The sequence below is a fragment of the Hirundo rustica genome, chromosome 3, assembly GCF_015227805.2.
Source record: "Hirundo rustica isolate bHirRus1 chromosome 3, bHirRus1.pri.v3, whole genome shotgun sequence".
In the NCBI taxonomy this organism is placed as follows: domain Eukaryota; kingdom Metazoa; phylum Chordata; class Aves; order Passeriformes; family Hirundinidae; genus Hirundo; species Hirundo rustica.
In genome coordinates this window covers 67915827-68174348 of record NC_053452.1, presented here as the reverse complement: position 1 = coordinate 68174348, position 258522 = coordinate 67915827, and the positions used below count along the sequence as shown (strand labels likewise).

The 258522-nt window shown below is 37.8% G+C and overlaps 1 protein-coding gene across 4 annotated transcripts; it reads right to left on the bottom strand.

Moving 5' to 3' along the window:
• Positions 1-42104: 42104 nt before the first annotated feature.
• Positions 42105-237344, bottom strand: HS3ST5 (heparan sulfate-glucosamine 3-sulfotransferase 5). Of its 4 annotated transcripts, none has more exons than XM_058419817.1 (4): positions 237230-237344; positions 134205-134412; positions 48416-48554; positions 42105-43857 (listed from the first exon to the last, which is right to left on the bottom strand). In XM_058419817.1, exons 3-4 carry the CDS (start codon positions 48520-48522, stop codon positions 42927-42929), a joined length of 1038 nt encoding a protein of 345 aa, XP_058275800.1. In that variant the 5' UTR covers positions 48523-48554; positions 134205-134412; positions 237230-237344; the 3' UTR covers positions 42105-42926. The 4 variants fall into 4 exon arrangements, with proteins under 4 accessions (XP_058275800.1, XP_058275799.1, XP_039914826.1 ...); XM_058419816.1 differs by lacking the exon at positions 237230-237344 and adding an exon at positions 236157-236291; XM_040058892.2 differs by lacking the exon at positions 237230-237344 and adding an exon at positions 235862-235969.
• Positions 237345-258522: the final 21178 nt, after the last annotated feature.

Here is a 258522-nt window from a genome sequence, read left to right as displayed (position 1 = left end):
ACATATAGCAATTCTCCCAAAAAGTCAAGGCGTCCCACGCAAGATGCATTTAACATCTGAATCATTTCTCTTCGAGATGTGTCAACCGTTTTCTCTCCTTTCCTCAGCTCAGGTACAAACTCAGGAAGGAGAAACATGATTACATTCACACTTAGCTGGCTCACTTGTATTTGCATTTATACGGGGGTTCACACGTGTAAGGCCTCAGAGTGTGGGAATACATATCAGTTCCACTGAAATTTACTGTTCCTTCAGCTGACAGAAAGGCCTATATTTGTGGACTTCCACCCATCCAAGCTGTGACCAAGGTTTGTTGGTTTGCCTGAGTCTCTAGAGGTATCTAACCGCCCTGGTTATTGCCTCATGTACTTCTCTATTTGATAACAAGGGTAACAAGGTTGTATAACCCATGTCACACAACAAAACCAATACATGCCCGAACACAGGTTTGGTCTTTGTTCCTAGGATTAGGTTGCTTTCACTTCTTGAGGTACCTCACATGAGTCTGGGTCCTCGCAGCTGATTTAAAAAAAAAAAAAAAAAAAAAAAAAAAAAAAAAGGTTTAGTTAGAGACAGACAACTGTAAAATAATTTTGTTAAGCACATGCGTGCACAAACGCCCTGAGGATAACCCCAGGGCATCCTGGATTTCCCCCCACTCTTCACCTTTTAACAAAAGGATACTATATTATGATGTAGTCAGGTGGTACAGCATTTTTAAACAGTTTCTTTTGTATTACATTTGGAAATTTCTCTCTTAGAAATAACATACAAAATTGATTTCTACACTTTGTAACACAGCTGATGTTTGTTCCTTGGTGCAAAGTGCAGCAAACTATCTGCATAACACTACAAGAGACATTATATTATCCACTTACTAGTACTAATTTTTTAATCTCAGCCTGCTTAGCATTGCCACTACTTGAACAGACTTAGAGTGGATTCTAGAACCTCCAGGCACTATTTTATATTCGCTAATCACTGCCTTACATGCTTCTTTGCCCACTGAAATTCAAAGTGTTTATAAAGTTACTCAACATTTTGTAATTACTTGATAAATATTTCTATCAAAACAGTACAACAACACATCAGCTGCCTCAATATCAGGAATACTTTTATTGTACCACATAGAGAATTCAATAAAAGCAGTGATGTGTTGTCAAAGTTCTTATTAGTGACTTCACGTGAAGAAAATGCTCATAATTTCAATTAGTTTCAAATTATTTCATATAAAAATAGCTTATTTTGGTTTAAATGGGCTAAATCAAGAGAAGCTATGTTGATTTCAGGGCAGAAAAAAGAAAAAAAAAAAAAAAGAAGAAGACTATTCATGTTCTTCTAATATCTGAGTTCAGGCAAGTGTGGGTCTCATTTAGAGAAGCGCCTTGAATGCTAGCTGATACCTGAACTGAGCAAGCATCAATAAGCACACAAAGTTATCCTTTGGTCAAAGGGATAAGAGCTCATTCACTGAATTCACAGTAACTCGATATGACAGTAAGGACACTTACATTTGAAGGTCAGTAAAGCTTAAATATCAAGTTTCATGGGTTGTGTATACAAGGGTGATTTTCTAGACCAGTCCTGCTTCTAGAAATGCAGGTTCTGCAGATGTCTTCAAAGCTACTTGTTAAGGGAACAGCACAGCAACCATGCTATGCAAAAGCTAATGATATAGGAGAAACTCTGGAGTATCACTTCCCAGGGTAAACAGGCATGAACACCAGCCTGTTGAGGCCCAAGCCCCCTGAAAACTAGAATAGATTATATAACAAAGTTATCACTGGGAAAGGCTGTCATTCCTTTTACTATGTTGCAACATGCAGACACTTTATAACATAATGATAAAATATTTATACCTTCCTATAATCGCTTGTTTCTGTTATAAAGGGTGAATGCTAGCTTTATTTCACCCTTTCTCTGCATCATTATATTACATTAACTTGTTCTTTCACACAGAATTTATGTTGTGCCTTAGATAGTGTTTTTTTGGGGGGGAAGGAACATAGGAAACCAGAAGAGTAACTTCCATCTTTCAACAAATACAGCCAGCATTGCAGTAGAAGGTATCACTGTTTCTTTTAGGTTTATCTTAAATCACATCTGTGAAAACTCACTAAATGATTAAGCAAATAATGAGCAAGAAATTCTCTATAGGTAAAACTTTATCCCTTTATTTTTTTCTTTTCAAAAAGGTATCTATAATTCTCAAATCTGGAAGATCCTCCCCTTCACTCTCCCCACCCCTGCTCCCCCAAAGGTATTTTTAAAACAGAGCTTACATGGAGGATCTAGAGCAGCTTTTTTTTTTTTTTTTTTTTTTTTTTTTTTTTTTTTTTTTTTTTTTCCCTCTTAACTGCTTTCTACAGAGAAGGGGCATTACCTTGCACAATTCACCTTCCTTCTCTCTTCTTGCATAATCTAAAAGCAGAAAGATGCAGGTAGAAAATTTGTCATCATCTAGCTGATTCCTTATCCAAACTGTTCAAGCATACACACACACATGTAGGTATAACCACCTCAATTCTCTTTCAGAGAACTCAATAACCAGTGAAATTAATAGAAAAAGAAATGCACCAAAACAGAAAAATGAAATCCATAACAAAGAAAAAAAGAAGCCCCAAACAAACAACCAAAATAAAAATTAACCAAAAGGCCTCTAAGAAGTAGCACAGATTCTCTTTAAAAAGCAAAGAAAATTGTCCACCTAAGAATTGATGAATCTCTGCATTAGCAGAGTCCAGAAAGGATCTTTAAAACTACCTCATTCTGGACTATACATTCAAAAATATTTAAAAACAAAACAAAACAAAGCAAACAAACAAACAAACAAAAACCCCCACAACCACAAAACACTGAGCTAATTTAACATAAACACAAAAAATATATTCACAAATTCAACTCCTCATATAAGAGTTATCTCTTATACCATTAAGCACAACTCAACACACCCCACCCACCTCCCTTACCCCTAAACATACTCTTTTCTCCTCCATCCTCTTTTTGTATGTGAAAGTGAGCATTTTCAAGTGATACCTACTAGCAGCATTCACAGCTGCAAGCCTGTAATCACACACAAATGAAAGGGAAAAATCTCAGACAATGTTATTGACTTGTTCTGTTCATGCTGTTGATAGACATTACATAAGTTCTGGAAAGCTTAAGAGTTTTGGAGTCACTCTGCTGAGAAGAAAACATAGCTTCCATCATGCAGATACTTTGCTAATGAAATCACTTTTTGCAGAATGTCAAAATCATTAAAGAAAACATAGTTAAAGAGAACTAAATAGAAAATTAATTATGAAGTTCATATTTGCTCAGATTCAGATTGCTTATTTGTGCAATAAGCACTGACAATATTGCTATCTACTAACTGCTTATTAATTTTGAGAGGGTAGATTGATGATTAGTCTTCCTTAATTGCTGCTGGAAAGAGCTAAAACTAATAGTGTTTTTGTTTTAATGTGATATATTAGTCTGGGAAATGGGGGAACTTTCTCTTCTCCTGATTGCTCATGTTGATAGTAACACATGGCAATGATTTCATTTTAAGTAGTAGTAGGCCAGTGTATTCCCTTACATGCCTATAATTTTTCTGTGAAGTGTCTTCATGTCTATGTCATGTATGTAAACATAATTAATCTGTATCACGTTGTGCCTGGGACAGATGAACCCACCCACTGAACATCTCTTGCAATTGCCTGAAACTGGTTCCCTCTGCAGTTTTGTCCCTGGCAGTTTGATAGCCAGGAAAACTGTCTTCAGTGCACAGCACATAAATGCAAATGCAGATTTTATTGAAAGTGGCATAATTCAATAGTTCTAATGCTTGTCTTTAAATAGATGTCTAGAAGCATCAATATTCAAATATTTTCTTTTAGAATGTTACTTTTTAAAGAGTTGTTAACAGTAGCAAGGTGGATTAGAAGAAAACCACAGTAGTAGGTATAGTATAATGAGAGCAAAGTAACTAACTTTTCCTATTTGTACAGAAGGTTTTAACAGACCTAAAGAAAATGTTAGGCATTCACCTTTAGAAGAACTTAGATGTCTCACGCTATCTTTTTTAGTTTAAATACCATTTAGTGGTGACTGATAGAGTGTCTGGCATATAGAGTTTTTCTGTGCACATTGTTTGCAAAAACAGATCAGTTTAATTTACGCTTGCTTCCAGTGAGACAACTGAATGATATTCTCTGTATCTGGTGACGTCTGAAGAAAGACTTTTTTTTAGAAATATTTATGACATTCAAATGACATTCAAAACGATAGATTATAAAAGTAACCATACATCGCAATATATTTCCCAGAGACACAGACCTCCATATCAAGCACAGTACTTGTAACTTGCTCATGTCTGCTTTGTTTTGTCCTATGTACTTCTAAGTTAAATACTGAAGTTGAGTGAAAGGCAAACTTGTAAAAAGTGGCAGATGGGCCTTGTCAGCCTATAAATGGTGCTTTAATAGCTCTCTACTAGTATGCTTGCAAATTGCTAGGGGTAAATAATTTTGTTCTTGCCAACAGTATAATTTACAGAAACCGGTATGGACACAAGACAGGTAAGGGTTTGTTTTAAGAATGTAGCAGGAAACTTGTGCCGTGCTAGTGGAAAACAGTGCCAATAGGAAGTCCCCAAATGAGGAGCAGGAAACAGTCTGCTGATATGAAGTCCCCAGATGAGGAGCATTGCAGGACATGGATGAGCATGGAGAGGAGTATCATAGTTCTCCGAAAAATCCTGAAGAGTGAGCCTTGAACTGCTATAACCTAAAAATCACTTCCTTTTTTCTTCCTGTCTCAGTAGCTGAGCAGGTCACAGCTGATAAGACATTCTAGTCCCTGCATGATTCACTCCTCCTCCTGTTTCCTTGATTAACCCTTGATTTCCTTTGATCTCTCAAGCAGGCAAAAACCAGTGAGGACTGGTCATCTATGAAAACATCTCATCAGCACTAGTTTTTGTGTATCTGGTGTACCATGGGTAGTGTTATTAAATGAAGATATGTCTGCAAAAGGAAAATGCACCAATTTATTTTAAATCCAATTTAAATCTAATTTATCCTGTCATGAGGCACTGTATAAACAGTGTAGAATATAAACTGTATTTCAATTTGATAGTGGTGGATTAGCTTCAGTCTAAACTGACTAATCTTTGGAGACTAACTGATATAAAGCAGCATCAGCATAGTTATTTGTATCAAGAAGGAAACAATTAAAGGTAAACAGGAGAAAATTTCTCTTAGAATTGATACCTATCAGTTTGAACTTCATATCTGACTGAGTCTTGGCAATAAAAAAATTGTCAGTGAAAAAAATCAGACAAAATAAATGGAGTTATGGAGTCTGTAGACAGTTCACTGCTCAGAGGACAAGACCTCTCACCACTACTTTAGCCATAACAATAAAAGTTTTAGTAATATAAAGAGTTATCTGAGGATGGATGAGTCTGGGGAGATGTGCAGTTATCAGCATGGAGATGAAGTCCTTGGCAGTTCTATTTGACTTTATTTCCTCTGTACAGAAATTGCCAGCAGGTTGTGGATCAGCAGTCTCATTATTGCAAAGTCATGAATGTTCCTTCTCTCCTCATCCATTGTTAGGATGGATATATCACAGGTGCAATGTACCACAACATTCCTTTGCAGCAAAACAAACCTCGGTGTCCAAGAACAGAAACCAAGATGAGCAAAGGTTTCTTGTTACTTCTCTTAATTCTAGTCAAGAAAGGTCATCATTTAGAACTTTTTATATATTAGTGATTTTTTTCCAGGAATACCATTATATTTATATATATATATATATACACACACACACACACACACATATATATATATACACACACACATATATATACACATTACACCTGTGATATATCCATCCTAACAATGGATGAGGAGAGAAGCAACATTCATGACTTCGCAATAATGAGATTATTATTATGATATATATATATATGGATATAGATACATATATATATACACACACACACACACACACACACACACACACACACACACACACACACACATCATCCAGTTACATCATCTCATCTCTCTCAAATGCCAAAATATCCATTCTACAGCACTTACTCAATATTACTTTCTAGAAACCACATAAATTTGCCATTTTAGGACCTGTGCTTTAGTGGTAGCTTGTAAGAATTTGTCATCTTTTATCCAGGTGGAAATACTGCATTATATATACTGTACATATTTTGTTCTTTTGCATACAAAACTGCCTTTGGTAAAGGAAGCAAATTCTTTCTGTACACTCTTCTGCCATCATTTTTCCTAGAGCCATCAGTGTTAATGTGCTGGCTGAACACTAACATCTCTGTTAATATTCCTGTTTCCTTGCCTAACCCCACTCAGTAAACAGATTTCTTCAAGAACACCATATTCATGCAGGTTGTGTCTGGTAGAGCAAAGCATTTGAAGGGCAGGATGAAACATGTTTCTTGTCACTGGAGTGATTAGGGAGCAAAGGAGCAACCCTAAAATAATAAAGGAGAAAGCTGCTGTTGTATATTTATTCCCCATTAAATTGCCCATGACATTTTATTTGCTTTTAAATCAGTTTTAGCCCATAATATATTCAATATCAGGGTTAAATAACAGACATCTTGGAAGACTGTCTGACAGGTGGCATGGCCACAATCTATCTTACTCGACCTTACAACCCTTTTCTATTTCCAGGTTTGACAGTATACCCCAAAAGCAGGCCACCTAAATCAAGGAAAGGGTTACTTAATGCAGCATCCCCATCTCTTCCTGGGTTTCTGTGCAGGTCCATGTGTCTCTAGACATAACCATCAGAAGGCCAATGTGGACAAAGATAAGACAGACAGGTGTGTATGGGAAGTGCCTCAGTGCTTCACCAGCGAGAATACTGTTGGGACCTGCGTTCTACGAAGACGAGAGCTATGCAGTGAGTCAGATCTGCTGAGTACTCATAGGATATTACAGTAATAGTCAGTGTCCATTAGGCTATAGGTAAGAAGAAGAGAAAGAGTAAATGCAATAACATAAGACTAATAGAAGTGTTGCCCTCTAAAATGACCAGGAGTGACAACAGATCAGTGTGCTTTAGCAAGATCATAGCTGCGAGGTTGTGACTAGCTGTGCTTTACATGTAGCTAGACTCTAAATCTCACCTGATTCTTTAATATCTCCAACCCCAAGTGTGGTCTCTCCTTCCAGCATCACAAATTCCAAAGTCTCCTAGTAGGCAGCCATGTCTGTATTTAAGGTTTTCCATATTTCCTGCCTGAGGAGAGGACACAAGTCAAAAAATGCATTGAGCTGATGAGAGAGGCAGAAGGAGAAAACTAGTCCAGGGCCTAAGTGTGACTTCTTTAATTCTAAGTTTTAGAGGTGGCTTCCATCAAGCACCTTTTTCTTCTTTTCTTCAAATGGCATTTACCTTAAGCCTATCTGTCTAGAAAAACAGCTGGTTTAACACCTCAGCTAATTATACCAGCTGAAGATATGGACAAGCTACATTCCAAATGATTCCCAAACAACTCAGTTTCACTGCAGTTTACTTAAATAGTCAAATCTATTTTGAGAGCACTGAGAAGTTATTTCTGATACTGTATGTCAAAAGTTTTAACAGTTCCAAATATATATTGAGTTTCCCATGAGATCTAGACTTTAATAGTGAAATATAGTAGAAACTGAAGACTTTACTTCCAACATGAAGAGCAAATGACAGAACTAAATCTCATATATGTTTTCAACTCAAGCATTTAATGCTCTGTCATGGACAAGGTGAAAACTTGAGGTTACTCTGTCATACTTGACCTGGTAGCCTAGTTCTCCACTAATTTATTCTTCACGGAGTCCTGAATTAAAGCAGGATTTAAGATTGTTTATGAAGTGTCCCTCAATTCAGATTTTTAAGTGGCAATGATTAAACATACTAAGATGTTAGTATGCAACATTCACAATATTGTGAACTGCATTTTTGAACCGTAAGATGGACACATGAAACTGCATCTGCCTACCTTCTATTCCAGGTGTGGGAAAGAAGTAGCTACAGATTTCTTTAACAAAAACTAAGGAGACAAATGTTTCCAGATCTGGCACTTGAAAAGAAGAGATAATAAATTTGCCAGTTAGGAGAAACCACCCAAAGAAGTTGCTGCATTTTGGACAACTGACAGATTCTCTCCACTCTCTTAAGTCCAAGGAGTTTCCAAAGATTGAAAAAGACTTACACCAAAACCTGACGTTTTTCAAGAGAAAGAAACACATTCAGTCATGTTTCTTGGCGCTTTTTTAGAAGAAAAATACTGTATTCCATTGCATTTGAAGACAAGACCCATACCATTTTAAGGTGTTTTGTGTTTTTAGTCTTTTTGAAGTGTGTTTAAGTGTTCAGTGTGCTTCAGTGTTCGGTGTACATAGAGTACGTATGCCCCTGATGACTCTTGAAGCAATACAGACAACCAGCTGCCAACAATCTTCCAAAAAAGAACATTGGTATGGGTTTCCCAGGGAGGTGGTAGAGTCACCATCTCTAGAAGTGTTTAAGAAATGACTGGACATGGCACTTAGTGCTATGGTTTATGTGGCATGGTGGTGTTTAGTCAAAGGTTGTGCTCGATCTTTAAGGTCTTTTCCGACCTTAATGATTATATGATTCTATGCTTTCCAGATGATTCTACCACTTCCCTGGGCAGCCCATTCCAATGCCTCACCATCTTTTCAGTGAAGAATTTTTTTCTAATATCCAATCCAAACATCCCCTAATGTAACTTAAAACCATATCCTCTAGATATGTCACTTGTTACCTGGGAGAAGAGACTGAACCTGCCTTGCTACAAATTCCTTTCAGGGGGATGACCACTGCCCTGGTTTACAGCTATTTAATACCATATCACCATGGCAGATAAAATTATGACATATGGAGTACTTTGCTAAATTGCTCCTGGGATATGTTCAAACGTGAGGATTACAGGCCATAAACACTTGTTTTTATCCATGATGTAGCACCATACTAAACACTTCATTTAGGAGTAGGGAACAACCTGTGGAGCAGCCTGACAGAGGGACTTTATCAGTGTGTCTGCAAACGCTTTCCTCAGCCCTGTTTTCTTTAATCATGTATGTTCAGTGGCCCCTTTATTCAATGCCACCCCATCATGGCAGCATTCCATCACCCTATCTCAATTCATCCATTAATATCTTCTAGCATCCACACTCATATGATAGGATATATGATGTCCCCACACAGTTTTCCAAAAGTTAGGCATTTTGCCTGGAAGCCATCTTAAGAGAATTTCTACAGAACTGTATTCAAAACTCTCCTGTCTAACACAGTTCCTTAATTTATGTAATGTCCTTGGAGTAGGAAGGGAAAGCTATGAAAGAAGCAGCTGCAAGAGAGTCTTTAAAGTGCACTTCTAGCCATACTTTTCCTGTTAACAGATATGTAAAATAAAAACAAATGACTTTTATTTGTATTTTGTACAAATCATGGGATTGCAAATTAATTGCATTCCTAGTTCTTCTTCTGAGAGAAGTAGAAAATATCCCCAAAATTTCAAGGAAAAAAACAAAACCCAAAACAACCAATCAAACAAACAAAACAAAAAAACCCCAATTTTGGTGGTTTTTCTTCTACCCATAACAATAATTGCAAAATATTTACTTCCACAGATCTGCTTGAGGGAATTTGTCCTTATGTGAGAAGTAACTACACTAATAATTAAGAGCATTTACTATTTGTAATATTAAAAGCTCCTTTCATTAAAAAAAAAAAAAAAAATTCTCCAGACCCAGTGTTGTCATGTGATCAGATGATGATAACATATGCATGATCTCATGAATATATTCTCCACCCTCCAAATTAATGTTGAGGTTCCTGAAGCCAGTCCTCCTTCTGAATTTCACGTGTTCTTGGCTCAACCTCAGCTTGCAAAAGCAAAATATTTCTGGTAAGTATTTTAAGGCTTTTTCCAGCCTGGGGTTTGGAGAAATTCGATGGTTATTCAGTCATTGCTCTTCTGTCTCTGATAAGCAGTGATAAAGGATGTTGACATTTAAAACATTTTCAAAGGGTAGTAGCTAAGTTGGTGCTCACTGAGAAGGATAAGGAAAATTGTTCCTCAGAACATTTTTAGTTAAGGTTCCAAAAGTGCAAGTAGATGCCACTACATCTATTACATCTTCTTCCCAAGTTTGAGACCATGTCTTCCGCCGTGTTAGCTGGAAATTTCATTCTGAGGTAAATTGCAACAAATATAGGTATTTCCCCTCACCTCCCAAGTCTTTATGATCTGGAGAACAAAGAAACAATATTTAAAAGATAACAATATATTTTACAGCTTACTTGCCAAATCTAAACTGTGCATGTGTTTAATATTAATATTCATGTATATGATGCAGAACAAACTTTTTTTTATACATGTTGGGTAAATAGCTAAAAATGTGTGTGCTGAAAATAATGTAAGATTAGAATCTAATGAAATACATTTTTCCAATGGGAGAAACATATATGACAAAATACAGTGTGTGGTCTATATGGCCATTTTCACAAAGAGAATAGCAAAGGAAACAAGCTGTAAGTGACTAAGTAGGAAACAGCATATTTTCATGATACTGCTTGCAATTATGGAATACTTATAGGACATTCATAACAAAGAAATCTCATGTGTGCTTTGTTAGTCCTTTTGTAAAAGTAATTCAATCATTTGCATATAAGGTTTTTTTTTTAGCATGTTGAACTAGTTTTCCTGGCTTTGAAATATTTCTATATATCTATTAATAGCATTGTTCTCAACATTACATGCTCAGAACATATAGAATTAGGGCCTAAGGGCTGTGAATCATAATTAAAAATAATATTTAAGTCCTATTGCTGATTTTGGTTTATCAAGGCAATAATTTTCAATGGCTGAACAAGTCAACTTTTTTTACTTTTGTGGCATTTACACTACAGTAAATCCCAATGAAATTAACTCTGTCTCCAAGCCAATGGAGTAAAATGAGCACAATGTTCAGACATTTATTTAAGGGTCAAATATCAGAGAATCTACTAGGAAAATCCCCAAGAAGCTCTGTTAGGAATCAGTAGGATAGCCACATGTTAAGGGAGAGCCTGAGGAAAGAACACTTAGTTCATAGTTACACACTGAACATAGTCACCGGTTAAACTACCATGTAGATGAAGAAAGGCAGCTCCTGACATGCCTTAAAGGAAATGTTCAGGAGAAACTACAGTCAGCACCAGCTTTCAGGTGCAGGCTGTGGGTTTCAACCACAGCACCTGTCTTGGAGCTCCTTCTGAGCTTTCTTATTAGCTGGCTATAAGTGGCTTTCCATCAAACTGGGTTCCTGCAGACAGCCCCCATTTATCATGCAGCCTGATATATACCAAAAAGTCACTGAAGAGGGTGGCTGTCTCAAATCCTGAGACAAAAAATATTTCCTTAGCAAGACAGTCATAGATGTTCCAAAAATGCAAGCAGATCCATGAGTCAGAATTGATATGATTATGGATATTTTCCAGTAGGCAATTTGGATGTGGCCATCTGGTTTGGAAGGCTAAGGTAATTTTATGTTATGAATACGTACCATACTCTTCAGTTGACTTCAATGCCACAGAGCTGTGCTGAGATTGATTAAATTACTAGGACAGACATAGAAAAAGAATATATTGTGTTTAGGGCTTACAGTGTTAATGCACAATGTTTAGTATTAGTTCTTATTTTAGATAGAATCAAGCCTAAATAAAGGTCCCTTGTGCATTAAGTCTCACTTTGCAGGTTTTGCTTCAGAAAAGTCACACTAAGAGTTTATTATGTTGCTTCCCCATCCATTACAAGGGACATTTTTAATTGACTTGGTAGCACAATTAAGCAAAAAAATTCATGCCAGTGGGGCACACACTGATGTATCTTGTTCGGCTGGGGTATTTCTTAAAGCAATTCAAAGTAGAAAGTACTAAAATTCTCCTTTCTTTTTCATTAGGAGGAAGGAACTTTTTTTTTTTTAAATTCTCTTTGTTGTCATTAATGACAGTTCTGACCTTGTAGTCAATGTCTTCCATAAGATTCTGGTAGTGATTTCATTTCCCTAGACCATGCAACCACTTCTTTAGACTATACTTCTTTTTAATTAACTTCCTAAGCTTTTCTCCAAAAGCTTTTTTTCCCCTTTTCTTCTACATTTCTTTTGAAATTTAGAGAAGGCAATTTCAACTTATTTCAGTCTGTTATAGATTTTGGAAATATTCCAGAGGCAAAGATAGGACTAAAGCAAACTGGCAAAATCAATTATTTTAAAGTTTTAGCTTTTAGTTTAGACAATTTTGACAATAATGTTGAAAGGATGCTGCAAAATGTCACAGTCTGGTCAGGAAACTGCAGTATAATGAGTGGTGAATAAATAACACAACAAGTGACACTGATAAAAGAGTTCTGGGGAAAATAACACCCTCAAAATGTTTTCAAATTATTATACCCTAATTTCTGGTCCCACTTACATCAAAATAAGTCTGCAGCAATTTCGCTGACAACATCAAGACTGGATTCTTTATTCTCACAAACAATTTTTTCATGAAAGGTGAGCCTCATTGGAGTTATTTCAGCAAGAAATAGAGATAGATCAAGCTTTTAGTGAAGGAAAGAAGCACAGGGATCATTATGTCTACATTTCACCTAAACAACGGATGTACGGTACAGACTGCTGGCCCATTCTCCCTTGAAACAACCAGCAGCATTCCCCTGTCTGGGTGTCTGAGCTTCTTCCCTGTGAAAACCAGACAACAAGAAATGGGGCCAAGGAAGTGGGCTGAGACATTTTGACATCCTCTGATGATATATATGCTAGTGCATATATTTACTAGTGCTTTAAAATACATAAAAGCAATTAATCAGCTCAGACTAAGCATTTTTTGTACATCATGCATGAAAAGAACACTGGTGGATGAGAAGCTCAGCATAACCTGGCAATGTGCACTTGCAGCCCAGAAAGCAACTGTGTCCTGGGCTGCATCAAAAGAAATGTGGTCAGCAGGGTGAGGCAGATGATTCTCCCCCTCTATTCTGCTCTCCTGGAGTGATGCATCCAGCTCTGGAGCCCCCAGCATAGGGATATGGAGCTGCTGGAGCAGGTGCAAAAGGCCATAAAGATGATCAGAGGGCTGGAGCACCGCTTCAACGAAGGCAGGTTGGGAGAGCTGGGGTTGTTCAGCCTGGAGAAAACTTTAGGGAGACCTTGTAACATCACTTCAGTACTAAAGGGAAGCCTATCAGATAGCTGGAGAGGGTTTTTTTTTACCAGAGCATGTAGTGATCAGACAAGGGTGAAAGACTTCAAGCTGAAAGACATTATGTTTAGATTCAACATTGGAAAGAAATTCTTTACTACAAGGGTAGTGAGGCACTGTAACAGGTTGCCCAGAGAAACGATAGATGCCCCGTCCCCGAAAGCGTTCAGAGCCAGGTTGAATGACAGGACTTTGAGCAGCCTGGCCTAGTGGAAGGTGTTGCTGCCCATTCAGGGAGCTTGGAACTAGATCTTTAATATACCTTCCAACTCAGATTTTTCTGTGATTTTATGACTCTGTGATTCAATCCTTAATTCTGAGGATGTGACACTGATCACTACATTTTCTGCAATTGACATCACTGCAGTCCTCTGCCAGTGTAATACCTTTCAGCTTCATGAGCTGATGTTTTGCAGCTGTAAAGCAGGTGCAATGTTCTCCATCATCCAGCTCTTCACTGACACAACAAGTGTGAAGAGATAGTCCCATGTCTGTCCTCCTAGAAGAGATACCAACTACCCTTCAAAGATGATGTTCCAAAGACTGTGCTATTGAGTAGTATTTGCGATAATTACATAAAATTATGTTTTAACAGACTTTCTATGGAAGTTAGGGTAGAATTCCAGTTTACCTGCATGTTTCCCAAAAGATATTTTTGTTCTCACCTGTGACTTTTCTGTGAATTTCTTCAAGTACCACCTTCCAATAATAATAAAAAAAAAAAAAAAAAAAAAAAAAAAAAAAAAAAGAAGAAAAAAAAACCATGGATGTGCTCAAATATATATCTGATATTTGTAAAGCCAGGAAAATAGAAATAAACTGGTTTGCGTTAATCCCAGGTGGAATGTTGTCATGAGAATAGAGTTTTGTCAAAGGTAAACCTTGAACCCACAAGATAAATTATTGAATATACTTAACCAGTCAATTCCATACCAGAACTATGTAATTACTTTGTAATAAACCTAATGTGATCATACTTTAACCTCTTAAATGTGTTGTCCTAGGTTGCAATAAAAGATGTGCCCAAAGTATGTATTCTATCACCATCTATATGAGCTGTTGAAACTAGGCTGGGCAGTGTTTCCCTTGCCCCCTCCCTCCAGACTATCTTCTGTTAATGGCCCATCAATGCCCTGCTGCATGACTCATAGATAACTCCCTCCAGGACCTCTCTCTGTTTAATGGGCAATCAAGGACCAATTGCAAGACTCATAGAATGATATCAGCCCCTTGTGAGATGCCCCACCCAGGGGGAGGAGCCAAGCATTCCCACCTGGATATAATCTGGGATTTGGGACAGCATAGGCAGCTTTACTCACTGGATTCCCAGAGGACAAGAGCTACCAGACCTTTCTGTGGGATCACTGCTTCAACAGGACCACTTTATCTGGGCTGCTGCCACCACAGTGTCAGGTTGTATTCTGACTCTGTCAGTGATCTTTTGTACTCTTGCTTTTTTTTTTTTTTTTTTTTTTCTTTTTTTTTTTTTTTCTTTTTTTTTTTTTTTTTTCCCCTGACTTGGAGTCTCTTGCTGGTTTTGCCTCCAAGCCAGCACAGGTGTACATAAAATACTCAGTCTGAGCTGCTGAGTGCTTACTTATGTCTTGCAATTCTAATAAACACAGGGTTTTTTTTTTTTTTTGTGTTTGCCTCCTAAAATGTTCCTTATCACTATATACTACACATTTGCTTTTATTCTCAGAAGATGAAGCAAGTATTTGATTTGAACTAGCTTAGGAAGCAATCCTAAACCTAACACTTTTCAACATATTGGATAAACCTGCCTTTATATTACTAAGGAACAAAAATACTCCAATAGTATAAAATGCAGACGGCAAAAAAAATGCTAAAGGTGGCTTTGAGGTGGCTTTCTGGCTTTGAGGAAGGCAGCAAATGTTGTTTTTTTGCCTTGTCTCCTCATTGTTCACAATCTCCGAGTTTGTTGTCTTTCACAGGGCATGAGCTTGGCAGAATCCAAATGCCACATATCACTATTTCTGCCAGCAGAATTCTCGGGTCTCTGGGTGGATCTCTAGAAAAATTGCCTTTTATTATATTTTGATTCAGCTGGCTCTGTGATGAAATTCTGCTGCAATTGTTTGAACAGTTTTCAATGAAGACAGCATAAGGAATAAATGTTCACTGATTCCCTTGGGAATGAAAAGAATGCCTGTTAAATGTCTCAGAGTTTAATTCAAAAGAGTCAAATTATCTGCCCAAGAGTAATGCACCTTATCCTCAGAATTTAAAATATATAGTCTGTTAGGTTGCTCAGGTTATGTATTTACTTTTTCTTGGTGTTCGCTCTCGACTCTCCACCATCCAAATGAACTCCTGAAGTAGGTGCAATATAACAGCTCGTTTTCTCTTCCTGGTAAGTGGTTGGGACATCCTATGCATAGATTAGCCTTTCAACACCACTGGGATTCAGCTTGAGATGACTGAGCTCACCTACACAGGGCTAAGGGAGCCTGTTGGATTATTTTGTGTGACTTCAGCCTTCGCATGGCCATTTGATTAGCTCAAGCAGCACCAATGCTTGCCTATTTGATTTGTGGCTTGGCATTTTAATAGAACAATGAGGCAAATCCTTGACTCATCCTTAACTGGCACAGCCCCTTTGATTTTAGTAAAATAATTGTAAAGTGAAAAATTTTCTAGCACTTACCCTACCTCAAAACTGCCTGTGTAACTCTAAATTGCATTTTCTCAGTCTAACAGTATTCCAGTCTAATGGATTTGAAAAAAGTAAGCACTATTCTAGTGCTAAGTGTGGAACTAATTTTTAAAAATATTGTTTTGTTTTTGGTTTCAGTTGGTATTTTTTTTTAAATGAATGACTATTTCGTTGTGAAGTGTTACAACTACATCTCTTCAACTTCTTGCTGGAATGAGCACAATTAATAGGCTTGCCAGACATGTAGACCTAGAAAAAAATACAAATCTGTACTCAAAATAAAACACTGTTACCAGTGGCAACCTCATTGGCTGTTTTAGCAGACAGACCAAATGCTAAAGGAGCACTGGGACAAATCCACTCTCCTCCACATGGGAGAGGACTCTTCTTTGTCAGGACAATATAGGAAGGATGCTCAAGATACATTTGCTTTGTGTAAAATTTCAGAGCCACAGCTTCTAACATGGGCTATTCTATAGTAAATTACCTTTAGAGCAAACCAGAAATAATCAGAACAAAGCAGGATAATAGCTGCTGTCATCTGCTTTCATGTCTCCAATGAGAACTAAATCCACTAAAATGAACTCTAAGAAATAGCGGGGGTGGTTTTGTTCCTTTTCACCTGAGCCTGAATATCTGGCCTCTTCCTTCAGCTGGATTTAGGCAAATTAGCTCATTGAGGGCAACAGCCATCTTAACTTCAGACTACTGAGAAAAAATTAAATCTTTTTGTTTTGAAAATTGCAGAGTCCATTCCCTGCCAAAACAATTCTGTGGGGACTAAAGGACTGGGAAATAGCTAAGAATTACTAAGAGGTAGGCATTGTCCAGTAGAGATCTTTTTATCCCCCAAATGACTCTGACATTAATTCAGAAGAAGGAAATGCAGGATATCCTGAGTACAGCCCTCTGGGTTCACCCAGATGTTAGCACAGGGGACAAAACACACTGGATGGAGATTCCTGTATCCATCCCACATACGTTAGTGCAAGCAATGGAAACGCGGAAAGCAGCCAGACTGTAAGCTGAGAGCCAGACTGAGACATCCAAAGGGACGGGACAGCAAAACTAGGCTGAGGGTCCACAGCACCAGCAGCACCCTCTGAACTGGCCAGTGGCCAAACACTTGTGCAGGAGGCTTTAGGTGTCAGGTACTGAGCACCACCTGCAGCCAAGGAGGAGACAGGCACTGCAGCTATAGCAGGGATCCTAGGGACAGGAGCTGGAACGGCAGAGCAATGAGCCCTGGGAAGTCAGAGAGTCACCATAGTCATCACACATCTGCCCAGCCCCATCTGTCATGGACTTGGACTTTGCTGCCATCGCAGACTGCAGTGGGAAATTGTGCCTTGGCTCAAGAGACCGATGGCTCCTGGAGGCCTGACACGGCTGGAGCTGCTTCTCCTTCAACACCCACCACAGGCACAGTAATCCTGAGTAGCCCCTGGTGTACACAAGACTTCAGCACCTGCTCACACTACGTGCATCCAGTCAGAATTGCTTGATGATCACTGCCATTACGTTCCTTCCATTTTGGTTTGACTTGTGAGCCGAAATCTAGCCCACTTCCTGCAGCACATCATGCCATATATATTTTTTTCCTTTGTTCGTTACCACTGGAAAGAATGGCAAGTTTCTCTTCAATAGAATTTTGCATTATTGTTGCACTCTACGCAAAATTGTCTGTATTTATTGTTTGTGTTTAATTTTTCTTCTGCTGTATCTTAGAAACACATGCCTGAGAGGTCATCATTTACTCAAGACAATGACAAAATATTTTATTATGTTTTATTTTAGAATTATAGTGAGGAAATGGTGCCTCTGCACACAGGGTTTAGAAGCTCATAAACCAAGGATTATTTAGAGCGATAGTTGACATGGTAAATTATTTACCTCTGAAGACTCCAGAATGGATAAAGGATCGTTTTTATCAGTTTATAGTAGGATGGCATCAATCAATAGGAAAAACTCACATCATTGAAGAGCAATTACTTAGCAGGTCTTTTAGTAAAAAAAATAAAAATACAGGGTGAGTGAGAAAAAATAATAGGAAATTTATTCACAGGGAGAAGCTTATTCATATTGTAAACATTTCAAGCAAAATAAAGCATAGGTAGGGTGCTGTCATGGGAATTACTACCCTTGTCTAAAACAGCTGACCATCAAATAGTGAATAACCAGTTCGAAGTCTTTTTTAAGTGTTCTGTACTTTCGCCAACCACAGGTTGTTCAGGATTTGTACAAAAGGACATTCACGGAAAGGGTTTGCTAGCGTTACATATTCCTGTGCTTGCAGACTTTGTTTAATCTGCAAACTTGATTTTAAATAAATTATTTTGAAGTAATCAGTTGCCTCCAATCAAGAATAAATCACTGGTTACATTTAATTTTCCTGCCATATTTCATCTTGGATTATAAATAATCCAAAAATTGAGATACAATGACATTTCCACCTCAACAGAAGCAAAAACCACTTCACTGCATTTAACACAAGGGAGAAAAATCCTCTTGCTTTTGTGGAAATTTCACTTATAGTGTAAAAAAGGAGTCATGACACTTCTCACCCTATGCCTCTGCTACAGGGGAAATTTTTTGAATCTAGAAGAAGATTATATTAAAACAAATAACATAAGTAGCTTTTACACAGTGGATAGAAAAAAAATACATAAGAGAAAGATTGACAAAATGAAATGAGGAAATAGAAGCAAGAGAAATTCCAAATAGAAAATATTTTTTGCTAAGAACATGGTTGAATAGAGGAACACATTGTCCAGAGATGTTGTAGAATCTCCATCCTTGGGGATTTCCAAAGCTGAGGTGGACAATGGCACGAGAAACCTGGTCTAACATTGAAGTTAGCCATAAAAAGCACAGGAAGTTGGACCTGTGGTTGGATTTCTAGGTGACCTCTAGAAATCCAACCAACCTGCAGTAACTGATGATACTACTGGATGTTGTTGCTGAAAAGAGTTGAGGAATACAAACCATATCAGGAAATTCAAACAGGGATTAGACAAATCCATTGCCAATATACCCATAAACAGCAAAAAAAGAGGATGTGCCCTCCAACATCCCCAGCGATCATGGGTGCTAAGGATGAAGAAAACACAGTGGATAACACTATGTTTTAGTTACTAGATAACATGATGTCTCTCTAAGAAACATCTCCTGTTGACATAGCCAAGCAAAATATACTTGGCAAATGAACAGTTGGTCTGATCCCCAGGACATATTATTTCATCATTAATTTGTTTTACTTATGGGTTGGATACAGCACTACTGCTTCAGTGCAGAAGATGTGAGCTTGGAGATACAGACCTTAGCATTCTGGAATTTACTGGTGGACAACTGAGTTTTGTATTTTGGGATTAAGCCAGTTTCTAATTTGCTAAGAGAATAGTTTTTGATCACACTTTGGAAAAAAGTCTGGGCCATACCTCAGAAAACAGGATCAAACCCAGTGTATGTTTTAAACTTTAAAAAAAAAGATTTTTTGTTCTTTTATAGATTGTGGAAAAAAAAAAAAAAAAACAAATAAAATCTTAGGTAGCAAAGAAATACCTAAAAACATATCTCAGCGTATATTTACTAAGAGAAGCCAGTAATCAAATGCTTGTGCTTAAACTGGTAGTGGTAGTCAAGGTGACTGAACTATTCAGCAGGCCTGAAGTGGTCTTCCTAAGAAGCATTCTTACTTGAGCTGGGATCTAAAGCCTTCACTCTGTAAAAAGTTTGGTCATACCCAGGTTCCTCCTGCCCTGCTGGAGACATTGTGGTTTTCCAAGATATGAATGCCTCCTGAAACTTCTGCTAGGCTAGCATACAATCTCAGTCTCTCTGGAGTAGTCCCATCTGTCTATAGCATAATGATTCACACATTACTCCTTAGTAAAGGGTAGAGAAAGTCAACAGTCTGGGAATCTGCAATCTCCTTTGGTCATCTACTATGCCAGAACCTTGACAACAGCTTTCGTTATTGTGTTATGGTTTTAATATAGTTTTAATATAGTTTTAATATAGTTTTAATTTTTTTAATCCTTTTTATTGCTGGCTTCAGTAGCAGTTCACAGAAATAAACCAAAATTATTCATTATATTAAAAATTTCTCTAATCTTCATTAATGATCTCTTTAATGTTATTTATTGAATGATGAAATTACCATTAGCAGATGGCAACTGAACTACATAAAATGCAAATGCCTACAATATCAAGCAAGCATATTTTACAGACAAAATTTAATATAAGTACACATCATGATTGTTCTTTTTTTATGCAGAGAATGGAAGATAATGGGGATGCTTCTCTTAGATTAATCAATCTATTTATTCCACAAAACAAGCTGATGCCACTAGTTAGGTTAGCAACAAGGAAAGATACATGATATTGGAGCATACTGCTGTTAAAATGAACTTCATTGCTCTATTAATAGAACTTTTTTTTCCTTGTGATTCTAAATTTTAATGGTACAACACCCAAAGCATAAGGTATGTTAGAGAATAAGGCTGTAAATAGTTTCTCAGTCTTACTCAGAAGCCTCAATAGTCCTTTTTTGCAGATGAGATACAGACTCTAAATACCTGAATAATATAGAAAATGTTCTTTTTCTGGTTGCCAGGGTCCTCCACATTCCCCATGCAATTTGTTTGAACTTGTACACCAAATTCCCATTGATTTCAGTTGGACTTAGACAGATATAAAATATTCAGAGCTGTAGTCTTTGCAGACTATAATATAGTTAATGGGAATCATACAGAGTATCCCCATTGTCTCATTTCCTGATTCAGCAGGATTAGTTCTTCCTTTATGCATCTAATTCAGCAGAAGTCATCTGAAAAGTCCTGAAAACATCAGGGTAACTGCACAGTGGGGACCCCCCCATGCACACATTCTTTCTTAATGTACCTGTGAGTGGAAAGGCTCCCTCATTACAGAGACAAATGAAAAGTGCCTTCTTTGGTGGGAGTAGCAGTGGCAAAACCAATTGCATTTGCTGCATTCTTTGTTTCCTTTCTAATCAGCCCATGATACGACAGCTTTTGCAAACCACAAAGCCAGCTGACACAAGGCACAGAATTATTCCTTCTTGCATCAATAGAAAATTTTAATGCAGCCTGGATGTCACAAACTTACATTTGCTTATTTGCACGTTGTGTGTGACAAATGAGAGACCAACAATAATGAGGAGATGGGGTATAAATGTAATGATAGGGTAACTGAACTCTTTGCAACACCTATATGTTCCATGTCCATGGAAATGAAGGTGTAGGTGAGGAAGGAAAGGATTTAGTCAGCTAACAGGACGGTAAGAAGAATCAAAACAAATGTACTCTAGAAAAAAAAAAAAATAAAGTTTTGCTGTGTATAGGGGATTTCTACAGTTTTAATCTCAGAGACTTTTAAGGTCAGACATGGATCCTTTTACTTGAGGGGTTTAATTTACATCTAAAAATAAAAAATCATACTGCTGTTGAACTGCTTTGAAAGTATAAACTATGGCTTCATGTGGCTGTGAGTAGAGACATGCCTGACTGCTGACCATTTCCCTCCAGCTCTCCTTGTGTGGATTGAAACATTTGGAGTTCCAGGTCATAGTGCAAAGGCCACAGCATATAAAAAAGACAGGTAACATTGATTTTTTTTTTCTTTCCCTCAGTAAATGTGTCTGGGAAGAAAAGGACTGTCAAATGTGGAGCAGTACAATTTCTGCTTTCCCCGCAAAGTCATAAATTTGTGACTTGAGCTGCTGGAGTACCAGGGAAGAGGTTTTTGTGCTAGTCGATTATAGAAAAGAAGTACCATTACAGCTGAAAACGAGAATGAGGCTTGGTTCTGATGGAGAGTCATATTAACATTAAGGTAATTCTTGAGAGAGTAATGAATTGTAAGTATTACAGTTCTACAGATTTTGTTGTATAGCATAGAAGAGTAGCTTTGTTTGCACCAGATGAACAATAATTAACTAAATTTGACATAATTAAGTCAATTAAATCCCTTCCGTCCATTTAGCTGCAACTTATTTCACTTCCAAAGAGTTGCTACTCGTTGTTGTTGTTGTTTGTTTGGTGTTGTGTGTTTTGTTTTTTTTTTTTTTAATTGAGCAAAAACCACTCTTGTCTCTCAGCAGATTCTACAGCTGTACCAAACTTACACATAGGTAGGTACAGTAGGTTCCAGGAAACTTTCTCGTTTCACTGTCTGTGTCTGCCTTGCAGTTATTTCTGTTGAATAAATATGCATAATTTACAAAGATTTGCTATTAGATCTCTAGCAAACAGGCTCCTGAATGACTGAGCATTCGCTCCAACTTCTTAGGAGTAATAAAAGACAGTACCCAACTCCAAAGTTTCAGGATTGAGCAACCAGTGCAGAGCAAGGCTGTATGTTCACAGTCTACTGCAAAACTGTGAGGGCCTACAAAATCTAAGTACTGTGCCAAGAAAAATAACATGAAACTGTTGTTTTTAAGGGCTTTGGTGAAGTGACATTACTGGCGCCAATAATGTGTATCATTTCGCTCCTTATGAACTGTACAACGTTAAAAAGAAAACTAAGTGATAAATACTGTGTCAGGTAAAGTTTTGTGAGTTCATTCACTTCCTGAAAGAAGTGAAATTAAAACCAGATTCTAACAGCTAATCATACCAAGCTAAACTGTACCATGAAGTCCCAAGAGTGGGACCCGGTCCCTGAAGGACCTTAAAAATGGTATTTCTGAAGTTGCTGTCATAGATCTAGGGTACTATAATAATGCACAGGTGAGACATAAGCTTTATTAATGATGGTAGTGAGCAAACATTCAGCCAGTATCTCCCCCTATCTTCCCCTCTTCTCTGCAAAACAAACATCCTATGTACTGTTTAAAAAAAGAAAAAATAAATAAATAAATAAATAAATAAATAAATAAGCAAGGAAAACCAATAATTCAGTATTAGCAAAACCAGGCACCCATCCCTGGGAGCGCTGGACTCATTAAGTATCTAATCTAACTGGCATAAATCAAAGAAGAAACCAAAGAGTAAATAATGTGAAAATATGGAGAGTGGAGTCTATAGGAGTGACACAGCTGCTATTGTTTTTACTCAATGTAAGGAGGTGGAAACAGTCACAAACTTCTAGTATTTAGTCAACAGGAAAGTTCTTTTATTTAGGATAAACTTCTTAACCAGATCAAAAATTTAAATAACAGCAACAACAACATTGTCTCAGTGTGACTGAATGTGGACAGGCAGAGAAAGCTCTAATGCCACTGAAGGTATTACAGAGGGCATCTTGGTAAAATCTTAAGAGTCACAGTCGTCTTTTCCTGCTTAGGATAATTTTATAGCAGTGTGACTTGTCCTATGGCAAATCAAGGTGAAGGGACACTGGGGTGGCATTGAGAAGAGAACAATGTCAAATCCCATTCCTGGTGATGATGTTCTCACTCATGCTAACCTACTCAGTGGTGACAGCTCTTTGGTACTCCTCTCCCACAACCGTCACTGTCTGGCTATCATCACACTATTAATGATGCTGCAAAATAAATTCAGGCAGGTGACTGACGTTTGTCATATATGACAAATATGACAGATGATTCATATGACTCATTCTTCTCCGCTCCAAAATAGTGTTGTGCTGTGTTTTGTGTGATGCGTACTGCTATTTTGATTGGATTTGGGTTTCTTTATTTATACTGAAAAATGTTTGTATCAGAGAAGTAAGGCTGAAGGAATGAAAAATTTAAGGCTAAAGGTCATCATGTCTTGAAAGAATTCCTTCCGCAGTTTTTGGACACCATGGCCTAGACCCCCATGAAAGAGTGTGGGCAACTTGTCCTCCTGTGTCTCCTTGTTTACTGAGTATTTTCTGGCCCATCATGTCTTCTGAATGTGGTGCTTTGCAGACAGTGGGCAGTGGGACTACTGCAGAGGTGCTCTCCTGCACTGCTCCATGTAGCAGGTCTCATTTAAGTTGTGATGAAGGGTGAGGGACAGGGCTGAACCAAAACACAGGCTTTTTGTACTACTGCAGAATGTGGATATCAGATATTTTATGATACAAAAATTAGAGATGGAATAAAATCATACTTAAATCTCCAATGTCACTCAAATCGATTTTCTAGTCTTTTCTGGCCTATGTTTCTTTATTTAAGGACAGTCTCACTTCCACATGAAACTGTTTTTCAAACTATATATCAGCAGTAAGTGAGGGAATATTCTGAATAAAATATCTAAGATTTTGAAGGCTAAGATATAACAATTCTTCTACTCAAAATGAGAAATCTGTACCTTGTATTGCGAAAATATTTTCCCATTGTGTTCCTTGAGGGGGAGCTCCAGTTGAATAAAAACGATGCAAGGTGAAATCCACTGAAAAAAACCCTCCCAACCCTACAAAGTAAAGAAATATTTTCTAAAGGTGTTAATAAGCCAATCAAAGGAATGAATCTCTCACTTATTTATAACAGGTTTCATTTTCTTGGTGATAACACTGCTTTTTCCAGCTGTCCTCCTTCAATTAGTACACCGTAACGATTTGTAACCAAGATTTCTGTGCCATCTTCAGGGGACCACAACATTGTCCTGTAGTCACAGCTCATGCTCCTTGTGTGCACAGAATTTCTCAGCCTCTCCTGGCCCAGAATACAAGCACAACTTTTCAGTGAGTTCCCAGCTATTCCCTGGGGACTAAAAATTTTCAATAAGTTAAATGTTAAAAAAAAAAAAAAAAAAAAAAAAAAGAGAAATTAATAAAATCTTTTATATTTTAAGATGAGTTCTTCATCCCAACCCTTGAGAAAAAAGTTAAAAAGTGCTACAAATTCTGTGTGGAGTACTAACCCCAGTCATTTTGAATGCAGAGTGAACTGCATTTTAAACTGCAGGTTTGGGTGTTATCGCAGTAAGGTAGAATCTTCCAGCTGTAGTTTTTCCTCCTAGAAGATGTTTCTCTTTTACTGAAACATTATCTCCTTCCTCCTCTGTGCCACTCCCCACCCCCCCCCTCCCCTTGGGTTTGTTTTGTTTTTCTGCTTAGAGATTCGTTTTAACATGGAATTATAATTGCACTCTGTGAGTGAACAGCTACGTGATTAAAACCTTACTGGCTTTGAAATGCAAATAGATTGCCCTTGCTAGTGTGCCTGGGCATCAATTTTGCCTATTATGCTTGGGAGCAGGCTAAGTTGCTAAACACTGAGACCTCAAGGATCCCTGTTCTTTTTAACCTGTATTTCAAAATAGCAAAAATTCCTAGTATTTGGATAAGAAAGCCATGAACCAACGCACCATTGACTTGCCTCTATATCCTCTGCAATACAACAAAACCAGAAAACACTTAAATAATTTCATGGTCTTTGTTAGTCACATGGTCTCAGGCACCACTGACCTCCAGTACAGCTGGAAAAAAATGAATACTTATTTCTCTAAAATCTGATTATTTCTACATGAATCAAAGCAAGAAGATTCAGTTAATTTATTATAATACTAATGTTCTATATTTTATCTGTTTTAATTTGCTCTCCATATACAAACATAAGGGAGTTGTGCAGTGATAAGGCAGCCATTAGTCTAAAGATGAACTTTACCCCCATTCTTCCATTGTGCAGCACGTAGGCAACACAGGCCCAATTCCCTTTGATTGAGAGAAGCTTTCTCTCAAAGGGCAGCTAGAGGTTGTAGGGCTGGAATGAGCCAGGCTTACAGGATGACTTAGCGTCGTAAATGTTGCCTCTTAGGCAAGTGTGCACAAAATGAGGAGCAAAGGAAAAGGAAGATGCACATTGGCCCGTTCACTGATCAGAAGCTACTTACTGCATGTATCTGGGATGGTAGTTCACTCCAAGACATCACCTCCTGCCAACCACTGCTCAGCAGAAGCAGAAGCTACTGCCTGAGGAAGAGCTTATCATCTGCTATAAAAGAGGTGGCAATGGTTGATGTTGAAGTCCTGCAAGTGCTTTGAATACAGAAAGATTTATGTAGATTTTATAGGTCCATTCTGCTCTGTAACTGTCTCAGCTTGGTGATTTGTGTTGAGGAAGAAACAGAAGAAGGTTTCTAGGTATTTTTTGTGACTCAGTAAAGTGTTGAAGCTCACAATCTGCTACAAATGTGAATATGACTTGTGCTGAATGAAGGTAGCCTTATGGATGTTTATCCCAGTTTTTCAGGACAGGATAACTCCCCCAAGGGATTCTCGGTTTTTCATCTCCAAAACATCTTCTTTCATTAGCTCTGCCATTTGTTTTATATTAAGCTACTCTTAATTACGATGACACCTCTGGTGCTACCTGTGATCATGGCCAACATTCTCATTCTTGGAATGTGGGAGGAGACTGAGACCTCCCTACTTCATCTTTTAGGGAACATAAAGTGGCCAAGTTACAGTTAGCAATAGTGAAGAGGAATATGTTTGGCTTAGACATGAAAAGTTGAGTGTTTTTGTTTGTATATGGGACATACATCTTATCTTAGGCATATTGTAGCTTTTCTGTATGCTTCATACCCTGTTATTATATATATATATACATATAGATGTGTATACCAATGTATACCAATAAAGGAGGTGTCTGGAAGCTGCTTGTTGTCACAAACCACTTCCTTACCATAAGGAGTTCTACCATCACGGACCATGATGAGGCAGTGTTCCAATCTAAGACCTGCCCCCAATTAGATTACTGATGAGTAATATAATTAGATAGCTAGAGTAGCCATGGGGCTAAACAGGTTTCTTTCCTCATAACAAATTCTTGATACACCCATCATTGTATCAATACCCTTATTTAAATAAAGTATTATGGAACCCCAGTCTTGCTCTTCAGACTTCTAGAATTGAAACAAAATTCAGTATAAATGTATAAGGGTTTATTATTTCCTTAAACTGAGTTTAAAAGGTACTTAGTCTATTGGCTGCTTTTCACCTTTTTCTGATATGACTTTTTCTGATTTCAGCCCATTAAGTCCCACAAGGATGGGATGTTGCTTGTAAAGAATAGGTTCTGCTAAAGCTGCTGCTCTTCTACATTCATCAGTACTTCCTGGCATCAGTTTTTTCCCTGACAAATGACTAAGAAATGATGAATTGCATGGCCAGCTTCTTCTGTAACTAATGTCTTAAGTAGATACATGAAGCATCTCTTGAAGACTTCATTATCAGTAACCTAAACTTATTGTGTTCCTCATCCATGAACCAATGAGACTCTTCATTTGACTACTGGGGTGTAAAAGTATGCCAAGTTTGTCTTCTCCAGCCTCAAAGTCCTCCATGTGTTTTGTGTAGATTATTAGAAAATTAACATGAGCTCCACTGGAAGTATTCAGCTTTAATGAAAGGTCTTGACAACCATGCTCTTGGGAACAGTTATGCTGGGCCTGCTTAGGACATTTTTTTCCACAAGGGTATCAGAATCAAAAGGTTTCCTTACAGCTCTCCCTAAGTAAAAACATGAAATTATTCTGTGATGACAGCACTATATACAGTTCTTGCAATACAAAGCTGGATCTAGTCTGCTCCTGGTAGCCTGCAGTGAAGGCTGGAGGATAGAATAGCATATTAATGCGAAGTGCTCACACTGGTAGGGCTGGCTGCAGCATTCAGAAATCTGTGAGTTTTTGTCCTGCAGTATGTATGTAACATGGACAAGATTTTCACTTCATTTTCTTGCTTCTGTATAACTACACATTTATAACCCCACCAGTGAGTGCTTTGTGCACCTTCAGTCCCAAAGTGCTAGATGTACCTGGGATCTGGCCCTGCCTTCTTGCATTTCACCGACTTTGATGCAAAATGTCCCTGTAAACCACTCTCGCTTCACAGTTAGTAAAAATCTCTGGACCATGAATTCTTGCATGTATGTTTAATGCAATAATAGTAAAAACTGATAAACCATAAACCTAGAAACTGGGAATCTAGAATCATTTGCAAACAAACATAAATGAAACAAAAGACAGCAAATACAGATGAATTTTTCCTTGCCTCTGCAGATGTATAGCTCATTAGGCATGCTGTTCAAATAAATTTTAAGTGTGTGAATATGAAAAATATGAATATATCTTTTTATTTTGAACATGAATTTAATTGCTTCTGTGGATTAGTAGTTTCTTCATGAAAGTATGCACTGGTCACATCATAAAAGACTTCTAAAAATATTTGAGCTATTTTTCTTTGTCTTATGACTACTGCCAATCTTCAGATTTAGCTATTAGCATGATGCTCAAAGATCAGAAAATCACATAATCACTTAGGCTGGAAAACACCTCTGAGATCATTGAGTTCAATTTATGACCAAACGCCACATGTCAGCTAGACCATGGCGCCAAGTGCCAGATCCAGTCTTTCCTTAAACGCATCCAGGGATAGTGATTCCACCACCTCCCTGGCAGCCCATTCCAAAGTCTACTCACCTTTTCTATGAAGAAAGTCATCCTAATGTCCAGCCTAAACCCTTCCTGATGCAGCTTGAGGCAATGTCTTCTTGCCCTGTCACTTGCTACCTGAGAGAAGATACCCACCTCCAAATCACTACAGCCTCCTTTCCAGACAGTTTTAGGGAGTAAGGTCACCCCCGAGCCTCCTTTTTTCCAGGCTAAACAACCCCAGCTCCCTCAGCTCCACCTCACAAGACTCCAGACCCTCCACCAGCTTCACTTCTCTTCTCTGGACTCACTTCAGCACCTCCATGTCCTTCTTATAGTGAGGGGCCCAGAGCTGAACACAAGATTCACAGTGTGGCCTCACCAGTGTTGAGTACAGGGGGAAAATCGCTTCCCTAGTCCAGTTGATGGCATTACTCTTCACACAGGCCTGGATGCCATTGGCTTTCTTGGCCATCTGGGCACACTGCTGACTCATGTTCAGCCAGCTGTTGAGCAACATTCCCAGGTCCTTTTCCACCAGGCAGCTTTCTAGCCACTCTTCCCTTAGCCTGGAGAACTGCTTAGGGTTGTGTTGGACCCAGAAATTTGTCTTGTAGAACCTCATGCTGTTCGTCTCAACCCATCAATCCAGCCTGTCCATGTCTCACTGCACAGCCTTCCTATCATCCAGCATCCCAACCCAAGCTGGTGTCATCTGCGAATTTGCTAATGGTAGACTCAATCTCCTCATCCAGATCATCAACAAAGACTTTGAAGAGGACTGGGCTGATCCCTGGGAGACACCACTGGGATGGATGTGACTGGATGCCAACTGGATGTAGAACCATTTATTATCTACATCAGTGATGGATCATTATTTCTTTCCTAGCCCTTTTGTAAAGTATAAATTCTCCTGTGTATTTCTTTTTGTGGTGACACTTTCTGACCTAATGTGACATTTTGCCTTTCCAACCATATGTCTGTTTGACCTTATGAACTTTTCAGTTTATATTTCACCAGCTGGCTCCGATTAATTTACACAAACAAGCTTTCTGTTACTGCTTTATCAAACAGTTTCTTGAAGGAAAAAAAATCCATAGATTCACACAGAAATGAATGCACACACTCTTGTAGATACACACCTGCACACACATCCACACACGATTTAATTGAGGAGACGAGGCATACTTCACCGTGAATTCATTCAACAGAGTGCTTCTATGAGTAGCTCAAGATTTTGATAGAGGCAATGGTTTGAATTTCAGGGACTGCACATCTAAGTTGTTTTTCACAACATTACCTAATGCAACAAGGGTGCAGAACAGGTGCCTTCTCTCATTTGGCATCTGCTACCTTATCAGACTGAAGCTCAGCTACTGAAGCTGGAAGACAGTTTGGATTTTGGTAAAAGTCCAGCAACTCTAAATGTCAAGGGAAAAAAAAAAAAAAAAAAAAAAAAAAAAAAAAAAAAAAAAAAAAGGGGCATATTTATGAAATTGTTTTTCTGTAACACTAACACAGATTTTTGTAGCCACCAGCTTCTCTCATTATGTACAAACATTTATTTGCTCCTTACTGCTGTACATTGACAAGCTCAGATGTTAATAAATTTACCTGGTATAACCTCTACACAGCACAGAAACTTGATTCCCACTTTGTTGAGAAGAAACTGAGACATAAGTGACCTGTCAAAGGTCATACAGGGAGAGTGAAACAGAGCCAGAAATTCAACTCATAGTGCCTGAATTTTCAGAGAGGGCTTTAATAGTAAGATGAGCTTTTCATTTTTTCAGATTGTATATGTTTTCTAAAAGTCAGTAATTTCTAGCTGGAGTGCCTAGGGTTTGAATCATAAATCTGTATTTGTGTGTTCTTTCATAAATATTTGCTTTTCAGCTACTTCTTCATCTGCTGACTTGCTGCTTCTTTTGAGATTTTGTTGATGTTTTCTCTACATTGTAAAATACATTCTTGAAAGTGGCAATACCACTTGTAAAAATAATCTTCCTATGTTTTACTTTGCAATTTATAAGCTGGCATGAATATCAGTTTCTTGGAACAGTTAGTTTTTTAACCTTAAATAGGCAAACACATATGGATATTCATAGAAGTATTATTGTTGTCAAAATCCTATAGTATATAAATACCAGAAAACTTTCTTCCACTTTTCTTACAACTCATTACTCTTTACAACCATTATGAAACTTCATTATGCAGTCACTGAAGTTTTATTATGCTATCTATATCCTTTTGATCTACTGAAGATTAATGGAAGTCAACTGCCTTATTACCTTTCTAAGTGAGACATGATTATGCTTCATTCAGGAAGGTTGACTACCTTTTAATCAAGACATTTTCCTTTTTTTTAAAGTGTTCCCATCTGATCTCTAAAAAATGGTATCTAATGCTTTACTGCAAAAGAAGTTAGGCTAATTGTTCTATAATCTCTGTAATACTCATAGGATTTAGTCTTAATTATGACATCAAACTGGTCCATTGCCAGTCATCAGAAATCTCAGTTGAATGTTGATTCAGCGATCTCCTTTATAAAACTACCACTAAAATTTTCAATGGATAGTAACTACTATTACTTTTAGAAACCTTGGCTGTGGAAGAACACACCCTTATTCCTGGCTCATTTTACTGTAATAGAATGTTTGAGGTTCTGAAGTGTTATTCTGTATGAACAGGAGACCCTGTCACATGAATCAGCTGAAAAGCAAAGGATTTAAAATGGTATGAAGACTAGATCAGCCTCTCTCCTCTTGTCCTGCTTTGTTCTGCAGTTATTGTGACTTACTGTAGCGAAATTCACTCTACTCTCTGCTATTTGGTGCTATTCACAGCAGCCAACAGGGCTGTCAAACAAACTTTGTTGTGCACTGTGGGATAATTTTGGAGGCTTCTTCATGAAACAGGTGATCTTGTTCTCCTAGAGCACATGCACCTTTTTCCCCCCCCCCCCCCCCCCCCCCCCATAGAAATTTCAATCCAGTACAAACAATTTTGACTTATCCATGACATAAGGATCTTGGCCATTAGGTTGGCAGTTCCAGATATTCAGCATCTCAAGTGAAGCTGTTGAGCCTAAGCCAGCTGAGCTGCCAGAAGTTTGGAAATCCTAGCCTTGTCAGCCTAACTGCTGTGCATAATGGAATAGCTCATACGCTGAAGACATTTGCAAAAGAACAGAAATATAGTAATCCCTAGACAGCTATGAAAGCTACCCTGCATCCTTATAATTCATCCTGCAGATGATACAGAAGGGACTTGCTCAGTATCATATAACAAAGTTGGAAGGGGGGATGGTGAAACTGAAGGAGACATAATCTAAATGGTCTTGACACTGATGGAGCAATTCTTCATAGAAGCTGATTCTGATTTTTTTTTTTTTTGTGTGTGTCAAGTTCAATAAACCAGTGATGTGGTTTTGGTTAAAATGACAATAAAATACAATCATTGGATAGCAGTAGCTGACTTTCTGATTATTTATTCTCTCACCAATTTTTATGTTATCTGGAAATGGCTGGGGAAAGACTTTTATGATCATCAGTGTTGATAAAATATTAAATATCTTTGAGCCATTGAAATTTCTGTTTTTAAAAATGAAATTAATTATTAAATAATTGTATATTTAAGATGTCATAATAAAAAAGATGCACCACAGACCTTATGTTCAATCTGGTGAGCTTTACAGCAGAAATGCCCTCGGACAAATGATGAGCTGCGGTGCAACTCAGACTATATATGCATAGATTGTCATTTTAGTTATAACTCTGGCCTTTGATTAGAAAAATGACACCTCTGCTTCTGAGTGATGAGCAAAGAGGCCTCTCCACCAGCTCAGTTGAATATTCCAGCTCTTTAATTCTCATCATTATCACTATTATTGTTTTTGTTGTTTTTATTCTTAGGATTACAGTTGCTTTAGTTCTTCAGAATTAGGACTACATGCCTTTGTAACAGCTTAAGGTGACCTAGCTATGAACCCACCTTAGCAGCACTTTCAGAATAGAGAAGAAAGAGATTCTCTTCCAGAGAGGCCTGTGTTCAGCTTAGCCACAATTACCTTTTCTGTGAAGCACTGGTCGTGAGGTCTGCAGGTGAAGACAAAGAGTCCAGATTCCAAAAGCTGAGGAAATTTAATACCTAAGTATCCAGTCGCTGTAGAAGGTGCTTTTTTGGTCTCTCTGTTGAAGGTAGGCTGAGGGCAGGGTTGGTTGGAAATTGCTGGGAACAAGGTAGAAAGCCCAGCTCTCACATCAGCACTCAGCTGATGTGGAGCAGATCCTTTGAAATGATCCTCTATGACTTATAGAGGGGAAATTGAAAAAATATCCAGTGTTAAACTGAACAAATTTACTCCAGGTAAGTAATTATTATTTACTTATCCTGTTGTTTCATTTCTCCCATATACCTGTAAAAAGCCTTTGGATTCTTCTTAAATACTTTGTCTGCCATTTGTTAGTTTTGCTTATTTTCAGTTCATACATTGTACTCTTACATATGGAAATTGATTTATTTTATTGTCTCTTCCTATATTAAATATGGGTTTTGGTTTTTTTTTCATATTTGCAGCCATAGGCTTTTATTCCTATTTCTTGTCAAATTTCATCTGTGCTGTGCTATGTATTCTTTTCTCTCAAAAAAGCCATAGTGACTTTTTTTCTATTACTTTTATTTTTATCCAAGTGGAGGTTTTTTTGTTTGTTTGGGTTTTTTTAAGTGTTTCTTTCTCTTTTTTTAAAGTGTTTTTTATTCTGAGAGACAGAAGCTGTTTTTCCTTCTAAGAGACAAGCTACAGGACTATAGCAATGACTCATTTGGACAAATCAAGTTGGTTAGCTCCACTCATAAAATTTCTCACCAACAACTTTTGCAGCCTCGCTTGCCTCCTGCAGTCTGACAGGTTCCTTGTGTTGGAGAAATAACATAATCCTTGCCTGAAAAGCACATATTAGCTGTACCTGAGTAAAATTCATGTAGGTCAGGAATCACAGGTTGGCCATCCCTGCTTTATAATAGCTCAAAATGTGTGGGGGCATCTTCCTTTGCTTGAAATCTTGAGCTGACAGCTGGAACAAATTGCTTTTTTAAGTGGTTAATTTCTCCTATGCTTTGTTTAGGAGGGTTATAAACTTTGTCAGTCATGCTCATATTACCTTTGGCTTGACATACAGGGCTGACTTTTCTGCCACCTGTAAATTTGGTAACTCATCCAGCAGGAAACCGAGCAAAAGGGCAAGATTTCTCTCATGTGAGAAATCTTAGCAAGTCTGTAACTACTGCTTTACCTAGCACACAAAAGTCAGAGTCCTTTCTGTAATGTAAAGCCACAACAGTATATGTGAACAAACTCTTATCAAAATAAGAGATTTTTAAACAGCCTCAAGGTGAGACAGAAAAGACCCATGCCAGTGTCTGTCTCCCAGCTGTGTATGAATGATTTTGAATAAGGCTTGCTCTGCATGTACATATACAGAAATGTTATGTAGCAAGGGAGAGACTTGCCTTATATCCCTAAGAAGATGAGAGCAGGCCCCCCAGGAATCACGGTTCTTTACTGAGCAACATCAGGACAGCTCCCTGCTGCTGGTTCTGCTAGTGCTGCCTCCAAATGACTGACAATCAGAGCTCAAGAGCAGCTGAGCTAGGCACTGGGGAGGGACACTGCAGCAGCACTTGCTTCCAGGATGGGCAATGCCTGCTTTGCACTGGGGAGCCCAGACACACCTGAGGCCAAGGCTCGTCTTCCTTGGGCCAAAGCGCATCAGCAAACAAGCCTGCATTACCCTTGGTCTCCCACCACTGCAGATTTGGGGTTTTGCAGGAAAATCAGGCGTCTCCCCTAGCTGGGGAGTGCAGGCCAACACACAGAGCTGCACTGAGGCTGGTTCTTCGCTCAGGAGCTCCCCTGCTTTCATCTGTTTGGTACAATTCAGCCCCATCTACAATCCCCCACACAGAGACACTGGATTAGTCAATACTCTGGATTTGTGTTTCCTTTCCATAGAGATTATGGGGAGCCTAATGGTGTGGGACCCAGAGTGGAAAGGTGATGGGATAGATTAGGCAGAGGAGGAGGAGGAGAATGGCTGCTCCCACAGATGCTATGTCGGTCCGCCAGGGAGGTTTCTGTTGATTACCTGTCAATACTCAGGGCATGGCAGCTCAACACCAAAGGACTTTTCCCAATTCAGGTGCAAGCAGAAAATTTGCTGGGATACACTGGATATGCTAGGAACCAAATCAGTACAGAAAAAAATATATTCACTACACAGCCTTGGCCTGCCTTTCAGGATATGTTATTTTGAACAATGGCTTCAGCTAATGTCATGATTCCCTCTTTTCCACACCTGAAACTTTCCTCAGGAAACAGGATCACAGAATTTGCTTTAACAGAGCTATTTCCCACTGATTTGGCTATACATGTGGCAGATGTGGTCTCTTAAATTAAAGGCAGTGGAGTTTTATTTTTGTGAGGTCTGATTCTCTCCTGGGTTTGATTTTCATTCATGTGGGAGAAAATTATCTCCTTCAAGGTTCTCAGAATGCGCTTACAAAAATCTGCAGCAGAAAAAACTGGAATTAATTGAATGCCAAGTGCTATTAAACCTTCAGCTTGATTACATACAGAGCTGTACAAGTTAAAAGGACATCAGAACTGTTGCATTGTAACTATTAATGTAACATAAAGGAAATGAAATGAGATCACCAGTGTTACTCAAATAAAATCTAATGCTGTTTTCATAATGCATTATTAGGTTTGACAATTGCTTGGTGGCTAATAGAGCAATTCTAGCACCCAAGCTCTTGACCTAACTAGTTAGAGTGCTTAGGTTTCCCTATGCCATGTGGACATCCACAAGGTAATTACAACTCAATAGTGTGATTCACTATTCAGAGATTAAATATTGCAGAGGACCTGGTCTCATCTCTATACAGGAAAGAGTGGCAGTGTTGGTTTCCCTGTACAGGCTTGGATGGTTTTAAGTTGGCTGCTAACTTGCAGACCTAGAGCATGGTTTCACATTGAAAGTGAGATTTACAAGTTCAAGGGTGTCACTCCAAGGCATTTGGGGTAAATAGGGATCGTTTGTACAATGTGTAAACTTTTTAACCATGTCATAGGCTTTGTAACACAGGATTAGCTGCTAGGTTATTTCTACCTTGAGTAAGTACAGTGCCTTCTAAGGACTGAGCAACCAATACAACCAATCAGTCGTGCCAGATATATGAGCACAGCCTCTTAGCCCTCCAAGGCTTTGTGGCATCCATCCATTAGGCTTTCTCAGGAGGCTGTACAAGATCAGCTGGTGCTAAGCAAGCCCAGCAAAAAGTCATAGCACACAACCTTGACTTGCCACTGTTTTGTCTTTGTTTCACAAAATGCCTACCTTACATTTAAGTTTCCTCAGCTTATAGAAATTTGAATGCTTATCTCCTGTGTTCAAAGAATATCCTAATTATGGTGCAAGCAGCAACAGCCTTTAGGTGTAACTCAATGCACTTTTGGAGTTGAACAAGAAAGCTGTTAAGAAGAGTCTTAAGAACCTAAGAACATCCAGGAAAAGAAGGTACCTACCATTTAATTTACTCCAGTGATTATTTTTACCATTTTATGCAACATAAAAATGCATTGCCACTACTTTTATTGATCCAGTAACCTAGTGTTTTGTGCCATTGTTATTCTAATCCACTAAAATGGATTAAAAATAAAAATCTGAATTGTTTATGTAACTCCAAGCCTTGAGAAAAATGTCTGCATAATTATGTTCTGGATTTCTTTTAATATCTAAGTGTCAAAAATAAAAATGAACACGTCAGCTATGAAATACTCAATTTCAATCTTCAATTGGCAACATTTTAAAATAAAGCCCGTGTGGCTTTTCAAAGGAGATTTTGTTGGATCTTGGATATAAATGAACCTGTATATCTAACCTTGCATGTTTCCCATTCGTTATCAGTGGATAGGATGGCAGGCCACTGTGCCAGGGCAGACCACTTGTATAAAGGTGACAGCTTTAGAGCCCAAGACAGAAATATAGTCAGACTTTTCACTTAATCAGCACTGAGTGGAAGTTTCTTCTCCAGTTAGTTCTTGAGCACTTGAGAGCAAATTGACTGAAATGAGCCTGAAGGTGTAACAAGAGCTGCCTATTGTATGGGATATGCATTGCTAATTACTGCTGATGGAGATGATAACTACTTGTGGCTACCTCTCGGAAGACCAGCCTTACCATTCACTAAAAAATAAAAAGAAAAATACATTATTATTTCCTTATTCTCCTTGGTGCAGGCTGGCTGTTTCAGTGCATACCAAATGTGGAGTTTTTAAGACAAATTATGGTTTCACTTCACCAGCCTTATAGGTTTGGGCTGCATCTTTTCAAGACACTGTGCTGCTACACAGCCATCCAATGTAAAAAGGCTTTTTTACATTCCTATAAAGCTGTATTACTAGTGGAGCTTTACTGAGGAGCTTGCAACAACTGGAGCAATTTTCTGAAGATGAAGTTAGTAATAGTGCTGCTTTTAGTTCCACCTCTTATGAAATGCATGTAACTTTTTTTCGTATAGTAGGGAATTGTAAATTAATTCTTATGTCCCCATGGATGTGAAATGGAAACAAAGCCTTCACAGTTCAATGAAGTGGAAAGTCTTTCATCAGAATAAAATCAGCCAAATATTTGGACGGCAAAGGCCTCATACATTACAAAACAGTTGTTTGCAATTTAGGCTAGGAGTAAGATGTGCATGATTCTGTCATGTTTTCTTTTGTCTATTAAATCAGCCTGAGGCATAACATCAGATGGCTTGAAGTAGCATTGTTTGCTTGTCATCTCATGTTTTGCTATATGTTATGTATACTGTGCATGTACTGTATCGAAGGATTACAATCTCTTCAAAATATCATATCCTTATCAATAATCCTTATCAATAATCAGGACACTTTCACAGAAGCATTGACTTTCTAAAGTAGTGAACACTGATGCTGAAGGGAAATTTTTTTGGAGGTTTTAAGGGAATCATGTAGGAATCATAGGGACGTAAGCAGAGTTAAATTCCTCATACCACAGCTCTTCTCCGTGATCACAGTGGCAAAGACAATGACAGCCTGTGCTGCTATTTCTCTTTCTGTCACAAGACATACATTTCAGGGAGAGCTATGGATCACTGGGCACCATAAGAAAAATCTTTGAAACTAATAAGAAATTGAGTGGAGTCAAAGCTGAACTGAGAGTAAGCTAGACATAAACTAAAAGGAGTCCACTAGTTTGGTCACCATCAGATCCTAAAGTCATGGCATGCTACTGCCAGTGTTAATAGGAATCTCAGAACAGCAGGTAATCTTATTTACCATATGCTAAGCACGGTGCAGCAGATGGATGATGGCATTCTAGTCTTTTCTGTGCTTTCCTTGCACTTGTCAATTCAAGCCCTGGGAAAAAGGCTGGTATCCAGATTGATAACACATGGATGTTCTCTAAGGGCTTGACTCTTTCATCAGTGCACCATTGCAGAAAGGACTGAAAATAATTTCTCTATAAATGTAAATGCAGTTAAGGATAGCTGGTGGCTCTGAAGATGGTTTATTATGTCTGTCTCAAAGTTGTCAGAAGGTAAGTCAGTCTTTAAAGAACAGATTAGACAGAGATGATCAGCTGGTAGAAGAATGCTATGGAATATCACATGTAAAGTATAACCTCAAAGAAACTCATAAAAAAGGAAAAATCAACTTATAGGTACTGATGATGGTTAGTTTGGGCACATCCCTGTTTCACTAACATGCATGAGCTTTCAGTAACAAAATTAAGTCTTTATAATGCAATCTGAGACTCACTGGATCTATATTATTGAGTTTTAAATTGTTTTTTTCTCTGTGGAGTAAATTTTACATGGTAGACTCTAAATTAAATAGAAAACTAACAGCAGTGTAGCTAAGTAGACAGCTGGTGTCCTTGGAATTGAAGAGAAGAAAAAAATGCCTGAGATTACTATTAAATCACTTTTAATAATATACCTGAAGTCCTTCCCTCTGTAAACAAACTCTTTCAAAAGTAAAATTTATCATTATTCTGCTTCTACAATCTTTTACAAATCTGAGGACCAAGCCTGCTCAGAGATCTTCAATAGGTATAAAGTAGTGTGGCAAGTATTTTTTCAAGAAAATAATTAGACAATCCATAGCATTTTCAAAGTGAGTTAAGAAGAAAGATAAAACTTCTGTTACCATATCTCTATACTTATTATCAGATTTTAAAGGTACTACCTAAATTTCTCTGATTCATTTTTGCACCTCTATTTTAGCAAAAGGATAGCATAAGAGGGCTTAGACAACTGCTTGGGAGCACCTTTTCAGTGAGTTCAAGGTGTTTCTGGCTAAGTACAAAGAAGAGGAAGGCACTCAGTGCTGTTACATCTGAAACCTGTCCTCTCCCACTGGAGACATTCAGTGACTGACAACCACGGGAGCATGGAAATGTCTTCATGTTTTCTTTGTTTTAATGTCCTGCATGAAGCATTAATTACTGGCCACTTCTAGTGACAGATCCTGATTTGAAGAGATGTTTGCTCTGATCCAGAACAGTTTTAGTGATGTTACTCATCTTTTCAAACTGGTTAGTCTTCTGCCTGCTTAGTGAACTGAAGTAGCTCCACATGGAAGAGGCGGGTAATCATGAGAGCCAGTGCAAAGGAGTGGGAAAGAGCACATTGTATGAGGATGGAGACTGGGACCTTGGCAGGCATGAGCTGGCTTGACTTAAACTGCCATGGGATTGTAGACTCCTTCTACACATCTGGTTTCTAAAGTTTTTTTACACAAGAAAAGAAAGAGCATTTTATCTCATTTTAAATGAAAGCAAAGCTATCGCTCCATGTAACATTCAGCTCCTGAGCTCCCTTTCATGAAGAGGGGTCCTTTGTGAACTTCCTGGTCTCTGTAGTCTTCTCAGTCTGTACTAAAACTAGCAGCAGTGATCTGTAGGACTGTCATTACCAAAAAACCTCTTCTATCACAGGGTTCCAGTAAGTTGAACAGGCTTCCAGCATGAGTTAGATCAGCTATCCAGGGAGTAAATATGTGCCCTGTAGTGCTTCCATACCCTGGCTTTGAACAGGAGCTGGACTTGCTTGTGACACTGGGGTTCCACTTTCTCTATGGTCTGTACAACACTGAAACAATGGGCAGTACTTAATAAAAACTAAATGGTATAGAGAGATTTTTCTCAGGGTCACAGCTTAGTTGAGATTGAAAGGGAAATCCAACTCCAGCTGCTCAAGCAGAGACACCCAAAACCAGCTGTCCAGGACTTGGTGCAAATGGCTTTTGAATAGCTCCAATGGTGGAAAATCTGCAACTTCTCTGGGCAACCCATGCCACTACTTTACCTGTGCAGTAAAAAAAGTGTTTCCTGATGTTCAGATGATGGTCCTATGTTTTTAGCTTGTGGCCATTGCCTTTTAAAAATCTTGGACTATTATAATGAGATGTTGCCAAAAATGGTGTGTCTCTTTTGTTCTTAGAGATTGTAGAAGAAAGGGAAAAATCCATTAAAGTAGGGTATATGTATTTCCATCATATCTGTTCCACTTTCTTGAAGAAAATGCAATACAGTGAGTCAGTGGTAAATGGGTCTCTGTCCTCCGAATAGCCTTTATTTACCTATGTACTGCTTTCTGAAAATACATTTTCAAATTCATCTCTAATAATCCTTTATACTGCAAAGTGTTTTCCTATGTATTTTAAATAAAAGCTGAGACAATCTGATAAAAATACACAGAAATATTAGCTGTCTTAGTCCAAACATTTGCCAGAGATGTGAGACTGTAATTTTAGAGTACAGAAAATAGGAAAGATGAAATGTCTTTACAGAACTTAAATGCCACTAGTTAACAGCTCAACTTCATATAGCTGTGCATCACTCTGAAATCATAATCTCAAGCTAAGAATGCTCTTCCCAGTCTGAACACTCGTGATCACTTTGAAAAGAAATTATTCACTCAGAATTTGGGAAGCAAAGCAAAGAGGTTGAAGTGAATTATTCAGAAATTTCTCCTGAAGAAGAAAATACCATAAAGTCAGGACTTCACAAACTGGTTATGAACACTGAGGCAAAATCCCCATTAACCTAAGAGAATGCTTTGGGTGATGTGTTGTATCTATGCATTATGAATCAGTTTTGAAATTTTCTCTTCACTGGGTTATGTCAAATAGACTTGACGACTTTTCATTGAAGGCTTAGTGAAAGTGAATCAGTCTCCTGCTCTTTTAGTCTTCTTAATACACATTATAATGCTTTTAAGCTCTTTCCTCCCCTGTTGTTCCTGGCTATTCTTCTGTGCATTTTTGAACTGGATTTGTCTAAGATACAGCCTAAATTTATCCACGTCTCTCCAAAATTGCAAATGATAAACTGGAGTTAAGCCAGCTGACTTTAACAGGAATGTGCATAGTTGTGCCTGGTAGATCACAATCTCTGTGCCTCTTCTGATCAATGCAGAGATATATTAATTTCAAATGCATATTTTGTGCTTGGAGGTAACTTTGACTTAGCTTATTTGTCCCTTTCACTGAAAATACATCTCAGCCTTCAGTCAGTTTGTAGCCAGGGCTATATGAAGTATCACTCAAAGTAAAACACAAAGATGCCTGGAATCTGCTTGCCCACCTGAAGACCATGAAAAGGTTAAATTGCATAAAAACTCCCTGTTGAACACTATTAGATCTATTAAATATTTGTCTTTTTGTCTGGAAGTAGGCAAGATAAACAGTTCCTATACAAGAAAACAGTGAGTTGTATTGTAGCTATTGCAGAGAATTTCACATATGCTCTGCTGTGTTGCGCTGGCACGGCTCCGATGCAGCATGAAGAAAGGGCACACTGCTCACAGTGTTAGCACATATGATTAAAGATACAGCAAGATAAGAAGCAGTCTCTCAAAAGAGTTTTAAAAACCACTTATTTAGAAAAACCAATGCTTCCAAATCACTGAACAAAATAAACAGCCCATGGGGAACACTTGATCTTATTATAATCTGAACTATCAGCCACTCTGCTGCCATAGCCCAGGATATTCAGATGCTCTGGACACCTTCCAAAATTTCTGTTGCCATCAATCTCTAGATGGTGGTTTTAAAATGATTGGGATTTTTATTTTTACTTCATTATTTTTCCCTTCTTGTTTTAAAATACCTTTTCATTTGTTTTCATTGTTTTTTTTCTTATGGATCTTTAAGACTCATGCAACGTATAATGCATGAAAAGAATTATTTCCTGAGCTAATTTCTTGTCACTTATTGAATGGAAACATTTATCCCAGTAATAGCAATACTGTGGTTGTTTTCTTCAGAGTAGATGCGTGCATTACCAGATGAAAGCGAAGGTATCACAACTATTTTCTATGATTTCTGAAGCATCAGCACCTTTTGGTGTTGAAGTCACCAAAATATTTCTCCTAGTTTTGTTCATCTGTCTGTTTCTTTGGTTTTAATGAGGTCTCTGTTTTTTCAATACTCTGTTTTTACCTGGTTGCAGTAGGCTTTTACAGTCATGCTTTAGCCTCACGGGTAACTGAATTAATTTTAGGAAAGGTGCCACAAAAGAACAGCAACAATATTCTTTGAGGTGAGCATTACACCAGATTCCTAGAAGGATGAGCTTTTTAATAAACACTGCTTCGCCACATGTATCGGTTTTCTCAACTGTCTATAAACCAAGTTCACCTGAGCAAATCTCCCTCATACAGACATATGATCTGTCTAAGGTAAGGGACTACACTGACATACATCAAGGAAAGGTGAAAAGCCATTGCACATATAGGTAATTTTAATCCATTCCATTTTTAAATACCACAATAAATTTAATTTTCACAATAAATTAAATAGTCATATTCATTTTACAAAATAGAATTACTTAGTGTGAAACCAGTATTTACAAACATTGTACACTATGTACACCATGTTTAGCTTTGTCGACACACAAGTATAGAAGAAAAAATTATTTGACCTTTTCTTGACACATGATTGACATGCTACAAGTGACACTATGGTCCATACAATAAAACAATAGTGCAAACTCACCACAGGAACTCTAAAACAATGTAGGTTGTATGAGATAAGATAGTAATTTAAAATAATAAGAAAATAGTACTATTCACTCTCATTGTAAAAATTCAGCACTGTGTTTTAAGTGTCAGTATTCCTTTAGCAATACACATACCAAATATAGCCTCAAGATTATGCTTTCTCACAGCTTTACAGACTTTTGACAAGAATTTTTATGGCATAAACTAATGTTCTGCTTAGATCAATAAGTATGTCACATAAACACTTCACTAAGCAAGAGGAACACTGACCATTTTAACAGTGTCTGACTTTGTTTCCCTAAATACCTCCTTTTCCTTTATCATTATATCTTAAAAGATGCAACTATATTGACAGTAAATTTATGTTAGTTACTACTCTGTAGAAAAAGTCGATCCCACCATATATTTGGTCACACACTGCATTATGTACACATATGCATGAAAAAAGTTACTTTGCTAGCCGTATCTATGAAAAGTGCATATTTCAGCAGAGACATCCCATTGCATGCCTCAGGTGCAACAGAAAGTGTTGTATGAAGTTTAGTTTAGGGCCAGTTAAATGTCCTCCCTGTGATCTGGTAAAATTTTTGATTAAAAGGATGGAAGAACTTGCGCAATTTGGTAATGACAGAGGTATCCACCTCTGGATGGATGCGTCCCTTGCTACCCGCCAGGCACTTGTTAAAGACAATGTTAAATCGCAAGCAGTAAAACCCTCTGGTGGCATTGAAGTATAAATTGTACTGACTTATCCTCGGAGGAAGATTTAGGAACTTCTCAACCAGCTGGAGTTCTGGCAATGGTTCTGTGATGAGCCGGTCTCCATCCACAATATGAAACTGCTCAATTGGGAAGTATTTTAACCACCTCTCCAGATGTTTTGTGTAGATGCTGGTTCTCACTGCCTTATATTTAGTGTTCACTTCGCAGGTATTAGGATCAATAGCCAGCTTCTCAAATTTGTAGTAAGTTTTGTTCTTTCTTTCCTTGCCTTCCAGCACCTGAGTGTAATCAGAAATAGCTCTTGTGGTAGGTTCCCTGACAATGATCAATAATTTGATAGATGAGTTCATTTTGTAAATCCTTTCAGGGACTTCCTCGGTGATAAAATACGCGGGGCTTTTCTCAATTGTTATTTGATGAGGGTAAGAAAAAGGCATTTTTTTCCGGTACCACTCAATCCCCTTGGCATAGTTTTCATCATTGTCAAAGAAGTGAATCTCTTGAGAAGCTTTGACCACTGCAGGGTGAAGGTTCAGCATCTCCAGTAGTGCTCGGGTGCCTCCTTTCCGCACCCCAATGATAATGGCCTTGGGAAGCTGCTGAACCAGATTGTGCAGTCGAATTTGTTCCTTGGTGGCATTGCCCTTTCGAAATTCATGGAGCAGACCTCGCTTGAACTGCAGGGCTCGCAACGGGATTTCGTCCTGGCCACGGGGTCCAAAACGGCCATCGATGGGGCAGAGGGGCTGCAGTCTGCAAGTAAAATAAGAGGTACTTGTAAAAAGAGGATATCTCTCAAGACAAGTTTTATGTATAAGGGAATCATGCTCTTGGGAACATTTTCAAATGTAATGTGATGTGTCTGTCTTTCAACTTTTATTTTATTCTACCAGTGGTTAATTAATTTGCCATTTTAAAATTATTTAATCTGTTTTTTTGCTCTATTTTAGCTGGGAAATTCCTTACTTGGCCCATCTCTTCTTTGCCAGCATAGGAGATACGATTGCTGTTTTTGTGTCTTCTTGAACCTCACCTACACTTCCACATTTCTCATTATTTTGTGATGGGTTTGGGAATTTTTAAAACATTCTGAGATGAATTATATTTGGACATTTTGATCTGAAAATCCAGTTCATTCAAGTAATCTCTTTCCCACACTTTTATTATTCTAGCCTGAAGTCTTTCCTGTGCTTTCCATTGTGTTGATCCAGAGATGTCTTTTTTAGTGAAGAAGAAGAAAAGGGATGAAAACCAGTTTTCTAAGCATCATCTTTCAATATTTATCCTCCTCTTTATAATATGGCCAGTGTTTCTCTGCCAGTCAGAACCAGAAAGTCTAAGGTTCTGATTCAGATAAGATTAGCAAGGTACAAAAAGAATAGCAAGAAGTGTTTTTAGAAATGCATTTATTGCATTGTTACATCAACAATTTTCTTATAATCATTCTTGTATCCTCCCATTGAATCTTATTTTGTGTTTTATTATTTCTTTTTTTGCAACTGCATTTCTTTGTACTATTCTTTAATATTCAGCTACAATTATTTCCCCTCTTTTCCACTTTCTAATTCTTCGTTCTGTATACCACTGGATCCAATAAGTGTTTCAGTAAGAAAAATGTTAAAACTTTACTTCTACAGAACCTTGAATAAACTCTCATCTCCACTCTCAAATCAGCACTTTAGACATTATACAGGCAAATATTTCACTGAAAATTAAATTGGTGTGTACAGAGAGCTTCCAAGGTCCTAAAAAAAGATAATTACTAATTTTTTTGGAGCCATGCTCTCCAAAATTAATGGTATGTAAGAACAAAGGTTGCCTAGGCAATTTTACTGTGAGTTTGCTGTGAACATATATTATGATACAGTTCCTAAATTACACAGCCGCATGCTATTATTTTTCACAGCACCTCTGCTTTAGCCAGTATACCAGATGGGAAATGCTCATTAATAGCTGTTTACGTATTCAGTATTTATTCTAGTTTCTCAGCATGTGGTCCCTCACTCATTTACTATATGTTATTCAAACCCTGCTTTCAGGACATAATTATTTATTTTTGGGGGGTTTTCCATCCATCACTGCTTGTTGAGGTCTCTAATTTGACACTGATTTTAGGACAATGGATGGCTGGGACAAAGTAAGTTTGATCCCCCTGGCTGACCTGTTAGCTATTTTCTTGATTAACCAGATGCTGAGAGATATAACCTGTCCAGGCAGAGCTGAAGAAACAATCCATATGACATTGCTGGGTTCACATGAGCTCTAGCTAAGTCCTGCAGACTAATTAGAAAGTGCTATGAAAAGTGAGTTCCTGTTATTTCTTTTCTCAAGTTTCTAGCTTCTTCTATCCCTTTGCTCTCTGCTATCTACTGAAAATCCTGACTTGGTTGCAAAGACTGAATCATTGAAATGTTGATGCAAACCTGCCCATATTGGGAAAAAAAAAAAAAAAAAAAAAAGGAAGTAATGTCTTAACAATGCTACAGTTTGGTCAGACTGTGGTGTGGCTGGTGAGAGTTTTAATGCATCATCAAGGTGGCAGTCGAAAGCATAAGAAACAGAAGCTGCAATTGCTATCTCTGTTCTCTTCCCTCTCCTTCTGTGTATTTGTTATTTGTTTTCAAGCAAAGAGGTTTCCACAACAGCAGTTCCAGACCCATCTCAACTAATTTTATCTCTTGCTCAAAAAGACAGCTAGCACTGCCTTCAGTGTAACACAACAGCTTGTCAAGCAGGGTGGTTTCCTTTGAAAATAAATAAATACTCAAGATATCCTCTAGCCTAAGGGAAAAGATTGAATGTTGTTAGAAATCCTTCCTCATCCTTTATATTTCAGGGTTTTTTTTTTTTACTCTTTCCCTCTGATTCTACTCCCTTAAAGCAATAAAAAAGTAACTTTTAAAAGATCTTGCCAGTGGTGAGTAAAGGGCAGATCCTCACAGTTTAATCCAAGATGTAACTATTACTCTTATGTTGCAACATGTTAATATTCTTGATTGTCTGAGTCAATTTCCCATAAAATAACAGCTCTTTGCTAAGAAAGAGTATATGGCACTTATTATATCACTGAGTTGCTCCCCCAAAACAGGCAATTTATCAAGCTGCTACAGTAAAACTCCACAATTATTCTTCTTGAAAAAAACCCGCCATAAAGCAATTTATCTCTGGGAACGGTATTTATGAAAAGTTTCAGAACAGCTGAAGTAGCTCTGGGCAATCTTAATGAGCTGTCTCACCTAATCCAGAATACTTGCTAATTCTCTTCTGACAGAGGTGTCACAGCAGCAAAAGATTATAAGTCTGGTTCAGCAGAAATAGTTTGTAGCATGGAATCAGGTGTGGAGGTTCCTGGTACTGACAATCAGGGAGTCAGGTAACTCAAAGACTAATCCAGATATTCCCAAAATTGCCACAGAATCTATTTGAGCTTCCACATGTGAAGCAGATCCATACATTCAGGAGTTGAAGGAAGGTGGCCTCCCCTGGAGGGAAGTGCTCATCTTATCAGATTTTATGATTCAATGAATCAGATAAATTAGTGATAATTTCCCTTTGGGCCCAAGGAAATTCAAGACGCTGCCATTGGAGAGCCTAATCTGAGGCTATTAAACATGAGCCATCCCTAGCTCTCTTGTTCAAATTAGATCAGCATAAATTAAGCATAAATGAATCTGGATTTCTTCCTGAATAGTTAGTTATTCTAAAGTCTGTTGAAGCCACTCAGCATCCTTTCACTGTGAGATTCAACAAAGATGAAGCAGAAGAATATTTCTAGTTAATTCATCTGTGTCTTGTCCTTTCTAGTACTTCTTCCTCTCTCTATTTTATAACAAGTCTATGCACAGGACTGCTTTTTAGCACTGTGGTATGCTTCACACTGGGCAAAGCAAGAGAACAAAACTGAATTTTACTGCCATTGGCAACACTATATATGAAACCACAGAATTCATTGTTGCAGAAGGGCAGCCAGTCAAATACTGTGGCGAGATAATTTTATAGCCATCAGTAAATTCTGTAGATGTGCAAGCATAGATAATAGGAGAAGGTTAATTAGATTTCATGCCTCCAAGCATAAAACATACTTTTGCAGGGACCAGTAAGAATTTCTTCCTTCATTTACAGAATCACATTAGTCTCAGTGAAGTTTCTACTTCTGAAGCATCAGAGATGATTTGACCACCAGAGGAAAGAAGATGTAAGTTCCAGAGCTTAATTTGCAATGCACTGGGTCTTAGCTGAGTACATGGTCTCCTTCTTCCAGAGTGGATTTGAGGAGCTGAAAAAGGCACTCAGAGACCACAAATGGAACCACTGTAAGCTTGCAGCGGACAGTAGGTAGCTATGTTTTCACTTTCCAAGCACCATATAGTCACACAACATTGTGTGACAATTTTGAAACCAACTAATATTGAATCATTTAAAAGAAGGGCAAGAATGTAGCATTAACACCTGCAATCTTGTAGAGTTTTTTCATTCGTTCTTTTGAAACAGATTTTTTTTTTTTTTTCCCCCCCGACTTGTTGTGCCTTTGTGTAACACCTACCACAGAAATCCCAGGCCATTTCAAAGCTGACAGGAACAGCACTGTCAGTGCAGGTAGCACTACTGTTTGCACTGTCAAAAAACAGTCAAAATTCATCCTGGTCAGAAGTGCCAAACACACTTTGAATTTTATCTTCTGTGTTTTCTCCAGGAAATCATTTGCAGAGAAAACCCACTTATTTAGCACATTCAGCTACAGAAAATACCAGCTAATTAACACAGTTAAAATTCTCAAACCCTGAAGCAATCTTTCAAATGAAATAGCATTCAAAACTTGACGAGCTGCTCTGCAGGCTCATACTTAATTTTAACTACCAGTGTAGCACATTAATTGCTTGCTCACAAATTTAGGAAAGGAGATGTATAAATACATCATAACTGCTTTGCTGAAACTAGAGGTCAACACAGATGTACACAGGCAAAATGAGCTACTGTAATGACATTTTTACTGGATGCTGGTTTATTTCTTCTCTGAAAACAAGTGTCAGTGTGCTCAAAATACAAATGGTCAGACAGAAAAACTTTGACTGGGATGACTCTGACTATTTTCCTACTCTCTTCTCCGAATGGTAGGAATAAATAATGAAAACCACTATTAAAATAGCCAGACTTTCTGTCTTCCGATATGAGTAAACTCAAAAAACCCCCCAAAAAACAACAAAAGAGGGAACAAAAAAACCCAAAGAATGAAAGAAATCAGACCCTTGAAGCAAAAACTCAGACAATATTAGCCCATTCTAAATAAGAGAGCAGCTACTTAATTACTTACCTATCCAAACTCCCAACTCTGGCAACTAGATATAGGAGACTTCCAATAGCAAGGCTGCCTAGCACAAAGAGCTTCTGTCTCAGCAACGCCTGCTGTTTGAATAGCATGGCCCTCCATCAATCTTCAGGACTTCTTCAGTCTGTAGAGACAAGAACACATAAAACACTCATCAGAAAGCAATATGCAGGGTAATGTTTAATCAGGTGTTGCATCTGATTAAGCCACACTTGCAAAATCTTTGCAAAACGGCAAAATAAGTAGTTATACTTTTTTTTTTTTTTTTTTTTTCCCCTTCTGTTTTTCAGTCCCACATGGCAATGTATCTGGGGTAGGATGATTATTCTGGAAGTGACGGTTCGGAGGCATCCACCATTACTAGGGCTGTTGGATAGCCACAATATAGGTCTTGACTGTAGAAGATTGTATTGTAATAGGATATCTTGTCAGGTAAATATGTTTGGATTTCAAGCCTTTCAGAATCAGGCAGAGTTAGATTTCAACAGAGCTTTTTTTTGTTGTTGTGCCCTGATGTCAAGTAAGGTTGCAGTAACCAGAAGTTAGGTTTGCAGGTCCTGTGTACAATTTATGGAGGCATGTTTACTCTGTCTCTATGATTATTAGAGTGTATGCTGGAGAGAAATCTAAAAAAAGATGTCCTGATCCATGCCAGCAAGTCAATTATGACAGACCTGAGAAGCAGGTAGCCAGGGTGGGCGCAATAATGATTTTTCAGCATCAATGTATTCTATCAGCTGTGTCTGTGCTGGGTGTCAGTCTGGTCTCTTTTGTGGAAAAGCACTTAAGCTCCTCACCTGCATGACACCAGCCTTGACTGTCACCTCACGACCTGATGGGAGGCAAACTGTAACCCTTGCAATAAGCATCCCCAGTTTTTAGCAATACCAAACCATATATTTAAATTTATTTTTTCAGATGTCTTCCAGAGATCATCTAAATCCCATAGCTGAACATTGCTTCAAATACCATAGTTATGAGGCAGTCAGGAGTAAAAAGGTATGACCTTATGCCAAGAGGATTTAACCAGGAGGTTCCTAGGCAAGGCAGAAAGAAGAGCTGAGTAAAATAATTTGTCTTTAGTTTGACTCTTCCATTTGTGTTATGGACTGCAGGTCTCTTAGGAGACTCAAACCTGGATTCTTAATATATTCTTACATGAATTGAGGAGAAATATCAGCTCCTCCTTTAAGGGCACAGTCAAAGATGACATGGTTCTTCATTCTGTACCAATTCTGAGCTTTCTTGTAGATACATAGGAGAATTAAGTTCCAATCCTTTCACTGGCTCAGGAGGGGTACGTCATACCATCTACCTACCTACCTAAAAGAATGCTTTCATCACCAAATGGATCCTCTTGATACAAAAATCATAAATACAAACTGTAGTCACTTGAAATACTGATCCAAAAGTCTCACTCTCTCTCTCAGGGAATGTTTACTGTATTATGGAGCAGTTTGAACAGAAACACTTTTTTCCAAATTTTGGCTGGACTTATTTTGAACAATTATTGACATCAAGTTTCTTAAGTTTTACTACAGCAAAGCTTATTTTACAGCACATTTTCTACTTTTCCCGCCTTAGGATTTACATAAAGCAAGACTGGGCTTATTATAAGCATGAAACTATATGCAGAGACAGAATTGTCAGTGAGAGTGCTAGTTTTGACTGGACACTGCTAAACACAGCCTGAAAACATTTATTTCTCCTGCCCATGCTGTTAAATTTTTGGCCCAGAAAGCTCTCTTAAGAATCCAGGATACAATCAGGGAGATAACACAAGCTGGAAACGATTCCCAGCAGGCAGCACTTATGTAGCCTGCCTGCCCAGTGCTGGCTGGATTTAGAGGTGCAGATGCAGGTCATTCTAAACAGGTGTTCTTCAAGCGTGGTTGAATAGCCATTCTGAAGCGCATTTATTTTGCTGCTATAGAGAAAGCTTTCTAATTTCAGTCCAACATTTCTTGATAAAAAAAGACATGCAACGTTGAAGGTCTGAGTCTGATTTGGTCTCTAAAACTCTTCTGGTGCAATAATAATAACTCCTTAGGCAGCCAGGTCACAGCTCAGGATAACCTATCAAGCAGGATAGCTAATCATACGAAATATATTGCCTTTTATGTAGAAAAAAAGCAACTCTATAATAAGAATTCTTTGCTAAGATCTTTACTGCAACAAGAATAATATAAAACACAGAGTAAAAGGAGTTTTCAATGTAAATACAGAAACAAAAGTATTACCATCCTTTAAAAAATAAATGAGGAGCAGAGGTACAGAGAGATTAAGTGATTCGATCAAGGTCACAGAGAAAACCTGTAGCACCACCGAAGTTCAGTCCAAACTAATTCCTTTATAGTGCTTCAACTACATGGTAAACTTTTGCCTTTTTGTAATACTCTTCCGCCCCTATAAATGAGGAATCCTGTACATTGAGCGAGACAGAAAATATGTAGCCAAAACTGAACTACCAAAAAAATTGCACAGATGCTACACCTCTGTGTTGATGTTACTGCTAATTACTCCTTTAGCTATTTAATTTAAAAACATGAAAGAGAAGGACATGAAGAAGAGGATGAGTTTTTGTAGGTATCAGGTTTTAAATATTTCAGTGCTGCTTCCTCTAAACCAAAGTTTCACTTCAGGGCTACAACAATTGGTTCTGAATTTAGTCTCTCAGCAAACATATACATATGCAGCCCTCTATACATTAAACTAAAATGCTTTTCGTGTGTCCTCCTTTATGCAGGCTCTTGGACCCCACTTCAGTCCTGCCTGCAAGCCTTAGTGAGGCTGTGGAGGTCATCAGGCCACAACAAAATCGAATGAATGACAAGATGTTTCCTGAAATAGATTACACAAGGCTTCATGACCTCAATATTCATGCTTGAAATAAGAGTCAACACAAAAAAACCCAACCAAACAAACCACAAAACAAACACAAACAAAGTAAATCTAACAAATCAAGCAACCAAAAAAAGTCCAAACCCAAACCAATTCCAGTTTTATGTTTGCATGTACCTAAGTGCAGAAAAACTTCCCTCAGAATGACAAATATTAAGCACACACTAGAAATGTAGAGATGACATTATTTATTAGTTTCATTTTTGTTTTCACTTTTAGCATCTAATTTAAAGGCCATGGAAAGAGTTTTACTCCAGACCAGTGGTCTCAATAAGACTTTCCCTGGATGCTAATATTTTCCTGAAAAAACCATACAAAAAATAATATCTTGACTCCAGAAAAGGCTGCACCTTGCAATGGATGTACTGAGACAGCTCTACGTGCCAGAGGAGAGGACTGAAAAAAACATTTCTATTTAAAACACAGAGTTAATACAACCAGAATGTGATTAAGGTGAAGGTCCCTAAGGCAAAAATGTTTTTGGAGACTAACATGGCAACGCTTATATGAAATGGAAAGAAGAAATGGAAAGGAAGAAATTAGAATTCTGGGAGGTATTATCAGGTGCACAAAGTTTTCTGTAAAGAAACATATACTTTTAAACTTTACAAGAAGCTGGAAGGCAAGATAAAATGTAATCCAAAGAGACAAGATTTTTAGCAGTTATTTGATGAAAATAAGGGTGTTTTTTTAAAAAAATTGCTCTTTTTTACGGTAAAGAGCTGAACTGTCACAAAAGGTGCTGACCAGTGGGAGGAGGGTTGGGAGAAAGCCACAAGCAGAACTTTCCCAGTAGCTGAATGCTGAATGTGGAACCTCCCACCCAAAGAGATGACAGCACACTGTTGCACAGCTCTGGTGGGCTTTCATTAGAAATATCTGTCTTGGACAATTTAGTTAAATATGCATACAGAAAAGTTCATTCCTGGCTATCAGGGAGTCATAATGCACAAAGAGCAACACGGATTACTGAATGGACGATTTCTAGAAATGACTGCAACATCATATATATTTAAAAATGTGATTTGCAAATTATGTGTAAATTAAAAGTAAAATGTGCCTTGTGATTTCAGATGCACATCTGATATGAAATGTTAGACTGACATTGTACAGTTCAATAAACAAACATGAGAAAGTAGTCTTACCAGTGCATTGATGTGAATGCCTCATTCAAACCCTTTCCCTACATTTCCATTTTTCTGGTGAGGGGACTAAGGTTATTGAGTGAAGTGCTGAGAGAAGACAGTACAGCTGTGTAGAACTCCGATGATCATCCCAACTGAAAAATAGATGGACTGTTCCTGACAAGATGAAGGGATCATGGATAAAGGTAGATAGTGGGTATGTTGGAAAACAATGTGGTTTTTTTGTGAAATGTTGTAAGAGTTTTTACTTCATGTTAGGTCAAAGTCGAATGAATAGGAGAAAACAGGGAAAGAATCATACTAGTAATGATAGCATTACTGATAAAAATCTGAATTGTGCAGAAGCACAGAAAAGAGAATCTGCTGCTGTAATCACTTATTCCAAATAAACAGAAAATGGAACAAGATCACCAGGAACTTGTTTGCAAATGATCAATGGGAAATTTTTGGACCCATGCAGCAGAGATGAGATGATGCTATAGATAAATGGATAGCATGTGGTTGATTATGGATGGAAGTATAAGAAACAACAACGTCCTTTCTTTTGGCAAACAGGATGAAGAGACACAATCCTGGTAGAATTATGTGATTAATCAATATTAAGTACAAACCAAAGGCAAATATGTACAAAGGAGGCTTGAAAAATAATAAATAGGAAGTGAGTTTTTATTTGAATTTGTTTGGCATGTTTCTTTTTTTTATTATTTTTTCACACCAGCAGGGGTCATCTGTTGACCAACAAATATTTGCTGTCATACACTGCAGAAAGATTTTCGAGTTTATGTGGGATTTAACTACACTGATAGGATACAAGTCAGGGAACTTATCACTGGGCATGTTTGCATTATGTCTCTTGATGTCACCTACAGTTTCTTCCATTCTTCACTGTCACTAAAATTCATACAAATCAAGCACATAGACTCTTCCCGGGGTATGAAACCTCCTGGTGTTTGGGAAACGAGGGAATTCACGCCTCAAATTTTGTGCGTTCTCATCAGCCCATGACCTTAGTCGTGGTCTGCCTGGAAAAGCCACTCATGTTACTGCTCCTGCTTCTCCTGCAGGTACTCCCCACTCCCTTTTTTGTGTCTCACTGCTGAGGAAGGTCTGGGATAGTGGCAAGGAAAAGATACAGTGCTGCTGCATTCTTTCTCCAGTAGCCTGCGCTTCGGTGGCTTCCTTAATTGCAACAGAACTGTTGCACCATGTGAACTGTATTAAAGAACTGGAATGATCATGATAAAGCAGAACATGATTTTTCATTAGAGAGGGGATTTTTCATTCTTAATAGTATTGAATGGTCTAAGAAGAGACAAAATTCTTCCTTTTTTTGACACAGTAAAATGAAATGGATAATGGGAACTGAAAGATTTGAAAATACCATATTTTCTAGGGAATGATAAAGTGCTGACCCTGCAGAAAAGGAACTTGGATTTTTTTTTTTTTTCCTTAATGGTTCATATTTCAATATAAAAAAGAAATTTAATTCTCATGTGTAATTACAGTTTTCAATTTTTTCTCTATAGCATAAGACTGAGATGGGATGAAGTAAGATTAATGTACACTTGCTCAACTCAGGTTTCAAAGGAAGAAAAGAAGGAAATATAGCATGGAAGAAGTTCATAGATTCATGTAAATGTCCCTGTGTACTAGACCTGTCCTTTTCTCCTCATGACTCATATTGACTGAAAGCGTGGAGAAGAAAATGTCAGCAAAGCTGATGGAAAACAATAAATAATGCAGATAAACTCCAACATAAAGATTTGCTATAGTGTTATGCCACGGCTGTGACAATAACTTAAATATTTTTTTTTTTTTTTTTTTTTTTTGGTCCACTATTGTAGAGTTTTGAGGTTTAGGACTGTCTTTAAGCTGCCCTTGAAGCCAGTTCTTTGTGTAAAAAAGTCCTAAAAGCCTTTCTTCAGAGAAGCTGTTGGACTCTGTGGCCACCCACAAAATCAGCATCTGTATGTGGATACCAGATAAGAAAACATATGTTCATTTCTCAGAAGTTAGCACACTAGCAGTGCTGAAAGAGTATTTGTGACTCATAATCCCCCACAGGGGCTGGCTTGGGTGGTATAGGCAGATATCTGTGTGCTCTCGAGTCCATGGAATGGTAATGACAATTTATTTAGTCCACTGCCCACAGGACATTTCACTTCAGACATGCTGAAGACTCATCTACCCATAATTGTGCTATCTCTAGGAAGCTGCTGTGTCAAGTGACAACAGTACAGAAGGCCATAACTGGCTCTTTATCACATTCCATTCTCAGCCTGACCCTTTTTTTTTTTTTTTTTTTTTCATCTCACTGAAAGACTTTGAGCAATATGGTGTTGGGAAGAGAGAAACAACTCAAAAGCTTGCTATTGACTTTTGTGGAGCCCTGTGCCAAACAGATCCGCTGCCAGATTGTCAGAGTAGTTAGGAATCTCAGGCGCTTTGATGCCCTTGAGGTCCCAGGCACATCTGCTTAAGAAAACTCCCTTATTGCATCTGAGCCAGCAAGGCAGGCAGTGTTCTGCTGAATGATGAGTGGGCTGCCATGATCCATGCTTAGCTACAGTGCTCCAGGAACATTTCCAAGCACATAGATCTTAATAGGACTTCATTAGTTCAAAATACAGATGCCTGTCTCCTTGCCAGCATCCTGAGTATATTACCCAGCACCGCTCTTCATAGAGCATGAGATTAATCTGATAGGGTTGGCCCTTTTCTACGGATTAATGGTACTTCCCCAGCTACTTCCCTCCTTTTCTTCTGAAATAATCACCTTCCTGAAATGATCACCTTCCTTGTCTGTTTCATTTCTCAGGAAGGCGGAGCTGATGACACTAAGAATAAAAACCTGTGGAAATGCAGCTATGGTTATGGAAAGATTATGATAGATACTAATTTCACAGTCTTTAAAAGACAGTAACAGCCTTGTTTCTTCAAGCTAGCACTAAAACAACTTCAACCAAAAGTAACAATAATACAAATAAAAGGAAGTTGAGGAAAAAAATCAGCGACATGGAGGAGGGAAGCAATGACTGCAAAAGTCAAAAGAGAAATCATAAAGGGAGGTCAATAGTAGCATCATGTTAGGAATAAGCAGTTCGCTTTTCAGCTCTGGGAAAGATTTAGAGAAGAAGATTATGAGTCTTCTAAGAAAAAGGTAAGCAGCTAGATATCCAGATCTTTCTTTATTTTGTTCTTCATTTAGGTTCCAGTCTTCATCATGAACAGTTTCAATGCATTGAGGAGGATAAGAAGGCAGAGAGGTATTGCTTAATGTGATTTAGTGTGAAATAAAATTACCTTTTGTCACATACTAGTAATTTTGAAATGTTCTTTTCCACTACTTAGAATCATGTCAACAGACTATCACTCCTTTTTATTCTCTTGGAAAATTACCCTTTCCCAAATAATATTACATCTGAAATAAGACATATGAATGGTTGTTTGAAGGTTCCTTAATTAATTCAAACTGACGATAATTTAAATTAAATATCTCTTAGATACAAGACAAAATCTATGTGGCCTTCTGCAACTTCTTGCAGCTCTGTTTTCTAGTGACTTCCCTTCAGAAGAGCAGCAAAACAGAGCTAAATTCAGAATATTACTTGGAGTCAAAAGAATTGATGGGGAAACTAACAGCAAAAACTAAACTGAGTTGCAAATATATTTTGACGGTACACTGCACTTACAGTAAATTCATCTCAGTAGATTTTTGCTCCTGGCTTTTACTCCCCTTTTACTCAGAAAAAATACCATTTTATGAGAGTCATCTCCCCCCTGCCCCCAAACCCTCTATGCAGCTCGCTCTTGCGCTACATATCTTTATATAGTACACTTACTCAACTCTCTTCTCTTATGCAAGCTCATATTCTGAGCTATCCCATTGCTAATGAATAGACATCACACTGTCTAATACGGAGCACCTACATTTGTTCTGGTCGGTAGCATCTCTGTCTTTTACTCAGACTCTTAATCTGAAACATGATCAGCTCAGACTGCTCCCTGTAATCTCATATGCAGGCTAAATTTCATAGCTTCTTTATCATAAAAGTCCCAAGATTCAGTCTATTACACACCTGTATAAGCTTAAGATTTTCCATGTGCTCCCTTCACCATTTTATCCCAACTACTGCAGTGGTCTTTTCTCTGCTCTTGAACATTGTAACTGTGCTTCATTCATATCCATTCTGAGCAGTGCTGCAAAGGACATTCCATCTCTCTGCATGCACCACTTCTGTGTAGGCATACTTTCACCCCCTTCCCATGTTCTCTGTCATACCTTTCTGTATATTTCTGTGTCTGGATATCCCACGGGGCTTCTGCTGGGAGAACAGGGAGAAATGGAATTTAAAAACTTGACCCCAGAGATCATTAAGTTATTTTTCAGAATGCAAAGTCTCAGTGCTTCCCCTGCGAGTCCTGACCACAACACTTCCCTTAGAAGTGCTGCCAATCTCAATGTGGAAATCTGAGTGAAAATATTAATGACTGTTTAGACAAGAACTTGTTAGGGTGCCTCAGTGAGAGAGGCCGACCTGATAACAGCTTTCTCTGAAAATGAAAAAGATGGGATTTTCTGCTGTGCATGTGTTCTAAGGGCCAAGATCACAGCCCCCATTTGGCCAGAAAAGAAAGGGGAAGCAAGAAGACACGGCTGTTACAGAGCTTCCCAGTGCTGCAGAGCTCCCCATAAATGAGCTCTGTGGTCACTGCACAGTCCTCTTGTTCTGGCACAGCCTATTCACTCATCTTCCTCCCCTTGGGCAGCCTGAGCTGTAGCTTGGGTCTCTGTTACATATACTCAGCCTGGCAAATATGCCTGCTTCATAGTTTTAAATTCTGAAAAAAAAAAGAACACAAAAAGTCAACTGAAACATCCTTGCACATACTTTCCTGGTAGGTCTCAGAGTCAAGCAAATGCCAGCAGAGAGGTGTGTTCTTCTGATCTTCCCTGGCATTCACACCAGGGAATTTTATTGAATGCTCCTCTGCTGGCATGAGATATCTTCTCTCTCTGTCTGTTTCTGAGCAACTTCTTAAGAGAATATTTTTCAGCATACTATTCATGATCCTTATACTGATTTTATGCTACTGCATCTTGACTGTCTTGGTGAACTTAATCTAACTTGGGCTTCATGGAATAGAGAGGATCCAATCCTTTCTTTGTGGGCATTCATTAGTTATCACTTTCCTAGAGGTGTATTTTTTAAAATTAATTTAGTTTTTTTTCCTCTGACCCCTCATAAGCACATGGACTGTCCGTATCTTTGGATATAGACATATTTTGCCTGCATGTTAAAATATGCTAGAAATGCTGCACATGAAGAGGATGTCACTTGTTTGCCAAATAGTTACTGGTGAATCAGTGAAAGAGACAGAAGGCATGGATCCAGCTAGATGGAAAAAAAACTCATGTAGTTTATCCAGGAGCTTGGAATAACTGGCCTATGCAGTTCACATTTGTAATGGTAATTAGTCAAGGTATCTTTGGTTTGGCTTTGCTCCTGATGCTCATTTACAGAACCTACAACCTGATACCTTTTGGGATCAAGGGATGGCTGCAGCCTCAACCCTGACTATTAAGTCCAAATATGGAAAACTATAAAATAAACTGCACAATTCAAAAGTATCTTGGTTGGATGAGAATTAACTCCAGAATATTTCAGCATTTTGTTTACTTGGCTGTGAGACATACAACACACTTCCTCATGCTCTAAAGGACCTTGTATTTAAAACAACTGCCCTATAAGTATACAATAAAGTTAAACTACTTCTGTTTGTTCATGAAAACATAGCTCCTAAAGGGTCCTGCTTACAAATTGTATAGCTGTCAAGAGTGAGTGACATCTTCTGATTGTCTCAACAGATGGAAGAGTTGATCTAATAATGAAGAAAACAATACTCACAAATAATTTATTTGTCATTTGGTGGGGGAAAAGAAGAGTGAATAATTTATTTGGTCAATATTATTCAATCATCAATAGAACTGGTAGAATAATTTATAAATTTATTTATGAATAATTTATTCATCAATTGATGGCAGGAGGAAATTAATGAAGTAAACAATATTCACATAACCCTCAACAGGCTCTCAGAGGCAGGCAGGACAGGCAGGGAGGAACTGGGAGAATGGATCTCTTTTGTTGGGCTCTGAGCACAGGGGATCACTAAAGGGAAGCTGCCCCTCAATCACTTCTGTAGCTTGCTGATAGTAGTGACCTTCTTTCTCATTTACCCACCTAGGACAACAGATCTGCAGAGGTGCCCCGAGAGCACTGCATGGTTTCTGTACTTGTTTAGTGATGGTGGGAAGCTGCGTGGAAATTCCTGCTCTGGTGCTTCTGCTGTGACGGCTCAGGGCAGACACTGCTTGTTCTGACATACGGTAGCAGAGGCTGGGGGCTCTCTCAGCCTCCCAGCAGCTTGAAACTTATCATGCAGCTGGGAAATGTGCTGGGCTCTGCTTCTGCACTCGGAGTAGGAGACAGAGGGTTTCCCTCAGGAAACCACAAGACACTGTCCTCTGTTTTTAGTTAGAAAATTAGAACTCCAAGGAATATTATAGGGGAAAAAAAAATAATTGGTTGCGTAACAGAATTGTGCTGTGCCAGAAAACATGTTACAAATTGCTGACATGCAGAGCTGAAAACAACACTTTCGGCCACCATGTCTCTTCAGAATGCAACTTCACATGGCTGCGTCCATCAAAATCATTTCAAGGCAAATCTTATCTGAATGTAATTTTTAGATTTCTTTAACTTAGAAACATCTTTCCAATGTGGTTGTGGGAGGTTTCATTCTATGTAATTCATCCAGAAACACCCCACTGCCTTCTGATAGCATTCACTAGTTTGCTCTGAGTTTGCTCTGCTGCCATTGAATGAATCCCAAAGAAATCCAGTCTGAACATTAACCAAAAGCCACAACAGAATAATTTTAATACAAATCACCTGGAAATGACTTTTTGTGTTATAATCTCACATTGCAATAGCTGTCATAAAAATATAAATATAAAGTAGACATAAGGATGTGAGTAGAAGACTTTTTTTCTGTTCTTAATGTACTAAGTTTAATGGCAGATATATGTGCAATTTGGGATGAGAACAGATGCCCTTTATGAATAGATTAAGTGGAGGAATCAGCTGGTTTATGTTCTCCTCTCAACTCTCACCAGAATTTTTCCACTCTGCTCCTTTGTTAACTATAAACTGTAAGCACCGAAAATCAAAAAAATGAGGGAAAGTTTATGAATTATACACAGTGACAGAGTTTATTAGCACTCCATGCTCATTCTTTTGGGAGACACTAGAGGAAAAGCTCTGAGCAATTTCCAAATTTTCAAATGTGTTCTCTGTGTCTTTATCTCATTCAGTTTTTGATATGGTGCATAAATTATTTATTGGGACTACAATTATTTTGTTAGCTCGTGTTGTCCTCTGGCACCATATCTGCAGAATGATATTCATTTCGCATTTGCAATGACTAAACTTAAAAGAAATCAGTTCATTCTTCCTCTATTCAGCTCCCATTCTGCAAAATGATGTGAGAAGGACTGAGATGTGAACAAAATTTCATTTTGACCTTGAATCCTAATTATTGTTTTCATCCTGCCATTTCACAAGAGGATGTAAATAAAGTTAATTTAAGAAATATTTCTATTTTCTTCTCAGTCTCTCTGTCTCTCTCTTAAAGAAGAAGGAATAGGAAATAAATTCTTCAACATCATAAATTCACCATTAGAGCTTAGTGAATTATGTGCTTTGCTGGGTAAATTCAGAGAAGGATTTTTTTAATGTATTTCAAGTTATCTTCAAGTTAATTTTTGAGGCTTTTGAGTCTCATAACTTCTCAGTTGCAATAACATCTGCATGGAACACCTTCTCAATTACTTCCCCTTATCATGTGTAAAACAAAGACTAGTCCTTTTCCACACCCAAATGTACAATATGTTCTTAAGCAAATGTTTGTTTTGATTGACTTCCTCCTTTGTTATTCCCATAACACACATTATTTCCTGTTCTATTTCCTGCATTATTTCCTATCTCTCACCCTGCTCTGCTGATATAATTACCAGGTAGCAGGCTACCAGGAAGATTTCCATTTAACAATTTATATAGGTAGCTTTACACGCAAAAGAACGTGATAATGCACTGGAGCCTGATCATAGCTTAGCCTGGTGGAAAACTTTATCCTCACTGTTTAGTACAAGAGCAGACTCAATTACAGCAGTCCAAAATAATTTTACTTCTGCTGGGAAGCAACACTTCAGTTCACTTTCCTGCCCCTCCTTTGCACTTCTTGACTGAAGCCCTCTTGAAAAAAGCAGGATGTTCTAGTGGGAATGGGCTCATGGTCATTTCTGCCCAGCTGTGGTTCACCTTATGCAAAGAAGACCTGGTGACATCTGGTCAACAGTCGCAGCCTGTGAGGTGGTAACTATACTGAACAGCTGCCTGGGAGACACTGACAGAGCTGCCTGTGCTTCAGGGCAGGGCCACATCCCTACCAGAGGCCCCTGTCAGGATGGAGGATGGATGACAGTGCCACAACTCCTTCCCCTGTGCTGACAGCCACTCAGGCAAACAATTTGCCTCCTGGCATCTCTGCAACAGGCACCATTTTCTGTAAATACAAGATCACAGCCTAAAATAAGGAAACAATATTACAGTATTGACTAACTCTATTTTGCTAATGTCAGCTATGGATTAATTCACTGATGTCTTTCAAATATGTGTCCTATTTGCAGGTTCACTTTAATCCTTCAGTCATTGAAGATGCTTCTCTCATGACTCTATGAACATTCCTGCTGCTAACTAACCACCTTATTTGCTTCTAACTATATTTGTGGGGTGTGTGTGCAGTAATATACTAATGTCTTGTGTTACTTTCTTGAGCGATTCTCATTCTTGAGAATGGCAGACACTTTTCTGTGCTTGATTAAATTTAATGTATTTAGTCATTCTGTGGTACAGATCACAGAATGTGGTAAGAATCAAGGAGGTGTGAGAATGTGTCAGTGTCCATGTTGTTATTATCAACAGAACCAGACTTCTTGAGAGTGCACAATGAGATAAAGCACCTCTTACCTCCAAGTTAATGGTCCTAATTCTGTCTATTTAATAGTCACCGAAAAGACTGTTTGCAGATGTCTTTATGTTGTATTAGGTGAGGTAAAGAAGTCACTAAATTCTGGTTTTTAAAACACAAATGTAGTAGATAAAAAATGTACCATGAAGTTGAAGTTTAATATATGCAGAGAACCTTGCCTGCAGAAAACTGGCCAAAGCAGTAGCAGCAGCAGCAGCAGATTTATCAAGCTACTCCATATCAGAGGAACCATTCCATGGTCCTGCTGTGACTCCTGGAACAAGGCGTGTAGGCAAGTACAGGTGTCCTGCTGGTTCCCTGCTATGGGGTGACTTCTCCCTGCTGCTCTCTGCTTCTCCCCAGTCTCCTGTTTACAGGAAGCCTATCCTGTAGAGAAGATGTGAGACTCTTGCCCAACCCACAAGCCATACATCTGGTAAGACCCAGTGAGAGGGTGTTTCCCTGCACCTGCCCACCTTGAGATCTCAAGGGGCTCCCTGTGCTATTTATATCTTCAAGTCATGGATTTCTGCATGGACCCTTAGGCTAGTACTACATAAAAGCTGGCACTAAGTGTCATTCTGCCTAACTTACCCCAAAAGTCGCCATTCCACAGCAGTTTACACAGTGCCCAGCTTCAGGGCTTTATTCACACCGCTATGTGAAAAACAGGGCTGACTAAAAAGATATCAGCACTTCATGTACATTCACACTCCTTATCCTAAATACTCACAGCTCTAGCAAGGTCTGTTGGAGAAACCAGATGTACGAATGTGTTTACACCCTCTGATGCACAAGACAAAATGAAAAAGGAAAAAAAAAAATCTCTTTTATCTCCTACAAAAGCTAACAGTTTTCTCCACTTCTGAAAATAACAAATACTTGCTTTGAAATTAAGTCTATAAGCTGAATATTAATGAAATACTAAAAAAATTACTAGCATTTAGTCTGCAGTGTAAATATAGAAGAAAGAAAAAATAAGCCATCCCTCCAGTTGTCTCTGGACAGTGAGAGATGGTTCTGCACAGGGCTGAGCATCCTGCTCCTTCCAAAGTCACTGAAGGGGCAGCCCTGGCACAGGGAGCCTCTGCAAGTGTTATATCTGTTATTGCACCCTCTGTAAAGATATAAATGTTACACAACAAGAACAGCTGCTGGGCTTATCCCTTGGACAAACAGAAGATAATGCACTTGAGTTTGCTTTTGGCCAAAGAAAGTCTGGCTTAATGCTTTACACAGAAAAGTGATTCACATGTTCGATACCAGTTTAACACCTAGAATTCTAGAGCAGGTTCTAGCACTGTCTTGCTGCATTCCTACATATTTCCCTGCAGTACCCCAGCATCCAAGCCTTGAAAGCTGCAGTGCTGTGAGAATGCTACAGGCTCTGCTTCTTGTAAATGTCTCTCAGGTTGCAACTTTGAAAAGACAGACTCACTCCACTGACAAATTCTTTCTTTGTTCAGGATAACCATTTTCTTCCACCAAAGCCTTCCCTTGCCAGCTAATAGGAGTAATGGAGCTGAGACCTCTGCTGTGACTCAGAGTGCTTTGAGCTGTACCAACCATCTGCCTTACAGGAAGGCAGATCTGTTTCAAATTCCCATAGAAGAACAATACTATTATTACTGCTAATTAATAGTAGGCAAGGACACAAACACATTCCAGATCAAATTAACTTCCAATCAAAAAATTCAGCTGTGATTTCTAATTGATTGCATTTTAAAATCAATTAGTTGGGTTGTATATGTCCTTTTCACAAGATTCAACAGCTTACTGGTGCTCATCTTTTTAAGGAGACTGAGATTCAAGCAGAACTGAGAAGGTTTCTTTCTTTTAAAGTGGAATTGACTTTTTAAATGGAAGATCTATTTTAATTAAAATTTTACAGTGAGATTTGTCAAGCTCATGTTCCTCTGGAAGTTTATTATGAAGCTATGTGGAAAGAAAGATGCTCTATGTATTTATTCTCTCCCAGAAGGCCAGATGAAGTTAAAATGAACCTCTGTGCCTGCTAGCACTTACAGACCCCGTGGGCCTCCTAAATTCCTGCTCAGCCAAGGCTGCTTCACACCAAGAAAAGAAAATATCATCACCTCTCTTCATGATAGCAGATTAAGTTTTCCCTGGTTCCCTCTCTTTGAGAGTCAGACTCCAATCAGGCTCATTTACGGGTGCTAAAGAGCCGAGAGGGTTGGTGAAGTTTTAAACCAGTAACATCAGCACTCCAGCCAAATGGAGCATGATACAGTTGAGTTTGTACACCCCCATCCGTTCTCTGTGTCATATTAATAGTTTAATTTAGTCCTGGCTTTCCTCTCACACAGCTTTCAGGGAATTGTTCTTGCACAGCAGTTACCTTCAATCGGCCATGAACAATCAGGAGGAGGGGCATTTTATGAATTGATTCCGACTGTGACATTTAAACTCTTGGGAAGTTACAATAGTGGAATTAATGATATTGGAGTTAAATCTTTGATGCTACAAAAGCCCAAGGCTCCAAATTCCTGGACTCTGGGAATGACTGTATTTCAGTAAGAGGTTAGTAAGGAAAGAATATAATGTGGAGTAAGCACTCCGTATTATGAAGGATGTATGAAGAAATCCCAAATGACAACAGTCATGGATCAGAGGAAGTCAATACCAAATAACATACAACAGCAATGCAGGTAAACATGTCACTGAGTGGGCCCTTGGAAAAAGAGGTCAATATTGAGCCAATCATTCATCAATATGCAATAACATTCATCAATATGCAAAAATGATGGGGTTCAGTATCAGAACACAAAGATTTTGGCTAAAGATACATTATATTAGTAAAGAAGCCCCAAAGAAACAAGTCTACATTTCATTGAGACCAAAAAATCAAATTTATGTCTTGGGCAGAACCAATATCAAACCCTTTGGGACCTAGCTAATGGAAAGAGTGTCTTATGCTCGTTGTTGTATGTACAACAATGGAGAGGTCACATTACCTGGGGCTCTAGACAGATGTCCCTGTCTACAATGTACATTATATTTTCCTATCATTATTCTTCATGGTGCCAAAGCACTGTTAAAGTTGTTGGAGCATCAATGTATATCTCCTTCTTGCTATTTCCTTCTAAATAGGATGAAGGGCAGAAACTAGCTTTGGTGTCTTATGTTCCAGTGTTCCTAACCAGGTGATCTCTCTCTGCTGAGAGTTGGAGGCCATGTTCCTGAGGGACACTACAGTGCAGACACTCTGAGATCCACCTTCAGTGCAGAGACCCACCCTCCAGAATGTGATCTTCCTCTCTGAAGAACATACCTGTCAGTCAAAAACTGCTCTTCTCAATGCTTGCTTTCAGCAGAAGTGGAAAACTCATTATATTCTTCTTGCACTCTCTCTGTTTTCTTTAACTAAGTAATATTTGCCACTGTAAAAGACCTATTGATTAATTTAATAGATCTTTTGCTCTTTCTACAGATTAACATCTTGCTTTTTATCTTACTCTTTTGGTGCAATCTTCAGTCTATTTAAGCACTCTGAAAGCTTTATATAATTTTTAAACTCTTCATTCTTTTGTCTCTTAGGTATCACCCTGGGCAGGAGTGAAATCACGCAAGCACTCAGCAACTACCAGCCACAAACAGGGCCCTTCCCCGCTAGAGCGGTGTCTGCTGCAAAGATGACTCAGAAAGCTGACACTGGGATTGCTGGGCTAAAAGTTGACTCCAAACCCCAGCAGGGATGAATAGGAATACATAAAGTTTTCTTCTTTTTATAGCTGAAAAATTTCAGACTGTTCAGCTCTCATCTCTACTTTGGCTAGAGCCTTGGGAAGTCAGTCTGGGTGTGAAGATGAAATAAAACCTGGGGACTTCAGCAGAGGCAAGAGAAAGACAACTAATATACCAGTATGATAATGTGGTGAGTACAATGTTGGGGTAGGAAAAGAAGGCTGCAGTGTTTAATGATACAAGTATCTCCTCAGTCAGTGCCCTAAATGTCAAAAGACTCAATAAAAAATTTCGTAGAGAGAGAAATTTTGCTTCAGAGCCACATTCTGGAAAGTCACTTTCCTCCAGATATTGGTCTTAAACCATGTTCTCGCAGTGTGCGCTGTTCCCGTTGAACTGAATATTTAAGCATTCTCACAAATTTCCCATCTGCGTAGAGCAATTTGTTTGTTGATGTTTAGACATGATTGACATAATTCGACAATCTGGCTTATTAGCTTGCTTTGTAACTATGTAAAACGCTGACAATGATTATCCCAGTTGACTGAGGACATGCTTCCTGTGACACAGTAAACAAATGCAGCAAAGGAGGCTTTTTTCCAAATGACTGCTCCAACCCCCTAATGAGACTGCTAACTTACTTCATCAGGGTTGCGCTACACCGAGCGTCTTAATGAGTCCTCAAGTCACAAAGCTCCGTTTCCTGAGCCTGAGGTACAGCAGCTAGAATTGTATGCCTATGGACTTTTCTCCTGTCTTTAGCTGTGTGCTGCATTATAATGAACCTATTTATTATACTGCCTGCAAAAAGACATTTCTGTGGGGAAAAAAAAAAAAAGTATTTCGGAGACTTAGTTACAAAATCTACCAAACTCCTTAGAGGAGTGCTTCTTCCTATAAATCAGTGCCTCTTAATGGAAAGAACACGATGAAAGAATGAGTAATGGTGGGTAAAAAAATAAGGATAAATCAACCTGATCATTAACCTGCTTGCACAGTAAATTCTCTGTGCTCTGAAGGCCAGGATTTAAGACAGTTCCTCTAAATCAAAGGATTCTTACAAATCCTGTTCTGCAGCTCCCTTTTAAAAGTTATGTTTGGGTAGTCAATGACCATGTGTAGGGGATGTTTCTCAGGTGTTCATAAATATCAGCACTGATTTATTTGGAGAAAATAACACATGGTGTTCCCAGGGGGAAAAATCATTAGTTTTGGTGCATCTAATTACAATAAGTCTATCATCCTCACCATCTTCCCTAACTATCCAGGGAATTGGCAGAGTTTAACAATGAAGAGAGTGCTCCAGTGTCCAATTAAGGTTCTCTTTGAGGATTAATAAATCATGTCTCATCAGCCCCACTGACCCAGAGGTGTTAATCTTCACCTTATCACTCTAATCTTAAAGCAAAATTCTGCAGATCAAGAGCAGCAGAATGGTTGAGTTAATTGCTCCATTAGGCTGATGAAGTCTTTATACCCGTACCCGATAATACACTATTCCCTAAGTGTGTTTAGATGCTCTGTTACAGAAAAGAAAACAAACAGCAAAAACAACTGCCACGGCTATTTGGAATAGGTGACCTGTAGCCTGGACTCCATATTCAGCTCTTCTGCTATAACTGAGGTGCAGTCACATACTGCAACAAGGCACTGAGAAATGAGAAACAGCCCAGTGAGGTTTTAGCACATCTAGATGTAGTTGCAAAAGGAAAGAAATAATGTCGTCAATAATAGAGAGAAGACTTAACAGTTTCTGCCCTGTAAACAACATCCTTGATGAGAAGATAAAAAATACTGTTTTATTTAAGGGCAAGGATCCAGATATTTCACTGCAGTGAGTTTTTCTCACTGGCAAGTCTACAGTAATCATGGAGAGTGTGGCAAATTGAGTTAAAATGTGCTCCTAAGCACTACAATAAATTAGAAATCACATTTTAACTTGTTTCCAGCCTACATTTATTTGCTCTTGTTTCTAAGTAATCAGACAGGCTAAATTCTTTTGTCACGAACACTCACCAAAAGTACTGAGCTTACATTAAAAATCCATTTCATAAACCATTACTTTTCAAACAGTTCCTTCTCCTGATCTGAGTTAGGCAGGAAAGGAAATGTCAATTGATATCTTTCAGGGTCACATACTTCTGTGCCACTGAACAAAGAGGGAGAGAGACGGGATCAAAGCCAGAATAATTTCATGGGGTGGGGAGAGGAAAAAAGAAGGAGGGATGGATTTCTAAAGGCTTTAGAATGTGTGATCTATATTCTTATTCACACAATACTTGCTTCCATATATCTGTCTCCTCTTCTAAACAAAATACAGGACTTTTCTTTCCCTCTCACCACTCTGTCACACTCCTGAAGCAATGGGACTCAGACTCTTCCCTCTTCCTGGTACATGACTAAGGAGTTTGCATTAAATTCAAGAGGACAGAAGCATCTCCTTGAAAGTGTTGAAGAAGGTGAAAGTGCTGGGTTAGAAAGAGGAAAATGAGTAATGCTTTTTCCCCCTCTTTCTCTTTTCTCCAAAATATGAGTCACGTATTATGTTATTTTCTGAAACTCATGCTAAGACTCTTCTTTTACACTCTGAATTACCTCTGAATGTATCACCTGAAGAAACAGAGAAAACATGAAACAACGGGTTTGTTTATATTGTTTGTCACAGAGATTTCTCTGAGAAAATGGACAGCTACTACTTCATCCATACTATTATTTCCTCTTTGTTACATATTGGAGATATTTCAAAAATACTAATCCAAAAATGAAAAGAGTTAAGCTATTATCAGGTCTACCCTCTGTATCCTGTGCTGAGAAATGGAACATATCATTATACTGACTTCAAAGCATTTAATCTGTAAAAAAACCAAGTGACTTAAACATAAAAGTGTGCATCTTATAAAGCTCCTAGATGGGATGATTTAAATGATTAATTTAACCAATACAGTTTTGAGATAAACTGATTTGCCTCTTTTCTCCTACTTATCATCCTTTATCCTGTTAAACAATTTAGCATTTAACAAAATACTACCAGACACAGAGCATTCCCAAGGTCACTCTACTAACCCTCCTTCAAGACTCCCATTGAAATCCTCCTCTAGTATAAGACTATGAACAAAACAGAATTAATCCTCCCTTGCCATCCAGCCTAAAAGGATTCAAATTCACATATCTCACCTCCCTAGAGAATTGCAACCTCTTCATCTGTGTGCTGGCGTCTTTATGTATGCACATGCATATGTCAGTACCCAGAGAAAGAGAGATGGGCAGAGCACTTTGTGCTGCTCCTGAGAAAGCTCTTTTGTTTTACATTAAATAATTAAGGATTCCTTAGACCAGAGAGCAGGACAGAGCATGACCATAGGGCAGCAATTAAGGCACTCAGCTAGGAAAGAGGACTGTTTTCAGCTCTTTGCTTCAAAGACTACTTTCCATTTAAACCAGTGACTGCTGTGAGTTCTTCGCTCTCCCCTGCCTGGTAAAGAGTGTGAGCCTTCACCTTCCATGTGACTGGTTTGGTGAACCAGCAGGACTCCCAGGAAAAGAGGTCTTCCCTTGTTTGCTGCAGGTTGTGTCTGCATTGGGGCAGCTTCTGGTACTGAGTGTCTGTTAAGTCATCATGTGGTCAGGTCACTGTCTTGACAAATACCCCAAAAAGCCAAATAGCATCTCAGAAAGCTCAGGCAGAACTCAGCTACAATGGTTGCTTTTATGCTGTACTAGTGTTAGACTGGCTTCTCTTCCCATGGGTTGGAGGAGATGCCAGAGCTGTTACAGCGCTTGTCTTTGGGCAGGCTTAAGGAAGAGTGGTGGCACCTCAGGTGAGTCCTAGCACAAACCAATTATCCCCAGTTCCCAAAGCTGAATTCTCAAATAAGGCAACTCTTGACCCATTTTTCTAGTCATGCTGGTTCAGAGAGGTACCTTCAGAACACGTCTGTCTGTGGTTAATTTCTGCCAAAAAGTAGGTCACCCAGCTAGGTTATCAAGATTCAAGTCCTTGCTCCAGAACAAATAATTAATGGCAAGCCTCTATTTACACTGGGTGAATGAATGAATGAATGAATGAATGAATGAATGAATGAATGAATGAATGAATGAAAGAAATATCAAGGAAAACCATGAAATAACATTGTGTCTGGTTCATAAAATACAGAAAGAAGGCTTGGCACCAATCTGTAAGGCAGGGTTTACAGTCAAGGATGTCAAGAGAAAGAAGATGTTTGTTTGGCCAGAAGCAGATGCTTCTTTCCCATTAATTTCATTCCTTATTCATTCAGGTGGTTCCTGCACAATTAAGGTGGAGCACCACACCAGGGAGTTGGGAGTCCAGGAGATGATCAGCTAAATCCTCTGCATGACAGTATCTATCTTCCAAATGCTAGAGCACTTAAGAGAACGTAACTTACAACCCCTCTCCTGTTTAACTCCTCAGATGTACAGAAGTAGATGTTTCCAAAGTTGACTGAAGACTGTTCAGCTGTTGTGCCCAGAACAGAAAAGTGTGACATTCCACTGGAAATTGTGGTGTTGACAAAATAAAGTCATTTTTCACAGGGAGCACTATTGTGAGACAAGTAAAATGTTTGGAAAGTAGTTAATGCCAGATCTCTCCCATTCATACACTTTTAAAACAGATTGATAAAATGCATCCATTTTGTGAGTCTTCTGCCTTTCATATTTCTTGTTAGTTTCTTCTATTATGGAATTCCACAGAGTGACTATCTCTGCACATTATGTACAGAACACAGCAGAGCAGTGGAATAGTTTTATATCTTCTTCTGTCTCCCTCGGCCAGAATTTTAATAATAATAAATCTGAGTGGTTCTAACACAAAATTGAAAACAAGCTGCCTGACAAAGCATGCAGAATGCATGAACAACATCAGTATAACTTTACTTTCCCACTTTGTGACAAATTACATCTAGTTTATACAAAAAATGTTATTACCCTTGTACTTCTTCAAAAAACAGACAAAAATTTTACTACATTATAGTTCTCATTCTGTTTGTCAACAATATGTTAAAAAAAAAGAAAAAAGAAAAAAGCAATAAAAGGATCAAAAACCTGTCTGAGATGATGAAAAATAAAGTGTGAGCCATGTGTACATTTCTCACTGAACAACTTTCAGTTCATCAACCCAGGCATCCACTTATAACATTTATAACAGTTGCAGCCTTCAATAGAAGCCCAAATTCAATTTGCTGGAGTCTTAAAAATGAACTTCTATTTTAATCAACTGAACTTCATGAACTTGATAGGAGCAATTCCACACACTTAATATGTTTGGAGTTGCACTTTTGATTTGCCACCAGATAGTTTGGGGCACCTTTTTCTGCCAGTAGCTGGAAGACTGCCATTTTGCCTCTGTGACACTTAATCATGTTTCTTCTCCAAGTTAGAATTTAATTTCTCTCTTTATTTATTTTTAGTTTGAAATAGTTCTTTTGCCACCCCAAGAAGACTATAATTGAAGTGATGATTTCTTGTGGGTAGATATAGAGACAGAAGAAAAGTTTATCTTTCACAGATAGAGGCAAGCAGAGATGGATGAATGAAGAGAAGAGAGACACTGCCACAAATTCTGCCCAGGATCTAGAGCTAGGAGCGTTGTAAGTATCCAAATCCCTTAAAATTGCCAATAAAGTGAAAAACATCTCACAAGTCTGACTCCACACTAAATATGATTCTCCCTTGTGGATAGCTGTTCATTCTCAGAAGATCAGAGCTGCAATGGGCTGTCTGCCACATCCTCTTGTCACCTCTAATTGAGGTGTAAGCAATTAGTTGCCAGATTCTGTGGCACAGATTGAAAAAAAAAGATTATCTTGGCTACAGAGAAGGAGCTTTTGTTAAAGACGTGGATGAATATTACTTGCTAAGAGTTAACAAGGTAGAAATTTTACTTAAATGAGTCTGCTTGTGGTTTCTAATCTAATAGAAAAAGCTATAGCATTGATTTTGAGCACAGCAGTTATTACAGTTTGTATCTGATTCTTCAGGGGAGAAAACAGGCAACTGCTGGCTGCATTTTCTTAAACTGCTTTGTATATCCCTCACTAAGCATGGTGTGAAGTCAACAAATAATATATTTGGATTACCCTTTAGGGATCACCCATTTCTCTTCTGCTAGCCTTCAGTTGAAAGAGAGACTCTTGTCGGTCTTCTTTCTGCAAACACCCTCTTTCTAAAGGGAAACTTTTGCCAGGTTTCCTCCAGCTGAGTGCACACCCCTCTAGGGACAACAGGATTCTCTTTCTACCCCTTCCTCGTCCTTGGTTCTCGCTGAGTATAATTTATATTGCTACACAAATCTATTGCAAGCAAAGATTTAAAAACAAAAAATTGGTCTACTATGCAAGTATTAGACTGCAAGCTCAGCCTGGAAAATTTATCTTCTCTAAGATTTGATTTCTTCCCTGTCATTTCTTTTTCTTCACCTAACAATTTTCTCAAAAAAACAAATTTTGTCAACATAGCTGCTCTCAGCATGCTGTCCCTATTACCTCAGTAAAAGAAGTAAATTTGATATCTGGACATATGTAGTCTTGTGGAAAAGGATCTTACTTCACTTACTGACAAGTGTAGTGGTATAGCTAACAACATTTCCCAAGTGGGGGGGCCTTGCTTTAAAAAAAAAGAGAAGAAGAGAAGAAGAAGAAAAAAAAAATCAATATTGACTCTTGACACATTTTCATTTACATCACTGCATGGCTTTCAGACTGGGCACAAATCAATAAGCAGCTTTTAACACTGCTCAACTAGTTTGTTCTGTGTAAAAGAAGAGAGATTTGCCTCAAGTGGCTTGTTTTCCCCCTTTGGGCTCCAGGCAGACTCTCCACCATTAACAGTGTGTGATTCTCTGAAATGAAGTTGAGTTTATATGACTGCTCTTTCTGTGACTGATCAGAGGAGCTTGAACTGTAATATTAATCACACAACATTTTCTTCGTCACTACTTACAGTCAATTGACTTTGTACTTAGTGAAAGTGTCTCAAGCAGCCAACTCAATGTACCAGAGGGCAAGAAGTCAATAGGAGGAAGAAAGATTTAGTTTCAAAACACACAGGGCACAGCCTGTGGAGCCACTGACACACACGTATCGGGCACTTTATCACACTGCAGGTGCAATGCTGTCGCTTGCTTTCATTTGTATGATGAAGGCACCCTCATCGCCCTTTGTTCAGTATGCCCCCTCAGCTAACTACAGCTTTTCCTTCAGTCTCAGGGTTACATGAAGGCGTAGGGACCAAGTAGTTTCTCCAAATTGCACTGGGTTCAGCAATTACTTAGTTTCAATTTAACTCTCTTTATATTTCACCAGAGAACTGACCGATGAAGTAGGCACCTTCTGCCTCAGATAAACTGATGGCTGTTACTCAGATGCCAGGCATATGTCATGCTAATGATACTATCCATATGCTTAACAAATACTAATTTGCCTGAGGCACCAATAATGCCATTTGAATTGGCACTCGCTTACAGTGGGCCTTCTAAAACCACATCATCGCATATTGATTTTTGAATATAGAAGAGAGGGGGCCCAGGAGGTATAACATAATCAGTTTTGTTTCCTAGAGTCTCAGCATACTACCTCAGAGAATTTTTAGTTCATGAAGCCTCCACAGAAGTTTTCACACCGAAGAAGTGCACACAACATTGAAAACAAGAGCCTCGAGGATTCCTTTATTGGATGTGATTCCTTAGAAATGTTCTTTGCTAGAAGCAGACTCTGTGTGAAGTCCAACATGCCATAAAATGGGCAATCATGTCTTTTTTATGGCACATTTTAGACACGCATGATCAGAGTCTTCCCACTTGTGTAAAGAATCTCGTTGACTGCCTTCACTGCTTCCATGGGGATTCTCCCTAAATAAAATGGATTCCTCAGTAGTGTGGAACTGATGTAACACCGAGCAAAATGTTATCTCCTCTCCTCTGGGCTTTTCGGAATTATATCTCTAATTTTCTATACACATAGATACACATAATATTAAAATAATGTATAGTAAAGTAGTACATGCTCGTACTATATGTGTTTGATATCACTTTGTTAAGTAAAGACATTGGTTTCTTTTTTACGACTGAAGTAAAGTTTATCCAAGACTGTTTTAGGTGGATAAAATTAGTATAATTTGGCTGAAACACACTGAGAATATTTTAGACAGATTTTTGCTGATTATTAATTTTTCAAAATTTCCATAGACAGGCCCACACCTGTATGAAACAGCTGTTGTCTTAGACATGTAAATCAATTTTGATTTAAACATCCAAGTTTTCTTGACATTTGTCTCTTACTAGTTTAGAGTTACAGGACAATATGCATTTCCCAGTGGAAAAGAGTACAGTCATAGTCAGAATGAAGAAGGACTTTCAAGGACACTCACAGAGATCTGTCAGACAAGACAAGACTTTAAAACTGTATTCTTGTTCTGTTGGGCGGGGATTAAAATTAAATCGGTAAACAAAAAAGTAAAATTAACTCTATTCAAGTCCATTCTAACATTAATCTAGAAGTCAATTCTGTATACTACCAATTTTGCACAACTCTTTAGCCCTCAGCTCCTGATGCAAATACAGCAACCACTTGTTCTCAATTTTATCCCCTGACATTTGTGAAATAGTAGGCAAAACTAAATTAATTCCTCAGTTAGAAAGCATAAAATTGTATTTCTTGTGGAACGGATCCATTTCATTACGGTTCGTACTTCATGTACCAGTACCAGATACATAAGGCTTGTATCACTACTCACCAAAAAGCCCAATAAATGCCAAGTCCACAAGCATGCTCCAGCTGATCTCTACTCCACCAGTGGGAACTGAGGTAAATTGCCCTGTGTGGTGCGATGGGCTGTTGCCCAGAATCCATGAATGTAGGCGGTGCACAGCCACAGCAGCCAGCTCCGTGGAGCAGCAGGAGGGTGAAGGATGAGGGCAGGACTGCTGGGAAGTCAGCTCTCTCCCTATCAGATGACAAACAGTGGGCACACTAGAAAAGCTGCAGTCAGGCTGCCCAGCTGCCCTTACATTTCTTCTGAAATTCACCAGCTACATAGCTGAAAAATGTGAGCAGTACCTTCATCCCCAAACTTGCAGCAGATATAAAATTTCACACCTACTGTAAAAATATTTGGAGCTCCTGTTTTCTTTTGTAGATCTCTGATACTACGTACTTTCAAAATTTATTCTGAATACCTACTACACCAAGTAAAAATGGGCACTATATAGCAGTTGATATAATCATAAGAAAATCTGGGGTCTAAGATGAAAGATTACTAGAATAACCTTAAATCTGATTTTCCTGTCAATTAAATAGGCTCATCCTGATTACTGAGACTACCACTGAAGATCTTTCACCAGAAGAAAGGACCTCACCATTATCATTTTCCAGCTGTATAAAGGCACAGGTGGAAGGGAGATAGAGTTGAAGCACCTTGTCTGAGTTCATCCATCAGACCAATGACCAAGAGATCACAGAGCCAGTCATGCCTCATTTCCCACCAGATCTGTGAGAAAATCCTGAACTCTGGAGCTGAAGGATCACTGGGGAGAGCTGAGGGAAGTGATGGATCTATGGACCTTGGTGTAGAGGATAGAGAGAAACTAGACTTGCCTTCGTGAATCTTGCAGTTCTGTTGGATTAAGAAGAGCATGGCAGACGGTGTTTCAGCTCTGACTGTTCCAGTTTAGCTGTATAGTCTGGCAGAGGTAATGCTAGGCAGAGTTTCAGTGGCCTTGGGGTGAAAATAAATTGTTGTAAACCTCCTGTACCAGAGCCTAGCAGTCCCTCCCGGAGACCACACCACTGAAGTGCAGCATACGTTTAAGTGGACAGTCAGAGTTCAAACATATGCAATCACGCTGGTATTTCACAAAGGACTCCATTTGGAATGAAAAAGAACATGAGTATAAGGCCATGGGAATTTTTCACCATCTGTGATAATAACTCAGAAAAAGCTTGGCATGCAATCTGCAAAAGATAATTCTCTTTTGGGGATGCAATTCCAGGATTTACTTCCAGGATTCAAATATTACATTTTTTAACCCCTTCTGATCACTCATGCAGGCAAATGATTTCTGTGCATGGCACAACTCCTTGAATGAGTGGCTAATTGGTGTAAAACATTGACAACAATGTATTTGGTCCAATACTTGCAAGAGACCAGACCCAATTCCATATTTAGGCTGATTTCCAATACAGTACTCCATTATAGGTTGTCCAGTTCTTTCATATCACATTTTCTGAAACCAGAGAATGAAATAAGGCTGATGTGACACAAAAGAAATTTCATCAATGTGTTTTCCGAGTATTTTTTTGCATCTGTTTACATGCACAAAAGTTTCAGAGCTGCTAAGTAACAAATCTCTGCAGGTGTACACGAATTAGGATTACCAAAATTACATTGTTAAAAATCCCAGAAATTGCCATTAGGAATGGAGATATTATTAGACGAAGCGAAACTGACAGCTTACCTAGGCAGTGGTTGTCTTTCTGTGGTCAGGATAGAGCTGTGCTCTGGGCAGGCTGGAAAGTTCAGCCCAAGTTTGGACCACTGTCCAAAGTGCCCAATAAAACCAGCCCCTGCTGCATCCTTCTCCCTGATGCCACTGTCCCTTCATAAGGTGTACCTGACCCAGTGCTAACTCTGCTGCCTCTTGGGCACACAGGGTCAGACCCCTTTTCTCAGGACTGTTCTTTCCCACTATACTGAGAGAATCTGAGCAAGTTATTCCTAACAGTTTCCACGGGAGACCAAAGTCTGCCAGCTCTTTCCTTCTCCCTACTTCTCCCTCTCCCTGGAACTGCATGGCAAAAAATGATTTGGAGACAACATGATGAAATATGATCAAAATGTTCGTTTGTTGATGAACTTGCTTAATGGGGAAAATAGATCCTCTCTGTCAGTGATTGGGTTGTGCTCAGGACATGGTACTTTTCTGATTTCATTATTTAAAATTTTAGTGTCAAATTTAATCCTATTCAGTTTGTGTCCTCAATCATTTCTTTTGACAGCAAGATCCATTGGCTAATCATTTATTCCTGAGTCGGTTGGGGCTTGCAACACACTGGTTATTAATCAGATCGGATTTTGTATTCATTAATGGCAAAATGCAACTGAAAAAGCATTCCCCTGCCTCAACCAGACTAATTCCAGCACAAACGTGGATGTGGATTGAAATGAAACCTCCACAGAGCTGAGAAAGTCTAGCCTCAGTGGGAACATCAGAGAACCCAGGACAAAATTCTGCTCACGACTCATTCTCCGATTTGGCTTTGAAGTTCAGAACCGCAACAACTCAGATCCTGAGACCTCAAAATGTAAGGGCAATCAAGATGCAGCTAGAAGAAGAGTATTTGGAGAACATCCTCTTTTCCATTCTTTACTGTCATCACAAATGTCATCCTTCAAATTTTGTGTTATATTGGTGCTAGAAACTTGAACATTTGTGTGAAGCCACGGGCACTTCAGGCAACACTGGACATTCGACAGTTTTGTTGGCCTGGGTGTCCAGTTCTCATCACTGGGGTCTGTGCCACTTGTTTCACCCCAGCCAGTCTGGCACACCACCAGTGTGCAAGTGCCTGCCTATTTATATTTATAATCCTGGCCCAGGCACACTGTGACAATCAGGGATGCATGAGTGTCACAGGAAGGGACATAAATAGGTAAGGACATGCAAAGGTACCAATGAATGTTGCACATCCTTTGTCTGCTGTGATATCTGAAGTCCTTTGATCTCAAGTAAAACTTAGAAAGCAAAATAAGGATAACAAACATCCCAGCATATATATCCAGCAATGTAAACGCTTATAAGGGAAACATATTGGGGCAATATTTAAACCTACTTTTATGCAGAGAGTTTTTAAAAGACACAATTAACTGAATTCTGTATAGGTTTGCAACAATTAAAAGTCTAATGCTGATGAACACGTCTCTGTAGTATAGTGACAAAATTGCAATAGCATCTCTTCAGAGTCCAGGAACTAATATCAATAGCTTTATTTCTTTTATGCTTCTCAGGAGTATGAGATTAGGAGAATAATTTTCCTAGCACAAAGAGTACTAAGAATTACTGAGCACAATATTGCATCTTTATGCTGCGAAAAACCATTTTAAATGGCCCTCTGGAGACACAATTTAAGGGAGATGGATTTTCCACTAAAAGGTGCACATGTTTGCTTGTTTTACATAAGCATTTCTCCCAGTAAATACCCATAGCAGTCACATGCACCTGTGTCCCTGGAGGCGCAATTCCTTTGTGCTGAAGGCTGATATTCCACCATGTGGTTACACTACAAGGGAGAATGCACATGGTACCAAGAGGTGTTAAAGCCATGAAGCGTCATTGTTATTGCAGTATCCAACTCTACATTGGGACTGGTAAATGGAGAAGTCCTTAGTGTGCTCTATAGCCTGCTCTTTGGCCTTAAAAGAAGTTTGCAACCCGAAGGCTAAATACTCTTTAAAACCGGATGACCACAGCTATTTTACTTAAAACCTCCTGAACAGTGCTGGAACATTGGTTTAGGAATTCTAGGTGACATGAACCCAAGTGCAAGTCAGGGAGAATGCTCTCTGTTAGTGAACAACCACAGTGTCTTAGCCTCTATCTCTAGGCACTGTCTTACCAGTGTGGGTGCAGTCCTTGGTGCTTGTGATCCTGAGAGAGGATTTTAAATGAGCTATACTGAGATCAGATTATCTAGGGGATGGGTCAGGTGGAAGTAAGAAAAAGAAAAGGCCTCTTCATCAAAATCTCCACTCACTTCTTGCCTGGAGAAGTTACACAATGATTACTAGGTACTACAACACTTTTATCACTTTTTGAAATTGATTTAGTCAAAGATTCATATTGTGTTGCCTGACACTAACTTTTACACAGATGGTTGCTTGGTGTATGGGCATCAGGTATTTATATTCATCATATAAGCATAAATATACATAAAACAGATCATTTTGAAAAAAAACAAGGCTATGATTTTGCAGTACTACTGCAAAACTGAAATAGAATTTCTGCTGTCTTTAGCAGGCCCAGGAACAAACTTGTTGAGGACTATCAAATATATTCCTATAGGAAATAGATTTGCAAAAGTCCAGGATAATTTTAATTCAATTGAATCATACTCTAGGAGGTAAAGATTAAAGTGACATACTGTGTTTTTTCCACACAGGCTTTCTCCTAACAATCACTTCTTGATGAAATGTCCAATTTAGTTTCAAAGATCTCCGATCAGGAGATTTGCCCAGCTGTTCCAGAGGAAGGTGCATTTATGGGAGAATTGCCTGTTGTTGTTCAGTTCTTGTTGCTGCCTCAATCCAGAGAGGGATAATTTTTAGAAGTAAGATGTATGTAAAGCATTTGTTTTACTAGGTATACCCTAGTTCTTGTGCAATTTCTGTTGTATCTCCCATTGTCACTGTTCATGCAGCTACTGATCATTTCAGGATTTTTTTTTTTTTTTTTGTCATCAATATTATGATTAGCTGTTTACAGAGTTATGTGATCATGCCTTGTTTTAGAAACTATAGAATCAAGGAATCACAGAGTTATTGAACAATTTATGTTAGAAGAGACTTAAGATCGCAGAGTCCAGCTATCAGTGCAGCACTGCCAAGTGCATCACTAAGCCATGTCCCTAAGTGCCATGTCTACATATTTTTTAGATACTGACCCTGTCAGCTCTCTGGGAAGCCTGTTCCAATGCTTGACAGTCTTTTCCACAAAGAATTTACCGTAATATCCAATCTAGAGTTCCTCTGGCACAACTTAAGGTAATTTTCTCTTGGCCTAACAAGATACTATCCCTGTCTGTAGAATGATGTTAAGTGAGGGATCATTCCCTCCACACTGACAGTAAACCTTGCAAGCTGATCTTGTCATGTTGAAGTTACTAGACTACCAGAGATACCTAGAGGGGACTGGGGGGTGGGGGACTGTCAGGACAAGCTGCTACAGAGGCTACTGAGTGAAGGCTGGCTGCATGGGTGCCCAGAAGTGCTCCAGATGCAGGGCCAGAGCACTGCCAGCACTGCTACAGCAGGAATCCCCCTTTCTCTCCACCAGAGCGTGGGTACTCGAGACAGCAAAAGCAGCTCCACCAGCAGCACCCTGTGCTCTGTACTTTCCTACTTTGCTTTTCCCTTATTCCACAAGTGTGTTCCTTTCTTTTACCCGTCACAAGGACAACTCCTCCAAGCAGACTTACTATGCTATTTTTCTACAACAGTACCTGAAACTTCTGTTTTCCCACCCAGCCCCTGAAACTAGGGTCAGAATCTGGAAATATGCTCTGAAGAAACCGGGTGTCCAGTTTCTATTGTCCTTTCTTTAAGGTGCTGTCACTCTCCATAAGAGCAAGTGATCCCCCATCCTGCCATTGCTAAGAACTCAGTGAGTCCCACGCTTGCCTTGCAGCCCACCTTAAAGGAGACTGAAATACACAGGCAGAATACAGCCCATAGCTTCAAAACTTTGGAAGACAGCCATCTTCTAGGAAAAATGTTTTGATAAATTAGTGTGTGGTGGGAGCATGATATTAGGATTTGTAATGCATTAGATTCCAAGATTTGCCTCTGAAAAGTAGGGTGGTCACAGAGGATGTCGTTATGTGTACATACATACATAAGTATATGAAGGAAGGTCTGTATGTATTTTAAAAATATTTGCTTGAAAAATTATATCTGCTGCTATTGAATTCTGGAGACACCTTATTCCTATCAAGATCTGTTGCAAAAGTATCATTCAATATGGATATATAATATTTTTAGGCAGTAGCAGTACTTAGGAACATAAGAAAAAGCTCTTATATTTGGGTTTATGTGAAAATTTCTGCTGAATTCCTGCTCAAATATTTCAACATGTGCTATTCTCCTCTTAATTGCTCATGTCATTTAAAATGACGAACCATTAAAATCTATCTATCTATCTATCTATCTATCTATCTATCTATCTAATTAGAAAATAAAGTCACAGAGTTAGCTTCTGCTAACACAATTAAAAGACAGGTATTTTTTATTCTCCTTTGGATAGAACATATTCTCCATTTGGATAGAACAGTGTATTTAGATAAAACATAGATAGGAAAGAAGGTCCTTCTCTCAAAAATTTAGCATAAAAAATATTCTTCAAGTTTCAGCTCCATTTGAATTATACCCGCTGGCCATACAAGCATAAAATTTTTGTCTCAGTAAGAGCTAATTTTTCTCTCTCTATCCCACCTTTATCTTTTTACAGTGCATATTCAGTGACTAATTTCTTTTATAAATCCTAATTTCCTAGATCCATGTAACTAAAGAGGAGAAACAGAATGAAAAACCCCACCCTCCTCAATCTATCAGCAGCCAATTGACCAGCTTTAATGGCCATGGAGAACAGCTTTCAAACAGTATTGATGTGTTGTCCAAAAGATAAGCTCAAATCTGATAGAAAGTAAATTTTTTTTCAATATTTTTTAGCAAATCATGTTTTTTGTGACCTAACTAGGTATTCTGGCTGACCATGCTGAGTCCAAGCAAATCCAGCGTCAGAAGGCTGCTATTGAGCTGGGTAGGACTTTGAAAAGGCTTTAAATCTTCTTCCTTGGTGCTGGTGCCCAAGGTTACCTCTCCAGTGCACATCTGAGGGACTGCAGGATGGGAGATAGAGCAGATCACTGGAAGGCATCACTGGAAGGCATCCCACGAAATACAAACCTGCAGAGCACAGGGGTCATGACAATGCTGAGCAGCGGCACTTTAGCCTTCATGTAAAATCAGTCAGCTTGATGCCCTGGGCTTGTTGTTACATCCTTTGAGGATGACTCAAGGAAGTACAAGCTCCCTCTCAGTTTTCTGCTGCCAGATCTGCAGTTTTAAGTGAATAAATGGGTACCAGCACCAGACATCATCAGCTTGTCAATGCAAGTTCTATCCTCTGGCACCTCTGGTATTATCTTTGACCATTATATAGTCTGGCTGGGAAAAAAAAAATAATACAGAGCAAGATAAAATAGGATAAAAAGGGGAATAGCAGAATAGGATGGACATTAGCAGAGAAGGAAGGATAAGGAAGGATACGTCATTAGGACTCAGAATGTCCAAGTGTGTTTCCCTTTTGCCTAATGACTATTTGCTGGCAGCAAAGTATATAAGAATATCTGTGCCCCAGCTCCATGTCTTAAAATATGTTCTTTCTTCATTTCGTCTAATTAGATTCAAAATGTTCAAGTTAGGGGCTTTCTCTAGCTATGTACAGTGAAAAGATGTGTACACAAGAAAAGATGTGTTTTAGCGAGTGCACTGGCTACATATGCACTAGTAAATAAAATAACGACATTTATAACTCACAGAATCACAGAATGTCTAGGTTGGAAGAGACCTTCAGGATCACAAAATCCAACCCATGCTCTAACACCTAAACAATACCACTGAGTGCCACAGCCAGTCTTTTTTTAACACATCCAAGGATAATGACTCCACCACCTCCCCAGGCACACCGTTCCAATACTTTATCACCCTTTCTGTAAAAACCAGTTTCCTAAAAATCCAACCCATATTGCCCTTGGCTCAGTTTAAGACTGTGTCCTCTCGTTCTGTCAGTTGCTGCCTGGAGAAAGAGACCAACCTCTGCCTGGCTACAACCATCTTTCAGGGAGTTGTAGAGAGTGATGAGGTCACCTCTGAGTCTCCTTTTCTCCAGGCTGAACAACCCCAACTCCCTCAGTCATTCCTCATAGGGCTTGTGTTCTTCTAATAGTGGTCACATGTGCAGACTTTATTTAAGCCTTTAAATAATGCTTAACATAAAACTATATTGTGTCACAATCTACAGATCATATATAAGATGGAGTATTGTAATAAGGCTGTATAGTATACTTATATTTTTTTTCACTTTAGTTATACTTTTGTTACACTTCTGTTATAATTTTTGGTCCACAACTACATATTTTATATATATATGTATAGAATTGTATATTAAATTAAGAATATGAAACAATACACCTTATATGCAACCACTTTTTTTCTGTCTCAAGATGCAAAACTAGCTGTTTAGCCCTTATGCTTTTAAGATTTATAAAACAGTGCCAGTTAATTTCACTCCAGACTGTAAGCCAGCATAGTTAGCTGCAAGTTATAATTTCTACATATGGTACTTTCATATGTATGGTTTGATTTGAATTGCATTTTGCTGTTTAATATTTATTAATCCAGTGAATTTTTTTCTGTCAATAAGATAGTGCCGGACATAAAAAGAATGTATTTCTCCTTTTTGCTACGTAAGTCTGGCTTACACACAATTACAAGAATTCTCTGATGTAAATAAACCCAGAGCGGTTTCAAGGCAGATATTGTAAGAACTCCACATCGAACTTTGTGCAGTCATTTGGGGAAAGAATTGAAATGATTTTCTGCCCCCTAAAAGCAGCTTCTGGTACTTCCATCTACTTCTGGAAAAGACTGTGTAGTGTTGTGGATTTGATTAGCTGATCTTTTTTTCTTTTGAGTCAGAGACAGGGGAAATAATGAATGACTAATCACTTCAGGTTACTGTTTTTTACACTGAGGCTATTACAGAACCAATTAAAAAAGTCATACAGAAGGCTATACAGATGTGATTAGGTTATAATGCTAAGGCAGCAAATTGTGTATAGATAATTATTCTGCAGTACAGTTAATTCCAACAAAGGCTAATCAGAAGATGTATCAAACACCTAACAATCACAATTTTGTCTGAATTCCTTTTAAATGTTAATTTTAAAAGCTGCAGATACATTGTAACTTTTTAAACAAATGTGCTGGGCTCTCTCTTTCCTTGCCTTGCACAACATTACCATGCAGTTTTCACAGAAGCTCTGTTCCTGTTACATTCCTACACTAATCACAGCTGGGGTGTAATTCAAAGCAGCTTTGGACCGTCTTTAAATTCCACCAGCTGGTAACAGTTTTCTAGGGACGAACCCAGAACCTCAGGCAGCAGAGCACAGGCCATAGCTCAGCTGCTGAAGGGGATCACACCTCTGCATCCGGGGCTGCTGAATCAGAGGCCAGCAGTAACAACAGCCCGGGTGCAAAGGGAAAATGACAGACTTTTAATCCAGCTAGTGCTATGACATCCTTTGTGTCTGATTTCTAGGAACGGAGAGAGGGCTGGAACTAACTTGTTTATACTGTTACTATCAAATATGGCTACTGTGCTAACATCATATTTTGAAATGCAGAAGACAAGTGCTTGTCATGTGTTGAGTGACTCCTCCTGACCTCCTGCACTGTACCTCCTTCTCTCCTCCCTTGTCACCTCTCTCTTCTGAGTCCTCTCTTCTGAAGCTGTGCTCAGAATAGGTCCTGCATTTTCCTGCCAGCAACTCATATCTTATCTCAGAACATATGACTCAGTACTCAGTACGGTGTCTCCTTCTCTTTTTCATTATTTATACTGTGTGCCCTACACAAAGTCGTGCTACTCAGTTCTGAAAACCTCGGTGCAATTCAATTCACATCAAATCAGCCAGTTTGTCAGCTTCTCCATCACCTCAAAGCTCTATATTCACTGACCGACCTCCCTGAGCATATCTGCTATCTTCCTGCCTTCTGTCACATAAAAAACCCCAACACTGCCGCCGTGGTACTTTCAAGGAATTGACTGATTTGATATATAAATTGTCAACCGTTTTCCCTTTCTTCAGTGTCTGCTGACTGTTTAGCTGTTTCTTCTTAACAGGCTTGTTCCTCAGGGCGGAAACCCTGCTCAGAAAGCATTTAGCATTCATGGAGATGTGCTTAAGTAATGATTGCCACATTGTGTTGCTGCACAAAGCCAACATTTATGGTTTCTGTTTTATTCCAAAATGTGTTTTTAGAGCAGTCCTCGAAAGGTTTCAAATAACATTTTCCCAACAAACAATGCTCAGTGAAATAAAATCTTTCAAATAAAACCTTTTAAGAACTGCTTGTTAGGATCCATTAATCAGCAGACATGTCCTATGTAAAGACAATTTGAAAAGCTTCGTAGCACCAGCCAAGCGCCTCTGAGCTCAACAAGGCTGCCACATCCTGCTTCTTTGAAGTGTCCAACTGGAAATCCTTTTTTTGGCTGAGCACGAGCTGTAGTCTGAATGGCTTCTGAGGGAGATATGAGTTGCACCAGGAAGTACAGTAACAACTTAATAAACACATAGAAAATTACAGTCTTCTGTCTTTCTGAGGTCATCTAAAAAGATAAATTCAAAATATAATTAAGCCTTGATTTGACCTGTTTCATGGACTTTATCTTTCAGTATTTTTTTCAGTCTTAATTAGTGTTTAGCATTTATGCAAGTCTGTGTGATTTAAGATGCTGTGTGATATATGAGCTCAACAGAGTCCTCAGCTGAAGGACAAGTATTTTAGTGAATGCAAGACCTGACCCAAAGGCTATTTGCAGCAGTTTGTCATTTAGTACAGGGAAGGTTAGCTAGGTTACAGTGATATATGATCTCTCATGCTCTGGACCTGAAAGCACAGTTGAGCTGCTCCTGTGACTTTCATTAACTGTGTGCAGCTCTTTTCACATACAGAGTAACCTGAAGATGTGACAACCCTTCTCCCTGTGACTGAAAGAAAAGTGAAAACTTCTGATAAGTTTGGTCAGTCCATCAAAACTCTGCTCCGTCCATGTAAGCCTGAATGCAAATTTCTGCTGAGTTTATTTTGCACTCCTTCATCCACCAAGGGGAAGAGAAGGGAAATCTTGGCGAGTGCTCCACGTGGAGCTCTGCCAACACGCCGTATTAAAGAGTCATGCCGGTGCAGGAGCAGCTCAGGGAATGCCAGGGAAAAACAGCACCTGCAAGTGTTCTGCAAATGGCATGGGGCTATAGAAGGGGTAGAGAAAGGATGCAAATGGGCAAAATATGATGAAAAATGGCTGGCAGCCACGGGCAGGCGAGACATGAGGGCAAGGTTTTCTGCTTAAGGGGACAAGTTACTGGAACAATTTTTCTCTTCGTTTCATGCATACATAAGAATTAGAGCTGTTAAAATTTCAAGGACTGAGAAATGGGCATTTTTTCTAAACAAAGAGTATTTTGAAAAATGCTGCTTTGTTTCACATTATTACCATTTTCCCTCTCAACATTTTCCATCAGAAAACTGACTGAAAAATGTAGAAAGAAAACCTGGAAGACAATTATTTTTCTCTAGCCAGCTGGACAGGTACCAGCAAAACCAAATAAACAATCATTTCAAGAGGCAATTTATAATGTAGTTTATAATCACATTTTCATCAATAATGCTCCTGGTTTATATTGAAAATCTTTTCTGTTGAAAAATTTCCAGCAAACTCTAAATATATTGTTGAGTGCCTGATTGTCCCTGTAGGCTGGTGAAATTGCTCTGTGGAACTCAAATTGCCTCGCATAAAACTAAGCTGGATGTCTGTTGTGTGCTACTACATCAGCCTGGGGGTTAATATATGAAATTCTTCATTAGTGGCAGGCCTTTTAAAAATTCTTCCGATATATGGCAACAAGAGAAATAAATGTTCAGGTATGGATATGAGCAGAAAAGGAAGCAAATGCATAGTAATCTTTCTTTAATGGTGATTTTATAATTCCTTCTCACCCGGTGCCCCCCAGGTAACAGCTGAAGAGAGAGACCAGTTTTCAGGAAAAAGCAAACTCAGCCCCAAAGGCAGAAAAATTCTAAGAGCTATAAATTAAGAAAAACAAGAAGATTTTTACAGAAAGTCAAGCCGTGTGCAAACAAAATTTGTGTCCTTGCTTCCATTCAGTCCATAGAGGGAAAGGGCTGCCCCTTCTGACCCTTGCCTAGCGAATGTCCCAATTCCTCTGGCTGGGAGGAATTAAGGAGGAAAACCATAAGACTTCTCCCATCATAATATCCTCACCAAGGCAAGACTGAGAGTAGCATGTTGGCAGCAAATGCTGAGAGATCCTTTTCTCTCCTACATTAACACGGGCAGCTGATACCCTTTGATATTAGCACCAATATGGATCTGTCTGGTGAAGCTCTGGGTGGCATCCACAGAACAGCATCGGTTGTTTCATTCAAGCAAGTTGTGTCAGTGAGAGCATGAGTCAGGCACAATGTGGAGGGGCACATGCCAGCTGTCAGCCTCCTCCTGCTGCATGACATCAGCTTGGTTATGGAGCAGTGTTCAGAATCCCTTTAGCCCTGGGTAACTTTTTTCTATAATGATTTTATTAAAGTGACTGGAATAAGCTGCTCTTGATTCTTATTCCTGTAAGGCTGATTGTCACTAGTTGTGTGCAACCTTGCAGCATGCAATCCCTCCTTTGCTCTAAGATGCTGACTCAGTGCCAAGTACAGGATGAGTCGAATGCATTATTGCACTTGCCTTAACTTCTGTAGCTTTGGAAAGCAGCTATTCCACAGTGCCTTCCACCCCCTCACAGCACACATCTGCATTTCTTCTATTTATAGACCAGAAAGAAAGCCTTTGAAGGAAGGAAGAGCACTGGCACAGTGAGCAGCTGCAGGAACTCATGCTGGGAAGCTCCCCTCTACATCATTAGCTACTCCTGATCTCTGCAGGGAGTCCTTGGCTGCACTTCTCTGATGTCAGAGGGGATTGTACCAGCACTGGTTGCACCTCTGGTTTTCCAAGATGTTGACACAAGTGTGGCAGTGGCCTGAGACCTTTTACTTTCTTGCATCAAGGTAAAGGTTTTGTGCAGTTTTATTATTTTTTTTTATTTTTTTATTTTTTTTTTTTTTTAAACCCTGAGGTTGAAGTACATTAGGCAGCATGATTTCTAGATTCCTCACCTGGCTCTGGTAATTCTGTAATTGTTACTCGGGATATGTGATGCCCTGCTTACGAAGGGAGGACACATTCTTTTCATTCACACCAGGCAAGCCTAGCTCCTATAAAGACTCTGGTGCGAGACTTTCCGTGAAACAATTTCCCCTGTACACTGGACCAGAACCTCAGACAAGAAGCAACACTGGGTAGAGCAACCTGTAGCTGTGGTTATCTGCATTGTTTCATGCAATGTGCCACTCATCATGGTCAGGGACTGCCTCGGTGCAGCAGTGAAGTGTGGGAGTCCTCCCCCAGAGTGCTGGGGTGCTGCAAGACCAAGGGGAACCTCCTCCACTTCCCAGCGTTCTTCTGGGGAATCTTCCAAGATTCTTTGTTAACAGAAAAGCAATTGCAGTCATAGAAATCTGGACTATAACTGTGATGTTTCTTATTAGATTCCTTGCAAAAAGAGGTTGTGTGGAGATTTAAAAGGCCAATTTACTGGTCTGCCTAAGGAAGATTTAAAAAATAACACTTGAAAGACATGGCGCTCATTTAAGAATGTTACCAGTAACCCAAGCCAGTGAAAACCATTTTTGAAGTTTTTGAAAATTAAAATATCTCTGTTTTACTGCACCAGTCCTCCATACTGCTTTTAACATTCAAAAGTTCTCTGAATTTCCTTTACCAAATTGTGACATTTTTACTACTTTCATGATGTAGTTGTTATTTTTAACCTAAATCTTCAAGACAGCTTTGCTGAGAAAATTCTAGCATAGAGAACCACTTCATGAAATTAGAATGGCTGTCAGGAAATAACAAATCTACAAGGCTTTAAATAATATATGAAACTCTATTTCAAACTCCCTTTTACAGTGGAGTGATAAGACAGCATTTGGAGATTTAGGCCTCTAAATATTTTTCAAAATTTTAGCTTATGGAAAACATGCAAATCTAAAACACGTCATCTGAGGGGGGGGGGTTTGTTTGCCAAAAGAAAGTGATTTGGTGTTTGCCAGAACAAAAATTACCTTAACTTCAGATAGTTACCAAGAAAAAAAAAAAGAAAAAAAAAAAAAAAAACAGAGAAAGTAGTCCAGCAAATTTTTTGTCAGCACAAAATGTCACACCTGTGAAATTGTTCCTTTGCATGACACCCAAGAGTGAAGCCTGGTGTCTCCGTCCCATGCCCTGTCACACAAACCTGCAGAGCACCGCCCCAGATGTCACCTAGGAGGTCTCTTGCAGGTGGCTGTGCTGTGTGCTGTGGAAGAGGATGAAGTGATGGTATTCTAGCACAGACCAGGGATGTCTTTTGAGAAAACACACCACCCAGCTCAGGACAAGGGTCTGTTCCCACCTCCCTGCTGACGTGGGTCTTCACAGAAAGTGGTCCAAGGTGGTGTTGCGGATAAGAAGCTGGATTGATTGTGTCCTTTCTTCTGTTTTGGGAACTGATGCACCGTGCAGCAGGATCCAAAGGACGTGAAGGCAGCCATCAGCAGCTGGGACATCTGCTGGTGAAGGTAAAGCTGCCTCAAATTGCACAGCCAGCCTCTTTCCAAATGCGCTGACAAAGGAGTTTTCAGCTTTCCCTAACAGCTGTTTTCCAGGGCACCAACCTGAGGCAAGCCTTTTATCTCACTCATCCACAGGGATTCCTCCCTTTGGTCCTATCTGCCTGGCCATGTTGTTTGTTAATATTCACTTCTAGAAGGGGCTGAGAGTCATTAGCTCCCTTTGAACTTGTTATGAATAAAAATAATTTAGCATCACAAGCCTGAGATGATTTTGAGTGAAATCCTGGCATATTTCAGGCAATTAAATGAATGGGTTGTTATTGGGTCTTTTGTCCAATTGAGGCATAATTTTACCACCTGAAAAGCTCCTTCTCTGTTCTTGCTTCTTTGGGCACATCCCCTGCTGCACTAGAAAGGAAGAACTTAGAGGTGAGGTAGAAATTGCTGATCCAACTAAAAATTTCCTGATGTTTCCTAATAGCAGAGGATGCTTTTTGTGGCTTCAAACTCTCCTGGATTTTGAAATAAACAGGCTTGAGTTTTCTGTCAGGTGTCTTTCTCAGCCTCAGTTTTGGGCACGGAATTTTCAGGATCAAAATAATTCAGCCGTTTCAGAAAATGAGCACGAGCATTGAACTGAGCCTCAAAATAGAGTAAAATTGGAAAAAGCAGGAGGAAGTTATGATACAAAGAAATGGGCTGAAGTATAGGAACCAGCAAAGAGAGTAAGTGGAAAAGTGAGTTTGAAAGAAATATGTATGCCCAGATACAGCGCAGAGGATGTGAATTGAGTGCTAGCATGCTCATAAAGTGAAAATAAATTGTGTTGCCGGTTTTCTAGGATATGTCTAGGAGTTATTTCATGCAGTCTTTTATCAAACTCATGCAAGGTGACTTGCAGACACAAAGGGGCACACAATAAAGGAGCATTGTCTCATCATCATCTCTTCTTGATTGCGTTTGAGGGAATATTAAATAACTGTTTCTTTTGCTAGCAAAACACATGTCCGTTCTAAATATATTAAATTTTTAAAGTCTGTTTAAGTGACATTGGCTACCTGCTTTTTGAAAGTAAAATCATTTTAGGTGTGCAAACTATTAGCGAGACTTCAGGTATCTTAGGGACAATTCTAATATGCAGACTGACTATAAGATTTGAAAAAGAGGGAGCAAACACATGGAAGATTGAAAAATCATGTTGAAAAATCACTGAAGAGAGACTGATTTCTTTTTTCTGACTGAAAAAAAATATTTGTTTTTTAAATTCTTTGTCATTTTCTGAAATATTAAGCTCAAAATCTTAATCTGAAAGCTCTTACCAAATTTTACTCCACAATGTGTCTTGACAACTGTCATTTGCTGTTTTTTAGACTAGTATTTCCTCTTAAAATCTCTTTCCCTTCCCTTTAGTACTATATTTTATGTGTCCTCTACATATTAATAGGTCATTGTACTTATATGAGAAAGCTGAGTCCCTTCCATCATTACAGAGGAAATTCCTCTTGTTTATGTTCATCATATTTTACTTACATTGGAATGTTTTCATGATTTCACTCTTTAGCACAAAGTTCTCTCTCTTCACATGAATAAGAATTTTTGTTGTTGTTGTTTTGTTTGTTTCCTCATGGCATTGAGCAAAGTCATTTCACTCAATGTAGAATTTCTGAGAAAGAAAATTATCCAAATATTTGCTTTCAAGAAAAGGCTTTTTATAAAAAAGGAAGGTTATCTGAAAGGATAACTGGAAGGATTGCTGTGAAAGCACCTGTAAAAACACCTGTGAAAGCAGAGTAATTAAGTGATGATTGTTAACTATGCTGTTAATGTGTTCTCCTTGTAGGCAGCACATCAACACATCTAAAATAAGAAACCCTTTTCCTTCATCTTTCATTGCTTCTGTTGTTTCTGTGTTAACTACTAGACATCCTACAAATATGAATTTGCTTTTCTTGACACCACTCTCAGGATTTCTATTGATATGAAGGTACATTGAAGAGACTCGAAGAAAAACAGGGTCATAGAATTTGCCAAGGTAGATTAAATCAGAGGTCTATGTAATTCATTGCCAGCAAAAGGTGTTACATAATCTACAGTCTTTAGGTAACTTTTCTTCCATGCAAATTTGACGTCTGAGATCAAAACTGTAGAAGAAACTGGATGAGGACTCTGACATCTTTTTCTGAAATGCTAGTCAATATGTGAACAACCAGTATTTTTGAGTGGATATCTTAATGTACACATTTTTAAATATGAAAGCCTCTCAAAAGAAATTATTGCTTTTCTAAACACAAACTCACACGTAACATGGTTCATGCTATCAAGAAAATGACAGCTCTTTTCATTGGCATCTAGTGTTAGTTGTGTTTCATATTTTACATGAAAAATTACATGAAAAAATACAGTTTTCAGTTCTTAGCAATTCAGTATTTCTAACAAGAAAAAAATATGTGGAAACCTTTAATAAAGGCTGTTCCTGAATGTAAGGTCCATTACAGTTCTAACAGCTTGAAACATTTTTCCTTTTATTACTTTTGCAGATATTGCCTCTTGCACCTACAAGGTGAAGTACACAGTACAATCTTGTGATTTGTTGGAGAGAAGGGTAAATTGACCCAGAGGATATGATACAACACACTTGGGATAAAAAGCTGCTCTTTAGATGTAAAAAAATCACAGAAATTGAATCAGTGCTGTCTGTACCATGCTTTCCATGTTCACCTCCAGATACAGAGAGATTTGTTTGAAAAAGAATTTAAACTTTTCATTTTGCTCATTCATAGTTGTGGTTTTTTTGGTTTTTTTTTTAATACATCACTCCAAGTATATTTGTAAAGAAGGTAAAAAAAAAAAAAAATCAATAAAGCTTTGATATTTAAGCCTAAATATGACTTCTACTACTTTCCATTTTGATTCAGGCACACAGCCTTTCCACATAGTAGAAGCAAATATTCTAATAATAAAAATAGCCATTTTATATACGCAAATTATTTTCTCTTTGTAGCTATCACTAACTCCTCTACCTTCTGTAAAGTCTGGTTGAGGGTTTCAAAAATTAATAGGAAGGCATAAGAGCCTGACAGACAAATATGGACAGCATATTTAACTAAATCACCTTGTCTTCAGAAAGGTAGGGATTAAAAAAGCAAATTTAATTTATCTTAAGAAGTAACTCACATAGCCTGCTGTGTTTGGTATCAGTTCTTATTCAGGAGGCATACTCACATACAGGACAGCATTTTACTGAAGCGTACCTCCCACATTTTGCATGCCAAATAAACTAAAAAAATGCCTCACAAGTTTTTGAGTTTGGTAAATCTCTGAGAGGGAGGTGACTCTCGTCTGCTGGCAAGGCATATTTGTCACATTTCAGGCAAGAGTATCTGACCATGTTTTAGTTATCTATTTATTTGCTTGCCAGAAAGAACAGATGATGTTAATCACAGCAATGATGGAAGAGAGCATCCAAAAAGTCCACATGGCTTTTGATTAAAGCGTGTTGGATAGTGTTTTAACTTCAAGGGTTTTGTTGTTGTTTTCACAGATCCCCACAGGGATGCCCCTAATACAGCTGTGCTTTTTAACCAAATATTGCATATACGGTACGCTAACGCTCTTGTTGTTGTTTTTTCATGTATCTTTTTCTATTTTTGTTCAAATGGGTTACTAGAAACAGTTTTGCACCACCCCTAAAATGTGCCACCCCATCCAGAATATGCTAAATGCCTTGCTCAGACAAGCTTTGCTGGCAGCACTTATAGGGCTCTCAGAGGCACTAATATTTTCATGGTGAGGGCAGCGAGCAGAGTCCAGCTTCACTGGAGAGTGGGACTGTGGCCACTTGGAAGGACTGGCACAAGACTGGCTGGAGTGACTGAAGGGAGTCACTCCTGAATGCCCCAAATTGCCACTGAAAGAAATTAACACCGGTTTAATCCCAAATTAATAATGTGAGGGATAGCACCTGCCTGGGGTGAGGGAGCAGGTGAGGATGTGTCCGAAAAATGAAACTTTGAGGATTTGGAATTCACACAGACAGGTGGGAAGATAGAACAGTGTAAAACTGCAGCTCAGTTACTACATCAAAATTCCAGCTCTTTCTAAAGAAGAGGTTCAATAAACAATCAATCTCTCTGAGGAACCTTTATTCTGATTTGTCATTACACACAGACAAAACTGACTTAGAAACTGTTGTGAGGTTGAAGAGTGAAACTGTTGGTATCATAAAAATTTCACGTTAGTCCAAAAAACCCCTGATTAAGAAGAGTTGCGGAAGGAATTTTTGATCAAGCTAGTCTAGTGGAAGCTGGCAGGAGTGTTGGAACCAGGTCATCTTTAAGGTCTCTTCCAAACCATTCTATGATTCTATAATTCTATGCATTTCATGGTACCAAATGACAGGGAAATGAGATGGCAGACCAAATTCGGTCCTTAAAAAGGCAAACTAGAATGTTTGTATTATGTGTCTAATTTACACTAAAGCAGAATCATGAAAATCAGCTCTTGATCAACAAGAGAAATGGATGAAAATAGCTGTGTGCCAAATGTAGGCAGTATCTTAGTGCTCAGGGCAGTTGAAATAGTAAAGAAATGGCAGGAAAAAAGGGATAATAACAGAGGAAACTGTGTGCCACTGTGTGTATTCCTGGTATATTTGCATCTTACATTCTGCAAATAGTTCTTGCTGTGTCACTTCAAACAAGACCAAGGAGAATTACAAGTTTTTCAAAGAAGGTGAGCAATGCTCTTCCTGTGAGAGGTAATTACATAAACTGGAACTCTTCAGGTTGAAAAAGTAATATTGTAGAAGGAAATTATGATTTAAGTCTATAAAATTGTGAATTGCATGTAGATGCTGAACATGACACTGATTATTCACTATTTTTCAGGATGTAAGAACTAGGAAGAACCAAATGAGATTATTATTAGGCAGTTTAAAATAAACAAAAGTAAGTACTTTTTCAAATAAGGCATAATTCAGTTGTGGAACTCTTCGCAAATGTCAAATGTATAAGTGGATTCAAAGGCAGATTGAAGATTTTCAATGAAAAATCCATAAAAAGATATTAAAGAGAGTGAAGTGATTACAACATATAGCCCACAAAGTCTCTGAAATGCAAATTCCTGGGAGTAGCAAGGGTACAAGTTAAAGTATCATTGTGTATTTGCTCCGTTTCCATGACTTCTTCCATAAGCACACTTTATATATTCTTGTCAGAAATGGGAAGCTGGAGTAAATGGCACTTTTGAGCTGATCCTGCACAGCTGTTCTGTGTGTAGAATATAACTCAGATTTCACTTTAGCTAACAGGGTAATTTGATTGATTTTAATGGGAGCTGAATTAAGCCACCTGAGAGAATGAGTTTCCCAATCCCATGTTTTGCTAAGGATGTGAAAACTAAACTTGTTAGATTGGTAAATGCAAATTCAAAGGAAACTACAGTTGCCCAAACCATGGAGAGTGTAGAATTCATCTGCAACAAAAGACCACTGTAGGGATTTATTTTAAAACTGTATGCAAAATCTCTAAGTTTATGATTGATCTGTTCTTCAGTTTAAGTGACTGGTCAGCTGACTGCTTTTGCTCTCTTGAATGGTGTCTGGTCATCTGAGCTTGTAAAATGCATGGTCATTTCAAGGTCAGCCCATAGTTTTATGAAATTAAGATGGTAATAGATATGGCCAAACTACAAACATGTCACCTCCTTTTTCCCCAATTATTTGCTTTCCTGAGACACTCATTAGTCAGTGCACAATTAGATCAATATTATTTGATTTTCTTTACTTTTAAAGAAGGGACTCTTTTAGAAAACAAGTCATGTATCTGCAGACAAAATATGTCCTTAAAAAAGAAAGAAAATAAAACCAGACCAGAATAATTATTTTAAGAGTGCAACCCTCAAAGTTATTGCTTCAGTCATATTACCATGGATAAGTTTGTTGCTTAAGACAAATATCAGTGATATACTAGCATGGACAAACATATAATTGTCTGATAAAAATACTTCTTATTTGAAAGAACAATATTTTCAATTTCCAGGAAATGTTGCTTTGCATATGTAAGCATGTTCTCAAGACACGTCTCATCCAAGGGCTGTAACATTGCACTTCATGCATGAGATTCACTGTATGCTGCCTGGGGAGGGGGAAAAAATTCCTTCCACTGCAGTGCCCTAAAATGTGAAGAGCAACACAGGTACCTAGCATAGACATTGAGTTCCAATTTAGATGGTAACTCAAAATGCATGCTAACAGCTTTGGCACAGGAACGATGGAGGACTCCCACCTTGCAGAGCTGCAATTCTCTGGGGCACCACAAAATGCACTAAGGACATATATTTAGGTATTTGATTACTCCCCTAGGTTTCGAGTGTAAGTAAGCTGTAAGGGCACTCTCAGTGGAGAGCAACAGGTATGTTCCAAAGGTAATTCATCTCAGCCTATGGCATCATTTTCACATGGGTCACACCTGCCACTTGTGGAAGGTTGTCCTTCTCTGTAGAGAGAAGGTTTCAGTGGGTAACTGACTAATTCAGGCTTGACTCTCAGTTCTTCTTCAGCCAGTTCCAAGAGACATCAGTCCTGCAGGGGGACCAGTAGAGTATTACAAAGCAAATACTAGTGATGTAACAGGGTTTTGTTCCCTGAGCTCACAACAAGGACTAATTAAGGACTTAATGTGAATTGTTTCTCTTTTTTGATGTGGGAATGAAGTAAGGGGACTAGAAGTGACTTAACCCAGGCCACTTGATAAGCTATCAGCTGAGCTAGCAATTCAGTCTTCTTAACAGCTAAAAGGGTATATAAAAGCTACTTTATCCTAATAGTGAATGGTTAGTAACCTGGCTCAAAACAGTGATGAAGCTAATTAGATTTGTTTCACGTTTCATGGTTAGTCACATATTAACTATAACGGATATAGGTGAATGAATTAACAGTAAGATTCATAAAGATGTTTATTACAGACAAATTGAATGTGAAATTGAATGGGAAATAAGAGCAGTGGGTTTTACCTTTGTTGTCTGGGCTTACTGGGGAGGTGTCAATATAAGTCACCTCAACCACATATCATAATGAAGAGAGAAAATTCATTACTGTCAGAAGGGATTTTATTAACTTTACTTCAATTTTCCAACAATCAGTAGAATTTCGTTATAAGTAGGTATGGTAGAATTTCTGCACTCTGGGTACACCTTGATGGCCCAAGTACAAAGGAAACTTTGTTTTTAAAATTACATCCTATTAAAATAAGAGAGATAAGTATAAATTAGAAGAGTATTTCTACATTTATCTGAGTAAGAAAAATATATTCTTCAGTTTTACATTAATTAATGGTCTTTGTTTTGAACTTTTGTATTTTAGTACATAGTTAGAAAGATATTTTCAAAAAAAAAAGTCATTTTTTAGAAGAAAAGAAAGAAAATGATGTGTTGGAAAATGTAATTTTTTAAACACTTGATACACATACAAACCCATACTGTGTCTGTAACAGAAAAAATATTGTTTACTATGCATAGAAGTTTCAATATGAATATGCATGGAGGTGATATGTACATGACAAAAGTGTTAATACTTCCATCTGAAGTTCCAAGAGGTGTCAATATGATAGCTAAATGCAGTATGTGCTGTATTTTTACCATTTCAGGGTTCACTAAATGTATTCTTTGAATGGATTCATACATTGCTCAAAAAAGGGCAGTATAATCTCATTTCTCATATGTCTATGTATGTTTTTATTTACCTGTACTCAGACATGCAGACTTATATATCATAAGAAAATTATGTAGCAAAATTAAAACTCATGAAAAGGAAAATGTGTTTTTTTATTTACCTACTCCCTTTTCTCTTAAAAAAAAAAAAAAAAATCCTGTCTATAAACTTAATATTTTTGAATAAAATAGGCAGTTAATACAAAACACTTTAGATAAAAAAATCTGAAAAACTTCTGCAGAAACCAAACTATGTCTTATATTCTGTAAACTTAATTAAAACTAAAACCAACAACAATTTTTCCAGTAGTAAAAGCTGAGTTGAAATATGACCTGACACATTCCTTTCCAACTTAAGATCTTAATGCTAGAATCACTCCAGGGCTCCCAACTGGCTGGGAAAATCTGAACAGCAAAAGCGTTGGCTGTCCTTTACTTCTTGAGTTTTCCAGCTGTTGAGCTCTTCTGGATCCATCTGTCCTTCTTGGCAAATGTTTGGCATTTAGATGCCTCCCTGGGTGATAGATTGGACATGCATTTGGAGTCTTCCTGAGATAATGATGCAATAGCTCTATATTTTAAAAATAATTTTATGTTTATACATTCACATTTGTACAAACACATGGTTCTTAAACTTAGTTTTTCTGCAATGCCAGGAGCCCATATAACTGCATACCAATAATGGGCTTGGCCAGCTCTGAAGACAGAGTGGAGCCCCTGTGCTGTTCTGATACATCAATATGTAAGCACTCAGTTGACAGCTGGATTAGTGCACAGCACGCATTTTCCTCTTTCTGAGGTTTTTTTTTTTTTTTTTTTTTTTTTTTTTTTTTTTTTTTTTTTTTTTTTTTAATTCAAGGGTAAATGTCAAAACAATGCTGTAAAACCAATTAAGGAGAAAGAAAACAAGATTAGAGGTGCTACTTGAATTATTTATTTTTTTGTTCACTGTTGCCAAGTCTTTAAATAAGTACTTAATAGACCTTACTGTAACTCTCTGAGCAATACAGTAATTTATTTAATGCACAGTTCAGCAGTTTCTTAACATTCCACTGAGATAGGCTATATAGCATGTTGTGAGCCTTTGTGAAGCCTCCTAACTTGGACTGTTCACCATTTATGAGAGTCTTCAAAGAGAGCTATATTTATTAATCTCATTCAATAATCTGATATATTAAACAGGTATTGATCTCTGTGGAGGGAAATATCAAGATTTATTGACCAGAAAGATTAATTCTGACCAATTTAAAGCCAAGTTCAATATTTACTGCGACTGGAGATAAATCTCGTTATTCAGGAAAATAAGAAACTCCTATGTATATATGGTTATTTATTGTGTTTTAACCAGAAATATCTGGAAATCACTCCTCCATTGATTTGAATTTCAGGTATATGACCTTTTCATTGATATTAATATGATAAAGTGGGAAAAATATTGATAGGACTGGGGAAAAACATCTTTCCTAACCCTTACCCACCAGCATTTCTAGGGAATAGAGTCAGAAAATATTTACTTTTAAAAACGAGCAGACTAGTCAACGTAGTTACAGATTTAGTGGTTTGTGGTCTGCTAAATCCAGGAATCTTGAAGTGCAGACACAGCTCAGCACTGTTCAGCAGCCTCTTGAGAGTCTTCACAAAGGCTGCATGTGAATATTGTGGGCGTGAAGAGGGCAGCACACCCGTGAGTTCCTGGACAAAGGTGGGGCACACACCTCCTTATGGGGCACATAGGACCCACAATTTCACACAAACAGTGCCACCAACTTGTCCCAGCTACAACAGGAGCCTTGCCTGTTCTCCTGCAATAGAACCTGTTTCTTATCCATGAAACCATTCCATTTGTAAACTATTACTTATATAGAACCTGAGGCTGAGATGTGATGCAGGCATACAAACACTACATATTATAGACTTAAATTATTTCTCCACATCACAAAGAAGATAAATTCATCAGGGCTTTACCCTCCACAATGACATGGAAATCAGCACATGGAAACAGAGAATGGAATCTCTGTGAGGACCTCAGGCTGTATGGTAAGTTTTCTTACTCACAGCCAACAGAAGGTCGTGAAGGCAAAGAAGTTCTGGGTTTGAGGGAAGATTATTTCTGATACCATTATCTGACTATTTGAGCTGTAGGTGTCTTACTCTCTAAACATTTGGGCTGAGATCCAAATCTTTATCTGTACATGTGCCTGCTTGAAAAATAGTGTCAGACACTCATTAGAAGTAACCTACTACTTTTGAAATTGACACCATTTACCTACAGGAAATTGTCTTTTTGAAATAGTACTTTGTACTGAACCATTCTGAGATAATTGTTCCAATTAAAAAATACATGGGGCATTGCTGTGCACCTCAGGATGGAAACTTTATTGTGCTGTGAAAGAAGTCAATAGGAGTTCAAAGTATTCAGCCACCTGCAGAACTGATGATAGAGAGCCAAAAAAATTGTTTTTCATGCTGGAAAAAGAAACTGTTCTGCAAGCAGATACAGTGTCAAAAAGGATGAGGGTTTTAGCTTTGTTTATTCTCTGCCCCACCCTGTCTCCTCCTCTCCCAGCTTCCAAAACAAAACAAAATAAGAAAACTTCCCCCCCAAAACCAAAACAAGCTGGAAAAAAAAAAAAAAAGAAAAAAAAGGAAGAATAAAAGAAACTATGAATTTCTTATGTCTTTGAGTATTGCTGAGCTTTACATAAATAGGAATATGCTCGCTGTAGGGAAACTGTGAGATTCAACTATTCCCATTAAAATGCTAATTACAGTCCTTTTATAGATCCGTTGGAGAGGATTTGGGGAACAAAAATAGCACCCAGAGATTATCACTGAAAGAAAAAAAAAATCAAAGAAGAAAACATGACATTAAAAAAACCTAGCTTCTAAATTTAGAAGCCCACTAAAGTGAGCCTCACCATTTATTCTCCCTGGAGCTGCTCCATATATTAAACTGATACTGAGAAATCACGAATTCTTATACTTAAAAGCACAGCTCACAATTTGGATTATTGTACTACCATAGATTTTGTGTCCTGTCCAAGCTGTCACTGACAGCTGGAGAGAAAGTCCCCCAGTCCTTACTACATAGAAATAAATACTGTGGGGAAACAGCATTAAGCAATACAATCATAAAATTACCTGTTATTAAAAACAGAGCAAAATTTTTTAGAGGGAATATATTACTCAGCTGTAAAATAATATGTTTGCCATTCACTCTAATGTTTCAACATTATGATTCAATCTTCCAAAAAGCTGACATTGAAAATAACGGTGTAATAAACCAATTTATCATAATGTGTAAAAGAAACTACTGGAATAAATTGGAATAACCTTTCAAAAACTAGCAGCTTTTAAAAGTATTAATTTCTACTCCAGATAATTGGAAAAGACACCTGGGTGGCCAAGCAATATTTTTTATGGGATTGCCCTGTCAGGGACTCAGATTGTCTTCAGAGTCAGGAGCGATCGTTTAGCACTAAGTGACAGTGAATCTTGCAAATGGGTCTTCCTGGATGCTGTTTGCCATAAATTACCAAACTGAACTCCCCTTCAAGGTCAACCATAAAAGAAAGCAGATATCAAATGGCCTCCACAGAAACCCAAAGTTGTCTTCAGGCTTCATCTAAGCAGGTGCTGGTTATGTTGGATCCTATAAAAGTGACTTAATAGACACACAACATAGTATTATCAAACTCAGGAAGATATTCTTGGGAACTAAATAGCAGAAGAACACAATTTGAAGTTGTAGTTCATAGGAGTAAGGGCTAGCAGAAGTTTCTCCCCATTACAGAGCAGTATGTGCAATGAAAATAAAGCAATAACATGAGAATTGAAGATACCAATATGTTTCAAAGCGCACATGAAGAACAGCTTCTTAACAGAAAGTAAGACATCCTAAGTCCGTCAGTTTCTTTTACCTTTTCCCTTCACAAAATCTCTTGTCATTTTTTTCTCAAGACCATCTGGGTTTACACAAGCATTTTTCATTCCAGTATTCCTGCTTTGAAGTCATAGTTTTGGATTAATTAAAGTTTAGTCAGTAAGGTTTATAAAAGCAGCCACTAGTGGCATAGAACTGTGATACAAAAGTGATTTTAGTGGTTTTTTTTTTTCTCTGAGAGAGAAGGAATGGTTATAAGCAATCTGATGTCTTAAAATGATGGGAAGTTCTTTATTGTTTTTATTGTCATCCTTTTGGATGACAATATGAAAGCTGGGCTCCAACGGTAACCAATATTAACTCACATTAAAAAAAAATATATATATATAGGCAAGATTTATGACCTGGCCCCTTTTGCGGTATCTGCATTTAAGCAGAGCTCTCTGTCACTTCCCACTGAAAAGTCTGGACTGACGGTGTTATGGAGCACTGTCCTCAATGCTGCTTACTTGAACTTCTGTTGCCATAAAGGCAGAGAAGTCATGCTCAATACCCTGTGCTTTTTGAAAGGCAGGGAAAGCAGGAGGGTGTGAAGAGGCTCAATGAGTGTCACAGTGCAGACAACACCTGCTGCAGGGACACCAGCAGGTCCATGGATGCCATGGTGCCAGAGGGAGCACCAAGGATCATAGAATTGTAAAATTGTTTTGGCTGGAAAACACCTCTAGGATTGTAGAGTCCAATCATTAAATCAGGTTTACCACTATATGTTCAAGAGCCACACCTACACAGCTTCTGAACATTTCCAGGGATGGTTATTCCACCACTTCCCTAGAAACCCTGTTCCAAAGACTGATCACCTTTTTGGTGAATTAATGGTTCCTATATCCAATTTAAACCTTCCCTGGTGCAACTTGAGGTAATTTTCTCTGTCCTGTTTCTAGTTACCTGGGAGAAGAGGCTGACCCCAGCTCTCCACAACTTCTTTTCACAAAGGTAAATCTCCCCTGTGCCTCCTTTTCTCCAGGCTGAACAATCCTCATTCCCTCATCTGCTCCTCATAAGACTTGTGCTCCTGACCCTTCACCAGCTCCATTGCCCTTCTCCAGACATGCTCCAGCACATGAAAGGTGCTCCAACCCTTGATGTGTTTTGGTTCATGTCATGCACAGGAATGTTACAATCACATATACTGTCCCCTTTCTACTTCGCTGAAATGTATCCTCATGCTTTTAAACAATTCTGTACTGGTGTACCGCAGCCTATTGGAAATCATTCAGGAGCTGCTGCAGTGCACAGACCAAACTTCAGCTAATGCAAACTGCTGACACGTTTTTCAGAAGCCTCTCAAAGCGAGAAATTTCTCTTTGCATACGTTATACTCTTTAACCTTAAAACAGCAACAGACCTTATGCTAAAAATGATTAGAAATGAAGGTTTGAGGATTTATGGAGTGAACTCCAGCTTAACTATGCCACCTCAGCCAAATATTCCCAACAGCATTCCTGTCATAACCGTGTCATATTGTGTAGTATGAACACAGGGCTTCTTTAAATTAAACTTTTGATAGTTTTACAATAGTTCTATAAGAGCCCATGAAAGGATAGAAACTTTAGTGCTCAAAGCAAAGGCTTTTGAACTCCTGTGGTTGCCCATATGAATTAGATGACTTAGAAAGTTTCATACCGTGTATGTACCTTTCTTTGCTCTGCAGTGCTGCTTTCCTCCTTCCCTCCCTGTACAGTGAGCCAGTCCTCCTTGTGCTGTGATAATACTTTTGTGTCTGCTATGACCTCTGGAACTGAATAGCTGTTTCATATAATTGCAAAGCTACCCACTTTCCCACTACCTTCACCTCAATCCTGAGAAATGAAACAAAGAGAGATTCTCCTCACAGCCGCTCTTCAGTGAGCTCAAATGTCTGAGCCACAGACAAAACTAGGTCAAACAGCCCGTTTCCACATCACATACTGACCTCTTAACAATTTTGCTCTGTGATATTCCTAGTGGGTCTTAGCACAGACATTTACAAGAAATGAGAGGAATAAAATCCTCTCCAACACTTCCTCTAATTTTAAAATAAATTGGTGACATAGTTTGAAGTTCAGTCTAAAGATGTGCTAATTATACAGGGAAAAATCTAATTAACCGAATCAGGAAACCCATAGCAACTATTGTCACATTCTTGTATGACAGAAGCATCAATCTGGCAGTTACTGGCTGGAGCTTATGCTCATAACTGCCTGAACTTAGATCCTTTTTCATCAAGACATGCAAAGTTAAAATGAGATACCAGCTATGACAACAGTTCAGCTTCACAGGCCATATTGCATGAAGCAGCATTTCCTTCTCTCCTCTTTTTTAGTTTTAATCTAATAAATAAATAAATATATAAGAAACCTCCCAAACAAAGTACACTTAGCATACTTGTAGGTTGAAAGTGTTGAAATGTCATGAAAATGACATTCCCTGAGAGTGAAAGGTGATGAATTTGTAATATAATGGAATATATATTTATTTTCTTTCTTCAGCACTTAATATATTACGCTGAAAATACATGGAATTCCTGGTAGAAGATAATGGGATATTAAAAGACAGAGTGAGAAAATGTCAGGAAAACAAAATCCAGTGTATATAGGAGAGATGAAATTTCACCGCTGATAAAGATGATCACTTCTGCTGTAGTTTACCTGTCTCAGCACTCATTACTCTGACTTCAGGAAGAAGTTAAAATAGTATGGACATTTTGAAGGCTCTTCCTTCTCCAAAAGTATCACTAACTATAGGTGGGAAAATGCTAGTCTCAGAGGGAGGGAAAGACACACAACTTGTAAACTGTAATAATTTAAATAAGTTTGGTACATATGTCTTCCCAAAGCTTTCAAATTTAACAGGTTCATCCAAACAATCCCTGACATAGTTAGCATAGCTGATTAAAGATTAGAGGAGGCTTTTAGGGAGTGGGAGGGGGTGTTTTTTGTTTTTTGTGGTTTTTTTTTTTTGGTGGTTTTTTTGTTGTTTGTTTGTTTGTTTGTTTGTTTGTTTTTGGTTTTTTTTTTTTTTTTTTTTTTTTTTTTTTTTTTTTTTTTTTTTTTTTTTTTACCAGCTGATATATCTAGAAGGAGCTTTCAGGCTTAAAAGAAATTCAATACAACATAATGATGTGAGAAAAATTATATAGGGCAACACAGTGTTTGGGAGAACCTAAAATTTCCTGCAAGGCTGATAAATGTGTTTCTGATACCCATGAATTAGTGAGCTAATGTGCAAGATAGACATAAAGAAGAGACTATCAATGAAGCAGTAAATTCTCAGCATTTTTTTGACACAAGAACTAACAAAAATCTGAGTCTGGAACATTGTAGAATCCCCAGTGGAAAGGCAAGATCTTAAATAAAGGTCAGTCTGTGGCAAGGAGCACACAAGATGTCAGGTAGGATATGGCATGCAAATGAAGATCGGGCAAAATTTTGAAAAAAAAAATCAATGAAAATGAGACTGACTAGACAAAATTTTTCAGGACTGATACAATGGTAAGGGGAAAAACTTGCTGCAAAAGGAGGTGAACTGTGTTAAGGTTCGACTGAGCAGCCACATCCTTCCACAGAAAATGGCAAGAATAACATACATTTGGTCACCAACATTGCACTTGGTGTTACTCTTCAACACTCACCCACACTTTCTATGAAGAAGCTGAAGTGATATACCCTGGTTAGTAATCTATGAGGTTCCACTTAAGGAAAATAAGGATTATGAATCCATTTCTGAGTGTGTCTAGACTCATTAAACCAGTAATGTCAGAGATGGATTTATGTGTTTTATTTCTATTAAGACATAGTAAGCAAAACAGCACAGTAAAAGAACACAAGTATACATTCCATGTATTAGGGCAGTTTTTTGGATAATGTGTTACAGAAGACTACTATCTACTACTACTATTACTATCAGAGACTTGGTAGAAGACACTATCATTGTTAAAAGACACTATCATTGTCACAGATTATCACTACAGATTCAGTAGCACTTGCTGTACTTTAAATACCTCATGTATTACTCAGCTAAAAAAATTTTAACTGAGGAGATACTAACTTACATGTGCTAGCAGAAAGTAAGGTTGCTGGTCTGCCATGAAAAATATTTTGCCACAGCAATGGGGTCTGAGTTATTTGTAAAGAACAAATATATATGACTTAATTTTATAGGTGAAAGATATGGTACCATGATCACTTAAATTATAAATCATTATTGCTATCCTTTCCCTCACTATTTTGGCTGGGTCTGTATGAAAAAAAAAAAATCCCTGGTGCACAGAGCAGCTACCACTCAGTACCTGAGACACCACTTTAAGGAGGCACTTCTTACTATGAACTCCAGGGCAACAGTTCCTCTTATTTACAACCCAATGAGTAAAGAGATAGATATTAATGAAATTTTTGTTTTAAAACAGTGACTTCTGTAGCAACCTAGAAAGAAAAGTAACACATTAAATCCTTCCTTAATTAGATAAAAATCCTTAATTAGATAAAAGAAGCTGGATCCTTGCTGTATGGTCTTGAGCTCAACATACCAATGGAGGACAAGATCAAATAATCTATTAATTCTAATCTACTCCCTGATGTCAGGGCAGGTTCTTACCAGTCATCAGAAAACCTACAAGTTATCATTTAAGTCATCAGCTATAGAAAAGTTTATGTCCAAGGAAGTCCACTCCCCTACCTGCAGTGATATTATTTTCTTCAAGATAACAACGACATTATTCAATATAGGCAGGATTCCTCAGCCCTTAAAAGACAGTTCTTAATCCCTTGTATAAGAGCTGTTAGGTTTCTCCAGTAATGCTTACTGTTGTTGCACATTTCTCAGGATTGTTTTTTTCACAGGGGAATCTCCCAGGAGATCATTTTTGTAGTGCTTTATGCGACACATTAAATTCACTCAGCATTTACCATATTTACTTATGATTTTTTTTTTTTATAGGAAGACATAATTATGAATCTCAACATAACATTGGAACATATGCAGCAGGTGTCTTTCAAAGGGACTAAAAGCTCATTAAAAGACTGGAAGCAAAGACCAGCTGCAGTAATGTTTGTTTTCTTCTAACCTGTGCAGGGGGAGAGGTGGGAAGGTGAGAGACAATTTGTCTGGTTGACTAGCAAGTGACAGTAGAAGGTATTTCTGTGGGTCTCAGTAGGAATGCATAGAGCTGGATTCTTGCAGCAATACTTACTATCTGAGATTTTAAGGACTTCAGTATTTAAGTAGCTAAGTTGTCCTTTTGAAGGTGTCATCACATGTATGTTCTGCTTTACTGTATTTTGTGAGGCATCTTCTCTTCTTGTTGCCCTGGTATGTTTTGGGAACAAATTTTAGAATGTGTCCTGTAGAGAAAGGTCTCCTGTTTGTGACACTTTTCAGCACCTTGATATTTTCATTTTGGTTAGAAGTGTTCTTCCCTGTACTGATGAAATAGAGGTAAAGCATCACAGGAAGACAAGAGCTGTGAGGTTTTAAAAGAAATATGCATGTCTGTGTAGAGGAAAGTCAGTGACAGCAGAAATACAAAGCCAGTTCCATATCTTCCCCATAACGCCAGTGAACAGGCAACAAGGACCAGCCACCTTCTTTCAGCCTATTGTCAGACAGATCCAGCATGTTCCCACACATGAGGTGGAAGAGACAGCACAAGCCCCTTATCTCAAGAGGGGCCCACATTTCCGTGCATAACATCTTTAAATGTCCATAAGTATCTCAGAGACTGTGATGTGTAGTGTCTTTTCAATCATCGTTTTCTAGGATGTGAAGAAAGGCTGGGTGCTGTCCTTGAGTGCTTCTCGTAAAAAAAAGTAACATTTTAAACCTGGAGGAGCCAAATGACAGGCATGAAGGAAGAAGTTTTAGGCAAGGTGCAGACACAACCGCCCTGGAGTCACTGAAACTCAACAGAAGATGTCAAAAATTGATATAAAGGGCCTCTGGGAGTAATAGATAGGGTACTCTGTGAACCACTATGAGAAATCCCCACAGATCTTCCAGAACATGACAGAGTTATGGAGCTGCATCTCCGCAGCACAAACCACTCCCACAACAGAAGAGTCTTCAGACCTTCACAGTGAAAAATTTGTCACATCCGAATAAAGCAATACTTTTGTTTCTATTCTGATTTTTGTTGAGAAAGATTGAGATTCAATTTGGGTTTGTAGAAAAGATTTCTGTTGAACTGTCTTTCTATTCAGGATTAACATTACTCTTGCAAGTATTTTACTAATAAATGTGTAATGAATTTAAAGCAGCTGCAGCTCAGAGGACTTGTTTTAGACACTACCCTCAGAATCTTGACAAGAAAATGATCAGAACTTTCTTGGCCCCAAGGGAACAGCCTGGGGTCAATCAACGTGTTTTTGCTTTCTTGTAATAATCATCTGGAAATCAAACCCTTTTTTTCTGTGGCTGGTGTACTACAGACTTTTCTCTGGTACCTGTAATAGGCTGGGCACAATCTGAGCAATACCTGAGCTGCCTTGTGGAGCATTCAGGAAGGTGCTGAGGAAGCAGGAGCCAAGTGCCTCCAAGCAATATTGAGATGCTCCGGCAGACATTTGGTGCACTTTTTACCTGTGCTTCACTGACACAGGTTTCATCAAGAGTCTGCATAGTGCAGTTTTGGATGTAGGCAGCTGAAGTGCTCTGTGTGAGTTTATTGGACCACTGCCTGACTTTTCCCTAACACCACCCTGTGATAAACTGGGATGTGATCTACACCCAAAGGAAATTTTGTTTGGCAAAGACCTGACATAAAAGAGCAAGGACATATTTAATGAAGAGATAAAAGGACACAGTGCAAAGAATGAGCAGAACACCAGATTTCTTTCAATTTTCTGCACGGACCAAGGGAAGGAATAACAAGCATAAGCATTTGCAGGGGGTGAATTTGAATGGAATGGTGTAGATATTGGACTGCTGGTGATAGGTAAGTTAGAGTATCCTATAAAAGTAAACAACTGGGAAGGGAAAAATAGTTCCAACCATAAAAATAGAAAGAAAATTGTAGTGGATTTTAAAATAACACTTAAACAAATTTTCTTAAATAGTCCATAGTTTACACAGGTAAGCTCTTCCTTAATTTTCTGTAACAAAAGGCTGTAAGTGTTTTGTATGAAAACCGGATTCAGCTACAAGGAAAAATAATCAGGATTTTTTTTTTTTTTTTCCAGTTTTGGAAGGAGGACCTATTTGTCTTGTACAGTTTCTAACACCACTAATGCTTCTTGTATTTTTTATATATATATATATATGTATGTTATGTATTATGTATATATAAAGTAATTGACACTGTCATTGAGCTGAAGCCATTAGATCAATATTAGCTTGAGAGGTCCCATGATTCTTGCAGTTTTGACATTTAAATTACACTGCTGAACATAAAGTGTATCAAATGTAGATGACTTGAGTATTAATTCCTCATTATTGTGGAAAGGATGATTAACGCCATTGAACCTTCACCTGAATTTCTTTGGCAGGACATTAAAAATCGATCTTTATTTTCTTATTTTTCTTTAAAAGTGCAGGTACAGATAATGAGTGTTTAAACCTTGATGCTTTTGTTTATTTATAGAGACAAAGATGCCTATTTTGTGATAATGTGAAATAATAAGGAATTTTATGTATTCTCATTTGAACTGCTGGTATCATTGCTGCTAATGAAGTCTCTTCAGTTCACAGAAGATGGTATGCTATTTCAACAAGACCAGCAAAATATGTAAATCAGCATGTGTGAAACAAAAAGAGAAAAATAAATCCTAGTGCTGTCATATTTCCTTTTGAAGTTCTGCAACAAATTAGAAATAATTCCAAAGAAAGGGTTATCTTTTACTAGATGACACTTTTATGAAATTGTTTTAGCTTTTCTCTTTAGTGCAGGAAAGAAATCATTACAAATAGGATACAAGAGACCTACAGATGATAAATTTCCTCCTAGATATTTCTTTGTGTTTGGCTCCTTGGGCATTATATATAATAAATACATTAATTTTAAATATGTTTACTTATATTTAATTTTGAAATAATTACTATAACAATATGTAAGCCTTGATCTTATTGCCACAGCCATTTCACATTCATAATTTATGAAACAGCCTATAAAGCATATTAAAGCTTTGATGATCAAAAGGCCTAGATGTAATCTGGCCTCTTTGTTGTTTTTGGCTGATGATTGTCTACAGTAATCTGTTCATATTTGATACTATCATGGTCCTCTAAGATACTAACATACAACAATATTAGACAACAGCAATGGCTGTGGGATGGAAATTTCCATTTGCTCCAGAAAATATTAATCAACTCTGCAATGACAAAGCCCATAATCATTGTAATTAGGTTGTTCAACATAAAACAAATTTTTTTTTTTTTCCACTTCCCTCTAGTCCAAATTTTTTTTTTTTTTTTTTTTTTTTTTTTTTTTTTTTTTTTTTAATAAATTTGTTTGAAAAAATTAGTTCTCAAATGCCACAGTCAAAAGGTCATGGTAATGGCAGTGGTACAAGGATTGAGGCAGAACAGAAATTTTACTTCCAGGGAAGCAGAGTGCCCGGAGGAGGCCAGGAGGCATTCCCTGGGCAGCAGGATCTCCTGGCTCTGCCATCATCACCTGCATCTGGACTGGCTGGCATACTTTCAAACGTGTAGGAAAAAAAACAACAAAAAAAGAGCCACCGCCACAAACCCAATAGGAAAACATCATCCCTTGAAATAAATGACCCCAACAACCTCAGCATAAGTTTTAATTCTCTATTTCTTCTTTAGCACATCGAAATGCAGTTAACAGTAGCAAGTGTTCATATTAGATAAGGGGAATTGTTGCTACTCATATAATTATGCTGTTTCCATAGCTGAGTCTGGCAGTGAGAGGGAGCAAGACATCGCATCACACTGTCAGGACACTTGGTGCCTTTGACTAGAATCCATTTTCTAGTGATCAGAGATGCAGTTTTTATAACTACTTCTGTGCAAACTCAAACATCAATGAAACAAACATCTTTCAGAAGGTAAGTTCCTTTTAAACCTTTTTCTGCAATGCTGATGTTTTTAATGTGTTTTTTAAAAACTGCAACAAAGACAAGTGTGCAGATCAAAAAGCATGTACAAATAGAGTCCTTAATATGTATCTGTAATAGGAACTGAGCTTCCTGAGAATTGGAGAGATATATTTTTTAATGACTCAGACAAATCCTTTCCTAAATCTATTCATTAATTTGAGATTCTTTTACTTTTTCCTTACCTAGCATAACCTCTTCAGAAACCTTGATATTTAGAGTCATGTTCAAAAGCTCTTCACAGTAAGTCATCTGGGGCACTCAAGGAAGTTTTGTTCTTTCAAAACTTTCCTCCCCCCACGCAATCCCCGCTGCTGGGGACTCGTGCATGCCATCTGCTGGCACTTTCTAAATCTCTTACAGGCACATTCCTGTGCCGTGGCCTCTTCCCTCTTCCTCCCAGTGACACAGAAGACCCCCAGTACTGCAGAGGTCAGGCACAAGTTACCGGTGTCACTAAAAAGCAGCATCACCCCAGCGGGATGCCCAGATACAAACTAAACCACATTTACCAGGCACATCCAAATATATTTATTTGCCTGAACTTTTTTTCTCTTCGAAGCTTTTTTTTTTTTTTTTTTTTTTTTTTTTTTTTTTTTTTTTTTTTTATGCTGAAGTAGCTACTTCTCGTTTAACTAGGAAAATCATTTTAAGAAATACTACTTAGCATTTACAAGAAATATTATATTTCCATGTGATTCATACATCCCTCTGTGTGGTGGTCTGATACAAAATTGTTTAGGAGTCATGACAGTGCCCCTTCTCGTGGCAGGGCTCTTGGAACAAGCTGGTTTTTAAGGGTTCCTCCAACCCAACCCAAATCATTCTATGATCTTATGATCTGTAAAATCTTTTGACAATAAAAAAATGTTGAAAAAGGCATGCCCACATAATGTAAAACTGCACGGAGTTCCTTTCAAGACTACATTTTAGGTCTTCCCAATCGCTTTATTAACATGGCAGTTATTTGCAATTTTAACCATATGGACTTGCTGTTACATTTTTTGTGAATATGTTAAAAAGTACATGTCTGTGCATGAATATGGAAATGCATGCAATTACATAAAGATAGATGTGGACGTTTGTGCGTCCATGTGTTTCTGTAAGGCAAGTAAACCAGATATGACTGAAAAATTTTGAGTACCACTAGAATTTCCTTGTCTTTAAAGGGATAAGCATACATACACACATGCACACACCCCCATATAATATCCCTTCATGTGTGTCCTGTAGAAGAGCAGGTAAACTGAACTGCTTTCTTCTGTTTCACCTTACCCAACCAGTATTCTTCAGGAAAAGATTGAAACCCACCAGAGTTCTTGTTCTGTAATGACAATAATCGCTGGTAGGGAAATTTTTAAGTGTCTGAAGTGGTAATTTAAGGGAAGCACTGCATAGCAAACTTTCACATGGATGAGGAAAATGTAATGTGATAAGATCAACAAAATAATTGGGGACTTCCATCCTGTTTGCACAAAAAGACTGCAGTGTCTCAGGGGTGGAGATGAGGACTTGTACTCTCAGCTCCCACACACAAATGTGCCAATCTTATATGAACCATTAATTACATATTAATTTCTGCCTCATCAGCAGACAAATGTTACCAAAACAGGGATGAAGAAAGGCCATGACTAACTTGAGGTAAGTTAAAGCAGTAAAACCTCTGAATATCCTCACTGACTTTATGAACCAGCCCTTATTTTTGTCTCTTTGAAGGAGAAAATGTGCTTATTTGCTTTCTTGCAAGGTGTTGATGATGTAGCTAGTTCTAAGGAAGGAGAAGATAAAAAAGCAAACAAACATGTAAGAGTAAATTTGTGTAAAGAAAACATTGCAACGCTCTGACCAATGCAAGGATGCCTGAATCACTTTTCCTGAACCACAAAGCATGGCTTCCCTGAGTCAGCCAGTCAATCTACCTCTAAGGATGTCAATCTGTGGAAATCCAAAGCTTAAATGACAAACATTCCAGTCCAGAAAATGTAATAGTGGTAAAAAGAATAAAAAAAACCCCAAAACAACAACAGCAACATCAAATCTCTTAAAATGCTAGCATATGAGAAATAAATTATAAATCCTATAACACGCACACCGAAAAATACAGGGGAAGCATAAATCTTCTAATCTCTGCCCCTCACTCTTCGTCCCACACTATTGCAACAATGAAAGCCTTACTTTTTTGATTTTCTTGTTTTATTTAGGTTATCTCTGAAATGGAAAACCACACACATTGAACTTACATTGGTTTCTGAAAATGACTCTATTATATATTTTTAGGAATTAGTTGGATAATCTTATGAAACATTAAAGTTAAGCCTCTTATTAAGATCATATTTAGAAAAATGTCACAGTGACACATTTTTGGGAATCCTAATTATGAGAAAAGATACTAATAGAAGACTTTTTCACAGAGGAACAGAAGTAACATAAAATCGTTTTGCTGTTACTTATATAAATCATTTGGTACACTTATAACAGTGTTCAAGGATTAATATTAGAATGTTAGAATAATAACATTTTAAATAATTGCTTTTGTTCCTTTAATCTTCTAGTTTCATTGTTCTTTCATCTTCTGCTTAAATCCAAATGGCTGCATTTGAAAACTTTTAAAAACATTTCACCAGAAAAGCTCATAGAGATATATTATCTCACTTTCATTTCTGTCCTGAGGCTATCATGTTTGACAGTGACAGAAAATAGTTTCAAGGACAATATAATGACAGATATGGAATAAATTAAAGGAAACTATAAACTACTTAGTTGCAGAAATAATTTGTTCTTGTTCTAAAACTGAAATCTGGAATAAATATTTTAGACTGAAAAAAAGAAAGCCTTTAAAAAGGAGCAAGCTTTAAAAAAATGCCACTATTTAATTTATAATATCAGTGTTTTGAAGGAACATTCCTAACATTATCCAATTACCACTTTCTCTGCAAACTATAAAATTTGGGTGAAAAGTTGATTACATATATATTCTGAAAGTATTTAATCATCAGCAATCTCTTGTTAATCAGACATAAATCTGAGGGTTTAGTTAAAATAGGGTGGTTGTTTGCTCAGTGCTGAAATAGAAGGGGCCAAAGCTACTTCCACATGCCAATGTGGAGCTGAGGGCAGCAGACTTTTGCCTTGATACCTGCAAGCCTTTTTCACAACCTTTTCCTCTCCCCTTCATACCACACACTTGGTACCCCTTTTGCTTGAGCAAAACAGAAGAAAACACCAAGCACATGGTGTAGCTGCAAAATCTCACAGCCTTGGATTAGGGATATGGTTCATAGGATGGAGAGGTACCTCCATGACCCTGGGACTGAGAAACCAAAGCTAAGAAAATGATTCAGAGTTAATGAGGTCCATACCAATAAGCAGACTGTAACAATTAGACCTGATCTTACTAACAAGTTCTAGAGATACTGCTTTATTTCATATCTAAAGGTTGACTTTTCTAACTTTAATGTTTTTAAGAGTCTGCTGACTGTATTGTGGCTACAGCAAAGTAATAGTAGTGTTTGGTGGTTCTTCCTGATCAGAGGAAATTTTTAAATTCCCTAGGGCCAAAATCCTTTGGTGCCTCTGCAGAAACATAAAAAATGGATAAAGAATTTAAAAAACTGAAATAAACGACAAGTGATTAAAGGTTTTCAGCACCTCAGAAGTGTCAATATGAATGTGGACATCTGTTTTTTTAAAAAACCATTGGTATGGAAGTCTCTATGACTAGTTTTTGAAATCCATTCAACATCCTTTATTGTTTCTAGCTTTCATGACTAGTCTGATTTAACCTTAGGTGTCCATTTTCCTTTAGTTCTTTTGAAAATCTCTACCATAATTAATATTTTGCATAGTAACAGCAAAAGTGGCTGTTTATTATTTTAAAAAGAAATGTAAATATTTATGACCTAATATACCAAAATGGATTAATGATGTCAGGTACTTAAGCTTACACACTTAAAGAAATCTGGTATTAAATGCTGATTTAATACTTTGTATTTTCTTTCTATGCATATCAAATGGACCACTCAGTGTGAGTTACTGACTGCTTTCCAAAGTGTAAATCTATATGTCTTTCAGTTTTGATTAATGTACATAAAGGTAGCAGTATGCAATTCTGTTCACAGTGGCTATGCCTGAAATGCCTAGATTAAATAATTTTGAAGATGTTATGGGTTAAAAAAAAAAAAAAAAAAGACAACAAGCCCAAGACAAAACAAACCCATATAAGTGTTACAACATTTTAGAAATAGTTATTAATTTCTTTATGTGTTTGTATTTATTGTGGTTTCAATAAAAACACCAAGTGGAAAAGGTAAGGACTTGTCTTCATGGAGTAGTTTATTTTGGGAAATCATGGCATAATTTCTAACTACTGTATGTCTACAGTGTCTCTGTAATAATTACATAAATGAATCCTGCTTTATATCACACTATATTCCCACAATGCCTTGCCTTTTCCTCAAGTGCCATACCCTTTCTAGTTTTCTTAATACTTTCCCAGTTGCAGCATACTAAAAAGCTTTTAAATAACTTATGCAACCCCTTTTTCTTTGTCCTTTTTTTTTTTTTTTTAATTAATCACCTATAGAATTGCATATTCTCTAGATACTCTGAGATGAGGATTGCCCCCATTTTGCATAAATTGCTTTTTTGTTACTATTACAAGTCTTATAGGCTCAGCTCCTTGTCAACATGGTGTTGGAATCTTCACAATAAAACTGAGTTTGCTCAGGTCGCACTAGAGACTAACACTTGCCCAAGGATATTTCTGTGCTTATTGCCTTTTTTCCCTGAGAAATCCTCCTCACTGAGCAATAACAACATTGTTAAATTTGCATCCAGTTCACCTGGGTTTGCAGTCAGGGGGCTTTTCAAATGTACCTCCTTCTCTTGGCTTTGCATGGGCTGCAACTTTTACTTTCTAATTTGTTTTGGCTGACTGAGAGATCAGCAATGGAGGAAAAAGAAGAAACCCTTCTCCATTCATCCATCCATGAATTCATCATTGCCTTCAAACGTACTTCCTACTATGTCCTGTTATTTTGGTTATGGTTGTCCTTCCTGAGCAGTGGCAAAGGTTGAAAAGTCACTGGCAGGGGTAAGGCCAGGCAGGTACCCATCAGACACTGCTCTGATGGGTACCTGCCTCCTTGGCTGCTTGTTGGAAGGTGGCAGAAGGATCTGGGAGGCTGATATTTCCTTCCCTAAACCTGAGGTATCTCTGTGGTTTGCCCACCATCAGAAGAAAAATACAGAATATCACCTAAAACAGAGTATACTCATTTTATTGACACAAAAGGGGCTACAATTCTTGTAGAAACCAGACCTTTTGATTTTACTGACTTGTTATTTGTTTTTCTAATCAGTATCCTGATGTTTCTAAGCAGTATCCTTCAATTCTGGAACAATTTCCTTACAGTGACAAGTCAGTTACGCTTAATATGGAGTGTATGCTTTTCTCCAGCTTCCCCTTTATTTGCAAAATGGAATATAGATAAAAAATATAAACTCCTAATTTTAATATATATAACACTGAAATTCCCACCTCTCACCCTCCTTGATACATGAGGTAAGCTTTAGTCTCTTTCTGAACCAATATGTACCACAAGTAGAAATAGAGTCAAGTGAGAAAAAAAAAAAAAAAAAATCTCATTGCTCAAATAGGCAAGATATGTATATTCATATATTCGCAAAGAAATTCAGCAATGTTTTTAAAATGAGAGAGTTTTGGAGATTTTCCAGCTTTCTTCTGGCACTATCAGTAGGGGATATTTCAAACTGCTGTTTCTTCATCACAAATGCAGTGTCACTATTAAGCAGCACCCAAGAAGATAACTGAGCTGGTGGGTCTCGCTTGGTTCATTGTTTGATGATTGCATCATAGGAATGCAAAGAGTTCTTACGTCTAGTGATGATAGAAGGCAGATTTCCAAAAAAATCAATCAATCATGCATTTTACTACACTAAATGCTTAAATAGTACTGAGGAATCTTGTCTTGTGGACTGAAATCAACACATTAGATACAGCTTGTTAGCAACCATATCAGCTTCCTGATCAACACTACTTGAGTTGGGAGTAAAGCTAACCAATGCCGACAACAGGGCACACACAGAAAGGCGCTGGGTAATATTGGGAAAGGAGGAATTGTACGCTCGAATGAAGAAAAAGAGAAGGAGAGAAAAGACAGACAAGTCTCTTCATACATCTTTTCACTCACACATTGAAAGTGTGAAAAGGATATCCAAGAATCATTTGCCACATGCTCTGAAGAGCAACTTAAAAAAAAAAATTTGTCATATTTTTTGTCACATTCAAGAATTTTACAAGTATGAGAGAAAAAGCTGAAATCGGACAGCGGTACACAACAGATGGGCTGAATTTCACTTTCTACCTCTAATAGGAATGACAGTTTCCTAAATGAAGACTTTCTCTACTGACATGCTTTTCAAAGCTCAAAAAAATGTATCTTAATGCCTGTGTGAGACAAGAGTATTGTTTGTGTGCCCCCACAAAGCAGGGAACTTACCACAGGTGTTCAAGAGGAATTGTCAGATATAACACCGAACTTGAAAGTCAGTCTGAGAAGCCTTTAACCTGACCCCTTTCTGATGACCTGTTTGGGGGGAGACTACCCAGGACATTCAACTGCAGTTGAGAGTTGATCACTCTTTCTGCCAATAGCCCCCAAATACTTCCTTTTGCTTAGCCAAATGAAATGAATGGGGAGTAAAATGCACTTAGGAGACAATTGGGAAGAAGTTTTAGTCACTTGCCCACCATTACCAGGAAGCCTGTGGCAGAGGCAGAGGAGAGTTTTCTCTCTAGGTATGGCTTCTTTGGGATAGAGTTGGAGCAATTTAAGAAGTCACTCTCCCTTGCCGTTGCAACAGCCACCTTGTTTTAACACCGTCACCAAGAGATTGAGTCAGCTTCAGCACAAAACCAGTGGGCTCGTTTTAAGCTGTTAGCCGTGAACACAACTCAGCTGTGAAGGCAGAAACCTTCAGCTAAAGCACAGTAATGAACAGCTGGTGGGCAGTAACTGCTAAAATTGCTATATCCACTTTTGAAGTCTCAGGTGTTTTAATTTTCCTCTCTGCATTTTTCTCCCTTAACTGACATAACTTCCATTTTTACTACACAAAACAGGCATCTTACAGAGATTAGCATATTTCTTCTGTGTATTGCTCTCAGTTTGTTCTCAGTGCATAGTCCCTCCTTGTGCAGTGAACAAAGCAGTGATCTGAAAAACCTATATGTAATCATGAACTAAATACTGTTACATAACACATGGAATTAAGAGAAATGAATGCTTAAATAGGCTACCCTAGTCCCTAGGTGCTTACCTTGGCTGCATTTTGGGACAAAAGGCTGTAATTTCACTATGCACCCTTGCTTTTTATGGCAGAAAGCTCAGGCTTGTAGGTAAAAAGCGTGTTGCAGTGTTCACCTCTCTGTGTGGGAGTGCTGAGAGGTGCACGGAGCACACAGCAGCATCTCTAGGCCACTCTCACGTGGCATCAGTCTTTTCTTCTTGCTCTGTGTGTGCAGTTGAAACCAGACTGTGCACAAGACCTTTTTGAAGGTCCCATCAGGGAAGAAGAAGCAAATATTTTCAGTAGGTGGAATGAATGATTCAAGTACAAAGAAATGCTGAAATAAAAAGTGCCAGTTATAGTTCTTGCTGATTGTTCTCCTACTGACCCATACACTTGCCTCCAGCAAGCCCTTGCCTCACTCTGACAATTCTCATGGGCCTACTTTTGATACTTTTAAAATCTATCCCTTTTATTCTCCCCAGCCCATGATGCCCCAGATTTATTCCTCGTAAAAGCTTATTTGTGTGCTCTACAAATGTTCATCTTTGTTCAAAATGTTGTTTCGCCAGCTGCGGTAAACAATAGGAAAAATGACCTGCTAGCAGATACCCACTGTATTTTTTCATATAATTTAGTCACAATCCTTTTGTGCCTTGAAAAATCTACATTCATAACACATCTGTGCAGTTAGAGAAGTACATTTGAAAGTGCCAATTCACTTTTATTTGCACACTGTAGTGGAAAACCAAAAGTCCAGAGGCAATAGAATGAGGAATAGTGAAATGTTGTTTATAAAGAAATGTTGTTGTTGTCTGTCCTTGTCTTTTCAAAAGGCTAAAGTTATTGTTATTATTCTCTCAAACAGTAACCCAATGGATTTGCTTGTATCTTGAATTGCGCACTTCCTATTTATGGCTTTTCCCAAGTTCTGTCATTTGCCTTGCTTGCGGTGTTTGACAGTGGAAGCTGAAACAAGCTTTCTCTGCGGACAATTGCAAGAGTTGCTGAATATTATGAACACCATCCCACAGCACATCTGGCAGTGCACTACATTACATAAGCTTGTTACCTCTTTGTATGAGGTAAGGTCCTGAGGAAATCATCTTAAAATTGCCAAAAGAATATCTACTGATGATGTCTGGAAGCAAAATATCCTCTAATGAAGCTGGGAGGACTGAGAAATGCTGAATGGAAAAATACTTCTTCATGCACTAAGAGATTCCAGCGGCTGAGGTGTTAAGAAACCTATCAAGTATCATGGGATAGAAGACAATATTGTGGGGATGGCAGAAGTGAGCAATGAGTTGGGTGGGAATGACTTGTGTTTGCAAGCCCTGCTGCCTGTTAGTGGTGTACTTACTCATACAGAGCTTGTCTTAGGTATTCTTTGCTACTTTCATTCCTTTTAACCTGCAGGCTGTAAACACATTTATTATGAAAGGCATAAACAAAACAAACAAAAAACATTTCACACAAAACCTGTGTGAAGCTTCTGAAATTTGACTACTAGACTATTCATCACCTTCCTATCATCTTCACAAAGGCACTATTTGTTATTAGCAGAAAACATGAGAATGAGAGGAAAAAAAAAGAAAAACAAAAAAAGAGAAAGAAACAACACAGAAAGGAGTTAGGAAAATGAAAAAAGGCAGAAGACATGCTGGCAGTGTTGGAGGGAAAAGAGAGGAGACATGGTCATGACAGAGAAATGAGATTCAATTCAACAACATACTTCTTTATGAAGGAATGTATTTATGTTTTCTCTTGCCTCACTGCTTTTCCTGTTGTGATAAGGTGAGGCTTTTTGGGTAAGTTTGAATCCTGTCATAGCAGTGATTATCAGAACAGTCTCATGTGTAATTTTAGCCAAATAGTCTTCAGAAGTTCTTTAGACCATTTTGTCAATTCAATGGGAATTTTAATTGACTATTAAAATACAAAATTACACAATAAAGACTTTACTAAACTGCTGCAGAAATACCAGCAAATGTACTGTCTACAGAAAAGTGATTATCTTCTGTAGGTTTATCGGAATTGTTACAACAGCAGAAATAGCCTAGAGCAGCAGTAATTGAGGATACAGAAGTGCTTTCCACACATGCTTTACCCCAAAACATAAGCAAAACAAAGCAAAAGCCCAATCATTAAAGCATTAATTTTACATGATCCTCTCTTCTCATTACTTCATATGCAGTAGGTTATATTTCACTGTGTGATGTAGAATGGTGGGAGGCACATGTGTACAACAAAGGGTAAAAATTCCATGACTAAGTGAAATCTTCATGATGACAACACACAGAACCCAGCTCTTTCAGCATATTTGCCCTCTTTTCGTTTTCCAGTGTAAACCTGCCAGGAACTGCACCGATTTAAGATGTGAGGATTTTTGTGCCCTTAGCTTCATGAGTTCACAGGGGTGGGCTGAACCCAAATTTTACCAGAGTCCTGCCTCAGCTGATGGTTCCATCCATAGCAAGTTCCTCTGAATGACACTAGGGGTGGACACGTGTCTCACTATTGCCTGTGAGCTCTCCCACATGCATGGCTCAGGTGATGTGACAGGGCACCAGGCATCAATGTCAGTGACACCAGAATCAGCACAGGGGTGAGGCCAGTGAAGCTTGTCACAGCTCTGCTGTCCTCAAGGAGGGGTGAATGCCACTGTGTTATGCTATAAACACGTTATAGCATGAGTTATGTTAATGCCACCAGTGTATGCTATAAGCAGACAACTTGGGTTCTGAAGAAGTTATGCATTCACAGGAGTGGTAATATCACCACATCACAACAATCATGGGAAATTGCACTTTTGGAAATCAAATAAATGAAACTGAACTCTTACTGAATCTGTGTAAAGAAGTGGGTGAACTGCCATCTAATCCTGAGTTTCTCATTAAACAGCAAACAGTTGAGAAGAAAGTGAGATAGATTGACAATGAGCAGCATGAAGACCATACACAGACCAAAAGCACTATGAATATTACACCACTGCTGGTCTCAAAGGGCTTTATTAAAAACAAAAGCATATAAAGTAGTTCCTGAACAGGATGATTTTTAATTGTGTCCTCCTGGGAAATCTGTACAATACAGACTTGCTTGCTTCCCTTTTAATCTAGAGGGACCTGACAAGCTCTCAACAGCTTCCCTTTCGTCTAAAATGAGTTACTGCTGAGTTTCTAGACTCTAGCGAATCTTAGTGATGAATAATGTTTACCTGGCTCTAAAACAAATGAAATGTTATTGACATCTATTTTATACTAAAAGAAAAAGTAACCAAATACATAAAGGGTTCGCTTTCATCTTCTAGTTCCACTTTCTTATTAGCACAAATCTCTGAGCATACACAAACAGCAGTGTAAAAGCAGCAAATAGCATCCATTAAGAAGATACCTGCAACATGCCCAAGTGCCATGGTATCAGTGACCAGCCTGCACTGCCTTGCGCTTCTTAGAAAGGCAGATTACCTCTTTTCTTTGGCCTTTAGGTAGTGCAAGGCTTCTTGAACTGGATCTAGACCAGAGAGCTGGGCTCAGCACTACAATGCCACACTTTACACCCCTCCATCATCTCCACAATGTGTTCTGTACGTAGCATAGGCAGTGCATTAAGAAGGCTGGGAAGAGGAAAATCTGTAATAACTACAGTGGCTGAATAATGTAGGGGGGAAAAAAACCACACACCCTGAAAGAGAAACCCTCAGCAGTTAACCAAGTTAATATTAGGAAGAAACAATAGAAAGGATGTGATTTTAATTTTGATCCTGCCTCTGTCATTTCAGATTTTTTTCTTGAGCTAGCAGGGGTGCTTCCTTCCCACTGGGATTTACAGACTAACATCTTTAGCAAGATCAACTATTCATCACAAAAGATTACCAGAGGAGAAAGAGCAGAGCCCCATTCTACTGTCACTGGCTTATTTCACAGTTTTATAGCTAGTGCCAGACAAAGACCATGCACCAGACAGGCAGGATTCTTTCTCTGATGATGAGGCACCCACTTGGAAAGAGACAAACCAGGCTCCGGTGCCTACTTGGCAGAAAAGGGGACAAAGCACTCCAGCAGGGAAGCCTGGTACTCTTCAGTTTATGTTTCTGAAACCTCTATGCCAAGAGGTCTCTGCATGACAGCCTGTAACTGGACAGCTTCTACCAAAATTGGGTCAGCTCTGTTCACAGGCACCAGCTGAGGATCTGTCCTCCCAATTATTTATGTTTGCTGTGATATGGTAACAATATGGTACATTCCCCAACCATCCCATTGCCTTACATTGATCTCTCAGATGTTGTGAAAGATGATGAAAGTAGCAAGATGAAAGAAAAAGGAAAAGCGCAAAACAAGCTCACATTAAATATTCATAACTGGTAGTAATTACAAACAGAAAGTAGGAAATAAAGCAGTAGTGATTATGCAGTGTCCAAATAGTCTATCTACAACTCCCTCCAGGAATTTTTCTCCATAGATTTCTGTTGCTATGGTTGGAAAGTAACCCAATATTTTTGGCCTATGTCTTTGGCAAATTTTGTTACCTTGTTTATCTGATGCGTGAACATAGGCCAGGGTTAGTTGAAAGTAAAATTAAGGCTCTACACCTTATTTCTGGTCTCCAGTAAAACCTATGATGAACCTCTCTCTTCAGTGAAAAAAAAATTGCATTTGTACTGTGCAAAACTTTAGATTTCAACAGCTAAACTGTTGTGTTGTCACTTCAGATGTTAAATACTGTGGTTTCATAAAAGGAATTGACCTCTAATTCTTAACATTTCTTACTTTTTAACTTTTTTTTTAATATTACTTCTGCTTATTTTTATAACTCAGGCAATTCTGATTGGTCATTATGAAGCCTGTTAACCAAAATCATTTTAAAAACTACATGTGTAAAAGGTTCCTTTCAAATGTAAGATGAGGACAAACTAGGAGCTTTATCTGAAGGCTTCTCTTTCATGTAAAAATTGATGAACATGCTGACTTTCTTGAAATGACCATTTTTGCAACTATGTAAAATATTAAGTTTATTTCATTCTGTCTATATTTCTATGGTCTAAAAGCTGGTGTTGCTTAATCAATGTTAAATACCAATGCATGTAGAGGAACCATGAAATACGTCCTAGGATGTCCTTATGGGTTAAGACATGCTGGATTTGAATCTCATGTCAGTGCTAGAGAAAAAGGTGTTCTGTCAGATCAAAGGTTAAAAAGTCTGTTGAACTCCAGTATTAGCTTCCTGAGCCATGCCAGCCATCTCAAACCACAGAAGTCACAGATAATTCAACCTGTTCCTACTTTGCTTAATTTAAATGTTCCTATGAAGTATCCCTGTGATATGGAACTTCCGTTCATAGAAAAAAGCAAGAATTCTACTTTTACAGCGAACTTGTCAGTTTTTGCCATCTGAGCACTCTGCTCAGCTTTGGAGACCACAGTAGCCTTGTCAGGTTTCTAAGGCACCCTAATTACACATATCTGAGACTGCAGAATGCTTCAATTTAAGACAGCATACAATCAAGCGCTGTGCTTTCACAAATATTCAGAAATATCATCTGCCAGGATCAAGAGAAATTGAATGGATAGCTACTGGGTTTTATCTGCAGCTTTGATGCATAATTTTTCATTTTCTTTAGACGGGCTTAATACAAAGAGAGGACATGCCTAGAGTCCCACGGAGGTGTTTTGACATTAGGCTTAATAAAGCATGAAGAAGTCATTAATAAATAATGTTTTTCTGGTTAACAAGTAAAGCTGAATGCATTCACGAGACCCAGAAGTAGATCACATCATGCATGCAGCTAAAGAACTTGTTAAAATGACTGCAATAGTCCCATTTTTTCCATTGTGTTTGGCACAGCCCAACACAACATTGCACAAATAAACAGACACTGCAGCATATTCACATGAACCCTCAGTTACAGTGTTACCTGTCAATTTTTATTTGCACTCAGTGGGATTGAGGGGTTTGTAAACAAGCATTCATGAAAGTGACAAAGAGCTATTTATACATTGTTAAGCTTTGCAGAGATCGAGCATTGTTGCCTGGATTTTCAAAGGAAAAGACCTCTTGTATTCATTGAGTTATGCATCATCCCATTCCTGTGTCAAAGCTACAAGCTTAATACATTTTACTGCAGACACATTTGAGCTACAGCTTTCAAGGCTGTGTCAATATTTCCATATGTCCTTATTTTCCAAGGTTAAACATTCTGGCAAGTTTTGAATCAGGGTCTGAGAGCACATAGAGATGTTCTTGGGGTCAAATACACAGCTCCCATCCCCTTTGGCTACAAGGCTTCATAAAGGATCTGGATTGGGAATGTGGCAGCATTAGGGTCTGGATTCACTCTCCATCACGATGACTTTCTCAGTTAAATGCCTAAGTTGGGAGCTGAAGTCACCTTAAACTCCCCCTGTAATCAGTGCCAAGAGACAAGTGTTTCCAGAATGTGATTCAGATCTGGGCTTCTGATTACAGAATCAGCTTCAAATGAGCAAGTTCTCAATTTAGAGACTTCTGCTACATGCTTATGCTTGTAGGCAGGAAAACTCCTCAGTCCCTCCAATGAGGCCAAGGAACAGATTGTACAATTCAAGTTTAGGCCTGTGAGATCTACGCAGTTTTTGAGGGGAAAAAAAAATAGGAAAAAATCTTTCCTTATTTATTTTTAGTTTGAGATATAGTCATATTCTAAATAGAGAGTAATGATATTCAGAAACAGGGACAAAGATTCCAAATGCATGCCTTCAAGTTTCCAGGACAGTTTGTAGAAACACAAAAATGGTACAGTCCTCTGTGTTAGTTGACTGCCATTTGTAGGTAGTGCAACTATCTTGGAACGAACATTGATTTAAAAAAAAAAAAAAAAAAAAAAAAGATGTGATCTATTTACTGAAAATCCAACTTCCAACATATTTAGTGTGCTTATGAAAACTAGATTATTTTTCACACCTGATTGAGCTGCCAGGTTCCAAGAGTTTCTGAGAATAAGAGGATTGGAGGAAGCTATAATAACTTCTGAAAATGACTTTAAATCTCTGATATATGTGAGGAAAGGAATAGCTATTTAGGTTGGGCAATTTTTCCAGTTGTTTGGAGGGGTTTTTTTAAGAGAAGATATGAAGCAAATAAACTTCAGATCCATGCCATTTTTAGAACATGAAATTGAAAAGTACCAAATCTTTTAATCTGAGTCACAAATGGGGTGATTTTCCTGTGACATTTCGAATTTTGCAAAAGTAGAAAAGCTTTTTTCTAGACATCCACAGATTTAAGATGTTCAGGGATCTGAAATATTAAATAAGCATTTTTGATATGGAACAGTGAGTAGGAATGGATAAAGTACATGGCCCATTTATTTTCCATGGTTTTCTTCCATTTACCAGTGATCATTTCTATCCGTGATAACAAGTCAGTGAAAATGGAAGCATTTTAGTTCTGTGTATTATCCTATGGCTTCACAATCTCTGCTGACTTGGTGTTGGGAAGCAGACTTGGGTGTGGATTACCTCTGAAAATAAGATGTAAATTTTAGAATTCAGTCTCCATTCAACTTTCTCCCTAATTAAAGCCTAAGTACTCAAACCAAGAAAAACTTGCCCATGCTCTCAGGTGAGAACCACAGGATTACTAGGAGACTCTGACTGTCCAAACAATGCAGAAGACAGGTTTTTGGAGACACCTGTCTTGTGAAATCTGAACCGCCTGTGGAATGCAAGAATTAGCTGGATATAAAACACAGTCAATATAACAATGCTTCTGGGTTGGGTGATGACAGGATTTGAAGTGACAAGCTTTCTTGCAAATTAAGATGCTTGTCAGTCTTCAAATGGTGGGTTTCTCTACTCAGATTCTGCTTGTATTATACTTCAGGTATTTACATCCTTCTAGGGCCATGCCAATAATCCTGAGGCATAAATGAGAACACTGACTTTTGTTCTTAAAGAGATAAATTAGGAACAACTTAGTGTTACAAAACATTGGACAACAAAATTACATCAGTAAGTTCTAGCCATTGTATGAATTTGCATAATTTTAGAATGCTACATCCACAGGATGTTAAAAAAGCAAACATCCAAGCTTTGCTTATTGTAAGCCTTTTGACTTCATGAGAGTGTAGCTGATACCTTCAAAGAAGTTCCAACAGATATTCATATAGAAATATTTATATTTTGCCATGTAATGGAATCATACAATTCATACAGCTGTAAAAGGAAGGGATTTACGGAAAAAAAATACCATTACTACCTCATTTCAATGCACATTAACCTGCCAGGAGGAAAAATCAGAGAATAGTATTTGTGCTATGAAACATAAAAGTTAGCTAGAACAGTAAATCAAAGACAATAAGGAGAAGAAAGCTATTTTTCCTTCTTTTTGCATTAGTGAGTTAAACAAAACTTGTGATTGAATTTTCGTAAACAATGTGTGCGTAATTGTGGCATGTTTGAAACATTAAGAGATATTTGAAGCAAAAGCTGTTAAAGCAGGAATCGCTTTGGAAGACCATTAAGAGAGTAGTTTTCTTGATCTTCATCAAGATACCAGCATATTAATAAGGGAGAGAAAATGCCACTCTCACTCAGAACAATGAGGATGGACACAGAAATAATTTGTCAAGCTTTAGCATACACATCTTGCAACTGGATTGATAACTCTCTTTTAGGGAAGGAAGAAGGATTTAAGCTTTCCAGTAACAGTTCAAAATATAGAAAAAAGCACCAACCAAATCAAGCAGCATAAAGTCCCCAGGGAACACAGTATTTTCATGGCAGTATTTCCTGTGAATCTCCTAGCAGATCAAAGCATGCCAGCTTTCATTATATCCCCTTGAGAGCAAAATGCTCGCACTGCGGATTCTGATTTGCAAAGGCTCCAAGAAGCAGGGGCTGATCAGGAAAGTGTTTTGGGGTGTTCACTGCCCTGTCTCTGCTTGGACTTCTTGCTGTGACAGGGCATTTTGGGAGGGACAACACCACTAGCCTGTGACATGTGTTGGCTGGCTGTTCATTCCTTAGAGGAGCTGGATTATACAAATGGTCATGGAAAAGAAATTCCCAGAGTTCTAGTGGAGTCCCATGTGCCCTTTTAGCTGGTCAGACTGCAGTCAGGATTTATGATTATACCTTATGATTTGAACAATGAAACAGGAGAAATTCTGTGTTTCCATGCCTTCTCTAACAAGCTATGTCTTTTAAAGCCCCCTCTAGGAATATATATACTATTTTGCAAAACAAATGCTTTACTCATGATGACAGTAAGTACAGCATGGTTGTGCACATGCCAATTGAATAGTAGCTCTGCATTTTTTATTTTATTCCTCCCAATAACTACATGTTCCTACAAGTGTCTCACAGGCATGCACTGAGTTTTCTACACAGCTTTTAATGGAGAATATTTTAAAGAGTTTACATGAAGTGAATGAAGCTGTGCTAAGCAGCACAGCTAGTGAGACAACAAGAGACTACAAGGAAGGCATCAGCAGGAGGAAAATGTTCTAGGACTGTTTCTGTCCCATCTGGGGTGCCAGTTGTTTCTGCCCATCCCAGGGACGGCAGTTGTCGTGGGCTCCTTTTTAGGAGCTTAAATTCCCCGGCATTCAGGTGGTTTTAGAGTTCTGGCCCTCTGCAAAGCTCTGTGCCAAATGCAGGAAAAGACGGAGTCTTCAAGGTTACATGCTTCGTTTATTAGTTCTTATCTTACAATTTTCTCAGTGTCCAAAAGATGTTTGCCACGGCTCGGACATCCGGTGACTCCCCCTGTCTCTGGGCTGTCCTTATCTTTTATACTAATTGCTACGTATTCTTTATTTACTATTTCTTACCAATGTCTATCACTATTACTAAAAAGGTCATCTTTACTCTGACCCAATCCTCACTAACTACTTTGTGCCAACGTCACTGCAGAAATGGAGTGAGGGAACAAGAAGGAAGAAGAAGGAGACAACGCCCCAAATTCTCCATCTTGCCCCATTCACTCCAATGCCAAAAATCCCAAACCCACTGTTTTTTTCACCCTGTGATGTACTAAACTACTATTTTTACACTCTTGTGGCCTGCAATGCTTCCTGCAGTGCAAGAAGCCTCTTCCATGGACTGAAATCAAATCCAGTGTCTCTCTGAGCCCTGGGCTCTGGGCTGGGGTCCCAGACCCCCCTGTCCAGGTCCCTCACCCTCCAGGGCAACAAAAGGAATGCCCTGGACTCCAACATAGGACTGTATCTTCCTTATAAGGCCCAAAGATTAACCAATCAAGATCAATGCTCCAGTTCATATATGCAAAACATGCATGGAAAATTAACAGGATGGCTTGAGTACTCTCTGAATACATCTTTGCTTTTGAGACAGAAATTTCTGACAAGTATTCCCCAAAACCCAAAACTATGCAATCACCAGTAAGAAAGGCAAAAAGCTGAAGAGCTGTATTGTTATTTTACTCTTGCTTACTCCTGAATGTGAACTGGAAGAACTACAAGGGAAATATTTAAAGGAGCAAATTTTATTTGGTCATGTTGTGACCTTAGAAAATCTAGGGCACTAAACTGTAAGTGACTGCTTATACCAACAAACTTCTCAGGAAAAAGACCTCAGGATGCCTTTTTCTGCTCCCTGTTGAGAAAACTGAGTGAAAAAAAGATAATACTTCCAGGTAGAAGGTTTTTACAGTGAATACCAACAGTTTTACAGTTACTTCTCCTCCGTAAAAATACTCATAACTTTTTATCAATGTTTGGGACCAGGTTCAAAGACCTGTTCCATCCTGAAACTGGATTCCAGCTTCCCCAAGAGTATTGTGTGTGCCTTCTCTAATTGTGTGTTTTCATGGGACATTATTTGTTTACAGTTTTCACATATGCTTTCATCTCTACTTGTCAGGTATTTGTAACTGTAGGAGCTATTGCATCCTGAAACATCCCTGATGAAGGATGTTCCAGGAGTCTAACCTGAACTTAACCTGAGTTCAACCTCCCACAGTTTAAATCACCTGTCTTTAACCTTTTCCCCACCAAAAGTAGAAGTCTTCATTTTAGCAGACATACAGAACCTCTGGAAGTCAAATTCTTTGCTGAAAGGCCTCTGCAGTATGTACAGACCCTAAAAGCTCACTGCATCACCAGAAGAGAATCATTAAACCTCTCTCAGGAACCCTCTTTGCTCAGAAGGTTTCAGATTGTTTCCTGTAGAAGCTGTCCATTTGCAGAAAATGTAAAAGCAATTGTGGGTATCAAGAGATCCAAAAGGGCTGTACCTTTGAAAACAAGATTAGTGCTTTCTCTCCTGATGCAAACAGGAGCCTTGGAAGCACTGCTCTGTGGGAGCAATGTGCTCTTACTGTGAAGAGTCAAACAGCCCTGGACACACTGAGTTGTATCAACACCACAGAAATGAAGCAGAGATCTTTGTGGCTAGGCCTTTTCCTTGCAGGCATGTGAGCATTTTCTGGATTTTGTTGTTTTCACTGCCTCATATTGTAAGCAAAGTGAAAACTAACACAGACTGAAAAAAAAACCCAAATGTGGTTGCAGCTGCTTTTAACTGGACTGTGAATAGGTCTTGGTTTGTTCTTTGGGGCCACAGCTGAGCAATGTGTTTATCCTGCCTTTTTCCAAGGATATGAACAGCCTCATATCCTTGGAAAATACAAATACAGAACAGCCTAATTGCAAGCTAACGCTTAAGGCATGAACATAAGAATCTTGCTCAACTGGCTGGATCATTTCTGTCTTTCAACCAGTATTGTCTGGAATCCACCCAAATTCATTCTCAGCCAGATGCTCTTCTCCAGGAGCCATTTTCCTCCAGGCAGTGCAACATCTTTATGATGGCTCTGGTTACATCTGTAGAAAATGAGATATACACTTGGGTGTCATCTGCAAAGCCTGTAGCAGCTTAGTTCCTCTCTAGAGTTTTCTGGAAGTATTGGAAAGGGATGTAGGGAAAGGATTTATAGGCCTACAGTCAGGCTGCAGGTGCAGGATATTGGGGAAAAAAGCAAATGATGTTACCAGTTTTTCTGGGGTCCTATTGAAACCAGACCTTGTGTCTGCAAGGTATACAAGATTAGAGTATATTCACTTAGCATTTAAAGGACACAGTGAGATAAGTAATTCCTTGGCCCTGTCTGAAATTAAAAGGTCCTTGCAAATTAATACAGCCACACCAAGCTGGATATTGTTGTAACACTAGTAAATGGAAACAGTGCACAATATAAAACTCCCTGCATAAAACAGAATGAAGATTATTGTTTCTTACTGCAATACATTTTGGACACTGTGTATTTTACATTTAATTTTACAGTGCAAAGGATATTATTGAAAGAACAGCTTTAGTTGATCATTTTCTTGTTTGGTAGAGCTGATATATTAAAAGGTTAATGTGCTAAATTTACATTTTTCTAGACTGATTATTTCTTACTCCAATCTGTCTTTCCTCATTCTTAACCTCTTTAAAAAGAAATGATATAAAATAGGACTTCTTTTTGACAATTTTAGCCAGAAAACATTACTTTCCCTGCTGAATTTCATGCTCTACAAGCTTTGCCATCATAAACCACTTTGCATGTATTAAGGAGTATTATATTAGATGAGGCAATTTAAGTGTATCCCATTTCACTTGGTGAAACTAAGCAGCTTTGCATTATAACTAAGTTGAGCTAATGAGAATTACGTTTAAGGCATGTGTTACCTGAAACTGAAGTTAGCTAGTCATTCAATACTGCAACCTGTGGGTTTGTAAAACGATGGCAGGAATCCTGCTGTGAGGGAGATAGGAAAATTATTATAATCTGCATTCCTAAATTGAATGAGTATTTTGCTCAGCAGAGGCCTCTTGACTGTAAATAGTCTGAAATTACATCCTGCTGTTCAAAATGCCTTTTTTACCAAGTAAGTAAAAATGCCCACATTTTCTTAAATCAAATATTTTTCAGATGTTACATGAATTAAATTATTGAAAGAGGGAAAGTAATAAATCCTTTACTGCCTCTTGTAAAAACTGTTTGATATTCATGTTTTCAATAGACGGGACAAAGTGTCTCAAATTTATGGGTTTATACTTTAATTATTTAATTATTCTATTGTTAAAGCTTATCATCATATCTCTCTCATCTTTTTTTACTGAAAAAAAAAATCCATGTTTACAGGTTTTTAAATTTGTGGGGGAGAAAACTGTACAACAGATATCAGAATCAGCTAATAGATGTGATGCCAAATGTGCTGCTAAGGTAATTTCATATTGAAAGTTTCCAGAAAAGACTACACAAAAGAGAGCAAAAGACCATGAGTTTACAAGAAGACACAGGGGATAAACTTCTGCCGCAAGAGTAGCACGGTAAACATAACTTCATTCATATGAGTTCTTTATCTCATTAAAGCTAGACATGAACCGAAAGAAAAAAGAAAGAAAGAAAAAAAGAAAAAAAAAAAAAAAAAGCAGCCCTGGGGATAGGGATTAGAGGCCATTGTAGTTTGAGCAATGATTTTCTACTGTGTGAAAGCAGTACATACTGTAAATACTTTTCATTACATCCTCTCTAGGAGTTCAAAATTATAGAGGAGGAGTCCCAGCTTATCCTCCTCAAATCCGCTGTCCTTTAAGTGGTGACCAGTGAAAACACTTACAATAAAAAGTGTCTGTTCTCCCACTGGAGTCAGTGGGGACCTTGGCTTTGCAGCACTTGGCATTGTGTGTCTTTCTAAGTTGAACAAATCAGGACTAATTCTCTTGCTCAGAGTGTGGGTGACCCTGCGTCTCTGCATCTCTACCCCCCAAAAAAGGTGTCTGTGTTCTTATCTGCTTCTTGGAAACTGTCACTTCCCTGCCTGCTCCTTCAAATCTACTGTGCACTGAACGGGACTGAGGGGCAAAACTGAGAGAATACGTGAATAGATGGGATGGATGAGCGGGAGCCAGGGATCAGACTCATGCCTGAGCCTTATTTTGCTGTTATAGATAGATGTATGTAACCTAATGTTTTCTGATAAGAAATAGTGTTGAGAGGAAGATGAGGTCACTCTCATGTGAAAGGTGGTTCTCAGGAGGACCAACGGGAGAGGCAAAGGTGATGAAAAGGGTATCGACATATCTTAAACACAACTTGTTTCTCTGGGTCTTAAGGGACCTTATGCTGAGTTTCAGTCTTGTTGCTTTAGATTAGGATTCACAGCTCTGACCTACTTCTGAAATGGTGGATAGATCACTTCTGGGTTTTTTTTTTTTTGTCACAAAATATATTTGACAGAAGACATTTTTCATTTCCACACATTAATACAACCTCCTAGGACATGGAAGGGCAGAATTCAGTCTTTCCTATGTCAGGAGACTCTCCTCCCAGCCTCTGGGAGGAAGTTGTAGCTTCCAGGATATAGCCTGTATGCTGTAGGCTTAGCACAAAATCTCCAGGATAATTTTTAAATCTCAGGTTATGTCAAATGTTCCCAGTTCACAAGTATTTTTTTTCTCCTTCATTAAATTCACAGTATAGGTATTCAATTCAGTATAACCATCATTTTTTCACTTACATCAGGGTAATTTCTTACTTTTGCTACTTAAGCTTTTGCAGGCCTTGTGTATAAATCTAGCTGCACATCTTTGATAAAATTCGGCCAGTTACAAAAATTAACCACGGAAAATTTGGACAGGTGGAACTCCACTGGTTTTGCAGCCAGTCAGATAATTTGGCTTACTCATTTTGATTTGCACTCTTAAAATGAACATGTCTATTACCTGTCAAAGACAGTTTATTCTCCAATCTATCAAATAACGTTTGTAACATTTCTTGTAGCGTTAACCATGAAATCCACAAAAATGAAAAATAAAGCTTTTTTTTTACATCATTTTACATTCAAATTTATGTCTCAGTGTTAATGAATGTATGATTTAGTAGCAATACTGTAAGCAAAGTGAAAGATGTGGAAGATACTTAACCTCATGGAGTACAACAAGTCCAAGTGCAAGTTGCACCTAAGTTGGGGCAATTCTGGTTATGAGTACTGGGAGACAAACTCATTGACAGCAGCCGTGTGGAGAAGGACTTGGGGACTCTCATGGAGGAAAAACTGGACATGAGCCAATAGTGCGCTCGCACTGCCCAGAAGGCCAAACATATCCTGGACTGCTTCAAAACAGAGATGTCCAGCAGGTCGAGGGAGGTGTCTCTCCTCCTCAGCTCTGCCCTCGTGAAGCTCCTACTGAGTGCTGCTTCCAGGCCCAGAGTCCTCAGCACATGAAAGATGTGAAGCTGTTGGAGTAGGTCCAGAGGAGAGCCACAAAGGTGACAAGAGGGATGGAGCTGCTCCCCGATGAAGACAGGCCAAGAGAAGTTGCGTTGTTCAGCCTGAAGAAGAGAAGGCTTCTGGGAGACCTTATAGCAGCTTTCTAGTAACCTTAGGAGGGTTTATAAAAACGAGGAAGAGGGACTTTTTATATTGGCAGATAGTGACAGTACAAGGGGCAATGGCTTTAACCTGAAAGATGGTAGGTTTAGATTAAAAGTTGGGAAGACATTCTTTATTTAGAGTGGCGAACCAGTGGCAGAGGTTGCCCAGAGAAGTTGTGGATGGTCTGGCAATGTTCAAAGCCAGGTTGGATGAGACTTTGGCAACCTGGTCTAGGGGATGGTGCCCCTGCCCATGGCAGGGGGGTTGTAACTAGATAAGATCCCTTTCAACCTAAACCATTCTACGACTCTATCTTCAAGCATTATCTGTCCTAAAATAGCGAGGTTCTATCAGCAACTGTGCTGAGCTAGCCAAACTCATAATCCTATCCTTCATGTTTATTTATCAGTCCACACACAGACATATTACACAAACCTCCCAAGTACAAATAGACAACACAGCTCAGGAAGACGGACTTTACAACACATTTGACATTTTAACTCTGCAACTGAGATATTAATTTACCTCATAGTATACACACACACTCACACACACTCGCATGCAGGTATAAAAGATGTAATATTATTTTAAAAGTCCACACATTAAAGCTACAACATATGCTCTTATATGAATTTTACTTTCTTGGAAAATATTTAGGTGTCACATTGAGGGCACCTCATAGGACTAATACACCTCTCCTCCACACAGAAAACTTTACACAATCTTGCAACTCCTTTAACCTTCTGCTTTTAAATGGAGTCTGTATTTTTATATTCATATTTTTGTTCCTACTGAAGTCTGTTACAAAGATTGTCCACAACTTCCACAGAGCTTAGATAAAATAAAACTGTACTCATTTTTCTGTTCATTTGTTTTGTTGGTTTTTTTTTTTTTTTTTTTTCCCTCCTATCTGGTAGATATTTGGTGCCAATGTGCAAACAATTCTTTTTGATGTGGGATGATATTTTTATCTTTTGTTTATTTTATACAGGGAGTCGGTGTTTAGAATACAGACTCAAATGCTAGCTAGAGTAGCAGACAGAAGATTGATTAGAAAGTTATTCAGATGATAGCACTAGAATCCCTCCACAAAAACTAAAAAGCAGAACTCAATTCATATAGTTTGAATTAAATCGAGTCTGAGGCCCATCTGCTTTAGCTAATAGGTTTTCTGAAATTATTTTAATAGATTTTAATGGATTTAATAGGAGAAGCTAAATGAGAAAAAGTAGTATTTGTAAAACTATTTTTTCTTAAATGTCCATATGAAATAAAATGAAGTTGACAGTAGAAATTTTCCCCCTCTTCCCCCAAACCCAGATAGAGCATTAATCCTGAAGAATGTTCTGCAAAAGATGAAAAACAGATGGCAATCACAGAATAAAATCAAGGTTACATGATTGTTCACTTTTCTTCTCTACTGCTCATAGCATTATCCACATCATTATAAAGATAGTGGTTTTTTTATAATATTATGATTAGTGCTGAAAATCCTGATGTATCTTTATGATCTTGCTACTTTCCTTGTCAGTTATGTGTCTGAGACATGACTTGATGAGTACATATGCCCACACACATTCTACCACCTTTCTGAGCATGTATCTGCTTAGAAAATTATTTCTTCTATGTTTTCAATCATACCACAGAAAAATTATGTCAGTGAATTGTTCTGGTCAAGGTTGATTTCCTGAGGTGGCAAAGTGGTGTCAGAATAATGCCAGCAGATTATATAATATTTTAAGAGAAACAAAAGGGTAGAAAAAGCAATTTATCAAAATCTCACAGTTTCCAGAAAATGAACAGCTGCCATTAGAAGGAATTAGTTTTTTTCAACATGCTATGAATGTCTTTGGCATTCCCCTGTAGCCTACATGCCATCTAGAACAACCAAGCACACAGATGAAGAAACACTCTGATCCCCAATGACTGTAAACAAGAACCATCTCGTGAACAAAGTAGAATATTGCTCCCTTTTTACTAGTTGTAAATCAAGTGAGGCTGATTGAAATGTACTAAGCAGAAGTTTAGAAGAAATACCACAAAAATGGCTAGTGGCAATCAAGCTCAGAGTATGGGTAGAGCTTTCTCTTGGTGGCCATCTAGTCACTTAGAAGCCTTCAGGCTGTCCGAGATCACTAGGCACATTTATTATGGGGCAGTTAAAAGCATGATTTCAGATATGTATATGTTGCATTAATCACCATTTTATTCATCTGTGTCCCTGTTCAAGCAACAAATTGAAACATTGTCCCTGGTGCTAAAGATTGATTGAAACAACTTCCTTAAACCGGCGTTTTTTAAGGAAGACACTAACCTTTGTGTCCTTAGGCACATCCAGAAAGTCCAGTACATCTATGTTTGATAAAGAACATTCCAGAAGGATTTAACTTATCTGTTCCAATGTTCAGTCCCAAGAAGTCTTTAGTGGTTACTGAAAAGACCATTCAGGGAATAAAGCACCTCCAGGTATGAAGATGGAAAGATCAGACATCTCTGCTGAAATGGTGTACAACTCGCTGGGCCTGTACAAAAAGAGAAGATGCTGCTTATTTGAAAAAACAAAACAAAACAAAACAAAAAACCCAACAATAACAACAACAACAAAAAAAAAAACCAAAAAACCCCCCAAAACAAAACAAACCAAACCAACAAACAAACAAAAAAACCCACAACAACAACCAACAAGCCAAACCAAAGAACTGAAAGAACCCGAAAACTCAGTTTCTCTGTTTAAGCATGAAAATATTTTTTTTGCACTAGGGCCCCAGAGGTAGTACATGTCAGCTCATGTTTCTGGAAGTACTGTGTCAGTATCTTGTAAACATTGGCAGCCCGGTATCTGGAGCACAGGTTAAAAAGGAAGGGGAAGAGGGAAGGAAAATTACAGCAAATGCATTTCACAATACTAAATCCCCCAAAAAAGTAATTCCTAATGACAGAAAATGGCCAATTACACTTTTTTTAAGGTGGGCTACAGGAAAAGGAATGTTAGATATTTACTGGAAAGATGTAATACATTGCACATGCTATTGTTACTCGGCTACATTTCACCCTTGATGTTGGCCAAAAATGTATTTTACAGCCATTTTTTAAATCACTGGAAAAACTACTTTTATACTGAGAACAATGCCAGTCACATCTGGAGAAAATGGTAACAGCATTTAGTGAGAATTGTTTAGCTGATCTTGTGTTTTCTCTGTTTTCTGGGCTTTTTTAGGGTTTCTTTTTAATAATCTAACTATGCCTCCATATTGAAGAAGTGGGTCACGGAGACAAAGGTGAATATGGTATTTAATTCCAAACCCCGTACTACAATTTCTAGCTTCGGGCATGAACATTTCTACTTTCATTCAAAGTAAATCAAGTCCCAAGGAATTTGGAATACAGTTAAGCTCTCAAAATCATCAAATGCTAATGCGACCTGCCAAAAGACATTAACTCTGTAATTATTCTGTTAGCTGGGAAAAAATACTTGTGAGTGAGGGATCAACATGAAATCGAAGGGTTTCTACAAAACTATTGCAAAGAACGACCAGTTTGACCTTTGCAGTATGGTTGGAGTCTAAAAAGATGTCTTTGCACACTTGAAACTACATTTTGCACCAATGAAAGAACATAGAAATATACAAGAATCTTGTAAAAGTCTAGGAGAATAGCAACCATCCTTTCTTTGCAATGTTCAACACACAATTTCCATCCACATTACATAAACCACTTCTTTGGCTCAAGAGCAGTTTACTTCTGACTGCTGTTGCCTGTAGCATACATGATTTGTAATGCTAAGTATTTTGTTTTTCCATCACAAACATTTATTCATTAATAATTTATCAGATAAATGTCTTCTAACTGAGTAATTTAAAAAATATAGGGAAATCAATGGCAAAAGACATGAAGCAGCATATTATAGTGATACAATAATTTGAGTTCATACATTAGACTGAATTGATAGTGTCCCAAAAGCCCTCTTTTGATAGCTCAGTTTCAGAGAGTAAATGTTCAGCTGAAGTAACTAATAAAACATCTCAACTACTGCTCTGAGAAATCATGCCAGTATCATGTACGGTATCTTTGAGAGCTAATAAGTTGTCTCTGGGAAGCAAACAAACAAACCAACCCTAGAAAATTGCTCTGTGAACCTACAAGCTCTCCCCAAGGGGAGATTATTAGTCACATGGAGAAGACAATGAACTTGTCTCTCAGTTGTGTGAATGAGACTTTGAAAATCATAATGATCTGATTCTTTGATGCCAGTGATACTTAGAGATATAGATTGTAGCATTAGATCCAAACAGAGTTTGTTATCACTCATACGTCCGACACAGGCAGTAAGGGAAGCAAATGTGATAAATCTCTTAAGAGGGAGCTCTCAAGGGCTCCTAATATATCACAAATAAGTCCTGCGTTGAGTTACAGGATTTTCAGCTGAGTTGTTCACAAGGAAAATAAAATGCATTCTAAGGGCTGTGCCATGGCAATCATCATCACCTTTGAGGTTTCAGAGAAAAAAGGGGAGATTTGAAAACACTTTTGGAGAAAAGCTGCATATAAATATTTTCCCTCTTTCCTAGGTGTATTGCATGAATTAAATGACCTAAATTTTCCCAGGGCAGTAGTCAAGCTCCCTAAGAATAAAGTTGTTAAAAGTTCTATCATTTTACAGGCATTCTGTATTTGCAGAAAGGACTAGTTTCCCATCAGGCTTGAAGAGACTAGTCAATAATATGTTGACAGTATGTAGACTTATTTATAAAATGGATGCAGTTCAGTTTAAATGAACACATATATTCTACAAAGAATAGATTGTTTTCAAACTTAGATGAAATTTATTTTCCATTATTTGATGAAGACTCATTAATTATACAGAATTAGTTTCAGGAATGACAGATCTACCAATAAAAGCCACAATTCAATGTGGAATATGTGTGAGCATCAATATATGTAATTATATATAAGTGATCACAAATATCATCAGTTTATTTATTGTAAACAGTTTAAATGAATACATATGAAGTGAAAAATCAAATAATATGGAGTAACATAATTATTTTTTTCTGATTTGATTTCTAATTTAGCTGTTTCTGTTCGTACTAATGAGAACACTAGAGCATCTTGTTTAGTGACTAATCCATTTTCAATGTGTGTTTATCCACTCTACCTTTGTCCACACCAAAAATAAGAATTGCTGAAGATTATGTTTGTTTATTTTAAATAACGTACATGAGTTGGTTTACAGGTTTCCTTTTTTAAATCTGTTAGCTGCAGCAGATTTTTGGAAAAGGAAGCACCCTGCAAGAGATACTATAAAAACAGATAACAAGACAAGAGTCTCCTCATCCTATAAAGGAATAATTTAAAAAGAAATTTTTAATTATTTTGTTTTGTTTTTTTAATTTTTTAATTTTTTTAGTCTAGAAACTTGGACATTTTAAGGGACCTTCTCTTTATACACATGAAGGTTACTCTTCCTTAAACAATACACAAATTCTGGTGATGAGCCAACCCCATGTCCATTTCAATGAAAAATAAAATGAGTTAGATTGAACCATGAGAGCTAAATCATATTTAATACTCCTACATATTTAGACAGAAGGCATTAGCTTGCAGTGTCAAGGCTACTCTGGAAGGTTCAAATCACCACCAGAGCTGGTCCTTACAAAAATAATGAATTTGCCATAACATCATGAAAATAGATATAGAGAAACAAAATTGTGTGACCTGGGACAAATAAAAAGAAAATAAAATCAGTTATCAGTCACTTACACATATTTTCATTTTCAGGCTTCCCCTGACTTCACTCTGTTCCATAAAAATAATTTTCAGGAAACCCTCAATTTTCTGAGCCTATGGCATCTGTCCAACCTTGATAATCAGACTGCCCCAATCTCTAGGAAGCCAGAGCTTCTAGTGTTTGTTTCTCTGGGATGAATCTTCCTCACAGACAGCCTTTGGGCAGTAGTGTTGGAAAGCCCTCCAGCACAGTCCTTCAGAGATGACCACACATAGCCCAGGAGCTCTTGATGGAATCTGGGAGGAATTTCTACAGATTGTTTTTTTCACCTGCTTCATAAATACGAAGCATACTCATCCTAGGGAAACAACCCTCCATTCTTGTGAATTTTGACATACCGTGTATTACATTTTTGGTTATTATTCAAAATGTTTTAAAGATGTGTGAAGCCATGGCAAGTCACGATGGCCACCGCACCTCTGCATTCGTCATCAGCTTTTCAGTTCCAAGCTAGTTCCAGTTCTGGCTGCATGAGAGAATGAATTTCAAGCAGCTCAATCATTTACCACTGAAAAGCTGAATACTAGCAACCTGCATTTTTAAAAAGATATATTTTTCCATTTGAACCCAAATTTCATTGTGATAAAACATGGCTGAGAATATTTGCATCAAGGTAATAGAAGTTGGTAAACACTGTGCTAGTGTGTCCATATTTCAAAATAAGCACAAATGTCCTCTTTTTCCTCTATTTAACCGTAAGGCAAAAGGTGAGATCAGCATTCCACACTGAGTAATGTGTTATTAGGGTGTAAACCTAGTGCAGTGAGTCTACACTAAGAAATTTAAAGTCAAATTAAGTCAAAAAATTATTGGACTAAAATTACATTTAAAAAAAGGTGTGAAATGTGCAGTAAATCTTTTGAGGTGGTAGTCTTAAATAACAAAGCTGTGTTTCAATAAATATTTAATAAGAAGAAAAAAGGATAAAATAATCATGAACAAATGTACTCTAAGTACCCTAGAACAGGGGTATGTACAGCACACAAAATCTCACTTATACCTGAGTACTGTTCAAAGTACCACGAAAGGGCATGCATTTTCCCATAACCCACTGTTTTTCATACGTACAATAAATATGTACGATATACACCTTATGTGAGTTTTTGTGCATGAGCTCTGCAACAATTATTCAGTACAAATTGCTACCTGTGACAAGAGTAGCTGCTTTACTGATGTAAATCCAGCACATTAGCACAACTGTACAGACAGCTACAGCAGCGGAAACTCTGTTGCATGATCTACAGAAATAGGTCAGCTTTATGAGGAAATCACTTGTTCTTGGAGGAAATAAATAATAAATTTCCACCTGGGAAGAGACCCCCTTGCAGACACGAGGTGAATTATCTTAGCAGGAAACCTGTTTTCTCTGAGAGTCAGAAAAAGGAACAGCCAGTGGCCCAGCATCGCTGCCTGGGTGCAGAGATGTCTTTCATCACACTTTCATGAGGCACAGTGCAAAAGGGTACAAGGAGAGGATGGAGCTATGACAGCACTCATATCACAGCCCTGGCAGCAGGGGTATACCATGCTCTCTGGGAAGGGAAGGCTGCAACACATAGTGACCCTCAGCAGCTTTGTGTGACAGTGAGAAAATGACAGGGGCCAATGGGACTCACACATGCTCATCAGCACGTTACAAACTGACAACCCTCTCCAAGGATTTAATGAATGCAGTTAAGGTATTCATATCTAAAAAAAAAGACATTCGTTATGAATTTATTTCTCATAATATATGTATTTTTATGTTCAAAGATTATTTAAATACATGTATTCATAACACCAATTATTTTTGGGCAAAAGGAAGTGGGTAAAATTAGCATTTATTATGATAACTGCTATAGATATTTTTTACCTTCCAAATCTGTGTATGTATTAATATCAGCTGCTTCATCACTTCACACCTGCTTACCATGCAATGGTAAGATATAATCTGTGAGCGAAAAGCTGAAAAACCATCATAAGGGATTCTTCCTTTCTATGTCATAGGTACTGTCTTTTCTAATCCATGAGGTCACAGGCAAGATATTCTTTGTTTTAGTGTTAGGTAGTGGGAGGATAACTATATTGTTGTGTATCCTGCCCTCTCAACTGCAGTTTCTAAATATTCCAGTTATCCATACTTTTAAACAGAGGCAAGAAAATCCACCCATTACTGCAGCCTATCAGATACAAACAAGAAGAGGAGGGAATTGCTTTTGTTCAGCCTAAGAAAGGAGGGTTAATGAGAGACCTGGTTGTGGTCTGCAGCCACCTGAGAGGAGGACATGGAGAAGATGGAAACACTTCCAAAAAGACTTTCCTCAAAGGTCCACAGTGGGAGGATGAGAAGCACTGGGATGACGCTGAGGTACCTGCTGTGTGACTGGCCCGTTTTCAGTGAGAGGTTGGACCTGAGGCACCCTGAGGCTTCTTGCCTTCAGGTGACTCTGCAGAAGTCCTGGCTCCCCTGACAGATCAAACTCTGCTTCCCACAAAAATGCTAGGCATTGCTCAGAGGAAAGAGCTTATCTGTCTGAGTGAAATCTGCACAGCAGTACTCTGAATCCCAAATCAGATTTTATGCACGAGACCCAAAGAGTCTCAGCCTTGTCAGCTTTCCAGAGGAAGTACAGTCCCACGCACACGTAACTTCACAGACCTGAGCTGCCTTACAAAGATGCACAGACTGTAGAGAGCAGTAAATATACTCTGAATGCAAATATCACCATGACTTATCTTTTCAGTATGTTTGCCCAATAAAGTAAGTTCTTTGTATAATCATTTAAAGGTCTCCCCTTGATCACTTTTCACTTCCGAAACTGATGAGCTTATAAATTAGATGAGTTAATACTTTTCAGTTGTAATTTCTCTGACTGGACATCTTATTTATTTAATCGTGTTTATAGGACCTTCAGATTTTCTTAGTGTGAAGGGTTTTAGTATGTTTCCAGGCAGGTAGTAAAAACCAATGTAATGCTGCACTGAACCTCCTGGTATCAGATTCAATCCCCTCCTCAAAGGCAGCATCCTTTGATCTCAGCACCTTGCTTCTGGACCCCTTCTCCCTTCTGGGTGCAGCAGCAGCAGCCACCTCATGTGACACCTGCAGCTGGTGGGGAAATGTGAGTTTTCCACAAGCACACAGAGGAACAGCTGCCAGGTGCATGAGGCAGCACTCTGGGTATGGATTCATTGTGTATCTGTCTGTGCAGGCTAAAAAAGCAGCCTATCGCTACCCAGTCAGTTGTTTAAGCAGTGTAAATGGCCACTTTTTCAGAAATTAGTCCTCTACTTGAGAGAAGATACTGTCAGTCATGAAGAATCCAAAAACTTGCCTGTGCTAACAAAATTATGGGGCTGTTTCCTGGTTTCTGTTATAAACACACGGAGAAAGACTTGCTCTGCACCATGTAACAGCCACATTTGAGATAGAGCAGCAGTCTTTATTTCCAACTTGCTTTTATGTCTGTCCCCATCCTGCCCAAATCCTGACAACCATTATCAAATTAACAGCAGATTTGAAATATGTTTTTCCTTTACAGAGCAGAAATATTCAGTCCAGTCTCTGACAACATGGTTAAAGTTTCACAGTGTTCTCCTGCCACGTCAGATTAATTAACTCAGTCCTGATTAATTTAAACTAGAAGTTTCTTTTATTCAGCCTTCTAAAATACCAAATTCCACTGATTTCCTACAGAGATACACAGGCACAACAATTCCCATTGCAATCTTTCATTATTCTTTACAGAGATACTGTGCCATATTCCATATTCCCACTAGAATTGCACTGATGTGGCTGTACTGACATTGGTAAAATTATTCTTGATTTACTTTGGCACAAAAGAGATCAGCAACATGTCTACTGGGATAAGATAGTTCCTCCCCATGGTCATATTTACTTTACTTAAGACTACTGAAAAAAAGGTATTGTTAAGACAGTTTCAATATACCAACCTTTCTGATAAGAAAAAAAAAAAAAAAATAAAAAAAAAAGGAAAATATAATTACAGCCTACTCTAAGGTGAACTGCTGCTTTTTGTGATTACTTGGAAGAATGAGAACAGTATCAATCCAGAAAAATATCTCTGACAATCAGATTCACATGTATTCACAACAGTATTTACCAAATACTGCTTATGAAATAATCAGGTCTTAAAAAAAAAATCTTTCCTAAAAAAAAAGAGAGGCAGCTTTCATTAAAAAATTGAGAAAGCAACTGAAATGAAAATAGCTTAAGTTCATGTTATTTCTACGCACAAGTGTTGGCCAGCTTTAGCAAAAACCAGCAGATCCTCTAGAAGGCACTACCAAGAATTGCTGTCTTTGGCATGTAGAGTTACATCAGCTAAGAAAATAGGAAGGCAAAAAAGAGGCATTTGATAAATGAAGATTGTCATGGATAGGGAAGCAAGTGACAGAAGCTGCTTCTTTGAGAAAGGAAGATGAATGCTTCGAAAGAATTTCTTTTCACATTGGTGAATATCTTCCACTACTCCTATTTAACATATCAAGATTAGTGCTATCTGAAAAATTTATTGGCTTTTTAGAAGACAATTAGCATTTGTGAATAACCACTTTACTTCTCATGCATATCAGTTTTGGAAATTAAGTGTACATCCTCAGGATACTCAGGTACCAGAGTGGTAAGAATAACACAAGACCTTGAAATGAGTAGAAACTGCTCAATATATAAACATATCGAAATAATGCTACTGGTGACAATGTTAAGGATAAGGCTGTGGGGAAGAGGGACAGAGCTTCTGTGGATGCACAGAAAGTTTTTTTAGCCACAAATCTTGGGCAATACACCCTCTCTTTCAGCACTAGTTTGCAGCCCTAGCTTCTCCTAATTAATCTATGAAACTATGACTTACATGATGCAGCCAAGAAGCCTTAAAGGCTTAAACCTCCTAGGCCTTTCTCATCAGGAATTCCACTAACACTAATATGAATACCTTGCATAGAGAACTTGCAAAGGGGGTTCAAAAAGTTAAGCAGAGGCTCTGTTAGCCTTTCATCCTGACATAGCAAGCTGGACCTGAAGAGCATTGATTTAGCTCCAGGTGTGTATTACTCAACCCATGAGCTTTAAAGACATGCAGAATACAAATTTTCTTAGGAGTTCTAAAAACTGTAGCACAAAAATCTTTTGCAGCTGAAAAACTTCTTTTGGATTAAAATATAAATAGAGGCTGTCTCCTCTCCTCTGATAATAGAACCATCATTATTTTCCTCTTTTTTTTTTTTAATTTTTTTTTTTTAATTATTTTTTTATGGTGATCATCCCTGTGCAATTAGGGCATGCATTCTAGGTTTTACTTTTCCTATAACTTGAGGTCTATTTTAATTCATTCCTCAATGAAAACTGAGGTTCTTGTGTGCTCCCTTGACTCTGGGCTTTACAAAAATGTAATAATCTGTTGTGCCTAAAGAACACTGGCAACACTGAAAAAAACACCAACCGAAGTATCATCAGCAAAACACCACCTTTTCGAAGCAGGTGTTTATGGAGAGGGAGCTCTCTTTCTGTCTTATAATTCCGCCTTAACTTAATTTTGCTATGGTTAATTGGCAGATTGGATCTGGCACAGCATGTAACCCAAAAAGGTCATCTACGGCCATTCTCTGAAACCTAAGGCGCTCTCTGCAAACCTCAGCAGACATTGAAATGGGTGTCAGAGACAGCTGGATGCCAGAAAATGGAAATAGTTGTGCAGGTCTATCAAAATGCTGATGTCAGCTCAGCACCTTACAGCTTCTTGCGCTCAGGCTAAAGTGACTTCTGATGTTCATAAATCTTTCACTCCTACCTCTGGTTTTCTTAAGGGATCAGCATCAAGGCAATGCAAAAGGGACCAGGCAGAGTTGAATTAAACATACAGACAGATTTTCAGCCAAATTCTCTATACCCTGCCATAAACAGGTACAATTTCAGTACAGGGAGGGACTGATGCATGTCTGAAGACGGGGTTTAATCTATCAAGTTTATTCCATTTAGAAGGACTATTTTCCAGACTACAAAGAAAGAGTAATTCTTAAATCAATATCTGAGAAGATCTGTGTCCAGTAAGTGCTTACTTCTTTTTCATTCTCTTCTCTCGAGACCTGTGAGACAGATGGTTCAAAGGACCTAACCCTCATTTCTCCAGAACAGAAGGCTTTGCCCTTGGGCTTATTGCTGTCACAGCATGCATATAACCTCCACTTCTCTTTTTCTGAAGCTGAGCTTGCCCACCAGTTCTAGGTCCTGTGGTGAGTCATATGGACAATGATTATTTGTCATCAAATAATCTTAAAATTAAACATAGTCAAAACACAAACTCCCCCCCCCAAAAGAAAAAAAAAAAAAAAAAAAACCAAAAAAACAACCAACCAAACAACAAAAACAACAAAAACAACAACAAAAAATTATGCAAAATTTTATCTTACTATTTTGGGGTAAAATTTTTTATACTTTTCAAACTAGCCTTGCTGAAAGTCAAAAGAGTAATCCTATTGCAAATATGTATATGCAAATGAACTATATCTCTCAAAAGAGAACTTGCATAGACAAACTTTCAGGTTCAAGAGCCCAGGTGTAGCAGCTGTGGTCATTTAATTTCTACAGACACATTCCTGATAAAACAGATTAATTTTAAAATGTGCAATATGGACAGATATGCAGCAATTCACACTGAATTTCAAATAATTCTTGCTCAGCGTTGCTAATTAGGAAATCCCAGCAAAACAAGAAATATGATACCTCATAGTACTGTCAAAAGTCTGAAAACCAGCAAATTCTAAACACTCCAAAGATAAAGTCTTAAGAACTCCCAGTGCAACAAATCTGTAAATCTGTTCCATATGAAAGCTTTATAGATCTCTTTCAAAGCTTCAACAAATGCAAATATCATCACTGCCAATGGAATTTGCTGTACCTCCATGGAAGTCAATGATGATATACTGATTTGCACTAATGAGGGTCTGACCAAAAAATAAAATGCTGCATCCATTCACCTAAGAAATGCTTCCCCCCCCACCACCCCGAACCACTTTCAAAGTTTATTTAGATTTCTCCAGGGGAGCAGAAGTACTGAATTAGCATTAAATACATTCAACATTCTCATCCAGAGCCAACCACATCCTAAACGCAAGGAGGGCACAAGAAATTCACCGCTGTGACTCAGTCTTAGTCTAGATTGGGATAATCCCTGTCATAAAGATGAAGAAAGGGCAACACAGAAGGTGTTCTGGAAAAGTTTTCAGTTGTCTAGAAAATCCATGGCAGTAATTGGGAAACAAGTTAGGTAGTTTTACAACTCCAGATACAAGTAAAGGTTTAACATTTAGGAAGAAAGAATAGTAGAAAAGAGTTTGGTTGGGTAATCCCTGAAAAAATTTTAAAGATGAAAACTTCTGAGAAACAAGACAGATTGGAATAATAAAAATAATTTAAAATATATCCTGCTGGTTTAGCAGTATTTTTTAGTCCTATGTTTTAGCATAGTACTATGTTTTAGCATAGTACTATGTTTTTTTCTGATAAAGTCTAAGAACGGAAGTATAACTTTTCTTAAGAAGAGCGATGAGTGACCCAGTTTTAGAGGTTGCATTCATACTATTATCCTCTGGGTTTTATGTTTAAAAGATTATCTTGACATTAGTAAAGAAGCTTTACTGTATTTTTCCCAGTTAAGTTTTGGACTCTATGTTTACAGGGAAAGCTAAGCTGATAAGAGAGAAGAAAAAATGTTTCAAACAAGTGTTCCATTTAAAAAAAAATCCCCAAATCCTTTTAAAGATATAGATTTCTGAAGTTTCCTTTTTGGGTTCCATTTCCTTCCCCAAAGTGCCTCCCCCTCTGCCCCCCACCACCTCCCCCCTGAAAAAGCACTTGTTGGATTAGTTATTTGAGACTATCGCCCATCTAGAACTCAAAAGTTATGCACAGTGAGGCTCCTTAGGTTGCAGCAATTTTAAGTAGGACACTTATTCTCCCCACAGAAGAGAGCAAAGCCCCAGGCACCCAGTGTACTTTCCTGCCACTTGTCAGAAGTGCTCGCTTTGTTTGGTTTAGAAGCTGGAAATATACCAAAGATGAGAGTCAGGGCTGTGACTATTTAAAGAAACCATTTTATTCTTGCACCTCGATAGAACTGGAGCCCACATCATGGTCACGTCACCAAGTCCTTTCCTTAAAAATATTCTTTCACCAGTGTCACAGATACAAAAGTCTTGTTATGCAGGAAAGTAACATATAAAAGCAATTTATGCAAGAAAAAAATAATTTACCTATCCAGGCAACAGTTAAAAACATACCCGTTTTGCTCACATGCTTTTCTTTCTTGTTGAACAGTACGAAGAGACTCCTTGTTTGAATTTTTCAGTGATCAAAATCTAGCTGGGAATGACATTTGAATGAGATGTTGGTTGCCAGGCCAGATAAACAGATTCACTCTCATATCAGTGGTTTAAAGGCTGTTTGCAAATTAAATACCTTTTATTCAGGGATGACATATTCCAAAGCTGTTCTGGAGGGCTTACTGCAGTGGTTACAACCTGCACAGGCTGATCTGAAATGTACCACAAACAGCTTAGTTTAAGGCCAGAAAGAAACTTGTACCCTTCACTTTTCTGTGAGAGTAACTCAGACATGTAATGTTATTATAATATCTTTATAGCTTTGAAATGCAAAAAGCAAACTATATAATCATCACGTTCTATTCTGCATAATTACAGTAATTTTGTAACATATACAGAATGTAAACACAAAGGAAATGTAATTGCAGTTTTCCCCAACAGCTGGTAAAACCACTGTTTTAAACTTAAACCTACAAAACTACTGTCATTCCTTCTGCTAGTGATGCCTGGAACAGCAGGAAGCAGTCTTTAAACTTGGTTGTTTTATAAAATATATTGATTAAACATTTGACTGAAGTTAGAAATTTCAAAAGGTGGAACATCCCAAGTGATATAAGAAGGGTTTTGCATATTGTCAGTGGAAAAAAGGAGCAGAGAGCACTTGCACAAAGTGGTTTTGATATCAATGGGCTGAATTGTCACAGCTATGAATCACCATAAAAACTGCTGTAACAAGTAATACAAGACTTTGTAAGACATTCTTTAGTGAATCATAGGTTCAAAAAAAAATCCCAAAACTAAACCTCAAACCATTTAACTTCTTTTATCATTTTTTCCCCCATCGGAATAATATTACACAACACAGAAAAGCAATTTTCACATTCTAATACCCTATTGTATGTGCCCTCAAAAGAAATATAATTGTTCACTTTTCTTCAAGGTAGCTATGAATATCTAAAAAATCTCAAGACTAAAACATCCCAGCATTTTGATTGATTGAAAGATCAGCATCCAGTGAATTGATCCTTTTTTTTTTTTTTTTTTGGTAGTCTCATAGTATCACTTGCATACTAACTTTTTGTTATTTTCTCAAAACATGCTTTCATATCTCCAGAAGAGGGATAAGTAGTAGGGAAACAGTATTCTAGTTATTTCGGCTTTTGTCTTCAGGAAGAAAACGGACACTTTTGTGTGGGATAGGTAGGCTGCAGGGATACAGCACACTAAGCTTCCCATGGTGAAGGGAAATGTGACTGGTGCAGGTAAATCAGACAAATGGTATGCTCTGTACCCATATGCAGTCTTCTACTTTGCCCTGTGCTCAGGCTGCACCGAACACAAAACTGATTTATACATATTTTAGCAAGGAGATGATGTTCCAAAGAGGCTGGGTGGCATGAAACAGAGCTGCATGGTGGCACAGACACGCAATTGTTGGGGCAGGGGAGTTGGGGCAGGGGAGTACAGCTGATTTGGCAGGTGCATCTATAGCTGTGCATAGGACACCAAGGATTTCTTCCCCGCTGTCCCAAGGGAAACCTTGGTTCCAAGACCAGCTGCTAGAAACATTCATCTTTGCAACTTTGGTTTTTCTAACATGACAACTGCATTAGGGACAGAACTGAATGATGAAACTAAGCAATGAAATTTTCTCCATTATTGAATTTTTCTTCTTTGAATAAACTGGGAACTATTTTCTCATAAAAAGTGTAGAAGTTTTGCAGCAGTAAATATTATAGATGACAAATTCTTATTCTATTTCTTATTCATAGATCTGCTGGGAGTTTTTTACATGATCTTGGTTAGCTTTACAAAGCAAGCATTTAAACAGCCAATACAAATTTCATGAGATTAGCTGACAAATAACTACTTCTTTTCCTTGTTCTGGACCACTTTATCAAAAATTCATAGAAAAGAATCCATAACCCAATATTTTTTAAAGACAGAAGAAAACATTATAGGTTTTCAATGCAATCTGAAAACATATTAAGATGAATTCTTCAAAGAATTTCTATGGAGCTTGCAATATGATAAGTGTAAAACCTCAAAATCTATGATGACAGTTAATCATCTAACACAAGGGAGTCCATTTCCTAAATAAGGCACCTCCTTGAACTGAGCTGCATTACCAAGCTTTAAGCTTAGAGCTTAAAGATTAATTTAAAAAATACCTCAGTGGAAGATGGTTTTGACACATCTTAGTATCCCTCATGTCTTCTTATGTGATACTTGGCAAGTGTTATTGCATATTTAGAAAACAATAAATACAGTATAGAAATCCAGCTCTGAAGGGATACAAGTATACTTTTTGGGTGTCTGGCATCTCTGACCTATTCCTAGAAAAAAAATACCATTTACTAAAAATTTATACTATTTCTGTACATGTGTGTAATTGTAAATTAGTAAATTTCAGTACAAACAATACTCTTTAAGTGTTGACTAGTAGCTGTGAGTTCTCCTAATAACACTTATATCTGTGACATCCATTTTAAGAATATGTGAAATAACCGTCATTCAAAGATCCTAGGATTAAACAGAGAAAAAGACAGTTTAGATCTTTAGCACTCCCCATTGAAGAAAAACAGTTTAGAGTCAAAGTCTTGACTGTGTGAATACTGTCTTTGGCTAAAAACCATACCAAGAAGCTCCTGCACTGGGCACAGATGTGTGTAAAGCTCAGTCATATGAAAACCAAACTACAATGAACCCACAAAGGAGTGAAAACTGAGGAAGAAGGGGAAAAAGCTCAACACAGTGTGATCAAACAAACAAACAAACAAAATGTGTAGGAAAATGCACTGAGATCAGAAAACCAAACAGAAAATGAAACTGATATCTGCATAGTCTGGGGTGTTAAAATTGATTTTATAATAATTTCTGCCACCAATTTTTATGTCACTATAGCATAATGTTGGACTCAGATTAACTCTCTATTGTATCAGCTCTCACAAGCAGTTTTCTTAGTTCTCCTGTCTAAAGAATGAGTCTCCTGCATCTGTGAGACACATTTTACCACCACGTCCACCAGAAATCCCTTCTGATTTCTCAACATTGTGACTGCTCTGCTTGACGATGGAGGGCTGAACCTCAGCTGAGGTTTCACATCACATTCAGGGAATGCATACAGAAATGAATGCTGATGGTGAGCATGTGCTCTGGGTGGTGGGTGAGGGCCATTCTGTGAAATCTGACAGACTTTACTGCCTTTCAGAGAAGTTGGGTCAGCAGAAAATGCTCTCAACTCTCCTGGCTTACACAGGCAGTGCTGATAATGGTTGGATTTTATTAGTCTTTCATCATCGTTCTGTGATATTCTAAGGATTTTTAACTGATTCTGTTATACCTCTTCAAGAGCAACCAGCAAGACCCTGATGTGACTTCCAGGAAGGAAAACCTGCAGGAAGTCTGCAGAAAGGGACTGGTCTAAGCAGATGGTACAGAAATCTCCTCTGCTTTATTTTCTGGCTGAAGAGAATTTTGGAGATGTTTTTGTTGGGCAACACAATTTGGAAACATTTGAGCTGAAGGAGCAGCATAGCCCTAGCCATGCTCTCAGGGTTTCTCAGCAGAATCTATTCAGGCACAAAGGTGCTGTTCTGCGTCATGTCCTCCAAATTGTTGGGAGTGAAGGCATCATCACAAGTCAAGGGGATCACCATCATATACAAATTCTACAGATTTTTTCTCCTTCACTGTTCTACAGCATGGTCTTATGCACCTGGGGTCAGAATTCATGCAAAGAGAAGGGTAGACCCTTATTTTTCAACCGTCTTTCCTATCATGGCTCTCCTTTCCCTCCTCTACCTTCCTCCAGGAATATAGGCACCACACACTTTTCTCCCAGAGCTCTTGCGACCCAAGTCCTGGATGAAATGACATCCAACTTCCTTGAAGGTGAAGTGCTGAAGAATTGCAGGTCGCAGATCAGAGAATGCTGAAACCTTCCAAAATGTGACAAAACCCTATTAGGAGGAGGTAGGCAATTTTTAATATGGACAAAAGTGGGGGTTTTTTGGTTGTTGTTTTGGTGGTTTTTTTGTTGTTGTTGTTTTTTGTTATTTTTTTTGTTTTTGTTTTTGTTTTGTTGTTGTTGTTATTGTTGTTGTAGTTTGTTTGTTCATTTGTTTTAGTTTAGTTTTGGTTTGGTTTTTGGTTTTGTTTGTACAAGAGAAGCTTATTTGGAATAAAACATTATTTTTCTTGAGCTCTTATATTTAATGGAGTTATTTTTTCCTCCATCAGTGTATCTCAGTAACATAACACTTCTCAGAAACTGAAAACTGATACGTAATGACTTCTGTTTAAGAAGGAGTTTTATTAATAATTTCTTTTGTCTCTGGGGAAAAAAAACCAAAAACAACACCTTATGAGCCCTAAAAGACAAGAACCATTTCCTCTGGGCTTTGATACCATATGAAGTCTTACAGGAAATCTTAAAAAGCAACATTAGAGCAGGCCAAGAAACAATGGAGAGGTGATTTTTTCACCAGTGGTGATGCTTTTGACTCCTGTAAACACCTACTGGTAGCTCTCTAGGACATCTCAAGCTGTGATGTTTTCCTCTTGTGCCTCCAGCTGGGGAGTCAGGGAGGAGCAAGCAGAGGTGTGATTTTAGCAGAAGCACTAAATTGGAGAATACTATTCCTAAGCCATGACAGCTATCAATTTCACTCTCTTCTGCTATGTGTATTTGTTCAGCAACAATCATGATTAAAAAATCATAGAATGGTTTAGGTTGGGAGAGACTAAAAAACCGTCTGGTTCCAAGCTTCCTGCCCCTGGCAGGGACATATTCTACTTGACCAGGTTGCTAAATGCCCCATCCAGCCTGGCCTTGAATGCTGCCAGGGATGGGGCATCCACGATTTCTCTGGACAGCCTGTTCCAGTGCCTCATCAACCTCACAATTCTGCATACCTACCAAAATTTTCCCTCTTTCAGTATGAATTCTTTATTCCTTGTCCTGTTGCTCTGGTTTATGATGAATCAAAAAATATTAATGAAACCTATGCTAGGAAGTCTTGTGCTCTTATGCAGTAGGGAACTTGCCATTCTGGTATCTATTACTCAAGGTATTAAACTCACCAGGAAGCTGGAGCTGCTCTTAGAGATACGGCAACGGATATTGCCCTCTAAAGCCTTGAGAAAGAAAATTATCCCAGGTACAGGAGAACATTATTATGGCTGTTCTGCTGACTGCTGTCTTTTCAGCTGACATACAGGAAAACAGACCAAATTCAGAAAAAAAGTGGTACACTGTTCCGTGGTACAGCCCCATGTCTCCTGTTACCCCATCAAAATTGGCTGACAACAATGTTAACTCCTCAAACAGGTGCTACACATAACCCTGCTTTCTCTGTGTGTCACTGGCTGGCACCCACTCACGTGGACAAGACAGACACATTTTCCCTAACGCTGCACATCCGTCTTTGTGTAGCTTTATCAGGCATAATGCTGACTCAGCAGTTCCACTTGGGGGTCTGCTCAGACTGCCAGATCTCAGATGAGGGATATGTACATTTCAAAAGCTCTAACTCACAGTGAAACCTCTTTCTTCATAAATAACACTGATTTCTACTCTGCACTTTTCCCTGCCGCTGCTCCCATAGACAGTACAGGACAAGCTCTGTGACAGTGATTGGAAACCCTGACATAAACAGCAGGATTGTTATCTGTCCTTCAACAGATGGGAGCACTGCCAGCAGGAGCCTATTTAAGCATATTAAACAGGCAAGGTCACTTCACTCTTGTCAAAGTTTTGTGTTCAAATTTCTCTGTGGAAAGAAGTTTTATTCATTTCTATTATCATTCTTCTGATGTTTTCATTCACAGATGGAACTTCTCCAAAGAAAGGAAGAAGTGTGGCAATTTTCATTTTAGTCTCTCAGCTACATTTATTACTTCTACCTTATCAACAAATATGTATTACTTTGCACAGTCATGTGTTAATCTCTGTAGCAGCCAGCACAGGAGGTTATGTAGTCATCTTTAGCACTCTGCAGATATGTGTTTTTCATTATACTCTACTCAGAAAGCTTTTTTCCCTGGGGTGGGGGGGGGGGGGGGGTTCTAATGTGATATTTAGCTTGAATCCTAATGCAGCTAAGCTCCATCAAAACCATGCATATGGACTCAAGGGTAACTGTAAATAATGCAAAAAGAGATCAATACTAATCTTGACTTGTCTGTGTGTAATTCTCACAGAGCTCTTATGACTCCAGACCCATCCTGTGCCATAGATTCTGACTGGCTGCTTATTCCCAAGTTGTGGCAGGGACTTCAGGTGTATGCAACATCAGCACTGCTCTTACAGATCTGTCATGGGTTAGTACAGTTTGCTTTTTTAGTTAGAGAAGAATGTAGAATAATTCTCCAGGTCAGGACCTGGGAATTGCTTTTGAAAAGACAGGGACCTATCAGAGGGTTAGTTGGAATATTGGCATCTGTTCTGACCACTGAAATTTTGGCTACGACTTTGGGAAGTACCATATAAAACCCCTTGATTTCCTGTAGGTGGGTCCTTTCTCTTCTTTCCTTTGGCCGGACAGAGACAGGTAACATCGAGCTGGGCCTGCTGCTCCCCCCTTTTGGGGGGAGCTGGCCTGAGGCTGGCCGGATTCCATCGGCTCCCGGGTGAAGTGGGGGAAGGAGAGGTTGCTGCTTTACAACAACTACTTTCTTCAGACTTCTCTGGAGCAGGGAGAGATCTCTGCCAGGCCCCTGAGAAGAGCTATGGGCACCATTTGGGCTGAAGCCACCCCAATTTACGCCAAGGGGTGGGCTGAGAAGGCATTTATGATCCTGCCTGTTTTTTTGTGATTCCGGACTGCCTGAGTGCTCCGATCTCTGGTGTTTCTGTGAGTTCTTCCTCCCTCACCAGTGAGCACAGCCTTAAACTTATAACACCACGGGCTACAGAGGGAGATACAAAGACTCCGAGCAGATTTAACTCTTTCTTAGCAACATGAAGCTTCCAGAGCTTAGCCCTTCTCTGAGAGAGTAAGAAAGGACAAAGTGAACATAAAGAACAACAGCATGAAGTCAGTAGAGCAAGAGTGAAAAGACTATTGGGACAGAGGGTTAAAGATTTGGTTGTTCCGTTCTTACTTGAGCCATGGAAATGAACTCTATATTTAGATCATTCCTTTAAATCATGGGAAAGATATGCATTTGGGGAGGTGATTGTTTAGATTTGTGTGTGGATTTGGGCAAAGGTGTTTGTGATGGACTAAATAATATTAATCCTATAAGATGCTTGAACAGAGATAAAGATGAGAAGCTCTCTGCGCCAGTGAAGAAGTGAGAAGATAATCTCTGTATCTTGAGATGAAGAATCCTTTGTTTTGGAGTTATTAATCTTTAAAAGGTGACACCCCAGTATGCAAAAGTCTAAGACCCATGACCCATAAGCAGCTTAGAAAACTGCTCCTGGGAGGGTCACAAAGGCAGGTTTCTCTGGGAGGTTGTTTTTGTGACAGTTTAAAACCCACAAGAGAACTGTTCTAAGTTGTCTGTGGGATCCATGACTCTAAGAGAGACTCTTCCCCTAAAGAATTGATGAAAGACTATTGTCAGATAGTGAAACTGACTGAAAATTACAAGTTTTGTCTCTTTATGTCGTTTTGTAGGAAAGTGAACAGTTTGTAAAAGGAGGGACGAGTGTTTTTAAAGTTTCATTCAGTTTTAGTTTTTTTCCAACTTTCCTTTTTCTATTCTTTTAGTGTGTATTAATAAAACTATTTGTTAATTTTTAAGGCTGAGCCCGCTTCGTTTTTCTCCTAGTCTCTCCCCACAGAAAGAGTAAGTACCAAGACCAGAATTTAGTGAACGTGAAACCACTACAAGATCATATGTAATATGTAAGGAGAATTGCATTATCTCTCTCTAAATATATATAAGGATATATAGCATATAGCCTTTAGAATATCTGCTTTTTTAGAGAAGAATGAAGTTAAAGATATAAAATAGATAACTTCAGTGTTGCTCACTACTATGGGACTTAACTTTCTGATCCTAATGTGTTGGATGACTGTGTTTAATTTATCCAGCTTTTCAAGAATAAACATACTTAGAAAACAATTATGATTTATTCTAAACCTTAAAAGAAGTAAACTGCTTTTCTATATTATACCTGTTATGTCAGTAGACTATGTTTGTGCATGTGTATTCTATGCTAGGAAAAAAGTTAACTATCCACAGTCATTTACTGAAAAACTATTTGAATCCAACCATTTGTTGGACCCCATTAAATAATAATAAACATTTTGTTCTTAAAGTGTGTATTTTTATTTTAAAGCTAGAGTCCCATGAACAAACATCTAATGATCTTCTAAAAGTGTTTTATTTGGAAATAATTCTGAATTATACCATTTCCTGGACAAAGAACTGCCTTCACTCTTCTTCCCCCATTCTGTTTATCTGTTGTGATTTTTCGTGTTTTATTTCTCTATTCACCAGCTCCTTTTAGTAATACCAAGCAAAAAGCTGCTATTTCAAACATCAGAAGAGCATTATGTTGAGGAAATCAGCCCCTTGCAGGGTTCTAGAGGTAGATTTTGCTCATTAGAAAGTATCAGACAGATTGCTGACGAAGGTTCTAATAAGCAACATTAAAGCATTAATACCATGAGCTCAGGGTTTTGTACAACATAGTAAACCGTATGCTGCTGAACTTGGGATCTCTTTCCAGCTGTCAACTGACAGTATCCCTGGGTTCCGGCTAATTGGCGACACACCAAGGCAAACAAGTCAGCTAATTCCAGAACAGTGAACTGATTAACTTTGGGTGTATATACATATTTATAAAGAGAGTGTTGCTTTTGTCTCAGTAATAAAAATTAGGTTTAGTTTTCAATTTTGAAAGTTGTGGACAGCAAAAGTACTAATAGCACAAAAAAATCCAACCCAGGACTAATTCTTTCAAATTTCAAAAGTTTGAAAACTGTTTTGATGTCAAAAATAGAGAATGTCTATGTATGCAGAAAACTGGGATTAATCAGTCATTGTATCATTCCTGTCTACTCATAAAGCATCACAATTATCTTTCTACTATAAGAAAAAGACATTTTACAACAATATAACATTTTCTCTACTTCAATGCTGAACAATTAGATTAAAGTAGACTAGTTTTCACTTTTTACCTCTTTAAATTCATTTACTTTATCAGAAAGCCATAAACTGAGGAAATTATGTCTTCTTAGATTAATAACAGCATGGAAAAGTATTTCCTTTGATTCTTTTCAGTGTAAATATGACAAGTGGCAGGTGCCACTTTCCACTGCCATGTACATTGGGCAGTCTTGTTGCTCCAAAATCAAACCTAATGTTTGTATGGTACAAGATCCTATAGAGCATTCAGAAAAGCAGTTCTACTCTATGACCAGAATTTTGTGATTTGGTGAAGAAAGAAAATTTAAGAAATCCAAGAGCTGGGAAAGGAAAGCACGTTGATAGGTATGCTGCAGAGTGATGGCATTAGAAGCTGTAGGTGGTGAAGACAATCATAAAACAACTTCTGATTATATTTGTCTCCCACACATGCCTGATCTCCTTACTAATCAGAATGTGCACCTAAGGATAGGCGATGTCAGGGTTATCCTTTTTTGTGACCATGTTGAAAGCAACTGTGTTCCCTTTTCAATATAATAAAAGCACAATGAGTTCTGCAAGCAGAAGTTGAAACCCTATGTCTTGTTAATAGCAACAGCACTGATTCATGATTTTAAAGAGTTAAGATTTTAGCTAAGGGTTAGAAGCAATTTATATTGATCAAGATGTAAGTTAGAGTAGTAAATGGTAGGTTAATGATTTTTAGATGCCTAAGCTAGAGCTCACTGTTATGAGCTTGTTTATAGAAAAAGTGGAGTAAGTGAACCGTCATAAGAACAGATTGAAACCACTAAGAACAGTGGCCAGCACCTGGACTTGGCACCAATCAATCACAAAGCAGGGGACCTTGGACAGTGCCAGAGGGTCACAGAGACCTGATGAAGACTCTCCTGACTTCATCCTTTGAGACCACTGACCCAATTCGAGACCACCGACCCAATTCAAGAGAAGAACTGTGCACGCGTGAAGGGCTGATAGCCTCATTTTAATACAGAGCGGGGATGGGAGGTGCTGGGATTATGCATATGTATTGTATGTAAGATCTTGGAGAATAAATAGAGAGCAAAGAGCCTTGTTTGGGGCGGCCACGCCCTTTGGAGATGACTCCCGTGCCACCTGCCGCTGAATAAACATACCACTTTCTGACTTTAATTAGTTAGAGGGTCTTTGTCCATGATTATATTGGTTTTCAATGACTCAGCATCTTCCATTTTAAAGCAGAAATAGCTGTCTTGTATTTGTACTTCTAGAACGATCACTTCTGTATTCCTGGTTTCACTGTGGCCCAATTGGAAGAGTCAGCTGGAAAATATTCCAGTAGTCTGACTTGCTCCCCTGATGAAGGGAGCTGTGATTTTAAACTCCCTGAAGACGGGAGCATAAATCAGTAGAACACAACCATGCTTAAAAGTAGAATTATTGTGCTGATATATGGTCAGCTATCACTAGTTTTACTTATTTTTGAGAAAAAGAAAGAATCAGATCCTATTTTCCCCTCAAAGATGGACAATAGTGTTTTACTCTGTATTTTGTCCTGTGTTTTTCAGTCAGGTTCTCTATAAATTTACTATTGTAATTTATCAATTAAAAATTAATCACCTTTACCACAACTAAATTTAAAGAGCCTAAAAGATTGGGGATATTGTTTTGTTACAGAACTGAAGATATTATTCTAGTACTACCTCTCCACAATCTCTTTTATAATTTAGAGCAAGTCCACACTAGCAAACAAACCTTCTGCACCAAATTCTTGTTACTGTGAGTTTCCAAACAACTTCATTTTTTAACAGGTTTTCTTACTGGTAAAATGCTATACCTGGCAATTATTTTTAACTCTTTTTGCCCACCAAACTAGTCTTAATTTTATATGAAATCCTCTTCCTGGAGGTCATTGTGTCCATTCTGAACACTGTGTTCACTCATTAAATTGAAACATTGCATAGCACAGAATGCTGAAGTGGCTGCAGGCAGGAGCAGGAATCTTAAAAGATATGTATTCAAATATTAAAAAATTATATGCAATATTTTCTTTTTCCTGAATAAGCAAATCAACAGAGGAAAGGGTTATGCTTATATAAAGTATCTCAGCTTGAGTGTGACAACATTAATTATCCACTGTAACATGCTGATTTATAATTATGAAATCAGTAATGTAATTGGCATCTAATGCAGTAAAAACATTCCTGCCAGTGTCATTATCCGAGTGCCAGTGTTTGATGCTTTCAAACTTAGTTAAGCTGTCAGAAATTATTACTCTGTTAAATGCATGTACCTGCAAAACTGATAAGTATTTAACAAAAATGTTTTAAAAGGTGCTACTGCATGACCAATGAAGGTACTATCTACACATTTCAGACAAACCAGCCAAGCTCACTGCTGGTCATCAAACACTTCTCACTGTTGATAGAAATAGCATCTATACTCCTTGGGAAGAGAAGCTGCCACTGAATGCCACGATTGATATTTGGATCCCTGATTATGTCAATCTGGGTGTCAGAGTTTAACTCCTGGGTGAAGCTGCATCTGTGTGTTTGTAGGTTTGTGATGGGTGGCATAAACTTCAGATTAGTGCACCCATCAAAAGATGAGAGTGGCCACTTTGAAGCACAGATGAGCAGTATAAAAGCTGTGATCAGGTAAGCCAGTTCACTGTACTCGAGGTACTTTGCGTTAAAGAGCCTGGGGACTAGTTTTACTCCTACTAGTCCTTTCACTCCTGAACTAGAGATCATAGACAGAACAGCAGGCAGTTCTTCAACCTTGTAGACTTGGGTGAAGGACCTGATCTTCACAGAGGGAGTCACATAAAGGAAATATATCATAATAACCTTAACAGGACAGTGATCTGCATGAATGATGCTCTGTCAAAAGAAGACTCTAACTTAAAAACTGGATACAGCAGGTGGTAGAAAGCAGAAAAGAGAATAAAAAACTAGTGCTGTAGTCGGTAAATCATTGCACAATGGTTTCTTAGCCTTCCTCTACATGACACATTGTATCCGTGTAACTATTTCTGTGATGGAAGGGATTCCTTCTACTGAAATTGTTTTACATCTCCAGCTGCTAATGGGTCTCAAGTACTACAACTCTATGCAGTTCATTAAGCCCTATGGGAATAAGCCTGAATAAGCTAGATATAACTGATGACATAACAACATGAGCTGCTGAAATATTTAGGCATAATTTTCAGTTATTGCATACCGGACTTTTTGGCTTCCTGGCACAGTTGAAGTGCTGCAACTGCTGAGTGTGAACAAGACCATTTTCTCGGATCATTTTAGAAGCATGTCAGTTCCTTAGAGAATATGTCATTTTGATATAAATAAAAGTATTTGACTAAAAGCTGCTAAGCTAAAGATAGATATAAGTATAACCAAGAAAAATATAGTATTACCAAGAGCATGGCCTATGAGGATTCCTGAAGGCAAATAAGGAACTTCACATTAAAAGTGTCATACTATCAGATGTGTGTATATGGAGTAGGATTCAACTCATATTAACAAAATGTTAAGCAACAAATTTCAATGGGAATCCCTCTGCAGCCAGCGGAGACACACATTTCCTTGGGGTGATCCATCCATTCCCAAGGTAGTGTTGCACAATGTTTTTGTGTTTTCTGTCACAAAGGGCTTTCTACTTGTAATTCTACAGCCTTTCACTTGCAGCTCAGTTCCCTCATTGAAGACACAACAGAAGTGTTTTTGCATTTTCTTATGGCAATATTTTCTTGTTCTTGCGGGAATGATCACCACCATTGCGAGAGTCACCCTTCCATCCTTTCCCAACATTTTGGTTACTCCGTGGACCAAATGGCATGCATGCAGACAGTTTAACTGTCGCAGCACCTGCTTCCAAAATGTGCTTCCATCAGCACTTAACAGCATTGTGCCCATAAAAGCTGACAGCTTGAGCATGTCTTGAAGACATCTGTACAGGTACTACTGAAGTTTGTGTGCAAGTGTGCTGGCAAAACACCTGATGCTGATGGAAGCAGGACCTGAGGGTGCTCAGCTGTGGATCTTGTCACTTCTCCCTGCCTTGATAGCCACCAGGGAAACTTTTTATTTTTCCTTTCCTCTCTCTCCTGTTTTTTATCTTTGCCAAAAAGCTACTTTGACTGCCCATATATGCCACCAGCTATGGAGCCTGCTGATAAATCTCTGTGCATGCAAATCTGCCTCCTTTGTGCCAGAATAGGTGACTGATATCTTTTAAACACCTAATTTTCTGACAGCTGGAATTAGGTCAAACAAATCCCACCCTCAGGCAGTGCTAAGATGGAGGAAACTGACAGAAGCCCTTTCTTAACATCTGACTTTTAAATACTTAGCTTATGGGCAGAGTCATGAAGACTGTGAGCGATGAACAGTAGCAGTTGGATTACAGCTTATCCTGGTAGAATAACAATTGTTCATGGTAAATCTTTCCAATATTTCCCACAAACTTCTGTTCAAAAGTAAGTCTAAGCCTCATAAGCGCTTTCAAGTATGTGGTAACATTAATAGACCATAATAAGGATAGGAACTGTGAGAAGAAAACTCCCTAGTACTTGTAACTCAAGACTCACAAGTTGCTTGATCAATATAAAGGTAATTAACTGGAACATGATAAATAAATAAATAAATAAATAAATAACCACACACACACACACACACAAAAAAAAACACCTAAAGGAAAAACTAAGCTATTACTTAGACAATTTAAAAAAAAACAGGATATGCAAGAGAATGTGGAATATTTAATTCAATTTCTTTGCGTATTTTTATCATCAATTGTCATCACTAAGAAGAATCACAATGAGAGCATCATCCCAATTTTTAATTACTTTAAATACAGATTTATAAAGCATCACGCAATTACCTTTTATTCTCCATTTTCTCCCATAAGAATGATAGAAAAGGCTGTTTTTAAAATAGCATGCTGCAATACATAATGGACAAGTATTTAAAAAATATTAACTGTTAGTAAGAATCCTCAGAATAGTGAATTGTTACCCATTGTCTAATGAAAATGAAGCCAATTCAAAGCAGTAACTGCTGCAAAGATGCCCACCATATTAGAGAGTACAGATTGTAATGAAAAACATTACATCTTTAAAAGAATAAGAAAGAAATCTGAAATGCAAAAAGTTCCAGTTTAAGCACGCGAAACAAAGAAGTCTTCTGTTAAGGCATTCTGAGAGAGGCCTGACCCACCAGCCTCCCAAACCAGGCAGACAGTAAGTGAGACACAGCAGAGAAAATTAGGAACAAATTAGTTTCTGGAGCAGAGCTGATTCATATTCAGCCTAAGAGAAGCCTAGGGAAAAAAACCTAGCCTGGCAGAAGTAGCCTTTTAGAACATTTGCTTACTCATTTTTCTATTAGATGTAATCCATAATAGAGCATTAAGTAGTTTGTTAGAGACAACTCAGTGTTGAGAGTGCTCATAACTTTTTGAGAGTGTCCTAATGTGTTTTTCTTAAATAACTAGCTTCTAGGAATTATTTTTTACTTAATTGCTGAGTTATAATTATTAGACATATAGACCTCAGTAGCTGTGCTAAATTTTGAAAATATTATCAGATGATATAAGACCAGAAGGCAACGAAAAAACAAGTGCAAGTATTGTTGGCTTGTTTTGACTTACTTTTCTACATTGTGATTTTTGAACAGCAAAGATGAAGCACATGCTAATATGTGCTTAATCAACTTGAGTTGATATCTGGTGTAAAGCAGAGAAGAGAACAGGAGTGAATAGGAGGAAAGTAGGACTTAAGGCTTGAAAAATAAGGGCTTTCTGGAATTGGGACTTGGTCTGTCTTTTGTACAAGCTAATTTAGATTTTACTTAGCTAGAGCCCAACTCAGTGACATATTAATTTATTCCAGTTGTTCAAAATTAATTAGTGAACGAGTAAAGAAATAAAGTTAATCAATGTTACAATATAGCACATGTCTGGGAAAAAAGCTACAAAGTATATAAGGAAAAAGTAGCCTTCATTTATATTAAAGAAAACTCACTTCACATAAATAGTAAATGTCAGTTAAAGCCAAGGGAAATATGTACCATGTTCAACAGTATTAAAACTGACATAACATGAATGATTGTCAAAAACTGATGGTATCTGGCAATGTTAGGAAATATTAAATAGGCAAGAGATTTTTTTAATACTGTTTTACCATTTTTGACAGTTTCTATACATAGAAAGAAGGTTCATTTATAGTTGTAAAAATGCAGCCTATTCAGTTTTGTTTCATATTCTCTGAGACACTTGAGCAGCTATGAAAAGATAATTTGGGCTCAAATAAAGGCTTTTGTAATTGCTGTCAGCTTGGCCAAATACTATTTTGAGCAATCTGGACAAAAATTTTGACAGTATACTTAGTTCAACACGAAATTAATAAAGTCAACTGAAAGCAAAAGCTGCTTCTCACAAGGGGAGGGAAAGTGAAGGAATCCGCTATTTCCACACTTTTTTTTTTTTCTTTTTTCTCTCCTATTAAGGAATAAAATCCATTCATTTTGATCTACAAATTTAATTTGCATGAATGGGTGTTCCCAGGAATTACCCTGTGTCTGAAATACCAGTTTTTCAAATGAAAACCAGAGTCATTGACACTGAGTCATTAATTGACTTGGGGTTATGTGAACACAACATCTGCAACTTGTTCTCTTCCATGTATATTTAATAAAAGATGGTTGATTGTCACTGCCTGTTTTAGCCAAATGACACACAGGGTTTTTTTTCCAAAACCAATCCTGCTTTTTTATTCCACCTACAAGATGAATGGCACTCAGGAGGGAAATAGTGGCACCAAAATTCCAATGTTGTGTCTTAAATTAGTTTACATAATTTTTTTTGACTGTTAGGACCAACATTGCCTTAATATTTATGAAAGATAATATTATATCTATTTGAAAAAATAACCTGTACTTACATAAAAGAAGTCTGGGACCAAAAAGTCCAAAAGTCCTACACTTTGCCTTCCTTATGGAAGACAGAAATTTTGGAAGACTATAAAACATTAAAATATTATATTAACCAAAGAAAATTTTAGCGAGAGTGATGTTTGGAAGTTGTTGTTGTATTATCTGAAACTGCACACAAACTTCAAAACAGAAGTTCTCAAGAATATGCACTTCAAATGTACACACTGGAATGAGAAAAAGAAATTAAAATCCATAAGGCCATTCAGAGACATTGCTTCTGCTGTCAGAATTAATGATTTTTCCTTCCTTCTCTAAGGGTGGATTGCTAACACTGTACAGCACCAAAGGCTTCAATCAATGTGATGAAAAAAAAGTCATTCCTAGACCCAAAACTTACTTTGCCCCATTCAGAATTGTATCTACAAGATCACATTCTTCAAATTAATTGTTTTCTGATAATTTTTACATTATATTTTTTCCCAAACATTATAGTCTAAACACCAACAACTCTTGAAAAGAAAGCAAGTATAGTCATATAATTTTGAAAAGACACACACACACATCAAAAAACATTTACAAAAACCACAGTGAATGAAGAAGTAAAGAAAAAGGTAAAATCAATGCTGCAAGAGTTGTAAGAATGTGAACAGAGCATCTCACATCAAAGGAATATTTGTGTTGTGTTCTTCTGCTCCACTCAGATACATGAGCTAAGACCCATGGGTCACATCCTGTGGGACAGAGATGTGGTTGAGTCACTAAGGCAGGATGCAGAGGGAAACTGCCCCGTATCTCCCTGTGCCATTCCAGGGCAGCTGGACCACTCCTGGTATACAGCCCTGAACAGAGCCATAGAGACATCTCAGCTCACCTGGTGTTGATGAATCTCAGCAGTTTGTGCTGAAAGAGCAGCTCAGTCTGCATTTTCCTTTGTGTCTTTTTCCATCCATTTTTGCCTGTCTGGAACCTAAAATAATATCCAATGAAACTTCCAATTTTACTGATGTTTAAGCTTTTGCTATCTGGGTGACTAAATAGGACTGCCTAAAAACTAGAAAGTTTTATTTGGAACAGCACTTCTCTCATTTTGCAGCAAAGACACACCACTGAAAACACCTTTCACAATTCCAATTTCACCCAAATTCCTTCCAGGAGGCCAGAACAAGGAAGTGCCATCACAAATCACCACAGAACCTTGCATTTACATCACAAGAAGCCATAGAAATATTTCTCCAGAAAACATACCAGTGCACGCAACAGTGTATAAATAAATAAAAAATAAACAAACATAAATAAACATTGTAAATAAATAAACATTATAAATAAACAATGCTAACATTATTTATTTTTTGCTCAGCAAAATGACCTCTCTTACCCTAAAGAACGTACTCAGAAACTGCAGTAAAATTGGAAGACAGCTCTGAGGAGAGGTTGCATAGCTGGGGCCTCTAAACTAAATTAATTTTGTCCCAGGTTTAATTAACAAATACAGTTCGTATGGCAAGACAGGAAGCAAAAAAAGTGCTTTCAGCATCACCTGTCTTAGAGAGAGGTACAAATTCTGAGGCAATGTTCTTTAATGGGGTCTGGTTTACATGCATTTCTTCAGTTATATAATGACAGCCTTTAGTAATCTGACTCACATCCTACCTCTCAGTGTTAGGTATGAATCAAAGCTATCCCTGGTCAGAACCAATTATCCTTTGTCACTGGAACACCATCTGATGGAAGAAGAATTATATAAACTCTCAGAGCTTTCATTTTAGACAGTTCCATTTTTTCTCTCAGTGGCCAAAAAAAAAAAAAAAAAAAAAAAAAAAAAAAAAAATCTTTAAAAGTTGAAAGCAGAATTAATTATGTATTTACTTGTTCATGTAGAATAATCTGTCTTTAAAATAGCTCAGCATTGAAATTGCCTCAAAGGCAGAAACATCTGCTGTAGAGCAGAAGCACATACACCCTGGCTAAAAACAGAAACCTGAGATTTTACTGTTGATCAGCTTTGCCATTGCTTGTACTTAACATTGGTGCCCAATTGCATTGTAAGCAATATAGAAGTTTAATGATTACTCTGAGTGACACCTAAAACACAATATGCAGGTAGGATGAGCATGAGAAAGCAGAAAACCAATGTCAAAATGCATTCGTATAAAATGATACGGTCCTAAGAAACCTGCCTCTTCAGCACAAAAAGCTCATGCATGCTTAGATCTCAGAAGGATTGTATTCAAGAAACAGATGGAAGTTTGCATGTTTTTCAAAATGAAAAGTGAAGCAAAAGGAAATAGCCTGCAGAGAGCCAGACAGTCCAGATCACTCACCAGTAACTTACCATTCAGGGAGTAGGAGGGCAGGGAAGGGAAAAAAAACCCAAAAAAACCCAACAGTCAGAAAATTTGCTGACCACAATAGACTGTAATATTTGACACTGGGATTATTCATTTTCCTTTACAAGAAGGAAGGGAAGTCCTTTGTACTGGGCTGAGAGACACTAGCTGTGCAACTGAACAGTTCTTGCAGTAATGACTAATCAGCTAAAAGCAGGGAGTGAGCATGTTAGGCAGCCTCTTGCCTTGAAACAGCAGCTGGGCTTATTTTGAGAGAGCAGAACTTCAGCAGAGCCTTTCATACCAATAGGAAAATGCACAGGAGCAGCTAAACACACAAATACACCATCTATGACCATTTCTTACTACTTGGAGGTCAGAGGGTGTAGAGATCAAACTGTGGATCTCCAGGAAGCTTTGAAGCTCTGCCTGTGTCCTGCTTTTAGCCAGTAGCTCCTGGTTTTTTCCCCATGAATGGAGCAGTGGGGACATGTTCTCCTCATAGAGTCCCCTGTTCTTCATGGTTTCCAACCCTGCTGACAGTAACACAGGGTGAAGGCAGGCTCACCAAGCAACAGTTCTTGTGTTGGACAGACTCACTGGAAATTCATTGCTGTTAGCTGTCCTAACCTCCTGCAAAAATATACCTATTCGAAGCCCTGTTCTTTTAGTTTTCAGCACATAGGCACAGTCATGTTATAAACAGCTCCTGATTTTCTGGGATAGTTTCTGGAGAGCTCCAGAAAATGGTAAAAAATGTGTAGAACACAGAAGATGTGTGTTGTTAGTATATATATTAAAAAAGTAGGTGAGAAAACAGCAACACGGTAAACTTAAGGGAAATGTAAAAACACAGTTTTCACTGTGAACCATGGATATCCTAAATGATGTGAAAATGGCTAGTGATGTTAACTGTACCACAGGTGACATGGTGCTCTGTATTGTAGTACAAAGCATCATGTCACCTGTGGTACAGCTAATTCCCAAGCCACATAAATTCCCTATTCAAAAGCAAATTTATTGACTTGTTTAAATTACTGGCTTCCAATCAGGACACCATAACATATCTTTTCTGATAGCTGTAAAGCATTGCAACTACCCTTCTTTCTCCCTGTACACAATGAAGGAAAGAAAAGAAGAGAAAGGAAAATAAAAATCAAACACTTATATACCTGAATATCAGAGGTATTATTATTTTGCTTCTGATAACAAACAGGAAAATCCATATAAAATTAGTCTTTTTGTGATGTGCACCTGAGAAACAGACAGCAGAATTTTTTAGCATAATAACTCACTGTTAGATTTCCACTTTCCATGCACCAGTGATAGGGAAGAGAAGAAACAACATCTGTGCTTTTTAAATAGCAGCAAACTTAGAAAAACCCTTCTAGAAATAGGGAAAGCCAAGGTCCCAGAAGGACAGAGTAGAAAAGAGCTTGTCTGATGCATTTTAGCCACTGATTTAGGTCTGGCTGTGTTAACAGCTGACTCTGTTAAATCAGATGAAATGACCACCAGTATGGTCCTAGCCCATCACTGGTTAAGATATTAAAGAGACTTGGATGTCCCTGGCTCTTCAGCCTGCAGGAGAGCTCCACTACCTTTAAAAGGGAATGAATATAGTTCATGCAAGTGGAAATGAGTAGAGAATGGTCATATTTAGCAATGGATTTATACAACCCACTGCCTGATGAATTGGAAATCAAGTTCAATTCAAGTGTAACCATTTTGGAATTCAGAAAACTGTCCTCAGAAAAATCACTCATAAGGGATTCAAGCAGCGATCAAATAACAGGCTATAGTACTGAGCCCTTAATGGCAAAACAAACAACACAGAGGAAACATACAGAAAAGCTATAATAACTGATAAGATGGAGTCACTGTTTGGTGTTTTTTTCCCTCTCATGTTTTTCCATTGCGTCTTCTGGACAAAGAAAGCAGAAAGCCCTAGCCAAGGAGTTCCCCTGTGTCATAGTTAGCTCAAGTGCTTTCCCCAAGTCCCACTGGTGTAAAGGAACATATTGGCAGGGAAGGGACATGGTTATACTACTCTGGCAAACTCCATCTGGCATATATGTCCCAGGGGTGCTGCAGACAGCTGGCATTAGTTTTAATAGTCAGATTCAAATCTTTCTCTGGATCAATGTGTACAAATCAGACCTGTAACTAACTCTGTTTGTTGCTGTGCTCTTGCAAGAGGCAGGCTTTGCCACAACTGGAAAACACAGTTTTCTTTTTTGTTCATTTTTAAACCTAAAATATTATCCACTGGAACATCAGTCACTCAGCATCATCTTCCCATTTTTGTTGTCCTTCTAGCAGAAAAAACTGCGTTTAAAGTGCTTTAAAGGGAATCTATCTCAATTTGTCCTAATCTGCTGAAAAAGAAAACCATTACAGAGCACCGTTCAATCCCTACAAATTCAGGATATCAAATTCTTCTAACAAAAAGATCAGGTCAATTGAAATGTTCCACTGGCAGTACTGAATACTGACAACAGACTGGATCAAATGTCCCTACAAGATTATTCATAAAAAATCTAGCTGAAATTATACCTGAAGAATCTGTGTGCTACCTGAAAAATTTAAATGAAGAGTTTTTTTAAAAAAAGCTTAAGCTGTTACTTCCTTCATTTTTACAGATATCCTGAATGAGTACTTTAAAAATTAATTTAATTGATTAAATTATTGTAATTAATTTGATAATTTAAATATTTATTAACACTAGAGCAAGGAGTCAAATAATATACATTAAAATAGGTGTTCACTGCAGACTGTATCATAATTTAAGATTGTGGTGCAGTGCCACAGAAACATGGACAACACAAATGGTTAAAAATGTTAATAATGATAAAAAAGATGCCTGTTATCTGTTGCTGTGGAATTTTACTAGCAGGAAGAAGTATAGCAGCCAAAAGACTTCTTTCACAGCCCTACATCAGGGAGTAATAAACTGTCACCCCAACACTGCGGACATTAGTCCTAGAGAACAGTCCCACTGAAATTTAAAACCTAAATTGTTCTTTTTGAATCATGCCTAAAAAGGTATTTTTTTTAGAAAAAACAACTTTGAAATCATTCCAATATCTGAAACCATTGTAGGATAAAATTGCTTCTTCCATATGAGATTCATTCTAACGGAGGAGTATTCAAAAGCAGTCTTTCGAAGTTTTAAAAATGCCTTAATTTATGTAAAATTTGCTAATGGTATGAATAATAATACAGAATTGTATAGCAAAAATATTTTTTAAAATAAATGTTGGATTTCCCTTCACGCTGTTTTAAGTGCCTAATATTATCTTAACAGTTTCATATCAGCACAGCACCAATTGAGCACTAATTTAAATTCTTTCATGACTCAGCTATTTAATCTGAAATTAGTGTCAAATGTTTATGTACTAATAAGAAATAAAGATTTCCTTGAGCAGCTTCTATGTGGCATCACATCCAAATGTGGCAGTTCTATTACTTAACATTTTAAAATATGATCTAAAGGGTAATTTGTCTTGGAAAAAAAACCCCAAAATACTCCCTCTTCTCCAATCCAATTCTTTCTTCTCTTACAGCTATGTGGGAAGCTGTTCAAGTTTGACTCTCTAAGGAAGCAAATAAAAGTGAGATAGGTTTTTACATCTGTCTGCTGTGGCAAGACAAAGGAGATACAGATTTTTGAATGTGTGTTTCTTCCATTATCCATATACAAAATATTCTGGCTTATGTTACAGAACATTTCATCCCTCTCTGAGACACTGCTTTGAGTGAAACACTTGAACTGCCTCTCAGCCACCAATATAGTACGTTTCTGATGTATCTATCAGAACTTCATTGAGCAAAGTGAGATTGAAGGGGTGTGTGTGTGTGTAAAACTTAAAAATGAAGTGTGAGGAGAGAGAAAGAATTGGCATAATGTAGCCGAAATTGGAAAAATAGGTGTCTTTCATAAAAATGGTGTCCAGAAGGTATCAAACTTGAATAATGACATTTCCTTCTTTGGATTGCAAAGGCATTTGAAGCAACCTTAACATCAGTTTATTTCACTAATATATATTCAAATAATCTCTGTGCATATCCCAGAATTTCTCATTTTTTTCCCCCCAAGATAAATAAAATAATTTTGACAGGACTAAGGTAGACATTGCAATGCAAACTACTTAAAAAGTAAAAGTTTTGATCAAAATTCCCTTGCCTTTGTTGGGAACATTTTCATTGACCTTGGTGAGTTTTGGCTGAGCTCTAAAGGAGATTATTAAAGTTTTTATTCAAAATCTAACTAGAATGTGGAAGAATATGACTTGTTAAGGGACAGGCTTGTAGCTGCTGTAAAGTTTCATAGCTCTATTGACTTTGAGAATGCTTAAATAATTTATAGTAGCAGATGATTTGCCTTCAAAATTCACAAACAACTTTCATTCCCCTTCTATTAATCTTCCACACTGTACATACCACATTTTGGAGAGTAAATATGAATGTACGGTCAGTACTTTGACTTTTATTTTTTTATTATCAGCTCTTGGAAGATGAATAAGTTGTGTGCACATTGATTTCCTGCTGTTCTGTATGTGGAGCGGATAATAAATCCATATCACATCAAGTGTGCTTTAGAAAAAGATGCACTCTGGATTTTAGAGCATATAATTAGGTCAAAAAAGCAGCCTGGGTAGCTGGTTTGTCTGGAATCAAAGAGAGTATCTGGAAACAAATTGAATATAGCTTGTAGACCTTTTCATTGACACCATGACTGAGAATTTCAAATTTGTATATATTCTAGTAAATCCATAGGTAGTAAAGAAAGTAATTTGGGTATATATTTTCAGAGAGACAAAATTCAAAACTTTTGATTGCTTTAAGTTATTGGCATAGGTAACAAAGAGTTCTTTTGTAACTCAACTGAGAAAAAACATTTGAGTGTGCTGGTAGGGAAAGATTATGAAGTTGGGAAGCATGCAGGTTTTTACCGGAATCATAAAATAGCTTAGATTTAAAAAGATCTATGGAGGTCACCTGGTTTGACTCCCTGCTCAAAGAAGGGCCACTGTCAGATTTAGATCTTACTTTGAATTTAGATCATGTTACTGAGGGCAATATGGTGTCAAGTTTTAAATATCATCAGAGAAGAATCCTCTCCCAGCTTCACTGGGCAGTCTCTCAACAGGCTTGACCCTTGTTACTGTAAAAGGATCAAAAATTTGTTTCCACAGTATTTAAGTGAAATATCAATTATTATAACTCATGCCCTTTTGTCTTGCATCTTTCAGAGGAGCCTGGCTCCACCTTTCCTTCTATCAGCCTTTCCATAAACCTCATGTGCTTTATCATTTTGGTGGCCATCTTCTGGACTTGCTCTACCATGTCAACATCTTTCATGTATTGGGGGCCCCAAACTGAACATCTTTCTCCAGATGATGTTTCACAAGCACCAACATGTGGGACATGGTCACTTTACTTGAATGACTGCAAATAACTTGGTAATAGAATTTAGCCTTCATTGCTGTAACAACACAGAGCTGACTCAAGCAGCACTTTGCTGACCATCCTCAAATATAACCCAGGGCTAGTCTTTTAAGTGTCAGGGACTGAATTTTAGACTGTCCCTTCCAGGTTCATTAGCTATGTCTGAGTAAATATCATCCCAGGTTCCAGATTACCCCCAGTAAGAATTTTTGCTTGCGGAGGGCTGTTGCTTCAAAGAAAGAATGAAAAATGTCCATTACTGAGTTTGCTTAGCTGTTGTTTTGGCTTTTGTTGTGAAAGTTAAAAAAAAAAAGATGGGTGTTGAAATGCCTTTGAGATATACCTACATTTTAAAGAATGTGGAAGGTTGGGCATTAAAACAACCATGGATTGTGCAATAAATTGCTTTCTTATCCACCATATAGGTCATGAGGTTTCTCAAAGGGATAGGGAAAAGGAAATGTATTGTCAATAACATATTCAGAATACTCATGTAGGCACTGGAACTCGGATGCGCACTGATACTAATAAAGAAACAAATTAGAAATACAGATTGCACCACACCTGCACATGCCACATAAGGCTAAGTAATTAAAAAGATTTTTTCATTTCTCTTAAGTGTTCAGATAGCATCGAAGTAACATTGAGTTCTTCCACCTCTCTGTGGTGAGATAAAAACATTTTTTCAGATGGGAGTGCTGCTTCTGTTATCTGCGCTTTTGTCACCTTGAGACAAGGCTGCCAAAACACAGCCTGTGTGAAATCATGTTTTTGTGAAATCATTTTGCAGCTAAAGCAACTTATGAATGCCCTGAATATTGTGGGGCAAATCCTCATGTGAACACAAAATTATAACAGTTCAAAAAATACACTAGCTACTAATTGAAGAGATGCATTTGAACTTCTAAAATCTTTATTATTTAGATCCAGGCAAACTGTCTTTTTCTCTATTGTGAGTAGATCTGGGACAGCATCAGTCAGTTAAAGTCAGCTATATGTCAGCAGCATTTGCATTCAGAACTGATCAGTCTTGGAGTGACTATTCAGTTTTGGGGTTTTATCCCACAAAATTATGCAGTTTTTTAAACTGTGGAAATATGATCAAAGACATAATTTATGGCAGACATAGAAACATTTTTTGCCAGTCCAATTGGTTCAATGTGGAGATGACTTATGCAGTTGCCTTCTAAATTTTTAAAAATATTTAATGACTTAAAAAAAAAAAAAAAAAAAGGTCTTTCTTTATGAATGTTTAAACTATCTTAGATTCTAAATGACAATGAGAGAGTCAATTCAGATATGCCTCTGGTTTACACACAAGTGTTTACAAACCTATGGCTTGTAGACATGCATGTAGACCAAATGTTAGTGAACAGTGGAAAGCAGGGTGAAATTCATAATGTGATCTGAAGTTCATTGAACTTCTCATTTCAAGTCTTTGAAACCATCTAGTTCAAGAGGCTTTAGACTGGCTTTATAGAGGAGACTGTTTCTAAAAACAAACATTTGCACTAAGATACTTGTAACATGAAATGACATATTTAAGAGGTGCATTGTGTGCATAAGTTTCCGATGTGTCCCAGTCATTTGAGCTATGATAAATATCAGCAGAAGACTATTAATAATATTATATCCTCTGTTGAAGTATTTTAGTATTACTAGAATCACTTTGGGCTCTCCATGCATAAAGGTCACTGTCACAGAAGAGTCTCAGGGAACAAGGACCCCTCCTGACAGCTCCCAGCAGGCAGCTGCTCAAAGGACAGGGAAAAGAATGGAAAGTAAAGCACTTTGACTCCAACAGGCTACTCTTTACATTGATATAAATTAAAGCTAGAAGTGGCCCTTGAGAACTGGAAGACTATACAGGGTTTCTGAAAGCTCCCACTGTTTCACTTCCCACAGAAGAAAGAGAAGGTATCAATGAATCTCATTACCATCACCAGTGAAAATTTTTACTGCATTAATCTTCGCCTGGACAGCTTTTAGAAATACAACCACATTGCAGAAAATGGTATAAAAATAGTTGCTGCAGTAGCTAAAAGAAAGCTTTCATAAGAACCCACAAATCTAGCCTATTTTACAAACTTTCTAATCTCGAGACAATGTTGCTATATTATACAACAATTTTAAACAGAATTACTTACCTTGTAAGTCTTTTGTTCCTCGTTTTACTGTGTGATCCCTCTCAATGCAAGTACACAGCAATTAAGCATCAGCATTTTCCATTCTGCTTATCTGACAACAACACACCTGGTCTAAAATCTGTAAACCCAGTCACCCACCCACCCCACTGTCTCGCCTGAGCTGAGTCACAAGAATTCAAACTCGTCTTTTTGTTGCATCAGCGGCAGACGGACTATGTCGATGGAAGCAAACAGCTGCTGATTTGTCACTGACCCCAGGGAGAATACAGAGAAATTTGATTCAGACTCTATAGTCTCCTGACTCTGAAACCTTGTTGAAGGTTTGCACAGATGCATATTACATAATCTCTACAGTAGGGTATGGGTTTCTAAGATCATTTTTGAGATGTTCCGAGCTTTGGCCAAAGATAAAATATACTGGGGAGATCTGTTCTTTAACTTCAAATTAGTAATTAGTGTTGTTGTTTATAGACACTCCATATATGGTCTTCTTCAAAACAGCAGAAGGGAAAGCTAAAACAGAAACTGACTAGGATGAGCACACTCTAGGCTTTATAATACTGGGGATCTTTGAGCCCCCAGTAAAATATATGGATATCAAGATTCTCTAGAGCAAGGTCCAAGACTTTGGTGTTTTGTTGCTTATTTCTCACCCCCCTCAACCCCCTTTGTTTGTATTTTGTTTGTTTGTTTGCATTTTTGTTTGTTTGGTTTGGTAATTCTATTTTACAGTTTGGGATGTTTTGGTAGTAAGCACCTAACGTTCTATTAATAGGTGAACTATTTCCAACAATATTTTAAAATACAAAATTTCTCTTTTGAATTTTTTCCAAGCTGCTTTAAGCATAATTTCAAATGAAATAAAGAACTGCTTTCTCCTGTTAGAGACTGTTACATAGACCAGCATCGGTAATATTTGATCCCTTAATTTATGCCTTAGTCAGTACTCTCTGGTTTGTTGCCTTTCTCAGCTGTAAGGTTTTCTCTTATCCAACAGATCTCACAACACCAAAACACAGAAAACAAGCATACTAGCTAATACAGCTCTTGGAGTGTAGAAGCCAACAAAATTTATTTCAAGTGATACTCTCAGATATCATTGAAAACTGCTAATCATCTAATGGGGAAAAACTTTGAACACTGTTTTACTGCTAAATGTGACTGTGTTTGAAGACCAACAGGGTAAATCTCTTCCTATCGTTTGGAGAGGACAGGTTGCTAGAGGAAATTGGAATTACAAAACTTTACAAACCCCAGAATACTTAAAAACTTTGGATTTCCTTTCCCTCAGTGATTTGATCAAGGTAATAGAGATCACTATTCATAGAGAGCAGCAACTGTTTATCATGGTCTTAGTAGAAATCAAGGACCTGCAACAATGTCTGTAATGCACTGTTTGCTCTACTCTTTCACAGGAAGAAAAGTGCAATATGCTTCAGAATTAGTGACTCCTTATCATAACTATTTTACTGCTTATATTCCAAGTAAAATCTGCTTTCTATGAGTATGCTATGAATCCAGAATACCACCAGTTGCAGAAAAGACTTTGTTTGTGTAATTGTAATTATAGGTATCTTGTAGAAATTAATTGCCAAACAAATCAATGGGTAATTTTCCAGATGCAACTAGAAAACTGAAATGTATGCTCTGCCCCACAGACTGCATTTTGATCATGCAGTGGATTATAAATAAAAGATTAAATATTTAATTTTCTTTTATCTGTGTTCCTGTCAGAGGAGAAGAATATTGTAGAAGAATGGAAGAAGACAGAATTCTTCCTTTAGTCAATATTTGCTAAAGAATGAGATAATGCAGTACTAATCAGACAACAAAATATGGTTTACCCTTTTACAAGCTAAAATAAATGCTTATTGCTTTAGGCTATAGGTAATATAATTTAAATCTCATTTGTATATAGCAAATTAAATAAGTTCTAACAAGTGAACAGGATGAAGAGGAAAGTCAGATATTTCCTTATGGGATTTACCTTAATTTTCGGCTCCATTTTCCCCTGTTAGCCTTTGTGATATAACCGTAATACAGAACAATCTGTCTTTCACAAGCTACTTTGAATTTCTACATTTTTCATTTAATTTCATGATTAATTTCAATGTTGGCTATGCATTTGATTCACAGGTAGTGGTAAATACAGATTGCTAATGAGCATACAACTGACAAATACATTAAAAAAAAAAAAAAAAAAAAGGCATTCCAATTTTGTTTCCTTGTCCGTTTTTCCTAAGAATAATGATTGTAAAGTTAAAGGAAAATGAAAAAAACCCATATATTCCTCCAATGAGTCATCCCAAACAGAGTTGTCTTTCAGATGATGAAAGAATTTTTCTGCTGCCACCAATACATAGTCTCAGCTTATTATTCTGACTTGTAATTTATGTCATTAGAGATATCAAGATATTATAGAAATGACTTTAGAGATCAGGCTGAAAAAAAGGAGCAGGAGAACTTTGTGAGATTTTGATGTTGCTGGACTTTGACCACATCTACAACAAATTAATTACATGGTCCAATATGGATCTAAAGTCTGAAAAACCTTGATTTAAATTACTTGCATCTCATCTCTGGAGAATGGGATGTGAATCTGATTCACAAGAAAAGGAAGTTGAGTGATTTTCCTATGAAACATATTACAGACCACCTGAGCTTGGAACTATATACTTTTAGACAAGTCCCACACGGAAGCAGGTATCTTTGATACTAGACAGGAAAAGTGGTGTTGCAGCTATTCCAAAGGAAAAAAAATAATTCAATATTTGGGATTACTCTGTCCCAGTAATGCTTAACAAGCATATACAAGCACCACAAAATTTCACACTAATATATCCAATTCAAAGTATGTCTAGTTTGTTTAATGGGATCAGCTCTATTAAGGGAGACAGAAATTTCCATTTCCAAATCTGGTGTTTGGAGGAATGCAACTCACTTCAGTTACATCTTCACAGACATCCATATATGTGTGACAAAGCAAATGAACATTTATTCAATGTCCTCAATTTAAAATGGACAACTTCTAAAATTATGTAAATGATAGCTAAACTAATCTTATCTAGATTTTTTTTTTTAATCCGACATGAATTAAGAAAGATTTTTTTTAATATTATATTTGCAAAGTATTTCTTTTATATCCTTCAAAGGTAACCAGAAATATCTAAATGTGCTTATATATTTATTATGACTTTATTACAACTTTATAGGAAGAAACTAATTTTTTAAAACACCATGTAATGAACTTCACTGAAGCATTTCCACATTTTATAGGCCCCACTGTCCTGTAAGAACAAAATTTAAAAAATATTTTTCTGTTATCTCACAGACTGACGTCACAGTAGTCAATATATTTGTGACAATAATGCACACTTTGGCCTTCCAAGAACTATCTACTAGAAAATTTCCCTTTTTTTTTAACTTCAGCTTTTGCTTGTCAACTTGATTACAAATACACTTAATATATATTTTTTTTTTTTTTTCTGAGAGAGAGAGTCTTTTGTGTTCTTCTTAACTCTGTGTACAGTGTTTCTGTGGTCTTTGTTTTGCTCCTACATTTTATTAATGAAAATCCAATCTATTTTTCCCTTTTCCTATTTTTTCTGCTTATCTGGCAGTCATTAATCAGCCTTGGATTTAGCCATACTGGTCCCTTTCTCTGTATCAATACGAGTGGGGCAATTTGAACCTATACCTTTAAAATTATTTGTTGAAACCTGCCGGTTTCACCTCCTTTCCCCTTAAGCTTACTTTTCAAATCCCAGTGTTTGCTCACTGCCTGCTCATTTGTTGCTTGTTATTCTGGTCTCTGGGCTGCTTTCTGAAAAGCTGTGAACTCTGTCAATTCACTGTTGTTCTCATTCATGTTGCCTTCAGCCCCCACAGTACCAGTGAATATTTTTTTTGTTGGCTGGAATCAGTCCAGAAAAATGCCTCCCTCAAATATTTTGTTGAAGTCTTGTACTGAAGTCTTCTCACAGACATATTCTTAGAAACTGCTGGACATCATATCCCTGCAGGACTCTCTACCCATGGCCAAAAACCTCAGTTACCAGTGGGCAATTCTGCCACATATTATAAAAAATACTCTCAAAAGGTTTTATCTATCTGGTCTGTATTGGGTCTACAGTCTTCTAGGGATCTAAGTCTGCAGTCAAAATGTGATGTACTAGACAAAGGATATATCCCTTGTTCCACTGTCTCTATTAACTAATCTTTTATTGTAATATTGATGTAATTTGAATTAAAAGGGGTAATTGGTATATCTCTCTTCTACAAATTACATCATATTTTGTTCTTTTGATGAGACTTCTAGCTCTTTTTCTTTATTTTTGTATTATCTGCCCTAGCATATTTTTTAGTATCTTTGATTTTCAGTAGACTGAACTATTATCATCCTTTATGCTCCTCCTATGAAAGCATTCTCATTAAAATTTTCTTTCCTGCTTTTTGTTTTTACCTTAAGTTTCCATACCTCAGTCCTCTCTGTCCTTTAACATGTAAACCCTTTTTCACAAACCTTGTAAATATGTTCTTTTTTTACTTTTTCTTCCCTGCCCTGCTGCTCTTGGGACTTCAACTCAGACAAGGCAAAATGAAAATGCCTGAGTAGCATCCTCTGTGCAGCCACACACACCTGTTTCCAGGACACATCCAGTCTACAGGTGTCTGCTTACTGTTAGAATATATATTGGCTTTCACATATTTTCCACAGACCTAAGTTTTTATTTCTCTTGTTGTGGAAGTTTGTCTCTTTCCCTTATAGGTTATTTCCATTAGTTAACTTTTCTCAGAAAACATTTCAGTTTTCTGCTCTGATGCAATATTTGATTTCTGAGACAAGATAAAATACAACCCCTTGAAGTTTGATTGTAATATACTCATAGTTGGAATGTTCTCGTATTTTTACACACCAGACAACCATTTCAGCCAATTTTACATCATTTTGTGACCTTTAAATTTGATTATATTTGTGGGGTTTTGGCATCCTCACAGTCTTCTGAACTCTGAGATAATCCCAACAGTACGTATTATCAGAAGATCCCAAGTCAACTGAGTAGTCATTGGATCATCGATTAAAAAAAAAAACAAACTTAGTGTTACTAGGCTTAATATTGATTGTTTGAAATGCCAAAGTATATGCACATTCTAAAACTAACACACGCAGTATCGTCATCATAAATTATGATGAGAATTCCCGGAAAAAGTTGCAAAGTTTCGGTGGTTTTAGTGTGATTTATAACTACCACTTCCAATATGTGGGTGGTTTTGGTTGTTGTTGTTGTTGTTTTTGTTTGGTTTTGGGTTTGTTTTGTTTTGTTTTTAAATAAAGCATAGACAAAATTCTGAAGTCTTGTATTGGTTTGAAGGAGAAATACTGAGTTCAGAAGCTGGTTCATCAGTACATTTGTGATGTTAGGTACAGTATATCTGTGAAACTTGTGTCACATAAAATTTTAAGACAATTAAATATTAAGTTATGTGTGAAACTCTAGAGTGGATATTGCTAATGATCAGAACTAGAAATGACTCTAAGGTTTCTTAATTCTGTAGATGTCCTTATTTGTAATCTTAGTTTTCAGACTGCTGAGAGGTAGGTTTTGTTCGTTTGTTTGGGGTTTTTTAATTTGTTTAATTTCATCTATATTGTAAAATTCTTGCAAGGACCAGGGACATCAACCAGTTTGAATTAGTAAATTCAAACATGTATTTGCTTCAAATTGAATTCTTTGCCTGTAAAAAACAGTACCTTTCTCTACATAGGTTTTTATCTTGAGACAGCTTTGAAAATTCAGATATCACAGACAGTATCTGACAAATTACAGGGTACTTTTCATCAGAATCTCATCCCAGCTCCACTGCTGGTAAAGTGAGCAGTAGACTCTGCTATGCTTTTCTCAACAACAGTGCGCAGGGCAGTGATTCACACCAGGAAAAGGCCACCTCCCTGAATGAAACATAGGAGAAAAAGACCAAGAACTTCTTGAAGATGGATCTTTATCACAGAAAGATCTTCTTTCACCTAGCATAGCAGAGTCTCATTGAAGATCTTGTAATGGGTAATGTAAAATGGACTACTTTGTAAGCAGCAAATTTTCTCTGTACTACTACTACTACTACTACAAGGAGTATTAAACTAAAATGGAATAAATAATATGAAATTTATTGTTATTTTTTCCAGTTTATAATCTTGTTTCAATGTCTTCCTTCATTACTTTATTTTTTTCTATTCAGAACTCCTTTTGGCTTTCAGTTTAAAATAACAAGTATCAACTTGTGTTAAAATTATAAACTGCACAGTTTTTCTCAGTCTTCATGAGTACATAAATTATTAAATCCAATCTCTGTGGTGGTGCAGCTTTCTAGTTTACTCTTATTTCTTACTAAAACCCAGTAGGCAATTGCAAATCATTTTTCTCTTTAACCTTCATTCTCTTCTCTCTTTCATACATGTGCAATGACATGTTGACATAAGATATATATCTAATACATGTAAATCCTTTCTTGTACTTAGCTATTGCTGTTAAATTTTCTGTTTCAATCTAATTGACATTCAAAAGAGCAGTCTAAAAAGATATGCTAAACACTGCATGAATCAGCTTTTAAAAGTGCACCCAAAACAATAACTGCTGTATATCATGCTGGGGGCTGAAAATGACAAATACTTTGTTATTGTTCTTTTTGTAGGCTCAGAATAATTAGTGGTTGATTAGACTTAAAAAGGAAGGTTCAAAGATTTCTTCCAGATACAGATAAGAAAGAAAATATTAAAGGAATAGAGTATAATTCTAAAGATCCTCTACAAACTATAGCTCTTTCCTTGAACTTTGCATAAAGCTGGTCCTGCATTAAGGAAAACCCCATCAGATTAGATAGCACAATAAAGAAAAAAAAAACTGTATCCAGCCTTTTATATACTGATACACACTCAGACTTCAGAAAACTGACTTAACTAAGAAAATGCAAGTGTCGTATATCTGTTCAGTATCTAAGGAAATTCATACTGTCACAAGATTGGCATTTTACAGTATAAAACATTGGATTAGAGACAATATAGAAATATTCTTTGGTTGTGCAGATTAACTAGGAATCCACTTTAATTAGAAAAGAATCACGATGACTACTGTTGACTTCTGTACTTGTTTCAACAACCCTATTGCAGCAGCTAAGAAGAAAAGATCTTACCATTCTGCCACACTTAAAATAACTTTTCTCTTCAAATATACCTTGAAGAAGTTTGTAAAAGTGACAGTGACATACTCTTGCATTGTGGGACATACCTTCAAAATTCATGGATAGTCATTAAAAACAAGAACATTTCTTAGAAGGAATGTTCTTGCACTGATTCATGCTTTAGGACATATAATAATAATTAGGTCATTTAACAATTTGTTTCTTTAAGGGTAAAATTCAAACTTTGAATTTAGTCAGAACAATACGACAATCCTAAGAAAAAGTGGACTTTTTTTCTGAAAGATATAAGCTGACAGAGGGATGATAAATAAGCAATTCTTCACTACAGAAAAATTGTGTTTGTTTCAGTATAAATCCTACTGGAAATAATAGTATAGAATATACAACTGGATTTGAAACTGATTTTTTTTTCTTACTATACAATGCAATATTATCATAGAAAAATACAGCATAAGTACAGATCCCTTTTTATTAATTCAGCAAAAATGTCTACACTTTCAATATTTCAACAAGCTATACATTTTTTAAATCTTATTGTGTGTATAATTAGTCTTATATAAGGCAGTAATTCTCTAGGATAAGCAAGCCATAATACCAATCTAATTTTAGCAAAAACTTCAAAAGGGAGAAATAGTAAATCAGTGACTATGGCGAACTATTGTTTTTCAAATGTACAATCCACTTTTCCCAAGCTTGAAATCAAATGCGAAATATCAGCCACATAAATAATGACCACAACGTTTTGCTGTTGAGGCTGCCAACACAAAGCTAAATAGTAAGAAGAAAAGAGCACTTACATCTGACATAAAGTTACATGTATCCTATGGTATATGCATATGTTTTGTTTTGGTTAAAATTATGTAATCTAAACACCCGGACAGAGGTTATGGTTCCAAATGTTTAGGAAGATATGAAAAAACATTAGAGCAATAGTGAAGAAAGGCCAATATTTATACTAAATAATGGAATTGAGAGGAAAGGAAGATTTCCAGTGTTGGTCTCTGCAAATTACTCCTATTTTTAGCACAACAAACTGTATAAAAGCTGACAGAACATCAAAGTCCAGGTCTAGCCTGCTAAGGTATTCCTACAGTAAGATGCTTTAATAGCGCTCTGAGTGAGGTTTTCTTCTTGGCACTTATCCTTTCCTGATCACTTGTGTTGTTGCTCCTCTCTCTAAATAGGTCTAACAAGATGAATGAGGCCACCCACCTACCAAGACCTCGAGTGGAGTGTGAGGGTATGCTGGCCTTTATCTCAGGGAGAGACTTGGGCTCAAACTCAAACCTGTTGTTGCCTTCAGGGAAAGAAATAAGGCAAGGTTTTTTAAACCCTGCTGTTTATTTTTTATGGTCTGTTTTTTTTTCTTGGGCTGTTTTGTGGTTTTGCCTGTTTTGCAGTCAGTTTGTTTCTGTTAGACTTAAGGAAAATGAAGTTCATTTTACTGATTAAAATAATGATCCTTTCTATAGTCCTTTTTTCCCAGTGTGAATACTTATTAACTGTGCTGAGTTTACTTGAATTCAGTGGGTCTAGTAAAACGAATGAGAATGGAGCATGACTGAGCTAGACTGCAACCCCAGCAGCCACAGCTTTACAAATCCTGGTTGTGCTTGTGAAAGGCCACGCAGATAAGACACTGTCCTTGGTGCATGCTTTGTTTAGCACAAGGAATGAATAACATCTTGACATTTCCTATGGTATAAGGGACTTTAAAATCCCTCTTATGTGTCCTACAGACAGTGACAGTGCAGTTTCCTTCTCCTGCCTCCACCTATGGCATAGACCCAGCTGCTGCTGCTCATCTGATGGTTTGCTGAACCAGGGCAGCTCATTGTCCCAGCAAAAAAGGCAAGTATATTTTTGTCAGGTTACTGAGCGTAACAGAAGCCCTGGGAGGCTGGAGGCACACCAGAACTCATCCAAGAGAGGGGGAAAGACAAGTGGAAAATGGGGTAAGGAGTAACTGAGGCTGGGAAAAAGAGAGGGAAAACAGAGCAAGCAGATAGTTTGGGAACCACACCTTCTGTGATACCTACATGGTTACAGCTGTTCAGCTCCACCATCTTTCAGCCATCTTTCATCCATCATAATGTGACCTCCTGACTACTTTCTATTTTAAATTCAGCTACTGATCAGAAACTTACTGGGAGCAGCAAAACAAGTAAGGAGCTATCCTGTGATGATGACCTGCAGACTGTGGTTTAACGATAACCATGCCATTTTTAACAGCCCAAATGCAATTTGTCTTCTCTACATCTAGCCATTCATTCTAGTTCCCCCTAGGAGATTTGTCTCCTCTTAGTTATACTGATTTAGCTCTTCACATGACTGACCTCTAAGCTGGACTTGCAAAATTAAGCACTTAAAAAAAAAAAAAAAAAAAAGAAAAAAAAGAAAAAAAAAAAAAAAAAGAAGCTAGTCTTTAAATAAAAACATGCCATTTCATCAGTCTGATTTATAGTCAGAGCAAAAAACTGCAGAATTGGCATAAATAAATGTCAGGGCTCAAAAGGGAAGAAGGAATGTATGGCCTCCTGACAGAATAGGAGCATGAAGAAACCACAGACTTAATTCAGGCATTAGTTTACTTGTGAGTGGTGTAGACAGGCAGCAGATTAGACCACTTAGGGAGGTTGTGCAGTCTTCTTTGGCGAAGGTTTCTAAGAACAGATCAGATATGAGCCTGTCAGGATGCCTATCTGACCTTGGGAGCTTGGGAGTTTGGGTACTATAGTTTTGTTTTCTACCAGTTGGTGGAATGTTCTGAAATATTGTCAATGTCTGGTTTTATCTATTTCCCAGAATATCTTCAAAATTAAACAAACAAACAAACAAACAAACAAAAAACAAAAAAACCCCAACCCCAAAAACTTAATGCAGCTTTGTTGGAAGCAGGAAAAATGTGTTAGAATTTTACATTTTTTTATGAATCCTGCATCTCCATGAAAACTCCTTTTAGCAAAGGGATAATAAAGTCATTAAGCTAATGACTTAGAGCAACTAAGTCTTAAAGCAAAAGAACCTAAAATGTTTTGAACTTGAATATCCACATTTATGTGTGCTTGGCTTGTGTCATTGTCAATAGTATTGGATTGTAGAAACTCATTGTAATTAAGCAGGCAATTTGCTACAGTCTGTGAAACAGCAGCTTTACAGAGCTGAGTGCACTGCAATTGTTAGGTGTGATTCCAGATGGCTTGGAGCTGAATTACAGGCTCAAAGTGGAGACAGACAGTTCTTGAAAAATCAAGGTACTTTGGAGACTAAAAGATATCCATATTTGAAATACTCATAACGAACACCATAAAATAGGACACTCAGTTTCATCTAGAGAGATTTGGGCTAATTTGGTCCACACCACCTTTCACAGCTGTCATATTGGAGATTATGAAGCAGAGGAGAATGAGTTACTTGAAAAGTTAAACCTTTTCCAGTTTGGTTTTTTTCCCTAGAGACCAAATCTTTAGGTATTCAAATAATTTTATTTTTTTAAATCAGAAGTCATTTAGGCATGTGGAAATAGAATGATGGTGCATCAGATGTTCAGACAGAACATGAGAAAATGGTTTTTCACTGACAGGCTGGTCCATCACTGAAACAGGCTCCCCAGGGAAGGCACAGCACAAGCCTATTGGAGTTCAAGGAGCATCTTCTGGATGCTGTTACTATGTGGTTTAGTTTTAGGTAGTATTAGGTGAAATACTCTATGATTCTATGGTTATTATACAAGTAAAACCGGTCTGGTGACTTCAGGCGGCTTTGAATTGTTAAAACACAGTTTCAGGAATGCTAGGCACTTAGGAGTCATATATGAACGTCAAATCATCCAACTTTTTAATTTTGGACTTTTTCCATACAAATAATAGATGTAATTTCATGTCCTTTTAGATATTTATAAACAAAAAAATAAATTGGATGGTAGTGATAAATTAGGTGATGAAAAATAAACACTCTGCAGATTTTAGAACTGCGCAAGTTTCCTCATGGTCTATTTTTCATATTGTTTGTATTTTACCTAAAAATACAGACTTTCGCTTGCAGTATCATGCTCTTGTTTCCTGAAACAGTTTATACTAAGTTAGAGACTGAAGGAATGAAAGCCAAAAGGAAACAGATTCATAAAGACAAAAAGCCTGAATGATACTCTTCAGGTGTCAGATGCCGAGGGGAGGAGAAAAAAAAACAGACAAAAGAGAGGAAGGAAGGAAGGAAGGAAGGAAGGAAGGAAGGAAGGAAGGAAGGAAGGAAGGAAGGAAGGAAGGAAGGAAGGAAGGAAGGAAGGAAGGAAGGAAGGAAGGAAGGAAGGAAGGAAGGAAGGAAGGAAGGAAGGAAATGAAAAATATTAATTATAAGGGGAACAGGATTATTTCTGCAGTCTTCTCTTGTGTGTACAGCATTTTAAAGAGCAACAGCATATTATAAATTTGTGCCAAAGCTACTAAGCCATTCAAAAGATTCCATAGAGGGTTGATCGATTCTTTTTATGTCTTCTGCATACTTATTAACTCTACAGCTATAAATCAGTTCATAGTCTGAAGTTTGCTTCCATATCAGAAAATGTAAAATTGCCTAATACTTTCCATTGAAAAATCTTAATTCCTGTTGTTTGTAACTTCCTCAGATTTGAATAATGGGGGCTTAGAGCATTCATCCTAAGTATCTGTCTCAGAATGAAACATTTTGGTAAATTCCAGTCCTTTCAGAGAAATAGACTTGGGAAACACCGATGCTAAAATAAACACGAAACAAACAAAAAGAAAAAAAAGACACATAATGAATGCCTATGGGGATAAATAAGTTTTTTGATTTTAGAGTCTGCAGTGGTTTGGGAGAAAGAACCCCAAATATTTTACAGATATGAACTGAGTGCCAAAGATGTGTCTTTTGCTTTTCTCACATGAAAACAAATATTTTCATGGGGGGAAAAAAACCACCAAAAATCCCCTCATATATTTAGCATGTTAGATTTTTAGCTGGCATTTTTTTTTTTTTTTCTTGAACTTGTTCTCATTTGGCATGAACCAGCTTTAGACTGTGGTGTGGCTCATCCCAAACACAGATCTGAGCCTGTGGCTTGAGTTGGCACCCCAGTCAGTTTGGTAGGAGAAAGTCACCTAGATCAGATGACAAGCAGGCTAGAGGCAGGTACACCCTCTGCTTGGGCATGTGGTGACAGAGGAGCTGCTGTGTAGCAGGAAGAATGTTTGAATGTCTGGGGGTGAGGAGGGAACCTGAACACGCGGACATGGAAAAGCAGGATGTCAAGAAGACAGCTCAGGCAGAGGGGTAGAAGACAGGATGAGAAGAGGGTTTCAGATTTGGATCCATGAATTTACTATGATTTACTGGGCATCAATGGGCCTCAGAGGTACATTCAACAAGAACAGATGGAAAACCAGGTTCTAGAGTGCTACAATGGTCTCACTATCTGTATATAAATAAATATTTCCCTAAGAAAGTAGGGAATAGGAGGTGTCTCAGGTCTGTTGAGGAATGCTTAAATGTCTTTATGATGCCATAAGACTGAATTTTGATATCTTCAAATTTTATTTCTGTTTTCTATTTTAACAAGAGCCTTGTCTCGTTTAGTGACAGACATGCTGTACAAATGACTCTGGAATACACAGAGAAGACTGAGACCTGCTTTTGTTTTACCTCCTTTGGAAGGTGGAAAGTGCTCAGGGATAAGGCAAATGATTCTAGAATTGGAGTAGAACATATTTTAATGGCAAAGACATGCTGGAGATATGATTAAGGCACAGAATTTGTATGTGAATATCTGAGAATTGTTTAAAACAGATTAACTTTCCCTCATTTTTTCCTTGCTCACATTTTCCTGGTGTCAGATTTGCAGAAATCTGACAGTAACAGGTGCAAAAAAATGTTGAGTATTGATTAATCAAACTGCTGTATAATGCCACAAAAGGTCTATTTATTTTTCAACATCTCAAACAGGACTTTCTAAATCAGTGAACAATTTTGATTTTAATTTTAATCTCCCTATGTTTAAATTTTTAACATGTAAATTTGAACTAATACTTCACATTTTAGAGGTCTTTGTGAAGAAGAACTATTAATATTTGCAAATCACCCAGGTAAAATGGTAATGAACATCTGAGTATGGAAAACACAAGAAAAACCACGCTATTATATTCAAAATAAAAACAGCTTGTACACAGTTCTGGGTGACGGCATACTGGACCATGATTACAAAGAACTACACCATGCAGCTGCATGTGGTGGTCATCTGTGCCCTGGAAAAGTGCATAGAAATCAGGCTGAGACTGTGTGATTCCTGTGTCCTGATACACACCCTGGGGAACTGAATGAAGATGTCAGAAACACTTTAATTCTTTCATTTCCTGGAATATCATTCCCACAAGTAGGGGTGTTTTGAGTGTGAATATTTGTATGTCCATGTTCCTTGACACTGAGACTGTTGGTGTAAATGCCAGAGTTGGTAGTTTTGTAAAAGCGCAATAACTGATATAAATATGCTTCTACTCTCTCCTTCAGACTTTAATGACAGGACAAATTGCATTCCAGAACTGTATCTCAAATGAAAGTGCTTCTATATCCTGATTAAATCACTGTCCTCCATTCAAAAGAACACATTTCCAATACATGCTGTTTTCCATGGACTCCGAAAATAATCATCTTCATGATAAAATGTATTTTTAAACAAAGAGAAAAGCCAACTAAAAGATTAGACCTTAAATATTGAAGTTATTTTAGGATATGATAATAGAAACGGGGATTCATTGTGTGCAGTGGCCATTGTGCGAAGTGGTACCATCAAGATCTTAACTAGTGATTAAGAGATTGACTCTTACTTTAGAAGAACTACATTGATCTTCGACTGGCATACATCAGAATTTAAGCAGCCACCAAATCAGACCAATTTATTGATGGGACACTATCCTGAGGCTTTTGAGAAGTTCAAGTGAGGCTACCCTGCCAAGTGCATTCTGTGTGACAGCAGCAGCGCCGCCGGTGTAGTGTCAGGTCCTTGTTGTAGGAAGAAACAAGGGAGGCTTGCTCAGGCTCAGAGCATGAGGGTGTACTTGAACTCGTCTACAAGTTATTTTCTGTGCTTCATACAGCAGAGTGGTTGTACCCATGAAGAAGCACTCTTTAGCCTATTAACTATTTGGTTTGCTCCCCAATGCCTTCCTTGAACTCACTGAAAAAGGTGAACTTTACAGTAGAGTAGAGAGGTAGATTAAAAATTGCCTGCAGTGTCAGAAACAATTTGCATTGGCTAGTTTATTCAAATAATTTGCAGCTCACAATAACTAGACCTCTCTATAAAGAGATTCCTTTAAATTAAACATACCTTAATAATGACTGTAATATGCATACAGCTTTTGCTAAAATCTAGATATCTGATCTCCATGGGATTATCTTCAGTTTTGCAATCCAAAAAGCTGCCCTTGTTTCAAACAGGTTGTACGGTCACTGCACTGTCAGACTTGTTTTCAATCACAACAAGGTGATGTTGGCCTAAGAGGACTCCAAAAGTTGATCTTATAGACAGTATCTTCACCTAAAATTAGGGGTTTTCTTAGCTAATGTAGTCTTCCAAAATTCTTTCTATTAGTGGCATCTTGGCTTTTTATAATACTTAGGTCATAAAGCCCTATAATTATAGGGCATTTATGTTACCATATTGCCATTAGTATAAAATTTAGTTGTATGGCCAAAAACAAGTTAAGCATTTGGTTGAACCAAAATAACAGAGGGAAACTGATACCATTAATCTCTCTGGAATGTTAAAAAGTATTTCTAAGAGATAGGGGATTATGCTTTACATTTAACTTTGGTCATATAAACTATGCCACTTCTAATTCTATGGAACCTGAATTAAAAATGACACCACTTAATTCTCATATAGGTTCTAAGCATGCCATATTTTCTCTCCTTGGACTAAGGGATTCCGGACAGCTGCCAGTGAACTCAATTTTCCATATTTTTCATACTTCGCTCCAGGAGAAAAGGCTGCCTACTCAACAGAAAACTTATATGAAGACTAATTGTTTAAAAAATGCTTGCTGTCTATGAAGGGTTCTTAAGAATATCAAAGTTCAAATAGTTCCTGCATCTATAAAAATTATTAAATTTACTTTTCTTATGATCCAGGTAGCATCATGAGAATGCTGCCTATCTGTATTACCAAATACTTAAGCAAAGGTGGCTTCCAAGTCACAGCATCCTCATACATCTGAATTTATAGCAGGAAAACATGACTACTACTGAGTTCTCCCTATTTCTGAAAAGTACCTCAGCTCCACTTCTGATTTTGCACAGGCTGTGCAAAGGTGGGCATCAAATTGCCAATACTTTTGTTGGACTGTAAGTTTTCTGAGATATGGGATGGATGTGAGAATACAGTAACTCTTCACTGTTACGTAGTTGATTATAAATACATTTCAGGTATGTATTAGCAATGTCAAGATCAGGGAATCTTTGAATCGGATGTTCAACATGATATAATAACTACAGGGCCCAGACTCTTTGTTCCATTGTGAGGACAGAGGATGTCTCTCTTTTGAATTTGATAAAAGTGAGATAAAGTAGCTTATCTTTCAGAAAAACTGAGTAAAATTATGTGGAATAATAACACTGTTAGCTTAGTCCGACGCACCTCAGCTAAGGCAAAAAAGTGAAAGACAAGATTCCTGAGGATCCTGAAAGCAATAGCTGATTAATTCTGGATAGAAATGAGGATGAAACACACTATATAACAAAGAGAATTGTTAAAATCCCAAAATAAATGTCTGAAGAGATAGGTTTGCTTTGAGTGTTTTCTTAACTGTTGCAATTAAATTAAACCTGTAGATTATGCAATCAAAAAAACCAAAACCCACAAACCAAGCCAAACCAAACTTAAAAAACCCAACTAATTTTTGAGTTTTATCTGTGCTATAACAATATCTGTCAATATAGCTATGTGAAACTTTTGTTGCAGAGAATTTGAAAATAAATTTGGAATTCTCAGGATGCAGCATATGGATATGACTTCAGGCAAAGGACGATACAGCAGAGGGGATCAGAACCTTGGGTGCAGCCAAATAAAATCTTTATTTATTCCAGTTAAAAAAAAACCAAAACAAACAAACAAACAAAAAAACTATATGGCATCACAAGATAACCAGATCAGAAAGGTAAGTGCTTATGTAAAAAAAAAAAAAAAAAAAAAAAAAAAAAAACCAAAAAAAAAAACCAAAACACAACAACCCACAGTTGCAACCCTCAAAGAAAAAAAAAAAAAAAAAAAGGAGTCTAAATATTGGCCTAGACAGAGTTTTTTTTAATAGAACATTTTCTTTAGAATTTTTTTAAATAGAATTTTATAATAGACACTGCAGTTCAAGTAATAACTTTTTTAGTGAAAGCTATATATTGACATGAGTCCTGATAAGACCACTTACACAGTAAAAAGTTTTTTCAGGTCATGGCCAATATAAGACTTGTCTGTGGTAGAATATGACAAGCAAAATACTTCTCTTGACAAGGCAATTTAAATCAGCAAAACTGGATTCCAGTGAGTATACTTTACTCCAGAACACCTTTCCTCTTCCTATGATAAATAAGTTATCTTGAGAGCCTGGCTGCACTTAGCAGGTTGGGTGATAAGAGCTGCACTGATAGAATTACACCAGCCACTCATCTGTAGTGCAGAAATAGATCACTCTGATAAAATAGCTTTCTTTGCTGTTACAACTTAAGCCAGCTTCTCAAACAGAATAACATATACTGTCAAAATAGTCCTTGTTGACTTTTTAACTAAAACTCTTTACTGTTTTGATCATGGACGTTATATCTAGAAAGACCAGAAGAGTAACAACTTTGAATGTAGATTACTGCTGACAAAATATTAAGATTCTTAACGACTTTTTTACATACTTCCAGGCTACCAGGGTGTGCACTGCCAGACTTTTGGCTAATATAGATATACCAGTAAAACAGGTAATGCAAATTTGGCCTTAGACTGATGTGACTTATTCCCTTTCCAGGTGCGATAGAACTAATATATGCCCACTTACACTTACTACAAGGTGACTGTTTAAATCATAGATTGTACCAATACAGATTTTAGAGTGTACAAATGCAGTAATCTTAATGTTCCACTTGCAGGGCAGAATTGCACTGATTTAACTTAAATTGGATTTAAATCTCACATAAATCTTTAACACAAAAATGAAGTCCTGGGAATCAGCTGCTCTGATGTTCCTATGCATTATCTTACTCTGAAGCAGCAGCATCCTCCATACATGTCAAGAAGCTTGCTCTCCTTAAGAAGGGTAACCCATATCAAATTCCTCCCATTTATCACGAGGAAATGGAGCATGCACAATGCACTGTTATCATGGAGCCACTGATGCCTGGTAACATACTGTCACCAGGTCACTCGCTAATATGTCAAAGCTGAGAGTTATATTGAGATGGGCACCTGCGTGGACATTAAAACAGAGTATGCTTAAATGCTTCACACAAGTAGGGTAAATTACTCTGTCCCAAGGTTTATGTTGCCATTACCAATACAATTTAGTAGTAGTCTATAAAGTTTAATCCTAGATCTGTGCCTGCATGGTACACTGAAATTGTCTCTGTAGCTGCACTATGAACATCTTTATGCTTCAAGCATATGAATTTATTAATTCATATGCTTGAAGCATATGAAGCATTAATTCTGACAAGGGATGCCATGCTTTCCCTGAAGAGCTTCAAATTCTTTAGTTATAAAGCAGCTTCATGAAGAGGTGGGGACCCACACTGCCCTAAATGAGGCTTAATATAAGATTTTTTTTCATGACTTTAAAGTGAAGTGATTTAGTTTATGCCTTGACCTCTCTGTCTGTGCTCATATGTCCTCACTTTATATCAATGTAGGAGTGATTTAATTCATAAATTTGGCCCCTGATGTGTCATAAAATACACAGCTAAGATGAAAACAAGAACCACATATAGATTTTCACCTGTTTACCAAGGTAATTTTAATTAACATTTTTGGTTTGTACTTATTTAACTGTCCTGTGTGGCCAAGGACAGAGAAGAAAATGCAAGTGGTAGAAAGAATTTTTTTTTTTTTTTTCTGTGTTCTCTTTTGGAAGAGATGAGTGGGAAGAAGGAATTTGCATTTTTATTTAAAGCAACAAAAGTGAATTTGCATTTTTCCAAGAACTGCGGGTTTTTTTCTCAATGCCTAATAAAATATTGATATTAAAATAAACAATGAAGGCACTTGAACAAATAAAAAAAATTAATTAGTGCAGCTAAATGATGAATCCAATTTTCTTTTCATATTTAGAACCCTTTTGGATGCTTCCCACTGCTCATTTTGGATTCAAGGAAATGTAGGTTTTTAAGTACTGCATCTGAAACAGAGACAGAGCTTAAAGAACTGAAAATTAAAAATAAATAAATTAGCTCTTTGCTATTGTGAGCTGGAGCTTCAAATGTCACATTTGAGCTTCAAAGAGTGACTAGAAAGACTATTAGCATGGGAAAGAAGGCTCACTAAGGAGAGCAATAGGTATGAGTGACTCCAGGAAGGACTTGTGAAGTTTTCATGAAGGGTTCTGGCTGACAGAAAAGAAGGCGTCAGTATCCTTTTTTTCTCTTTCTCTTCTTTTGAAAGGAAAGATTGGTCTTGGCTGAACGTGGCTGGTTTTTTTCTTGGAATCCCACTATTTTTTTTATAGTGACAAAAGGCCTAAATTAAGTCTTCCTGCTCCTCCAGTTTTTGTAGATTGACTTCTGCCAACTGTTTCACCATAATTCTTTGGCTTGTATTAAAACTGGAATCTCCTGTTTCCCTTCTCAGTGCTAAATGGGTCCAGCCATGCTTTACATTGAAGAGCGAATAGCAGTGTACAGTCAAATCAGTGAGGCAAAGTGCCTTGATTTTAATTGAGCTTTTTGAATTTGCACTACTTATTCCTCATTTCCAGGTCAGTAAGAACAAATTGATAAGTCTCCTCCAGAAAAGAAAGTGAATACAACAGATGACAGTTGGGAAAGAATTCATGGAAGACAGCAAAGAGCTCAGAGCAAAAGCAGAGCAGGTTTAAATAATGGAGTGTGCAGCAGCCTCTGCTGTGATTTCAAAAGGACACTTGCAATGCATACAAGGAAGCCTTTTTATTTAAATTAATAAACACTGTTATAAAAATAATGCATTTTCATCAATAAATAAAGCAAGTATTTTAAAGGCATACTGTATGCATTTTATGTCCCCTTGGAGTGTAGACTACACCCTTCCCATGATTCACTTACTGTATGTGGCTAAGAACAAAGATAGTGTCAACATTTGTGTTAGTGGTGTTCCTCTTAAAAAAAAAAATTTGTGTTAGTTATGTTCCTGTTTATAAGGTTATAACATACTTTATATAGTAGAAACAGCTACATTAAGGTTTTCAACCCCCTGAAGTTTATATGCCTAAATTTTTCTTTATCCAAACTGGCACTTATGGAGGTATTGATTTGAAAAGGCTTATCTTCAGGACTGCACAAAATTTGAACTTCTAGGTTAAGCGGGGCATACAGAAAAAATCAGAATCATTATTCAGGTTGTGCTCTTCCAGCTGCTGTGCATAGTTTTGAGATTTTCAATATCAGAAAAAAAATATGGATTCTTGATATAATTTTTGGGGGGCAAATATTCTTTTGAAACTTTAGTGGGCTTTCAATTTGTATTGACCTCTGTCACAGTTTGTGGTCTTCTTCTATTGGCTGTATCCTGTGTTTCTAAAAGGAATACTTGCAAAATTGCTTAAGAGAAACTAAATTGCACAGAGAGCAATGTGTCTCATTTCAGTTGCAAACCTTGTATGCTTAGTAGTGATTTGTTATCCAATAAATAATGTACTGACCACCAAGCCTCCTGTCTATGATGACTTTAAAAGCATAAATATTTTCCCCAGTAAGACTGGCAGTATGACCCCCTAATCATTCCTTTGTCTCTCACTCATTGCTAGATAAGGATACATATATTTCTGAAAAATTGCAGATAGACCACTTGATTTCCTATAATGTTATATTCACCTAAAATAATCACCTGGTAATCTCAAACTTCGATAAAGTCTTGATAGTTGGACAGCTTACCAAGTTGGACAGTCAAACATTAAATTATTTTGTTACACATAGTTTCAAAAATATCTCCAAAAGCTGAGGAGTAAGAAGATTAAAAATAAAAAAGCCAAATATAAGATGAGTACTGAAAACAAACAAACAAACAAAAATTAGTAACAAGGTAGGCTAAGATGAATAAAATTCTTCTTTATCTTTGCAAAAATTAGCTTGAAATAAAAGGCATATACATATTCGGTGACTGCTGCCAATGAGAATGATCTTCAGCTTTTGGGTGTTCAGTGCCTCTTTCTGGTTTAAGCTTTCCCTCTCCTCTTCTGTGTCGCTATTTCTGCGTACCTTACAATTCTTGTAACTTATTTATTGCCTTGATTACTGCATACAAGGTCAACTATTATAATAGCATGCTCCTGATCCTCCCACTCTGTACTACACCAAACTCTGAGAACACCATATAAATAGGATATACTATCTGAATATCTTTGCCAAACAGGACATTATGCACAGAGCCAAGTAAGCTGTACAGAGCTCTGAACTCCAGCAATATGCTGAGAGGGCAGTTGCATTATGGTTTTAGAGTCCATACTTCTGTGGACATAATGTAAGACAAACACTGAAGAAAGGCCAAATATAAGAGTTTCATGAACAGATTTTCTAAATTTGAGACGTGAAAACAGAGTAGAAGTCAATTTAAAAAATGAGACATAAAGGTGTTGATTTTTTTTCTTTTCCTTCTTTTTTCTGGGTTGACGTTGTGGAATAAAGAAAACTTCATTGCATGTCATCTTAGTGTAAAGTTAAAGAGGTCTGGATGACAACAGACATAGTAGAAGATGGCATCTCAACTGCAGTATTATCAGGAATTAAGGGCAGATCACAGGGCAGGTGTGACTATTCCTGTTATCATTATTGTTGTTAATCTGAGTAGCTTTATGTATATATTTATGTGTGTGTCTGTGTGTGTATTTATGTATTTATGTATGCATTTTTAAAGAACAACCAGTGCATGACGCCTGACCTCTCTTGTCTCTTTAGATGCTAGTACAACCTCAGAATTGAAGGAAAACTGAAATTTTCAGCTCTCTGGGTTTGCTAAGAAATTTGTGCAGGTAATAACTTCCTCCATGCTATTCCCTGAAAGTCTCACAAGAGAGCTGCCTGGGGAGCAGTATTCCCCTGAGCAGTATGAAAGCTTATGCTTTGAATAGTCATTCCAGGGAAGGGAAAATGCACTAAGTGTGTAACGCTGCAAATCAGGCATGACTGGCTAGATCCCTTGGATATTAAAGAGATAAAAATCTAACCTGTAAAAATGATCTGATAATTATCTAATTGCTGATATTTGTTGAAATCTTTAACATACAGGACTCTTCCCTGAATAACACTCCATAAATCAATCGGTTTTACTAAAAACTCACCACTGCCCTCCTATAATCTTTGTCAGCTGGGAGAGAAGAGGAACTATTCACTACCCCAGCCAAGGTAGGAGTCACAGAACTGCTGCTGACCTGGTGAAGCAAATGAGCTTTGAATTTCAGCTAACAAAGCAATTCTTTTTTTCCTTCCATACAGTTTTCCAGTTCCCCTCACAAAGGGACTGTAATGAGGCCTAGCAAAATAAAACCAATATTATGTCATGCTGCAGTGAGTCAGCACTTGTCTTTATTTCTTCCAAAATTTTATACTGAAAAGTGCTGAGCCCAAATAACTCCTCTTAGTTTTCACGGGAACAATGGTTTCTAAGGTCCTCAGAAAAAGCCCATGCTTCCCCAGTCAATGCTCTACCCAACTCAATTATCAGGGGAAAGAATGAAGCTTTAACACCTTGAGGAATTTACTTTGACATTTACAGATGGATGTGTGCTGTGTGGATTATTATTTCATCTGCAAAGAGAAACATGTGTAAGTGACATTGGAGTCAGGAAAATGCAGCAGAACAGAAGAAGATGTAATTTTCCTCCAAACATAAGTCATCAAGCTGTTGGTTTTTTTTGTTTTTTTTTTTTTGTTTTTTTTTTTAAACTGTTAAAGTGAAGGCTCTGGAATGGATAGAAGGAAGGTTACAATATAATCTGCAGTTCAGGAGACTTCTAACAACAGTGTTGCTAGAACAGACAAAGAGAAAACTTCTTCTCTGTCAACAGGGCACAATAAGCAGGACTACAACACCTGTTCCTGAAACACTGATATGTTTGATGCATGGACTGGAACTTTCAACTAGTTAGTAGTAGTAGCTAGTAGTAGCTAGTTAGTCCTCACACTATGGGCTCCTCTCCTCAGGGTAAAGCAGCACACGTACAGTAAAGAAAGGGATCCAGTGAAGTGAATTGTAATACTGAATATATTTCTAAGTGCTGTCACTGAAATCTGTGGAAATTTATTAGAGATTAAACTGAACACTTTATCAGTTTGTAAATAACCATTAACTTATGAGGACCGATTTAAAGCCTGACTTTTTCTTTGTAATTCTCTAAAATACTCATTGGTATTAACAAAAATTTGAGGCGTACAACAATGCAGGATTGGGTCAGGAATACTCAGGCGTAATTGAAATATTAAAAGGTTATTCCTGATATGTAGCACTCTTGAATGCAAAATTGTACAGCTAGAAGTACTTGGAAAGCATTTAGATTGGAGCAAATTTACTACTTGCAGCCAATGATTTATTTCATGCCCTAATGCACTAAAAGGTCAGTAGCCTAAATTTATCTCAGTGATTTTCAACAGATTATGCCTTTCTACACTGTGTTCATACATCAGCTACCTTTGGATGTTAACGTTCATTCTAATCTACAAATTCTTCAAGTTAATGGGAATTCCTTTAGATCTGAACTTTGCCTTTTTTTTCCTTCCCCTTTAATCTGAGCATAAAATCACCTTGCAGCAAGATTTTTATATTCTGACTTTTTGCCTTGTTTTGAGCTGCTAGTAACAGCTTTTAATTTGGAAAGACTACCTCTGAGTTTACTGCGCCTGACTGGTTTCAGCTCAATTGTTTCCTCAGCCAACAGAGCATTTCATTTCTCCTGAAGGTCACTGCAAGCTGCCAAGGCATTGAAACACATCAGCTTTTCATTCATGCTGCAATCTAATGTCGCAGTACCATTAGATAAATAGTGGTAGGCATGTCTGTATTACTTTTTTCTATCAAAAATTACCAAATTTATTATAATACAAAGCAAATTAGTCCATCAGTGAATGAGCAACTGATAATAACCTCCTTTCCTTGACTCCAACACTTCAAATCATTAGAAATTGATCCTTTCATTACAGTGGTTTCACTGCATGCTGATAATTATTTGTATAAATTACGCCATCATGTCATCTGCTTGCGGAAGTGGCTCTTCCAACTGCAGCACAACTAGTTGCAGTGAGATGGTGATGCAGAAAGCTGCATGGATCCAAATCATGCCATAAAACAAGCACAGTGGCCATCTGTTGGAGAAGGGCAGCCATTAACAGTTTTAAGGGCCTGGATGTGGTCCAATGTTGTTCGTTCTATCACCAAAATGAAATTACTATTCTAATCAACAATATGCATTTTAAAACTGGGTCATCATATGACTCCAATGCCTGTGTTGTTTGGAATCAATACATGCAGTGCTGACTCACACTATCAAAAGGCAAACTAGTCTGTTTTCAAGCTGGATGATTTTCACGTGTCTCAAGTTTGTGGAATTCCTTTAATATGAGATATTGTTAAAATTTTTGCTATGATTCAAATTCAAGTTGGAAAACTGAGACTAGAGAGTCTGCCAAAAGAAGCTTAGTGTCTTAACAGACAGAAATGACCACTGGACATTTCACTGTAGTAGTAAAACACAGTTGTCAACAATAACAATAAGAATTAAGAATATATAAAAGACCACACTAATATTAAGAGAGGAAAAAAAAGAAATACAAACTTGGGGAAAAAAAAAAAAATGTACCAGAGTCTGTAAAAAGGTTTCTCTAGTTTATTTAAAATTATTACTCTATAGTTTATTTAAAAGAAAAGAACACGTTTATTTCCTTGACCTTCCATATTTCCACTTAAATAGTCTGTTTAAGTTTGGACTCAGTGATTTTGGAGATTTTTAAGGAGTTCTTAGGTCTCCTGCTGCAGTGGTAGGAAACCCATTAACTGGAGTTGCAAACAACATAATGCAGTCACAACATGGCAAGTCTCCTCACAAAAGCCTGCCAAAAGGCATAAAATGGGTCTATCAACACTTTTGTTGTTTTACAAGTGCTACCTTGGGAAACGTTGTAAATTATGTCTAGGTCCTTGATAGACTTGTCATACAGATAAATACATACTACAATCAAAATAAATTAAGCTAATTTTATTCATGGTTTCAGTCAGAACTAAGCTCAAATCTCAAGCAGTGAATAACTAGCATACTTCATGCTGCCCAGACTGAAAAGATTCTCAGCTGATAATTACTGATACAAGGAAAAGAAGGCTGTCCTGTTTCAGACAAATACTTCTCTTGCATTTGTTCCTTATGTAAAAATCTAATTAATGAAATATTAGACAAATACTAGAATAACTAAATTTGTTTGCACTTGAAATTCAGGCTCAGAATGCTGGATCATGCTTACATGTCTGAACACTGGCATTAACATATTATAATGTAAATATTTAAGAAAAAAATTAGCCTTTTATGGGATTTTTAGCTATCAAGCTAACCATATTACAGGTGTATTACTTGCCATAAAGATCTAATTAATTCATCAGTGTAACAGACCTAGTCCTTGTCTAACAGTAAGGTTACTTTTCTCATCTGACTAAAGTTTTGAAACAGAAAAGTAAGCCAAACTGTATCTAATCACTTGGGATCGAGTCATCTTCAAGGCATAAGGAAATCTTGCTCGGGTACACCAAGCCCAGAAGCCCAACTCCAGATCATTCTTTTAGCATTTTTCACAGAGAATGTATTTTTTAGTTAAGCACGTTGAGGGAATGATAGCAATTTTTTGTCTCCAAAGGAGTGAACTAAGTCTGAATTTCTTGAACTTGCAGAGGAGCTGAATGATTTCAGATGCTCCAAGAGGGAAACTTCTTGGCCATTGGCGCTGAAATAGTATTTTAAAGACGAAAGTTACGCAAAGACAGATTTTGAAGTCATGCTGGCTCAGGCACAGAGGTCTTCTGTAAAGCTGAGTTGCAGGTCTGTATCGGAGAAGAAGTTATCCAAAATGCATTTTTTTACCTAACTGATGTGTCTAGGATGTACACAGTAGATGTGCAGCTAGAGTACCTGTAGGTTTTTCTGCTCACTGTTGGGATCATTCTATGTGCCTACTCTGTATTTCACAGAATTATTTATACTGGGACAGTGGCTGAAAAATGTATCATCATTACATCAGTATTTTGCAACCAGTTTTCTTATTTTTGGTAAGTTGAACTGCTGTCCAAATAAGAAGTGAATTCAGAAAGGGGAACAAATGTGCATTTTTTTTTTTTTTTTCCCCAAATGCTTAAGTGTTTTTTAAAAAGAAAAGAATAGAGAAACAGCAGTCTCACCAACTATTTCCACATGTACAACAGTCGTGAGGAGCAATCATTCAGTGATACATTTGGATCTTTTCAGAAAAGAAGTGTGCCAATTGTGAGTAATCTAATAGTGGACACATTAACGTCAGTGTGAACATTTGATTGCCATCAAACAGAAGAAGAGCATTTACAGCAGCCGGAACAGACTGAGAGCCAACATAGCTCTAAATCCAGCATAACCAGAGTCTGATCTGTGCTGCTAAGACATTTCAGCCCCACTCCTCCGATAATCTTCTCCCACAAAAAAGAGCAGCATGAATGAGTGTCTGATTCACTAGGATTCCTAGGTAAGTGATTGCCCGTATTGGTGACTCAGATTAGAAATCTAACTCAGAGGAGCTGTGGGAGACTGCTCTCCCTCTTCCTCTGACTGTCAATCAGTTTGCTCATGCCTTAAATTAGCCTTGTTTAATACTTCCCAAAACAACTGGCTGCCTGTCATACTGACTCTTCTGCTAACATACATTTTGGATCTGTCATGTTTACGAAGCACTAGCAAAAGGATAGAGAACTAGTCCACAACTCAGTCTTGAAGCATACTTGAGAAAAAATTACCTGATGGCCTCTGTAGAGCCACCCAAGCATCCTGTTCCTTCATGCTGATTTTTCAGCTTTGGTGAAAAGCTGAAAAGTCTGATGCCCCTGCAGAGCCAATGGCACAGTTCATACAATCACTCCTTAGCCCAATGGCAATAAAATTAGTTTAGTTCAGATTGGCAGTTTAAACTGTTTAAATAACCCATTTCATTCTGCGCTGGAAGCTGGTCAGGGACTTCTCACACCCACACGACTCAGCAGGGCAGTGACAAGTGTGGTGCAGTGAGTGCTGCAAAGCGTTCACCGTGGCATAAGGAAGAATCCAGCTGTCATCTCATTTCCTTCTGGTCCAAAGGTTTCAGCACCACAGAGACATCAGGAAAAGAAAGGAAGAAAAAAAAAAAAATCCTATTCTTATGGAAAAATCATAAGCTTTTATCTGAACTTTTACCTCATTTAACTTTTCAGTTTATCCTTGCTCAGAAAGAAACAAGAAAAATAAGAAAACTCTCTCCTCTAGTGATTTGTTCTCATTAGAGTTCAGTCTCTGGCTAATTAAATAGCCCCAGGTGCCAGACAGAACCTTGTTTGCAATAAGTTATCTTGTCTTGGTCAGTTCCTCAGCTCTGCTAGCAACAACACAGCAACAGATACTTCTTTCCATTGCTGTACTATGGTATAACAAAATTAGAGGTAATTAAACCTACCATTTGAATCAGCATAAGTGGCATGGCATATCTCTATGTCCTGCCATTTTCATTGCCTAAAGAAATCTTCAATACATGCAGGAACTTCTCTCTTCAGACTGGTTTGTAACAATTAGTAGTGTTTGAGCTAAACGACACGGCACTTGATAGCCATCAAAATCTAACATGATAAGAATGTAGTGAATTTATTTCTCCTCATACCCTCCTGTCTATTAAAAGAGTTAACTCTGAGATAACACATAAGATAAAAGAACAGGGGGTGGCAAGTTATGAGGACTCTTCAGGATAATGTATGTGATCTTGTGTTGGTTATGTATTAGAAATCTCCCAAAGGAATTTTGTCATATTTAGTAGTAAGAGCAAACACCATTAAGGGTTGGCAGAAAATGAGATTTTCTCACACCTCTCATAAAAATATCCATTAGACACAACTGAATGGGACCTTATCTGTTTTTTACTAGGCAACACTCTCATCACACTGAATTTGCTGTGCTGAATCATAGGGAAATCTCAGTTCTGATGGAATAGTATCATGTTTCTGTACCACAGAACTATGTCCCTTACTCTGACTTTAGCCTGGAACATTTCTATAGCTGTAAAAATGGTCATGCTGGAGTAACTAGGGACACAGTGTGATCTGGTGGAAGAGAGTGTCCAAGCAGCTGGAAGCAGGCCTTCTCTTTTTCACAGGCAACACATAAATGATTAAGAAGCAGGAAGATTGTTTTACTGGCAGAGATATTTGTTGGTTTAATAAAGGTAGTCATTGTGACAACTTCATGCACAGGAAACTCTGGTGTAACCACATCTCCAGTGGGCATTATGCTAACACAGTATATAAATCAGGATTTCCTCAAACACAGCAGTGTGGCTTTGATGCACTCAGAAGAGGAGGGACGGCTTGTTAAGCTACAAAATTGCAGCTTCCTTGTCTGAAGGAGCTTGTCTGGACACAGATGTTTTTTTATTTATTAGTCGTGTAGGCATAATGCCTCATAAGAATGATCTGCTTAAAAATGGTTCCATTTTCTTTTTCTCGTAGTTTCGTATTGTCTGTTTAAATTGAACAACAACAATAAAAAAGACTCAGCCCAATTAAAAGTTATTAAAATTAGATAATTTATGAATTGAATATAGATCTGTAGACTTAGATTATTCAAAACCCTGTCATTGCTTATACTAGTTTACTTTCCTTAAGCTGACAAGACCACATTGTTTAACAACCCAGCTGTGCTCTGACTCCAGCAAAAGCTGATGTACTCAAAATGATGCGGAAAAGGTGCTGCTGTGAGGGATGCTGACCTACTCTTTCCCAGCACAAAGCAGCACCTTCCTCTCTCAATACTAGGAATAATTCCTGTGATATTTTCAGAAGATTATGGAACCAGGTATTGCCTGGATAACACAAAAAGGATGTCTTGAGTATGCAAATTCCTCTATATTCTCAAATCAAACATCTTCAAGAATTAAACACAGCAATTTCTTTATAAGTAAATGACTTTCTCCCACCCACTGAAAAAGAAGAGATAAAGGCCCTGTATAACATATGTCTGGATACGTTCAGGTCGCACAGAGTGACAAAACACAATATGCCAAAGATTACTAAGTAATCTTCATACTGTTAGGCAGAAATGAAGAGAGGAAGACATAACATTTTGGCAAACATTCAGCTAGACAGCATATCTTTATTGAATGAATATACATATCTCGTAAGTCACCACTCAAGAGACCAGTATAAATTGGCTGTATAGCAGGAAAGGTCCTCAACAAAAGGTCAAATGAACTTGTTCCAAATATAACACAAAGAAATTTTTTATGTGGTCAGTTAAGAAAAAGATTTTTCATTGGAGGTGATTCATAAGAATATTGAAAGCAAGAATTTAGGGATTGATGGTCCTGAAAGGCAGAAAGCATTAACTACATTTACAAGGGCTAGCTGGAAAAACATTGTACTGTGTTGTGAGGACCTAAGGAACAAGGTTACGTGTCTCAAAACACTCTCCTCACAAGATAAGCCACCACAACAGACCTTTAGATAAGTGCAGATGGCACAGCAGGAAAGAGCTAATTCCAGGCCTAATGGAGGTAAAGGTTTGGTTAGCACTTGGACAAAAATTCGCACTGTGGGAAGCTGTGAGAAAGGAAATTACTGCTTACACCTATGCCAGCCCATATTTTGGGAACTTCTGTGACCACCCATTGGATACCTAGGGCTTGAACTGTATACAGTGCTACCTCCAGAAGATTGACTAAGAACCCTCACTGCCAAGCAGACCAGAAGAAGAGGACCTATGGGACACCATCAGAATCCATGTGAAGGTGACACCTTTGTTTAATCTCTCTCTCTCTCTCTCTCTATCCCCTCCACACCCCCTTCCTATTTTGATCTCTCTCTCTCTCTACCTCACACTTACTGTCAAATAAAATCTGTACTATTGATTTTGGCATATGTTCTCCTTTGCACCTTAATTCAAGCAGAGGCATCTCTTTATTACCAGATCCTAACATTTGTTTATATTGGTAAATACTGACGATGAAGATAGAGCAACAGCAAAAGGAGTTTCATTCCAGGAATAGAATAAGCTGTACTTGCAAACTGGCTTTTTTTGCTCTTTAAAAAACATTTCTACATCGAGGAAGTTGCTATCATACTTATGTCATTCAGCACAGTGACAACATCTCACTTCTTCTTAGCCCAACTACGTCAGCAAATTGTTTTAAGGACAAACATGGTCTAAGTAAAAAAAACTGTCATAAATAATTTTTTCAAAAGTTCTGCTTGTTTTAGTATGACATATTGGAAATTATTTTGGATTTATTTTATTAGGTTTTATTTATAAGGTATCAGTATAAATAATATTTTGGATTTTAGAGGATTCCCACTACTCTCCTGCTTCATCCTTCATTCTTTTTCTAACATTTTCCTTCTAGACAATAATGTGCTGTCACTGAAAGCAGAGTTCATTTGTGGGAAAAGGCACAAAGCATAATGTTCAATACTGTACAAGAAAGCTAACTGCTTCCTGGGCTGCATATGAAGGGTGGACGTGCAGGCCACCTCCTCTAATTTGCTCTCATGAAACCCCATCTGGAGTGCTGTGTCCAGCTCTGGAGCCCTCACCCAACATGAACCTGCTGGAGTGAGTCCTGAGGAAGCCGTGAAGATGATCAGAGGGCTGGAGCACCTCTCCTAGGAAGACAAAAGTGAGAGAGCTGGAATCTGGCCTGGAGAAGAGAAAGATCCAGGGAGACCTTATAATGGCCTTTCAATATTTAAAGACGGCTTATAAAAAAGAAAGAGAAAAACTTTTAAGTAAGACCTGTCGTGACAGCACAAAATGATTTTAAATTGAAAGAGTGTAGATTTAGATTGGCTGTAAGGAAGAAATTTCTTTAAAATGAAGGTGATGAGATACCGAAACTAGTTGTTCAGAGAAACTGTGGATGTCCCCTGAAAGTGTTCAAGTCAGATTGTATGAGGATTTGAGCAATCTAATCTAGTGAAAGATGTTCCTGCCCATAGCAGGGGCGTGGGACTAGATATGTTTAAAGGCTTAGCTGATAGAGATTACTTGTATATCATCTCCAAATGGAAAGTGGATTTCATTATTCAATTCTAATCACTAAGGTGAAATTCCTAATTTAAGTAATTAGGAATTAATTTAAGTAAAAGTTTCACTTTTGATCTAGTCCCTCTAGGTTTTCTTTGTAGTGGAGTTACTACTTTGGTATACTTCATCCATTTCTGAAGCAGACATCTGAAAAGGATCAAAACCCTAAAAATGCCTCTTTCTTCAGCTCTAAAGACCATCTAACTGAAATATTGTAGACACTGAGAGTTATGTTAAATCAATTACTAGATATAACCATGAAAAGATATAAGACAACAAAAACTGGAAAGAGAGACCTGGTCATGGAAAGTGAGAAGATAATCTGAGCAAACTTCATAAATCCATCAGTGAGAACTAGGCCTCAGTGGATAACCATAATTACCTGTAAGAACTAAGTAAAATGACATCCTATTTCTTTACACACTTTTTCACTCATGAATGGAGGAAGGCAGACAGGAATATTTACTTTTGTTTACTTGACCAACTATGTTCATAAGAAATCTGGTTGAACTTAATGCATTTCTTTGTCCGTGCACTTTTGCATATCCCACGTGATCCCTGTTTCAGATTCCAGAATCAATGTGCAAAAATTATTTCCCAGAAGAAAAAAATAGAAATCATAAAAAACTTCAAGTCTTTGCCTTAGTCTATTTATCTAAGCAGCTAGAACCACCTTTCCAATTATCTGCAGCTCAAAGAATAGAACTAATAACAAATTAGTATCTTGCAGCAAAACTACTCCCACCTTGTCTCTAACCATCTTCCTGGTAGATTTTGTTGGCTAATGCTCTAAATGAGCATCTCTCAGAGGCAAAAAAAAAGTTTTAAAAGAAAAAGAAAGAGGGACTAGAAGGTGCAGGAGCCACAGGGGAGAGGGTAACTTTCAGGCACTATTAGAAATTGTCGTTTCCATGGAAAAAAAAGAAAACTGCCCCCAGGCTGGCCATGGGGACCCTAAGCTGTAGCTAGATGAGAACAGGTATGACAAACCCTGGTGTGAGGATAGCAGATATACTGGGAATATTACTATTGGGAAAGAAAACTTGAGGAAGAAAAAAGGGAATGAAATGTACAGGGAATCATATCAAATGATGTAAAAACGGAGACTTGGGTTGGGAAGCAATGAAAAGCAAAGTGGGATCAATGTCTATAGTGACAAGCAAACAAAAACTGATGAGTGGACTAAAAAGCCCCTGAAATAGAAAGGAGATGTCAATCAGTTCACAGAACTCACAGTGATTATGGACAAAACATGAAGAAGTCACAAGTGTAAATGCTTTACAAACTAACAGAGTTTGAAGAGGACACTTATTTTTCTGCTGTGGCTCAGCGTTTCCATAGGACACACCTACTGTTGAATCTTTAGAGCAACATCAGGCAGATAATTTAGCTTTAGCATATTTATCTTCAAAAATGTTAATGACAATGTGCAATTATTGTATTTCTTCAAAGATTAGTGGCAATGCAAGCTGTTCGGCACTTCATTTACAGGACAGTAGACGGACTTTTTTTGGTACTTTTAAGAGGATTTATGAGTGTCTAAATATATCACACGTATCATCACTATCAACTGCAGAGTCCTCTCAGTAATTAAGGAGTTTATTTAAGTGCACTGGTCCAACCTCAGTAGAGTAAATCTTCAGTTTTATTTTAAGGACTTCTAATTTTCTTTGGAAAATTAATTCATCTTTTGTTAGAAAAAAGTCTGTCACCGATTATTCATTGTGGATCCAGTTCTTGGAAAAGATCTTACTGCTGCGTCCAGTGAGGAACAATACTTGGAACCTATTGCTTTGTTTAATATGATGTTGCTCTTTGTGGCCATAAACTTTTTTAGCTTAAGGCATGTAAATAAATATTTTAGAATCACTTCACAGCACAAATGCTGCAGTACTTACAGGTTAAACTGGGGTTAGATTCCAAAGTGTATTAAATATATTTTATTGTTTCCTAGGGATTTGCACATTGTCTGTTTACAAAGGCTTTGCATGTTATTGTTTCTAAACATCAGCCAAACAAACCTTCCCCGGCTTCTGAAAGCCAAGCTGTGCTCTTTCCTTTTCACACATCACCACCGGTAATAAAGATTCCAAAGGCAAAATTAGACCCCAAGATAATTCTAGGCTACCCCACTGTCTTTTAAAGCCTGCAATGACATTACATAGACGTAATTGAGTGGAACTTAAATAATTCTGGTAGGGAAGAAAATGGAGACCAACTCACCCCATATTACCTAAATTGGTCTACAGTAATACCAGAAAAAAAGATAATTCTAGATTTTAACTCTTCACATGTTTTCTTTAATTATTAAAGCTTCTTTATTGGACTACTACTATTAAATTTTATTTTATACAACTGAATACAAATTTATACAAATTGAAATAACGTCTATGAGAATTTCATTTCCAGAAGTAACAAATACATCCATTCATCCATATGTCCTTGATCTATAATGAGCTTGAAGATTCATTGTTAATTTTTCATTCTTTTGTGTAATTATTGTGATAAAGAGAAATTAACAATCAGTTTTAAGCACCAAGTTAAAATGAGTCTAAATTATTAATTATTGCAGAAATACCTTTGACTAAACCAATAGATGAAAAGAAAAAACACTTTTTCCAACAATTCTATGCTAGAAATAATGTAATTCGGCATTTTGTTTCTTACATAGGAAGATAAGAGAAAACTTCAGCTTTCTGGGGTCCTAAAAAAATTGATAACACTATAGACACCCTCAGTGCTGAACAGAACAAGCTATAGTTCAAACTCCCGTCACTCTTCTTCCCCAAAAGATGTATTTCTCTCTGTCTAAATGTAACTATATGATCAACACGATGTGTGAAGAATCCAGTCCAAGGCAATGGGTGAACTCTAGATTTCAAGGCAAGAAATATTGGAAGACTCAAAATATTAGGAGGAAACTTTAATCTCTTTGACACATGTGGCTTTGACATGTGGCTTCTGCTTGCCACTGGGGATGAGCGCACAAACAAAAGCAAGGACCCCTGCAGAGATTGTATAACCTCATTTTCAAAGTCACTGAACCTATATGTCTCCCATTCATCTTAGTGGAGCAACTGCAAGTAAACCCATAGGTCCAGGATGTCTCCTAAATCCTTGGTTTCAAAAAACTCTGCATGATCCAGCTCCCCTGCCCCTATCTCTATGGATGTATAGGCCCTTTCCACCTAAATTAGCAGCTGTCTGTACTCTAGGAAATCCAAAGGAACAACGATGCTGAAGTGCAATTTAAACAAAAGAAATAAATTAAAGCCTATTGCTAAGACAGTTGTGCACTTCTCTGTACTAATATTTTGTTGAAGATTTCCGTAGGTAAACAGAGGTATTATTTAGATGACAGGATAAAAGAAAGAGGATTATCCACGGAGATGGTAAATTCCAAAGGGTTATGCAAGGCAGAAGAGATTGAGAGACAATTTTGCTTCTCCCAACTAGGCTGTTCATGCCCTGACACAAGGTGGTATGTGGAGAAGAGTCAGAAAATAAAAAAGTAAAACTTGCGGGTTGAGGTAAAAAAAACAGTTTAGTAACTGAAACAAAGTAAAATATATTTATAATTTCAATAGCAATAATTTCTCACCACCCACTGAATAAGGCTCAACCCATCCCGGAGCAGTGATCAGTGGCTGCTGGCCAACTCCCCACAGTTTATACACTGATCAGGATGATCTGTGGTGTGAAATATCCCTGTTCAACTCAGCTGTTTTGTTCATGCTCTCTTCTGACTTCTTGTGTACCTGCTCACTGAGAGAGTATGGGAAAAGTCCTTGACTTAGGATAAGCACTACTGAACACCGGCCAAAGCATCAGTGTTTTATCAACATTATTCTCATGCTGAATCCAAAACTCAGCACTCTACCAGCTACTAAGAAAATTAACTCTATCTCAGACAAAACCAGGTCATCCTCCTGATAAAGTATTATGCTTGTGGGTTCTTCAAAGTCATTAGAAAAAAATCAATGATTGTATTACAACGTCCACTTTACAGGATGAACCACTGAGCCACATACAAATTATTCTGTAATGTCAGAGGAAAATACTTTTCCCTTAAATCTTCTTATAACTAGGACTGATAAAACAGTTAAAAAATAGTTAAATTTTTTTTTTTTTTTTTTTTTTTTTTTTTTTTTTTTTTTAATAATGGCTACTAAAAATAATGCTCCAAGGGTTAAAAATCAGAGCAATGAACTGAAATCATAGAAGTGAAGATGTGTTTGGCCATAACACTTCAAATAATATTTGTGTCAGCATCAAGAAGTTGTCACACGCATATCACTGCCTCCAGGTACACAAGGCAGACATTGAAGAGACATGTCACAAGATATTGAAAGCTTTGTATTTATTAATTTGGTTTTTTGTTTTGTTTTGTTTTGTGGACAGCATTCAGACTTCCTTAGTTCAATAATGAACATAATCCCTTTTGACTTTTGGACTGGCAGCTTGTGATAAGCCAGCCTTCTGGGCCTCTACACACCTTGGTCACAAAAAAATGACCTCTTCCTTAATATTTTTGTTATCTCTTGACAAATTTACATCAAAGTGTCAAAAAACTACTTAATGCATTCATGGAAGCCAGAAAACATTCTCTCTACTCATCAAATCTATATCTGACTGGAGATATCCATGTATAGAGGTTTTTTCACATTTCTTTTGTGCTATTTCCAGATGCTACCTGGTGTTGAAATAAAAAACAAACAAGCAAGCAACAAAACATGAAATGGGGGGGGGGACATTCCTTTGGGGAGGGGGCTGGATCTTTGTGAGTATCCATAGGCATAGAAGCTGCTGCCTCACAGTGGAGTGACCTGAGAGAGGCAGTAGCTCCCAGCCCCTGCTGAGTTCCCCTGGAGCAGGCAGCCCCTCACTGAGACAAATTATCACTCTATGAATAACATCATTAAGCAAACTCAGAGGGAAAAAATAAATTGCCATTCAGAAAATAACTATTTGCTATAAGAAGCTGTAGCTTAATGTTCCACCTCATGACAGTTCCTGCCTTCACTGGCAAAAATAAAACCTTATTAAAAAATCCAGTTATTTTTTACAAAGCTCTCAATGCTTTTTCTTAAAAAAAAAAAATCCCCACCACTACTTTAAATTAGGATGAACTAAGGCAATATATTCATTTTTTCCTAATATCTTAAAATGCTCTGTAAGATACTCTGTTATACCTAAATCTAAAAGAATGTATAATAAAAGCATATACAATTGTGTTTGCCTCAGATTAAGTACTTTCATAATGCATTTGTGGACTGCATAAATGTCTCTTCCAGCTTTCAGTTATTCAGACTAATACAAAAAATTCCACTACTGTTTCTGAATACATAATGGAATACAATGATCACAGCTATCATTAAAGTAACTTGCAAAATTCTTAGAGTTAGCGTCATGTAAAAAAGAATGTGAATTACTCTATGAAACTTTCAAAACTGTAGACACATTTTATTGATTTTTTACTGCATTTTCTTAAGACATTAGTCCATAATACTTTCACTAGGAAAAAAAATACTTTTATGTAGTCACTTATGGCTTGAAAATCTTTTTTTTTTTCTCTACTTTAAGATCATTTGCCTCATTGACAATGAATGCATCTTCTTTTCCTTAATGAACATGTCTACATGTATTTTAGAAATTGAGGCAATGATAAGGGATGCCACAAGAGTGAAATTAGCCCACAAAAGTTTAGAGAGTGATACCCTTTGTCAGTGTTTATTTACAAACATTTCTGTTACTGTAAACTTTAAAAAGGCAAATTTTAATTAATTTGTGTTATAGTTATAAATTAATAGTTACGGCACATAAAAATATTGACTGTCTGTCCTTTTCTGTTCTGGCCTGGAAAGGATAACCTGACTCATGGCACTACCATTCACCTACCATAACCTCTAGATAAGAAAAAAGGAAAATGAAAGGAAAAATGGTTGAAACTCCAAATGGGGTCAGACACTGAGTACAAAACAGAAAAAAATCTAACCACCACATCACATTTCCTCTAACATATGACCCAGATAATTATACTCTCCCAAACAAAAAGGAGAGGAGTGAGTTGTGTCAGAGCACTGGAATCAGTCCTTTTGAACCTTATACCTTGTGACAGGCATCCTTGAATTGTGCATCTGTCTCCAGACCCACCAGAGACTCTGGCACAGTCTGATTCCAGTGGCAGAGTCCTGTCTGGTAGATTATTTCTGGTGTCAGTCACACAGGCTCTGTGACAGGCTCCCATGCAGCCACGACACTGGCGCTATCCCAGCTTCCCTGTGCACATTCTGCAGCAGGGCTCCAGCACCCATCCACACCAGACTCTTCCCAGCAATAATCTGTGCCAAGAGGCTGGAGTTTTCAAGGGACTCAGTAACAATATGGGGACTTGATGATATGAGGTATTTATGTCTACACTGGAAGAATATACTGTTCTCTCTCTTGCTAGTCTGACAGAGTGAGTGTAGAGAAAGATATGGTTCTGTGGCACTTGCACTTGCACAATAAATGACCCTTCCAAACGACAACATGCTGTAGTAAATACTTTTTTGTTTTGGCTGTTCCAAGCCTGAACATTTCTTTGATGACTTCCAGACAACAGCTGTTACCAATGGGTAATAACTACCGGGTAATGCAACTGGGGGTCTCAAACCCCTGATATTAAAAGCACAGTGTCATCAGGAATCATGACACTATTAAAACTTTCTGCCAAGAGTCATTGGGGCTTGGAGAGATCATGAGTAGGAGCAGTGGTCTCTCCTCGCCTCACTGATCCTGCTGATAATCCTGCCTTGCTGCAGGCTAGGACAGGAACAAGTTGCAGTATTATGTGGCCATCAGGACCTCTGCTTTTCCTCCACCATCAGATTTTCACACCTGCTCAAAAGACCACTACCAGCCCAGACAAATGTTATTTTACCCAAGTATTTTTGTTTTCTGCTTAATTTCATTCTTCAAATAGAGAAGAAACTGACTCATGGCAATCTGTGCTGCCCAGACATATAATGGCCTCCTGCATTTCTTATCTTATCCTTTTTCCCTACAAGGCTGTCTTCAAACTCTTTCTTCCAGTGAGACTCACTCCTCAAATCAGTGTCTTCTCAGTGTTCTTTGAAGAGGAGGTGACAGACAAAGACCAAGCCATGTAGTTGTGCTAAAGCAGGTGAGGGACTCAGTTTTCTCAGGATTATACGATTTTGATCTAAGACTAGCCCTTGCCATTTGGAGACTGGCTCAGATAAAATGAGCATATCAAAAGCTCTGAAAATTCAGGTGCCAATGGGTCAGCAGCCCAAGTTACCAGGAATATTTTTTACATATATCCGGGATGATTGATCGATCTGGCTCAAGTATGACAAGGAAGGCAACAGTAACCTCTCTAAGCATGGAACACAATAAGGTGGGGGAACCAGATGTCCTAAAGAGATCATCTGAAATCTCCAAGCCAAAGCCAATCCCAAATCCAGAAGCCAGAACTGCTCAGTATCTGACTTCAATTTGAGCCTAGTTATCTTGATGTGGGTTACTGTGTAATTCAGAAACCCATGGTATGTCCACAGGCTGGCCTGGTTAGCATGTTACAATCCTGAGATTGAGATCCAGAAATGCTTTCCCTCAAAATCAGATCACAAGACTTCTTTGGATAAAGATCCTTGAGTCCTTCCTTCATCCTACTCATGGCAGTGGAAAAGGCTCAACAACTTTGAATATAATCAAATATAACATTGATCTTCAACATCTTTTACAGTGGGATTACTGAGTACTTACAGCTTAAAGATAAAAGAAAGTGGAAAAAGAGAGAGCTGATTCGTTAAGCACATACTCATCCTTTGTTGTCTTCTAAAACACAAGATGAAACACAGCTGCATTACTGTACTTTTAGTTCCATCTCTATTTATACAATTATATGGTTGGATTTTGAAACTGTAAATTTGCTGTTACAGATTGCATAATTTAGTTTCTGTACTGCACTGGGGTCATTCTCAGTTCTATTATGCAAGTGACAGGTGTGTGAATCAAGCAGAACACAGAGCTTGTGGTAAGGAGACTGCAGAGCAGCATTTCAGGGGGAGCACCAGATGCTCTGATCTGCCCAGGCCAGCTGTGACATTCAATAGGAAGGCAAGTGTGTGCATCACCCCATCTACCCCCAAGTCAAGAGCACCACTTAACAACCCCGGGCACATCTGTTCCCAAGGACTCTGATTACTTCTGTCCTCCTAGGGGTCACTAAGGTCACAGGAATATCCAAATACATTTTGGTTCATTTTTATGCAGTAACATTGTCATGTTATTATACCGTATGTACCACATATGACCCATTTAAAACTTTTTTTTTTTTTTTTTAACATGAATTAGAATTTACAACCAAAGATACGATATCTTGCAACAGGTAAGCACTGCACTGAATAGACAAACTTAATTTCCTGGAACATACTAGTACTTCCACACTTATTTTCCCTCAGAGTTGATGACACTTCATGATACTAAATTGCAGTGAGAAATGCAGCCTTTTCTGCAGGGCAATATATATATATGATACTCTATTTGCTACTGGTCTAAATTAAAAACCAATCTTTTAATTTGAAATTTTAGAGAAACTATGCAGAATATTAATTAGTCAAACCGAAACATAGCCAAGACACCAAAGTTTTAACATCCTTGCTCTTGTAAAAAGTAGTGAAGCATATTTTTCCTATGACACTAGAAGCTGAGGATCTTGTAAAAGAATGTCCATATGAATACAAAACAACGTACCATACTGGGGCTTAGTTTCATTAGTTCCTTTAGGGTGTGGTGGTAGGGAACCAAACCAAACCAAATCAAACCAAACCAAACCACAAAGATGAACTACTAGAAACAATTGTACTCAAAGAGATTGTATTTTAAAAAAGTTCTTTAATTGCATCTAAATTGAGTAATAATTGGAATTTGATATTGTAATTAATAAAACAAAAGGCTCTTTTCAAACAAAGAACTTCTGGTAGGAGAAAAGCCCTATACAGTAGCTATTTCTAACATGAGATATGTAGAAACAAAGGAATCACAAATAATTATTGCAAACATGCATTACATACATGCAGCTTATCAATGAAATACACCATTCAAATGCAGAAAAGCCTGTCAGTTAATTGCCAAGCATTTTGAAGTGATAAAAGATCTTCCATATGGATCTTAGATAGATCTCTACACCTGTTATTTGTTAACATTTTTATGGACATATAGAAATGCATTAAAAAAGGAAAAACAAACAAACACCACCCCCCCCCCCACACACACACACAAATAAATGAGCCAATCTATATTAAAAAAGTTAGACCATCACTCTAGTAGTGTTAACATACCACGGTCCCATCTGCTTTCAAGTATTTTCTGGGTTTGTTGCTTCCTCACAGGTTGGAGTGGTACCATTGCACTCTCCTAATACACACATACACAAACTCCTCCTACCCCAGAATCCTATATTCCATAAAATGGAGCTTTTTTTTTTTTTTTTTTTTTTTTAAGAAAATCAGTTCTCTGGTTCTGGTTTTAAAAGTGAAAAATTTGCTTGAATGAGTCATTCTGGAAATGAACATTTGAACAGTTGAAATGTTCCTTCAGGAGATTTTATATATATATATATATATATGAAAGAAACCAGGCATCTTCTCCACAATGTTCTTTCATTTTCTCTTTGAGGTCTTCATACCTGTATAGCAGAATTGCAAGCTGAGCAGCAAAAATTAGTTCATGTCCTAACACTTAGTTGAACTTCAGTTCTGAACTGAAAAAAATGTTCTAATGAAAACCTGTTTACTCTTCAGGATATATGAAAATTAATAATTACATTAGTGACTTCTGCAAAGCCCAACAATGAGCACTGAAAAAAGCCAGTGAGAAAGTCAGGATTTCTATCTTCAAAATAAAACCATAACAGCATGAAGTGAACAAGGCACGGGCTCACTCTGTAAACAATAAAAAGAAAAAAAATATATAATGGAAGCACAGCTCACTAGAGAATCCCTTCTAATCATCATACCAGATGAGTCAAGATTCCTTCAGGAAAACTACTGCACACTCATGTTATTGAAGTCTGAATCATAATGCACCCGTATAAGAGGGCTGCAAACAAACTGCTCTGGTTGTGACGTTTCCTAACATTTGAGCTCTTGGTTTCAAAACCTTCCTAGTAATTTTAAGAGTTTGCCATTTGTTAAATGGCTGCTTACTTCACAGCTTGGTAAAAAAGCAAGTTACTGGTTTGACATCATGATCCTTGATTTTAATTTTTTCTTGTTTTGGATGACTTAATAAGGTTTCTCAAACTGCACATCTGATAGCAGTGGTTATTTTTAAAATTGTTCTCCTTTTATATAGACAGGCTGTTAGTGCACCCAACAATTATATACATTCCCCATCATTGAAAGATTTTGTAAGAATATACAATACAAAAAGGATTATTAAGAGAGCCAAAATTAGTATACTAATGATTCAATTTGATAGCTTCATTATGTATAATGTGGATAAAACTTAGAACTCTTTTTAAATTACTCCTGCCAAGTTTTGAACAAGACCACTAAACCAACTTAGAATAAACTAGCTTTTGTTTTTTGTAATAAATTTATCATAATGGTGCCTATGCACATAGCCATATATTTTTCTTTTTATACTGAATGTTCAGGACATTATTTTGATCTAATTTTATTTTGTCTAATTATAGTTCATCATGGTTAAAATATCAAATTTAATGGCATGTCACGGATTAACAGAATAATTTGATTTCTACACTGTTAATTAGAACTTACATTTACATGATTATGGAAAGTTATATGTGAATTACAAATTTAATACTTAATGTCTAAAAAAACCCTTCTGCCTGTTTCTAAGAGGATCTATAGACAAGTGAAATTAATAAAATATATATTTAGACATTTAAGGTCATTGAATGTGTTTATTGTGGAACTATGCTCTACTATAGACATAATAAAATTTAAAAATTAGTTAATGAGAAATTAGCCACTCTTGGTTAACAGACTCAAACATAAACTTGGAACATCCTAGGGATCCTCTGGCTAATTAGCTCTCTTGCTTTTCTCCTCTGATGTACATCCAGTCACTGAGACAGGAATGTCGCCTGTCCCCCAAGTGCACCCACTCTGCAGTTCAGACACAAGTGGAAGCAGGAGTGCCTGGATGTGTGCAGGACAAACCTGCTTCCAGGCTCTGTGGTTCAAAGCCACGTATTTCTCATCACACCATCATTTTACAGGTGGGAAGCACTTCACAGCTAAAGAGAAAAGAGGTGTTCGGGATTTCCTAGGGCAGACAAGAAAACACAGCCATTCCCATCCAGAAAATGCTAACAACTCCATGGAAATGGGCTATTCTGTCCTGCTACCCCAGAGCAGGTGAGTTTCTACTGTCACCATCTGAAGATGTGCCGCTGGTAAGTGGGGAGACAAGTTATTCCATACTGTAGGGCTGAGTGACCTGTGAACCCTGCAGTTACATCAGCCCTCAATATTTGGCCAGGAGGAGATCCCTCACCACTATCTTCTGAGCTGAAAAAATTATCAGCTCCCCTACCTTAAATGCAGCTAATGCACATTTCCCATGCCAGGAAGGGTGACCATGTCAACAACATAATGGTGACAGTCATTTGCAGGCTGCAGTGAGTCGTTGGGGCAGTGCCATATGACATTATGAACTGTGCAGAAATGTGCAAAATACTGAAGAGATCCGACATTCATCTGGAGGGACAAGCAGGGATTTAGTTCCTTCCCAGTGACATAACCATCAGCCCTGTATGCAGATTCAGTACACGAAACAATGAAGTCCAGCATTATTATAGAGAGTGAAGAAAATAAGAAAAGTAAATAAAGTATATTTTATGGGGTTTTTTTTTGTTAATGCATGTCAGGTTACACTTCTACGGTAAATTACAGCTCACTGACAAGTGTCAAGTGACATAGTGTGTAGCTGACTGGAAGAAAGCTTCACATTGTGGGGATGGTTTGGGTTTGGATCATTTTAGAGTACTTTAACACATCACAAAAGCAATTTCCTGTCCTTTCCTGCTTCTTATTTTTTCCTTCACAAATTCAAGTACCAACTTACTATGCAAATTTATCTATTGCCAAGATTTAGCAGAAATATCAGTTACTTGTGTACAGTTGCAGAAGGATTATAAATATGCAAAGGAAATTTAAGTACAAAAGTTTGCAAAGCAAGGAAGGATGCAACTAGGTTCTTGGGCTATCATGACCTTTTTCTGAGGTTACAGTCAGATTAACAATCTAGTAGAAATGACACCAAAAGAATAAGAAAACATATTAAGTTTCCTAGTAATTTTATTTCCATTTTTTTTCTCTTCTTTAATTTTCTTTTTTATTTTTTTTTTAACTAAGGCAGGTTATCTCATTCAATATAAATTGAAAGAAAAAAAAAATCACTTCCATTAGGATGATGTGCTTATATTTCTTTTGCTATTGCACTGGATTCCTCCCAGGAAAGAAAACTCATGAAAAAGTAAGATGAAAATGTAAAACAGTTAAAAAATTACAAATTAAGAGTCATCTGGTTTGGGTCTTAATAGTATAAATTGGAGTCCTTTAAATAGTACTGATTCAAACACACTGTTACTCCAGGAAACCTTGACATTATATTACGCTTTCAGAAGCCCTAGGATGATAGAAAAACAGACAACAGGTGGAAAATATGTAAATAAGTCTTTTCATCATGTACTGACTGAACCAAATATCAAAGCCAGGATAGGGCTAATTAGCTACCAAGACAGCTGTTGAAATTTTGTCCTACCTGAGCATCTCAAAGGGATTCCTACACTGCAGTCACGCTGGGAGCCAGCTCATGCCACACACGGGATTATGTACAGGAGAGTCGTCACTGCAGAGGGCCTGATGTCTTTGCATGTTTTCAACCCAGGTGGGACCTATCTCAGATCACAGACACCAGGAGCAATGGTCAGAGAGGCCCATCATCAGAGTTAGCTTGCTTACTGGTGTAGGGGATGTTATAGTCTCAAGCTGGGTTCACTTGTTGGTTACACATTAAAACTCCCTCTCTGTTATGCCGCAGGTCCTCCTGAGAGAGTAGCAAAAACGATGCAGCTATTGCTAGCAGATTGCAGATCTGGCTTCTTTTCCTCTGCCCTTCTTTCAACCCAGACCCAAACTCTACTTGGTAAATTATGCTTAGTCAGCTGGCACCTACGGGTCCAGCCAGCCATACAAAATACTTTGAATGAAAAGAATCACAACTCTTCCTTTGAGGTGACACTCTGCCCTTTCTCTGGCATCCTCAGAGCCCCTCCAAGCTTTTCCTTGACCATACATGTTCACAGTAACGCCATGCAGAAGGGTGTCCACCACAGGTCTTCCCACCTGACCACAAATGTTCAGATTGTCCCAAAAACTTATAGTTTATACATCTTGCCCTAGACTTCACCCTTACTTCTATATGGAATTACTGTCATGGATGTTACAGAAGTTCCAATTAACTCTTTATATGATGGATATAAATCTTTACATCTCAAGGTCTTCCAAAAGCATGGCAGAGGTTCTGTGTTTAGTGAGAGCAATTGATCATGGTACCATGCTTCTCTCACCACACTGGGAATGGGATCTGCAGCATTCTCTTTTCTACTCACACTGTAACAAGCAAATACTGTGTAATGCCCACTATAATAGAAAAGGTAAACAGCATATTCTCTTGTTTTAGATGCAGGAAATACCTGAAAATCCTTAGGGTGGATATAGTAAAACTTGGGGATGTTTCTCCTTGTTTTCTTTTAAAATATTTTTTTAATGCTCATGTTGTGAAGGAATACCCTGAAAAGCAAGTTCCTTATTTTGGAAATCGTTAGAATTTAATTTAATGATGCATAATTTCCAATAAAATTCATTTATTTCAGTTACTGGCTACTCATTCAACTGGCAGGTGTGTGAACTAATAGATGAGAAAGTTTTATGAAATAGTGTCTGTCTTATCAGAGAGAACCCTGAGGTTTCAATCATATTAAAAAATTACAGGAGATGTTGGCCATTTCTAGTAGAGACATCTCTGTCTTACTAGTAGAGTAGTGTCCTTTTTTACTGAGTATTTAAACATTTTCAGACCCATTAGGTATCTTTCGTCTTCTTATAAATAGTTGTAAACACTGTATTTTGAAAAATGAAAATTGCCCAGATACATAAAAAGAAGGTAAATTCAATAACTCAGCTAGATAAAAGCCTGATTTGCTCAAATGTGCAGTCTACAGGAATGTAAAACTAATGAGTTTTATTGATAGAGAAGTGTAAAAAAATTTATTAAAATTTATACACTGGAAATGCCTGAAGAGAAATATATAAATAAACAAATAAATACACACATATATATATATGTGTGTGTAAACTAATATTAAATATTTAAGTAGCAATCATTCAACATATTTTGAAAATTCTGTGTCTGTTGAAATAGAATAGATGCCTGTGTATGATCCATTTTATATATGTAAAGAAAGGAAAAGACTGAAATATGAGACTAAGCATTTAATCTCATGTAAAAATATTCATACTGGCACAGTCAATGGACATGCTCCTATGAAAGCCACAGATGTGATAACTTTCTCAATATGAGAAGAATAAAAAAAAAAATAAAAGAAAAGAAAAGAAAAGAAAAGAAAAGAAAAGAAAAGAAAAGAAAAGAAAAGAAAAGAAAAGAAAAGAAAAGAAAAGAAAGAAAAAAAGAAAAGAAAAGAAAAGAAAAGAAAAGAAAAGAAAAGAAAAGAAAAAGAAAAGAAAAAGAAAAGAAAAGAAAAGACAAGAAAAAGAAAAGAGAAAAGAAAAGAAAAGAAAAGAAAAGAAAAGAAAAGAAAAGAAAAGAAAAGAAAAGAAAAGAAAAGAAAAGAAAAGAAAAGAAAAGAAAAGAAAAGAAAAGAAAAAAGAAAAGAAAAGAAAAGAAAAGAAAAGAGGAGGTATTTTTATATGTTCAAAGAGAAAAACACTTTGTGCACATACAGTTTGGACAGCTTCACCCTTCACCCTGTTCATATTCTACAATGAACACTGTGATAGGGTTTGGTAATCTGTAGAATAAATAAACTAAAATATATAATTTATTAAGAAAAACAGGAGATTCTGGAATATGGCTGATAAATCAACTGTAATGTTTTCTGCAATAACTTCTTGATATATTTTATTAATTAATACCATACTTATTTCTCTGAAATGAATGCAGCAAAGATTATTTTTCTAGTATTAGTTTCTTAGCTCATATACTATGGAGCCATAGATATAGTTTTGAAAAATTACATTATTATACTAGGAAAATATCCTGGATATGAAAGAAATTCATGACTGAAAGTCATGCCGTGATTTTATGAATTTCTAGCACTAGGAAAAGTATTTGAATGATGGGATACCGATTATTTTTGGAATCTCTCCTTATTTAAATTATCTTCTTCAGAAAGTCTCCTACAGCATAGAAGATTTTTCTTAATTAACAGGAGAAAAAATGAGGTGGCTTAGTTTTGTGGTGGGGTTCAGGTGGTAAGAAATGTACTGAGAATTCTTGCACAGCACAAAGGCAAACTCAGGCCCAGTGTAGATACAAAGAGCTTTGCAATATGACTATTCACACCTAAAATTAGACTATATGAAATAGTAAAATTCAAGTGCCAGTCACTTTCTCTTAAAAAAAAAAAAAAAAGGCAAAATTGTAACTCCTTGAGGGTTTTCTAAAGTTTTCTTTGCATGGTCACATCTAGAGATTTATGCTTTTCCCCTCCACCTTGCCCTTACTCCCACCTTGATTTTCTGCTTTTATTTAAAAAATAAAAGATAGAACCTTCAGAAAATCACCAGAGAAATGTTGTGTCAGGTTCCAATAAAAAATAAAATGTGCTGACACAGATTTTAAGGTCAGGAGGAACAGTATGATAATACAGTCTGACCTTTTTCAAAACACAGAAAACTGGGAGGCAATACTTGCCATAAGTTATTTTTTATTAAGTTTACAGTTTTGCACTATGACAGTATAAGTTTTCCCTCACTTAGTTGTACTCTTAGTAGGATTTTTCCACAGTTATCTGGCAATGTTTTCAAGGAAAACTTGAAGGTAGCAAGAGAATAAAGGATTTCTTAGTTTGAAATATGCCGACTGTGTACTACACAATGTCATTTTGCTGCCCGTATCAGATATAGCCTCTCCCATTTTCTGTAAGCTATCCACAGGATAGCATTCTTCTACAATGAAAAGCTGGGACGTGCTTTAGGACACCCTTCATGCCAAACACAGAGGGTAAGTGATTTCTTTCATTCCTTAGAATGCTCAGGATATTCCTAACAATTACAAAAAAAAAAAAAAAAAAAAAAAAAAAAAAAAAAAAAAAAAAGCTACATTTATAAATAAATTTAGACAAAAAAATCTTTTCAATATATACTTTTTGAAAAACTGGAGCTCAGTCAGGTGTCACTGGAATGAATAAATGAATTTTAAATATATATATATTTGTGTGACAATTTTGGATTTAACTTTTTCAGTTTTTCAGCTCTGGAATTCCTGTTTTCACAGGCATGAAAAATATTCAAGTATTTTGCTTTTTAATTATTTGCATGATTGTGGAGTTTTCCTCAGAGATAAAAAGAGAAACTCTTTTCATTGACCTTTCCAGGTAAGCTGATCCTGGAAATTTCTGTTGAGGGACATTTTCAGAAATTATAACCCCTTGAAAACCATGTTTTGTCTCCTCAGGGTTATTAAACACGCTTCAGGTAGTTAGAACTTGCCCAGTGGTGACACTTCGTATGGCAGGTGACACCAAGTGGTGCTGTCACAGACAGTGTTCTGGCTTGCTGTGTACGTACCTGCCTTCAGCTTTGGCTGCGTCAGACCCTGCGGAAAAGGATTCCGCTTCTTCCAGCAGCTTTTCCCTACGAGTAACTGAGGAGTTTGTTAACTACTGGGTCACTTTTTTATTGCAAAGCTGCCACCTAAGAACGAGGCAGGAGCTTAGAGCTGTGTCTCCCGGAGACAGTACTGGATTTTTTTTGGCCACGGGAGATATATATTCATCCAGGAATGAGTTACACCTGGGACAGATTTAGATTATCTGTCCCCTGGTTACTTTCAGCTAGAAATGCAACTGCACCTCTCCAGATAGCTGTAACTCTTCATAAGCAAGTCACATCAGTGTGCATTCCTCCTGTCTGCTTACATGTGCAAGAGCTGTATACCTTATACCACTTGACATGTTATATAAAGTTTGAGAGGACTTGAGTTAATTAAAAAAGGTAGTCATGATCTGTTAGGTTTAATATGAAACCTTTAGAGTGACAATACAAAATCATTCTGCAGAAATCCCACGACCTCCACACAAATGAACTCAAGTTGATAATATTTATTGACAGAACACTGGCATAATCTCATTAATATTTGCAAATTTCAATTACAGGGAGGGCATGAGTCTATTTAAGTAGTCAAAGTTTTCCATTATGATTGGAACAAACACCAATTTATTAATTCGTCTTCTAATTTTGAAAAAGGTGAAAGTGTGATGCTGCTAAGAATGATATATGATGAAGTAAATTATTTTTGCATAGAAGTAATGCTATTTTCCTCCTGTGACATTGAAATTCTGTGTCAAATTCAGGGAGAGAGGAAAGGATAAGTAAGCATAGGTCAGTCCTCATAAAAATGAAAAATTGACATGGTTCACTAGCATTATGAAAGCAAGTAATACAGAATTTTGTTATTCAAGACCTGAATCTGTTGGATAAAAAGCACAATTGTGTTCACAAAAAGGGGGATAACTGTATTTCCCAAGAGGAAGGAAAGGGTGATGAAATTACAGTTTGATGTTGTTTTTTGGTTGTTTTGGTTTTGTTGTTGTTGTTTTTCAGCAAAGATTTCCCCCAAATGAGAAAATGAACTACTAATCAAGCAGAATATTTTGACAGCAGAACTCTGTCCTCCTAAGGACTCCAACCAAAACTTTTGAACAAGGAGTCTTGCAAAACATCAAAAGACAGGGATTTTGTGAGATACCTTTACGTCTTCTATACAACTGTATGCTTATAGACATTAACAGAAGAATTTGCTTACTAAAGTAATGGCTTATTTCCTCCTGGTTTGTTTTGTAAATAACATGAAGCATTATCATTACTTTCCTATTTGTATTTGGTATGTATTTGTACCAAAAGGCTCCAGTGCAAAATCAGAAACGTTGTCTACCTCAACTAACAATCAGAGTCAACCAGTTCATATGGAGGCAATGATGTTAGACTAGGACAAGGATAAAATAAACCCTCTGAAGCAAACTGTGCCCTCCTTCTACTCAAAGAGCAGAACTGGTGTGTTTATGCATCACATATCTAACACAAAAGCCACCATTCAGCCCCAGAAAGAATAGCTTGTAGATGTCACTGCCAGGCACAGTTTGTTGTCAATCTGAAAATAGGATACACGATCTTAGAAGGAGCTGAAGAAGCATTCTAGAAACTCTCTGGTAGCTAGCAAAAGGCTGGACACATGGCAGACTGAACAAGTCTTTTCCAACACCGTGTAGATGAGAAGTTGTTAAACCTTCTTTCTAGAGCTTGCTGGAGCACTCAGAAAAGACAGACTTATCTGAGCAGCCAAAGAGTTATTTTTCCTCACAGTTCAGATATACAGCATGCTGCAAGAGTTGACTGTAGCTGCCATCCTAGGCTTTTTATTTCATTCTGCTCCTGAAAGTACAACAGTGAAACACATCTGCTTTGGCATTCTTCATTAGATGTGACAAAAAAACCCCAAACAAACAAACAAACAAACAAACAGAAAAACTCCAATAACCTAACCCCCTCCCCCTCCCCGTCCCCCCTCAAGGCTGGAACCACAGCCTCATCACCTCTCACGGAAGATGTCACTCTGTCTCATCACGGTGCACAGTGTGAATGGATCTGGACTCATAGTTCCTCGGAGGGAAGATGAATATGTTTGGTGGCAGCTGGTCGAACAAGGAATATATTGAGCTCATCCTTCCTTTCCCTCTGGCTCAGAAAGACCTCCTCCCAAAGGAGAGCAGCTCCAGTCAAGCTGAGTAAGAGGATGTGCTGTGAAATGGGAACTGTTTACAGCTTTTCAAAATCTGATTTCAATACTGAGAATATAGAATACTTAGCATGTCTTTAAGGCTGCAAGAAAGAGAGGGTTCAGATAAATCAGAAAGGTACACTTGCTAAAACAAGGCCTTGCTAAAATCTACCTCTGGGTAGCCCATATCCCTAACAATCAGGCAGAACAGATGGCTAACGGGTTTCAGTCCCTGCCTGGAAGCAGTGGGGTTTATTTTGTGCCCAAAATCTGGTCCCATTCTATGGCTGGATGCCCACTGCATTCTCCACTCTGGAAAGAGTCTGAGGGCAGGGTCAGATCAGAGGAGATAGGTGGTAGAGGACCAGAAGAGGAGCCCAATGGGTTGTCCTAGCTGGACAAGCTCAATTCATCAATTTTGTGACAGAAGAGGACGCAGTAGAAGAAGAGCTGTAAAACACAGGCTGAGGGGTATGATGAGAGTCAGTAAAAATCCAAGTAGATCACTGGGAGAAGCAACAAATGCTGAATAAGAAAAATATGAAATATTTTCATAAATATTTCCAAAGGCAAAGAGGTGGTAATCTTTCTTCTTTTTTTTTTTTTTTTTTTTTTTTTTTTTTTTTTTTTTTTCTTTTTTTTTTTTCTTTTTTCTCTATTTTTTTCCGTCTCTATATACATGTAAGGAAATTGATTAAGAAGAGCCATTGGTTGGAAAAATAGACCTGTATCTTTTGCCTTGCCTATTTCAAGGCTCTAAAAGAATCGGTTCCAATGTAGGCTTCAAAATAATCCCACACATTTGAATAGGCAGTCAGCGACAAAACCAGCAATGCAGAACAGTTAATTCAGATGCAAATATTAACAATTACTGTAATACAGAACTCACATAGTTAGCACTGTAGGAACAGATACTCTGATAATGAAAACTAAAATAACTGCTGGTATCCATAAATTCAGAGATTCTTACCCTACATTTTTATAAAATTCACTCTGCATATCAGTGTGGTAACTGAACGGAGCTTAAAATTCTGTATGCAGTCTTTAAGATAATTTTTGAAAAGGGCAGCCTTCTGAGGATAGTTATTTAAAATTCAGAAGGCTGCCCAGAATATCAGAGTAAGTTCAGCATTAGTGTAATTTTTCAACCTGACCCCAGAGGCCTACGAACTAAAATGCCAGCAGATTAAAATGCCTTTTAAGAGCCATTCTGCACTAAGTGTATGTATGACAGAGTTATACTTTGAGTTATAAGCGGACAGTATCACTTTGGAGGCGGCAGCTGCCACAGTCAGGCAAGGACAATTTTGCTGCAGCATGTGTCAAACAGTTGCAGGATCAGGCTAATTGAGAGGTCTCCATCACTGTAACAGCAGCTTCAAGGTTAGTTCAGGGAGTGGGGGTCAGAGTCAGGTCTGCACCCTGCTGAAAGCAGAAGGCACAATTTTGGCCAGAGTAACATCTGTTTTTTTCACAGATTATAGGAAGCTATTGGCACCGGTACCACATTGTCACCAAATGTGTCATGATCTTTCTCCCTGAATGTTTCAGCCTAACATCTGTTCAAAGTACCTTTGTCAAATGGATTGAAATATTTAATAAGCAATATATTGTGGAAAAATACAATATTTTGATATTGAAGCAATCTGCAAAATGATTTGCAAAGCTGGATCTTAATTTGGAGCTTTTTCCAAGAAACAGGCTGGAGGAAGAAGCCTTATCTTTGAAAGAAAGGCACCTCAAGAAATCTCAAACTTGTGGTAAATTCTTTGACTCAGATTTGAGGCTGGCTACCAGCTCATACCCACTAGCAACTGCTTGGTATGAATCCCTCTTTTTCTGGACTGCATGAGTTGTATTCATCAACTGAGAGCTATCATCCCTGCAAACCAAACTGAAGGGAAGGAGGAGATAAAGGCAGAGGCACCAGAGGCATTTCAGCAGGATGCAAGGAGCAGGATGCTCTTTAGATCACGAATTACAGTTGTAGTTAGTAGACATCCTTCAGACACACACCAAAGAAGCTCCAGGCTGGCTTTAGATCTACTTACTTAACTATTCCTTTTTAAGTATCAGTGATAAATAACTTAAACTTTTTAGAACACTCTCAGATTTCCTTAATCATTATGTGCCACACCACAAGAAAAAAAAAAAAAAATTCTATTTAGGTGAGAGTGTGTGCAATATATATTAAAGTACAAATTAGAAATCAATATGTGATGTATATAATGAATAATCATACAGTACCCCTCTCAGATTTTTACAAGGGATCTTTCAATATCTGCTCCTACCCTACTGTTTCTAAATATATTTATGGAGTTCATGCTACCATAATTTTCCAAGCATGAAGTATTTTAGAGAACTCAGTGATTTCACTAAACGAAGTAAGTGACTTGATGTATCATCTCGACTTCCAAACTAAGCTAAGCTAAAAAAAATCCTGGTATGCTTTGTTAAGTTTCAATTTTCTAAAAAAATATTAATTTCTTTGTTGGTCAAGCCTAATAGCTCCTACTGAATAATTAAACTGATATTTGACTATTGCCTATTGATCAGATTCAGATACAGGGGGTTTTTTGTGTACATCAAGTTCATCACATACGTGCTTATGCAATAATTAAATCAGACTCCTTGAAACTCCACTAATAGCACCACTTAGAGAAAGAAATTGCTTCTTTCTCCTAATTTAAAACCTCCAGAGGTATTAAATGCAGCTTGCTGGAACCCTAACTGGAGGTAATGTCCAGAGAAGGCACTGGGACCTCATGACCTTCCCCCCGAGATTCAATCTTACCACACACCTGGGGTCACAGCATTTGGAGGCAATTATTTTAGCATTGATGGGAAATTATCAGCTCTCTGATAGGTAACTTTCCCCCCAGAGAACTGTAATTTACGTATGCAACTCATAAACCACAAAACTGGTATTGTAGGACTATGCTGAGAAGTAGAGTCTCTTCTAGGCAGCATTTGAGTGTATCCACACCCAGACTAATATTCACTGTTTTTGAAGTTGTGCTATCCTGCATCAGTGAAAGAATAATAAAACCTCGCAAAAGCTCACCAATAAAAGATGAAATAAGATTATAAAAGATGACTTGTACATATTGCAAAAGATGCATAGGGATGTTAAATATCAAGAAATAAAAGTTTGCTATGAGAGTCACTATAAATTAAATGTATTTTCCCTCACAACTAAATTGAATGTTATTTTTCTTATGTAATTAGCCCAGTCATTCAACCACATATTAAAACTCTATACAAATATCCCATGTAAGCATAATTTCCAGCAAGCTAAAAGGTGTATATTTTAAAGCCTAAAGGAGTTTGGTTTCTGAGGCCCCATCCTAAAAGATTTGTCATTATTTTTGTTTTCTTGACACACACAGTAATGTGTGACTGATGATGACTGATAGTCACCCAATAAGGATTTCTATGTCTGTTTGCCTTCTTAACAAAAATTAGTAATGCATCTTTTAAAAGAAGTGCTAGTACCCTCACTTTTTTGTACCTCTGAAAAATTAGACTTTTTAACACTATATAAATTTCCGAAAACAAATGCACTGTATACAGACAATAGTTTTCTTATAACAACAATTTCTGGATAAAATGACCGTTTTATAAGCATTTGATAAGAAATGTAACTAAAAATAATGCAGAAAAATATGAAGAAGAGTAGCCACCCATTTCTAAAACATTTTACCACCTTCAAATCTTCCCCTGCTTTCAGAATATTATTACGTATTCCACAGTTAATGACTGGTTACAAACAAATATTAAGCCCCTGCTACACTATTTGTAAAAATATCATGCTGTGCTGTAGTGGCACCACTTAAATCAACTGAGTTCATTCCTAACAAGTAAAGTGAATAAACAGCATCTATGTGTTTGGAGTCAGACTAACCTAAATAATACTAAGATTACATCTATGAAAATGAGTTAAATAATAGTAGGGCATGAATTCATGCCCTGGAACTATTTTGTTTTCCTACAATATAAAATGTCAGGGCAGGGTCTGACACTCTTTTGATCTCGGCTACTTGACCAGCTGTCTCCCAAGGGTTTCCTGGGCACAGCTAGGGCACTAGCCCAGCTTTGGGGCTTTTCCCAAGAGGCAGGCTAGATGCAGGCTGTGCTTGGGAGGCTAAGGGAGCTTAACCATATGGAAGTGGCCATGCTTAGCTGGCCTCCAGGCTAGAGGGAGGCATTGCATCATTCAATTTATTCATAAAAATTACGGGTAAGGAGCAGAAAAGCAGCTGTAATAGAAAACAAACAAACAAACAAACTTGTAAACAACAAACACTCCCAATTAGTCTCCCAACAGTAAACATTCCCAATTAATCTCTCATAATTACTGGAATAAAAGAGACAAACCCTGACAAATCTGTTCTCTTGTATCCCTGGGGGATCAACAGTCGTGAGTGGCCAGTTTCTGGTCTACCAGCGTGCCGGGGATTTACGCTGCCTCTCCATGCTGTGCTTTCCATATTGACCCAGTGCACTGGTGCTGATACACAGCCGAGTCTGGAGGCAGCTGTCTCACCCATAAGCACCACTTACTGACACGTGTCAGCTCACATAAACACCACCCTTGCAACTTAAGGTGCTCAAACACTACATTAAGTAAGGTAGATTTCTTCCCAGCTGCGCACTAAGCTTTTGCCCACATCTTAAACATACATCCTGAGCCTACATATTGATCAGCTGTAGGGCATTTTCCTCTTAAGCTTTAAAAAAAGACACATTTAATTTCCTACTCACTGCTGTCCTTAGTTATGGCAAAGAGACACTTCCTTTCCTCTTTCTCTTCTCATCTAAAGTCTTCCTCAATGTATGAGCTGTATTCAGGAATAAAATAATCCAACTCCACTAGGCAAATACCTTTCAAAAAAGTCACCCAATTACCTTCCTAATACTTCTACTTCATCCATTAGCCTAAAACCATGACCTACATAATGTCGTGTCTCCTTGGAAATGGGGCAAGGATTTTTCTCCTCACCAGGAAAAATGTTTGGAGCTTTTCAAATGTTTTTTTTCTGAAGTTGAAAAATTAAGTTTCAAGTCTTCAAAGTCTTGGAAGAAAAATTTTTTTATTAGGGATGGATCAAGAACCTTGTGTCAATATTTTGGGGACTTCCTTCGGTTTTTAATTTTTTCTTATTTTCACAAGAAAACCACACCTTAGAGATTAAGAAAAATGAAAAATATACCTTTTAATTAATATATTATCATAGTCCACAGAAAATGTATGAAAATATGTCTTTTCTACAGACAGATTAACTTTAAAATCGCTTATTTGTCAGAAAAAACTACATTTCAAATAAATTTGAACCAGTTTAAGGGTTTACTTGAGACTTGACTGAAATGTCATCAAAGACAAGACTTTTGTGATAAAAAGTTTTGATCCATTCTGAATTGACATTTGAAAAATTTTTCAAATTTAATACAGATTCTTTCAAGGTGATGAACGACAAAGAGGCATTATTCAGATATATTTGCTTTGTGTAAAAGAGAAATTGTTTGAAAGTTTAGAAAATATTTTTTATCCCTTTCTCATCTTTCTCTTCTTTTTTTTCATTGAAATATTTTCCTGCTTCCACAAAAAAAGAGGTGTAAAAAAGAAAAGAAAAATTACACATTATCACTGAAAAAACTTGTATACTCTGTGCCTGAAACAAACAAAGCAAAATTTTCTAGTTTGCTTTGTTACAGAAGATGAATGGTGACAAACCTTAATGACAGATAAATCTTTTCAATGTTTTTCTTATAGAAAATAATTTCTGTTCAAGGATAAAGCTCACAAGTAAAGCTTCTGTAACGAAATTCATCCTTTGTTGTTTCTTGCTATTAAGTTGTGCAAGGTGGAGCTATACAAAAACCTCTCTGAGGCACCTGCACCATAAATAGTCCCTTTGTTTGCCACCAGGAGGGAAGCAAGGGCAGTACAACACTGTAGGCTCAACATACGAGGGAGGAAAGAGCTGCTGCTTCACGGTCACCTAAATCTACTTCACTAGCAGCCAGGGAGCAGTCCTGAAGGAACTGCTGGGAAAGCAACCACAGAAATGAAATATGTTTTTAGGCACATCAGAACGAAGGCTTGAGTTCCATTTTCTGCAGTTGCACAGCTTGACTTTTTGAAGCCCATGTTTTTTGCCATACCTGAAGGAAGGGAATTTCATTCTTAGTGAAAAAGTTCTCAGTTTGTGTATGAAAAATTCTGGTTACCATTGACATTGCTAGCTACTCTTTCAGCATGCTGTATTCAGTTTCTGAACTATTTCTCCTCAAATCTTTTCCAACCCTGAGTAAAACTCTGTGGTTGGTAAAAAAGCTTATTAGTCATATTTTCTTTTTCAGAATTATTTGCCAAAAAGATTATAAATAGATTATTTTATAGAGATTGTGCATAACCACTCAGGAATGTAATTTTCCACCAGAAAACAAATAAAGACATGTTGTTTGACTGTACTGATAGATTCTACATTGGCAGACTTTTTTCCTGCTGCAAATCTGGTTTACTTTAGATTTGGGATTAATCCTTTTACAAGAGACAGGGATGTGAAATTATAAAGAGGAAGGATTTGCTGCCACTTCTGATATTATTTGTGCTTACATGGCACTTACAAAGGTGAGGACATGCAGCAACAAATTATCTAAAATATTTTTTCACAGATCTTCCTTCTGACATCATGCTAAAGTTAGCTCCACTCAATCCACTCAACAGACTTTTCAGCATTAAAATTTTATATGAAAAAATGGTATATCTATTTATTGTATTAAATAAAATACTGTATTAAATACTCCTTTTATCCACTGTCACCTTCAGTTTTCCTAAAAGCTCCACACTGCATTCACATAAAACATATTTTTATTTCTCCAGTGTAAGACTGTAGTTGATTTTTCAAGTCTAAGCAGGAAGACCTTGACTGTGACTGTTGGTGACACTAGCCTGTAGTTAGCAAAATATCTCTCAGATTCATGTGTTTCAGGACAAAATGTAACATTGACTTCAGACACTGAAGTAAAAATTCATTTTGTTTTCTCCTTTTTCAGGATTTGATTAGTTTTCCGAGATTTTTTGGTTGGTTGGGTTTTGGTGGGGTTTTTTTGTTTTGTTTTGTTTTGTTTGTGGGGGGTTGTTTGCTTGTTGGTTATTTGTTTGTTTGTTTTTGCTTTGACAGCACTGCCTCTTATTCATTGCCTTGGGTTTCAAACATTCTTCAGGAGAACAATCTGATCCTACTGTTTTACCTTCAGGAAATAATTTAAACACTCTCAGCTATTTATTGTGTTATCAAATCTTCATCTGTAACTTCATGGTCAGACAGAAAGAAGAACCAGCAAATCCCTGTTGGGATGAGGAAATCAGTCAGTAACAAAGTAGGGCATTATATAGATTTGGATATTAAAAGAAAAAGGTATATACATATACACATGTATACACATAGATAAATGTGTATACAAATGCACACAAAATCTGTTAAGGCCATCTGGATTTCCAACATGGGAAATGGTTATTTTCTGGCTTTAGTCTTCTTTTGAGGCTCCCATCCTGTCGTTATGTCAGCTTTAGTTACTTCTCCCATGGCCAGAATATGTTAGGTAACTCAACTTTCATAATTTTATTTTTAACCTCAGTTGCACTTTTTTTTTTTTGCATCTTACTTCTGTCTTAGGGATCGTTCATAAAAGAAGGCACTTTTCCCTCTCTTGAAAAAAAATCCAAAGCGGCAACATAAGACATCCTTATATATATTTTTACTTAGTTTTTTTTATGTCTCCACAATTTACAAACTTGTTTCTAAGTTCATTCAGGGTTTTGCCAAACTCATTTTTGTCCTCATACCTGGCAAAAGTCATGCCTTCTACAACAGTAAGAGGAAAAATAAAAACAAACCTGTCTGTGTAAATCCATTTCCATTGATGTAAACTGACTTATCTCTCATGAGATGACAGTTTTATAAGGCTGTCACCACAGCAGCAATGTCAGGTTGCAAAGGGAGGTTTTGATGTAGGTTGAATGTCCATCAGCTAGTGCAGAAAGTTTACATGCTGCTGAACAAGCTTAAACACTTGTTGTAGAGGACAAATCCCCTATTTGTCATCTCATTTTTCACTTAATTCTACATAGGATAAATTCATTAATATTAATGTTGCATTTGCATACTTTAAAAGAAAAATAGCACATATATATGTTTTATAAATAAGTTTATTAAGTCCTTTTACCAATAATTTTTGGTAATTTGCAGACATTTTTTAACATTTTCTGCTGTAATGTAAAATCCGGTCATCCCTTGGTAGACTCTGAATATGTGTCTGCTATAATACAGTCTAATAGCTTTATTTATGACAGTCCTTTGGAGACTCTAGCAACTGTGTGCAGTCAAGATTGTTCAAGCCATTATAATACAAGATTGTATTACAGTGATTTGAATGGATAAAAGTTCTTTCATTTCCAAAAGGGAAATAAATTGTTAGAAACTGTCCTGTAATGTATGAGGACAAATGTGTTCCTTTAGTCCTCCAGACACAGAGCTGTATTTTCTCAAGCAACACTGTTGCAAAAAATAAAATGAATAAGGACTAAGAGGGTTAGTGAACAAAAAGTACATGGATTATCTATTTATTTATTTACTTATTTTGTAGTGTGAAATGCTGTATATCAGCTCAGGTACCTAAAAAATCCTTTGTTTGGGGATATTCAACAGTTTAACCATGGAGACCTTCCTTCAATTTGTCTCCTTGAAAAATGTCTGAATCCTACAGAATTGGCTATTAAAGTCTACCTTGTGCAGTGTTAGTTCATCATTATATATAAAGTTCACTTTGCAGTAGTCCTTCGTTGTGAACGTCAGGCTTCACATCTTATCTACAAAAGTTCATTTTGACTAGAAATTTGAAAGAGTACAGCTGTGCAACCCATTTTAAAACAGTTAATTGCTTCCAGTACTTCTGAAGTACATAAAACATTAAAAGAAAAAAAGCAGAAACATTCAAAGATTACCCCCTGAAAGTTAAATTTAAAGTTGTCTGGTGCAGACAAAATTTTATAACCACAGATTTACATGTTTGAATAAACTGGGGAAAATGATTACCTTTCATGGTCATTGATCACGAAAGCATCTTCGTTCAACAAAATGTGATTAGGTCTCCTTGAGGTCAGCACATGCTTAAAGACTAATATTTATTTAAGGGTTTTGCTGATGTGAATCTTTCTGCAATTACCATTTCATCTGATTGTGTTAACAATGCACAGTAATGCTTGTTTGTTTAGGAAAAAAAATTGTGCTTACAAACTTGTAATACTTGAGAGAGAGAGAGAGACAGAGAGAAGAGCTACCAAAGTATTTATGCAACAGGATAGAAGCACTGTTAAGTGCTATTGCTATGCTGGTCAAACCAACAGCATAAATAACATAGAAAAACACAGTCTTGGTAGTAAGTGATGTCTGGCCATTTGTCCTAAAAGACTGAAATTTCTGTTCTTGATTTTTTTATTTTTTTAAAATTTCCATGCATTTGTGTCCTGCACCCAAACCAAACTAAGCTAGTTTTTCTTGTATATCCATTTTTTATTTCATTTAGCCAGTAGCACATAATTCCAGTCTGCATTCTTTTTTAAGGAAGAACATATTATCAAGGAAATGTCCTAGTTGCCATGAGAGAAAATTGAACGCACACACAGACAAAGACATACACAAACGTGAAAACAAAGCTCAGTTGAGACTAGACATAGTCCAGTGATTGATATTTTAAGTTGCACGTGACTCTCTTTCCTTGTTCTGTTGCACTGCATTTAGATATTGTATGGCTCTCCAGACATGCTATGCATAATTTTACGTACCATCTGCTTTACATGCCAGGTTCCATATGTACAATGTATAACCTAAAACCAATATTTTGAATGATTTGAGCTACAGTGGAGGCTTTTGTTCTTAAATTGTTGGATAGAAGAATAAAGTCCTAAATAAATTATTCTATGAATTATTGCTTGAGACTAACAAACATTAAAATTTATTTTGAAAATGTTCTTAAATGTGTAGTAATGATGAAATTCAGATGACTTTCAAGAATCCCAGTAATGTTGCTTCCTAGATTCAAATACCAGGAGACCTGTAAACGCTAGCTACCATTCGCTTAACAACCACAGCAATACAAGGGCATAAACATGTTTCGGAGTCAGGCAAGGGACAGCAGAAATAGTCGTGAAATATTCACCTGAGTAAAGATGAACACCATTTACTCCTCAAAACAGGTTAAGGTTTATAAAGCTGCTAGAAGTGAGTAATAGTTATTCAGAATCATGTTCTGGAGTTTCCTGGTACTTCATTATCTGTCTTCATCCAACTCTGCCTTAAATACTCAGATCTTACATAGTCTTCAGTTACAGGTAAGTCTAAAAAACCTAAATTTCTGCTTTGGAGATGCTGTCCACGAGATCTGTCTGAATGTCCATACACATCTTTGAAGAAGAAGTACTAAAACATTAAAATGAAAAAAACTATAGAATTACAAACAATGGCTCTCAGACAAACCCAAAGATTTATTCAAATAATGTCTTCATTTAAGGAAGAAAAGAGAGTTTCTATGGATCTTAAATAAAGCACCATCATCACACCCTGCCATATCCCCCCAGCTGGAAAAATCCAAACTTCTTGATGTTGAAGTAATTACTATATTTTTCACATTTGACTTGAAAAAGAAGTATTGTCAACAAAAATAGGTTGTGGCATTACAATGGCTAGCAAACAGCAGATAGAGTGGAAAACAGAGAAAGCAAAAGAGTAGCTCAAACAAAATTTTACTACATGTAAAGTCCCATAAAATATGTACTCTTCACTTCCATACATGGCACATGATAAAAGAAACATTTGAATTCACAAGAAAATTAGGAAGAAACCTGCAATATGACATTTTAAGAATGAAGTGTCTGTCTTGCCTATGGATTTGCAATGAGAGAAGAGATAATCAGTGAAGTATTTGCCCATTTTGCAGGGTTTTTTTTTCCTGCTGTAACATGAACATCTTAATCTTTTCACAGTTAAGTATTAGTGACACATTCAGTTCACTTCAATGACAATTCTACCAGATGCCTGCAAAAAAAAAAAAGCTGAACAAGAGATGCAACACTTCGAACTTTGTTTTTATATTTGCCTATTAACACAAAATTGTACTTAAAAGGGAAACATCATTATCAGACCATAACCGAGAAAGGTTTTATTCTTCTTGTATTGCATTTTGTTAGTGGTGGGAGCTACTGGGGAGCCTTCTGTGAGAAGCTGCCAGAAGCTTCCCCCGTGTCTCACAGAGCTGATGCCAGCCAGCTCCAAGACAGACCCGCAGCTGACCAAGGCGGATCGCCATCAGCAATGGTGGCAGCACCTCTGGAATAACAGATTTAATAAGGGAGAAAAAGACCTTGAGCAACAGAAACTGCAGTCAGAGAGGAGTGAGCAATAGAAACTGCAGCCACAGACAGGACTAAGAATATGTGAGAGCAATAGTTCTGCAGACACCAAGGTCAGTGAAGAAGGAATGGGAAGAGGTGCTCCAGGTGCCAGAGCAGAGGTTCCCCTGCACCCCGTGGTGCAGACCATGGTGAGGCAGCTGTGCCCCTGCAGCCCATGGAGGTTCATAGTAGAGCAGAGATCTACCTGTAGCCCGTGGAGGAGCTTGTGCCAGAGCAGGTGGGTGTTCAGAGGAGACTGTGACCCCTTGGGAAACTCATGCTGGAGCAGGTTCCTACAGCCCTGTGGAGGGAGGACCCCACAGTGTAGTAGTGTCCCTCTGTGGGGGACCCACTCTGGAGCAGTCTGCACGTGAAGGTGTGTCTGCACCTCCAGTGCACCATGATAGAGCAGCTCATGAAGAACTGCAGCCCATGGGAAGGACTTGTTGGAAAAATTCATGGTGGACCATCTCCCATGGGATGAACACCACACCAAAGCAGGAGAAGAGTGTGAGGAGTCCTCCTTCTGAGAATGAAGGAGTGGCAGAGACAACATGCGATGAACTGGCCACAGCCCTCCTTCCCTATCCCCCAGAACCACTGGCAAGGAGGAGGCAGATAATTAGGGTGTCAAGTCAAGCCTGGGAAGAAGAATGGAGGAGGGAGAGAGGAGGTTGAGAGGGGAAGGGGAAAGGTGGATGTTTAAGATTTAGCTTTTATTTCTTGTTTTCCTACTCTGGTAATTAATTAAACAAATATCCCCAAGATGAGTCTGTTTCGCACGTGACAGCAGTAACTGCTGAGTGATTCTCCTGTCCTTACCTCAACCCATTAGCTTTTTGTTACATTTTCTCTTCCTTGTTTAGCTGAGGAGGAGAGTGATAACAGTTTTCGTGAGTTCCTGGCATCCAGCCAGTGTCACCCCAACACACCTATCAATGTAACAGTCACATTGTTCATGAGTATGGGCATATTTCTGATACTTGATAAGTTTTTGACCAAATTCAGCATGTGGGGGGCCTTGAGGGTTCTTTCGACACTCAGATTGGGGGGGGGGGGGGGGGGGGGGGGGGGGGGGAGAATAAAAAAAAAAAAAAAAAATCACACTTTCCTTTTTAAGGCATTCCAAGAAGTTGAGAGTCAGGTTACAGGAATAAGTTTAGCTTTTGCTATTTGAATATCAATACTTGTATTTGGTGCTTCATTATATATCTGACTGCTCCCAATCTAAATACTGCACTGAACAGAGGACGTTCTGTGAACTAGAACTTCCATTTGCTAATGGAATTTTTTTTGCATAAAATCTTCTTTGTAATCCATATGAATATGGGCATTTTAATTATTAATCAGAGGCATTCTTTCATATTTGTATCTGTGCTGTGAAAGAGTTGGATAAAATGGGATAAAAAATTAATGTACATTTAGATTTTTCTGCTCTCTAGAGGGAGGGTGTTCATGAGTTAAATGCTTATGCAACACCTTCCCTTACAAACTGTACTACAGTTCTCTTGTTACTTCTCTATTGATTGTTTCTGGGCCTGATCCACAGGCCACTGAAGTCAGTGAGAGCCCATCTAATTGTCTCCAACTGCTTCCAACTTTTGGATGAGAAAAAAGATATACTGGAAAGAGTATCAGTTACTAAATAGTATGTTAACAATATCTGTGGGTAAAACAATGGGATTCAGACCACTTGATTTCCAACACATCAAGAAATCATTCTAGTATTCTCCAGTGCAAAGTGGCAATGAAAGTCTAGAAGACATTTCTGACACTGCTGCTAAAACTCTTTGCTTAGAGAGCTAGCTTCTAAGATGAAATTCCTTTTATACATCTCTTTCACTTTGCCATCTCTCCATCTTCTGCTCAGTACCTCTCATTCCATATTGACCATAATTGCCTTCCTCTAAAGTCAATTGGGAGTTTTGCCATTGACTTCAATGGCAGAGTTATCATACCCAGGATGAAAAACACAGTGAGAAGAGATCATTGCCAAAGTACACACAGAAGTAAGAAAAAAGATTTCAATGATTTACCGAAGTCCACTTAGAAATCGACAGCAATTGTGAGCTCTCGTATATGTCTCCCACAAATCGCACCAGGCAGTCCAGGAGAACAAAAAACCCCTTGCACGGTGTTCCTGGCATTTGGTAGCCGGAGCTGAGCCCCTGCCTGAGTGGAGTTAGCCGTGCGCAAACCCGAGCCGAGCGGAGTCACCGGTTAATTGATAGCAAACATTTTGCAAACATTACGCTTCCCTAAGGGACAAGCATGTTCCCACCGGAGCCCTCTGCAGCGCAGGAGGACAGAGCACGCAGGACGTGGAGCGGGCAGGGGAGCCGCGGGTACCCTCTCGCCGCGGTGCCGGGGCGCCGGCCGGGGCTCCGCTCCGCTCTGCTCCCCGCGCTCCGGTGCGCAGCACCTGGGCGCTCCACTCTGCAGGTGAGGCGCCCGGCGGAGCTCCGTCCCCGTGTCCGATCGGTGGCACCGCGGCGCCCGAAACACCGGACCGCGCTGGCAGCCCCTAGGGACGTGGCCAAAACCCAGGAGTAGCAGCGGACTGTACCCGGGGCGTATGGGGGCACCGTGCCCTCCGCGCCCCGGTGCCAGCACGGCGCGGAGCAGAGCCGCCAAGGAGGGAGCCCCAAGCGTGGCAGGGCACCCTCCGCACCCTACCCGCCCCCGGGGGACCCCGGCGAGGCGCGGAGCCCCGTACTCACCGCGGTGCTGCAGGCAGCAACCCGCAGCGCAGGCGAAGAGCCCCCGCCCCGGCCGGTGCCCGCTGCGGTGCACAGACCCCGTCCCTCGGCGCCCACATCCAAGCCCCGGCCGCGCAGCTAAAAGTCCTTCTGAGGAGCACACGGCGAGCCCCGCCGCCTCCTGCCTCGGATCGCTGTCACCTCCCCTCCCCTCGCCCCTCGCCCTGCGCCCCCCCGGCGGGCGGCAGCGGTATAAGCGGTCCCTAACCCCTCACATCACGCACCGGCAGAGGTGCCGGTCCTCGTCGCTACTTACCGGGCATCCTTCAGAGCGGCGGGCGGGCGGGCGGGAGCGAGGGAGGAGGAGGAGAGAGGGAAGGAGGGAGGGATTGAAGGAGGGAGGGAGGAAGGAGGGAGGGGGCTCCAGGCGGGCTGCGCGACGCTGCGCTGTGCTGTTCGGCAACCTGGGCAGCTGGGCAGAGTCACTGAGTGAGTGCCTCCGTGCGTGACGGCGAGTGCGTGTGTGCGCGATGCCGGACACAAGCGAAGGGAGGCTCAGGCTCGGAAGGGCGGCGGGATGCGGCGGGGGAGATCAGGGGGCGCAGCCCGCGCATGGCGGTGCCGGCAGGTGCGGCCCAGCGCGCCCCCGGCCCCGCGGCCCCCAGCGCCCCGCAGCCGCGGCGGGAGCTGCCGGGGAACGGCTCGGGGGAGGCGCGCATCCTCCCCGCTGCCACACGCGCCGCCGGGTAATGGGGGAGCGGGGGGAGGGATTAAAAATAATGGTATTTAAAAAAGCCCGATCGCTAGGAAAGAAAAGAAAAACCCGCAAAACTCTGTCTCTACTTCCCGGCCGAGGTTTGAGCCCCCCGCCCTAGTGCTGCGCGGCAGCCGCGCCGGGAGCCGTCACCGCCCGCGGTGCAGCACGGCAGAAGCTGCCGCTGCCGGTAGCGCCCAGCTGAGAGCCGGAGCCTCTCCCCGCGCGCGGAGGAGCCTCCCTCTTTACCTCCCTCCCTACTTCCCTCCCTTTTCCCCTCCTTCCCTCCCTCAGTCTCTCCCAGTCCGCTAAGGCGGGCAGCGCGGCTAGGTGCCGTCAGCTCTCCCTGCGGCCGGGGGAAGAGCGGGGCAGGGCCCTCCGCCGGCGCTGGCTCCCTCGCGGGAAGCGGCCGCGCTCCCCCGGGCATTGGGGAGGCGCTGGGAGGCAGGCTGCCGCCGCCGGGGGAGAAGCGAGGGGCGCAGAGGGGAAGTCGGCTGCCCCCAAGAGCTGCCGGCGGGGCCCAGAAGCGACGGCGCAGGAATGAAGCAGCCGCGGTGAGGGGCCGCCTCTGCCGGGCAGCGGTGCGGTGCCCCAGCGCATCCCTGCAAACGCCGCTCCCTCGCTCGGCTGCTCACCTCCTGCCCGAGAGGAGTGACCCGCTGGAGAGGACCGAGGACGGTGCATCAAAACTGCTGGATGTTTTGGGGGAAGAGGGGGCAGCAAGCGGAGAAGGGAGAGAGGGCATGATTGTAAGAATCAAACGGAAAGCGGGGGAGGGGCGGGGAAGCAACACGGACCCTAAAAAAAAGCTCGTTCTCGGGAGAGAAATCAAAAATAGCCACAACAGCATTGAAAGATGCTCGCTTAGTGATTTGCATTATAACGCTGTCGCTTCTGCCTGGCTCCTCCAATACTGTGCCCAAGGAGTATGCAAGATGGGAGAGGGGGAGCTATATACTTTTTTCTGTGATCTCTCTTTCCTAAAAAAAAACAAAAACAAAAAAAAAAAAAAAAAAAAACAAAAAAAAAAAAAATAAAAAAAAAAAAAAAACCCACACAACAACAACAACAACAAACCAACACCGAAGCCAAATCCATCACACCCCGCACACCCCACTCATTTGATGGAGAGGTGGCTGCAGGTAGTGGTTTCGGAGTTCCAAATGGAGTTTCCTGGGGAAAGGGGTGTGTGTGGAGAGTATTCCTCTGGGGTTTTGGGCCCTCGAGTTTGGCAGCCCGGGGACAGGGGGGAGCAGGCGCTGCTGCCCGGCCGGAGGGATGCCAGGGGGTGCCCGGCTGCTGCTGATGGGGGCAGCGCCCTATCCCGGGGCGCACGGAGGCGGGGAGCGCGGGAGACCCCCGCCCGTTTCCCCTCGCTCCTCCTGCCGTGCCATTCGAGATCAGTGATAAGTGGCTCTGCTTTCAGGAGGAAAGGGGCGGGGGGTGGGTGGGGCGAGGAGGGGAATTAAAAAAAAAAAAAAAAAAAAAACCAAAAAACTGGATAAAACCTAACTTTTATTTATCAACGGTTCATGCCCTGATTTAAAAAATAGCACCAAATCTTAACCCAGATTGTGCAGTTAAATATATCCAGCCGGAGGCAGCGTGGCTGTTTGCCAGACCTATGATCCATTAACCTCTTTAGCTCATTGTTGGCAGGCAACAATAGCACACGATTAAATTCTTACATTTTAAAGACAAGCCATTTTCTTTTCATAGTAAATTCCCTCTCCTATTTTGCAATTAAAAATAGAGTATCGACAATAAAATTTATGAGAAAGAAATATAATACTGTGAGTTTTTAGCTACTTTGTGTTCATTTTATAGATAAAAACAGTGTACTATGCTTAAGGCAATATGTATAAAGGTGGACAGAGTCATATTAAAAATTCTTATTTTATAAGAAGGATTTGGGATAATTTTACGTTCACCATGGGATTCAATACTACTTAGACTGTCTAGCATTCCAAGTTTTAGTTCCAGCTCTTTTTACAGAGAGAAGCCAATCAAAACCCTAAGTAACCAAAACACAAGTATGAAAAAAGGACATATAGGGCCTTTTTCTCCCTTTCATGTGCCATAAATATATATACACATATATGCCCTTTAATCAAAAACATTCTGTGTGAAGCTATGTATTCATACATAAACATTTGTGCATGTATACGTGCACTGTATATAACAATTATATAAATAGCATAATTCAAAATCATTTAAAAAATAGAATAACAAAGTGGCAAAGCTAAAAACACAGCTCTCAACCTCCTGCCGAGTGCTATAAAAAAGTGCTACCACTTGGAGGAGAAGTCATAGAATCACTGATACAGAAAGAATATGAAAGTTATACCTTGCACCTTTTTTCTCACACAAACAATGTAAGTACTAGAAATACAACTGTGAAAATAAAGGAAGTATACAATATTTCCTGTGTTTCTCTTTTTTGCATAGGACATTAGGCTATGGTCCTAATAGCCAAAATATTTGTTTTGGAAAGTCTACATTCAGAGAGGTTGAATCTGTCACTGCTGAATCAAGCTATGCTTGGGAGTGGAGGATAGATAGTATGTTCAAAAGGGATGACTGATCACTTGAGAATCTGGGGAAAAAGAAGGGGAAGTGTGGTGGGGATGGGGAGAAGGGCTAGCTGGATGACAACAGTGAATTCATGGAGCTTGTGTGTCACAGAGGTATCTGGGCCTGTAAACAAATGCAATCTCATGTGGAGAAGGTGGCAGGAAAGAAGACCTTTATTCCTTTTGCCATGGTGAGGTTGTGCTGTAAAACACATCCTACTGCTCATTAGAAATTAAGAGTGTAATCAACACCTACACCCTCTCAAGACCTCCACACATTGTTTCTAAATCCTCTGTGGTTTAGGAAAAGTCCTCTCAAAAATGACAAATGTGAGATTCTGGGAAGTTATATCTAAGTTCATAGGGCTCACCCTCTTGAGGAAAGTTTTAGTGGTGTATTTTTTGTCACCTTAACAAGCTCCTCAGACATAGTCAGCTGGCACCGTTCTCTCCTAGCCCAAGGAGAGAAAGGCCCAAGGCTCTTTACTGGCTATTTAATCCAAGAAAATGTAATCTTGATCCCATTTTCATTAAGACCAGTAATAAAATTAAGAAGTGACTGCTACATTAACATAAAGTTTTGAGTGTGTGAGACTACCTGGTTTCAAGAGCAGATGTTAGGGATGGGAAAGAAAAGTAAATCTACACTGTAGTGTTAAATTTAGGCTTCATTTCCACCTGTTGCAGCAAGAGTAGTCATTAATAGCCAAAAAATTAGTGAATGATTATTGCTATCATAGATAATATGTCAAACTATTGAAATCAGGTATATTTTAGCTGTTTGGTTTTATTCTCTTATGTCTTCCCTAAATTCAGCATTTTCTCCTTACTTAAGAGCCATCTACTGTAGCAGGAGAGAGGTATAAAGTATCACACATACTGATTCTTCTTTGCATACATTATGTAGGATAATCACATTGACATTAGCTGATGTAAAGCTGTGAAGTTTCTGTCGATCCAAAATTCCCAACTTTCATGTGGTATAAAAGTAACAGGTATTTGGTAGCCATAATTTTAGGGAAATAAAAAATTGAGACTTCTATTTTTAATAAAGTTCTGTTTGTTTCTTTTGTATATTTTTCTGCTACAAAGTCTATTATCCAACAGCTGTATTGTATTCATTTTCAGTAGTCTAACTTGAAGAAGTACATACCATTTATTACAAAGAGGCACTGAGAATAAATAACAAGCAAAACTTGTTCTCTGCAAAATTAGATTAAAATGGCAAGATCGAAATGCTGTATGGCTGCATTGGTTTGCAATCTCATTAACAACTTGAAACCAAGTGAGGTTTTTGCACTCAAGAGGATTTTCTAAGAAAGTCAGTATGTCAGAGAAAATGCCACAGATTGGAACAGGATGTCTACTCTTCTGTATATAACACTATGGAACCAAGAATTTTAGTTTAAAATTCAAGTTTCACTAATAGTTCTGGAAATTGGACTAGAGTGTTTCCTTACTTTTTAGGCATCTGGTCATAAATGTATGTTTTATGTAGTTGTCTCCCAAATATTAAAACTTGCATTCTGTTCCATGTGAAGTGTTTCATATGCCAACTAATTTTTTTTTTTTTTTTTTTTTTTTTTTTTTTTTTTTAACTTATGGCAGTCTGACCTACTTTTTGGGAAAAAAATGTTTTTCAAGAACTTTTTGAAAACTTAAGGTATTTAAGAATCTTATAAGATTATGTAAATTTTTGCATTAAAATAATAGATTTCTTTTAAATTATAAACAGTGTATGTCTATTAGGTTGGAATTTGCCTTCATAACCCATTAAAAACATGCTTCACTGAATCAGTAAATACTATATGTTTGAGCTGTCTGAATATTATTGACTTTTCTGGTTTCTGCAAAGCATTACATCAGAAGTCCCTTCCCCCCTTTGTTTTCATACCAGAAAAATCAATTCAAATCTTAGATATACAAAGCAACAAAGGTAATCTAACCTTGATATATTTCAGAACTTATACAATCTCCTCCTTTATTTTGTTGAAGCTCTGCTTTGCAGGCTTATCTTCAGCACCTGAGAGTTTTGACAACTCTTTCTGAATATATAGGAAAACATACTAAACAATAATGGACTGAGAGGCAGCTTATTTAAAATCGTAGGGGAACGTGACTAGCATGTTAAGGAGAGACTTTCATTTTGGGGGAAAAAATTCAAAGATACTAGGCTTAGAATCGAATTCTGCCTTCAAATGTCCATGCATGATTCCCTTTAGGAAGAAAAAAAAATTGTGTGCAAAGATATAACATTAATTTTAATGAAAGATCTATGGATATGTACAGAGATATTTGGTCATTGGGCACCCACACCAGTCATCATTTTCACAGATGTTTATGATTTTTTTTTCCTACTTTGTTCAGTTAAAAACAAATGTATAAGGCCTACAGACTCTTGTTTTTCCTCTGTTCTTCATTTTGTTTAGAGCCCAAGATGCACCGAGAAGTAAACTGTCTCAGTGTTGCTGTAATGCAAGAAGTCTTCCCTGGATTTCTCAGGATTGGGAAGCTGGCAAAGATAAAGTGACAGGGATTTCAATGGTAAAAAGTATGGGAGAAAATTCTGAGACCTGGGAGGAAGTGGTAAGGAAGAGACTGAATTCAGATGACTAATTGCTAGGTGCAGAAAAGGAGCATGGGAAGAGACAAGGGATCTGCCTGCGTGGCAGTCAGATGGGAAAACTGTGTGAGAAGCTTATAATGTTGGATATGCTGAAAAGGAAAAAAAAGAAGAAATCAAAATACTGAAGACTGTAGCTGGCTAAGTGAAAAGTCAGGTGGAAAAAAGCCAGGGAAGATGTGAAGATGTGAATGAAGACACAGAAGTGGGAGAGAGAGAGAAAGAGAACTGGAATAAGACATAAAAGCAGAAAAAGAGAAAAGTCTGTAGTACTGGAGCATACTACCAGGCAGATCTTGGAAATGAACCAACCATCCCAAACCGCAGCATTTCACTGTTATCAATAAATGTCTGTGGAACCTGTTGTCAAAGAGTGTGTCTCACTCTCCTCTGGTGCTGCTCCACACAAGGGGTGACCATCTGTTGCCATTGTCAGGCCTGACAGAAGCTCTACAGGCAGAAACATACCCTGCAGGTGTAACTGTCCAATCTCAATGATGAATCTTATTCGTATCAGGCCACTTTTTGGGAAACTTGTGTTCATTCTTCTTTGAAGAATAGAAAAGACAGAGAAGATGGAAAGGAAGATAATGAGAAGAAGGAAGATGAAAGGGAAGAAGGGAACCCCTTAATTCTTATTGCAATAAAGTGCTATACGGCATGTATTGGGCAACATTACAACTAATTCTACTCAACTTCTTCCCTATTTGTGGATATACATTAAATATACACAGTTTAAAACTGCAAAAACATATACTGTTTTTTCTTTCATCGACACTGGATATCACTGCAAAAGATGAATCTTGCTTAAATGGCTAAGCAGGTGTATAATGCTTATTTCATTTTCACTGGCTTTTGGGCAAATCAGACACTTTTTGCCAATTTATTTGAACTCTATTGAGCAAATGTATTATTTGCCTTTTCAGAAGATTTTCTCTGAAACCAGTCAATATGACATCTGCATATCTCACAAATTATTAATTTACTTCACAGTGCTTCCACCATTCCCATTGCAGAGATGAAACTGAGACATAAACAATTAAAGAATGAGTATCCACCACTTTTGAGTGTAAATGTAAATTATCTATAAATTTTCATTTTACTCTTTGAACGGCTATTGTGTGTTTGCTTCAGCTGAGAGGGCAGCACTGCTACAAATGAGATACAGGCTTTGAAGTAGGGCATTCAAAACCAAAATACTCATAACTTCTGAGAAGTAGTTGACTAGTTAATTTTTGATAAATTTTCTAGCTTATCACTAGAATTTTCTAGCTCTGCAAGGGGATAATATCCCACATTACATGTCACCAGTCAAATGGTTTAAGAATGAAACATTAATTGAAGTGCATACTGAAACTTCTTTCACTGTATATGTGCTAAAAATAGTAATAGTAATAAAAGACAGTGAGAACAAAGATGACAGCATTGTTATAAAACTCATCCCACTTTGTTCCCAGAGGTGATGATGAGAGGGCCTGCAGAAAAACAAAAAGATATTTTCACAATCTGTGTCCAAGCTACCCTGGAACCCACTTATCCTTTAGACTGAGGTCATAACTGAGTGTAGGTTCTTCAAGCATAGTGAAACTCTAAATCCCAGAATAATCCTCTACTGAAAAGTTTGGTAAACATTTATTTTTGAGCCAAACTGGAAACATTTGTCTACTGTCTAGAAGTGCCTGTAAATTTTCCAGCTTTGAAATTGACAACCTACTTCACTTTTGGTGCTGTCATCTCATTTTTTTTGAACACTTAAAATATAGGAGAAGACAAGATCCAAGCAGAACTAGAGAGGAGAGAAATTGCTCAGAATTGATAGGGGCTGGAAGCATTTCCTTCTCTTTCAATGTTTTCAAACAACAACAATGCTAGGATAACCTTTCCTGTTTTCTGGTTTGGAGCAAGCATTGAAGAAAAAGTAAAATTGTTCATTTCTTTCTTTATTGTCCAAAACAAGAAAATTCTCTCGCTATGTTATGTCTTCAGGGAATTTCAATGGGACATAAAATGTTACAGTTATTTTCAGACTCATTTTTGAAGGAACCTGGAAACCAAATCCCTTTACCTTTACAAGGATTGATTGAGATACAAATAGGAAGGGTGGGTGTGGCAGTGCAAGTTTTGTCTTATTCTGTTTAATATGTTTTATATGAACTTTTATAATGGACTGTTCCTCTGTACCCCCCGTTTTTCCCTAATGGCTTCTTTCCCACCTGTTGTTTGTTATATAACCAGTTGTTATTTGTCAATCATCCCTACCCTCACCTGCCCCTGTCAATCCTCTCTCTCCTCTCTTGGGTGCCCTGTCTGTCACTTCGGGGCCCTTCCCTGAGTTCTGGAAAGTTCCAGGGAGGGTGTCGAGTGATAGGCTGGGGCCCAAGAGATCCCCCCACCCACCTCTTGTGATTTGTCCCCAGTTATGAAGTTGACTCCCCTGTTACGCCCCTCTGACGCCCCCATTGGTTGGCCTGTTGTCGCCACCCCTTGGTCCTCCCCCGGTTATAAGTTTGGGTCCAAGCCCTGATTGGGGCCCTCCTGAGCAGGTGTGGAAAGGTGCAGAGCTCGTTGTTGGATTCCCCCTCAATAAAATACGAGCTATTTTTCCTCAAGAGAGCCGGCTCTTTTCTGGTTGCTGCGGTTGTCTGGACTACCACCTGGTCCCGTTGCTGGTGTGGGGATCGAAGGCCCCAGAGGGAGGAGGCTGCTCGCCACATCCTGCAGCCCCGATCTTAGACGCGTCAGCCGCAGTGGACCAACTGAGCTAGCCTGCGGTCTGTGCCTTACAGGCCTTCCTGGGACACTGCGACAGGTGGGGGTGTGGGGGGGGTGTCAATGTCTTTGCTAAAATACTCATCTGGGAATGTCTATTTGTGAGAGATTTTGTAAAAATCACCCAGTGACTGTTTCCTCTGAATTGATATCTTTTTGGTTAAGATCTTATTTGCAAGGAATTGCTTTGCTAGATAAAAAACTATCTGATTAATCTGTAATCCAAACCTGGGTTAGTTAAGGTCAGGCTTGTGGAGAATAAAGTTGAAAGCCCTGTTTTTTTCACCATGTCTGTAATCATCAGCAGTTTTCTAAGTTACCAGTTCTTTTGAAGCTATACTACAGACTACTGCACTGAACTTTGACTGATCCAGATGCCTACTTGAATCCACACATCTCATTCACAACAGAGAGGTGCTGCAGAGATGAGGCCTCTGCTCTTCACCACAGAATTCAGAAAATCCATCATGTACATCTCAGCACTCTCTCCTTGCTGTTGTATTTTCCTCCTTGAACTGTTGATCCACAGCAAGCTTTGGACAATGGCAGCAGCTGAATTTCGTTAACTCAGACTTAAGTTTTTGGGGAAAAAAAAAAGTAAACATATACAAGTATGTGTTGAATAATGTATTCCAAGTACTGCCTGTGAGCGTGACTGTTTACATTTACTCACATATTTAACAGATTTTTTTGGGGAACAAATCCAAACACTTATGATCACGTGCTTAGTGAATTTACATTTCATGATACATGTAGCTGACAAAATTAGGGAAAGATAAGTGGCAACTGTACTGCAGGTGACATTATATAAAGTGGACAAAGTCCTTCTAGATTCCATTTTTAGAAACTGATGCGCAAATTAATTTTCATCTTTCAGGTCCAGCTCTGGAAATCTGATCTTTCCTCTTATTCAATTTTTTCATGAGACATGCATCAATAAATATATGGGTTCAGTCTCAATATATTTAGTTATTATGGAACCATATACTATACTTTGAGAGTCACTTAGAAGCACTGATGCACCTGAAATCTTGCTGGTGAGAGTGGAAGGGACGTGTCATGATTCCCATTTTCCCCCTTGCTCAAGCATACGTCAAATAATACCATTCATAAGAGACTACAAATACCTCTTTGAAAAACTTTCTTCCTATGTAATATAACTGAAAAAAACCACTGCAAAATTTGCTTGGTGTAATAGCTAGAAGCTTTTTCAATTTCCACTTCAGCACATTTATGTCCACCTAGAATGTTCTGTGTTTCAGTATTATGATTTAATGAGCTCTTTCTTCTTTATTCACTGATGTATTTATGGAGTTCAATCACATCCCTACCTGCTTCTTTGTCCTATGTATTTCATACCAGAGAACCAGTTTCAGGGTCATCCTTAAAACTCATCCTTTTTTCCTGTTTTCCTCCATAACCTTTTTTGCTACATTTTCTCTCTCAAGGTTACCTTCCTGACTAGAAATCTCAGTGCTGTGTTGCAGGTGAGGTTTAACCAGGGTCTAGTGCAGTAATACCAGTGCTTGCCTGTCTCTCACAGACTCACCTTTTGCAACACGTTTCCAGTTTCAGTTTGAGATTTTTATGCCGCATCACACTGTCAGTTCATTCATTGAGAACCTGACTGTCACATCCCATTTCTACAAAACATTTCCATCTGATAAGCCTCCAGCATACCAGAGAACTTTTTATTATTAGCTCCATGTGCATGACCTTGCATTTCAATCTTCTCCTATTTCTGTTCATCCACATCTTTTGGTATTCATTTCTGATCTCCTCTGTCCTACCTTCCACATGCATGGTTTATCATTATGGATCTATACCTGTGCCTGATTGAAAGCAGTAAACCAGATGAGCTCCTGGAGTACATTCTGCAGAACTCCACTAGGAACCACCTTGATAATATTTTCTGAAACCTTTGTATCCTTCTATTCCTGAAAAATGCATCTTTGCCAATTTTACAATTTCTATCTTAATTGTAATCTTTTTTCCAGATATATTAATAATATATGCCATGTGGTACAATATAAAATACATCTAGTCAATGACTTAATAGAAAAATCCACTACAACATTTGAGGGGAAAAAAACTCATCTTGTCAAATAAATACATGGATAAGGAAAAAACAATCTCATAATAGTTCTTTAGGAGAGAAGGAATGGTGGTCACATTTTTTTTTATTGCCATGAGAATGTTTTTTCAGCTGCTTGAAAAAAAACCCTCAACAAATAAATCAGCAAATCTCTTTGTGACCGATTAAATAATCATACAAAACTCTACTATTTGGATGCTAGAATAGGCAAATACTTAATGATATGTGGTATTTTATGAAATCAAAGTGATCCTTTCCAGTTTTTTGTCAGTGAGTGACTGTAGCATTCTCAAAAACTTACCTTTTGAGCTGAATTTTCAATGAGCTAGATGACCTCAACTTCTTTCACTGAAATCCCAGGGTGATTTTCTCTCTGGTTGCAATCAAAATCAATTAGCAGTGATAGGTAAGGCACTTTCTGAAAAAGTGACCAAATCAAAATGTCTCATCATTACACAGAGATGGCAGTCCAGTAAAGGATTAATTTCCACAGACATTTAATAAAAAGACGTGTTGACTCATGTTTGTTGGGTTTTGGTTTTTTATTTTTTAAGAGCTCCAAAAGAGTGGTGACACAAAGAATAAAAACAAAGTTATAGAATACGTCCAAGAATTGGTCTACAATATGCAGTAACATAATAAATATTCTCTGAAGTTCTGTGAGCAGGATTACTATGGCAGACAGTGATTATACAATGTTCCCATAAGATCTTTTGCTCTGTTAATTACACATCTCAGAACACACTTTTCATATAATAAAGGGTACATGTTGTTTCCTACCCGTTTCCATTATGTTTTCTGCCAACATAAATCATATAGCTGTATTTCATTTGTGACTGTTCATATATATTGTATAGAATTTGAGGTGGCTTATTAAAACATTCATGCACTTTGTATAATTTCTTTTGTACACAGCTGTGTGAACTGCCAGCATTACAAAATCTTCAAGTGTTGTTTTTTTTCCAAAGCCCAAGCTCTTTTTAGCTATATATATACATATTTCCCACAGAGAAACAATGTTCTCATACTTAGCCTAAATAAGTATTTTAGCAAGCATAAGTTTTGCTTATTCTTGTCAGAGCAAAATTAGATAGTAATCCAGTGCCAAACAGTTTACAAGAAAGACATTCAGACACCAGATTGCAAAGTGCTTTTAAGTACTCCTGCACTATTTCCATACAAAGATTGGTCTCTTAACACCCTGAAGGGGAAGAGCTATAGAATGCTCTGTGGAAATATGGAGAGTATTTCTTCCCTGTTAATTTACTATGGTGAATTGACATAATGAAGGATGACAAATAGATCTTTTCTTTTTCATCCACACAGTGCTTCCCATTAAAATGTGAATATTTTCTGTGTGAGCATCAAGAGTAACACATTTAATTACACAAAAGCCGTCAGTACATCATATGTTGAGAATGTAATATGAAGAGCAACAGAAAATGTACTGTAGAATAAAGTGTTAAAGGAGCTTACATTTTAAAAGAAGCTTCTCTGGTGTTTGAAAACATTGAGAATTATTTAAATTATAGAAATTATAGAAATTATAGAAATTATAGAAATTAATTATAGAAAGACGAGCTTTTCTTCTATCCTGTATCCTGTCATTACAAATTAAAGATTGGTAGGCTGAAATATCAATATTAATATAGTTTAACAATAATGTATTCTATGTAATATATTAGTATATAATGATATTTTGATAATATATCTAGACTTGTTTTCAATTTTTTTCAATTTGCATATAAAACATTCACACATACTTGTAAACACTTAGTAAAATACATCAATTCAAGTCTTCACTGATTTTGATGAAAATAATATGGACACAAATTTAGCCTTGCTTGTTTTATTTCCTAAAACTCATTATGAAACTTCATAATTTGCCATGCTACTTGTTGTAAAGAAAAAGTGACAGCCATTAGCATAGCTCATCCAGTAAAAAAAACAGCTTCATATTAATAAAGTATAGAGAAAGAATGCACAGTATTTCCATGCTATATGCAGTTATAGATATTTGAAATCTGTCTCTATCAGCAAGCCAAGTAGAAATAAAGTCAAAACATAGGGAAGGTTTCAATAGTTAAAACCCATTTAGTAGTGTTAAATATAACCTTTTCTTATTTCATGGCACAATTTTTATTGTGGTTATGTCCAACTGGAAGTGAAAATTACCATACATAATGCAACAAAGCTAAATCTCTATGAACTTTGAAATAAATGCAGTATCAACCCCTCCAACAAATAAATTAAGTGTCCTCATTTGCACTTTCTATACCTCTGCATAACAGAATTTCCATGTTTCATTTTTTTTCCTTGCTTTTCCTTTGTATGTCAAGAAATAAGAAAACAAAATCGGTTCTTGCATGGTTGGTTAGTTTTCTTCTTTATCTAAGCAAAGCTTTTTTTAAAGGGGACTGGGACTTTGGGAAACACACTTACCTGTGGTTTAGTGAGCTCACTGAAGAGCCACTGAGTCTACAATCCTCTTAGGCCATTTTGTTGTGGAGAAAAATTTTGGTAGGATGTGTGGAACATTATTAATCTATTGTTTTTATGGAGAATTTTTCCCCCAGATTCAGGAGGTTTTATTTTTTCCAGTTTATTTCTAGCTATTATGTTTTCTTCACTGACAAGGGAGGAGCAGCTGTATTGCAGTGACAACATTACAAACATAAGAGCCCAACTTTCATTGCTGCCTTAATCTAAACAGATGTGTTCACAGGTCTTGCTAACAGCTTGGTTTGTATCTGAAAGCAATTTCTTTTCCATCATGTTTCTTCCCTCTGCTTTGTCTTGTTTAAAGACCCTCATAATTGTAAGGTTTATAGGGCACTACTGCTTCACACACTAGTTAGCTTAAATGAAAATGAAGCTAACATGACAACGCTTGCAAGCCAAGTGTCATTTAAATACTTGTTTGTACTCCCTGAATATGCAAGCTTAAACAGGATTTAATGTACTACCTGGTTGCCTGTCTTGCAAGTACACAAACACCTGAAAGGCTTTATTTTATAGAATAAAATTACCTCTTCTCAAAGAATCAAGCTGTTAGAAAGCTTTACTATCCATCAAGATCCACTGGCACAGAAGTTTATCAGAGTGTGGAAGATTTGGCTTAGCAAAAATAAAGTAACTTTATAGGTCTAGATCCCCTGCTTTCTTCCAGCAGTTATTTCACTTTCTTTGCAGAAAGCAACCTTTTTCTATTTTATTGTTCAGGGTCCTATATTTAAAGTGCTTTGTCATTCATGTCTGCTACAAGAGCGGTGTTTTGAGTGCCGACCCTCTGTAGTTCATAAATCTTTTGGATTTATTTTGTAACTTTTTTTGAAGTCATCACACAGATTGATATATTTTGGCTTAATGGAATTTAATAACACAAATCCTTTAGAACACTTGCTCTTATTCACTTCTTTCATGTGTCCACATCATCTTTTAGTGCCTAAATTTAATGATTTTTACTGGATCTGAGTATATTAAACTGAATGTACTACTACATAACATCAGGAGTGTGTCTGAATGGCTTTAACAATCTCTAAAATTCAAGGATCAGATTTGTGCCATGAAACCACAGAGAGCATTTGAGGTCAGTGTTTGAAGGTCAGAAAAATGGAGGTTACAAACCCAAGGAGACTGGGATAACCCAGCCTACCCATCCGTGTGGAGCCACACAGTCAGGGAGATGTGAGTGCTGAGGGAAATAGTCAAGATCATTTGAAAGGGTTGCTGATGGCACCTCATGAGTAGGGTGCTCTTCACTCAGTGGACAAACCCTGTTGTTATGAGAGGGTTGTGTGTGTTGTCCAGTGCTCATGAGGCTGAGAGGGAACCCTGCAGCAGGGTGAGGGCTGAGGGTGGGGGAGTTGAGGCACTTGAGCAGCCAGATGTGAGGATGGTTTTACAGCCTGACAAGGCACTGCTCAGCTGAGAGGCTGCCAGGCTGCTACCTGGGAGCAAAATTTTGCATTTGAGCTCCATGTAACAGAAGGGTGCTTTTGTCCCCTTATTGAATGGTTTTATTCTGTGCAATTAGCACAAAGAATGAAGGATACTAATTCAGCAGTGTGTACTTCTACTGTGACAGGTGTGAAGCTCAGGCAGAAATGGCGGTGTGGGAAGTCACTGATACCCTTAAACACAGAGCAGATACCCAACCCCACCTATCAATAAGGCCAGGTAGCTGCTGCTGCTAGATCAAACAAATCTGAGACTTTTGCAGCCTGAATTCAGTAAAATTTCAAGGGTGCTTACTTTCATTTTAAATAATAATAATAATATTTCTTAATGACTGTTAGAAACTGTCAATCTATTACGTTTATTTTGTGTCACATAGTGTTCTTTTATGCATCTCTCAGTATGTGTCTGTTCATTCCTCTAATATTTAGTACCATCATATGAAAGTATTTTAGTAACACAATAGTCAAGGCAGAAAGCGAGCTTTTGAAACATAGTGACAGGCACAATAAATTCTTATTTTTCATACTATGGCATATGTGTCTTCTTGAAATAATTATATACAGTTTTCACCAAAGAAGTGATATGCTGCTTAAATAAGTCCTCTCGAGCTTCTTGTAAATGGTATTTTGTGGCTAACTTCCTTATGCTTTTGTCATTCTACACTTGATTTATAAAGAGAATCATGGAAAGTCATAATTATTTTAAGAAGGCAGCAGGGAAAGTGTTCTTTCAGCATGTCTATAAATCTTTACTTATGCTCTGCAGAGAACTCTGCTCTCTATGTCTGCTTTAACAGTGTAAGAAGAGTACATCATAATGCCTTGAGTTGTCGGAGATTCAGGAATCTTTATAATGGGAGATCAAAAGTGGAGACAATTTCATTGTAATGGTCCTGGCAACAAAGTAAAAAGGGATACCAATTCAGCTGGCACACTGACATGATAGCAAGAGTATGTTCTCTCATAGAGTTAAAATATATGTGGGATTGGAATGTGGGTGTGTATGTACATGCAGACACATATGTATATGTACCTGTAGCTAGGAAGCTTATAAATTTGGGACTTAGAAAAGGAGATGACTACCAAAAATGTGGTCTATTTTAAGGATAATATTTCTGGGAGAATGTAGAATAAAATTTTTTCCCCTCACTGAATTGTAAACCTCTGCCTTTCAGAAGAAGAAAACACTTTTCTTCCTGATGAAATCCACAGCAGATAATACTTGGGCTTTTGCTTTTCATTCTCCTAAACACACATTTTCAAAGACAATTTTCCTTTTCTTTTTCTCTTCTGCAAGGAACTATCCCTTTGTAAGGTTTACAGCCTATAAGAGAAAAGGTGTAGTTATGGTAGTTACATACCAACACAGATTTCTTGTGAAGATTATTAAGCAATCTCCTTCACTGAAATTTGGAGAGCTGTGTAGAGAAATATTTGCTGGGAATTTTTTAGGTGCAGCTAATTCTGCTTTGAGTAGTAGTTAAGATAAATTATTTGTTGTAGTCTTTCTCCTTTCTTTAAAAACCTCCCTATGAGATCATGCTGCTAAGCAAGAACACCTGAAAACTGTTCATCAAAACCAGTTTAAGAGCAATACCATATTTATATCTCTGTTTATGTACAGTCACCTTATAGTCATTTATAAAGAATAAGTTTTTGAGAATGGGTGTCTCAAGGACCTGTCTAGCATTTTAGTGTCTGCTCTGCAGGACAGATGCATTACACAGAAAATACTACCCTCTGAGTACATATTATAGAATCACAGAATGGATAGAGTTGGAAGGGACATTAAAGATTATCTAGGTCCAAGCCTCTTGCTGTGGGCATTCACTAGCTGAGATTGCTCCTCCAAACCATCCTTGAGTTCTGGCAGAGATGGTGCATCCCCAGCTTCTCTAGATGGGGCATCTCCAGCTGGTTCCAGTGTCTCACCATGCTCACACTAAAGAATTTCCTCATAACACCTGCTCTAAACCTGCTCTCTTTCATTTTAAAACCTCTCACTATCTGTCTGTATAAAAAGTCCCTTTCCCTGCTTTTTATAAGCCCCCTTAAGGTATTAGAGGTCTCCCCAGAGCTTTCACTTCTCCAGAGCTGAACAACCCCAGCTCCCTCTGCCTGTCCTTATAGGAGAGGTACTCCAGCCCTCTGATCATCCTTGTGGCCTCCTCTGGATTCTAACAGGTCCATTTTCTTGTGCTAGGGACTCCAGAGCCAGATGCAGCATTCCAGATGGGGTTTTACGAGAGCAGAGTAGGTGAGGAGAACCATGTCCTTCCACCTGCTGGCCACTCCTCTTTTGATGCAGTCCAGGATGTACTTGGCCTCCTGAGCTGTGAGACCACGCTGTTGGCTCATGTCCAGCTTTTTATCCACAAAAACCCATGTCATATTAATTATATGAGTTGAAAATGAAATAAAAAGGACTTGAGATATTTTATTTGTTATATTCTGACATGCAAATATTTCATTTTCCTACTTCAAAAACAAAAAACAAAACAAAAAACCCCCAGGAGATTTAAATAATAAAAATAAATGTCTAGAGAAATCTGTGAAAGCTAAAAATTAGGATGGTCAGAAAAAAACAGGTGGAGTGCCAATATACTTTTGATGAGCTCCAGTTTACTATTTTCAGAAATGCAAAAATTTTTTAATAACTTAGTGGTTATGTAAAGAAAGCTTAATCAATTGTTATACCATATATTTAATGTATAGCTCTCTACCTTTCTTTCCCTTTTTTTGTTTCCATGAGCACTATGACTAAGAAAAACTAAGTTCTGTCACACTCCTGTGTCATCTTTTTTAATTGTTTAAGTGTGAAAAATATATGTAGCTTAAAGATGTAGCTATATGAAGCTAACATATGTAGTTTCCTGAGTGAAAAATTTGCAATAAAATCTGTTTTATTTATACTGGGGTAAAATTTAAAGTATTCTTTGATGTCAATCTTTCAAAATGGTGCTGCAACTGAAAAAACCCACCAACTTACATGTAGGAGACTTAATTTTCATATTAAATCACTTTTTTTTTTTTTTTTTAACCTGAATAAAATACAGCAAGAAATAATTTTTGTGAATATTTATCTTGACAGTTTATAAAATTTGTAATCTTCTGGTTACTGCAATACAATATATTTAGAATATTTAGTAGTACGGCATGAAATATCTCTCTTTATAAACTGAATAATACCCTTTCTTTTAAAAAAGTCTACACACCAAAATTAAATTATATAGGAGATTCTTAATTTAAAAATACCGTTAATGATTTCCTGGTGCCAAGTATAAATATGACACATAAAGTTAATGTACACTTAAATTAAGAAAGTATTATTATGGCTATCAAAATTACTAAATATGTATCTAAAGCCATTGAAAAAAATAACTTCTTTTGCTGTGTTTCCTCCTCTAATTTTCAGAAGCTTTTCAAAATCTCAGTAGAAAAAGACATAGCTTGTCTTGACATAGTCACATGACTGTGCAGCTTTGAAGCAGCACAGATGAGATGTATCGTATAAAATACTTTTGCCCAATTAATACCTAACCCAACTACTGCCAAGACAGGGACTTTTTCTCTAAAGACACTGACTGATAGAACAAGTAGAGAAAGAAAGAAGCACTTGACATCAAAGTAGAGCAGAAACTTGTTCAGATAGGGCCTTATTTTTTTTTTTTTCTGTGATAGGGTTTTCTTAATATTATAATTGTTTGTTTGTTTGTTTGTTTGTTTTTTGTTTCCAGCAATGTACAAATAGAGGTGTTAGTGACACTGATTAGAGAGACTAGAATTCCTGAGATCTAGCCAACCTGATTGCCATACACTTGGGACAACTTGGTTTTGTAAGACTGCTGCTACTTCTTATTCACCTAATTTCCACTCCTGGTTCTGCAGTCCCTTTCCTGTTACTGTCAGTGACCTGGTCACTTCTGAGATTATGAAAATGTCCTGAGACGTTAAGTAATAATTGTTGTGATTAGCAACATTCTATGTTGCTGTGTGCTATTTGTTTTCATATTGTATTTCATTTTTATATTGGGTTTTATGTTACAATGGTTTGTTCTGTACTCCCCCGTTCTCCTGGAAAATGTTATATCCCAAGGTTTGTCTTTGCCCTTTTTCCCTGTCAGTCCTCCCACACTCCTCCCTGTCCCCTCCTATGGGCCCTGCCTGTGATTCAGCTGTTCCTCCCAGCTTCTGGAGAGTTCTGGTAAAGGACATCAAATGATAGGGCAGGAGCCGAGGAGGTTCCTCCCTTTATGTTTCCCATTGGTTTCTTTGAATGTCCCTCCAACCCTGTTCCGCTCCCACCTCATCCCTCACTGGGTGTTGGTTTGTCTCCTTGTTTAGGCCCTCCCCTGGATATAAGCCCAGAGCACACAGCCGGGCGCAGGACTTAACTCGGGCCACGTTCTGGGGAGAAGCCATAACGGGACAGAACAAAGACTGAATAAAAGCCTTAGATTCACCCCCGGATCAAGTCTGACTCCTTCCTTTGCCGCTGATGGGGTCTTGCTCTCTCGTGCTAAGGAAAAAGTCCTCTGCCGACTCCCAGGTTTTTAGGACCCAGGGGAAGCTCTTTTGTCTTGTCGCTGTCTTGAGCTAGCCTGGGCAAAAAGGAGCTGGGAGCTCCGAGAGAGACAAGCAAAAATTCTACACAAATCTGGATGGTTTTCCATGTCCCTTAAAGAAAGGTCAGGATGTGTTTCACTGTCTCAAAATATTTCTCATATCCAAATTAATTAGGTTCAAACATCAAGTTTTGGGGTTTTTTTTCCCTAAATGCTGGCCTCACACAGAGCACAGAAAACATGGATATCCCATACATCCAAGTCTATGTATTGGTCCCAAACCTTAAAACTGCAATAACATTTTGTATCTGTCTTGACTCTCCTGGAGACAACAGGTAGAATCAAATCTGTCCACCTGAGGTTTGTGGTGTAGCTGCCATTCAGGTTGGGACACAGTCCTTCTCATACTTCAGGCAGATGTGCCAAAGAAGTATTTGTTCCTTACGGTACAAAATCATTACTGAAACAGATTGCTCACCAAAGTTAATGGGAATTGCATTTTTTCTGAGGATTATGTACAGAAAACTTATGCAGGACTGAAATATTTCCATCTGCTCTCAATCCTAAGTACTCACCTTACAAAAAAAATATCAAACTTTGCAATATATTTTGCTTAATATCTATGTAAGTGATGTGTTTTTAAATTAAGAAAGTACAACCTGATTAATTTTGTATGTGTGAGTAGTTGAATACATAAACAGAAGAGAAAAACCTTGTATTCCAGCGTAACAGGCTTTCAAAGCAAACTCAAAGAAACAAACATCGTGTGCCATGTTGGTTTTTTTGGTTTTTTTTTAATTACATGAAAAGCTGTTCAAGTCTGGCTTTTCATTCCTCTGGTGGTAAAATAGCTTCTAAGATCTACAGCTCTCCCATATTAGTGATTTAGGCAGGATTGCAGCGTGGTGCATTCAAAATGGAATCAACAACCAGTTCAGAGAGAGGAAAAGGGGATTTCTAATATGAAAAATTGTCTGCTTCTTCAAATTTTACCAGTCATGTCATGTTACATTAGACAGAGTAATAGAACATTAGCTGTGTAATGAGACATGACTGCTAAAATGTAAAGGAGAGTGCACTTTCAGATTGGCTAGTCCTGTTGAAAGTGATAGCTTGCATCTAATCTGCAATGCTTGTAGATATTATGCAAACCATCTGTTTGTGAATTCCAGATAATTTGGAGATTGGAAGAAGTGTCATATACATTATCAGCTTTTCAAAATATTTCTGTATCTTACTTTTTGTTTCTAGATAATACAAGGGTTTTGAGAAATACAATCATAAGTTACCTTCATTTAACACTTGAAAGTTTTCTTGCATCCTTTGGGTAGAACTTCAGTTAAATCAGTTGTAAGGGGGTTTGTTTTACTAATATCAGCAGAGCTTCAGACATCTGAACAACTTTTAATCTACTCTGTTTTAGAGGTTCAGTGACATAAAGTTTCACAGTACTTAGCAACGTAGCAGCTAACAATCTTTCTACAAAAGTATTTTTACCTCCTTATGAGATGATGTTTAATTACAACTAAAATACTTCATAGAAAACTTCAGAGAAATTTTATGAGGAAAGAGGAAGGTAGAGATTTTAATTTCAGATTATTTTGAATAATGAACTGAATAAAAATATGACTCTTGAACTTCAGCATGTGAGGCGTGCTAGCTATTGAGTTGTCAGACATTCTGAGGCATGCTAGATGTTCGCCTGTATTCCATGATAAATAACAAAAGATTTTCTTTCTTTTCCCCACTCAACCATAAGTAGACAAGAACTAAATTCAGACCACTGATGATTTTGTGTGCTATAATTCTGGGTTTCAGCCATATCACACAGTAAGTCAAACCACTGTTTCAAAGTCTGAATATTTTAAATATTTTATCTTTGCAGTACTACTGCTTGCTACATAAATACTGTGCATCATGCAGGAAACCCTTAGAACTTGATCACATCCATACATTTTGTGTCTGGAAAGGGAGAACAAAATGGTTGGCAATGAACCCTTAAGAACTAGGCATTAGATTTATGTTTTGGCTGTAATGATTAATGCTAACACAATAAATTATGAAATAAATTCCCAGCAGTGGGAATTAGAGATTCATTTTGTCAGAAGAAAGAACATTTGAAAGTGGGAAGTTTACATATATAGAAATGTACACCTAGAAGAATCAAGAGATGCAAACTTCTAATGCTACCAGATCAATCTGCTCATTATGTCCCTTACATTTAGTATTTAGAAAAGTAAACTCTAATTTCAAATACTTCCGTTTATTCAAAGTGCTGCAATTTTTTTTAGATATGCATGGTAGGCAAACCTAGCTTCCTCTGAAATCACTAGGAATAGTCAGACTCATAAACAGCAACTCAGAACAGGAAAAATAAAAACATTAAAGAAAAAGAGATTGATTTTTGCAATGCTGATTGAAGATGAACATTTAGATGGGAAACGGAGCCGACTGAGTCTATGAACTGCTATGTATGTAGTTTTTGTGAAAGTTTCTCATTCATTATTACTGTGCAATTACAGACTTAGATATCTATACCAACCATAATTTAGCACCAGTGTAGATGAATTGCCACTACTTGGCTTCCTCTGAGACAAAAATACACAACTCCTGAGCTGAATTATATTGTCAAACAATGTACAAAATTTTAGCTGTTCTGTCTTTATTTGTGTCTCAAAAATCACATTGCTAAGTCTTCACAGAGTATCTTGAAAGATCACCCCTTTATGACTATATTTTTCCTACATATACTTTTCATTTAAATTGAAGTTGTCTCAACTTACATTTTTAATAGCAGTCAAATCCTTTGGGTTCTTATTAGATGGAATCTAAGCAAAAAAATTCTCTCATCTGCTCTGCTGTACAGATCTTTGAAGGGTAAAGAAATTTCTTTTATATTTGCAGTTGTGGTTACAGATTGATGTGCTTATGTCTTTACATTTCCAAAATGACAGTTTTATACACGCAGTCACACTCAAACCAGCAAGGAAATGAGACAAAACACTAATGCATGTATTTTCCAGATCCTGGTTTACATTTCTGCAGATACAGACCTCTTTGCATTTATAGAATGAACCTTTTTCCAAGTTCTGATCTGATACGCTGGTCGGTTGGTTGGTTGGTTGGTTGGTTGGTTGGTTGGTTGGTTGGTTGGTTTTGAGGGGTTTGCCTTGATCTTAGTAGAAGCCTTGCACTGCAAATAAATCCAGAAGTAGGACTAACAACTGGGCCATGTTTAGGATCTAGGTAATGTACTTGTAAAGTGCATTAAAGCCACTTAAAAATGTGGCTCCAAAAGACTGCATTAACAGTTTGATAACCTTGGCCTTAGCTTATCAAAAAGA

Excerpts from the sequence above, each read along its gene's own strand:
- HS3ST5 (XM_058419817.1), bottom strand. The coding sequence starts at position 48,522 with ATGCTATTCAAACAGCAGGCGTTGCTGAGACAGAAGCTCTTTGTGCTA. Across the intron at positions 43,858-48,415 it reads AGAGTTGGGAGTTTGGATAG|ACTGCAGCCCCTCTGCCCCA; the intron begins GTAAGTAATTAA and ends TTTTACTTGCAG.